The sequence below is a fragment of the Lynx rufus genome, unplaced genomic scaffold, assembly GCF_022079265.1.
Source record: "Lynx rufus isolate CCGP_SWC_20201006 ecotype Redwood Valley unplaced genomic scaffold, mLynRuf1.p SCAF_3, whole genome shotgun sequence".
Taxonomy (NCBI): domain Eukaryota; kingdom Metazoa; phylum Chordata; class Mammalia; order Carnivora; family Felidae; genus Lynx; species Lynx rufus.
Genome location: NW_025814845.1, coordinates 69,683,489 through 69,971,846, shown reverse-complemented (window position 1 = coordinate 69,971,846; position 288,358 = coordinate 69,683,489). Strand labels below are relative to the sequence as shown.

Sequence of the window (288,358 nt, the reverse complement as noted above, 5' to 3'; positions counted from 1 at the left end):
AAATCAGTCAGTTTGGAATTGAAGGCAAGGTACCTGTTATAGTACAATGTAGGTTGGGCTTGGGAGAGAAAGGCTTGCTGGGTATAAGAGTGACAGGTAACAATTACAGTTAGAGTAACAAGTGAAACTCGCCTGCCTGTGTGGAGCATCATAGAAAGAAATATTGAACAGGCCTGACTATGAAAGGAGAGAAGACAGAAGAGATGCCAGGCTGCATGGTCATCAGAGAAAAATAAGTCCATTCTCCATTAAGGTGAAGGCAAGACACCCTGTAACTTGGTTGACAAATAGTTACAATGGATAAATGGATGGTTTTCAGGGTCGTGCATTTAGGATCAGGTTGTCTGGACCACAAAGAATGAACTAAGAAGGAAATCCTTCACTCTGTATTTGAAGAGAACCCTGAATTATGGAGAAATTGTATGGGAAAATATTCATAACCCAATTAAAGGGTATATGAAGGTGTAACTGCTGTAATCCATTTAGTCACTCAATAAATATTTATTGAGCACCTACATTGTGTGAGCACTCATGATATACCAATCACAGATCAAGATGTGCTTTGTTTTGAATCTGGGTAACTTTGCTGTCTGATCCCAAGATGAATGATGTCCATGTTCACAACATGTTGGGAGGTTTATGAGGACAATGGGACAATGTGAGTAGTCTTTGTAGCTTACCCAACTGGATGAGGAACTAATGAGTTAGGATTACTAGCTGTGCCTAAGGCAGTGTGGTTCAACACATAAAGGGCTGTGGCATCAGACTACCAGGATTCAAATTCTGGTTCCACTGGCCCTATAATACTAGGTAAATTTCTTCATCTGTCTGAACCTCCATGTTCTCAACTGTAAAGTGAAGATAATAATAGCATTTACCTGAGAGGATTTTTTTTCCCTCTAATTAAGAATTACTGAAATAAAATATATGGGTGACCCTTGAACAATGCAGGGGTTAGGGGCACTTGAAAGAAGACTTCAGCTGCTCCATTTGAACTCAGACTTGCTAGTTGGGTTCTTCTTTCCAGCTTGTCTCTTGGCCCAGGCGCAAGATCCTGAGGGCAAAGCATCCCCTGATGAGAACCAAAATAACTCCCTCGAGCAATAAAAATTGCCCTGAGCCAGCAAGCCCCCACCTGTGATTGACTCCAAGACGATGATTGATTTGGTCTTCACTGACCACCTGCACAAACCCACCCACCTTTGCCCCACATTTTCCTTATATAAACCTGGAAGTATTTTCGGCACTTTGGGGACAGTCTTTGAGATGCTGGTCTGCTGTCTTCCCAGTGTTGGCCTCACTGAAGTAAATTCCTTTCTTGTTTCACCACCCAGTTCTCTCTGCCTTTGGATTTTGTCCGCAGTGAGTGGCTGAACCTGGCTTTTTGGGCCCCCCACAGCCAGGTACGCTTGCACACCTGCGCATAAACCATACACTGATGCCCGTCATAGTTGGAGATCCACGTAAAACTTTTGACTCTCCTAAAACTTAACTCCTAATAGCCAACAGTTGACTGGAAGCCTTACCGATGATGTAGTTGATTAACACGTATTTGTATGTTATATGTATTATATATTGTAGTCTTACAATAGCATAAGCTAGATAAAAGAAAATATTAAGAAAATCATAAGGAAGATACATTTATAGTACTGTACTGTATTCATATATATATATATATATATATACACATATATATAAACAACATATAAGTGGACCTGCACAGTTCAAACCTGTGATGTTCAAGGGTCAACTGTATAGGGAATACCTGGTGTGATGCCTGCAATAGCAAACAACAGCACCCAGTAGATGTGAGCTATTATTATTATTTCACCCTTGTGTAGCACTAGAAAGAAGCAAGTTAACATACACCAAACCAGAACCGGGTCTGAGAAGAAGAAAATCAAAGATGCCAGGAAACAATTCGTCTGACATGTCCTGGTTAAGAGTGAACTTTAATAGCTAAACTCTCCTGTGAAAATTCTTTAAGGGGGTGTTACTGTTTTGTACTTTTAGGCTTGGCCTCATCAAGAGGCGTGGTTTTGGAACCATATGTCTAGTAGAGAGTAGTCCTCTTAGGGATGACCTATGCATAGAGAAAGGGATAACTGTCATTGTCCTGGAGAAACTTAATAGGGAGTCCATGGTCAAGTAGAGCTTCCCCGAGAAACATCCATTCTAACTCATTGACACAAGTGCTGCTGTCTATTCGAGGGGAAAGGAAGCTGCAGACCATGTTAAAGCCCCATGGCCTTGGAGCTCTTGTCAGTGTACAATGAAATTCATTCTCGTTCATTTAACTTATGTTTATCGAATGCCTATCCAGTGTCAGGTAAGATGCTAGAGGCCTGAGGATACAGCATTAAGAGGGAAAAACCGATCCTACCTGCCCCACCCTGCCTTCATGGACTTCAGGAGAGAGAGAGGGGGAGAAGGAGGCATTAGTCATATGATCACTGAAATAAATGTAAAAATATAGTAAGTGCTATTAAGGAAAGGTATATGTTGCTGTGATACCATGTAATAGAAAGACTTATCAGGTTAATGAGATCATAAAGCTTCCTAGAGGAAATGATGCCAGGTGACAATAGGAAAGATCAGTGCTCCAAACAGTGAACACATTGTGCAAAGGTACTGTGGTAGAAGGAAGTATGACACCTTTGAGGAAAAACCATTGGTGAGATGGAAGAAGCTAAGACATGCTATTCAGAACTAACATTTGTTGAGTACCTATTAAGTTCTAAGCACTTTACACTGATTCTCACAACAATCCTAGGAGGTAGATACTATCTTTATTCCTATTTTGTACAGATGAAGAAACTGGAACACAGAGAAATTAAGTAATTATTATTCAAGGTTATTCAGTTAGTAAATGGTAGAGTGGAAATAAGATTGGTTTGGAGAAGTAGGACAGGACCAAAACATGCAGAAATTCATAAGCCATGTTAAAATTGTTGATTTTTATACTAAAGGAAAAAGGAATTCACTGAAGTGTTATTGAAGAAGGAAAGCATTGTGTGTGTGTGTGTGTGTGTGTGTGTGTGTGTGTTAACATATTTGCATTTCAAAACAGTCATTTGAGGTGTAGCATGAGAACTAGTTGAAAGGACTGGAAGAGTAGATAGACAAACCAGTTAGGAGGTGACCGCTGTTCTCTCGACAAGAGCAAGAGGTGATGGCCTCAGGACTGGGGAGTTGGCCCTGGAGAAGGACAGAGTGGATGTGTTTGAGGTGTATTTTGGAGAAAAAGTGGATGAGGAGTTAGGAGAGGACATGTCCAGGGTGAACCCCTAGGTATCTGGCTGGTGTAACTGAATGGAGGATGGTGTCGTTTTAAGATGCAGAGAGCACAGGAGGGGGAGCAAACCTGGGCATAGGAAAGAAGGTCACAAATTCCAGGTATTTTGAGATACTCCACTTGGCAAAGTCAAGAAGATAGTTGTATGTGTGGGTCTGGAGCTCAGATAGGTCTGTGCTAGAGACTGAATTAGGGACTCATCTGTGATAGTGGTAACTGCAGACACAGAATGCATGAGACCAGTAAGGGACTGAAGAATGAGAAGAGAGAGACGATTGCTCAATATGTGGTGAGGAAGCCCAAGCTTTCTTGGCCTTGGTGCAGCTCTTCATGTCTTTTTTTTTTTTTTTAACTTCCTGATCCACACCCTCTCCTCTGTAAAAGCAAAATAAGTCCAACTGAAAGTCAGAAGAAGAAGCTTATCAAGAAAATGATATAATGGCTTGAGTTAACCCTTGAGCCACCTTCGCTTATTTCCATTTATTAAGTTTGAAACATTCCTTCTACAAGGAAATAATTAACCTAACAATTCTGCCTTAATCCCTTCAGGACCTCCTTAATATTCAAAAAGCATTTTCTCTATGAAAAGTCAGACTAAACACGCCAGACAGTAACTTGCCAAATAATGCTCCCAAAGGCTTGGAAGAATTATTTCAGTTTCTACACAAGTCTGTCTTATAGATATGGAATAACGTGAGCACTCTGAGAGGTTGACTCTTTATTTTAAAAAAGTTTTAACTCCCAGAGCTCTTATTTCATCCATAGACTGCTAGGTATTGAGCATCCACCAAAGGAAAATACATATCTAGCTCTTATACTGTTTGTTCATGCTATTGTTATTTTTTAATAGAGAATTTTTTAAAAAGACTTTATTTTTAAATAATCTCTACACCCAACACGGGACTTGAACTCACAACCCCGAGATCAAGAGTTACACACTCTACCAACTGAGCCAGCCAGGCACCCCCATCCTATTATTAAAATAGCTCTGGCACAGGGCTGCCTGGGTGGTTCAGTTGGTTACTTGAGGACTTCAGCTCAGGTCATGACCTCATGGTTCGTGGCTTTGAGCCCTGTGTCAGGGTCTGTGCTGACAGCTCAGAGCCTGGAGCCTGCTTCAGATTCTGTGTCTCCCTCTCTCTCTGCCCCTCCCTGGCTCATGCTCTGTCTCTCTCTGAAAAATACATGAACATTAAAAAAAATATTTTTAATTGCTCTGGCACAGATATATCTAACATGAGAGTTTTCATGAGATAAAAATCTGAACCTTAAAAGAAAGCAGTACATAACTCCTTCAGTTCATAAGCCATTGAAGATGAACTTTATCACTGAAGTTCAATAGTGAAGTTTCTTGCTCATTCTGATGGGGATTGTGAAGTATCTGAGCAACGCAGTGTTGAATACTAGAGGCAAGCAGGGTGAGCCGTGCCAGTATTTTCTGAACCATTTAACTATCAGAATCAAGAAAGCAAGTAGTTACAACTCCAGTTTTGTGACTGTCTGGGTTGCATTTGTTGAATGTATACAGAGTGAGTCAGACATCCAGCAGGAAACAGATGGCACACTGACATTAAAATAGGCCAAGTAGGTTGATCAAATGGACCATTTTCAAAAGTGTGGGAAGAAGTGTAGAGGAAAGCAACCAGGACAGGGTAGGTTCCTGGGGCAATGATCCCTAGGCCCAAAGGGACACAGGGAAGTATTGGTCACAAAACCCAGAAAGAGTAATTCAAAAGAGTTTTGTGGAGAGGATCACTTTGAGAGGAACTGTGATCTTCCAAGGGAAAGGTGCAACCAACTTTAAGTGACCCTGCAGGGAGGCAAACAAGGGAGTAAATATTCTCCCTTACCTCTCCTTCCTCCTTGTTGGGGCCCCTCACCTAAGCACTGACTAGTCCATTCAGGTGGGCAGGCAGCAGAGTGGAGAGGGTGGGGAGGATCTGATGGGAGAAACAGAAGAGAGTGAGCACAAACAGGAAGAGTGGCAAATGAACTCAAATCAGTAGATAGAAGGTTCTAGAGTGGGGGTAGGGTGATGGCAATGGTTTCATATAAGGACGCTGGAGAGGCTGGCTCAAAAAGTTATACATAATGAGGTGTCTGGCTGGCTCAATCTGTAGAACATGTGACTCTTGATCTCCGGGTCTTGAGTTTGTTGAGGTAGTACGGGGCGGGCTGAGGATGAAGTGCAAGCTAGCGCATGCACGCACGCATGTGCGTGCATACACACACACACACACACACACACACACACACACACCAGGTACAATGTGTGTGATATTCCTCAGGCACTCCTGGATGCCTGAAGACGAAGGAAAGGAAAGAAAACAAATGGTTAACTGATACAAATCACAGTCATACAGGACATGGGTCTCCATCAGTTTACAAATATCTTCGTAAATTACAAGAAAAAGGCAATCCTATCAATAGCCTAATCTCCAGAAACCTGTAGATTCAGTTTCCTGGAGCCCCAACATCACCCCTCCATAGTGATATGGGTAACAAAGGCAAGAGGGAAATGGCAGGTAAAATGAAATTTCCTTATAACCTGCAGCCCAACTGACAAATACTTGAGTCAAATGCACAGTATAACATTTCTTTAGGAATGCTTTATGGTCATAATGTTAAATAATCCCTTACTAGAGCGAAAACAACCTTAGCTTGACAATAGCAAGGCCTCAGGAATTTTAGGAGTCCTCTTTAGCATATCAAAGTCCTTCTGGAGGCCTCCCTTTTGCCTTTACTTCCCCCAGCTCCACAGTATATAACCAGTCACTCCTCACAACCCCAGTGCTGCTCTTTCTGCCCATGGGTCCTGTCCCCATGCTTTAATAAAATCACGGTTTTGCACAAAAGACGTCTTCAAGAATTCTTTGTTGTTTATCAGCTCCGGATCCCCACCATTACCCCAAAACCTCGTCAAGTTCAAGCCCCACGTTGGTTGTGGAGCCTACTTAAAAAAAAAGTTACACATTACTTTTATGACCCTATATGAAATATGGCGATAGCAATTCTAAAACCAGTGGAAGTGATCATACTAAAGTCGAATTACTATCTTATAGAACTTTTTTGGAAATTAGGTAGAACTGAGTTACTTCCAAGGTTCCTTTCAGACTTCTGTACTATAAGCCTACATTTTGAATAATAGAAAGTCAAGTAAAGTTGGGGCGCCTGGGTGGCGCAGTCGGTTACGCGTCCGACTTCAGCCAGGTCACGATCTCGCGGTCCGGGAGTTCGAGCCCCGCGTCAGGCTCTGGGCTGATGGCTCGGAGCCTGGAGCCTGTTTCCGATTCTGTGTCTCCCTCTCTCTCTGCCCCTCCCCCGTTCATGCTCTGTCTCTCTCTGTCCCAAAAATAAATAAACATTGAAAAAAAAAATTAAAAAAAAAAAAAAAAAAGAAAGTCAAGTAAAGTTAATGTCTTGGCACAGGTACTAATAGACATGTGTTTTCTTTCTTTTTAGTAGAATGGATAATTGAAAAGCCATTAGGAAACTGAAAAACCTGTATACACAAAAATATTTATCACAGCAAAGAGCAAATGCTGGAACAAACTTTATTCCTAACAGCTGGGGGAATGGTTAAGAAAATTATAGTATGTTCAATGCAATATTATGTGGAAGCAAATAATTACAAAGAATTATGAAGCACCATGGAAAATGCATATGACATGATGTCAGGTTAAAAAAAAAGTGGGATTTGAAATTTTATATACATTCCAGTCATAATGTTTTGAAAATATGTGAAAAAAGACTTGAATCTATTAAAAAACGAAATTCCACTGAGTAAATTTGTAGATCTACCAGGTTTATTAAATAATTCATGAGTTGGGCAGCATTCCATCGGGCAAGTAGAGGAGAGCTCCGCTGAGCTAAACAAAAGAAATGTTTTTAAAGGCAGAGAGAGGGCACACACACACACACACACACACACACAGAAAGGAATTTATTAGCAAGTAACGCATTGTTTAGGCAAGGTTGCCCTCTAAGGGAAGGATAAAGGTTATATCAGCACATGTCTTAGTATTGACCAGGAAATTCTATGCTGACTGGTTAATAAAGGTTACATTCCTAGGGGGTTGAGACTGCAGTTAGGTTAGGTATTAAATCCTGGTTCACTGACTCGGGACTTTAACCTAAGGGATGCCATTTTGGGCCTCCAGTTTTCTTTTTAACAAATGAAATGATCAGAAATCAAAGTAGTTTCATTAAGGTAGTAAAACAATGGATGGTTATTTTCTTCTTTTAATTTTTCAAGTTTTTAGTAATGTATGACACATTCATTTATATATTTTAACATGTTAAATAACAAAAAATCAACCTAGTAAGTTATAAAGATCTAATGGACTTTATTAGTAGATTCATGAATCAGGTAGCATCCCATCTACCAAGTAGAAGGGAGCTATAAAGGGCTACAGAAAAAAAATCCATTGTTTTAGGCAAGGTCGCCCTCCTAAGGGGAAAGGAGTGGGGTTTGTCAGTAAATGTCCTAGTGCTGACCAGGAAATTCCCATGTTGACTGGCTGAAGGTTACATTTCTAGGGGGTTGAAACTGTAGTTAGGTTAGGTATTAAGTTTTGGTTTACTGACTTGGGACCTTAACCTAAGTCATGCCACTGGGGACTATGGTTTTCTTTTTAACACATATCAAATAGTTAAATATATTTCATTTATTTGAATTATAATTTATATATATCATTTTAAAATGCAATAAAAGTTATACTTTTTGGAGAGCTGAAACTTTTTTATATCTTGATCTGGATGGAGGTTACCTGAGTGTATATTTAATAAAAAAAATCATTGAATTGCATATTTATGATTAATGTAATATATGCTCACTTATATATGTATATATACATATATACATATGTGTGTATAACATTATACCTCAGTAAAAGAATTTTTAAAATTGTAAATCACAACACATTATCTAAAGTACACTGGAGAAATGAAGTTGAATGTAATTCTATATTTACCTCTTATATTTTATCAACACAATACAGCATGATATTCCTGATTTTTAATCCTAAAGACAGAAGGTTTTATAGCATTCCTATTTATCAAATCCTCTTTTTTTATTTTTTTTTTATTTTTTTTATTTTTTTTTTTAATTTTTTTTTTCAACGTTTATTTATTTTTGGGACAGAGAGAGACAGAGCATGAACGGGGGAGGGGCAGAGAGAGAGGGAGACACAGAATCGGAAACAGGCTCCGGGCTCCGAGCCATCAGCCCAGAGCCCGACGCGGGGCTCGAACTCCCGGACCGCGAGATCGTGACCTGGCTGAAGTCGGACGCTTAACCGACTGCGCCACCCAGGCGCCCCAAATCCTCTTTTTTTAAAAAAAATGTTTATTTATTTATTTTGAGAGACAGAGAGACAGAGGGAGAGAGAGAGAGAGAGAACCTGTGGGGGAGGGGCAGAGAGAGAGGGAGAGAGAATCCCAAGCAGGCTCCGTGTTGTCAGCATGAAGCCCAGTGCAAGACTCGATCCCAGGAACTGTGAGATCATGACCTGAGCCAAAATCAAGAGTTGGACATTTAACCAACTAAGCCATCCAGGCGCCTCAGAACATGAGAGTTTTTGAAACATAATCTTGAGATTCAGATGGATTAGCTATTCTGAGCTTCTTTAAAATGCTAGGTCTCAAGAATGTCACTGTGGTTAATAAAAGTTGTCTTTTCATTTAAAGTTCCAGAAGGCTTTTGGTGTTCATTTTAAATTTTGTATTCATTACTAGAGTGTATATCTGATGTCTCAGTTTATGGGTAGCAATCTTTTCCAAAGGCCACTTACCTGGAGATATTTCCAGGTGAATAGTTATGTCTCAAATCAAACAAAATGTAAATTTCAGGAATTGTTTTTGAGTACAGCATAACTTCTTTTCTTTTATTTTTTTTGAAAGATTTTTAAATGATTTTTAAGAAATCTCTACACCCAACATGGGGCTCAAACTCACAATCCAGAGATCAAGAGTCTCATGCTCCACTGAAGCCAGAACAAGCCAGATGCTCCTAGCATAACTTATTTTCTATGACCTGGAATAGAGCCCATTTGGAGATGCAATGTGTCTGCATAAAATGAGAAGTAATATATCTTTTCCTGGCCAATAACCTTTGGCCTGGTTTCCAGTGTAGGTATAAGACTTTTTTTTTATCATGAGCTTATAAAGCAAATCATTTACTTTCCCATACTTCTCATTCTTCATGATTATCATACAAATGTTTGAAAATATTAATTAATGTGGGGAGCCTGGGTGGCTCAGTTGGTTAAGCGTCCAACTTTGGCTCAGGTCATGATCTTGTGGACTGTGAGTTCAAGACCTGCGTAGGACTCTCTGCTGTCCTACGCAGAGCCCACTTCAGATTCTCTGTCTCCCTCTCCCTTTGCCCCTCCCCCTCCGACCCCAAGCATGTACTCTCTCTCTCAAAAATAAATAAACATTAAAAAAAGAAAATATTAATTAATAATATTATTTGAAGACTCTAAATAGATCAAGGCTGATTTTTTCCTCTGATTTTTTCCCCCAGCTTTATTGAGATATTATTGACATATAACCTATGTAAGTTTAAGGTGTACAATATGATGCTTTGATATATATATATATATATATATATATTGCAAAATAATGTCACATAATACTTCCACACCTTCACATAATTACCTTTTGTATGGTGTGTGGTCCCTGATTTCTTTTTAAACCAAAGGCATTATTTAACATGTATGGAACTGTATGATTATATAATTTTAAATATCTTTTCAACACATGAATAGTTAAAATATAATTGGGAATCTATAATTTTAATTAAAGTCATATATTTTCTGAGAATTAGCAATGAAAAAATTCAATTGACCTATTCCCTAATGGACAGTCTGTCATTTGACATTTGAGAACAGAGTAGTTTTACCCAAAAAGAGAACTTTCGTCTTCAGGAGAAAGAAGTTCCTCTCACTGTCCCGCTACCTCCTAAAGTCATGCGCCTCAAACTTCAGCATTCACAGTTAGTACCTGGGGTTGCTTGTGAAGGGTAACAATATGCCACCCCAAAATATGTCTGTAGGAATTTGGGACAGGTCACCACAAATTATGCCACTTTGGCATGTTGATTCTTTTGGGCTGTAAGCACTTGCAAACAGCAAATGCAGGGAGATGTATGGAAAGACTTTTTCTCCACTCCCCTTATCTGCCTAAAGACAGCACCTCCAAAAGGGGTTCAGTTGTTACAAATCTCCTTCCTGGAAGTTTCATCACCCAGGGAGGATTGACTCTGCTCACAGGAGAGGATAGATTAAATTTGATAGCACACCCAGACATACTTGGTCATAAAGTATCCTACTTTCCATCTTCTAAAGGCCCACTCATCTTTGCTAAAAATAATTTTCTCTCTCCTCTAAGGTCTGCATCTCCCTTTCCCTTTCCCTATTAAAATGGTATGTAAATCTAAATTCTAAAGCTACCTCTGTGAGTTATTCCTTTTTCCCTGGAATCTCCCAAGGGTATATGTGAAATATGCATGTTAACAACCTCCTGTTTGGTCTTCTCTTGTCAATCCATCCTTTGTTACAGTGATCTCAGCTAAGAACTCAGAAGGGTAGGGGGAAATTCATTTTCCTCCCCTATACTTGTTATAATGCAGATTCCTGGGCCTAACCCCCAAAGAATCTCATTTAGTAAGTCTGGGTGGAACCTAGGAATATGCATTTTTGAAACATCCTGAGAGATCCTGATGCTAGTGGTCTTTAACTACCCTTTTCCAAGCCTTTGGTTCTTACAAGAGAGCTTGCATCCTTAATTAATCAGTCACCACCTAGGATGATAAGCAAAAATTATCCAAAAACACGCACAAACATGCACACATACTTGAGCAAAGTTTACACTGATAAAGTCCTAAGATTGGGGTTGACTAGAATGCAGGACATATGTAGGATAATCCAATGCTTCTGAGCCCATTTCTAACCAAATGCAAAGCCATGCATTTGGGCTACAAAAACACTTTGTCCATCAGTGTAGCACTGGAACAGAAGGAAGATACAATTCTTCATCTGCAAATGTTTCATTATACAAGAAGCAAAGGTTTAGTGGAATTATATATACATTAAAAAAGAGTCTTAAAAGATTCCAAGATTCTTAGAGTTAATTTATTTTTTAAGTGTTTATTTATTTTGGGGAGGGAGTGCATGTATTGCAGAGGGACAGAGAGAGAGGGGGACAGAGAATCCCAAGCGACCTCTGTGCTGACAGCAGCCAGCCAGATGTGGGGCTCTAACTCACAAATCGTGAGATCATGACCTGAGCTGAATTCAGACGCTCAACTGAGTGAGCCATGCTGGTGCCCCTAATATTCTTAGAATTCTTAAAAAAGATTCTAAAACATAATGTTCTCTGGGTGGCAGGAGACCTTTGTAAAGGCAGGTATTTGAATTCCTGACACCCCCCCCCCACACACACACACACTGTCTACTGTTCTGTAGATTCTCCACCAAATGATATTTAGGCTCTACAGGATTACCCTCAGGAACGGGAAGCTCAAGGAAGTCCTGAGGCCCTGATCATTAGAATTCTTTACTGTAGAAGAACTTCATTCAGAATTTATTGGCCTGATTATTGCCCTGGTTCCCACCCACTTCAAATATTTGAAGACAGTTTTGTTTTCTACTCCAAATCTTCCTTTCCCGAGATAACTTCCAGGCCTCTTCAATTGTTCTTTATTTTCCATATTTTCAACCCTTCACACCTGGTGGCCAGCTTTTGAATAATTGATCAATGTCCTTCTCTGCATGAGTCATAGAATGGAAGATAAGGCAAAAAGATCGATAAGCAGAAGCCTTAAATGTAGTTACTGATTTGCTGCAGCTTTCTTAGTGAAAGTATGGGGAAAGGAATAAGTTTCCGCTGATTTGTGTAATTGTCATCATTCATTATTCATTCATTCATTCGATACTTGTATGTCAAGTACCTACTCTGTGCAAAAGCACTGGTCTGGGTGTTGGAGATTACAAAAAAAAAAAAAAAAAAAAGACAAGAGGAACTCCACTTGGGAAAGCAGGTAAGAAACAATTACAACAGAAAAAAGGGGGCTGGAATAAGGGTAAGCATAGAAACTAAAAGAGATCTTCTTAACCTAGAATATACGGAAGTGTGGGAGTCAGGGAAATTTTCCGGGAAAGATGACATCTAGAATATCCCCATCTAACTTGATAGAGCACTCATTTCATGCTCAGAACTATATAAAGGCTGCTCTGATGGGATTTAAATCACACCAATGCAAAAGGTGAATAAATAAATCACACCCATGCAAATGAAATACAGAAGTCTGACAGGCCTGAGCCATGTTGTGAAATTATATTTATTATATTTAGCATTGGCAGAGTGTTAGGGAGAGCCCAAGACTCAAAGTTGTTCACTCACGATGTCAAGTGGTGGAGGGCAATATAAAAGCTATGTGTCAGGACTCCTGCTGTAAGCAAGAGAAAGCCAATTCAATTTAGTTTAAATTAGAAAGAGGATTAATTGACCCAGTACCTGGAAGTTCAAGTTGTAAACTTCAGGTAAGGCTTGATCAAGGCACTCAAATGATGTCCTCAGCATACTGTCTTTCTCATCAATCTTTAGGTTCCATTTTCTTTTCTTTTTTTCTTTTCAAAAGTGTATTTATTTTGGGAGAGAGAGAGAGAGTGAGCATGAGTGGTGGAGGGGCAAAGAGAGAGGAGAGAGAGAATCCCAAGCAGGCTCCACACTGTCAGCAAGGGAGCCCCATGCAGAGCTCAATCTCACTAATTGTGAGATCATGACCTGAGTCAAAATCAAGAGAGGCTTAACCGAATGAGCCACCCAGGCATTCCTGGCTCCATTTTCTTCTTTGGTGGCTTCATTCTCAGGCAGCTAGCTCTGTGTTGACTTCAAGCTATATGATTACAGTTTAACACTCCCAGAAGAAAGAGTTTATTATAGTGCTAGGATTGACTCCCCGTCTCGGCTTCAGTTGTATTCACACCTCTAAGCAAATTATTGTGGCCAGGAGAATTCCTTATACTTTGAAGGCTGGCCTGGATAACATTCCCACTTCTGGAACTGGGGATTAGATTGAACTCTATCTAAACTACATAATGTAATGCTTGGAGGGAAGTAGTTTCTTCAGGGAAGCAAAGAAAAGGATTAAGATGCTTTTTAGCTGAAGTAGGACTAGACACTGGCCATACAAAAGCAAAGACTCAAAAAACCAGTTGTCCAAATCCATGGAGATTAAGAGAAAACACATTCACATTTCTGGTATACAGTCACTTGAGCTGTTCAATTCAAGGTTTACTGAGTATTGAGGACTAGGTGCTAAAAAAGATGCTAATAAAATAAGCCGGATATAGTCCTTACCCTTTAAGAGAAATTGCCTAGAACTTAGCTCTCAAGCTTTAGTATGCATAAGATCCCCGGGGGAACTTGTTTAAAATGCAGATTATGGGCCCTTTTCCAGACTTACTAAATGAATTTTTGGTACTGGGGTCTGAGAATCACCATTGTTTTAAAGCAGGTGATTTCTAATACAGGTGTTCCCTGTATTACGTTCTGCATAGTACTGATTCAGCTGCAGGAAAGGTATGAAGAAGGCTGGATTTGTCTTCCTATCACATCTCACACATCAGGAGGAAATTTATTTTCTCCTCTAAAGTTTCACTTTTCCTTCTCTCCAAGTTTCCTGCCTTCCAACTACCCCTATATACACACCGCTAGGCTCTCAGTGCCCACAAGTATACTCTGATTTCCTTTGACACCATAACTTGAATGTGTTCTGCATTGTTCCCTATGTGGCCAAACCAGTCTTCGAGCATCTCCTTTACATACCTACCCAAGCTTGTTCGCTTATATCAGCTTTCCCGACAACCCACCAAAGAAACTGACCTGATAAATTAATGTGAAGATGATATACACTTTTTTAAAAAGATTTTTTTTTCTTTAAGTAATCTCTATATCCAGTGGGGGGCTGGAACTCACAACCCTGAGATCAAGAGTCACACGCTCCACTGATTGAGCCAACCAGGCGCCCCAGAGGATTTGCACTTTTAATAAAGATATATGGAGGTATCTGTGGTCCAGAGTGGTAATTAAATCCCTGTTGCTGTAATTTCCATGCGAAGGTTGGTGGAGTAGGAGATATTTTTGAGAATGGAGTCATGTCTGACATCATCTCTCAAATTATGCCATGAAGATTTCCACTCATGCATGACATTTGGTACAGCTCAAATACTTCTGCCTGAAGAAGGCAGGATAACTAAGTAAAATAACATCCACCAAGAATCTCAAAACCCCAATGATTATAGCTTCATTTTGCTAAGATGATCTCAAATGTGTCAGTATGTGCTATCTCTAACCCCTTTTTCTCTTCCCACAAGCTTTCTTGGAGAGCAATGAAACAATGGGATTAAAAAGATGAAGTAATTAACTGCAGTGAGGTATCCTGAATTGGTTCCTGGAATAGAAGAAGGACATTAATGGAAAAACTAATAAAATCCAAATGGAGTCTGTAGTTAATAGTGTTGTTCCAGTGTTAATTTCTTAGCTTTGGCAAATGTACCATGGTTATAAAAGACACTAACATTAGGGAAAACTGGGTGAAGTGTATATAGGAATCATCTGTACTATCTTTGTATCTTTCTGTAGATCTAAAATTATCCCATAATAAAACATTTATTTTTCAGAAAGGTGAAGAAAGAAGAGAATCTAAGCCATAATTAGACTCTATTCAAAGAATGACTATAATCCAACAATATCCTTGGTATAAAATCTTCCTCCCACTCATTCACAGCAAGGTGAACTGACATTCCAGTGTTTTAGCAACATTTCATCATACATAATTATTTAAAACATAGCACAAAAAAGTAATCTGAAAAAAGTTAGAAAAGAAATCAATAACAACACTTTAGAGAAAATATATTTTTATTAACTTAGATTACAGATATGAGGGGAAAAATTAACCCCAAGAATTACTTTTGTAAAAGCTTGAGTATTTAATCAAAACATCATTTGAGGTACCTCCTCAGGAAATAGGTCTGGGAAAAGCCAGGGTGACTTATGTTTTTGACTTTATATACTGTTGTATCGCATGACTTCCTAAAAAGTAATGAGAATGTATTACCTTTACAATTTTTAAAGCATATCTATTTTTTATTTAATTTTTAAAAGTTTATTTATTTATTTTTAGAGAGAGAAAGAGAGCATGGGCGTGGGAAGGGAAAAGAGAGAGGGAGAGAGAGAGTATCCCAGGCAGGCTGTCAGTGCAGAGCCCAACGCAGGGGTTTGAACCCATGAACCATGAGATCATGACCTGGGCCGAAACCAAGAGTTGGACACTTAACTGACTGTGCCATCCAGGTACCCGTATATATATATTTTTAAATTATTTATTTATTTATTTATTTATGTTTATTTATTTTGAGAAAGAGAGAGCACATGCATGTGTGGGAGCAGGGGAGGGGTAAAGAGATAAAGGGGAGAAAGAGAATCCCAAGCAGGCTCCACACTATCAGCACAGAGCCCAATGCAGGTCCTCGAAACCCACATACCATGAAATCATGACCTGAACTGAAACCAAGAGTCAAACACCCAACTGAGTGAGCCACCTAGGCCCCCAAGATTTTACTTTTAAGTGATCTCTACACCCAACATGGGGCTTGAACCTACCCATCCTGACGTCAAGAGTCACATGTTCCCCTGACTGAGCCAGCCAGGTGCTCCGACAGATACATATTTTTTAAGTAGCAATTTATATACTATGAGGAAGAAATGGCTATGTTTGAAGTGGAACACCAGAAACATTGAAATTATAAAATAAAAGAAATGCAGTAATCAAAAAGAAAGAAAAAGAAGGAAGTAATATGGAAAAGAATATGCACAAATGTTCATAAAGCTATATATGACGGTATGATACATTTTTTAACTTCTGTATTCTATATTCTCTTTAGTAAACATGCGACTTTTCTTTATTGGGAACATTAAAAATAAAAAAATACAACCTTTACCTACATGTATTTATCAAATTTTTTGTACAAATATTATGACATCTGTCCCTATGTGGGTCTTTAAACTTGAGGAAATTGCAAATTTCAGAACATGTATTATAAACTATCTTTGGAAAAAATCCTATATTAAAAATAATAGACTGTTAGAACTTGGCCACTGACTCACTGGTTTAGTTTCCTTTTCGAAGTTATTTAGAAAAAATATCTAGCTGTGTACAAAGGCTGCCTTCCAAAATACTAGAGGTAATGGCCAGGGAGATGGTATTTAAAAACTCCTGTTAAGTGTCTGCAAACAAATACTTAATAAGTATTTTCAAAAGAAAAAATTCAAACCTCTGGCTTCTCTCCCTGTGGTTTCTTTTCTCATCTCTACTTGAATATCTCTGAGACACCACAAAAATAAACAAACCCGAAATCAAATCCAACATCTTAATGCCTTCAAGTTCCTAGACTTCTCCTCCTATCCACTTTCTCCAGAATTGAAAGCAGGGTTTGATTCTCTTCAGAAAAAAACACGTCAAATCTGGAGATTTCACTTAGCCTAGGAGGGTGCTTAGGCCAAGGGGAGTAGGGGGGTCACATTCTCAGAGCTAAGTGGAATATAAACAGCCAGGCAGGAAAAGGAAGAAGTTCTCAAGAAAAGCAGTGTGACAGCAATAGCCCTTAGAGCAGAGAGATTAGCAGCCAGAGTGAGTGTAAACTCTAGGAAGAGAGAAAGATATTTAAAGGGGATTTGTAAGAAAGTTTGCCCTGGCAATGGGCTGTATCCCCTAACCCCACCTCCAGTACAGCACTCCACCCCTATTCCCGAAGGCTCTAAAAATGCAGTATTAACACAGATTGCCTGGGTGTGAAACATGACTCCACTTACTGGCTGTATACCATTTGGCAACTCTCTATTCACTGAGTTCTTCATCTGTAAAATGGCATATGGTCACACCTACTTTATGGGGGTTGTGTGAAGAAATTGAATTAATTCTGAATGAATACTGTTCCATAACTGAAATAATGTTTAGATGGCTGCAATAGCTACCAATTTGTTCTAACTTTCCTTGGGATCTTCTAGCATTAATCTTCTTCAAAATGGTGCCAAAGAATCTCTACAATACAGATCTGTATGCATTAATCCCCAGTTTAAACCCCTTTGAGTATCGTCAATAATCACTCTTTGTTTCCAACTCAATTTCTTTTTTTTTTTTTGAGGTTCTAATATTTTATTCAAGTTTCACTTTCAGTTATGTTAATTATAGCATTTTAAAGGAGGATCTTATTCTACCCCAAATGGAAGACTCTAAAATCACCGGTTAAACTGCTAAAAAATAAACCGAGTGGCAAGAATATAACAGAAGTCCAATTTAGATTCTGAATGATGTCACCATGTGATTACAGTCACAGAGACTCTTCTCCGCTTGCAGCTAGAACTCTTAGAAGCTGTTTCATCTGGTGCACGGGCAAAAAAAACACAACATGAAAGGAGATAAAGTCCTGAATTACTGGCTTCATCCACCTCTATCTCAAATGGCACACACACACACACACACACTCACAAAACAAAACTCTCAGCTACCATGCATTGCAGACTATTTTTGGTGTAAAAGAGGTGATGGACTGGGGTGGAAACAGGTCACGAAAATCTGTCTAAAAAAGTCTCTTTCAGATGAGTTTGTACACACCATCAAACAACAAGCCTCTCCTTCATGGGGTAGGAAACTAAGGTTCACTTCTCAGGAAGTCACAATTTCATTCATTTACTTAATGACAGTTTGTAATTATCAACTTCCACTAGCAGCTGTTTCTAGATAAAAAAAAAACCCTGACATTTCTAGAGGCCACCAAGTTCCCCCCAAGTCCACAGCTGAAAGGATCTCGTTTGGAATTGGGTTTCTTCTGTACCTCTGAAAGAGTGACACCTTAAAGTGGAATCATTTAATATGGAAGTTCAACATGATGTTTAGCATTATTGCATTCCAGACAAACATTAAAAGGTACACTAAATTCTGAGGGTAGCTATGCTGTAAAATAGTCTAAAATGAAATGATTGTATAGCCTTTGATTATGCTTGCCTTCCAGTCATAGACCAAGCTTGTGGCCACCAGCAGTGACATTCTTGCCATCCAGCAGAGCTGACAGCATCACTCTGACACAGTCAGTCTGACAGCTAGCTTTACGGTCTGAATGTGTTCTAAACCTGTCAGGCTGGAGCTGTTCACTGTGGTGGAGAAATAGGCGTCAGGGTCCATCTGATACTTGGCTGCTATTGCGAAGTCAGTGTTACTAGCTCCTGCTGTCCAGGCCAGATTAACATTGGTCTCCAATTTCTTGTTCACCTTCTGATAAAAGGAGCCACTAGCCTCCATCCTGTCATTTACATTAGTGTAAAGCTGCAATTCATCAGTCTTGTAGCTAACCGGAGAGTTGCTCTGGGTCCCTCCAGACTTTGTGGTCTCAGAATTCATCTGGGAGCCAGCGAGCCAGTCGCTTTGATGTGGCACCTGAGCGACCTGGTCTGAAGGCCCCGCCATGTGGAAATCCACATCCAGGTTGATGCCTCCTGCTTACGCCCTGTCTTGATTTTAGCATCCTCCTCCCACCTTCCCACCCTGTGCTTGGTGAGAGGATGAATCAAAGGTCAGCTTCAGTACACATGCAAGCTGGTCTTCCACAAATATCTCCATGTCTAGAGTGTTGTCTGTGTTGTATTTCTCCAAAGACGTCAGACCGTGCTTGATGCATCTATACTGGGTTTCTAGGCTGATGCTGACTATAGTGGTTGGTCTCAGTTTTGGCTGAACCTAAGCTTGTACATTCAGTCCATTTTCAGGTTTTGTTTTCAAATCAGGTTTTATTAAGCCAAATTCCTAGCCCTTGGTGAAGACATCTCTCGCAGATTTGCCAAAATAAGCACACGTGGGAGGCACAGCCATCTCTGGTTCAGGGTCAGTGGCGTCAGGCTGGGTGGTGGCTGTCTCTGGGACTGCAGTGCCAACCCTAACTCGACTTCTGATCCTTAAGTCTTGCTCCTCACCCACCTGCACCATCATCGCCCACACACCTGGCCCTGGCATGACTCCAGGCTTCTCTTTGTGTTCTTTCCTTTCTCTGGATTGATCTCCCTATTAGTCTTTAATGAGTTGCTATTTAGCCTTTAAGACACTAATAAAAATTTCTCTCCTCTGTAAAGTCTTTCTCAACAACCCCAGACAAAAGTTAGTCACTGCTGCTTCTTTGTTTATGTTTCACTTGGTACATAGCCCTGCCTTTGTACCTAACAGGTTGTGCTGGAAGTATGTGTTTATGGGCCTTTCCCTCTCAGGAAACTGTGATTGACTCCATGACAAGGACTTCCTAATTCCTTGTTTGCTGGAAACCATGGCCACATCCCTAAATCATCAAAGATGCTTAATAACAGGGTGAAGAGTGGATGAATTAATAAATAAATGAATTAGTATAACCCCTCAGGTGACATCTGCATTAGTAAAGACAATAAAAGGGTGGCAAGTAGGATACAAGCTCAACCACTGTAGCCATGTGACTTTGGGCAAATTTCTTACTTTCTGTGCCTTGGTTTCCTCATCTATAAAATGGTGATGACAATACCTTTCTAGTTGTGTGAATTAAACAATAAACTTAAAGTTCTTAGAAGAATGCCTAGCATATAATAATCATTTTATGTGTATTAGTTATTGTTGTCATATTATTCATGGAGAATCACTGTAAACTCTGTGAGAAGTAGGGATTATGGTTTGACTTACCATTTAATTCCTAACTGCCACAATGCTTCATATAGAATAAGCACTCAATAATGATTTCTTGAATAAATATCAAAATAATAAAGAAGAGAATCAGGCTCACAGAGCCTGCTTCAGATCCTCTGTCTCCCTCTCTCTGCCCCTCCCACCCTCACAAAAATAAATAAACATTTAAAATATAATGATAAGGGCCACCTGGGTGGCTCAGTCACTTGAGCACCCAACTCCTGGTTTTGGCTCAGGTCATGATCTCACAGTGTCTTAAACATTGGGCTCCAGGCTCTGTACTGACAGTCCAGAGCCTGCTTGGGATTCTCTGTCTCTTTCTCTCTCTGCCTCTCTCCCACTGTCACTATCTCTGTCTCTCTCAGAATAAATTAATAAACTTAAAAAAATGATGATAAAAAAGAGAACAAAAGAGAAGAGAGTTAAAAAAAACCCACAAAAGGTAAATACGGGTGCATTTGGCACAAAGTACAAAGATATTGCTAAGTCACCTCAGGTCCTCACTACTGGGCTGCATGACAAAGTGCACCTGGAGTTTCTGAATCTTTCATTTCACCCTCATAAGAACTTTGACTTTGCCCACCTCAGTTACAGTGTTCTCTCTAAAGACAGTGAAGGGGGGGAAAGGGATGTCATATAAAAGGAGTGATTTAATAATACACTGAGAGCCAGGAAAGCCTGTTTTTTCTTTTGTAGCCAATGGATTCATTACCTGCTGCTGAAACCACCTTTTTTGGTCCTCTGCTTGATCTGTAAAAATCAAACCTTAAATACTTGCATGCTTACTTGCAACCAGACTAAATGATGGTGGCTTCAATAATTGTTTGCCATCTGCTTTGCAAAGACAGAGTCAAAATGAAACTTGTAAGGGGGATGTTTTAGTTCAGGCTGCTATAACAAATTACCATAGACTGGGTGATGTATCAACAATAGAGATACATTTCTCACAGTTTTGGAGGCTGGAAATACGAGATCAGGGTGCCAGCAGGTTTGGGCTCTGGTGAAGGTCCTCTTCCAGGCTGCAGATTCCTGACTTTTTGTATCCTTACGTGGTAGAAGAAGAGAGCCAGCTCTTCTGGCCTCTTCTTATGTGGGCATTAATCTTATCATGAAGGTTCCACCCTCATGACTTAATTACCTCCCAAAGGCCCCAACTCCAGATACCATCACATTATGATTAGAGTTTCAGCATATGAATTAGGGGAGTGGAGACACAAACATTATTTTTTTAATTAATTATTTATTTATTTTTGAGAGAGAGAGAGAGAGAGAGAGAGAGTATAAGCAGGGGAGAGGAGCAGAGGGAGAGAGAGAGAATTCCAAGCAGCTCCACCCTCAGTGCAGAGCTTGAGGCAGGGCTTAATCCCACGACCTTGGGATCATGACCTGAGGTGGAAAGCAAGAGTTGGATGCTCAACTGAGCCACGTAGGTGCCCTGGAATCACAAACATTCAGAAAGTGATCTGTTTCTTTATGTAGGGAGGCAAAATTTTATGTCTTCCCATCTTAGGTTTTTAGCTGGGCTTTTTACAAAAAGACAAATTAATGAGAGAAAAACAAACAATTTAATGTGTGCAGTGCACATCACACAGGAGAAACTTGAAGAGTAACTCAAAGTAGTGGCTTAGAACTCTTGCTTGTGTAGTATCTTCGACAAAGAACAGTAAATTTATAGAGAAACGACAGGACAAAGGAAAGTCATTCCAGGCTTCCAAGGTGGCAAACTGAGGGAAGGTAAATATGTGGGAGGAAGCTAATGGAGTAAGGTTTGTTTGCAGATTTCTTTTTTATTGCTCTTGAGCTGATACATCTGTTTGCAGAAAAAGGAGAATTTCCTACAGGAGAATTTCCTATAGGCAGAAAGAGGGCAAGTAGAGAGAAGAGTTTGCTGCTTCTTCATTGCCTTAAGCTTGAAACAATTTTTATGTCAAAGAGGAATATTTAAGGGTGACATATTCTAGTCTCCTCCATTTGCTATCCAAAAAAGCCTAAGGAAAGAAAAAATTGAATAGGAAGCATTATGACATGGTAGCCCACTAGTTTGAACTCTAAACGAGAGGGAAAAGAGCAAAGAGAGAAGCTATGTAACTGCATTATAAACTCCATGAAAAGATTATTGAAATATAATTTTTCAAAAAGTTAAAAAAAATGGTTGTCATACAAATATATAATGAACACATACCAAAGATTTTGTTCAACTAAGTAATTAGTAGGGACCCAGAAAATTGGTAACGTTGGCTCCAATTTAATAAAGAAATGTTAGAGTAAAATTGCTAGGTTAGATACAAAACTGGTTAATGTTCTTCAAGGCAATTAATTGTAACCTTTGTGTTTGTCTTTTATACTGGACAGAAATTATTTGCATCTTTATGGTGGGGGGGAACATGTAACTTCACTAAGACTGGGACCTTTAATCAGAACAGTGATTTGAACAAAGTATATTCCCCCTAGAATATTAAATCATCCTTGGGTGATCCTGATAAACAATGCCCTCCCATGACATTAAAAGGAACTGCCACCCTTGTTTTTGCTTTATTTACAAGTTTTAAAGAATTTTTTTTTAAGTAGGCTTCATGCCCAACATGGGGCCTGAACTTATAACCCTGAGATTGAGAATTGCATGCTTTAGTGACTGAGTCAGCCAGGCGCCACAAGAATGTTTCTTAACAGGAAGGATTTCACTTTATTTTCTTCACTGCTGCATTACTACTGGCACCTAGAACAGTACTTGCAACTAGTAGGCTCTTAAGGAATAGTTACTGAATGAATGAATGGTTATGTTTTAAGAAAGATTTTGTTAATTGGTTGTTTATAACTGGAATGCATTTCTCTTCAAAGTAATGTTAGAAATTACAGTAGGTAGTTCTTTGGTCAGACATATCTTTCCAACCTGCAGTGTAACCAAGAAAGCCTGGCAAACAAGGGCGGGAATGTTTTTTATGAGAAATGCACCCATCTATTTAAAATACAGAACCAGGGCCACATCTTCTCTCCATCTCCACACTTACATCCCTTTGATTCCATTTACTGGTCCCCACCTCAGGACTTGTTCTCTCTCAAGGTCTCTATTGCTGGGCAGTGGTATCAGGAATTCCCAGCAGCAGTACTGGGTGCTTTGAGTACAGCCTGGAGCAGGCTGTAGTTAAAGAAAAGAAGAAGCAGGGACTTGATGGTCTTAGGTTCGAGATGAGGTGCTCTGGGCTCTGAAACTCTGGTGGTATAACCCCCAGGATTGCTCTCAGTCTGAGGTTTTACCACTTTACTTTTCTTCTATAAATTCCAAAATGGACTTGCCTACTTTTCTTTTATTACCACCATCTTGTGTTCTGACTAGAGTCTCTCTCCTCTATAAGCCACTGGAGGACAGAATGAAGTCTTACAGCTTTGCCTGTCCCTGACACATACAGGACACATACAGTCCTATGGAAGACTTTTAAAAAGGTGCATGTGCAGATTGAGTGTAACCATTCTGTGGATTTGCTGCAGTGATTGGAGTAGCCAGATATTTTCTACCCAAGATGCTGAAGGACATCCTATTGATTTGCATTAAGTTCACCTGCCTGTAACAAAAAACCTGAAATGATAGTGGCTTATTCAGGAGAGAAGTTCATTTCTCTTGTGCATCAAAGAAGTCTGGAGGTAGGCAGTGCTTGTGTTGAGGCTCCACAGTCATCAGAGAGCCAGGCCCTTTCTATTTTTTCTGCCCCACCATCCCAGCACATGAATACCAACCTTAAAATCACCTAGGTGTCCAAGTCATAGAGAATACCCAATCACAGATTTTCCTGGGCTTACCCAAAGCGTGGAAGGTAGTAAGTAAACAGCAGTAGGGCTAGGGGCATCCTACTCTAGATAGGAATCTTACCTTCCTTTTTCTTTAAACCCTCTGAGACTGACTATTGAAGACCAATCTGAGCCACCAGGCAAGCGAAAGGTCAAGTGAATATTGGATGTGAGCTGGAGAAGGAAGGAGGAAGAAAGGAAGCAAAATTCTAAGAAGCAGCAGAAATAACCCCAAACATCAGAGACACTGTTTTTGGAGGCTATCTGGGTGTAAGAGCTGTACATAAATTTGCCATTTGCCTCTTTAGTACTGTATCAGTCAGAATCTCAACAGAAAACTGGGTTTCACTCAAGTTAGATCATCTGAGGAAAGAATTTTTTTTTTTTTATTTTTAATTTTTTTGCAAGTGAACTGTCCACAAAGTTGCAGGGTGTAGCATAACCACAAGACAATGACTTAACCTGGGGTCAGTAGCAGCAGGGCAGTTAACACCCCTAGGCCTGAAGGGATGAGAGGAGGGAGTGATTATTGAAAGGAATGCAAGGGCCGCCAAATGAACTCTCACATTTGGGCAAGAGACAGAGTCTGAGGAAAGGAACAAAGATAGTTAATGTTCCTGTTCTCTTCCTTCCTATGAAGCCAGAGGACCACAACCTTTGGTGTGGTTCATACAGGTGAGCCTCCTGGGACAGGGAATGGTGAAGAGTAGATTTGGAGGGACAAACAGAAGATACAAAAGCAAGAATATTGAAGTTAAACTGCAAATAGAGGAGTAGAATAAAATCCCTTTCAGTGGCCCCCTTTTTTGTTGTTGTTGTTGGCTCCACTCCGGGAGTGGAGCCCAATGCAGGGCTTGAACTCATGACCCTGAGAGCAAGACCTGAGCTGAGATCAAGAGCTGGATGTTTAACCAACTGAGCCACCAAGTCACCCCCATTGGTACTCTTTTTACATTCATTCTGTCGTTATCTGTGGTAGCCAGCCTCCAAAGTAGCCTCCAATAGTTCTTGCTATTGATAGCTCTTGATATTCCGGCTGCAGAAATGATGGAGGGTGACTTCTAAAGCTGGTTCACATCGAGGCTTCTGCCTTCTGCCTTGGATTACTTATTCTGGAGGATACTAGCTCTCAGGTCATGAGGATTCTTACACAGTACATGTGTTGTGGAGCTGAAGCCTCCTATAGCAACCACTTACCAGCCATGAGAGACAAGCTTCTCAGAAGAGGACCTCTCGCCCCAGTCAAGCCATCATATGACGGCAACTCTGGCCGACATCTTGACTGCAACCTCATGAGAGACCCCAAACAGAACTGCCCAGCAAAGCTGCTCCCAAATTCCTGACTCTCAGAATTATGTGCACCAATAAATGTTTACTGTTCTTCACAACAAAGTTTTGGAGTAATTTTCTGTGTAGCAATAGATAACTAATTGTGATTGTTAATTTAGATGTCAATTTGATTGGGCCATGGGATACTCAGATAGCTGGTGAAACATTACTTCTGGGTGTTTGTGTGAGAGTGTTTCTTGAAGAGATTAGCTTTTGAATTGGTGACTCTTGCCAGTGTGGGTGGGTATCATCCAATCTGTTGAGGCCTGAATAGAACCAAAAGGCCGAGGAAGGCTTTGCTACTTGAGCTGAGACAACAATCCTCTCCTGCCCTCAGCACTCCTGGTTCTCAGGCTCTCAGACCTGGGCTGGAATCTACACCATTGCGTCTTGCGGCTCTCAGGCCTTCGAACTATATCCCTGGCTTTCCAAAATGTCTAGCTTGAAGAAGGCAGATTTGTGGGACTTCTCAGACTCCAATTACATGAGCCAATGCCTCATAATAAATCTCTTTATACATATATAAAGGGTTTCTCTAGAGAACTCTGACCAAGACAGTAATATATCGGCACAGTTAACCCTCACTAACTTCTATGCATTATTCATTACATCTTCATTGAAATCTTACAGATAAAAGCTATTTATGTTCTGTCCCCAAATCACTAGGACATGTGCCATTATTGCAAGCTTTCCTAAAGCATATATGTACATTATACATTATCTAAAAATCTGAATATTTTCCTGACCCATTAAAGGCCTACATGAGCAATGGCTTTGGGAGCTATTTGCAACCAATTCACTAAGAGCTTCAACTGTGCATCATAAAGAGAAGATTCAGGACTGAGCAGTCACAGTACACATGAAGACCACTGAGTATACTCACACAGCAAAACAGCAAATTTTCTGTACTTATGTCCATAATTTTGTTGTATGAAATTGTTTGTTTATGGTTTTCACTCTGAACGCTATCTTTCTTTAGCAACCACTTGAGTTTTAGCTTATTAGACAGCTAAGCTCAATGTCATTTGCTAGATATCATTTACCAGAAAGTGATTGGGTGAAATGCATTTCTTCTCCTGAGCTAGAGTTACTAGTTTGCTCACCTTTCAGGATACTGTCAAAGTAGTTCTTGGCTCAGATTAAAAAAAAAACAAAAAAGTTCAATACCCAGACTGAGGTTTCCATTAGAAAGTTATATTGAATATTTTTGAAGCTACATCCTTTTCCCACTAGTTTTTATCATTTCCTTAGCATAAATTTTCTCAAAAATAAATGCTATGTTAAGATTTAACCACACCAGGGGTGTCTGGGTGGTTCAGTCGGTTAAGGGTCCGATTTCAGCTCAGGTCATGATCCTGTGGTTTGTGAGTCCAAGCCCTGCATCAGGCTCTGTTCTGTCAGCACAGATCCCCTGTTCCCCTCTCAATCAGATAAACATTTTTTAAAAAATCTTAAAAAAAGATTTAAGCACACCTTTTTTCTTTTTTCTAAACTTTTTCCTTTTGGAAAAGTTTTTTAAAACATAGAAGGAAAGAAAATAGTAAAATGAATTTCAACGTACCCGTCATCCAGCCTGAACTGTTTTCAGACATTTCTTTTTTTTAAGTAATCTCTACACCCCACATGGGGCTCAAACTTACCACCCTGAGATCCAGAGTCCTATGCTCCACAAACTGGGCCAGCCAAGCACCCCTCTCACAACACTTCTGACACCAAATGAGTGCCCTACAATTTAACTCAATTTTGACACTAACCACTTGGAGTTAGCACAGACCTCACAGTCTCACAAGGCTGCCCCATCCCCTAATGAGACTATTTTGAAGTAATCCAAGTAATCAGAAAATTTCATTCATAATATTATGATATTTATCTCTAAAAGATAAGGACCGCTTAATGTAACAATATTATTATCACAGATTTTAAAAATTCAAAATAATCAAAAAGACTTGTTCATTTTGACTGTTGCAACATATTGCTAAATTCCTCTCCTACAAGGGTGTAATAATTAACCCTCCCACCCCCAGTTTACAGTCCTGATATTATCAATCTTTTTCATCTTCACCAATTTGTGTCTCTTGTGTTTTGTTCTAATTCCCATTTCTTTGATTATTAATGAGGTTGAGCAATTCTCATTTCATACTGGCCATTTATGTTTCATCTTCTATAATTTGCCTCTTCATTCCTTTGTTGATTTTTCTATGCATCAGTCTTATTTTAATGTTGATGGGTAAGTTAAAATAGCAAGAGTTTTAACAAATATTGCATCACCTGTATGGTATACAATGGGAAAAAACTGAAAATGAACTTTATTTTCAAACAGTTGTTTAAAGTATTCATGGAAAATCCATAACATGGTACTCCATGCAGCTATGAAAAAGTATATACTTATTACTACCCAAAGAAATCTACAGATTCAGTGCAAACCTTATCAAAATACCAACATCATTTTTTATAAAACTAGAACAAAGAATACTAAAATATGCATGGAACCACAAAAGATCCAGAATGGCCAACACAATCTTGAGAAAGAAAAACAAAGCTGGAGGTATCATAATTCTAGATTGCAACATATACTACAAAGTATATACTACAAAATAAAATACAAAGTAGTAATCAAAGCAGTATCAAAGCAAATTAAACACATAGATCAATGGAACAGAATAAAGACCCCAGATATAAACCCATGCTTATATGTCAATTAATCTATGGAAAAGGAGGCAAGAATATAGAATGGGGGAGAAGATAGTCATTTCAATAAATGGTGCTGGGAAAACTGAATAGCTACATGCAGAAGAATTAAACTGGACTATTTTCTAACACCATACACAAAAATAAACTCAAAGTGGATTAAATCCTGAATGTGAGACCTGAAACCATAAAAATCCTAGAAGAGAACACAGGCAGTAATTTCTTTGACATCAGTTATAACATTTTTCTAGATGTCTCCTAAGTAAGTCAAGGGAAACAAAAGCAAAAATAAACTATTGGGATTACATCAAAATAAAAAACTTTTGCACAGCGAAGGAAACTCTCAAAAAGCAAAAAGACAACCTAGTAAATGCGAGAAGATATTTGTAAATGATATATCTGATAAGGAGTTATACCCCAAATATATAAAAAACTGCAGCAACGTGGATAGAACTAGAAGATATTATGTTAAGTGAAATAAGTCAGTCAGAGAAAAACAGATATCATATGTTTTCACTTATGTGGATCTTGAGAAATTTAACAGAAGACCAGGGGAAGGGAAGGGGGAAAAATAGTTACAAACAAAGAAGGAGGGAGGCAAACCATAAGAGACTCTTAAATACAGAGAACAAACTGGGTGGGGGACGGGTAGAAGAGAAAATGGGTGATAGGCATTGAGGAGGGCACTTATTGGGATGAGTACTGGGTGCTGTATAAGTGATGAACCATGGGAATCTACCCCAAAAACCAGTAGCACACTTTACACACTGTATGTTAGCCAATTTCACAATAAATTATATATATATATATATATATATATATATAGTTACACAACTCAACACCAAAAAACCCAAACCAGTTAAAAATGAGCAGAGGACTTGAATAGACATTTTTGTAAATGATTCAGTAATTCTACAATTCTACTACTGGGCATGTACCCAAAGAAAACAAATAGATATATGCACCCCCATGTTTATTGCAGAACTATTTACAATAGCCAAGATATGGAAACAACCAAAGTATCCATCAATAGACAAATGTGTAAGGAAGATAATGGGGTGTGTGTGTGTGTGTGTGTGTGTGTGCGTGTGTGTGTGCGTGTGTGTGTATGATGCATATATATATATATATATATATATACATATATACATATATATAATGGAATGTGACACAGCTATAAAAAAGAATGAGATTGTGTCATTTGAGACAACATGGATGAACCTAGAGGGTATTATACTATGTGAAATAAGTCAGAAAAGAAAAATACCATATGACTTCACTTGTGTGGAATTTAAAAAAAAACAAATGAATAAACAAAAACAGAAAGCAGAACCAGACCTATAAATACAGAGAAGAAGCTGATGGTTGCCAGAGGGGAGGGGGTGGGGAGATGGGCAGAATGGGTGAAGGGCAGTTGGAGGTACAGGCTTCCATTTATGGAATGAGTAAGTCATGGTAATCAAAGGCACAGCATAAGGAATATAGTCAATGATGTTGTAATAGTGCTGTGAGCATAGCATAATCTATAAACTTGAAAAGTCACTCTGTTGTATGCCTGAAATGAATGTAACATTGTGTGTCAAACATACTAAAAAAAAGAAGTATGTATTTGTATAGAGCCTGATGCGGGGCTCGAACTCACAAGCCGTGAGATGATGACCTGATCTGAAGTCAGACACTTAACTGAGTGAGCCACCCAGGCGCCCCACAAACATGCCACTTTAATGGGAGATGTTGGTAGTGGGGAAGACTCGTTCATGTGTGAGGTGTGAGGTGGGCATGATATACGCTAGAACTCTTTGTATATTACATGCAATTTTGTTGTGAACCTAAAAGTACTCTCAAAAGTAATGTCTATTTTTTTATTTTATTTTTTTTAATTTTTATTTATTTTTGAGATAGAGAAAGAGCATGAACGGGGGAGGGTCAGAGAGAGGGAGACACAGAATCTGAAACAGGCTCCAGGCTCTGAGCTGTCAGCACAGAGCCCAACGAGGGGCTCAAACTCACGGACTGTGAGATCATGACCTGAGCTGAAGTCGGATGCTTAACCGACTGAGCCACCCAGGTGCCCCTAATGTCTATTTTTTAAAGGACATACGGACATGGGTAGCTATTGTTTATTAATTTAAAATTATTTATTAGGGGCACCTGGCTAGCACAATCAGAAGAGCATGCAACTCTCGATGGCGTCATGAGTTCAAGCCCCATGTTGTGTGTGCAGATTACTAAAAAAGAATCAATAAAATAAAATGGATTTTTTAAATTATTTATTAAATGTTCATATTAAGATAATTTCTCTCACTGAATGTACTATTTAAATACGAAAACAATATGTTGGTAATACAATCTAACAGTACAATCCTAGAGTCAATAACAATGATTATATTGTGAAACTCTTTAACATGTATTTCAGAGGCACCTGGGTGACTCAGTGGATTAAGGATCTGACTTTGGCTCAGGTCATGATCTTACCTTTTGTGAGTTTGAGCCCCACATCAGGCTGTCCCTTGCAGAGTCTGCTTGGGATTCTGTCTTTCCCTCTCTCTGCCCCTTCTCCACTTGCTCTCTCTTTCTCTCTCTCAAAATCAATAAATAAACTTTAAAAAAATGTATTTTAATTCTTAAAAAACATTTTATTTATTTGAGAGAGAGAGAGAGAGAGAGAGAGAACGCATGAGTGGGGAAGGAGCAGAGAGAGGGAGAGACAGAATGTGAAGCAGGCCCCAGGCTCCAAGCTGTCAGCACAGAGCCCTATGACATGGGGCTCGAACTCACAAATTGTGGGATCATGACCTGAGCTGAAGTCAGACGCTTAACCGACTGAGCCACCCAGGTGCCCCGAAAAAAAACATGTATTTTATTCATCATATTGTTGAATCAACTTTTATTTGTTTATTTATTTATTTATTTAAAATAATCTTTTTTTAATGTTTATTTATTTTTGAGAGAGAGAGACAGCGTGAACAGGGGAGGGGCAGAGAGAGGGGAAGATACAGAATCCGAAGCAGGCTCCAGGCTCTGAGCTGTCAGCACAGAGCCCAATGTGGGGCTCAAACTCACAGACTGCGAGGTCATGACCCCAGCCGAAGTCAGCCGCTCAACCGACTGAGCCACCCAGGCGTCTCTAACTTTCATTTTTTTTAAAAGATAGATTATTTTTGGAGCAGATTTCTGTGTACCACAAAATTGAGTATGAAGTAGAGATTTCCTGCCCCCACACATGCCTGACACCTATTATTTATCTATATTGACATTGAAAGCTATGCATAATATATTTTGGGTAAAAAGAAAATTAACAGAAGAATATACATAATAACTAGGATACGATTTGAGCTGCAACATGGATGTTTGTAGTTGCATAGAAAATACTTAGAAAAGATCGCTGACTTGTTTTATTATTTCCCTAATTCATGTGGGAAAACAGCTCTGAGAAGTTAAATGACTTTGTCAAGAACAATCGGCTATAAACGATGAATAGCCAGGAGATGAAACCAAATTTGTCTGGCATGAAACCTGGCTTAGTCCACTTTAACATTAGGCAGACAAGGTCTGTGAGGGAATGCTAGGAGCCACTGGCAGAAAGATGCAAAAACTGGGGGTGTGGGGTGAGCAAGGTGAATGTTCCTTAAAACATTCGTTTTAAGGAAACTGAGCTATGGTACATTGCTGCACTTGTGGAATCGATGGTTCAACCTCAGTTCAGAGCAAAACCAAACATTTTCAATTTCAGAGAACCAAAGTATGAATCCTGTCTTGGAGAAATCTCCCCTGACTACTGATCCTTAAAATAGTAAAGGAACTAGATCATCTCAGGTTGTGGCCATAATGTTGCAACCTCTGTTATCCTATGGAAAGAGTGTTTGGGCCTATGTAGCTTTAGGTCATCTGATAAAATCTCCTATACAAGGCAGGAATCTCTCCTACAGTCTTACTCTGGATATTTTTTTTTTTTAATATATGAAATTTATTGTCAAATTGGTTTCCATACAACACCCAGTGCTCATCGCAAAGGGTGCCCTCCTCAATACCCATCACCCACCCTCCCCTCCCTCCCACCCCCCATCAACCCTCAGTTTGTTCTCAGTTTTTAACAGTCTCTTATGTTTTTGGCTCTCTCCCACTCTAACCTCTTTTTTTTTTTTTTTCCTTCCCTTCCCCCATGGGTTTCTGTTAAGTTTCTTGAAATAAGACATACAGAGAAAGACAGATACCATATGGTTTCACTCTTATGTGGATCCTAAGAAACTTAACTCTGGATATTTTTAAATCATTTCTAGCTCAATAAATTGTGACGTTTTAGAACTTCTAGGAGGAAGAGACTGCAGGCACAGAACTAATTGCTACTTTTATTTGAGTGGGCTATCTTTTTAAATGTACTATTGCAAAATATATTGTTTTCTGTGTGCACTTTTTTGTTTATTTATTTATTTTGAGAGAGAGAGAGCACGCAAGTGTGGGAGTGTGGGAGGGCAGAGAGAGAGGGTGCAAGGTGGTGGGGAGAGGGAGAGAGAGAGGGAGAGAGAGAGATGGAGGGATAGAGAGAATCCCAAGTAGGCTCTGCCCTGTCAGCACAGAGGCACAATCTCACCAACTGTGAGATCATGACCTGAGCCGAAATCAAGAGTCAGTCACTTAACTGACTGAGCCACCCAGGTGCCCCGTGTGCAAATTTTTTAATTTATGGAAACAGTATCACATCATATATCTCCTTCTGGTGTTTATATTTTTCCACTCAGCTCTGTGTATTTAAGAATTGTCAAGGAAGCTGTGCCTACATCTAACCTGATGCTACTCACAGAGGCTTTAGACTCCAGTGTGTGGATCACATTTTACCTGTCTACTCTCACAGGGATGAGCACCTGTGAGATGCACCTAAGATGTAGACTTAATTCCCTTCCATCTTTGGCTATGATAGAGGAAACAGCGTTGTCCATGATCCCATACAGACCCATGTGAAAATTTCTTTGGGATATTTACTAGGAGCAGAATTGCTATGTCACAGAATACATTTTCATTATACTAAATTATGCCAGATCACTCCCCAGAATGGCTGCACCAGGTAGATGCCCACCAACAGTGGAGAACAGTATGTTCCCTTTCCCCCACCTCTCCAACCCTTGGCAAGATCCAAATTTCTGATTTTTTGTGAGTCTGAGAGGTGTAAACTGATACCTTTGTGAATGTTTTAGCTTGCATCTCTCTGATTACTACTGATTCATGTTTATATAACTGACTAGCCCATAGTGAAATTGATATGCTGAGAAGGGTCAGGTTGACCTTGTTTCAGGTTCCTCTTGCACACCTTGTTCTGTTCCCTGGGTTAGGCCAATATCTTTTTTGTTTGTTTATTTGCTTAGAGAGAGAGAGAGAGAGAGAGAGAGAGAGAGAGAGAAATCCCATGCAGGCTCCGTGCTGTCAGCGCAGAGCCTGACTTGGGTCTCGATCCCACGACCCTGGGATTGTAACCTAAGCTGAAATCAAGAGTCAACCAACTGATCTCAACCAACTGAGCCATCCAGGCACCCCGAATATAATTTCTTAAGCAGCTTCATGGAAATATAATTTACATACCATATAATTCACCCATATAAAGTCCACAATTCAATGGTTTTTAGCATATTCACATGGTTGTACAACCATCACCACAATCAATTGTAGAACATTTTTATCACCTCAGAAAGAAACACTGCACCCACTTGCATTTATTCCCCTTTACCCCCCAAATTCCCCCACAGCCCTAGGAAACCATGAATCTACCTTCTGTCTATGAAGATTTGCCTATTCTGGATATTTTATATAAAAAGAATCACACAATATGTGGTCTTTTGAGACTGGATTCTTTACTAAGAATTGTTTTTGAGGTTCATCCATGTAGTAGCCCTTCAGTACTTCATTCCTTTTTTTTTTTTTTTTTTTTTTTTTGCTGAATAATACTTCATTGTATGGCTGTACCACATTTTCTTTGCCTATTCACCAGTTGACGGATTTGGGGTTGTTCCCACTTTTTGACTGTTATAAAGAATGCTACTATGTACATTCATGTACATGCTTTTGTATGGATCTATTTTAATTTCCCTTGGGTATATACCTAAGAACTGCTAAGGAGGGTAACTCTATGTTTAATATTTTGAGCAACTGTCAAACTGTTTTCCACAGTGGCTGCACAATTTTATATTCTTGCCAGCAATGTACTAAGGTTCCAATTTCTCCACATTCTTGTCTACACTTGTTATTGTCCATTTTGTTTGTTATAGTCATCCTCATGGGTGTGAAGTGGTATCTTACGGTGGTTTTGATTTGAGTTTTCCTCATGACTAATGCTGTTGGGCATCTTTTCATGATAGATTTTCATGGGTGGTTTGTATATTTTCTTTGGGGGAATGCCTATAATGTTTATAATGTTTCATAACAAGAATTATTTAAAAATTATTAATAATTAGTAAATAATAGTAATTTTAATAATAATTGAATTACAAGAATTCTTTATATACATTGACTACAAGTCTCTTATGAGATATGTGATTTAAGATATTTTGGGGGGGCTAATTTCCTATTAGCTTAGTCTCAATGTTACAAATGTAATAGCTGCTATCACTAGCCATACATTTCTGAGGTAATCTGTGAGTCTTTTCTCACAACACTCTGACACCAAATGTGTGGGGTTTTTTCCCCCATACCAATTAATTCTCCAACTCTCTGGACACCAAGTAGGTGTCCTACCAGTCAGTTCAATTCTGACACAAGCCACCCAGAGTTAGCACAGACCCCACAGGTTAAGGACTCAGTCCAATAAGTCTGCCCCTACTTTAGCTTGTCACCTGTACTTCTGACTAATCAGCTATAGATGGGAGGTTCCAGTGACCCGTTCCTCAAGCTCAGTTAATTTGCTAGGGCAGCTCACAGAACTCAGAGAAACATTTTACTTACTAGATCACTGGTTTATTATAATAGGATATAACTCAGGAACAGCCAGATGGAAGAGAGATCCACCGGGCAAAGTATGAAGAAAGAGCATAGGGCTTCCAATCCCTAATGGAGTATATCACTCTTCTTGAATCTCCATGTGTTCAAAACCTGGAAACTCTCCAAACTCCAACATTTTGGGTTTTTATGGAGTCTTCATTATCTAGGCATGATTGACTAGATAATTGGCTATTGGTGATTACCTCAATCCCCAGCCTCTCTCCCCCTCTTGGAGGTTGGGAGTTTCAATGAAAGTTCCAATCCTCAAATCAAGTCTTGGCCTGACGCTATCTATCTAGGGGCCCACCAAGAGTCATTTCACTAGACAAAGGAAGTGACTCTTACCACTCAGGAAGCTCCAAGGGATTTAGGAACTCTGTGTCAGGAGCTGGGGGAAAAGACCAAATATATAATTCTTATTGTATCAGACACAGATTGGATGGAAGAGGGGTGGAAGGAAGAAAACAGATTCCAGGTTGATTATCAATTCAGTTTACTTCCCACACCTGTAACTACTATCTCTGTGCAAGCTATTCTAAGTGTATAGAGAAACTTTAAGCAGCTAGAGTCACAACATAAATGAATGGAATGGAGACTGCCAAAATTGTGAAATACTAGAAGCAGAAACTATTCATTTCAGTGTCTTCAGGCTCCACTCTAGCAAGTGTCCGGCACAGGAGTTGCTCCACAAACATTTGCTCAATATAACTGAACTGAGGTAAGTTCATATCTAAAAGATACGGCAGAAGATAGAAAGTGACACAAAAGTCCAGACGTCTCCTGCTACAGCTGTCAGCATTAGTCCTTCAGTTTCTACTGGGGCAGAAGATGGAACAAGTGAAGATAAATGTGAAGGAAATGAAGGGAGTTGAGAAAAAAGGCTTTAAGAAAAGATCAAGGAGACCAGTGGTAAGATAAAGAAACCCTGGAGGGGAAAGCCTGTGGTTACCTGCCCTAGGAATTTGGAATTTTTAAAAGCATTCCCCTAGAGCTAATCAGGTTGAGCTCTTTCTGCACCAACACTTAAAAGGCTTCAGTAGATCTGAGATTTTTACATCAGCCCCACTGTTCTGTGCCACACGATGTGTGAAGTAGAGTCAAGAGAGTCAAGAATAGCGAACACGAGGGGTGTAACAGGCCAGAAGAGCTGCTGAGGAAAGCAACAGAAACCATGCGGCAAAGTGAGAACCGAAGTATTTAGGTAATTTTCACTTCTATTTTCTTTTCTGCTTCCAGAGAGGTGGACCCACATTTTCTTTTTTTTTTTTTTTATTTTTTTTATGTTTTACTTTATTTTTAAGAGGTGGGGGAGGGGCAAAGACAGAGGGAGACAGAATCTGAAGCAGGCTCCAGGCTCTGAGCTGTCAGCCCAGAGCCCGATGCAGGGCTCTAACTCACGAACACTGAGATCATGAACTGAGTCGAAGTTGGAGGCTTAATCGACTGAGCCACCCAGGCTCCCCTGGACCCACATTTTCTATTCCTAGCTTCCTTTCTGGTTTTTGTTTTGTTTTGTTTTTTGTTTTTATGCTTTCTATGATAGGTATGAGCTTTCCAATCGTGGAATTCTATGTTTGCGGTCCCCCAACATGCAGTGTTCTGAATAGATGGATGACTTGTATTTTCCAGGGAAGTCTGGTCCTCTAAATTTTGTGTCACAGATTCAGATGTCAAAAAAAAAAAAAAAAATTATCTTAGGGAAAGAGACTCAAAGATGTGCAGTAGCTACCATACAATATAGCCTGGCACTTTTCCTTGTAGGTGTATATTCAAAATAATGAAAACACGAATCCACATAAAAACTTGCACACGAACGTTCGTAGCGGCATTCTTTATAATAGCCCCAAAGTGGAAACAACCTAAATGTCCATCAACTGATGAAAGGATAAACAAAATCTTGCATCTACTATCTTAAAAAAATTGAAAATGCAGACATATGAACTCTACAAAACATATGAAAGTGATCCGTTATCTGCAAGATATACCAAAAACCTGTTTTCTGGCAGCAGAGTAGTCTCTGATTAATGTACTTCTTTACCTGATGGCAGACTTCCAAGAGGCAGGACATACAAGCTGCCAGTCTTCTAAAGGCCTGGAAATTGAGACTGTTGCCTCCCTGTATTTTATTGGTCAAAGCAGTCACAGGCCAGCCCAGATTCAAGGGTCAAGAAATAGGCTCTGCCCTTGGTAGTGCAACAGCATGTGAGTCCAGGAAGAGAAGAATTGGAGATAAGCTATCATAAAGATAGAATTGGTTGGGAACTAGGAAACTGATGTAAAATGTCAGAAGCCACCAACAACTAAAGAGCAACTTACATTTAATAGTTTAAAGTTAACCTACAGTTAAATTCAGGTAATATACACTACAGTCATGCACATACTTATGTGATGCAGAGTGTACTTATGTCTCTTGACTTTGGGCTTAGGCATATCTATTATTTATCTATTGTTGCATACCAAAGGCCTCATCTCATTTAATCACTAACTACATTTGAAAGAGCTGCTTACACCTCCCTTCTTGAAATTTTCTTTATTGCCTTTCTCTTGCTTTCTATTGGTTTCCCTCCGACTTCATTGCTACTCCTTTTTAAAAAAAATTTTTTTAAGTTTATTTATTGTTTATTTTATTTTATTTTATTTTATTTTTTGAGAGAGAGAGAGCACACATGTGCAAGTGGGAGAGGGGCAGAAAGAGAAAGAAAGAGAGAGAGAGAATCTCAAGCAGGCTCTGTACTGCCAGCGCAGAGCCCAACGTGGGTCTTGGGCTCCCAAACTGTGAGATCATGACCTCAGAAAAGATCAAGAGACCGACTCTTAATTGACTGAGCCACCCAGGTGCCTCTCATTGCTATTCCTTCTTAGTCTCCTTGCTCAATCATCTTTCTTTTTCCAACTTCTACATTCTGCAAAATCGCATGCTTTGGCCTCCAGCCTCCTCTCTTCTCCATCTTTACTTACTCCTTAGGTGATCTCATCCTGACGGCTTTCAGTTCCATGCACAGACTGATGACTCCAAAATTTGTGTCTCTCAACTCGACAGCTCCCTAGAACAACAGGTAATACATTTAAGTGCCTAAGCAAAATCTTCATTGTATGCTTACTGGGTGTCAGAAATTTAACATCCCCAAGGTGAAACTCTTGATTCTTCTTCAGCTCCACCTCAAGAATTTTCTACCTAGTTTCTTTGTTGCTACTCCTGATGCCCCTTCAGTTTATTCTCTGCACAGCAACATGAGTATCCCTTTCAATCACAACACATTCCTGACACTCCTCTGCTCTCTCTCCTTGGGTCTTCTCATTTATGAGAATAACATCCAAATTTCTTATCTTGGTGTATAATGCCTTACAGATTCCAGCCTTTCTCCAGCCTCATTCCTGCTTAATTTCATTCATTAACTATGCGCCTATCATGTTGGCTTCCCTGTCACTCTGCTGCAAGGTCTTTGTTCTTGTCCATTCCTCTACCTGGAATACTTTTTCTTCAAATACATGCAGGGTCTGTTCCCTACCTTCTATTGTGGTTTCTGCTCCCAAGTACTTCTGGCTCTAAGAGGGTTTTCCCTGGCTTTCGCACCTGAAATAGCACATTTTCCCTGCTCTATCTCATTATTCATTATTATTTTTTCTACAGACCATTCATTGTTACAGAAAGCAAAGAATATATTACTTTTATCTTCTGTTCCTTTTTCTAGAGTGTATGTTCCATGAGGACAGAAATTTTGTCTGTTTCATTCACTGCTGTATCTTTAGCTCTCCGAAGTTTCTGGTACGTAGGGGGATGTACTACGTAAGTATTATTTGAGTGAGTGAACAGCCACTTATTGAACAAATAAGGAGAGAGAGTTTTAAAGGAGAAGAGGAGGAAGAACAGAGACATTCTGTGAGCAGGGGACAATGCCAGAGACAAGCAAGCCCAGAATAAGATAAGGTGCTTTAGGCAATGGCAGGGAATAATACAAATTCCTGACATTTACTAGGTTATCTAAAGCCAAGAATGGGGATGCCTGGGTGGCTCAGTCGGTTAAGCGCCCAAATTTGGCTCAGGTTATGATCTATGGTTTATGAGTTTGAGCCCCGTGTCAGGCTCTGTTTTGACAGCTCAGAGCCTGGAGCCTGGTTCAGATTCTGTCTCCCTCTCTCTCTGCCCCTCTTGCTCATGCTCTCTCTCTCTCACTCGAAAATAAATAAGCATTAAAAAAAAATTTTAAGTCAAGAATGACTCTAGAGACTTTGCACATGTTAGTTTATTTAATTCCCCCAGAAAGAATGATTTGAGAAATACTACCATCTCCATTTACACATGAGGAAACTAAGCATAGGAAGGTTAAGAAACTAGCCTAAAGTCACAGTTCATAAATGGTAGAACCAGAATTCAAACAGGCTGGGTATCTCCAGAGTCTTACTCTCCACCACTATATTACACAGCCTCTCAGAAGAGGCAAGTATGAGGTCACTGAATTTACATTTTGCTTCCTTCACAAAATTGCCCAGAGTTAATCCTACGTATAGTCTTGGTGTCTTTCCTACAGGTATTGCAGAAGAAATACATCTAATTTTGCAAAACTCTTCTGCCGATTGGCATGTCCTTGCTAGAATCTCTGACTTTGTTGCCTGTTCATAGGAGTTGTGATTGCATATGATATGAAGAGATTCAATTAGTACTTGACAGGGATGCTGGAAATTTGGCCTATAATTACTTCCAGTCTGTAGTTATAGTAGCTCTGTGAGTTTGAGAATAGTCCTATCACCTCTCAGAGTTTGCATTTAATTCTCTGAAAAATGAAGGGGAGAGGACGAGGAGGAAATAAATTCAATGATACCTCTCAGCTCTAAAATCCTGATCACATTGACTTCCAGTCAGGCAAAAAGATTTCTGGGCCTTTTCCCTCCAAAGCTCTCCAACTGAGGTGGCTCAGTTGGTTAAGCATTCAGGTCTTGATCTCTCTCTCTCTCTTTTATTTATTTATTTGGAGATGAGAGAGAGAGAAAGAGAGACAAAGAGAGAAAACAAGCAGGGGAGGGGCAGAGAGACAGATAGAGAACCCCAAGACATGTCTCCCATACAGGGCTTGATCCCATGAACCATAAGATCATGACCTGAGCTGAAATCAAGAGTCAGATGCTTAAATAATTGAGCCACCCAGGTGCCCCCAAGTCTTGATCTCTTGAGCCCCACGATGGGCTCCATGCTGGGCATGAAGCCTACTTTATAAGGTTTTTTTAATGTTTAAGTTTAATGTTTATTTATTTTTGAGTAAGAGAGAGAGAGAGACAAAGAGACAGAGACAGAGACAGAGCATGAGCGGGGGAGGGGCAAAGAGAGAGGGAGACACAAAATCTGAAGCAGGCTCCGGGCTCCAAGCTGTCAGCACAGAGCCAGATGCAGGGCTTGAACTCAGAAACCATGAGATCATGACTTGAGCCCAAGTCGGACACTTTATGCTTGCTTTACCGACTGAGCCACCCAGGCTCCCAAGGAAGCCTACTTTAAAAAAACAAACAAATAAAAAAACACAAAGGCGAAAGGTCCTCGGTTGGCAACACCTCTCTATGATGATCCTTATCTACAGTAAACCTGCAGGTTGCTCTGCCTTCTCATGGGCCCTGTTAGGAAATCAACCTCCTTTTGGAATAGAACTTTCTACATCAGTTGCTTAAAAGCAGATGGAAAGTAAATTTACCTAATTCCAGGGAAGCAAGCCAACACTGCAAAATGGATGATTTCTGTTTTCTGTTTTCCTTCCCAGTCAAAGCCCGTGCCAGCTGGCTAGTCTTAGGTAAATTCCTCCCTCAGATTCAATTTATATTCTGCTTTAACTGCTCATTTTCTCCCACTTCGGTCCCTCAAAGTGATGTGTTCTCCCCTTGTACTTTCTCTAAACACAGAAGGCCCCCAGTGGATGATACTATATAATCTGTACCTGGTGAAACAGAAAATGCTTTTATTCCCTTTTCTTTCCATTTACTTTAGCTGTGCATGAAGTAGTCAGAAATTTATGTTCATAGGTACAGTGTATTTCACTTGTGGAGCATGTCAAAACAGAAAACTAATTTGTGTTGAGTAATCTGCAAAGCCAATTTTTGATAAAACAATTTAAAGATTTCAAAACAGAGATGAGTAGGAACATATTTAACATATCGATAAACTATAAACAGACAGTGTGGGAAGGTGATATGATTTGAAGACTGAGGGTTCAAATCCCAGCTATTCCACTCGATATTGTGTGACCTAGGGCAAGCCCCTTGCCTCTCAGTGCCTCAAATTTTACTTATCTGTAAAGTAGGGACAATATTACTTACATCAAAGGGCTGTTGTGTGGACATACCTAAGTGTCCTGGAAAAAGTTGACATCTAACAGGGGATGTTAATGGTAGAGAAACAAAGATGTCTATGGGGACAGTGGGAAGAACAGATAAGGCATCAATGAGTTCAGCTTTCACTTTCTTTTCCTTGACAGGAAAATCCCACAGTAGTTAAGAACAAGCTGTTCGGGTGCCTGGGTGGCTCAGTGGGTTAAGCGTCTGACTTTGGTTCAGGTCATGAACTCACATTTCGTGGGTTCAAGCCCCACACTGGCTCTATGCTGATCACTCAGAGCCTGGAGCCTGCTTTGGATTCTGTGTCTCCCTCTCTTTCTGTCCCTCCCCTGCTCGCACTCTGTTTCTTTCTCTCTCAAAAATAAATAAAGATTAAAAACAAACAAACAAACAAAAAAAACGAACACACTTTGGAACTATGTTGCCAGGATTCAAGTTCCAGCACTGTCCCTTATAAGCTATATGATCTCAGGCAAGTTATTTAATCTCTCTGTGCCTCATCTGTAAAATGGGGATCATAATAGTAACCCTACCTCATAGGTTGTTAAGATTAAGAGAGTTAATACATGTAAAGTATTTAAAACAGTGCCTGGACAGAATAAACATACGTATTAGTGTGATGGTTAATTTTATGTCAGTTTGACTTGGCCAGGGTACCCAGATATTTGACCAAACATCTGTCTAGATGTCTCTGCGGAGGTACTTATAGATGGGATTAACATTTAATTGGTAGACTGAGTAAAGCAGATTCTTCTCCATAAGGTGGGTGGGCCTCATCCAATCAGTTAAAGGTCTTAAGAAAAAAAGACTGACATCACCTAAGGAAGCAGGAATTCTGCCTCCAGACTGCCCTGGGACTTGTGCTACAAGATTATTTCTTCCCTGGGTCTCTGCACTCTGCTGCAGGACCTCTGTACTTGCCTTTTCTTCTGCCTTGAATACTTTTCCTTCAAATATATCCATGGTCTGCTCCCTCCCTTCAGATTTGGACTTGCCAGCCCTCATATGGTGAGCCAGTTTCTTAAATCTCAATCTCTCTCTCTCTCTCTCGCTCTCGCTCGCTCCCTCCCCACACACACCACATACACACACATACATAGCACACACATGCACCTTATTGGTTCTGTTTCTTTGGAGAGCCCTAATACAGTTAGCAATTATTATTTTTGTTTGCAGCAGGAAGTGATACTCTATACTGGTCCTTCAATAAGAGCACAGCAATCAATAATCAAATGGCAAATCTTCACTTTAATCCTCCCAGTTCTGAAGATTTAAGAAAAGTAGGAGGAGAAAAGGTTTGCCCTTTAAATATAAAAGGCAAGGAAGCAAGGAGGCAAGATTGTTCATGGCAGGTTTAGAAAATGATGTGTTTGGGTGGACTAAGGGTCCACTTAAGGAATTAGTGGGTCATGAGTTTGAGGAAGGAAAGCCTGAATACCAGCCTTAGAAGCTCAGGATTTTTCCCCCTACTGGCAATGGGGAGCTACCGAAGCTTTGTGAAAATGGCAATTAGATAAAAATACATATCAATGGTGTAGGATTAGTTAGGAGGAGGGAGCAATCAGGGAAAGAGAGAACAGGTAGAAAATATTATGTAACCTTGCATTATGCAGTTATCTACAGTTTATCACCAAAGAGCATTAAGCATCTGTTTCCTTACTGTTTTCATTGAGTCACATTTTCAGTCATATGGTAGTCCCTCATGTGAGCAGGCTGATGTCCCTCTCTTGATCCCCTTCCTTTTATTCCTGTGCTGTAACTCTGCTCTCTTCCCAGGTCCCATCTTCCTGACTGTTCCCTAGTCTATGCAAAGGTAGGGATAGGGAACCCCATTTTTGTTTTTCTTTGTGACCTGGGGAGAGCTTTCCTGGTTTCAACCTGGGAGCTGGAGTGTCAATTCCTATTTTCTTTATATTAAAGCATCTTCAAGAAAACAAATGTCTTTTGCTTTCTTTCTATAGCATAACCATTATATGCTCTTAGTTTATTTGAGTTTTAAAAACTTCTTCTGGAGGGTCTTTGTATATAAAATAGAGCACCCAAAGCCAAAGTAACTTTTTAAGTGGTAAATGCTAACCCTGGTTTTAAAGTCTATATTTAACACTGCCAGAGAAAGAAACACAGTTGGGTACTTTCCCAGGGTATGCTAATGAGCTGAAAAAAGAATACTTTCCTTTCTGCTATTGGTAGAGAAACTGACCAATAGAAGAGCAGTTCAGCACCTACACCCACTCTGTAGCAAGTAAGGAGGTGTGTTTGTTCATGCCAATAACTCATGCTTTTGGTTGCCTGACAACCAGTGACAAGTGTGCCTTTCATCATCTCTTACAATGTTACCTTGAGATTCTGAACTTTAATCTAAATGAGACTCAGAAAAGAGGAATGAGCTTAGAAAATTAGATACCATTTCTATAGGTTATAGGCATACACACTTCTGATTACAGATTTTGAAGACAATGGCAGTTTTTCTTAATACTGCGTGCATTTTTCTGTTTATCCACTTGTATAAAGCTGGTTATTTGCACATTCAGTCCATGCCACTGACAAGAAATGTATTGAATATTCTTTATGAAGATTACAAGGGGATTTTTGGCCTGTTTCAGACATATCTGAATGACAGTACATTAGCAGATGTTACTTACCAGTAAACACTGAGTTTTAGATTCTTGAAGTTATAATTTTCACTGTGTTATTCTGTACCATTTCCCACAGCTAGAAGGGTGTCATATTACTTTGTTTATATGTTGCTTAATAGGTGGACCAAGTGTTTTCATTGTTATTATTATTATTATTATTAATATTTAGCCTAGCTGTTTATAGACTCCTCCAATGCACTGTAAAATCTTCAGAGTAATAACAGTGTTTATTTTTATGGGACACTTACATTCTCTACCTAATTTAATTCTTGCAGCAATTATGTAAGTTGGCCAGGAAAGGTTATATTTAGTGCTATTTTATATCTGATTAAACAGAGGCACAGTGAAGTTAGCTACTTATCTGAGGCCACACACTAGTCAAAAGCAATGTTGGAGTCCAGGCTCCAGACCTAAGCAAGGTACATTTTCTTTGATTCCAAAGCACCTCTCAGGAGTCAGAAATTTGTTTTTTCTTTCTTATTATTTCTAGGTAGACTTGTATAACATTCAGCAACTGAATAATTCCTAACTTAAAAGAGAGACAGAGACAGAAAGGAGAATGTGAGCCACAAGAGTCCTAGGATAATATTTAGAAAACGACATACTTTCTAATTGTAGCATTCATTATACTTAGGTGCATGTGTACTGTCTACTCTCCTTCCTCCCAATTTTCATAAGAGGAGAGATCATGTTCACATTGTTCAGTCCTTGGTATAAACCTAACATACATAGTACTTGATGTACAGCAGGAATTTCACAAATAGTTATTGAAAAGCTTAACACAAAAATTGCCCAAGAAAAACAGAACCAAATGATTTTAAATCAGAGCTGCTATCTGTATCAGTTGGGATAGGCTGATACGTTCAATTAGCTCCAGATGCAGTAACAATAATATCAGTGGCTTAAAATGATGAAGGTTTGTTTCACGCTCATGCTCTTTGGCCATCATGGAGCAGAATTATGCTCTTCATAGTCACTCAGGGATCCAGCCTGAAGGAGCAGACATGATCTAGAACAGTGTTGGTGGCAAAGACAGACAGAAGTGGCCCTGGAGGGTCAAGAATATCAAATGTTCCAACTAAGAAACACCATCACCTCCACTTAAATATTCATTGACCTGGACTAGTCACAGGTACCCCAGCTTCCCATAGCATCATCTACTTAGGGGCCAGAAGCTGCCTAGGTGGTGGAGAGCAGGAAATACTTGGCAAATGGTGCTAACAACTACCAGATTTCATTTCCTTGATTCTGAGCTTTTGTGATTGAAATAATAAAGTACAATTTTGTTTATAAGCTTTCCTACATTTATAAAATATACTTTTCCTCATAACAGCCCTTTATAAGAAAGATGCATAGTGAAATTAAATACTTAAATAAGGTCAATAGAAAAGTCAGAGGTGGAAATAGAAAGATAATTCAAATCTCTATACCACTGGTACTATTTTTAATTTTAATTTTATTTTAAAATTTTTAAATGTTGATTTATTTTTGAGAGAGAGAGAAAGAGTGTGAGCAGGGAAGGGGCAGAGAGGGAGGGAGACCCAGAATCCAAAGCAGGCTCCAGGCTCTGAGCTGTTAGCACAGAGCCGGACGTGGGGCTCAAACTCACGAAACACAAGATCAGTCATGAAACACAAGATCATGACCCGAGCCAAAGTTGGACACTTAACTGACTGAGCCACCCAGGCACCCCTTGATACAACTGGTACTAGATGAAGCTTACTTATTCCATATCTGTGGAGATAAAGTACACATGGGGAAAAAAAAGCAACAGTTATATTTTATTCCAAAATAAAATCATTGCTGCAAGTTTTAATTGGGTCCAAAGACAAAACTTAAAAATTCTTTATGTCAGTGTTTTGGATATCATTCTGGTGATACAGAGAAGGGACATCTGGGCTAGCAATTCTGGATTGAACAGGCTGCACTGTGTAAAAATACATCCCAGTACTCCTGGCCCCTTTTAGGCATGAGGCCAAAAGTAGCATACAGATACTTACCTGAAAAATTGCTGATTCTGAAGTAGGAGAAGAATAGTGTTTTCCCTTTACTGTCCTAGATTCTCTGGCTGGGGACCTAAAAATTAAACTGGCAAAAGATAAATTACAAGGAAAAAAAAGTTGTTTTGTTTTGTTTTGTTTTTCTGATTGAGGTGGTTTTAATTTCTTAGCAACTCTAGCAAATCAAAACTTAAGTCCGTACTGTCTGAAGGTTAAGAAATAAAAAACTAAGGACAACCAATCACAAACAGCAAATTAAACTCCCCCAAGTAAAGTAGTTGCTTAAGCTAGAGCCAAATAATTTTCTTGCTTTGCTTTCCTCTCTTATCTATGAAATCTTGTCTCTAGCTCCTATTATTGGAGCACTCCTAACCACTTCTTGTCCGGAGCTCCCCAATTCCAATTGATTTTTGCTCAAATATGCTCTTAAAATGCTTAATATGTATCAGTTTACCTTTTAACAGTTCCACGTTGGTGGTTCATTAGCCCAAATCTCAAAAGGCTTACTCAAGACTCATCCGTCCTCACTTGATATTTTATAAGCCCCCTTGCCACCCACTTACCCAAAGCCTCATGACCCATCTTGGGTCTAATTTCCTGATAGTTGCTACTATCAACCAGTTCACTTCTTTAAATTTTTTTTTTTTAACGTTTATTTATTTTTGAGACAGAGAGAGACAGAGCATGAACAGGGGAGGGGCAGAGAGAGAGGGAGACACAGAACCGGAAGCAGGCTCCAGGCTCTGAGCCATCAGCCCAGAGCCCGATGCGGGGCTCGAACTCGCGGACCGCGAGATCGTGACCTGAGCTGAAGTCGGACGCTTAACCGACTGAGCCACCCAGGCGCCCCATCACTTCTTTAAAATATAAAGTGAAATACAAAGGAACTCAACTTGATTCTTTTGGACATTATGAAATGATCCCTCATGCCAAGTACATGTACATTTGTACTACAGTTAGCTATGCTTCGGAGATTCAAACAGCACAAGTTTATAATTCAAAGGAACTACTGGCTTTATTTGTTATCAATTGTGGTAAGATATGGAATGGTATGGTTTTCAAATGTAATTCCAAGGACTGCAATAACATCAAACATATGCATATTCTTCAGGGCAGCCTAACTGATCTTGTTTATCACATGACTGTGGATTATAGAGTATTACAGTAAAAAGGATATAGCAAAGTCATGATGTTCTCAAATGCTGGGCATGCAGTCTGCAAGAGCTTAAAAAGAAGGTCGAAAAGCCAAGCAAATTCAAAACGTGTTAGACTTCCAAACTTAAAATTTCCCAAGTCGACAGTTCTTGTTGTTGCCCAAAATGTTCACATTTGTGAGTGTGAAGTCTTTCATTATCTGGTCCAAATGTTTGAGATATTGCAATACATGATACTACATTTATTGCTGAACAGTCAAAAATAACTTCATTGTATTTAAACCTCGGCCACCCCTGGGGCACCTGGGTGGCTCAGTCAGTTTAGCGGTGGACTTCGGCTCAGGTCATGATCTCACCGTTCTTGAGTTTGAGCCTTGCATTGGCTCACTGTTTTCAGCGCAGAGTCCGCTTTGGATCCTCTGTCCCCCTCTCTCTGCCCCTCCCCTTCCTGCCTCTTGCGCATCCACGCGCACTCTCTCTCTCTCTCTCTCAAAAATAAACATTAAAAAAAATTAAACCTCAGCCACCAAAATGCTCCATCGCCATAAAAGGCCATCATCAAAAGACATGCACTAGAATGTACATAGTAGTGCTATCTGTAATAGCTCCAAACTGGAAACTACCCTAACATCTGTCAAAAGAATGAATTCATCAATTGTGGTATATTCACAGAATGGCATAAAATGAATAATCTACAACTACATGCAATAATATGGAAGAATCTCATAAATATAAAGTTTAATAAAGAAGCCAAACACAAGAGAATGCAAACTTTATGATTTTATATGTCAAGTACAAAGACAGGCAAAACTAAGTCTATGTTGTTGGCAGGATAGACAATGACTAGAAGGCAGTATGATAGGGTCCCTGCATGTTAATAATGTTCTCTTCTTTTATCTTTGTTGGATAGCATACCAAGTTGTGTTCAGATTGTGAAAATTCTTAGAATTGTATACACAGCTTGGAATGTGTGTACTTTCTGTTAAAAAGTTAACAAAAGAAAGAAAATTCCAGGAAGCCCATGAAAAGTGAATTTCGGCCCAACATAATAATCCTCAATGTCATTACTAGAATTTGTGGGCCACCAATGAATCACTCTGTAAACAGAGTATTCAATGAACTGGATTCAGAACAATTGCCCAGGAGCAGGATACCTGATATGTCAAAACAAGCTAATAGTTTACCTTTGAAATCTCCGATCTCTCTGCTTTTCTCTACCTTCAGTGATATCACCATAGTGTAAGCCAGATGAATCTCATCTGAGACAGTCTCCTAAACAGTTTCCCCAATAGCCTATTCTGCTTGTTCTCTACACATTAAGGAAAGTGATGTAAAGTCTAAACTAGATCCTTTTACTTCCTGCTTAAAAGGCCTCAATAGAATCCCAGTAAATTGAAAATGTAATGACAACTCTAAGGTGCATGGTCTGGCCTGTGGCTATATCACCCAACTCATGTCATGCTGCTCTCCCCCTCCCTCTTCCTAGAGCCACACTGGCCTTCTTTCTGTTCTTCCAAAACGTCAAAATGTAGGACCTCACATCTTTGTGCTGCTCTCTTCTCTGCCCAGAACAATCATCACTTTTCAGATTCCTTGGTTGATTGATTTCCTTCTCACCCTTCAAGTCTCTGTTTAGATGGCTTCTTATAAAGTTCTCCTATAACAACCCTATCTAATATCAACCTCGTATTTATTCTCTATATCCACACTTTGTCTATTTCCGTCCTTGACGTGATTATTGTTTTATTTGCTTGTTTACCTGTTGTTGTTGTTGTTTTTCCTTTTCCTCATTAGACTGTAAATTCTGCGAAGGCAGAAATCATGTCTATTTGTGTCAGGATTGTAGCGCCAATGCCTAGCACAGTGCTTGGCAAACAAAAGGTCCTCCATAAACATGGAAATACTTGTCAAATGAATGAATCGACATTCCCAAGGGATCACAAGACGCCTGTTCAGTCATGAAGAACATTGCTCTGTGAGTTTTCCAAAGAATAGCAGTATAACCAGATGCCTTTCAAGCCTCCTTGCCCAGAAAAACTGTTGGCATTCGTTCTCGGTTTCCAGTTGTCACAACTACCGCTGCCTTGCCACAAGAGACACGCACCCCTCCTCGACCAGCTGACGGACTTACCCCATCTCCGGATCCCACCCAACGCCCAGGCGCCCCCTCATTGGCCCGAGTGTCAAGGCCTTCGGGAGGGCGGGATGTCATTGCGAGCCCTACTGGCCCAAGTCGACGTCGCTCAACCGAGCGCTGCTAAAAGTCAGCCAAACCAAATTGTAGTTGCGGAGAGGCTCGTTCCCATAGGAATCTATGATTGGTTGAAATCAAGGGCCGTGGCCGGCGAACCGCCTCTCCGAACGCGGATTGGCCAGAGCTTGCCGTCAGTCACGAGAACAGACTTCCCCCCTCTCCATCTGGCTCCCTGCAGGAGAAAAATTCTCGAGATTTTCCAGCAGGAGGGCCAGTGGCTGTTCTAGCTGCTTGCTCCAGAAATCAGAAACATCGGGGAAGGCAATCTTATTTTCCTACCAGGAAAGCCCCTTCCCCGCCCTCCGTTAACTAATTAGAAAATTTCCAGGGACATTGCCATCGCGAGGTAAGAGCCTAGAGAGTGCACTTCATTTATTTCTAACAGTTTATGATATTATTTATGGGCAGGGTCACATCCCACCGCTCCCGGTCCGTGGAATGGAGAGTAAACGAAGGGTTCGTCAGGGAGGGGAGGGGAAATGTAGATTTAAATCCCCCAGTCTGACAAGCAGTGTCTGGGTTCTCTGTGCACCACGTTCTTCCCTTTGGAGGTCATGAGTAGCATGTCCCGGCTGGGCCCACCCGGGCTTCACGGCGGACAGCAGGCGTTTCCTGCTGAGAAACCCACGCTCGGCCTTGAACTTGACTGCAAGCTGCAGGCGCCACCCAAGCGAGTGGAGTGGGACAAGGTTGGGAGGAAGGAGAGACCATGGACTGGATGGTGGAAAGGGCGGAGGCTGCGCGTTCGCGTTTCCCTGTAGCTAAGCTCCTAGTCACCCTGCTCGAACCCCAGATTCTAGGATGCTGCAGGGGTCAGCCCCGCATCGTAGCAGCACATGCTGCCGGGGTGAGGGAGACGTGGAGACATCCAGGATCTGTGCGGGGCGAGGGTGATTGGGAGGCGGAGACCGGACGGCGGAAGGTGCTGGGGTGAGCGCAACCATCTGCAAAGCTGCGCGGGCGGGAGGGTGTGCTTCCTGAGGTGTATCACACTGGCTACTGGCGAGCCCAGGATTCTGAACTGTCCAAGGGTGAGCGTTTCAGGAGACCAGAATAGAGCAGGATGTAGACAACTGGTTGCTGTCGATCTGAGGATGTGGGTTTTGCTTTGCCAGGAGAGGCCTTGTGGCTGGTGGTGTCTTTTTTAGCAGCCGCTTTATTGTAGATTAGAGATTTCATAGGAGGCGACAAAGACCAGACTCCGGTGAAAATAGACGGGGAATTTGGAGTCTCTAAAGCTCCACCGGCTTTTCTGAGCTTCAGACTGAAAATGAGCAGCAAGGCCTCTTCAGCCCTTTGCACCCATCCTCTTCCAGTGCGGAGGAGGAATGAGATTGTCGTCGGTTTCAGAAGGAGTGACTAAAGTGACAAATTATAATGACCTTGAAAAAAGAGTAGTGGTGTCGTGGTATTAGAGAAGAACAGATGCACCACTGAGTAATAAAACAGTTATAATTTTTGAGTAGTGAGTACTAATTTTTTTTCTTGCAACCTTAGTCACTTTCTATTGACGATCAACACAGGCACCTCCCTTGACTGGAATCTTAAAGAAGAGGAAAGACGAGAGGAGAGGTGCTGTTGATGTAGTATAGAATATAAAGGAAAATTCTTAAATGAAGTGTAAAGGTACAGGTTTGGAATGTGGTCTGTGAGTTGTATCCACATTAACTAAGATGTTTTAAAAGATATATGGAATTAGAACATTGAATACTTTTCACTACTCCCACGTTCTTTCCTCTATTCACACATCCAAACATGTTCACATCAAACCTAAGGGGAATCCTTTGGGGTTTTTTGTTGTTGTTGTTTCCCTCATGTAGACTATTACAGTTTCTTTTCCTTTCCCCTACAGAGTACTGATAAAGAAGGTATTGGAGTCCACATTTCCTGAAATACTTTCTGGAAGTTTCCATACCATTTGAATGTATTGGGTTGCAGTGGTTGTCTTTAAAAAAGTAGACAAAAGAAATATTGGCTTTGAGAATGCTAAAATTACCTTGTGTTTCATTTGTGGAAGTTACTGATGTAAAGATACCTGAATGCTGCTTTATAATGGACAAATATGAATACTTTCTAAAATATTTTTGATGGAGGGATAGATCTAAACACCTTTCTGTAAACTGAACCTTAGAAGACCTGAATAATTTTGTCATGTGCTTAAAGCTACAACCATAAATTGCCCTTTTGACTTGCTTTCAGCAGTCAACAGTTTAAACTGTTTAAACTGTTTAAACTCCCAAATGCACCCTCCTGCCAGAGATAGTGAATGCCTCTCTTTTTCCAAAAATAAATTTGGACAGCTTTGAGGTGTTTAAACCATTGAGGGATAATAAAATGGCAGTGAGATGAAAATGTACAATTGGCATAGCAATTTTATAGCTGTATATGTGGCTTTTCTTCACCACCTTTTTTTTATTTTTTTTTTTAATTTTTTTTTTCTCAACGTTTTTATTTATTTTTGGGACAGAGAGAGACAGAGCATGAACGGGGGAGGGGCAGAGAGAGAGGGAGACACAGAATCGGAAACAGGCTCCAGGCTCCGAGCCATCAGCCCAGAGCCTGATGCGGGGCTCGAACTCACGGACCGCGAGATCGTGACCTGGCTGAAGTCGGACGCTTAACCGACTGCGCCACCCAGGCGCCCCTCTTCACCACCTTTTATCTTTAAATCAAGTATGTACTTCAAAAGTTTACTACAAACCAAATGCATTTTTTTTTTCCTTCCTGATGCATTTCACCTGAGATTTCCTACTTTCAGGGTGTGGGTTTTCAGCAGTGTGCTCATGCAGAATCTCTGTCTACTCTCGTGGTCTCACGGCGAATTTCCAACTTAACCCTCTTTGCTGAGAATCCCTCCTGCTAGTGAGAATTGTTAAACCAAGTGCCAACATTTTTCACTGGGCAAAGAGTTCTATGTCAAGACTTAAAAAAAAAATTTTTTTTTAATGTTTATTCAATGAGAGAGACAGAGTGTGAGCAGGGGAGGGGCAGTGAGAGAAGAAAACACAGAATCTGAAGCAGGCTCCAGGCTCTGAGCTGTCAGCACAGAGCCCAACGTGGGGTTCAAACCCATGAACTGGGAGATCATGACCTGAGTCAAAGTCGGATGCTTAACTGATTGAGCCACCCAGTCGCCCCTGTGTCAGGACTTTAAAGTATCAGATTAAGCCATTAAAGCATTAAAGAGGAAGATGGAGAAGTCTCGGTCACAAAAATCAATGTGAAAATGATGAAAACAGAAAACGTTTTTGGCATTTCTTTATTGACAATATGTAGACTATATTGGGTTTCTGTGTGTGTGCATACTCACACTCTTAAAAAAATTTATGTGATTAAAGTAAATCTGTGGGTCATGCATTTTTGCATGAAATAAAAAGGAATTATGGCAAAGTTTGGTCTAGAAGGAAGATTATCCATTTTCTTTTTCCTTTTGGTATATGACTATCAATATAGTTCAGGTTGCTGATATGTATAACCTGTTCTGTCACTAGAATTCCAATCAAGTTCTTTATTTTCTTGCTTAGCATAGTTTTTACATTTTAGTTTTGCTAGTAGAATATGATGTGTGGATAATGTGTTCTTGTGCTCTTTAACTTTTGCTCTGACATTTTTGTCTTTAGATGGCTTTCAAGCAGAATTACTTCTGCCCTTTGACTCTTTTGGATGATCTTTACTTTCAAAGCTTGAATATGAATGTTAAAATGGTTTATAAAAATATAAGCTAGTCCTGACTTCTGAGAGATTGACATAAAGGATTCCTGAATAACTTTTTTAGTTTGCAGAATGATAAATGCATGCGAATTTATAATTGCTGAGCTGACAAATAATAAAAATATCTCTTAGGTGTTTGTCAGTTCTCCATTCTTTTTGTTATGAAGAACACTGATGCCTTTTTTTTTTTTTTTGCAGACTTTGGGTTTGTTTTTTTTTTTTCCACATCATAAATTATACTCTTTTGTCTGCTAGTCAAGGTGTAGTCATTTCCATGGGCATCTGGAGAACTGGGGGCAGCTAATGGCTGATTACTTTTTGAATTTCTGGAGGAAACTTTTCCTGATGTGCTGGTTTAATTCAAAGTTGTTATTTAGCTTGGGAACACAGGTCTTCTTTGAATTGTTTCCCAAGGAATATAGAAATTAAATGATTTAGTTCTATTGCATTGGAAATATGCAATGTCACCTGCTTGCATAAGTGGTGCTGACCTAGTTTTGTAAACCAGCTATATATCTGGTTCACATGTCATCTCTGCTAATAGTATTCCTTATAAAATAAATGTTTTCTTATGACTATTCTGCTTACTTTCTGAGATGATTGTGCAAAGAATAAATGAGGAAGGAGGCCAGGTTGATGATTGACTTTAGTCCATGCAGGCTTAAAGAAACTGCCCAACTTGCATTTTACTTCACTCTTAAGTGTTTCTAGTTGATATTTGTTTCCTGCTAAAATGCAGCTCTGTTTTATTTTTTGAGTTTTGGAGGAGAGAGAGAGAGAAGAAAAACAAGAGCAACCTAGAAAAGTAAAAAAATTTATTCAGTATTTGTTTCTAAATCTAGAACTCTTGTTTAAAGTAGGTGAACAACTACAAAATAGCCCAAGGCCGAATATGGCACGCATGATTTCAGATTGAAGCCAAAAGAATAGTACTTTGCTTATACAAAATAGACTCATTATATTGTGCACCTGGAACTAATATAATGTTGTGTTGTCAGTTATACCTCAGTTTGAAAAAAGAAAAGAATAGTATTTCACTAATTTCTGGTGCACTCTTCAAATGTGAATGGTTTCTAATAAATTTTTATTAAAATTTTTATTTTAAAAGTTTATTTTTTAAAAGTTTTATTTTTTTCTATATGGTATAAAGCTGCTCTGTGACTTATCTCTATCAGTAATCAGTACTTAGTTCTCTAGCGTAGATTGTAATACAGCCTGAAATTTCTTCACAAGTCATTATCTTTATAAACACTTCTTTTTGGTAATATAATGTGTTGTTTCTCTTTGATACTTAATAACCAGAGATACTATGTCTATTCCACCCCTAATATTGTCATAAAAAAGTGACTTTTGGTCTTTTGTACTAAAAGATACTAACTAAAAGGCCAAGAAGGAATGGTATCCTAAGTCTTTCATGATACATTAATTCTTTGGGAGGCCATCTTTATTCTAAATTCTGTGGAGGCAGGGCTCATATATTGTTCACTGGGCCCTGTTATCATGGGTGCTCTTTGGAAACTCATCCTTTCCTTCTACTGTTTTATTTAATGAAAGGAGTAATGGCTGTTCTGATACAGAGCTAGACTGATTTCCAAAAATGTATTTGAAAATGATTGTTTGAAATCTCTAATGCATTTACTTATGGGTTCACTCAAATTGGGCTTTGTGTGTGTGTTTTTGTTTGTGCTTTTGCTGAGATATAGTTTTTCAAGTTCACTTTTTATTGTGAAATAATTCAAACATACAACTGAGAATAATATAATACCTGTATACCCTGCACCAGCATTATAAAATCTTTTCAAGTTGGTTTCTAATACGTAAAGGAACAGAACAAAGTACTGTGGAGTTGAATTCTTACTTAGGACCTTATTTGTATGGAAAACTGCCAGAAACACTGCCCTTCCTTCAGGAGTGTAGGAATTCCCCCTGACAACACCCAGGGGAGGCCTTTGGATTCAACTTTGGGACAGAGTCCAGAAATGGGGTGCAGAGTAATAGTTTCAAAGAAACATAGTCTAGTGTCAGGTGCTGTCTCCTGCTGCAGCAGTCGGCAGGCGGTACTTGGAAGGGCTGGGCTGCTGGGCTTGTAGAGAGGAAACCTGCAGCTGTAGTGTAAATGCATAAATCAGTTGCTTTTAAGTCACAAACGTGGTTCCCTTCAGTCCCAGCGATCACACACATCAGAAATGGCTTATCCTGGAGCCTCTGGGAGTGTTTGCATGAACCATTCTACATTAACCATAGTAATAAAGTATGTGAAATTTAGTAAGTTGACAAATCTTCAAAGAAAATGGAATTTAGATCCTAAATTGTGTCTTTGCTAAAACTTGGGCATTCTGAGTACAGAGCTGTCATAACTATTCTATTAACCAGTTACTTTTCTTATTTCTTTCCCCCTTAAGAGACTTTGTTGTTGTTAACATTTGCCCCTACCTTTTCTTCAGAGCAATGGAGTTAATGAAGGAAGACTATTCACTCACACCCATGTTCTATATTGTTGCTACTCAAAGTATGGGCCTGCTGGGTCAGCAGTTTACTGTCTTGAAATGCAGAATCTCAGGCTCCGCCCTGGACAGACTAAATCAGAATCTGCATTTTATTTACTTTTTTTTAAGTTTATATATTTGTGTGCGGCTGTGCACAAGTGGGGGAGGGGCAGAGAGAGAGGGAGAAAGAGAGAATCCCGAGCAGGCTCCATGCGGTCAGTACAGAGCCCTATGTGGGGCTCAAACACCCAAAAAGGTGAGATCACAGCCGGAGCCAAAGTCAAGAGTCGGACTGGTAACTGACTGAGCCACCCAGGCACCCCCAGAACCTGCATTTGAACAAGTTTCCCAGGTGACTGTAGGTTAAAGTTTGAGAAACAGGTTCTATATGATATATATACATTGGCACATTTTAATAGAATTTAAACACTGTGAAAGGGGTAGGCAAATCAGTTCGTTTTTGATCTGCTATTCTTAGGAGCAGGCTGTTAGGTGCCATGTTCTTTATGGCCTTACATGTTGGTAATATCCAATGATATATCAGTTATATATGAAATTACTGTTGGAGTCTGTGTCTCTCTATTGCATCTCTCTCTCTCTCTCTGTGTCCTCAGTCGCATCATTTTTCTTGAAGACATTCCATTATTGTTCTACCGACCTTTCCCTCATTCCCGAGTCCTCTGGAGTTGAGTTATGTCAACAGCTGCCTTAATTACTTTGGTCAGAAGTGGCGGGAACCACGTGAGGAGGAGAGTGCTGCTGAGCTCCCGCCTTCTGCAGGACGACCGGCGGGTGACGCCCACGTGCCACAGCTCCACTTCAGAGCCTAGGTGTTCGCGGTTTGACCCAGATGGCAGTGGGCGTCCAGCCACCTGGGACAATTTTGGGATCTGGGACAACCGCATTGATGAGCCGATTCTGCTGCCGCCCAGCATTAAGTATGGCAAGCCGATTCCCAAAATCAGCTTGGAAAATGTAGGCTGCGCCTCGCATATTGGCAGGCGGAAAGAGAACGAAGACCGGTTTGACAGCGCTCAGCTGACCGATGAGGTCCTGTACTTTGCCGTGTACGATGGACACGGAGGACCTGCCGCCGCTGATTTCTGTCACACCCACATGGAGAAATGCATCATGTACGTACAATGACTCAATTCTTCACTTTGCAGTTTGCTTTGTACTTCATGTTTAAACTTTAAGCTTTTGGCTGAAACATTCACTGTTAACCTAGTTATTTGAGTGGTTCCATTGTGTTGTTTTAAGAACAAACAGTAGCTTAAGCATGCCACTTATTACTGATGGTTGATGGCTATTACCATTTCGGCAGTGTATGTTTCTTTTTTTAAAGTTTATTTATTTTTGAGAGAGAGAGAGGCCCGAAGAGAGGGGGACAGGGGATAGGAGGCAGCCTCCACACTGACAGCAGAGAGCCCAATGGGGGGCTTGAACTCATGGACCGTGAGATCATGACCTGAGCTGAAGTCGGATGCTTAACTGACTGAGCCCCCCAGGTGCCCCTAGGCAATGTATGTTTTAACAACTCCTCTGGTGAGGCCATTGACCAGAATCAACAGCCCTTGATTTGTGATCATTTCAAGTGAGTTAGCATAAAGTACATGATCTCATGTGCCATGAGAAACACTTAACTCCTACCAGTGCATGGCATATAGTACTTCAATAAATGGTAATTATTCTTGCAAATGGTATGAATAGCTTTGAATATTTGTTAAGAATAGCTTTAAATGATTGGCATTAGTATGAGGAAAATGCATTTAACGAGGCTGTTTTGGAGGTCTTTAAATAGTTTATTTATTGCAGTTATTATTAATGTATTTTAGGGGATCACACTACTGCTTGAATTAAAAGGGGGAGAACATGTGACTATTTCTTGTCTTCCTGTGTTTAGTTATTCATGCTGCTCATCAGTTGATTTATTCATATGTTGAACTCCGTGGCTTAATTTAATATGAAAGAACTCTTGACCTCTCAGGGTTGTGGATAGAGAGGATTAGATTAATCTTTTAAGGATTAAGACTTGGACTTATATTTTACCGTTCTTAAAGGCTTATGTCTGTACTTAGTTATTTCCTAATTTGATTTGTTAATCTGTGGATTTTAAGAGTCCATCTGAAAGGTGAACCATGAAGGTCCCTTATATGGAATAATAGCTAGCCAGCTAGCTAGAGGAAGAAGAGAAACCTATTAAAAAATGATTCTTTGGGACTCTTTTTTTCTCCCCACCAAGGGATTTGCTTCCTAAGGAGAAGAACTTGGAAACTGTGTTGACCTTGGCTTTTCTAGAAATAGATAAAGCCTTTGCAAGGCATGCCCACCTGTCTGCTGATGGTAAGTAAAACAATCACATTCTGTAGGGGCCTGGGGAACGTCTAGTACAGAGGAAACAACTTAAGCCCTTTAGGGGTGGGAATTTTAATGTAAATTTATTTGTAAGGATGCTTATGTTGAACGTGATTTTATATAAGGGATAAATTTAAATGCTGTTTGGAATCCAAGGTAATGTTAGCACCTCACTTTTAAATGAAGTATATTGGAGACATTTTCAAAAATTGAAGCTCTAAAATGGTTCTGATATTGAATTTAAATTTTAAAAAGATTTAAGATTTTTAAAATTTGCTCTTTTTATGGATAAAAGGTCCATACTATGAGAGGGTTTACTGTTTTTGTTTTTTTAGATGAATCTGATGAGCAAGTACTGAAATACACTATTGGGTAGTCTTGTTTAGCCAGGTAGAAGATAAGAAAAAATTACTAACTGGTCCTAAATAAGAAAAGACAATGGCTAATATGCACTACTTTCTTTAATTAGAAGAAAGATCTGTGTTCTCCCACTTTTTTATTTTAATGCTTATTCATTTTTTGAGAGAGAGAGAGAAACAGAACATGAGCAGGGAGGGGCAGAGAGAGAGGAGACACAGAATCTGAAGCAGGCTTCAGGTTCTGAGCTGTCAGCACAAAGCTGGACACAGGGCTCGAACTCACAAACTGCAAGACTATGACCTGAGCGAAAGTCAGATGCTTAGCCAACTGAGCCACCCAGGTGCCCCTCTCCCACTTCTGAAAAAGCCTGCTCTTGCAGCTTTGTGGTAAATAGTGATATTTTTGTTTTTATCTGTTAAACACAAGGGCATGTCAGCTCAATTTAAAGTTTGTGTGCTATCCTTAAATTTGGAAAGTAAAATGTTTCTGATTTTGACTAAATTTATCAAAAGCATTCAGAAAAATGTAGCTAGAGTTTTCTAGTTAGCTGGCCCTAAAATCTTTTGCTCATAAAGATAATCTTGAAAACTTCTGCAGTGATCATGTAAATGTACACATACAGACCTCATAACTGATTTGAAAGTGAATCATGCACTATTAATCAGTGTTTGGTTCATCTTTTTATTTAAAGGAAGTCAAAGCATCATCGAAATAACATTTCACAATTTTCAGTGAGAGAGCATAGGGATGGAAATTCTCCTCAAATTGCAGATAAGGCCAGTTGCAGAGTGAGGGCTGGGATTTTCCTGGCACCCACAGTGGCCTCTCTCATGGGCATGTTTATTGATAAAGCGTACAGAAGATGACTAGGATGGCTCTATTTGCCATCTTACGAGATTTTTCCTGCCCTTTTTTGAGAACCTTACCATCATCGTACTTCTTGGAAAAGCATTAGATTCCACTCTCTTTGTTCAGAGATTTATTTTCTCATTGGTAGATTGACTTGGCCCATTTGCTCTTCTTCATGCCTTTGGACTTTTTCCCTTCCAGCTGGCTCCTTACTTTTGAAAAGAGAGGTTGAGAGAAGGTACATTTTAGGTAGAAGATTTAGCTCTTGTCCCTGACGGATAACAACGTGTGAGAGAACATTAAAACAGTTATAGTTTTATCTTTATAACTCTGAATATTGGTGTGCCTTTGTTTCATCCATTACCAGGTTGGCTGTATCTCACACCACAATGTTTGCTGGCTGTAGTGCAAGTGGGTATCCTGAATGTTCTGTAAACAGGTAGCCTGCTGGGCAAGGTTTTCAGAGGCAGACAAGTTTATCCTGGGAATGTGGCCCACAGTCAAAACATTAACCCTTTATGGGTGCAGTCAGCCCTTCTATGAAGGATCTAATTGACAAAGATGCTTAAAACTGATAGATTCGGTGCAAAAGATGAGAGGAGCCCTCTCATTTATTAAATAATAAATATAATTAAAGAGCATTTTGAACTTAGGGAAAGAATTTGTTTAACTTGCCTACCTTAAAAGAAACTTTCTAAAGGTGCCTTACTCATAAACAGTTGTGCAAAGAAATTAATCATAAAAATATAATTCTGAATAAGAAATTTAAACTGTATTTATTTAACTGAGTTCATCCATCCTATGCTTTGAGTTAATGATCTCAGACCTTTCATAAGATATTTTAAAATTTACTTTTGTTTAATGGCCATTTACTTGTTTGCAAGTATAATGGGGCACAACAGAATGATACCTAGTGTGCTGCTAAAAGAAAGGGGTCTACTGTGACATTGTTGTTCTTAAATCTCGTTTTATATGTATTCCTATAGATCACTTGGTGTGTGTGTGTGTGTGTGTTTAAATAAGTATTTTGAAAACAACTTTGAGATTTATTTGTAGTAAGTTGTCAAGGTTTCAACCTTGCTAAAAATTGCCTTTTGATATTTGGGGCCCGTTTTATCAAATATGTTAAAACCACTGAAAGACAGAACGCTGTAAGTTGTTTAACTTTTCAATTTGTGTATTAAAAGAACATACCTCGTTTCAGATTTCAAAGTTATTCTTTAACTTTAAAACACTTTAGTTTTGGTTTTTAGTAAGAACTGAAGCGGTACCAGTATTATAAGAGTGGATAATATTCCTTTTAGCAAAGTTATATTAGGACCCAGGGCTAGTTAAATAAAATGGTGAAGTAAGTGCAGTTTGCCCCCTCCAGTTGCTTTTACCTTTTCTATCAGCATCAGTCCCATTTCCTGTCCTTGAACCCTTCCAGTGAGCAGCTTAAAGGTAGGGACCATGGCTTACTCATTTTGAATCTCCAGTGCTCAACAAACACACTGTACAGAATCTGGAAGGCACTCAATGATTATTTGGACTGAACTGATCTTCATGCCTGCTTTTTCTCACCAAAGTTATGTTTTAAAGTATTTTTTAATGTTTATTCTTTTTTTTTTTTTTTTTTTTTTTGACAAAGACAGAGTGTGAGGGGAAGGGGCAGAGAGAGAGGGAGATACAGAATCACAAGCAGGCTCCAGTCTCTGACCTGTCAGCACAGAGCCCAATGCAGGTCTTGAAGTCACCAACCATGAGATCGTGACCTGAGCCCAAGTCAGATGCTTAAGCAACTGAGCCATTCAGGCACCCCACTCACCAAAGTTATTATAATTTATTCTTTGATTATCCTGGAGCCGATTTAACCAAATTATTAATATAACATATATGTTTTAATGAATTATCACTCCTGGGTGGATTTGAATTTTAAGTAGGGGGAGCCTGAAAAGAGACAGGTTAAAACCTAGGGATGAATCACTAATGGTGGAATTTGGGGGTATAAATGGGAGAAGTACCCCTCAATTGTACTATATTAGCGTTCTTGAGGGGAAGTAAAAGAAATAAAGTGAACGTAAAACATTTTCCTCTTTTCAAGACTTTGGTCCAAAGCTGTCACATCTGCATAAAGTGCTTCCAATTATCCCATTAGCATTTAAAATAGTTACTATTTCGGGGCGCCTGGGTGGCTCAGTCAGTTGGGCGGCTGACCTTGGCTCAGGTCATGATCTCGCAGTCTGTGAGTTCGAGCCCCGCATCGGGCTCTGTGCTGACAGCTCAGAACCTGGAGCCTGCTTCTGATTCTGTGTCTCCCTCTCTCTCTGCCCCTTCCCTGCTTGGTCTCTGTCTCTATCTCAAAAATAATAAACATTAAAAAAATTAAAAAAAAAGTTACTATTTCAGTTTAAAGTGGGGTGGTTTGAGGAGAATAAAATCAGAGTGCCACCTATGAAGAAACTGCAAGAATCTTGACCTTACAAAGTTGCTGGCTCTTTTTATTGATTTGTTGTTGACACATTTTGAAATCACCCTTATTTATGAAGCTAATTTCATCATCGTCTTTAAATGTTTTGTAATTCATGCCAGTTATATATATTATTACAATTAATGAAACCAGGCAGTAAATTCAAATGATATCCCATTACTCTACTGTTTATGAACAAACTATCACTTAAAACAAATGGGATGGTAGAAAACTAAGATTATATATTGTATGTCCTATAAACTCTTCCAAGGGTTTCTAGATTGCATAAGGTTTGAAAGCTGCAAAGCTCCCCAAGAGACAAATGAATCAGAAAGAGAAGTCTTGCTCTGATTTCAGAGTGTGAGATGTTGGTGATAGCATCATGAGTTCCACTGGAAACTTCCATGCTCTTCACATTATCTGATCTCTACAAAATAACCAGTGTTAGAAAGGCGGTTTTTTGACTACCCTTCTCACACTGAGGGCAGCCAAAAGGAAAAACAATAGGGACAATGTGGAAGAGATACTTACTGTGCTGTTACTGCTTCAGCTCATTACTTTGATTTTGGTGTTCGTGAGTCATACATGTCCAGAACACCCATGTTTAATAAATATTGAAAGTGTATTGGTTTATACAGATAATTGTTTACACAATAAAACAGTAATTGCCAGGGGGGTTATACTTTGAAAAGTACAGCTTTTACTCTTATGTTGCCATTCAAAATCTTGATCATTTTTCTTTTGATATGTCGACCTGCAACACCGGGGAAAAGAGAGAGCTGCAGAAATACCCATTTTATGAATTACATGAACTTATAAATATGCATTAGCACTCAAGAGCCTCACTAGCCTATATTTAAACAATGAATTTTAATTAATCATTCTATTCCAAAACAATGCATCAAGCCTCATTAACAAATATGGTACTTCTTGTATCTTGGTATAGGAGGTGCTTTGATTCCTTCCTGATACAAATTTAAATCCCAGTTAATTTGGTGGTATACTGTAGTTCACATCCTCTCTAAATTGTCAGAATCAAATTATTCACTGCTATTCCCATGAATTTTCCTGTTAGTTATTGGGACCGTTCTGATATTAGCACGAAACAAATTGACAGGTTTTTTGTTTTGTTTTGTTTTGTTTTTCAACTCAGTAAAGGTACTGATTTACTTTTCAGGACTGTTGAAGTGTGTGTGTGTGTGCGTGTGTGTGTGTGTGTGTGTGTGTGTGTGAGAGAGAGAGAGAGAGAGAGAGAGAGAATGAGTATATAGATGTGTGACTGTGTTATACAACATATGTGTTTTGCATACATGTGTTTGTATATAGTTTTTCCTGCCTTGGGGAGCTGTAAAACTGAGAAGTTTTACTCTGATGAAAAAATAGACTCAACTACAAAATACCATCAATTTAGGCAAACTGAGTCTTGGAATCGCTGATTTGGCATCTCCTGGAATATCATATAATTTGCTAGTGAAATTTCTACCAAAATAAAAACCCTTGCCCTTATTTTGCAGCTCTTTCTCTGTCCTCCCCTGTGTTGCAGGTTTGTAATGTTTGAGCACAATTCCTGGGTGAATTTCCTATTTGCCTCTGTGCGTGTTATTTGTGGCAGAGAACTGTGCCCCGTCAGCAGCTCTAGACCTGGAGCCCGTGGACACTATATGCTGGGCTTCAGTGGAAAGAGAGATCTGCTTAATTTTGTCCCAGGTGAAGGAGTCCAGCGGTTCCTAGCCTGGACTACTGGAAGGTTCCCACATCCTCTCTGTCCCATTAGTTGAGATGACTTGCAGTAGGAAATGTCCAGTGAGTGTTAAGACCTTATTGACAGATGTCTTAGTTTCATAGTTCTGTTGTTAGGGCAAAAGTGAGACTTTTTACTTCCATGTTAAATGTTAAATTAAATAAATGCTTATTTAATATTTACTTCTTAGATGCTTAGCAAGCCAGAATCAACAGTCAGTTTTGAAAACTTTCCCATAAATCTGGGATTTTGGAACTGTAAAGATGGGATGGTAAAAACTCAAGCTCTTTTATTTGTGTGTGTGTGTGAGAGAGAGAGAGAGAGAGCAGTGGAGGGACGGAAAGAGGGGGACAGAGGATCTGAAGGTGGCTCCGTGCGGACAGCAGACAGCCCAATGTAGGGCTCGAACTCACGAGTTGTGAGATCGTGACCTGAGCATGCTCAATCAACTGAGCCACCCAGGTGCCCTTAAAATCAAGCTCTTTTAAATTCCTAGGGGGCAGAGCCATGAATTACAGTAGAATCCTAAACAGCTAAACTTGGAAGTTTTTATTTATGAAATTTTAACTCTTTTGATGTAACTAATTAAAAACCACTTTTTAAAACAGCTGCTGCTGACCATTTAGACAAAGGAAAGGAATACTAAGTTCCCTGGACAGGTAGCATCTAAGTAAATGCCTGTGTTCTCTTCCTGGCTCTTCCCATCATTGGAAAAAAATCACAGTAGTGAAACTGTGAAGATTCCATCACATAATGTTTTGGGAAACTCAGAAGTTAACTTTTATAATGTAAACATCACTGATACTTATGCTAAGACATTTATGTTATACAGTGACAAATATGTAATATGTTTTAGCATTGCAGAGATATTACCTTGCACAACAGTTCCAAAATCAAAAGATAAATGGGAATACAGTGCAACTATAAATGCTATTTCTCGAGAAAGTAGATTGAGCATGGATATAAAAGATTAAGTAGGGTTTATTAATGTTTTTTCCATTTTACTTCTCTGATTAAAGCAGGCATTTTAATATACCAATTGGAATAAATATATATGTATATAAGTATATATATCCTTCCAAAATGCATTACTGATGAAATTTTTTAAATTGTCTTTTTGAAAAAAAAAATTGGTAAGATTGAGCCTTATTCAGTCAAATCAGTAGCACTTCATTTTTCCTAAACCTACTTTTGTAGAAGACATCTTTGGATGATCACCTGAGTATTTTATGTAGATGCTTTAAAGAATTAACCATGTTATTGGAGATAATACCTGCTTTAAATAAGTTGTCTTTTTCAGTTTCTTCCAGTATGCTTTACTTTTTAGCCCTTAATTTCACTTTTCCCTTATTCTCACTTTTGGCAAGGCTCAATGCACCTTCAAAATTTGTAACAAATGATAAAGAAAGTAGGGCAGACACTGTTCGAATAAATCAAAGAAAGATGCAAAAATGCAGTTTGGACTGGATGAAGGAAACAGTGACGACCTCAGGCCAAGTAACATTTAATTTTGATTTTGGTCAGGGAAAATTAAATGTGAACTCCAAGGAAGCAAATGGGAAGCTAGAATGAACTTCATTCTCCACCCTCCCATACTTTCCTAATATAATGATGGCTGTAACTTTGTTTCATGTGTGGGAAGGACAAAGATAAGTAGAAAAGAATGTGAACCTTTAACTGTTTTAGGATTTTTTGGTGAACATTTATAATATTAGAACCATTGTAAAAGGAAAGAATATAAAATACAGCACTTTAAGAGCAGATGGTATGCCCTTGGCATTCTTGCTTAGCTTATTAACCGGTAATACTTTCACAGGATAGGAGTAAGAAATGGAAGAGAAAATCTTCTGAGTGCATAGATTATAGAAAAGTCAGCTTGCCTGAATGGGCTCATACCTAAAAGTCATCCTGCTGTATTAACCAGTCTCATTAAAATACTTTTAATCCTGACAGCTGACGTAGACACAGGCTGTCATAATTATTATATGTTCAAGTCAGTTTTACTTTATATAGAGGCCATTTGGAGACAGTGATGCACTTTTTACCAAATTAGGTTAGCAACTTTTTCTGTTTGCATGGAGCCTTGTTACTGAATTAAATACTTCTTTCTCTGCATGCTCTTACTTACATAGTTCATTTGCATTTTATTTGCATACCTCTAGTTAAGTTAGAATGATACATTTCAGTGTTAGTTTAACATGCCTGTGTTTTATTTTGTAATAAAAATTCCATATCCAATCATTTGACTGTCACTGACTTACCCTCTTTTTAATACTGTTTGCAGCAACCCTTCTGACTTCTGGGACTACTGCAACGGTAGCCCTGTTGAGAGATGGTATTGAGCTGGTTGTAGCCAGTGTTGGGGACAGCAGGGCTATTTTGTGTAGAAAAGGAAAATCCATGAAGCTGACCATTGACCATACTCCAGAAAGAAAAGATGAAAAAGAAAGGTACCATCTCCACTGATCATTCTGTGAAGATCATGTTTATATAGTTAAAGATAGAAATGTAACCTTGAATTTTAAACTGATTTCATCTTAAGTTTAACCATGCCTTCGTTCCTGGGGTATCATGTCATAGCCTTTTTTTTTTCTTGGACCAGGATCAAGAAATGTGGTGGCTTTGTGGCTTGGAATAGTTTGGGACAGCCTCATGTGAATGGCAGACTTGCAATGACAAGGAGTCTTGGAGATTTGGATCTTAAAACCAGCGGTGTGATAGCAGAACCAGAAACAAAGAGGGTCAAGGTAACGAAGAACCTGCAAACATTTGATACGTATGCAAAGAATGGATGCAGGATTGTTCCCAGCTACAGGCTTTCTTAGAAAGAAAGAAAGAAAGCCATAGTCATGTGGCTGTTAATTGCAGCCACATGACTTTTTTTTTTTTTAACTTATTCATTTATTTTGAGAGAGAGAGAGAGAGCAAGTGTGTGTGGGGAGGAGGGGCAGAGAGAGAGGGAGAGAGAGAATCCCAAGCAGGCTCAGTGCTGTCAGCTCAGAACCCCAGCTAGGGCTCCATCTCACAAACCATGAGATCGTGACCTGAGCTGAAATCAAGAGTCAGACACTTAATCAACTGAGCCACCAGGTGCCCCCTGACCAACATGACTTGTTTTATTTTAATTTATTTTAATTTATTTATTTATTTTTAATTGTTTTAATGTTTATTTATTTATTTATTTATTTATTTAATTTATTTTTAACATTTATTTATTTTTGAGACAGAGAGAGAGCATGAACAGGGGAGGGTCAGAGAAAGAGGGAGACACAGAATCTGAAACAGGCTCCAGGCTCTGAGCTGTCAGCATAGAGCCCGACGCGGGGCTGGAACCCATGGACCGTGAGATCATGACCTGAACCGAAGTCGGACGTTTAACTGACTGAGCCACCCAGGCGCCCCAATGTTTATTTATTTTTGAGAGAGAGAGAGAGAGAGAGAGAGAGAGACAGAGCATGAGCAGGGGAGGGGCAGATAGACAGAGACACAGAATCTGAAGTAGGATTGTCATGCTGTCAGCACAGAACCCAATGTGGGGCCCGATCTCACGAACCGCCAGATCATGACCTGAGCCAAAGTCGGAGGCTTAACCGACTGAGCCACCAGGCACCACCCCCCCAACATGGCTTTTAAAAGGAGCAGTTTATGGAAGGATAGATGAACTTTTCAAATAAAATAAGATACTGGCCTACTGTACGATGAAGTGAGGTTTGGTTTTGCTTCACTCTGCAATGGAATTCACCTGGTAGAATGGCTCTACTGCCCTTCCTCCCCTACACGTGATCATCCAGTCACCACCACTTGGAATGTGACCCTCACTTCCCTTTTCCACCAAATGAAATAATCGCCCCACCTCTGTTTCTCTGACATCTTTTGTATGCTACTAATCAGTGCCTCCATTACACTACACTTCCCCTAACACACACCCAGTTGTGAGCTGACACTCCCCTCTCTGCATGTGCTAGTACCTAGCACAGTATAGTGTAGGCTCCCAATAATGGCAGCGAATGATTGTTAATTGAATGATTCCTTGTCTTCTAGTTAGTTCACTTGTATTCATTTTGTCAAACAGATACTTACATAGGGTTTACTCTGTGCCAGGCTCTGTTCAGGATAGCTACTACCACCCCATTTTACAGAGAAAACAACTCTAGAGCATGGGTGAATTTACCTGTGTTTGCCCGGCCAAAAAGTAGAGGCAGATTTCAAATCCAGGGAGCCTGGCTCCAGAGATAGTGCTCCAACCATTACAATGTGCTGTCTCTCATCGTTTGGCTATCTAGCTTCTTCCTTTGTGGTGATACTAAGTAAACGTTAGGTTTGTCCCTGGTGGTTGATGCTAAATGTTGCTAATTTTGTCCAAATTATAGGCCTTCCATTTTCACTGTGAAGCTTTTTTTAAAAAATGTTTATTTTTTGGACAGAGAAAGAGCGCGTGAGCAAGGGAGGGACAGAGAGAGAGGGAGACAGAGAGTCCCAAGCAGACTCTGCGCTGTTGGCGCAGAGCGTGATGCGGGGCTTGAACGGCCCCCCAGGCGTGAGATCATGACCTGCACCCAAACCAAGAGTCGGATGCTTAACCAGCTGAGCCATCCAGGCGCCCCTTCAATGTGAAGCTTTTAAACACAGATGACCACTCAGCAAACAAAAAAATTTTGTGGATTTTGAAGGTTATTCAAAGACTGAGTCTATGCATTTGGTTCTGATTGCAGCTCCATCACGCTGATGACAGCTTCCTGGTCCTCACTACAGATGGAATTAACTTCATGGTGAACAGTCAAGAGATTTGTGACTTTGTCAATCAGTGCCATGATCCCAACGAAGCAGCCCATGCAGTGATTGAACAGGTGACACAGCAAAGCTTCTGCTAGAAAGTCCCAGTTGTGGGTGGTGGGGGAGAGGAGGAAAGAACAACCCAGATGCAGGTCTTGGTGCAGCCTGGAGGGGCTGCCACAGGCTTGAGATTTCTTTGAAATTTCGTGTTTTAGCCTGAGTATTACAATGAATGTTACACTTGACTCCATAATATTTCCAATTTAAATTTTTTTTTACAATTCTCCCAAATAGTTAAGTAAAACTAGTATGCCAAGGAATGTGCTATGTTTATTTTTTGGATTTGTACACATCTGGAAAAGATAGTAATAGCAGCAGTAAATTATAATAATAGTTAATAGTAATATCAGTATGTGTCAGACACTCTTCTGTTCATACATATTTAACTCATGCAATCTTCACAGCAACCTTCTGAGGCTAGAGCTAGTATTATCCCTTATAACAGATGAGGAAAACTGAGGCACAGAAGCTGAGAAGTTAAGTAACTTATTCAAGATCACAAAACCATCAAGTTGTGGAACTGGGCTTCAAACCCACCCAGTTAAGCTTCTGAATTCAACCATTGGACCAAGCTAAACTGTTCCAAATAAATATCCAGTATAAGAACACTATAGCATAGGCAACTTCTGGTTTTTAAAAATGGGTGTGTGAAAAAAAAAAAAAAACAAATTTAAAAAGGTATATGGATAGGTTATGTGTTAGTGTGTCAGAGCTAAAACTGGGAATATCCAGTATTACCCAATGAAGAAAATGCAAAATTTCCATGTGCTGTTTAATATTCTGTTTGGATCAATAGCTCTTTTAAGTTATAGCCATTGCTTAATCATTAGAGATATGCTTTAATTTAACAGCTATTTTTTACATTTCCCAATTCTTACATTTGCAACCAGGAAGGCATATTTAGCCCAAACTTTTATGTGCTAATATTTGTAATTAAGACATGAAACATTACTTAAAAATACCTTACTTTTATTTGCATGAAAATAGACGGGTGAGCATGAATTATTCTCTTGGTTACTATGTGTGTTCATGAGATTAAAGAAATGGGCCCAATTCCATGGATGATCACTTCTCTCCTAATTTCACCTACCTGTTTTGAGATACATGTGTTCTCATTCACATAGGTAGTGATATTTTAATGACTCTGTGGTATTCCACTATATTTGTGTGCCATAATTCATTTACTAGTTCCCCTAATCAGCAAATTTAGTTTATGTTCACTTTTCCATCTTATGGGGCGGGGGGGAAGCACCGTATAAACCTTATTGTATCTCTGTGCATATCTGCTTCCTTCATGTATTATTTTCTCAGGTGAAGTTCTTAAAATCGCTAGGCAAAAAGAATACAATGTATTCTAAAGCTTTTTTTTTTTTTAAGTTTATTTATTTATTTTGAGAGGGAGAGGGGCAGAGAAAGATGGAGACGGGGAGAGAAAGAACCCCAAGCAGACTCCACAGCAGTGCAGAGCCTGACTTGGGGCTCAAACCCACAAACCGTGAGATCATGACCTGAGTGGAAATCAAGAATCGAATGCTTAACCGACCAAGCCACCCTGGCGCTCCATCTAAAACTTTTACTAAGTTTGCCAAATTGCCCTCCAGAAATGATACTCCAATTTACACTTTTCTCTATCATGTTTATAAAGTTTGTTTCTCCAAATTCTTGTCATAGTTTTTTGCCAATTTGATAGGTAAAAAAAAAAAATAAAATTTTAATGTTTTTGGTTTGCATCTTTTTTCTTTGTTAGTGAAACTAACCATTTGCACAGGTTTGTTAGCCATTGTATTTCTTGTCTGTGGATAGCTGTTTTCCATTCTTTTATAGACATGTTTGTCTTTTTCATGGTTATTCTAAAAACTTCCTATATGTTAAGTATATATATTTTTTGTCTTTCAATTTGTTTGTAAAACTTTTTTATATTTTGATGCTTTTTATATCAGATATTTTTAATCAACCCTTTCCTTCACAGTTTTGGCCTCAGGCTATGAATTCTTTTAAAATACATTTGCTGTTGAATATAATCCCAAGCACTTCTTACAATGCTGACTATGTCATTTCCTGTTTGAATTAGTCCCTAAAATTGATTTATAATTCTCCTACTGTAGGAAAATTTAGTTTATGCCACTTTTCCATTTTGTAGGGAGCATAATAAACTTTATTGTCATTATATCTTATACACATCCATTTCCTTAGGGTATTAATTTTTAAGCTAAACTCCTAGAAGCAGAATTGCCAGGTAAAAGCTAACACTGAATTCTTACCTTGTATTAGTCCCTGTGCTAAATGTTTTATATTTTTCTTCAAGAGCTGTATATCTTGTACCTTAGTCCTTTTGGTATTTCTGTTGCTAAAATTGCTACAGTGGGATATAGTTAATATGGTTGTTTGGGGCAGGATCATCTGTTATTCTATGTGCAATCTAATAAACTGTGTGGACCTTGATACATGTTGAATGAATCATAAACCATTGTGAAGTATCTGGGTTAGTAACCGCATTTTTAAAAAATTTAACAGAGAGAGAGAAACAGCAGGGGAGGGGTAGAGAGATCCGAAGCAGGCTTTGCACTGACAGCATGGAGCCTGATGCAGGGCTTGAACTCACGAACTGTGAGAGCATGACCTGAGCCAAAGTCAGATGCGTAACCAACTGAGCCACCAGGCGCCCCAGTAACTGTATTTTGAATGAGTTTATAGCCTTCTAGAGGAACAATTATTTCTCTTTGTACAGACTCTGATTTCCTGTGTTTTTCTCTTCCTTCCTGCCAAACCTTGCAGGCAATACAGTTTGGTACTGAAGATAACAGTACTGCAGTAGTAGTGCCTTTTGGTGCCTGGGGGAAATACAAGAGCTCTAAAATCAACTTCTCATTCAGCAGAAGCTTTGCCTCCAGTGGACGATGGGCGTGACTGCTTGCTGGGACTTTGAATTTCTGTGAAACAGTTTTTCACTGAGTATGTCAAGAAACTTACTAGATCAAACAAGTCAGCTGTGCCTGGATGCCTCTGTGACTCACTAGATCAGTACACAAGTCAGTGTAAACTAAGTAACCATTTACATAGTAGTTTTTCATTAATAACTCATATTTATGTTCAACTGTACATACTCAGTATAAATATATGTGTAATTCAACTGTGGTGAATCTTTAAGTTGAGTGAGCAAATGAAAAGTGGTTCTGACGCACTTGCTGAATGTTAAATTTCTAATTTTTAAAACTCTTAGGCAGCTACGAGTTTCGTCTGATCATTTCTGTTCTTTCTTCATTTGAACAGATTCTTGCCTTCAAGTTCTTCAAAACTAGTAGATATTTTGACGGCTCTGCAATGTGTTAGCTGCAAGTGTTTATTTTCAATAGTTCTACCAAGGAGTAAGTGTGAAAACAGAGTTCTGTGTGACTATATTTTGTATTCTGGACCACTTACTGGTAAATTTCACAATGCAAAAGAAATTAATTCAGATAATATGGCGCTGCTAAATTGTATGCATATTTACAACAGTGCAGTTATGAATGTCAGCTGTGTCACTTGGTCTTCCCCCTTCCCCCCCAACCCCCTTCATTGCCTCTTTTTCTGTAGCTAAGGATGTTATATAGATACATAGACTACTTCTTTATATCAAAAGAGTATGCACAGGCCGAATCTTTTGGTCAAAGCCATACAAACTTAAATACTGATGGTATCCAGTATTTTGTATGAAGTTTCCATTTGTTATCTTTAACTCTGTGTTTTGTGTTTTATATGTAGTATGTTTATATCACCTTTTGTATAGAATAAGCAAGTTGGATAATTTGTCAGTAAAAATAATACCACATTGTCTGATAATAGGAGAGAGATAGCGTGAGGTTTATGTCTCCTTTTTGCTTCTTTCTAAGATTCAAAGCAAAGAATAAATCTAAAACGTTAAAGCATTCTATATTTCAGCTTGCTAATGTAATTTAGGAATGTAAAACTCTACTTTATATCTGCATGTAAGTTTGCTGTTAAAATGTGAATCTCTACATGCGTGTTTGAAATTATATCTGCAGTTTATTTTGCAGACAATGTAAGTTTGTTATATGTGTGGGGGTATGTACATATGTAAATTTTGGAGTAATAGAGAATTAAAGGGAACAATCCTGCATAGCTCCTTCACCAGTGAGATTTAAATTATTAATATGTTTATCGCAAGGGCTCTTGACAGACGGGGGACAGCTTTATAGTGGAGAACAAATGGTTATTGGCAGGTGAAGAAATAGATTGAAAATGGCAGAGATATTTTATGGCAGGTAAATTATGCAGAAAACACAGAAGCAGACTAGCATGTTGAAGCTACATTGCTCTAGGTAATGTGCAAATAAAATAATAGGATGTGAGAAAAATGCTGAGTGTTAAGAATGGCGTGGAGTTTTGTTGTAGAAACCAACAACAAAAAAAGAAACCAAGAAGGTCAAGTTGATATAGTCTATTCCTTCCACTTTGGGTTTTCATGGTTGAGTTTTTTTTCTGTCTTTATGTTTTATTTAAAGGTTTGTTAGAAGGAAGAGGGCCAAATATAAATATTCACATCTTCTCACCTTTTTGGGAATGGAAGAAAATAAATCTTGAGTTTTCCTGCATATATTAATCAGGAATTTTCTTTTGATAAAAAGGTGACAGAAATATTTGAATTTTTTTTTTTATTTTCAAGGAAGCTTAGTGAAAAGTGAAGAACATTACAGGAAAGAAAACAGTCTTCTGTTCATTGTCTGGGAAGTGAGGAACCAAAAGTAGGCTAAGAAAGCTGGAAAACTTTCTTGTTCTTGCTGAGTTAGGTCCCGGAACCTAAATGTAGAAGCGTCATTTAGGAGTATGGAGAACTTATGAAGTAACAAGCAGACGAAAACTCTAAAGCACAAAATGACATTCTGAAAATGTAGGTTTCATTTCTGATTTGAATTCTTCACATTACTATTCCTCTCTTTTACTTTAAAAACTGAGAGTGGGAGTGATGTCGTCAAGCTCAGAAGTCACTGATTCACCAAGGTGGATTGCCAGGTTTACAAAGACAAATTTGTAGGGCTGTGTCAGCCTTGGTCTGGGGTGGGCTTTGCTCTGCTTTACCCAAAAAGCAGAAATCAGTCAACTTTTCTTAAGCATAAAAACATATTGGTGTTTGTTTTTCAAGCCACAAGGTTAAAGTATCATTTGTAGATTATTATAATCCACAAAAGATAATAAGCTTACATGTTTTCAGCTTCTAGGCCTATTACAAGGAATTATGCAAACAGTAGTGAAAAAAAAGAACTGTTCTAAATATAGTCTTCTGGTTATAACTGTGAATTTGCTATGTGGTTATTAACATGTGGGTATAGGTATAATGCAGATTATATTAATGTAATTAAATTTAAATCCATTGTAATTTATGTTTGCCTTTCATTTATGTGTAGTACATAAATCATCTTTATAAAACGTGTTGCCAAACTATTTGCCAACATTTATTTGGCAAAATATGCTTAAAATCATTGTGATTTTTCACAAGTATAAGTTCTTAAGTACCTTGTATATTCACAAGTAAATGCCGTCCTGCTCTCTATCAACTGTTCATTTGTTGCAGATTTTTGTGTTTCTGAAGTGCTTCAAAGTCTTATGCATTTTTTTCTGAAAAAAATTAGTTTTGAAGGGATCAGTTTAGAATCTCTATACTCTACGATGTGAACTTTTCTCAAGTTCCAAAATAAAAAAAAAATTACTTGCATTGAAGAATTATTAGCACATAATCTAAATAGCAATTATGTTTTCAAAGTGGAATTTGATTCTTTTTTGTCTAAGAATCCTGGCAGAGAATGATTAGGCCTATGTGAACTCCTCAATATCAGAAAGGACATTTAGTTTCCTTTCTAAGAAAGGAAAAGGATTTATTTCATGGTAATATGATAGTAAGAAAATGAGCCAAGGCAGGGTGAGGGGAAGGAATGGTTAAAGTTTAGCATCAAACAGTTAAATACAAACATGGGTTTGAATTTAGCATTTCAGTTGTTCACATACCCTTGTCTGTGGAAAGCGACATAAAATTTTGGTTGGATTACATTTTATTGTATTCATGAGATTCACTTATCTGGATGACCTCAGCAGAAATAAAATGTCATGTCTTTAGAAGCCAAATGTGATGACCTGCCTGTTGCTTTTGGCATCTGGAATGAGACTGACTGACTCTGGCAGCTCCCACTGGTTGTTAGATGGTTGAAATGGTCCAGTGATGGTCAACTGAGTGTTCCGGGCTGTGAAACCATGAAATTCTACCATGGTTCTACCACTGGATGCCAGTACAAAATTTAGCAGCTTAATGTGTTCTGAATTAATTTAATTTCTGCTGAAGTGCTCTTGTGTACATTGTTTTATAATTTAACCAAAGTGCTGCTTGGGTGTACTTTGTGCTTTTCCCAGTGAGTTGATATGATTGCTGCTTTGACCATTCTTTTAAATGTATGTATTAGAGTAATTGTGAGCAGACTTAAATCATATATCTCAGTGTTCAAAACACCATTTTAATAAAGTATATCCATTAAGCCCTTTTTAAAATCCAAGTGTGTTTATTTGGAATCCAGACGTTCCAATATTTATTATGTGCTCCTGTGACACTGATATACAAGAGTCAATGAATGGTTGGAAATTTAGTAGACAAAATGAGGATGTTTGCAAAATTAACTTGAAGAATCTTTGAAAAAAGTGTATATATACATTTATCTGTTCAAATCTTTTTTATTTGATCTGAAACAAAATATGGCTTTTTTAGTTCCTTCTTCCAAAATATTTGTTGGTACATCAGAGGAAAATGGTCATGATCATTTTTTAATATTTTGCATGTGGTATATTTCACTGTAGCATTTCTTTGTATTAAAAAAATAGAAATAGGTGTTTGGCAGTGATACTGCAGACCTCAGCATTATGCATTTAACATAAGCAATTTTCTTTTTTCTTTTTTTAATGTTTATTTATTTTAAGAGAGAGAGGAAGGGAGGTACAGAAAGAGAGGGGGACAGAAGATCTGAAGCGGGCTCTGTGCTGACAGCAGAGATCCTGATGTGGGGCTCAAACTCAGGAACTGTGAGATCATGACCTGAGCAGAAGTCAGACACTTACCCAACTGAGCCACCCAGGCACTCCGACATAGGCAATTTTCCATACCCTGTTGTTGACTGAATAGTTGCACTCCATAGGCACAAGAATTTCTTCTAGGTGGTATTCCCTGAAAGTAACTTGGTAAACTCCATGGCATTAGAGATCTATTTGTCCTGTTTTGTTCAAACTCCATACCTAGCGCTCTTTATAGGTCTTGCAATGAGGAGAAAATGTTTGTTGAATCACTGATCATTAATGTTTGTTGAATAAGTTAATGTAGTGCACTGGATTATACTTCCATTAATTTTATGTTAGTGGGGAAATAGTCATTAGATATGTTAAATATTAAGCGAAACATAGTATTTAAAAATTTTTTTTAAATATTTATTTATTTTTGAAGGAGAGAGAGACAGAGTGTGGGGGCGGGGGGGGTGGGGGCGACAGAAAGAGGGAGAATCCAAAGCAGGGTCCAGGCTCTGAGCTGTCAGCACAGAGCCCAACACAGGGCTTGAACCCACAAACCGCGACATCATGACCTGAGCCGAAGTCAGACGCTCAGCCGACTGAGCCACCCAGGCGCCCCACAAAACATAGTATTTAATGATGAAGGAATGATATCTCACCTCTTTTGGTGTGTTCTTAGGCGATAGTCAGTTATGCATTTGTATATATATGGTTCAGAGGCTTGTTCCGAACAAAAACCTAAAAGAGCAGTGCTGCATGAACGACTCTAACCTTGCTTTTTTTTTTTTTTTTTTGGAGACTGAGAGGGGAAATGAATATTAAGGGTCTCTTTCGAATATATTATGTCACTTATTCTCCACAACAATCACACAGGGAAGCCTTTCTAATTATCCTTTTTATAGATGAGGAAATGGAGCATTTGAGTAGCTAATAATGGCAAGATCTAATTCAGACCTCTTTGACTTCAAAATCTGTGTTACTTCTTTTCTACCCTAACCTCCTTTTATACATTAGCAAAAACAAAACCAATTCACTACTATCAAACATCCATTTTTGCAGAAGGCTCTCTGGTGGACATGAAAAAGAATTACAAGAAATGATCCAGAAATTCTAACTTAGTGGATGGATGAATACATTAGAGTTAGTAACTGAGCATATACCACAAAGATAAATTAGGGTAGAGAACTAGATTATGTCTAAGCCAAGTAAGTATAACTGGGGAGTAACTGTGAGTGAATGAACAGAATTTCTGCTTTAATCAGTACAGGATTTAAATGACTACTTATGGATATCTAATAAGTCAGTTGACCAATGACAAGCATTTACTGAGAACCACCTACTTCATATATCTGTATGACAGCAGGGTGGGCCTACCAGGGCTTGGGGAAGGTAGCTGCTTGCTTATCTCCCTAGAAGAACTTTGTCAGAAGGCAGAGAAGTGAGAGAAGTGAGTTATACCAGAAAGCTAGTGTTCACCTGGACAGGTAAAGCAAAGATGTTTGGAGCCAAAAGAGATCTAACCAATGAAGTCGTTAAGCCTTTGGTCACATGTCAAGGGTAGGTTCTTTCAAGGACCAGGAGACCTATGTCATGTCTTAAGAAGGCAAGTGGACAAAGGCAGAACCAGTTATATATTTTGTACAAAATGAAAATGCTAGGCCCTTATTCAAAATGTATTAAGAATTTCAAAGACAACAACACAGAACACTAACCCGAGTGTGGAGCCCTTCTAAGGTTGTGCACCATGAAGCTGGCCCTGACCTGAGTGAAAATACTCTAAGAGCAACATTTGCAAGTTAATGCAGAGCACAGAAAAGAAAGGAGCACATCAGCAAAGCAAGAAGAGTACCCTACAACACAAAAATGTATACCAGTTAGGACAGCACAAAGTCTTGATAGAAAACTTTTCATAATGAGAGCCCAAAGGACTAACTTTCAGTAAAGGTGCCCAGGAGTTGTCCAAGACACCTTTACTTACATTGTCTTATTTATTCCTTTCTAAAATACTGAAAGGTGAGACTAAGCTATGCTACAGATTGGGTTCCCTAGGAAGCAGGCTCTGAGACAGAGTTCAGATTCGGAGTTTATTAGGGAATGCTCTTGGCAACAACACATGTACCAGGGATGGGAAAGAGGCAGGGGAGAAGTTGGGCTGTGATGGGGAGACCCTTGGCCCTCCACAGGGAGCTCTGAAATTGGGATGTCCCTTTAGTGTTGCTTTGTTTTGTTTGATTTTGGCTTAACTAATGAGGCCTTTATTATTTCACAAACCAAAGCAAGGTGAGGTAGGTGACAGGTTGGTGACATCATGAGCATCATTGGAGAACAACAATGTCTATGAAAGTGACTCTCTTCTGCAAGTGGCCAGCAGAACTGAGATAAGGTCCTTTAGGACACAACTGGGTTAGGCATGTGCCCTCATTAGAGAGAAAGGTACAGGTCCCCATAAAGCATCAGGCTGCTCATTACATTCTCTAGAGAGAGCACAGATGTCTACTTCCCTAAATAGGTTGAGGGTGACCACCAAGATGTGGCAGGTAGAGCTGAGATGACTTGTGTCACAGAAACTGGCAGTGACAATTTTGGCAAGGGCCCCAGGCAAGTTAGGAAGTACAATACAACTGCTGGAAGCTTCCCACATATCTAGAACTTATAGGGAGATCTCCCCACTGTGTATATTCAGATGTATGAGTTTCAACTTCAGGAACATGTCTCCCTCATAAAGGTTCTCCTTCAGTGTCATTATATTGAACAAGGAGATAGCATGTTCCCATGTTTCCTGTATGTCTATGGCTTTGCTTCATGTGAATTTTCCTGTGCCCAGCGAGGTGAGACCTTCAGCTGAAGGCTTTCCCAAATTCACTGCACTCATAAAGCCTATCTGCTTTGTGAACTTTCTAGTGCTGGATCAGAGCAGACCATTGGCTGAAGACTTTCCTGTATTTTCCATGCACATGAGGCCTTTCTGTGTGGTGGTGAACTTTCTGGTGCCGAATGATGTTAGACCTTCAGCTGAAATCTTCCTCCATTTGTTGCACTTGTGAGGCCTTTCTCTGATGGGAATTTTTTGGTGCTTAGCAAATCTGGCTCTAAAGGATTTCCCACATTCCCTACACTCATGACGCCTCTCTGCCATGTGAAGTCTTTTGTGTTGAATGAAGTCACCATTACCGGTACAGAGTTTCCCATATACTCTGCACTCATTATGCCGTGCTCCAGTGTGAACTCTTTTGTACAATAAGGCTAGAGCTTTGGCCAAAGAGTTTCTCATATTTGCTGCACTTACAAGGCTTTGCTTCAGTGTGAATTCTCTGGTGTTAAAGGAAAATGAAGATGTGGGTGAAGAATTTTCCATACTGGTTGCATTTATAAGGCTTTTTTCTCTGGTGTGGGTTTCTGAAGCTTAAAGAGGTTCAATCTTCCAGGGAAGGCTTTCCCACATTCATTGCACTCCTAAAACCTTTTGAAACCACTAAAAAAATGTAAAAACGGATGGAAATTAAGATGCACACGCTAATGCTTTACTAAGACCTGATTTTGAACACTCTTTTCCCCCATTCCTCATTCTTGGAGCCCCCCTCTCCCCTCCACTTTGTTTTTCTGTAGATTCCTTTGTTCCAAGAACTTTGTATGAATGTTGACATCTCGCTGACCTTAATGTATACTTAGTGATGAGACTTAGACGGTCCGTGGCAGCGCTAGTCATGAGACCACCTTGAAGACGTAGGGCTGGCAGCTGGGACCAATTACTATCGAAACCGCCCAGATCCCATATTTTCCTCTAAAACCACTCAGCCTTTTACCCCGACGGGTCTGCAGCTTTGAAGGCATTAGTCTGCTGCAGCCTCCTTTGCCTGCCAAGGAAACAGAAACTATTGTTCCTTTGTACCCCAAACGCTGTCTTCGTGTTCTATTTTGTCTCCAGGGCACAGAGGTCGTTTTTCCACAACAGTTTCTGCAGCGCGGAAGATGCACGCCCTCTGGCGCCTGGCTCTGAGGGGCTGCTGAGGTGGAGCCGCCGCGAGGATTGGCGGTATCTCCCACCCCGCCGGGCGCCGGGCCGCGCAGGCCGAGCAGGACGCGGGGAGCCGCACCCGACGGCAGCCAGGGCGGCGGGCTGCGCGCTGAGACGGCTCCCTGCGCTCCCAGGGCGGGGGCACTGCGCCCCGCGGCCGCTCCCCGGCCCTGCGGCGCCCGAGCCTCATTTCCTTAATTCCCTTGGCATTTGCCGGACAGACAGTGGCTTTTCGACTCCTCTTTTCTCTTTTATTTCCTTTCCTAGTTCTTTCCTTCCTCTCTTTCTTTCCCGGGAGGCGGCTGGGACGAAACCTCCGCCTCAGACCTCTAACTGAAGTGGAGAGAACCGCCCCCGCATCCGCTCCGTAGCCCCGCTTTGGGCACCAGGCCTCTACAGCCCAGCACGGAGCGGTCAGCGGATGCAGACTGTTCGGAAAGAGGACACGACTGTCAGCTGTCGGCGGGGAGGCTGTCCTCTGCCTAGGGGGCTACTCGGAGAGGATGGCAGATGAGAGCTGTGGTCTGGCAGGGCGCCCAGCGGCTGGAGGAATAGGTTCTTCAGTCCTGGAGGTAGGTTCTGGAAGCATAAGGCAGCATCCACTAAGTGTCAGCAACACTAAGATAAGGCTGAAAAGATCGAGGGATTTGCTCAGGGTCCCACGGGGGTTTCTGACCAGCTCAAACCCTCATTCCCAGGAACTGTGCCCGATTCATAATTTGTTAAAATGTGTGGCCTGGGTGGCTATGTTTGCGCCAATGGACACTAGTTGTGGTTTGGACAACATTACGAATAGAGTCAAACCTTAGCTACTCAACAACCAATCAGATTCTGTCTTTAAAATCTGTATTAAGGGATGGGCGGGCTCTCTGACTGTATAAGGGGAGGAGCTGGGATCAAGCTGAGCAGGCTGTTTTTTTTTAGATAATGTGAGTATGCAGAGAGAAGATACTTCCCCAAAGGTGGACAGGAAAGTGGAGGGAGGAGCTGCCTCCATCCCCACAGAGCTTCCATTCCAAACCCATGGCTAATCTGAGAGAATTGCTATACAGACCAAAACTCCTGCATGACAAAATACAAAAAGTAACTACTTGAGGGTGCTGGCTGGGGATTCAAATCCAACACTATTTCATCCCAGAGTCCATTATTTTGCACTGCAGAAATAATCAGCATGTATATATTAGTAATTAGATGGGGAAAAAGAATTCATAGGGAACCTGAGAATGCCACAGCTGTTTACTGGAAGCCAGGAAGAATAGAATAATGCGAAAATGTGTCAGGGCAAGAAAGAGAGGACATAGTAAAAGCACACCAGACCAAGACAAAAGTTAACCAAACTCCTGTGCTACATGCCTGACTGTATTTGAGGCTCCTACTTCCCCATTTCTCATTTACTGCATTCTACCGTCTGACTCCACCACACCAATGAAACATTCATTTCAAAGGTCCACAATGACCTCCTTGGATAAATACACCAATTCCTTGTAGCTTTTTTTTTGTTTTTAAATTTACTTATTTTGAGAGGGAGCATGCAAGTAGGGGAGGGGCAGAGAGAGAGGGGGAGAGAGCGAGAATCCCAAGCAGGCTCCTCACTGTCAGCATGGAGCCCAATGTGGGCCTTGATCTCAACAACCACAAGATTATGACCTGTGCTGAGCTGAAACCAAGTCAGATGCTTAACCGACTAAGCCACCCAGGCGCCCCCTTGTTTTTATTTTATTTGACTTCTCTTCAGCATTCAGTGTTCCTGGCTACTCCCCTGGCATTCAGTCTCCTCTCTTAGCTTTCTTATCACCTCTTTTGTGGTTTTCCTGCAAAATGTCCTGCAGGACAAGTCTCCCCTCCTGGATAAATTAAAACTCTTCAGCATTGCATAAAAGACTGTTTCTTTGTGGTCTGTTCTCTGCTACTGCTCCAGTGTAATTTTTTCCACTTCCAATCTCCTTCCTATGTTAAGCTTTATGCAAGTGTAGGTCTATTTTTTTCTCTCTCTGTAACACATCCCCCTACTTCTTTCACAGACAAAGTTCAAAATTCAGACATCATTTCCTCTAGGATGTTTGTTTTGGGACTCTTCCCGTGTGAGTTAAGTTCGCCTTCTATTTATTGCCATGACATCCAATACTTAACTTCTATCCTAACACTTACTACCCAATATTATAATACTGTGTTTCCTTCCCTTTCTTCACCTTTAGTTTGTGGATTCTTCAAGGGCAAGGACTTGGTCTTCCTATATAGCCCTAACGGTTATCGCTGAGTGGAACATAATAGGCCTTCAAAGAAGTTTGGAATGCATGAATGACATAATTCAAATAGGGGAGAGTTATTATCTCCTTCGTGAGCCTTATTTTAAAACTTGAGAGTACCTTCCCCTTCCCAAAAGATGAATCATGGAAAGAAGCAGGATCACTGTATTACTAAGAGGAGTGAAGTCCTCAATTTCTTCAGTTACAACCCAATTGGATAGGTGGGCTGAGCACCATTGTTTTAAGATCCTGTTCAGTCGGTGTTGGCAAGTTATGCTGGCATAGCTGAGAAAGCATGACTACAGTGCTTAAAGTGAGAAACAATTATGATGTAAGAAGATCCCAATCTAAGAGTCTTCTTAGGTGCTGCGAAGAACATCTTTCCACTGTGATGTTTCTCTGATGCTAAACCTACTTTTAGAGATCAGATAAATGTGAGACACATTTCTAATGCCAAAGCTTAAAGCCCAACTCATGAGGGAATTCCTGCCCCAAAGTTCTTATTTAGAAACTGAGAGAAAATAAGAATCTATTTTCTTATAAAGTTTTTTTTTAATGTTCATTTATTTATTTTGAGAGAGAGAGAGAGAGAGAGGGAGAACATGAGCAAGGGGGGGAGGGGGCAGAGAGAGAGGAAGAGAGAGAATCCCAAGCTGGCTCCATGCTGTCAGCACACAGCCAGACATGGGGCTCAATCCCACAAACTGTGAGACCATGACCTGAGCCAAAATCAAGAGTCAGATGCTCAACTGATGAGCCACCCAGGTGCCCCAAGAATCCATTTTTGTTTTGTTTTGTTTTGTTTTGTTTTTTGTTTTTTAATCTAACCCTCTTGTTTTCAAGATTACACAGTTTGTTAGATGCCAAACCAGCAACTGGCTTCCAGGCCGTACCCCAGAGGTTGCTGTGTAGTTCTTTGGGGACAGGGGACAGGTAATTTTACTCAGGCATAGACAGACACACAGTGGGTACTCAATCTGTTGAATGAAGGAGGGAATGAATGAATGTGTTCTATCATAGTGGTGTAGATATAAGGGAAGGGCACTGTCATTTCTCCAAAGATGGGAAAATTTAGAATTTTAGGGGGACACAAATATTTATTTCAAAAGTAAACTTTATAAAAACAAAGGACGAAAAATGTTTTGGATGTCAAAAAGGTCTATGTTAAGTTGCTGAATAATTTGTCACTAATTTCAAAGGATGATGGAGGGGCGCCTCGGTGGCTCAGTCGGTTGGGTGTCCGACTTCGGCCCAGGTCATGATCTCACAGTCTGTGAGTTCAAGCCCCGCATCGGGCTCTGTGCTGACAGCTTGGAGCCTGGAGCCTGCTTCAGATTCTGTGTCTCCCTTTCTCTCTGCCCCTCCCCTGCTCATGCTCTGTCTCTCTCTCTCTCTGTCAAAAATAAGTAAACATTAAAAAAAAAATTAAAAAAAAAAAGGATGATGGAAAATCATCTTCTGAAATGTTGACATGTCTGCATAAGAAGTATAGGGGCAAAATGCTTGAGTGTGAAGTCCCAGTTGCCTGAATTCTGCCCTCTTCACCTACATAACTGAGCAGGTTATTTAACCCATGCTATGAATCAGTTTCCTCATTTGCAAAATGGGGCTAATAACAGCACATCGGGTTGTCATGAAACAGTGAAATACACACAACCTACACAGTCATATGCCCATTTTCTGCCACTAGTTCCTGTCTCTCTAGGTGTTAGTTTTGCTTTTGGTAAATGTTTTCTTTCTATGGTTTTTTCCCCTTCCCCTTGTGTGCCTTTCTTTTCCTTTCACTAACCTTCTACTTTTTCTCTCTTTTCATTTATTTCTCTCTCTGCCTGACTGAACTTCTTCTTCATATTCTTTTTTACAAAAAAATGTTTATTTATTTTAAGAGAGAGAGAGAGAGTGCAGAGGAGGGGCAGAGAGAAGGAGAGAGAGAATCCTAAGTAGTCTCTGCACTCTCAGCGTGAGGGCCATGAACCGCGAGATCATGATGTGAGCCAAAATCAAGAGTTGGACACTCAACCAACTGAGCCACCCAAGGGCCCCTATCCTTAATATTCTAATACCTCTTCCTCACTTAAAAAATGACTGATGGCTATGAACTTTAGTATATCTACAGAACAAGAAACTTAATAATAACTGTTAAAACCCTGTTTTCTTTTTTCCAAACGAATTTTTGATATCTGCCATGATCATGCATCTTTTCTTTTTTTTTTTAACATTTTAAAGTCAGTGAATACATTTACGTTATTTTAGTTCTGTTTTTCTTCACCTCACATAACTTTATATGGAAGGGGATCAGGATATGCCACTTTGACATAAGGATTATTTTGAGTTGAAGAAAACTGAAAATCAACAGATGTAGAAAGAAGCCTTCTTGGTGCCTCCTGTATCGCATTAAAAGCAGAAACTTCTTAGAAATGAGGCTGTCATAAATCCCTCTCCAGGATTGGTCTACTCCTAGAAGAGAGACCAAGAGTAATCCTGCCATAAATCAAATCCTTTGTGGCCATGAAGAAGATGGAAATGACCACTCACACATTCATAGACAAATATTATCACAAACTTTTTAATCTCCAGTTTGTTCTTCTAAAAACACATTTGTCTTTCCTAAAGAAACTTATTTTTTCTTCCCAAAGAGGTCTTTTTTCCACTCTCCTCATTCCCCTACCTAGTTCAATAGAAAAATTTCTAACTTTAACCATTTAGCTTCTAGTTACTTCCATATGAATAACCTTTTTTCTCCTGTTAATCTGTCATTTGTCAGTATAGTTTGCAGGTCCCCAGGAACTATAGCTTAGAGGGAAGCAAAAGGTTTTCTTCCCCAGACAGTTCATATGCCATGCATTAATGTAGACCATCTACTTGTTAACTTTTGTTGATTGTGATATCATATACTATAGTTTATGCTGTGTTCCCCTCTTGTGGGGCACATTGTTTCTAATTTTTTGCTGTTTCAAACTCTCCTTCCCTTATGCCACTTTCCCTTGCCTTCTCTGCCACAGCAGATCTATACAAACGCACAAATGCATGATTATATGAAATATATATGAAATGTACTATATTTCGTGTCTAGACCTTCAGCCTTGCGAAGAAAAGGAAGAACCAGGCAGTGTTGCCATCTAGAGAGTCCCTCTTCTCTAGGGAACTGATCTAGACACCAATCATAAACTTTATTGTACCTCGAATTCTCAGATTCTGAATGTTTATTAACAGCACAAATGTACCAGGCAATAAAGAGAGGTGGGGTCAGTCTGCCAAATAAAAATACTTCCTTTGATGTGAGCTTTCCTCTCTTAGAGCTTCTTGTGTCACCAGTTCAGTACATAACAAGTATGAAGAGTTAACAAGGACAATTGGTCATAGTTACTAATTTTCTAGTGTGCTGTTTGGCTTTTAAAATTTGGAAGCAGCCACCAAGGCAGATTTGGCATTTCGAGATTCTGCTACAAGTGTAATTTTATTTTTTCTAATGTTTATATATTTATTTTTGAGAGAGAGAGAGAGAGAGCGCTTGGACAAGTAGAGGAGGGACAGAGAGAGAGGGAGACACAGAATCCGAAGCAGGCTCCAGGCTCCGAGCGGTCGGCACAGAACCCGATGAGGGACTTGAACTCACCAACCGCAAGATCATGACCTGAGCTGTAGTTGGACACTTAACCGACTGAGCCACCCAGGTGCCCCAAGTATGCTTTTATTGTAGGTGATGTTTATAGGCTCAGTTTATATTGTCATTTGTTTTATAATGCTGATTATAAAGCCTTAGTTAAATAATTACTGTGTGAATAGAATCATGCTGTTAGACTACAAAAGCCCCAAATGAGGTCCTTAACTCTCAGAAGCTTATAATTGACAAAATGAGAAACCAAAGATGTAAGTTCTGAGGAACTTGTAAATAATCATTTTGAGCCTTGATAATAAAGATATGGAACATAGAATTTTTGACTCTTAATAAACAGTTGCTAAGTCTTGGTTTACTTGTAAGCCTTAAAGGAAATTTGGAGCAACTGTTCCATACCCTGGAACATAGGGATAGATTATCACAAATTTCTCTGGATTCATTCTACAGAATTCTGAAGACTCCATTACAAACCAGTAGCTAGAAAACAAAAAAGTTTGGGATACTAGAAAAGGCCCTTTCATAATTTCCAGTGGCTAAGCTAAGAAGTGGTCTCTGTTACTGCCTCTCAGACCCCTGAGAAATGATTAAAGACAAGAAAAAATAGGACTGGCAAAATATTTATCTGGGACCGCCTTCCTTACTTCCGTACCTTGGTAACTTGGAGTGGATTCCTCTCCACCACCATGCTACTGATTCTGATAAGAATCACCTGTGTATGTAAAAGACTTCTGTTCTTTGAAGCAGGGATGGTGCTGGCTGCTTTCAACCTTTCCCTCTTTCCAGTTCTAAGGACTTCGGTCAACCTGCTTAAACAAGATTGGGGATTAAATTGCACCTACATTCTTATAGATATACACTTTTTGAAAGAAATGAAGAATTAATAAACATGATTTTTGCCACAACTTGTCACCTTTGGCACAGTGTTGCCCTTATAAGAAATACTTACCCTCTGTCTCCGTAAAGAAATAGCTGGTGATTTCACAGAGGTTCTAGGAATGGTCAGTTTACTCCATGAAACAGGAAAGTATGAATACACATTAAACAACAGAGATGTATGTTGTCAACAAAGCATCCCCACCTCCTAATCCCATACTGCCCAGAGATTGCTGCCATTTTGGGTCATGATTCTCTAGAAGTTGTTTTTTTGTTTTTGTTTTTGTTTTTTTAATAAAAAACCCACATAAGCGTGCCTGGGTGGCTCAGTCAGTTAAACGCCAGACTTCGGCTCAGGTCTCACGGTTTGTGGGTTGGAACTCCACATCAGGCTCTGTGCAACAAGCTCAGAGCCTGGAGTCTGCTTCGGATTCTGTGTCTCCCTCTCTCTCTCTGCCCCTCCCTTGCTCGCACTCTGTCTCTCTCAAAAATAAACATTAAAAAAAAAAAACCCATATAAGTTTTTTTATATGGGTACCTATAAAAACATGTACTTTTGTTTTGTGAGGATGTGCATGTGTTTTAACATTTTGTATGTCCTGTGTTAATTAGCAATTTGCTTTTTACAATTAATTTATTTTGGAGGTCTTTCTTTGTCAAGACAATACATATATTTCTACCTCATTCTTTTAAACTGTTGAATACTCCATTGTATGCCTGCGCTACATTTTATTTAACCATATCCTTTCTGGTAAACAACTTGATGCTAATTTCTTTCCTTCTTTCCTTCTTTCCTCCCTCCCTTCCTCTTTTGACCTCTCTCTTCCTTGCTACCTTCCTTCCTTTTCTTTTTCTCCTTTCCTTATTGAATTACTATTGTCTTCATAGTATATTTAATAACATAAAATTACATTACATGAAACATGGGAGAAAACTTTAAAATGAAAATTTGTGTTCCCTTTTGTCAAAAAAGCAATATGAATTTCCTAAATTGGGATCACTTAGATCTGCCTCAGTGGAAAAGAAGCTTCAGTGACTTCTTAAGCAAGGATTTATCTAACGTTTATTGCTCTGTAATAAGGGGAAATCATGAGAGCTTGAGTCCAGTTACTCTGAGCCTTGCTAAGAGTTCACTGGGTCACCTTAGCCAAGTTGACCAGAGGTCTGTATCAGTGGGAAGGGAGGATCCAGGGTCCACAGTCTATGCTGGGTTGTCTCTTCTCCCCCTCAATACCACCTGAACCAATATGGAATTCAGCCAGCTTGGCTGTTACAGGTCATGTGTGTTAGTCTTTTCTACACAAACTTGATGTCAGCTCCTGGAGTACAGGGACCGTGTCTTACATTCCATTTTTTTCCCCAACAGTGCCTCGCTGATTCTTAGAATCATCATTACTTATTTTTAACATGTATTTAAATTATCCTTAAAATTGTATTTGCAGGGGCGCCTGGGTGGCGCAGTCGGTTAAGCGTCCGACTTCAGCCAGGTCACGATCTCGCGGTCCGTGAGTTCGAGCCCCGCGTCAGGCTCTGGGCTGATGGCTCAGAGCCTGGAGCCTGTTTCCGATTCTGTGTCTCCCTCTCTCTCTGCCCCTCCCCCGTTCATGCTCTGTCTCTCTCTGTCCCAAAAATAAATAAACGTTGAAAAAAAAAAATTAAAAAAAAAATTGTATTTGCAAAGTTAGCTCTATTTGGTTTAGAAAAAACCTTGCAATAAAATTTCAGCCATGTCTATGGATTTATCAGCATTTCTTTTAAACGTACCATTGATGAGGAAGTTTGTAATTTTGCACTACTTTTTACCTTTAGGCCTTGCCCATATACAATCGCATTACTAGTATAATGCACACATGCTTTGCTTAATTATATTCCAGACAAGATACCTCTGCTTTGCCATGCTTACAGCACAGCAAAATGGTCAACTGTGCAAATGTCCTATTATTTCACTTGACATCATCATGTTTTCAGAATACAAAATGCCTATCTAATATGGTCTTACCTTCCTATTCTATTTCTGGCTTAGAAAAGGAGAACATTAGCAGGCTAGCGTGTTCTAAATATAGCCTCTGTCTCCTCTTCGGATCTCTGGTGGGTCTTTGCCCTGAAACCTAACACTGTCTTTGCTTTGTTTTCTTTCACTTCCTTTCAAATCTGTTGTCTTCCTGCTTGTACTTTTTTGCCAGAAGGCAGGGCCTATGAGAGGAGACCCCCCGATTTCGTCAGAGCTGGCAAAAGACAGGAAGTTTACACAGAGTAAAACTATTTGCTAGGATTGGTTTTGACCCTTCCTCAAGTTGTTGCTTGTGTCAGAGATACTGTTGTCAGGATTCTGTCGTGCAAAGAGAAAGATAAAAATATCTTTCTGACTCGTGCATTTTCTCCCTTTCCCATCCTCTTGCCAGGAACGCTGGAAATGGATCCCAGGCTGATTGGAGGTATTGGGTCGTCAGTTTGAATCCCAGTGGTCGAGAAAGAAATGTGGGTAATAACTAGCTGATGGTGGAGAAGAAAGGAACTCAAGGAGGTATGAGAACCGTTCATTTTACCCTGGACATTTCCTCAAGGCTAGTTTTTCTGGAAAGCCTCCGTCTTCCTGGTTGTTGCAGGACCTGGCTGAGGAGCTGTTCCATTTCCTCTCTGATTCTTTCTCTTGCCTCCTGAGGACTGGCAAAGGGAAGGTCCTGGAACTTTAAAGAGCTGCAGTGTCTATGGGAGAACCTGTAAGGAGAGAAGTCTTCTCAGTATCACCACTTCCTCTCTACCAAGGCTCGGGCTGCTTTCCTTCGAGCATCACACATCAAAAGTGAAGTGAGTCATCTGTTTTTAATTTTTCAAGTGTTCAAACTAAGTAGAGAATCTTGGTTCTATTTTGGTATGGGCTTTAACAAATGCATCACATAAACCAGTACTTCTCATACTTTAACGTGAATATGAATCACCTGGACATTTAGTTAAAAAGCAGAGTTCTGTGGGTCTGGTTTGGGCCTGAGACCCTGCATTTCTGCAGGCTTGCAGGCAACCTCAGATCTGCTGGTTCATGGACCATGCCTTGAGTAACAAGGCCTTAAATCCTCTAGGCTTTTTGCTTTTCGGGGGAAAAGGATTGGGGGATGCTGGTGGAATGAAGGGACTTAACCCAGTACATGATTCATGTAGAGCACCTGAAAAGAAAATCAGTCACTTTCCCTGCCCTGGTTGTACCTGCTTTAGCAGACTATCTCTAGAATTTGGGGTTTCTGTTAAACAGGTTCTAGATGTGGGAAGCTAAGTCACCCCAAGTGAGAGAGAATGTTGGGCTGCTCCTTACACTGCATGGGTCACATTCAGCAGAGCCAGAAATCTTTAAGTGTTATTATTTTGGGGATTAAGTGTCCATGTCATGCCTCAACCAGTATAGCTACTGGTCACTTTGAACATTTCAGCTTCAATTAAAAATTATGCATGCTTGAAAAATAACTGGTGTCCCTACCACCTACCATTTCGAGGTGAAGATTGTAAGATACAGGAATCTATTACATGGTTTAAAGTTAGTTCGAGTAAGGAATATAATTAATAGGTTTTGTTTTCTTATGAGAGGCCTTTAAATTCTCCCAATAGTAGCTCCATCTTAAGTGATTCACATTTATCTGAAAGTCACTTTTCATCCAAGAGACAATCCAAAAGGAAAAAAATGAATAGATTGGAAGTGTACCTATTCTGTCCCTAGTTGAAGGGAGAAAATAGCAATGGGAGAAAAGAAGGGGGAAAGAAAAGAGAGTGGTGGCCTGGGATATCCTAGCTTTGCAAAATGAATAAAAGAAACCCACCCTAGATATCAAATTCTTACCCACACATGCATGAGAGTCCTTCCAGAATGGTAGCTTGTGTCTTCCTCAGCCAGAGAAATGTGCTAGAAACAGAATAAGTAAATATACATTTTGTTGTTTTGATGAATGAACATGCTGAAACTATTTGTCATTAAGTTGAGGATTATGCAATGGAATCAAAGTTCAGAGGAATAGACAGGCCTGGTGAAGCCCAGGATGAACCCATTAAACCATCCGGAAAGGGGAGAATTGCTTCTGTTTGAAATAAACTTCAAATAACATTTCTTTCTATTATGGAGTATAACCAGAGGTGATATTTAAAATTTTAACAACCTGAGAGGCACAAACATTGACCAATCAGAACAGAAGCTACTGTAAACAGCCCATATAATAGCAAATGCTAGGCTGTAAGAATGCACAGGACTGAATATTGGCCTAAGCTATTACAGGTTTTAATGAAATATTTATGGGAGGAGAAATTATAAAGCTACCGATGAGTTTAGAGATATATAATGGTATTCCTACCACCATCTGCCGATGCTCTGGCCCCATTTTCTCAGTGAGGACACTTCCCTCTTTTCCTGTCTTGTCAAGTCCAGAGCAACCCCTCATTCCAGCTGTGTATCTCCTACAACCTACACTAAAGAGAATTCTCTTAAGTCACTGCAAGACTCGAACTCCTATCCACTTCCTGAGTAGCAGGGAAGATGCATCTATTCTATTGTAACGAGTTGCAGCAGAAAATGAACCATGTTATCCTTCCATACAAAGCATTGTCACATACATTATCTCACTTGATTTTCACAAACATCGTGGGGTATAGGTCAAGGGGATTACTATTTTACCCTGTCAGTTAAGAAATTGAGGCTCTGGTTAAGCAATTGCTGAAAGATACACAGCAGGTTAGTAGGTGTGTGGATTTGACCTGGGCCTGATTGCTTGAAATTCAGGTTTATCATGTACTTTTATTCATCCTTTCAAGCATCCTCTCAGGACCTTTGACAACCTATATTGTTCTGTAGTGGATCGTTTTTTTATGACATAGTTTGAAAGCTTTGTAAATTAAAAAGAATTCGATTTCTACTTCTTTTGTCAAAATTATTCTCATGTTTGTCTTAAGCTTTACCTCCATTAAGGCCTTTACTGCACAGGAATAAATGTTTTAGAGCAGTGAATCTCAAACTTTGTCATGCTTAAAAATCACGTGGGGAGCCTGCTAAAACTCAGATTCCTGGGCCCTACCTCCAGAGACTCTGACTCAGTGGGTCGGGGGTCAGGCCTGAGAATTTGCACTTCTAATAAGCTTCCAGATGAACCTAATGCTGCTAGCCAGAGACCATGCTTTTAGACTATGGGCACAGCTTCAGTATTTTTTTATTTTATTTTATTTTATTTTATTTTATTTTATTTTATTTTATCTTTTAATTTTTTTTAAGATTCTGTTTTTAAGTAATCTCTACACCCATCATGGGGCTCAAACTCACAACGCCAAGATCAAGAGTTACATGCTCTACTGACTGAACCAGCCAGGCACCCCTTCAGTAGGTATTTTAATATATATTTTTTAATGTGTATTTATTTTTGAAGGAGAGAGAGACAGAGAGTGAGCAGGGGAGGAGCAGAGAGAGAGGGAGACACAGAGTCCAAGGCAGGCTCCAGGCTCTGAGCTGTCAGCACAGAGCCTGATGCGGGACTTGAGCCCACAAACCATGAGATCATGACCTGAGCCGAAGTCGGATGTTCAAAAGACTGAGCCACCCAGGTGACGCAGTCAGTATTTTAAAATAACATCTTCATGGTTTAGTGAGGGAGCTTAATGTGCTTAATAGCACAGATTATAGAGCCAGAATTCCTGAGTCTGAATATTGATGCCCTCACTTATACAAGCTGTGTAATTCTGGGGAAGTTAACCCTTCTGTGCCTCAGTTTCCTAATCTGTAAAATGGAGACAATGACACTACTACCTTACAAGAGAGTTGTGAGGATTAAATGGCTTAGCAGTGCTAGGCTCTCTCTATACAAATTTGCTCTTTTATTACTAAGTCTTGCTCAATTCATAATTATACTTTACAATGGAAACACGAGCAACAAGAATTCACACACATATCAGATGTTCTTTGATGTAGATGTTACCCATGACTTAATCATGAGCCAAACGTGCTCTTGTGTTATTTGTGTGAGTCGATGTCCCAGGCTGTCAGTTAGCACTTCCCACCAAGGGGAGAGAGAGCAGACGATGCTGAGAAGTTGGGAAGAGCTTGGTCATTCAGGGCCTTTTGGGTCATCCTCAGGATTTGGACTTAACTCTAACAGTGATGAAAGCCATCAATATAGTTTGAAGGTGGGGAGTACAATCATAATTACATTTTAGGAGTTTAATGCTGCAGTTTGGAGGGTAGTTTGGAAGACGGTGAGGCTACAGGCAGAGGCTGTTTGAATGGACTGTTTGTGATCATCCTGGAGAGAATTAATAAAGGCTTGAACCAAAGCAGTAGGGTAAACTCAGAGCAGCTCCCATGGTTCAGGTGATGGAATGGAGCATATGTCATGAATCAGAAAGGAAATTTGATCTGTACTAAAACTCCTTAGCTTACACCTCTTCCCTATATTGAAATCCCTTGAGGTTGAGGACTGAGCCTAACTCCTATGTAGTCCCAGCCTCTGGCTCCAAGTAGGCCCCTGATAGATGTTTGGTGAGTGAATGGGTGAGGGAGAACAATCAAACCCTCTTGTGGTTTATAGGTTTCTGTGATCTGGCTCTTACTTATCTCTCCAATCTCACCTTTCTCCTCTCTCACCTTTATTCTGGTCACACTTGCCTTCCTTTGGACTTTTGAAAATGGTCCAACTGTGGCCTCCAGCCCAGAGTGTCAAACTGCTGCCTTTGGGGCAAATCTGTCCTGCCACCTGTTACTATAGATAAAATTTTATTGGAACACACTTGCGACCATTTGAGTGTGTCTTGTTTATGGCTACTTTAGTGTTATAATAGCAGGGTAGAGTAATTATGACAGAGACCACATGGCCTGTGAAGCCCCAGATATTTGCTATCTGGCCCTTTACAGAAAAAGTTTGCTGATCCCTACCCTAGTTCTTTGAAATTGCTGTGACCTCTGATTTAAAACTCTAACCTCAACAAAACGACATTAATCAAAAAACTGTGGTACTGACATAAAGAAGAACATACAGACCAATGAAATAGAGTGGAGAGCCCCCCAGATAAGCTCTAATGTGTGTGCTCAAACGATTTCTGACAAGGGTGTCAAGACCGTTCAATGTGGAAAAGACAGTCTTTTGGAAAAAATGGTGCTAAGAAAATTGGACATCCACGTGCAAAAGGACTGTCAGACCCTTATCTTGCACCATAGACAAAAATTAAGTCAAAATGAACCACATGCCTAGACATGAAAGTGAAGAGTACAAAACTCTTAGATGAAAACTTAGGAGAAAAGCTTCATGATGCTGGATTTGGCAGCGATTTCTTGGAAATGATACCAAAGCACGGGCAACAAAAGAAAAACTAGATAAATTGGACTTCTTCAAAATTAAAAACTTCTGTGTATCAAAGGACATTACTAAAGTAAAAAGACAACCCACATAATGGCAGAAAATATTTGCAAATCATCTAATAAGGAGTTAATATGTAGAATATATAAAGAATTCTTACAACTTAACAACAAAAGCCAAACAACCCAATTAAAAAAGGGCGAAGGACTTGAACAGACATTTCTCCAAAGACGATATACAAATGGCCAATAAGCACATGAAAAGATGCTTAGCATTACTAATCACTAAGGAAATATAAATCAAAACCATACCATGTGGTATGAGATACCACTTCATACTCAATAGGTAGCCATAATAATAATAATATAATAAAAGGCACAAAACAAGAGCTGGTATGGATCTGAAGAAACTGCAATCTTTGTGCTTTGCTGGAAGGAATGTAAAACAGTGTTAGCCGCTAGGGAAAACAGTTTAGCAGTTCCTCAAAAAATTAAACATGCAATTACCATATGATCACTTCTGGGTATACACTAAAAGAATTAAAAGCAGGCACTCAAATAGACATTTTATACTTCTATTCATAGCAACCTTATTCACAAAAGCACAAAGATGAACACCAGAAGAATACCACAAATGTGGTATAAATTTACAATGGAATAGTCATCTTAAAAGTTCTGACACATGGATGAAACTTGGTGATATTATGCTAAGTGAAATATACTGGTCATCAAAGGACAAACACTGTATGATTATACTTATATGAGGTACCTAATAGGAGTTGAATTCACAGAAACAGAAAAGAGAATAGTGGTTGCCATTGGGGCCACTGGGGAGTGAGGAGTTATTGATTAGCATGTCCAGAATTTCAGTTTGGGGAAATGAGAGAAGTTCTGGAGATGGGTGGTGGTAATGGATGCACAACAATGTTAATGTATTTAATGTCACAAAACTCTACTCCTAAAAAATGGTAAATTTGGGGGTGCCTGGGTGGCTCAGTCAGTTAAGCGTCCGACTTCAGCTCAGGTCATGATCTCACAGTTTGTGAGGTCAAGCCCCACATCGGGCTCCTCATTGAGAGTGTGGAGCCTACTTGGGATTCTCTCCCTTTCCCTGTCTCTCTGCCCCTCCCCTACTTGTGCTCTCTGTCAAAATAAAATAAACTTTAAAAATGGTAAATTTTATGTTATAGATATTTTACCACAGTGCATGGTTGGTTCTTATTCTTCGGTTTTCAGCTTAAAAACTAGTATTTCTTCAAGGAGGACTCCCATTACTCTTTGTAACTTCCTTGTATCACGTATCACTCTCTGAAGTGACTATATATATATTTGATTATCTGTCTTCATAGAATGTAAGCTTCCTGAGGATAGGGTCTTTGTCTAAGTCAAAGCTATATCCTAACACTTAGTTCTTGGCACATCATAGATGCCCAGTAAATATTTGTGGAATAAACTACAGTATACTCTTGAACAACATGAGTTTGAACTGTGGGAGTCTACTTATACATAGATTTTTTAGATAAATATATTGGAAAATTTTTGGAGATTTGTAACAATTCGAAAAAAACTCATAGATGAACTGCATTGCCTATATATATCAAAAAATAAAGAAGTTAGATATGTCATGAAAGCATAAAATATATGTAGATACTATTTTGTCACTACCATAAAGTATACACAAATGTATTATAAAAGGTTAAAATTTATCAAAACTGATGCACACAAAGGCAGACCATACATGGTGCCGTTTACGGTCAAAAGAAATGTAACCAAATGTGAAGATGCAGGATTAAATCATAACTATGTAAAATTAACTGTAGCACATACTATACTATGCAAGAATTTTGAATCCATCTCTCCTAGCTGTGATGGTGAGCTTAAGTGTTGCCAGTATCCACTTCAAATGCTGTTCGTGATGATGGTCTTCATATGACTGGGTTTCTCTCCAGTATATTGTGAATCACAGTAAAATGTTTTCTCTCGAGGTTCTTGCATGTTTTTCACCATGCTTAGTGCCACACTATAAACCTTGAATAGTGCCATGGGACCCATGCAAAGTGCCACTAGTGATGCTCAAAGTGCTTCTAAGAAGCAGAGGAAAGTCACGACATGACAAGAAAAAGTTGAGCTGCTTGATATGTACTACATGTAGATTGAGGTCTGCAGTGTGGTTGCCTGCATTTCAAGATAAATGAATCCAGTGTAAGGAACATAGTAAAAAAAAAAAAAAAAAAAAAAAGGAAATTCATGAAGCTGTCACTGGAGCTACACCAACGGGGGTGAAAACTTTGTACTTATTGCAAAATACCTTTTTATCTCCTATTGAAATGCAGCTCTTATTTGGGTACAGGATTAGTATAAGAAAGGCATACCTATAGACTCAAATATGATTTGAGAAAAAGTGAGGTCATTATATGAAAACTTGAAGCAAAAGGAAGAAGAAAGATCTAAAGCTGGAGGATTTAATGCCAGCAAAGGATGATTTGATCATTTGAACAAGAAGTTTGGCTTGAAAAATGTCAAGAAAACAGGAGAAGCACCAACCAAGAGGCAGCCAGATGCATTCTCAGACACAGTTTAAAAAATCGCTGAGGGGGTGCCTGGGTGGCTCAGTCGGCTGAGCATCCAACTCTTGGTTTCAGCTCAGGTTGTGGTCTCACGGTTTGTGAGTTCAAGCTCCGTGCTGGGCTCTGCACTGGCAGTGTGGAGCCAGCTTAGGATTCTCTCTCTGTCTTCTACACCTCCCCCACTCACTCTGTCTCTGTCTCTCTCAAATAAATAAAATAAAACTTAAAAAAAAAAGTCACTGAGGAGAAAGGACATCTGCCTTAACAGGTTTTTAATGCAGACCAAAGTGCCCTATTCTGAAAAAAGTGTCACAAAGGACATTTATTAGTAAGGAAGAGAAGCAAGCACCAGGATTTGAGCCAGGAAGGGATAGGCTAATTCTATTTTGTGCAAATGCCGTTGAGTTTATGATCAGAACTGCCTTATCTATAAAGCTGATAATCCCCAAGCCTTGAAGGGGAAAGGTAAACACCAGCTGCTACTGTTTTGGTTGTACTACAAGAAAGCCTGGACAAGGATTGGTTCCTTTTTTTGGATTGGTTCCATCAATATTTTGTTCTTGAAGTCCGGAAGTACCTTGCCAGCAAGGGACTGCCTTTTAACATTCTTTTGATTTTGTACAATGCCCTGTCTACTCAGAACCCCATGAGATGTTGAAGCGGTCTACTTGCCCTCAAACACAATGGCTCTAATTCAACCTCTAGATCATGGAGTCATAAGGATCATTAAAGTTCATTACACACAGTACTTTAGGGAAAGGATTGTCAATACTGTGGAATAGAACTACAATAGAGAGAATATCATGAAAGTCTAGAAGGATTACATCATTGGAAATGCCATTGTTGTTACAGAAAAAGCCACGAAAGCCATCAAGCCCCAAACAATAAATTCCTGCTACAGAAACTGCCCAGATGCTGTGCCTGACTTCACAGAGTTTACAACAGAGCCAAGGAAATCATGAGAGAGATTGTAGATATGGCAAAAAAGGTGGAGGGTGGTTGTGGTGAAGGGTCTCAAGATCTGGATCTTGGGAAATTTAAGAGCTAACAGACATCACACCAGAGGAATTAACAGAAGATGACTCAATGGACATGAGTGCTTCCAAACCAGTGCCAGATGACGAGGAGGAAGATGTAAAAAAAGCAGTGCCAGAAAACAAGCTGGCATTAAACAATCGGGCAGAAAGTTCTGACTATTCAAGACTGCTTTGGAGTTCTTTTACAGCATGGAACCTCTGTGATATGGGCACTGAAACTAAAACAAATGGTGGAAGAGGACTGGTGGTATATAGAAACATTTTTAGAGAAAGGAAGAAGCATGAAAGTCGGACAGAAATTACATGTGTTTCCATAAAGTTGCACCTAGTGTGCCTGCCTCTCCTGCCTTCCCTTCCACCTCCCCCATCTGTGTCTCCCCTGACACAACAAGACCAACCGACCTCTGTTTCCTCCTCTTCAGCCTACTCAACGTGAAGATAAGGAAGACCTCTGTGATGATCCACATCCACTTAATGAATAGAAATAATCATCATGATGTACAGTTACTAAATATCTGTTGTGTATGTCTGTGCGTGTCTTTGTGTGAAAATCTAGTAACTGTATAACAAGAGCTGTATTGAGACATTTCGTGTCGTTATCATCATTGCCTGAGCGTTCATCGTTCATCATGTAGAACATTGTGTGCAAGAATCGTATGGAAGTGGTTAGCCTATCCTTACACAGGCATAACATGAGTGATATTTAACATAAAATTAATATTGTGCTGGCTTTCTTACTGTTTTACAACTTTGCCTTCAGCAAATTACATTACTGTACTGGATGCTTCTCTGTCTCTGTCTGTGTCTCTCAGTCAGAATAAGTATATATCAGCCTATCATTACAAGTAAGTGTTTTTTTAAAAAAATGTAACACTGTTTTCAATACTGTATTATGGGGGGGACACCTGCTCAGTAGGTGGAGCATGTGATTCTTGATCTTGGGGTCATGAGTTCAAGCCCCACATTGGGCCTAGAGCTTACTTTTTGAAAAGGGGACAAAAAAAATAAAAAATAAAAAAGGGGACAATACTGTATTATGAATATGACTATAATGCTATATGCCATAAAAATTTTATAGTGATTGATTCATTAGTATATTAGCTAGGCTATCACGAAGCAATCATATTGGTTACACTAGGCTACCACAGAGCAATCATACTGCTGCTTCTTCATTATCAACGCATGATTATATCGATAAATAAAAATAATTTCTTTTTCACATTATCTTTTCATTTTTGTTAATTTTTGAAATGTTCATTTATTTTTGAGAGAGAGAGAAAGACAGAGCACAGATGGGGGAGGGACAGAGAGAGAGGGAGACACAGAATCCGAAGCAGGCTCCAGGCTCTGAGCTGTCAGCACAGAGCCTGACATGGGGCTCAAACCCACAAATGGTGAGATCAAGACCTGAGTTCAAGTCAGACATTCAATGGACTGAGCCACCCAGGCGCCCCTATCTTTGCATTTTTAAAGTCTAGTTTTAGTGATATATATAACATCTGTAGTGTTTTGTATCATATAAGATAATATTGAGGTACAGCCACTCTGGAAAACAGTATGGGGGTTCCTCAAAAAGTTAAAAATAGAGCTACCCTGTGACCCACCAATTGCACTCTAGATATTTACCCAAAGGATACAAAAATACTGATTCAAAGGGATACATGCACCCTGATGTTTATAGCAGCATTATCAACAATAGCCAAATTATGGAAAGAACTCAGATGGCCATCAACAGATGAATGGATAAAGAAGATATCCATAAAATATTCCACTGTATATAAATGCAGTGGAATATTACTCAGCCATAAAAAACAATTAAATCTTGCCATTTGCCATGATGTGGATGGAGCTAGAAAGAATAATGCTAAGTCAGAGAAAGACAAATACCACATGATTTCACTCATGTGTGAAATTTAAGAAACAAAGAAATGAGCAATGGAAACAGACAGAGAGACAAACCAGGAAACAGACTGTTAACTATAGAAAACAAAATGATCACTCCAGAGGGAGGGTGTATGTGTGTGTGTGTGTGTGTGTGTGTGTGTGTGTGTGTGTGTGTGAAATAGGTGATGGGGATTAAGGAGTGCACTTGTGATGAGCACTGGGTGCTGTTGGGAAGTTTGAGTCACTGTATTGTACAACTTAAATTAATATTACACTGTATGTTAACTAACTGGAATTTAAATAAGAACTTAAGAGGCACCTGGGTGGCTCAGTTAGTTAAGGGTCCAACTCTTGATTTTGGCTCTGGTCATGATCTCATGGTTCGTGTGATCGAGCTCCATGTCAGCCTCTGTGCTGGGTGTGGAGCCTGCTTGGAATTCTCTTTCTCCTTCTGCCTTTCCCCCTGCCTCAGTAAATAAATGAATAAATAAAAACTTTTAAGAAAAGGCAATATTGATGTAGACACTGAGAGATTTTTCATCTTATAAACAACTTAGAGTATCAATAAATACAGTACAGTGTTATAAATGTATTCTCTCTTCCTTATGATTTTAATAGCATTTTCTCTAGCTCACTTTGTTGTATATAATGTATGAAATATGTGTTAATCAAATGTTTATGTTATCAGTAAGGCTTCTGGTAAACAGCAGGCTATTAGTAGTTAAGTTTTTGGGGAGTCAAAAGTGGTATTTTCATCTGCAGTGGTGGTGGGTACCCCCAACCGTCAAGATGTTCAGGGATCCATTATAATAAAAACAGCTTAATGAGAAAAAGAGAAAGGGCTCCACCTGGAGGTCGTATTAGTAAGTGGATTCTGTGGGAGTTTTAAAAGTACAATATTCAGGGGCGCCTGGGTGGCTCAGTCGGTTAAGCGACCGACTTCAGCTCAGGTCACGATCTTGCGGTCTGTGAGTTCGAGCCCTGCGTCTGGCTCTGGGCTGATGGCTCAGAGCCTGGAGCCTGCTTCTGATTCTGTGTCTCCCTCTCTCTCTGCCCCTCCCCTGTTCATGCTCTGTCTCTCTCTGTCTCAAAAATAAATAAACGTTAAAAAAAATTAAAAAAAAATAAAAGTACAATATTCAAAAATCAAAGCCAAACTGAAAATCTAACTTCAGTAGTATTAGTTGTGATGGTGGCATGAAAGGGCCTGAGAAAGAAATGAATCAAACGTATTTCTGTAAAGTATTTCCGTATGAAGTCCCTTCTTTCCATATTAACTCCCTTCTCAGTCTCCCAATTCCTAGACCTTCAGCAATTCCTCTCCTTCTTCTGCATGTATCCTCTATTCATTTACTTCCTGTCTATGGCTGCTTTCATGCTACAGTGCCAAAATGGAGTGGTTGCTACAGCAACTGCATGGCCCACAATCCTCAAGTGTTTACTCTCTGGCCTTTTACAGAAAAAGCTTGCCAACTAATCCCTAATGTAGAGAAAGATAATAGACTGGATATATTTACTTACTATTCCCCAAGAACTTTCATGATATTCATTCAAATCAATTTATAAATATTTTTTGAGTGCCTACTATGTTTCAGGCACTGTCCTAGGCACCAAGGGTAGAAGAGCGAATGAAATAGAGAGCCCTGCTCTTGTAAAGTTCACCTTCTACTGGGAGAAGACAGATAATAAACAATAATGAAATCAATAATATAGTATGTTAGAAGGTGAGAAGGGCTAGAGAGAAAAGCATTGTAAGGGAAGGGGTAATCAGGAAGACAGAGGGAGATTTTGCAATTTTAAATAGAGTGGAGGTGGGATGCCTGGGTGGCTCAGTCAGTTAAGCATCTGACTCTTGATATTGGCTCAGGTCATGATCTCTCAGTGTGTGGGATCAAGCCCTGCCTCAGGCTATGTGCTGGCAGCACAGAGCCTGCTTGGGATTCTTGCTCTCCCTCTCACTCTGCCCCTCCCCTTCTCATGCCCTCTCTCTCTCTCAAAATAAATAAACAAAACATAAAAATAAAAAATAGAGTGGAGGAAAGAATTTAGGTAGAGGAAATGGAGGCAGGAGAATGTCTAGTATGGTAGAGAAACACCTTAGGAAGTCAGTGTGGATAGAAGAACCATTCTTTTCCATGGTCCCCACACCTATGCACTCTGGCTCTGTGCAATATTGGCTGCTGGTTTATAGCATGCATCCTGTGCTGTAGGACAATATCCTAGCATTACATGGGGTACCAGCTGGCCCTACAATTGAAACTTCAACAGGCCAGATCACTGTTCTATCAAGCTTCTGCAAGATGGAGGACTTTGAAAGCATGAACCTATCTCTAAACCTGTTTTTTCATAACCTATGACCATAGTCAGAGACAGTTATATGGGATACCATGGCAATGGATTAGACATCCTGTAACTTCAGGATACTAGGGTTGGCAGAAGCTCTGTAGGCAGGGAAAGTAAATTTGTACCCAGAATATGAAGCTATCCCTGAGAACATAAATAATGGTTCCCTTTATGATGAGGAGAGTTCATCATAACCAACTGCTACTGGTTAGTCACCTGCCACCCTGGACATTGGTACTGTATCAGTACCTTAGTATTGGCTTCTGCTGTTGACAGATTGGGCACTCAGCAGTAGTTAAAGGCAAAATGATCTTGGGGAGCTAAAAACCATGTTGTTATCTCACACTTCCTTCCATGCTGCTATGGCCACTTTGTGTGTGGATGTGTTAAGCAAGCATTGAGATGCCCGGAGAAAGAGGCTTCCTTACATTCGCAAAATAGATCCTCTTGATTATCTGATTTTTGACAGCCTTTGCAATCATGGATACCCTCTGTTGGATATATACTTGACACTTAAATATTCTCACATTCCAAGAGGCCCATATGCAGTCCATCTTGTCATCTAGCTCCTAGCTGTCTGTCCAATCCAACAGCCACTGCCCATAAATAATTATAGGTCTTTGTACCTCAGGCCATACAACAATCAACCAGATGTACTCCTCAAAGTTCTGTCTGCTTGGAGGATTTCTCTCCATCATGGTTTTCTGTGGTCATGCCTAAATGGGTCATAGTACAGTGAACATTCACTTTTTGTCAGTGCAGTATCAGGTAAAGATCCATCTGAAGACTAGGCCCATGCTTCATTCCCTTCTGTGAAATGCTCACTGGGAAGTCCCCAAGAGGACTCCCACATAGGTTGAGGAAAAGGCAAGGAAGTGGTAGAAAAAGATATCTTAGTAGTTGTAGCCAAGTGGTTATGCACATTCCTTGTGCTCCTGGACCTGCTAGGACCTGGTCTCCTATATACTACTTCCATATGACAGTGGAAAAGTTGCTGTGCACATCCAGCTTTGTGGCTCATCGTGGGAAGTTCAGTGTATGCAGCCATGTGGTAGTGCGTGGTAATGTGTTCAATCTCAAAAACTTGGGCCAGTAGCAAGCCAGGAGCTCCTTTTCAAGGGGAGAGTATTTGTCATCAGAGGAGGTGTGGTCTTACTAAACACCTAGAGGTCTGTGCTGTGACAATCCCACTGGAGCCTGCCTCAAGCCATATATACAATCTTTCTCTACAACAATATACTTCTACTACCATTTGGTCTACCAAATTGTTGTCACTCCATGTCCTAGGGCTCAAGTAGCAAGACAGCTTCTTTTGAAACTTCAAGAAGTTTCTTATACCTGACTCCACTCAAAAATGGTAGCTTTACACATTATCAAATGAAATGGTTCGGAGCAACATGCTACATGTGACATGTGTTGCTTCCAAATTTGAAAGAAGCAAGTATGGTGGGTTTTTGTTTTGTTTCTACTTCATGGTGTGAAGTGCAAGGTACAGAAGCTCACGTCTCATTTTATAGAGGGCTATCCTAACGTTCCCCAAATGATGGAGCCTCTACAAATATCACTGGTGTAGTAGACCTATTAAATTTTATGGAATTTAACTCCCATCCTTTGACATATATGTAAATAAGGTATTTTTGATACTTGTTTCTTCCTGTTGGCCAGATCCAATTGGCATAATGACATTAATATACAGAATTGGCCTGATGTCCTCTGGGATATCAAGACAATCAACTAAATTATGATGGTGGGAGAGAGGCTATAGCCCTGGGAAATGAACATAAATGTATACTGTTTTTCCTGATATGGAAATAAATGCAAATTATGTTTAATTTTCCTTATTGATTAGAAAGGAAAATAAAACATTTGATAAGTCAAGAGTTGTATACCAGGTACCAGGTGCTGTGTTGATTGTCTTCACTAGAGAAAAAACATCTTGAGTGGCTGCTGAAATTGGGATTACTACCTGATTAAGACCACAATCATCTAATGTCATTCAGTATGATCCATCTGACTTTTGTACCAGCTAAACAGGTGAGTTACCTAGCAAGGGTGGAGGAATCACCACCCCAGTATCAGAAATTTTTGTTGTTGGTTTTAATCCCTGCAATTCTCTCAGGATGTGGTGTTACTTTTAGGTCCATGTCTTGGTACAGAGGAGGCAGGAGTGGGAGGGCAGCCCCAGGGGATTCTTTGATGCTTCCTGCCATAATTGTTGTCACTCCATGTGGGGTCCAAGTTTAGACTAACTTAGGCCAAGATACCATCTATCTGCTCATCTCCATAAGTTGCTACTCTGAATTTTTGAACCTGGTGGCACACTGTGTCCCTGGGAGTCAATGTCATTTAGGAAGCAATATCTAATAATTCCCAGAATCATTGGGTATTTCCTTTCCTCTAGTGTATAGTCACCCAGCAAAAATCTCTGGGGCAATACTCTATAAGGCTTCTTCCTGGACCAGCGACCATTAGCACCACTTAGAAACTCATTAAAAATGAAAATTCAGAGGCACTGCACCAGCCCCAGTAAGTCAGAATCCCTGGGAATGGGCCTTTAAGAACCAGTGTTGTAACGAGTTCCCAGCACATTTAAAGAGGCAGTGTCTTAGATGAGTAGTTCTCTACAAAATGATTTTACCCCTCAGGTAGGGTTGACAAATAACATATAGGGATCCCGATTAAATTTGAATTTCAGATAAAGAACAAGTATTTTTTTTTTTTTAGTATAGATATCTCCATGCAATAGTTTGAATCTGAAATTCAAATTTAATCTGTATTTTTATTTGCTAAATCTGGTAACCCTACTCTCCAGAGGATATTTGGTAATGTTTTGGCAAACATTTTGGTTGTCACAACTGGGGAAGAGGGTAGGTACGTGTGCTACCGGCATCTTGTGGGTAGAGACTAGATATGCTACCAAACATCCTATAATGTACAAGATAACCCCCTACAACAAAGAAATACCCAGGCCAAACTGTCAGTAGTACAGAGGTTGAGAAATGCTAGCTTGGCAGAAGATTTGTGGCATACACCTATGGCTGTGTTGCAGGATCTTTTCTCAGAAGTATACAGATTTTCCCCTTCATCGAAGCTCTTAGTCTCCAAAATGACTTAGGTCTGGATATTGGGCACAAGGCATACTTTGGCAACTTGGGTTAGGTTTCACCTAACAGACTTAGGTCTTTTTTTCCACATATGTATGTCAAGCAGCATCTTAGCATGCTGTCAGTTTATGAACTTTTGGGACTCCAAAATCAGTTAGCCATTGGCACAAAGCACAGAAGGTCAAAACACTGATTTTTTAAACTTATTTTTTTACTAAATTTTTTTTTCTTTAATTTGAGAGAGAATTTTTTAATTTGCGTGAGTCAGGGAGGGGCAGAGAGAGACAGAGATAGAGAATCACAAGCAGGCTCCACGCTGAGCCTGGAGCCCAACTTGGGGTTCGATTCTACAACCTTGGGATCTGACCTGAGCCAAAATCAAGAGTCAGACACTCAGCTGTCTGAGCCACCCAGGTGCCCCAAAATACTTATTATATGCCCCATCTGTGGCTTGTTGAAGTCATTGCCCCATATTGTTTCTAACAGTCCAGCACTCTGCCAGGCCTTTACCACACCGAATCCCTCTATCCCTATTGATATAAGGGTACATTTGCACTGCAGCCTCATCTGCCCATATCTCTGAAGTGCAGAGCTCTGCGGGGATGCTGGTGCTTGCCTCACTAATGCATTTCCTAATGTCTTGGTGTCTTTTAGACCTTCCCAGAGGGGTGTAGTCAGGGGGTGTTTGAGGAGGTTGCATATAATGGATCATTCTTATTTTCCCGTAACTTGGCATTCCTTTGCCAAGAGTATGCTAGAGAATATCTGGCATTTCAACCTCATTAACTCTGTGTTATTGTTGAATCCAGGCTTTCATTAGCCGACAGTTTCAAACAGGTAGCACTATCCCCAGTATTCCAGTCAAAATGTTATATTCCTAACCCTGGAGGAGTGCACTTACATCAATGATCTTGGCTTAACTGAATATATTTTATCCCCATTGGCTTAACACTTTTAGAATCTATATGCTCAGCTGCTCCCCAGACTTCTGCTGATAACATGTTGGCAAAATCATGTAACTCTGTTAGGGAATAGGCTGCCCCCGCCTAGGCCAGGTTCCCACTGCTCTCTTGGAGGTATCGTTCCAATTTCTTTTGCTGCATGACCAAACTCTCTAAAACCTAGAGGCCTAAACAGCAAGTTGTTGTTATGTCTCATGGTTCTGATTAAATGGATGTGAGAGAGAATGGGAGAGGGATTGATTGGAGAAGGGAATATAGAGAATTCTTCTGAAGAGTTTTGTTGTAAAAGAGAGCAGAGCAATATAGCAGTGGTCATAAGATGTGAGATGAAGAAATATGTTGTTGAAGATGAAAGAAAAAAACAGCATGGTTGTATGCTACTGGGAATGATCCAGTAGTAAGAGATAGATACATCAGTATATAGTGTATAGATATAGATAGTATATATACCTATTGGCTGTATCCATATCAATATCGGTATGCGATGATGTATAAGAGAAAGGAGATGGGATTTACTGACAAGTGGAGACATTGTCTCAGGCCTTAGACAGGAACATGGACATTCATCTAGGCCAGAGTGATAAGAGGGAAGGCAGAGTATGCTGGTCAATAGGCAGATATGGTAGAATCTAGAAGTCTCTTTTGCTTGCTTCAGTTTTCTCAGTGAAGTAGGAAATAAGGTTATCAGCTGAGCTACCTGGATAGCTCAGTTGGTTAGGCATCCAACTCTTGGTTTTGGCTCAGATCATGGTCTCACAGTTCATGAGTTCAAGCCCCACATTGGGCACCATGCTGCCAGTGCAGAACCTGCTTGGGATTCTCTCTCTCTCCCTCCTCTTCTGCCCCTCCCCTACTCACACATGTGTGCACACACTCTCTCAAAATAAATAAACTTAAAAAAATTTTAAAAAAATTAGATGAATTGTTATTCTTACGTGTTTTTCTCCCCGCACATTCGGCGGCAAGGATATAGGCGAAGAGTGGGAGAGATCTGGATTTAAGGAGAGTTTGTGGTTTGGCCACACAAGTAGCAATGCAAAAGAAGAACAAGGGAGTTTGAGGGTGTTTGCTAGGGTATTATTATAATGAATGATCATGGAATTTCATCTGGTATGGAGACTAAAGTGAACAGTGAGGGATGAGGCACAGTGAAGTATTAGCAAAATTAATGGATTGTACATTTTGTGGTGGTCAAAGGTTTGTTGGAGTGGGGTTACTAGGAGTTAGGTGGAAGTATGGGATGTGGCAGTCAGAGAGCAAGACAGATAAGATGGCACCGGTAATGACAGTGTCTATGGTGTGACTGGGAGTGTCTGACTGAAGCAAGGTGGAGAGCAAGGACGTTGGAGGAGAGGTTAAGGTAGTCAGAGGTCAGCATGGTGGGAAAATTACCTATGTGTGTATTGAATTTACCATGAAGCAAGACAGACGTAGCGTTAGAGACAGTGGGCATGTACCAGGGACTAAAGTTACTGATAAATGGGGCAGGCGAGTCCTGGAGTCTAAAGATAGCAGCAACTGTGAGAGGCAGTCAGTGATAAAGTCTGATGACATGAAATTCGAAGCTGAGATCTTTGTGTGGAAATTAGTAGTAGATGATCTACTTTGGGATGTTCACATTTTGTGGTGGTTTGTGGTGTGAACATGCGATATCAGAATGTGAAATTCCCCAATGTAACCTCAAGGAAAAGGTTTCCATAAAGCCTTTTCATGCTTTAAACACAAGAGGGCGCCAGAGTCTAGCAAGGCTAGGATTATTTTTGCCTTTCCTCCTGCCAAAGCCAGGACAACAGTTACTTTTGAGAGTGAAAGCGGACACAATTAATAATTACTTGGGGCACTACATGCAAACTGGGACTTTCCTATGCAAACTGGCACATATGCTCACACTCTGCTCTGCACTATATAAGCATGGCCAGTTTAATTATGAGCTAAGTCTACACTAAGAGCTCTAATTCCAAAAATCGCTGTAAATATTTTTGACACACAGATTAGAAAGACAAAAATTACCAGACCTACTTTTATCTTGAAGAGGAGATCAAGAAAGACTTTCTCCTCCACCCCACCTCCCTAATGATGTTTATTGCCTCTCCCACTTTTCCCCTCAGGGCATCTGAGTTTGACTTTAAAGTAAGCCAATTGCTGTAGGCCCCCAAAGAATCTCAGGCATTCGAAAGTAATCCAAAGTGTTCTTTAAATTCCTGTAGTGCTTGGGGTTCCTGGGTGGCTCCTTTGGTTAAGCATCTGACTTTGGCTCAGGTCATGATCTCACGGTTTGTGGGCTTGTGAGCTTGAGTCCTGCGTCGGGCTCTGTGCTCACTGCTCACTGCTTGGAGCCTGCTTCAGATTCTGTATCTCCCTCTCTCTCTGCCCCTCCCCTGCTCATGCTCTGTCTCTCTCTCTCAAAAATAAATAAACATTAAAAATTTAAAAAAACTAAAAAAAAATTCCTATAGTTCTTTTCTATATATCCCTTATCTTCTATATTACATAGTTTTGAAAAGAAAACCACAGGCCCAAAATGGAGTCACTTACGTTAAGAGCCCCAGGTCAGTAAACCAAGACTTAATACCCAACCTAACTGTAGTTTCAGCTCCACCAGGAATATGATCTTTAACCAGTCAACATATATTTTCCTGGTCGGTCCTAGGAAATTTACTCATAGATCCCTCTGTTCTCTTTTGGAAGAACAGTGCTTCTTTACTAATAATTTTCCCTTTCCTGCTCATTTTCTGCCTTTAAAAACCTTTCCTTTTCTGCAGCTCAGTGGGACTGTCCTCTCTGGGTGGGATGCTGCCTAGTTCATGAATCCATTAATAAAACCAATTAGAGTCTTTAAGACGTACTTGGTTGAATATTTGTTCTTTAGCAGCAGTAGTTATTTCTGTACTTGTTTATTTCTTCTTTTAAACATGATTTATAGGCTGAAAACATTAAGAAATTGATGCTAAAAATGGTTCTTCTTAAGCGCTCTGTTTATCACATTCTCTCGTTTCTTAATAAGCCAAACTGTTCTTTATTCTTAGTTCAAAAAAAAAATTAACTCTTGCGTATGTTTTTCTATCTATCTATATCTATCTATCTATCTATCTATCTATCTATCTATCTATCTATCTATCATCTCTAGCTGTCAGTAATGCAGTATTAACATTATGGAACTTATTTCTACCATTCTTTTTGTTTTGGAGATGCATCCTTCATCATCACTTAATGGGGCTTAATGTAAGCAGTAGTGATGTGGGAAACAAAGGCAGAAGGAAATGGCAGATAACGTTAAGTTTCCTTAAACCCTGTAGCCCATTGACAAATAGTTGAGACAGGTGGAGTATAACATTTCCCCAAGAACTCCTTACTGTCTTAATGCTTTGTTAGAGGGAAAAACAACCTTAGCTTGACAATATTGGAAGCATCATGGAGATAGGGGCATAAATGAGTGATATGCAAATAATCACCATTCATGTGTCCTTATTTGTACCCTAACACTGGTACTTCTTGGTGAAATTTCAAGTTATGCCAATAGCCAAGAGTACACAGTCCAAGCAACATAGCTGATAAGCTTGGCTTGTCAGAATGCTGAAGCAGTTCCTGAAGAGATAGTACATGGGTATATGGGCCACAGAAAGAATGAGGACTAGGACAAAGATTGTAAGAATCAGTCATACCAGACTAATTATACTTCTTTCCAGTATAGTGGTTTTGCCTTGTTAAATTAAAGGAGTTTAATCTGGACTATAGTTTCCATAGAATATCAAAGACACAACCCAGAAAACAGTGAATGATGTTGGAAATAAAATACAAAGTTATGGGGGCATTTTATTCTTAATATAGTTAAAATTTATATAAAATTACTGAAAAAAAAGTTGTAGTTAATCATCAGATACAATCATTCATTAGGGTTTCTTCTCTAGAGGGTACCTTCGGAAAGGCTTGACTCTGAGAATTGCTAGTAAAAAATAGATGCATTTTCATTTCATGTTGGCAAATGCTTTGGAAAATTGCACCTGTATTTTGACCAAGCCATGCGCACACTTAATAAGCTTAAATGAATATGACTCATTTACAAAATGATGACAGTTGGCATTCTTCTATAGCTTCAGGCATGACATACTACATTATTTCTGTTTCCCACCTCTACTCTTTCCTGACCAACACAGATATTTTTTTTTTCTTTTCATTCATTCCAATTAAGAGTGTATTTAAGGTTTCTTCTCTATGTAGCCCACACGTATTCACCATTTAGTACTGAAATTTTTTTATGGATGTTAAGGAAACCAGGCTGTACAAGGCAAAGCCAGTTATTTTCTTAGAAATCAGTTTGGGGTCCCTTTTAGTACACTAAAGAGGGGGGAAATATTGATCAAGTCTACCTTGTCTTACCCCTATACATTGTTTCTCCTGGGACACCTGGAAGTATTTGTTTAAATCTAGATTTCTCTGTCTGTTTTTTATTATTTATTTATTTATTTATTTATTTATATTTTGAGAGAGAGAGAGAACACACAAGAGGGGGAGGGGCAGAGAGAAGGAGAGAGAGAATCCCAAGCAGGCTCCACACCATCAGTGCAGAGCTTGATGTTGGGCTCAAACTCATGAATTGTGAGATCATGACCTGAGATGAGATCAAGAGTCAGATGCTTAACTGACTGCATCACCCAGGCACCCCATCTCTCTCTCTCTCCCTCTTTTAAAGCAGTCTGTACAACCAATGTGGAGCTCAAACTCACAACCCCAAGATCAAGAATTGCATACTCTACCAACTGAGCCAGACAGGTGCCCTGTTTAAATCTAGATTCTGACTTATTATTTACTGAATATGAATCATGTTTGGGGACGTGTGTGTTTCTTAAGAGTCTTAATTTTTTAAAAGCACCTGCAAGTGATTCTGATGTAGCCTAAGCTCAACTGTTATGGTTTTATAATTAGTTGTATCAGTTTAAGTTTAGTTAGTGTGTCAGCAGTTATATTTAAGAATCTGCCAAATGAGGGGCACCTGGGTGGCCCAGTTGGTTAAGTGGCCAACTCTTGATTTCCACTCAGGTCATGATCTCATGGTTTGTGGGTTCAAGCCCTACATCAGGCTCCATGCTGGCAGTGCAGAACTTGCTTGGGATTCTCTCTCCCTCCTTCTCTCTCTTTGCCCCTCCCCTGCTCACTTTCTCTGTCTCTCAAAATAAATAAACTTAAAAAAAAGGGGGGGGGGGCGCCTGGGTGGCTCAGTCGGTTAACTTCGGCTCAGGTCATGATCTCGCAGTCCGTGAGTCCGAGCCCCGCATCAGGCTCTGTGCTGACAGCTCAGAGCCTGGAGCCTGTTTCAGATTCTGTGTCTCCCTCTCTCTGACCCTCCCCCATTCATGCTCTGTCTCTCTCTGTCTCAAAAATAAATAAACGTTAAAAAAAAAAAAGAATATTGTAATAAAAACATCTCCTAAAAGGGGCAAAGAGCACATTCTAGGAGAATTTGACCCAGCAACTTTTTTCTTCCAAGCAGGCTGTGTTAACTGCTAGGATCATATCAGTTTTAACTTATAATTTTTTTTGTTTTAACTTATAAAATATTGCCGCTTGCTAATGAAATTATAAGCTTGAAGGAATAGCAAAGTGAATAAATAATGAATACATTGTTAATTAAAATGTCTACATATTAACTATAATTAGTCACTAAATATAGATTATCTAGTTATTAGACATAAATCAATTAATTTTTAAAGTATGCCCAAGATAACAATTTTAATTTTAGAATATTTGATATTGAGAATTCTTCTTGATAACAAGTAGATAGCAAGACTACATATTGAAACCACCCAAAACAATAAAACTTCCCTTTAGGAAAAACAAGGACCTAGTCAACAATTTGAAAAGACTATATCTGAAAGAAATTGACTCAGTAATTAATAACCTTCCATAACACAGAGTACATGGCCCAGATGGGTTTACTGGGGAATTTCACCAAACATTTAAGGGAAGGTTATACCAATGATTTACAATATCTTGTAGATAGAAGCTGAAGGAATACTTCCTAATTCAGTCTATAAGATCAGCATTATCCTAATGCCAAACCCAGACAAAGATATTGCAAGAAAAGAAAACCATAGATTAATATCTCTCATGATATAAATGCAAAAATTATCAACAAAATAATAGTAAGTTGAATCCAACAATGTGTAGAAAGAAATTACATCACTTGGGATTACACACCAAAAATTATACTCAGCTGGGATTTATCCCAGATATGCAAAGGCTAGTTTAACATTTGGAATAAATTAATGTCACCCATCACATCACAGGGCTAAAGAAGAAAAATCACATGATCATATCAATAGAGGCACAAAAAACATTTGACAAAATCCAACACTCACTCATGATCACAAACTCTCAGTATAGGAATAGAAGAGAATTTCCTTGAAGAAGACACAAAGTAATGGAAAAAGATTCCATGCTCCTGGATAGGAAGAACAAATATTGTTAAAATGTCAATACTACCCAAAGCAATCTACATATTCAACGTGATCCTTATCAAAGTAACACCAGCATTCTTCACAGAGCTAGAACAAATAATCCTAAAATTTGTATGGAACCAGAAAAGACCCTGAATAGCCAAAGTGATCTTGAAAAAGAAAACCAAAGCAGAAGGCATCACAGTCCCAGACTTCAAGCTATACTACAAAGCTATAATCATCAAGACAGTATGGTACTGGCACAAGAACAGACACTCAGATCAATGGAATAGAATAGAGAACCCAGAAATGTACCCACAAATGTATGGGCAACTAATCTTTGACAAAGCAGGAAAGAATATCCAATGGAATAAAGACAGTCTCTTCAGCAAGTGGTGCTGGGAAAACTGGACGGCAACATGCAGAAGAATGAACCTGGACCACTTTGTTACACCATACACAAAAATAAACTCAAAATGGATGAAAGACCTCAATGTAAGACAGGAAGCCATCAAAATCCTTGAGGAGAAAGCAGGCAAAAACCTCTTTGATCTTGCCTGCAGCAATTTCTTACTCAACATGTCTCTGGAGGCAAGGGAAACAAAAACAAAAATGAACTACTGGGACCTCATCAAAATAAAAAGCTTCTGCACAACAAAGGAAACAATCAGCAAAACTAAAAGGCAACCAACAGAATGGGAGAAGATATTTGAAAATGACATATCAGATAAAGGGCTAGTATCCAAAATCTACAAAGACCATATCAAACTCAACACCCAAAAAACAAATAATCTAGTGAAGAAATGGGCAAAAGACATGAATAGACATTTCTCCAAAGAAGACATCCAGATGGCCAACCAACACATGAAAAAATGCTCAACATCACTCATCACCAGGGAAATACAAATCAAAACCACAATGAGAGACCACCTTACACCTGTCACAATGGCTAACATTAACAACTCAGGCAACAACAGATGTTGGCGAGGATGCGGAGAAAGAGGATCTCTTTTGCATTGTTGGTGGGAATGCAAGCTGGTGCAGCCACTCTGGAAAACAGTATGGAGGTTTCTCAAAAAACTAAAAATAGAACTACCCTAGACCCAGCAATTGCACTACTAGGCATTTATCCATGGGATACAGGTGTGCTGTTTTGAAGGGACACATGCACCCCCATGTTTATAGCAGTGCTATCAACAATAGCCAAAGTATGGAAAGAGCCCAAATGTCCATCGGTGGATGAATGGATAAAGAAGATGTGGTATATATATACAATGGAATATTACTCGGCAATCAAAAAGAATGAAATCTTGCCATTCGCAACTATGTGGATGGAACTGGAGGGTATTATGCTAAGTGAAATTAGTCAGAGAAAAACAAAAATCATATGACTTCACTCATGAGGACTTTAAGAGACAAAACAGATGAACATAAGGGAAGGGAAACAAAAATAATATAAAAACAGGGAGGGGGACAAAACAAAAGAGACTCGTAAATATGGAGAACAAACTGAGGGTTGCTGGAGGGGTTGTAGGAGGGGGGAGGGGCTAAATGGGTAAGGGGCATTGAGGAATCTACTGAAATCATTGCTTCACTATATACTAACTAATTTGGATGTAAATCTTAAAAAATAAAAAATAGGGGCGCCTGGGTGGCGCAGTCGGTTAAGCGTCCGACTTCAGCCAGGTCACGATCTCGCGGTCCGTGAGTTCGAGTCCCGCGTCAGGCTCTGGGCTGATGGCTCGGAGCCTGGAGCCTGTTTCCGATTCTGTGTCTCCCTCTCTCTCTGCCCCTCCCCCGTTCATGCTGTGTCTCTCTCTGTCCCAAAAATAAATAAACGTTGAAAAAAAATTAAAAATAAATAAATAAATAAATAAATAAAGTTAAAAATAAATAAATAAAGAAGAAGAGAATTCCCTCAGCTTAAAAAAGAACATCTACAAAAGCCTACAGCAAACTTCATACTTAATCATGAGAAACTAGAATAAGATCCCAGTAGGATCAGGAACTAGTCAAGGATGTCCCTTCTAACCACTCCTTTACAACATTATACTGGAAGTTCTAATGATTCAATAAGACAAGAAAAAGAATAAAAGTTATGCCAATTGGGAAGGAAGAAATAAAACTGTCTTTGTTTGCATGTGATATGATTGTCTACGCAAAACATCCAAAGAATCAACAACAAAAACTCATAGGGCTAATAAGTGATATAGCAAAGTTGCAGGATACAAGGTTAATCTACAAAAATCAACCACTTTCCTACTTACCAGCAACAGCCAAGTGGAATTTGAAATTAAAAACAAAATGCAATTTACATTAGCAACCTCAAAATGAAGTCCTTAGGTATAAATCTAACAAAATATAAACAAAATCTGCATGAGGAAAACTATAGATGTCTGATGAATGAAATCTAAGAATAACTAAATAAATGGAGAAATATTCCACGTTTATGGATGGAAAGACCCAATACTATCAAGATGTCAGTTCTTCCCAACTTGAGCTATAGATTCAATACAATTGCAATCAAAATCCAAGCAAGTTATTTTATGGTTATCAACAAACTGATTCTCAAGTTTGTATAGAGACAAAAGACCCGGAATAGCTGACATAGCATTGAAGAAAAAGAACAAGTAAGAGGATTGATACTCCTGATTTCAAGATTTACTATGAAGCTACAGTAATCAGGACAGTGTGGTATTATTAGTGAATGAATAGACAAATAGATCATGGAACAGAATAGAGGGCCCAGAAAGAGAACCAAATAAATATAGTCAATTGATCTTTGACAAAAGAACAAAGGCAATACAATGGAACAAACAAAGATAGTCTTTAGTAAACAGTGTGGTGCTGGAACCAATGGACCTTCACACACACACAAAAATAATAATCTAGATAAAGTCTGTACACCGTACACAAAAATTAACAAAGTGGATCATAGATCTAAATGAAAAACAAAAAATTCCTAGAAGATAACAGAAGAAAAGGTAGGTGACCTTGGATATAGCAATAACCTTTTAGATATAACACCAAAGGCATGACTCATGAGAAAAATCATTGATAAGATGGGATTCATAAAAATTAAAAATGTCTGTCCTGCACAAGACAATATCAAATGGATGAGAAGACAGACCACAGACTGGGAGAAAATTTTTGCAGACTCTGTCTTTTCCTTATGATCTACCTAAGTGTATATCCATGCTATGTTGCTATGATTAATCTTAGCTGTGAGTAGAAATATATACTGAGTTCTGTAAATCCTTCCATGAATACAGAATCCTTCCATGAATCTCTGAATATAGGGGACCCCCCCCAAAACACTAAGGAAAGGGTATATTTTTCTTCCAAGTGCAGTTTTAAATGTTTGGAAGTATTTTAAATAACTAAGTTTATAAATTAGATCAAATATTGAAAGATCTCTTAGAAGTGAATAATAAAATGTGCTAGATTTAGAAATAGAGAAATAGTATTTGTAACCTGAATTTAAGGGCTTGAGGAAAACTAGAGTCTGAAATTTGTAACTTTAATCATCAAATACTAATTTCTAAAACCCAGGTGAACCTGAATACGCTTTACAGCTCACAAAGATGTCCCTCAGCAGGATTAAAAAAACCCTCAAATTTAATATATCTCATCAGCCTGGAGCAGATTGCTTGCCCTCCTAGTCTCAATGGCAGAAAGGCATCTGTTCAAACAGTCCATAGCTCCATATCATTAAGATTTCAGTTAAAAAGGAGCCTAGATCCAGCCCTATGTATACCATTTGATAGTATACCGTATCACATCATCTTGCAGAATCTGCTTCTGATGATGATATTGAAATGTGATTTCTAGGGACGCCTGGGTGGCTCAGTCTGTTAAGCGTCTCATTCTTGATTTCAGCTCAGGTGATGATCTCATGGTTCCTGAAATTGAGCCCCGAGTTGGTCTTCACACTGATAATGTGGAACCTGCTTGGGTTTTTCCCTCTCCCTCTCTCTCTGCCCCTCCCCCCTCAAAATAAATAAATGAACTTCAAAATAAAATAAATTAAAATAAAATGTGATCTATAAAAGCATCAAGTAGGTAGGGCGTCAAGTTGAATTCATGTAACAGCTGGTAACTCTATGGTGTTAAAGACCCAGGAAAAGCTAATAAAGACCAGTCCTTTAATATTCTTTAATACCCTTGACATATTTCTCCATTGGATGATGAAGAGTGTGGCAGGGGTCTCTAGTAGAACAGTCATGCCTGAAACCTACTTGTTATGCATTAAAAAAACAACACTATAGGGGCAACAGGGTGGCTCAGTCAATTAACCGGCTGATTCCAGCTCAGGTCATGGTCTTATGGTTCCTGGGTTTGAGCCCCATGTGAGGCTCTATGCTGACAGCTCAGAGCCTGGTGCTTCAGATTCTGTGTCTCCCTTTCTCTCTCCTCTCTCTCTCTGCCCCTCTCCGACTTGTGTGCTCGTGCTGTCTCTCTCTCTCTCTCTCAAAGGTAAATAAATAAACATAAAAAAACAACACTACAGTATAAGGAGAAAATAGAGATTTTCCCCCCATACCTAACATAGTACCTGGCATTTAGTAAACCTACTATATATTTGTTGAATGAATGGAGGTGAATGGGGAAAGGGTTAACATTAGGCAGGGATAGATAAGGCTTCAGCTGCAAGCAGAAAGCTAAAGCAGGAGTGGGGCTTGGGGAAAAGCAGAAGGATAAACGCATTCCAGACCTGCCTGGGCAAGGTGTCTTGAGTGGAGTCTCACAAACTTTCTTATAAATTCCCAGTAAAAAGTCAGAGACAACAGTCCTCAGCAGCAACCCAGTTGGGACCCCTCTCACTCTTGAGAGCTGTGTACTTTCCCTCAACAAACTCTTATCACTTTGCTCACTCTATTTGAGAGATTCAGTCTTTGACTCCACAAGACAAGGACCAGCATCTCTCCCACCCTCCTGTAACAGAGGAACTATTGATTTACTTAGGGCATTAAGATGTAAACATCTCAAAGTTAAATGATAATATGAGGCAGTGGTTCTGGAGACATAAGAAGCAGTAAGTGATAAATTGCCAAGTGAATGGAAGTGAGAAAAGTGTTAAGAACTCAAAGTAGGGGGAGACCACTGTAGGCTATACTGGTCAAATAAAGCTTCATGGAGAAGGTTAGTCTTAGAAAGTCTTGGCTTTGGGGCGCCTGGGTGGCGCAGTCGGTTAAGCGTCCGACTTCAGCCAGGTCACGATCTCGCGGTCCGTGAGTTCGAGCCCCGCGTCAGGCTCTGGGCTGATGGCTCAGAGCCTGGAGCCTGTTTCCGATTCTGTGTCTCCCTCTCTCTCTGCCCCTCCCCCGTTCATGCTCTGTCTCTCTCTGTCCCAAAAATAAATAAACGTTGAAAAAAAAATTAAAAAAAAAAAAAAAAAGAAAGTCTTGGCTCTAAAAATATTTAGAATTTGAAGATGGGTGGGGAAAGGCATGAGAAGCAAGAGTATGAGCCAAGGAAGGGAAGTCAGAAAATAAGATGCATGAGTTTGAGATCATGTTGACCCTCTAGCATGGCCACCTCACCCTCTTAAAAAAGAAGAGCAGGGAGAAGCCTCCTAACACCAGGTTGTGGTGGTCCTGCTTCTCAGGCTCAGGAGTTTGGACTTGATTCTTTTATTTTAAAAAATGTCTTTAAAATTTTTTCTTTTAAGTTTATTTATTTATTTTGAGAGAGAGAGAGAGAGAGCAAGGGAGGGTCAGAGGCAGAATCCCAAGCAGGCTCCACGCTGCCAGCACAGAGCCCAATGTGGGGCTCAAACTCATGAACTACAAGATCATGACCAGAGCCAAAATCATGAGTTGGATGCTTAATCGACTGAGCCACCCAAGGCGCCCCTGGACTTGATTCTTTTAGTAAGGAAAAGAATGAATGGTTTTTCAACAGGCAGTGTTATAAAGAAAGACTTTGGTGATTCTAGAATAAAGATTATACTGGGGACAAGGGTTAGTAGGATGGTTTAGGTTGGATTGGAGGAGTAAGTGTTGTTGGCAGAGAATAGTTAGAAAACAGATACAACATAAGAAAGGGCTAAGCCACAAGATCAGAGGTTATGGGAAGAGATTCCTTAGACATTGTAAAGGAAGAAGTCATGGGATGGTGACTACATAAGGAGGGCTAAGAGTGTCTTTATGAAAGTAAGAGAGGAGGGTCAATTTTCAGAATGAAGTATACATCTATAGGTTGTTTATATTTTTAGTTTTGTTTTGTTGTTTTTTTTTTTTTTTTTTACACCAAGTGAGCTGGAATCAGTGTCTACATCAGAAGGTAGTGTGGACAAAAGTGTACTTTTTCAAAGACAGAAAAGAATATTTGCAACTCATAATGTTTTTGGAACACGTTATTCCTGGGAGTTTAACTCTTATGTATTTTAAGATTAGAATCTTGGCTTTTCCAAATAAACCTCGTGAGAGTTAAGCAACCCATACCTAGAGGGATAATGAGTGTGCTGATGAACAGGAATGTTGCAGTCGGCTGGGGGCTTTGGAAGACGTTTCAACCATTTTGTAGAGAAGAGCTCAAGACATAAACAGATTGTCCTTCAGGACAGAGGACAGGTTGTCAAATACTCTGCCAGTGCAAGTGAAGGGAAACACAATTACAGGAATTTTTTGCATGTTTTTTAATGTGTCACTGCTGGTAAATACGCTTCAGGAAAGGATGAACAGCTCCTGGCCAAGGAGGAAGCTGCTTTAAAGAAAGCAAAGCCAGAACAAAGAATTGGCAGTACTCTTAAGAGGCTGGGTAGCTTTGTTCAGGCCAGCCTGGGCTTCCTGTTTTGTGGGCTTCTCAAACATTTTTTGATTTTAACTGGCAAATATTGTAGCAGCTTAGGGCCTGGATTTCAAGTCTATTTCCATGCAGAATCTACTCCTCTGATTCTGAAATCAAGTACTCCTGTTAGCATCCTAATCCTCACAGCCAATGCCTCTAAAACAATGCAATGAATCCCTCTGATGGAGTGAGTAATGAATCCCCTTTTACAAAAAGCAACCAAAGCCCTTTATTCCTTCAAAGCACTGTCAACTACCCCCTTTATCTGTAGGCAACAGAACACATAAAATAAAATGATGCTTTCTTGCTTAGCCAAGCGAGGCCAAATGATGCAAAACCCAAAATATACTGAATATGTACAAAACTTTTACAAACACCTGGACCCATGTGGCAACTGTGGGTGAGCAAATTTATGCCCAGGCTGTTGACTGTTGAACATCTGTAGCAAAATCACTCTCTGTGTCCAAATGCTACGCTAACCAAATAAAGTCAATTTTACATACCTGTTATTCTTGCAGCAGGGGACTGCTTTGCTTAAATTCTTTTCTAGGTGGGGGATGTGGGGTTTTTTAGAAGAAACAAAATTCTTTCTTACTTGAAGAAGAAGAAAACTAGAGAAATAGAGAAGAGGAACGAGAAGATTTGCAAAGTGATTAAAAGGAAATCATTGTATTTAGAGGGTTTGGAACCAAACCTCTTCAGGTTTGGAACTAAAACCTTTGGTCCAGCGCTATTTTAAGACTTTCTTGTGTGAAAATAGAGAATAAGTATCTCAGGGTCATCTGTAGACATGATCCTTGTGCCAATGATATCAAATTTTATTTTTTTATTTTTTTTATTTTTTTTTATATATGAAATTTATTGACAAATTGGTTTCCATACAACACCCAGTGCTCATCCCAAAAGGTGCCCTCCTCAATACCCATCACCCACCCTCCCCTCCCTCCCAACACCCATCAACCCTCAGTTTGTTCTCAGTTTTTAACAGTCTCTTATGCTTTGGCTCTCTCCCACTCTAACCTCTTTTTTTTTTTTTTTTTTTCCTTCCCCTCCCCCATGGGTTCCTGTTAAGTTTCTCAGGATCCACATAAGAGTGAAACCATATGGTATCTGTCTTTCTCTGTATGGCTTATTTCACTTAGCATTACACTCTCCAGTTCCATCCACGTTGCTACAAAAGGCCATATTTCATTTTTTCTCATTGCCACATAGTATTCCATTGTGTATATATACCACAATTTCTTTATCCATTCATCAGTTGATGGACATTTAGGCTCTTTCCATAATTTGGCTATTGTTGAGAGTGCTGCTATGAACATTGGGGTACAAGGGCCCCTATGCATCAGTACTCCTGTATCCCTTGGATAAATTCCTAGCAGTGCTATTGCTGGGTCATAGGGTAGGTCTATTTTTAATTTTCTGAGGAACCTCCACACTGCTTTCCAGAGCGGCTGCACCAATTTGCATTCCCACCAACAGTGCAAGAGGGTTCCCGTTTCTCCACATCCTCTCCAGCATCTATAGTCTCCTGATTTGTTCATTTTGGCCACTCTGACTGGCGTGAGGTGATACCTGAGTGTGGTTTTGATTTGTATTTCCCTGATCAGGAGCGACGCTGAACATCTTTTCATGTGCCTGTTGGCCATCTGGATGTCTTCTTTAGAGAAGTGTCTATTCATGTTTTCTGCCCATTTCTTCACTGGGTTATTTGTTTTTCGGGTGTGGAGTTTGGTGAGCTCTTTATAGATTTTAGATACTAGCCCTTTGTCCGATATGTCATTTGCAAATATCTTTTCCCATTCCGTTGGTTGCCTTTTAGTTTTGTTGGTTGTTTCCTTTGCTGTGCAGAAGCTTTTTATCTTCATAAGGTCCCAGTAATTCACTTTTGCTTTTAATTCCCTTGCCTTTGGGATGTGTCGAGTAAGAGATTGCTACGGCTGAGGTCAGAGAGGTCTTTTCCTGCTTTCTCCTCTAAGGTTTTGATGGTTTCCTGTCTCACATTTAGGTCCTTTATCCATTTTGAGTTTATTTTTGTAAATGGTGTGAGAAAGTGGTCTAGTTTCAACCTTCTGCATGTTGCTGTCCAGTTCTCCCAGCACCATTTGTTAAAGAGGCTGTCTTTTTTCCATTGGATGTTCTTTCCTGCTTTGTCAAAGATGAGTTGGCCATACGTTTGTGGGTCTAGTTCTGGGGTTTCTATTCTATTCCATTGGTCTGTGTGTCTGTTTTTGTGCCAATACCATGCTGTCTTGATGATGACAGCTTTGTAGTAGAGGCTAAAGTCTGGGATTGTGATGCCTCCTGCTTTGGTCTTCTTCAAAATTCCTTTGGCTATTCGGGGCCTTTTGTGGTTCCATATGAATTTTAGGATTGCTTGTTCTAATTTCGAGAAGAATGCTGGTGCAATTTTGATTGGGATTGCATTGAATGTGTAGATAGCTTTGGGTAGTATTGACATTTTGACAATATTTACTTTTCCAATCCATGAGCAGGGAATGTCTTTTCATTTCTTTAAATCTTCTTCAATTACCTTCATAAGCTTTCTATAGTTTTCAGCATACAGATCCTTTACATCTTTGGTTAGATTTATTCCTAGGTATTTTATGCTTCTTGGTGCAATTGTGAATGGGATCATTTTCTTTATTTGTCTTTCTGTTGCTTCATTGTTAGTGTATAAGAATGCAACTGATTTCTGTACATTGATTTTGTATCCTGCACCTTTGCTGAATTCATGTATCAGTTCTAGCAGACTTTTGGGGGAGTCTATCGGATTTTCCATGTATAATATCATGTCATCTGCAAAAAGCAAAAGCTTGACTTCATCTTTGCCAATTTTGATGCCTTTGATTTCCTTTTGTTGTCTGATTGCTGATGCTAGAACTTCCAGCACTATGTTAAACAACAGTGGTGAGAGTGGGCATCCCTGTCGTGTTCCTGATCTCAGGGAAAAAGCTCTCAGTTTTTCCCCGTTGAGGATGATGTTAGCTGTGGGCTTTTCATAAATGGCTTTTATGATCTTTAAGTATGTTCCTTCTATCCCGACTTTCTCAAGGGTTTTTATTAAGAAAGGGTGCTGGATTTTGTCAAAGGCCTTTTCTGCATCGATTGACAGGATCATATGGTTCTTCTCTTTTTTTTTGTTAATGTGATGTATCACGTTGATTGATTTGCGAATGTTGAACCAGCCCTGCATCCCAGGAATGAATCCCACTTGATCATGGTGAATAATTCTTTTTATATGCTGTTGAATTCGATTTGCTAGTATCTTATTGAGAATTTTTGCATCCATATTCATCAGGGATATTGGCCTGTAGTTCTCTTTTTTTACTGGGTCTCTGTCTGGTTTAGGAATCAAAGTAATACTGGCTTCATAGAATGAGTCTGGAAGTTTTCCTTCCCTTTCTATTTCTTGGAATAGCTTGAGAAGGATAGGTATTATCTCTGCTTTAAATGTCTGGTAGAACTCCCCTGGGAAGCCATCTGGTCCTGGACTCTTATTTGTTGGGAGATTTTTGATAACCGATTCAATTTCTTCGCTGGTTATGGGTCTGTTCAAGCTTTCTATTTCCTCCTGATTGAGTTTTGGAAGAGTGTGGGTGTTCAGGAATTTGTCCATTTCTTCCAGGTTGTCCAATTTGTTGGCATATAATTTTTCATAGTATTCCCCGATAATTGTTTGTATCTCTGAGGGATTGGTTGTAATAATTCCATTTTCATTCATGATTTTATCTATTTGGGTCATCTCCCTTTTCTTTTTGAGAAGCCTGGCTAGAGGTTTGTCAATTTTGTTTATTTTTTCAAAAAACCAACTCTTGGTTTCGTTGATCTGCTCTACAGTTTTTTTAGATTCTATATTGTTTATTTCTGCTCTGATCTTTATTATTTCTCTTCTTCTGCTGGGTTTAGGCTGCCTTTGCTGTTCTGCTTCTGTTTCCTTTAGGTGTGCTGTTAGATTTTGTATTTGGGATTTTTCTTGTTTCTTGAGATAGGCCTGGATTGCAATGTATTTTCCTCTCAGGACTGCCTTCGCTGCGTCCCAAAGCGTTTGGATTGTTGTATTTTCATTTTCGTTTGTTTCCATATATTTTTTGATTTCTTCTCTAGTTGCCTGGTTGACCCACTCATTCGTTAGTAGGGTGTTCTTTAACCTCCATGCTTTTGGAGGTTTTCCAGACTTTTTCCTGTGGTTGATTTCAAGCTTCATAGCATTGTGGTCTGAAAGTATGCATGGTATGATTTCAATTCTTGTAAACTTATGAAGGGCTGTTTTGTGACCCAGTATATGATCTATCTTGGAGAATGTTCCATGTGCACTCGAGAAGAAAGTATATTCTGTTGCTTTGGGATGCAGAGTTCTAAATATATCTGTCAAGTCCATCTGATCCAATGTCTCATTCAGGGCCCTTGTTTCTTTATTGACCGTATGTCTAGGTGATCTATCCATTTCTGTAAGTGGGGTGTTAAAGTCCCCTGCAATTACCACATTCTTATCTATAAGGTTGCTTCTGTTTATGAGTAATTGTTTTATATATTTGGGGGCTCCGGTATTCGGCGCATAGACATTTATAATTGTTAGCTCTTCCTGATGGATAGACCCTGTAACTATTATATAATGTCCTTCTTCATCTCTTGTTACAGCCTTTAATTTAAAGTCTAGTTTGTCTGATATAAGTATGGCTACTCCAGCTTTCTTTTGGCTTCCAGTAGCATGATAAATAGTTCTCCATCCCCTCACTGTCAATCTAAAGGTGTCCTCAGGTCTAAAATGAGTATCTTGTAGACAGCAAATAGATGGGTCTTGTTTTTTTATCCATTCTGATACCCTATGTCTTTTGGTTGGCGCATTTAATCCATTTACATTCAGTGTTATTATAGAAAGATACGGGTTTAGAGTCATTGTGATGTCTGTATGTTTTATGCTTGTAGTGATGTCTCTGGTACTTTGTCTCACAGGGTCCCCCTTAGGATCTCTTGTAGGGCTGGTTTCGTGGTGACAAATTCCTTCAGTTTTTGTTTGTTTGGGAAGACCTTTATCTCTCCTTCTATTCTAAATGACAGACTTGCTGGATAAAGGATTCTCGGATGCATATTTTTTCTGTCTAGCACACTGAAAATCTCGTGCCAATTCTTTCTGGCCTGCCAAGTTTCATAAGAGAGATCAGTCACGAGTCTTATAGGTCTCCCTTTATATGTGAGGGCACGTTTACCCCTTGCTGCTTTCAGAATTTTCTCTTTATCCTTGTATTTTGCCAGTTTCACTATGATATGTCGTGCAGAAGATCGATTCAAGTTACGTCTGAAGGGAGTTCTCTGTGCCTCTTGGATTTCAATGCCTTTTTCCTTCCCCAGTTCAGGGAAGTTCTCAGCTATTATTTCTTCAAGTACCCCTTCAGCACCTTTCCCTCTCTCTTCCTCCTCTGGCATACCAATTATGCGTATATTATTTCTTTTTAGTGTATCACTTAGTTCTCTAATTTTCCCCTCATACTCCTGGATTTTTTTATCCCTCTTTTTCTCAGCTTCCTCTTTTTCCATAACTTTATCTTCTAGTTCACCTATTCTCTCCTCTGCCTCTTCCATCCGAGCCGTGGTGGTTTGCATTTTGTTTTGCATTTCATTTAAAGCGTTTTTCAGCTCCTCGTGACTGTTCCTTAGTCCCTTGATCTCTGTAGCAAGAGATTCTCTGCTGTCCTGTATACTGTTTTCAAGCCCAGCGATTAATTTTATGACTATTATTCTAAATTCACTTTCTGTTATATTATTTAAATCCTTTTTGATCAGCTCATTAGCTGTTGTTATTTCCTGGAGATTCTTCTGAGGGGAATTCTTCCGCTTGGTCATTTTGGATAGTCCCTGGTGTGGTGAGGACCTGCAGGGCACTTCCCCTGTGCTGTGGTGTATAACTGGAGTTGGTGGGCGGGGCCGCAGTCCGACCTGATGTCTGCCCCCAGCCCACCGCTGGGGCCACAGTCAGACTGGTGTGTGCCTTCTCTTCCCCTCTCCTAGGGGCGGGATTCACTGTGGGGTGGCGTGGCCCGTCTGGGCTACTTGCACACTGCCAGGCTTGTGATGCTGGGGATCTGGCGTATTAGCTGGGGTGGGAAGGCAAGGTGCACGGCGGCAGGGGGGGCAGGCTTAGCTCGCTTCTCCTTAGGTGATCCACTTCAGGAGGGGCCCTGTGGCAGCCGGAGGGAGTCAGATCCGCTGCCGGAGGTTTGGCTCCGCAGAAGCACAGAGTTGGGTGTTTGCGGGGAGCGAGCAATTTCCCTGGCAGGAACCGGTTCCCTTTGGGATTTTGGCTGGGGGGTGAGCGGGGGAGATGGCGCTGGCGAGCGCCTTTGTTCCCCGCCAAACTGAGCTCTGTCTTCCGGGGGCTCCGCAGCTCACCCTCCCTTTGTCCTCCAGCCTTCCCGCTTTCCGAGCAGAGCTGTTAACTTATGACCTCCCAGACGCTAAGTCGCGCTTGCTGTCGGAACACAGTCCGTCAGGCCCCTCCGCTTTTGCAAGCCGGACTCGGGGGCTCTGCTTGGCTGGCGAGCCGCCCCTCCGCCCCGGCTCCCTCCCGCCAGTCCGTGGAGCGCGCACCGCCTCGCCGCCCTTCCTACCCTCTTCCGTGGGCCTCTCATCTGCACTTGGGTCCGGTGACTCCGTTCTGGTAATCCTCTGGCGGTTTTCTGGGTTATTTAGGCAGGTGTAGGTGGAATCTAAGTGATCAGCAGGACGCGCGGTGAGCCCAGCGTCCTCCTACGCCGCCATCTTGTCAAATTTTATTTTGATACCATCAATAACATTTAGTTACTCTTCTTTCTCAAATTTAAAGAAAACCTCGTTTCTTAGGTGTAGCTCTCGAGTTATTTTGGAGCTCCAGTTTTGAAATGCTCTAATGAAACCACTCTGAAGCAACAGTCCTACAGTTTGTTAACTACAGCTTTCTTTGGAAACCAGCCATGGTTATCACTTAGCTATAGCCTTGGATCATTGACTCTGGTTGCTAGAATGCAGTTGTTAACTTCACAAAACCTACAAGAACAGGAGAATGCTCTCTTTCTCTAATCTTACCCTTAGTTCGTTCTTTCTTTCTTTCTTTCTTTCTTTCTTTCTTTCTTTCTTTTTAAAAATTTTTTTTGTTGCTTATTTATTTATTTTGAGAGAGAGAGAGAAAAAGAGAGAGAGCACAAACAGGAGAGGGGCAGAGAGAGAGGGAACTGGAGACAGAATACCAAGCAGGCTCCAAGCTGTCAGCGAGGAGCCCAATGCAGGGCTCATTGCAGGTCTTGAACTCACAAACTGTGAGATCATGACCTGAGCTGAAACCAAGAATCGGTAGCTTAACCAACTGAGTCAACCAGGTGCCCCACCCCTTAGTTCTTTCACATCTTCATCTTCTCGTCAGTTCCATCCCTCCTTCTGTTCTCACCTCTCTAGTTCTTGAATAACCTGCTATACAATCTCTTAAATCAAATTTTCATTGGTTATGAATGGAATCTCACTGTATTGGTACTTGGCTGAACACCAGTTTCATGAAAGTGACATTTAAGTGGAAACTACCCTCTGAGGGTTAAGGAATTTGGGTGGTAGTGAAAGAGAAAAGGGAAAACAAGGAGATTTTTATTCCAGGAGATTCCAAAGTGCAGACAGGTTGAGAACCAGTTCTTCTCAATCCTTAATATGCATATAAATCACCTAAGGATCTTGATAAAAATGCAGATTCTAACCCTGTAGATGTAGGGTGGAGCACAAAACTCTGCAGTTCTAACCAGCTTTCCAGGTGATAACTCCTGCCACTTCTCTCTGGTCCCTGAGTAGCAAGGGAGAGGTCACAGGGTCTAGATCAAACTTGGGTCCTATCACAATCACCTGGGGAATTTGGTAAAACTACAAAGGCCTAGACCTCTTCCTGCTTCAAAGAAGCTGGGACTCTGTGATTCTTGTTAGCTTCCAGGTGATTCTGATGCAGGTCAAGATATAAGAACCCCTGGTCTATTGTGGATTCTGAGCTGTCTGACTGCCCTGCCTGTTGTAACTTTCTTGTGGCCTCTCTTGTTTCCTTTTTTGTACCTTCTGAAATTCTAGAAAAAAATACCAGAAGAAACTAAAAAATCAGAATAATGGATTTTAATGCACTCTAACATTGAGTATACAAAATGCACTACTCAATTTCAAAAAGAAAGAATGGGTCATGTGGCAGATATGTCCTGCCAAACATCCAAGTATGTTTGACATCTTATTTGCAAAAATCTCGTTTTGCCTCATGTTATGCAGTAATCTTTATCTCCCTCAATTTTCAGTCTTATATCTCCTCAACCTGAAGCTTATAGTTATATATGGTATTTCTCCATATTTTAAGGATGACTCTACTTAAAATTATAACAATATCACCAAATAGCCTTGTTTAATTAAGTATATCAAAAGAGATTATCTGGTCTATAGATCATATTTTGTCATTATATGCTATTTTCTTTTTTTAAATGTTTATTTATTTATTTATTTTGAGAGAGATACAGAGAGTAAGTGAGTGGGGGAAGGGCAGAGAGCGAGGGAGACAGAGAATCCCAAGCAGGCCTCCATGCTGTCAGCACAGAGCCTGATGCAGGGCTCAAACTCACAAGTCATGATATCATGACCTGAGCCAAAACCAAGTGTCTGACGCTTAACCAACTGAGCCACCCAGGTGCTCCTGTATGCTATTTTCAGTCATATCTTAGGGCCCATACTTGTCTTATATTGAGAAAATCTAAACATTTCCCCCCTTAGCAGACAGATACATCTCCTGGCATGATAGACTTTATAAAATATTGTGTTGATATTTTGTTCTTTTAATATTAATAATAGCTAACATTTATTGTATACTTACTAACTGCCACACACTTCGTGGTTTAACTCATTGTTTCCTCCCAGCAACTTAGGAGATAAATGTCCTTTTTTTTTGACAGATAAGGAAAGCAAGAATTTGGCCAAGGTCGCAAACCATGATGAGCAAGACGGGTAGCTAAAGCCTGGCAGTCTTGCTGCATGATTTCTGCGTCATACTCATTTTAGTGTTATTGTTTACCTGTACATGTCTCTTCATTAAATGCTTGTATGTCTTCCTTTCCCTTTGAATAGGCTCTATTTCTTTGGAGCAGTTTTAGATTCACAGCAAAATGGGATGGAGAATGCAGAGTTCCCACATAACCTCTGCCCCCACACACGCACAGCCTCCCACACTACCAATATACCGATTAAGAGTGGTACATTTCTGGGGCGCCTGGGTGGCTCAGTCAGTTAAGCATCTGACTTCAGCTCTGGTCATGATTTCGCAGTTCTTGAGTTTGAGCCCCACATCAGGCTCTGTGCTGACAGCTCAGAGCCTGGAGCCTGCTTCAGATTCTGTGTCTCCCTCTCTCTCTCTCTCTGCCCCTCCCCTGCTCACACCCTGTTCTGTCTCTCTCAAAAATAAATAAACATTAAAAAAAAAAAAGTGGTACATTTCTTACAAGTGATGAACATACCTTGGCACAGCATTATCACTTATCACCCAAAGTCCTCAGTTTATATTAGGGTTCACTCCCACTGTTGAAAGTTCTATGGATTTTGACAAGTATACAGTGATGTGTATCTACTATTATAGTATCATATAGAATAGTTTCCTTGCCCTAAAAATCCTCTGTAACTTAACTGTTTATCCTTCACTCTCTCCTACCTCCTACCTTTCCAACCACTGATCTTTTAACTGTCTGCACAGTTTTGCCTTTTGCTGAATGTCATATATTTGGAATCAGATTGGCTTCTTTTAATAGGCATTTAAGTTTCCTCCATGTCTTTTCATGGCTTGGTAGCTTGCTTTCTTTCTTTCTTTCTTTCTTTCTTTCTTTCTTTCTTTTTCTCTCTTTCTTTTAAGTGTATTTATTTTTGAGAGAGAGAGAGAGAGAATTAATGAGTGGGGGAGGGGCAAAGAGAGAGGGAGAGAGAGAGAGAATCCTAAGTAGGCTCTGCACTGTCAGCATGGAGCCTGATATGGGGCTTGAACCCACAGTGAGATCATGACCTGAGCCCGAACCAAGAGTCGAATGCTTAACCAACAGAGCTACCCAGTCACCCTTATAGCTCATTTCTTTTTAGTGCCAAATAATATGCCATTATCTGGATGTACCACAGTTTATTTATCTATTAACCTACTGAGGGACATTTTGGGGGATGCTTCTAAGTTTAGGCATTATGAATAGAGCTCCTATAAATATCCGTGTTCAGATTTTTGTGAGGACCTAAGTTTTCAACTCATTTAGGTAAATGAACACGATTACTGGATCCTGTAGCAAGAGGATATTTACTTTTCTTTTAAAAAAATTTTTTTTAACGTTTGTTCATTTTTGAGAGACAGAGACAGAGCATGAGTGGGGGAAGGGCAGAGAGAGAGGGAGACACAGAATCCAAAGCAGGCTCCAGGCTCCCAGCTGTCAGCACAGAACCCAACACAGAGCCCAACATGGGGCTTACACTCACAAACCATGAGATTATGACCTGAGCCAAAATTGGATGCTTAACCAACTGAGCCACCCAGGCACCCTAAGGATGTTTAGTTTTGTGGGAAACCACCAAACTGTCTTCCAAAGTGGCTATGTGTATTTGCATTCTCACCAGAGACAATTTGGTGTCATCTGTATTTTAAATTTTGGCCTTTCTAACAGGTGTGTGGTGGTATCTTATTATTGTTTTAATTTGCAATTCCATAATGACATATGACGTGGAGCATCTTTTCATAGGCTTATTTGCTATCTGTATATCTTTTGTGAGATGTTAGATCTGTGGCCCATTTTCTAATTAGGTTATTTTCTTATTGTTGAGTTTTAAGAGTTTTTTGTATATTCTGATGCTTTTTCAGATCTTTTGCAAATATTTTCTCCCAGTCTGTGGCCTGTCTTCTCATTCCCTTCACAGTATCTTTTGCAGAATAGACGTTTTTTAATGTTTAATAGAGTCCAACTTATCAATGATTTCTTCCATGGGTCATGTTTTTGGTGTTATGTCTAAAAAGTCATCACCATACTGATGGTCACCTACATTTTTCTCCTATGTTATCTTCCAAGAGTTTTTTAGTTTTGCCCTTTCTGTTTAGGTCTGTTATCCATTTTGAGCTGATTTTTGTGAAGAGTGTAGGTCTGTGTCTAGATTCATATTTTTGCATGTTGATGTCCATTTGTTCTTGCACCATTTGTTGAAGACTAGTTTTGCTCTATTGTACTGCTGCTGCTCTTTTGTCAAAGATAAGTTGACTGTATGGGTCTTTTTCTGGACTCTCTGTTCTGTTCCATGAACAATTTATTTGACTATTTTTTTCTCCACTACCAGTGTCCTGATTACTATAGACTTGTAGTAAGTTTTGTTTTGTTTTGTTTTTGGATCATATGTATATTACGTGATCCAAATGTGTATAATTCTTTTTATACATTGTTAGATTCAGTTAATATTTTGTTGAAGATGTTTGCCTCTATATTCATGAGACATATTGGTCTTTTTCCTTGTTTTGTATTTTCTTGTAATGTTTTATTTTCTTTTCCTGTAATATCTTTGTCTGGTTTTGGTGTTAGGGTAATGTTGGCCTCATAGACCGAGTTTGGAAGGACAGTCGACCCTTGAACAATATGCAGGCTATGGGCACCAACTCACTGCACAGTTGAAAATCTACGTATAACTTTTGACTCCTTAAAAAACTTAATTACTGGGGGCGCCTGGGTGGCTCAGTCGGTTAAGCGTCCGACTTCGGCTCAGGTCATGATCTCACGGTTTGTGGGTTCAAGCCCCACATCAGGCTCTGTGCTGACAGCTCAGGGCCTGGAGCCTGCTTCAGATTCTGTGTCTCCCTGTCTCTCTGCCCTTCTCCCGCTCATAATCTGTCTCTCAAAAATAAATAAACATTAAAAAAAATTTTTTTAATAAAAAATAAATTAAAAAAACTTACTTTTAAGGCTGTTTATAGCCTACTGTTGACTAGAAGCCTTACTGATAACATTATATATTGTATTCTTACAATAAAGTAAGCTAGAGAAGAAAATATTAAGAAAATCATAAAGAAAAGAAAATACACTTATAATACTGTATTTATTGAAAAAAAATCCATGTACAAGTGGACCCCTGCAGTTCAAACCCATGTTTGAAGGTCAAGGGTCAGTTCTATTCTCTTGGCTTCTATCTTCTGAAAGAGATTGTAGGGAATGGGTATATTTTCTCCTTAAATGTTTTGTGCAATTACCCAATGAACCCACCTGGGCCTGGGGCTTTCTGCTTTTGAAAATTATTAGTTATTGATTCGGTGTCTGTAAAGATATAGGCCTGTTGAGATTGTCTATTTCTTCTTGGGTAAGTTTTGGTAGATTGTGTCTTTTATGGAATTTGTCCATTTCATTTAGATTATCAAATTGTCGGCAGAGAGTTGTTTAAAGTATCTTTTATTATTTACATAATATCCATGGGTTCTGTAGTAATGTTCACACTTTCCTTTCTGATGTTAATGCTTTGTGTCGTTTCTGTTTATTTTTACTTCTTAGTTAGCTTATCTAAAGGATTATAAACCCTTTTGTTCTTTTAAAAGAACCAGCTTTTTTGTCCTTCATTAATTTTCTGTCAATTTCCTATTTTCAATTTCATTATTTCTGTTCTAATTGTATTATTTTTCTTTTTTGCTTACTTTGTATTTAATTTTCTCTTCTTTTTCTAATTTCTCAAGGTTGAAACAGATGATTGAATTTATATCTTTTTTCCTTTTTAATATATGCATTTAATGCTGTAAATTTTCATCTAAGCACTTTTTGCTTCATTCCATAAGTTTTGATAAGTTGTATTTTCATTTTCATTTAGCTCAAAATGTTTTTAAATTTCTCTTGAGATTTCTTCTTTGACCCACATGTAATTTAAAAGTGTTATTTAGTCTTCAAATATTTTGGGATTTTCCAGTTGTCTTTCTTTATTAATTTCTAGTTCAAATCCATTATGATCTGAGAGCATACATTGTATGATTTGTTTTTGTGGAAAAAAAAACTATTAAAAAATTTTTTTTAATGTTTATTTATTTTTGAGAGAGACAGAGACAGAGTGTGAGCAGAGGAGGAGCAGAGAGAGAGGGAGACACAGAATCTGAAGCAGGCTCCAGGCTCTGAGCTGTCAGCACAGAGCCCAAATGGGGCTTGAACTCAAGGACTGCGAGATCATGACCTGAGCTGAAGTTGGTTGCTTAACCAACTGAGCCACCTAGACACCACAAAAAAAAACCATTTTTTTAAATGTTTGTTTATTTATGTATTTTGAGAGAAAGAGAGAGAGCATGAACAGGGGAGGGGCAAAGAGAGAGGGAGAGAGGGAATCCCAAGCAGACTCCATGCTCAGTGTGGAGCCCAACACAGGGATTGATCTCAACCATGAGATCATGACCTGCGACAAAATCAAGAGTCGGATGCTCAACTGACTGAGCCACCCAGGTGCCCCTTTTCTTGAAAAATTTTAATGATGTGTTTTGTGACCCAGAATGTGGTCTATCTTGGTGGTTGTTCCCTATGAGCTTAAGAAGAATGTGTAATCTGCTGTTGTTGGAAGAAGTAGTTTGTAGATGTCAATTATACCCAGTTGATTGATGGTGCTGTTAACTACATTCTTACTTATTTTCTACCTTGTGGATATGTGCATTTCTGACAAAAGGGTATTACAGTCTCTAAGTATAATTCTGGATTCATCAATTTCTCTTTGCAGTTCTATCAGTTTTTCCTCATGTATTTTGGTGCTCTGTTGTTAGGTGTGTACACATTAAAGATTGTTATGTCTTCTTGGAGAATTGACCCCTTTATCATTATCTAATGTCCCTCTTTATCCTTGATAATTTTTCCTGCTTTGAAATCTGCTCTGTCTGAAATCAATATAAGTAATCCGACTTTCTTTTGATTAGTGCTAGCATGGTATATCTTTATTTATCCATTTATTTTTCATCTCTATGTGTCTTTATATTTCAAGTGGGGATTTTTCTTTTAGACAACATGTAGTTGGGGCTTGTTGTTTTTTTTTTTAACCACTTTGACTGTTTCAATCTTTTAATTTTTGTATTTGGACCATTGATATCTTAAAATGATTATTGCTGTATTTGGATTAGTATATATCTTATTTGTTATTGTTTTCTTTTTATTGCCCTGTTCTTTGTTCCCATTTTTGTCTTTCACTTTTTTCCCTGCCATTTATGGCATTTATGGCTTTAATTGAACATTTTATATAATTATATTTTCTCTCCTTTGTTAGTATATAAATTATGTCTTTTTAAACAACTTTTTTTAGTGGTCACCTTCAAATTTGTGATCTATATCAATTTCCTTCTCTCTAAAGAAATTCTTCTTTTTTTTAAGTAGGCTTCATGCCCAGCTTGGAGCCCAATGCAGGGCTTGAACTCACAACCCCAAGATCAAATCTGAGCTGAAATGGAGAGTCAGGTGCTTAACCAACTGAGCCACCCAGATGCCGCTCTAAAGGACTTCTTTTAACATTTTTTTTTGTAAGACAGGTAAACTGGAAACAAATTCCCTCAATGTTTGTTTGAGAAATTGTTTCTTCTTCACTTTTAAAGGATGATTTTACAGGGTACAGCATTCTAGGTTAGTGTTTTGTGTTTTTTTCTTTTTCAGTACCTCACATATTTCACCCTATGGTTTCATGGGTTTGCATGGTTTCAGAGAAGTTGTACATAATTTTTATCTTTGCTTCTCTGTAGAAAAGATGCTTTTTCCTTCTGGCTTCTCACAAGATTCTTTCTTTGCCTTTTATTTTCTGCAGCTTGAATATGATGTGCTTAGGCATATTTTATTTGGTATTTATCCTGCCTGGTGTTCTCTTCATTTCTTGTGGCTTTGTGGTGTTATAAGCTGAATGTTAGTGTTTCCCCTAGAACTCATATGTTGAAATCTTAACCCACATGTGATTACATTAAGAGGTGGGGTTTTGGGGAGGTAATTAGGTCATAGGAGTAGAGCCCTTATGAATGAGGATTAGTGCTTTTATAAAAAGGGACATGAGAGATTGCTCTTACTCTCCGCCATATGAGGATACAGTAAGAAGACAGCCATTTACACACTGGGATGCTGGCTCTCACCAGAACCAAATCTGCCAGCACCTTAATCTTGTATTTCTCTGCCTCTAGAACTTTGAGAGAGAAATTTTTGCTGTTTAAGTCACCCAGTCTATAGCAATTTGTTGTAGCAGACAGCTAAGACATATGGTTTGCTGTCTGACCTTAATTTGGGGGAAATTCTCAGTCATTATTGCTTCAAGTATTGCTTTTGTGTCATTGTCTCTTCCTTTTCCTTTTGGTATTCCCATTATGTGTATGCTATGCTTTTTATAGTTACACCACAGTTTTTGGATATTCTGTTCCTTTTTTTCTGTCTTTCTTCTCTTTGCTTTCAGTTTCTGTTGACATATCCTCAAGTTCAAGAGATTCTTTCCTCAGTTGTGGTCAGTCCACCAGTAAGCCCAGTAATGGCATTCTTCATTTCTGTTACAGTGTTTTTATTCCCTAACATTTTTTTTTAATTTCTAGAATATTCATCTCTGTTTACATTACCTACTTGTTTTTTCAGCTTTACTTTTTTCATTAGAACACTTATCATATTGATCATAGTTGATTTAAATTCATGATCTGATAATTCCAACCTCCCTAACATATCTAAGACTGGTTCTGATTCTTGCTCTGTCTCTTCGAACAGTGTTTTTTGCCTTTTTGTGTGCCTTTTAATTTTTTGTTGAAAGCCAGACATTATATACTGGGTAAAAGGAATGCTGGTAAACAGCATTGTTGGTAAGGTGTGGGACGAGGGGTAGCATCCTGTAGTCCTACGATTGTCTTTTAGTGAGCCTGTGCTCTTAGTTTGAACTTCACAAGTGCTTCTCAGTCCCTACCACCCAACCTTAGAGAAGACAAGATGGCTAGAGGGGGCTGGAGTTGGTTATTTATCTCTTCCTAGGTAATTTTAAACTTTGATAAAACCCTAATAGGTGGTTAGGGTCTGATAAAATAGTATCTCTTGAAGACAGGCTTTGTTAAGAACAGAGTGCTCTGGTTTGTTTCAAAATTGTTCCTCTTCCTACGGGAAGCTGAGGGGGATTTTTCTCTGATCTTTACTGTGAACACCTGGTAGAACTTCAGGAGCTAAAACCTACAAAAATGAGGTGATCCTCTTGGAGTTTTTAGCTCATAGACCTGTCCACCAGCAATTTATCAATTGCAATTCAGGTTTTCTTACCTTGGCACTGGTTTCCCAGAGTTTTTGTTTGTGAGTTTTTGTCCTATTAAGTTGTGATTCTCTATTCACCTGTCTGTCTCCCATTTTAGGGGAAGCAGTTTGCTCTGTGTCCTCACTTCTCTGACAGAGCTAAGAAAAGCTATTGATTTTTCAGTTTGTTCAACTTTTTATTTGGTGTTAAAGGAGTGTGGTGACTTCCAAGGTCCTTACGTGCCTGACTGGCCATTGGAAGTCTGCTTGAATGGTTTTAACTACCAAATTCTGTCCTCAACAGCCATGTTTGTTTCTATGTGTGAATTAGTTCTCAAATGATCAATTGCTGCTCAAGTGCTTATGTCTTACTGACATAACATCAACCTAGTTAAGAGGCTGGGCCTCACCTACTTGGGTCTAGAAACTGGATCTTCTCGGTGTGTTTGTGCTGATGGGCTCAAGTTGCTGATTCATAATAAGTTCACAAGAAATTGAGGTATGAATTAGAATGACAATTGATTTTATTATGGACATTCTTCTGTATGATTTAGAAACTCAAATCTCCAAGTGGGCCCTTCTAGATATCAGAGTAGAGAAAATGGGGCACATTTAAGAGCTTTGTCATCCAAGTAATGGAAAATTTTGTGTGAGCTGTCTCTACCCATAATAAAGAAAAACCTCTCTAGGGACTGGAAATTTCACACTGTTCTGATCCAATGTTATTATTAGTCTAATAATTGTGATTACTACTAATAAACACACCATTTATGGGATGATTCTTCTGTGTCAGGAACTATGCTAAACACTTAATCCTCAGAGATAAAGATGATTATACTTTGGTAGATTAGGAAGGTCACGTGATTTAATCAAGCTCACCCACCCAGTTAGTAAAACCCTGAAGCAGGATTCAAAAGCAGAGCTCTCTGAGCCCAGCATATACTATATGGACTCTCAACAATTCTTGGACTATCTGTTTTTTTAGTTTCTATAAAGAAACTTCTTCTTTTTTTTTTTTTAATTTTTTTTTTTCAACGTTTATTTATTTTTGGGACAGAGAGAGACAGAGCATGAACGGGGGACGGGCAGAGAGAGAGGGAGACACAGAATCGGAAACAGGCTCCAGGCTCTGAGCCATCAGCCCAGAGCTCGACACGGGGCTCGAACTCAGGACCGCGAGATTGTGACCTGGCTGAAGTCAGAGGCTTAACCGACTGCGCCACCCAGGCGCCCGAAACTTCTTCTATAAAGAAGAAACTCTTTGTGTTAAACACATTCTTTATTCCGATAAGTTATTGTAAATAAAGTTATATATAATACAGTTTTAGCTTTGGCCAGTTAACAAAGATGATTGTGAAAAGTTTTCTATGAAATTTTATAAACTAGAATATATTACGTATAAAAAAGAAGTGTAGAGAATATTGTAATAAATGCTTATGCACCACCATGAGGATTCTTATATGTTAGCATCATTCTCTTCTTTACAAAGAGATTCTTTTAAAATAAAAATCAATCAGGTCACTTTTCTTTTTGAAACCCTCTGATGCCTTTCCACATCTAAATACAACCTCAAAGTACCAATAAGCCACTAAGCCCTACACAATCTTTTACCATTTTCCCTCTCATTATTGACACTCTAACCTTGCTATGCCTTGAAGATGCCAAGCATTTCCTGTCTCAGAACGTTCGTGCAGACCTCCCCCTCTATCTGCAACACTCTGGTATCAGTATACTCATAGGATTAAGTTTAACTGAAAGATAATGGTATAAACAATATAGACACTTATTTATCTCTCATGTTGAAGACATCTTGAGGTAGGCATTCCAGAAATAGTATAATGTTCATGGTTTCAGGGGCACCTGGGTGGCTCAGTTGGTTAAGCATCTGACTTGAGCTCAGGTCATGGTCTCCCAGTTCGTGAGTTTGAACCCTGTGTCGGGCTCTCTACTGTCAGCTCAGAGCCTGCTTTGGATCCTCTGTCTCCCTCTCTCTCTGCCTCTCCCCTGCTCACATTCTCTCTCTCAAAAACAAACATTTAAAAAAAAAAAAGCTTAAAAAAAAAAAGTCCATGGTTTCAAAGAACCCACATTTTTTCTTTGTCATATATGGGTTCTACTCTCAAAGTCATTTCACAGTCCAAGCTAGCCACAGGGATTCCACTCATCATGTTTGAATTCTAACTAAAAGGAAAGAGGAAGACAGTAAGAATACTCTAGGTTTCTATGAAATGTTGGATCAAGGAGGAAATGGAATACCTCATTTTTTTAATTTTATTTTATTTTTATTTAAAAAAAATTTTTTTTTAACGTTTATTTATTTTTGAGACAGAGAGAGACAGAGCATGAACAGGGGAGGGGCAGAGAGAGAGGGAGACACAGAATCTGAAACAGGCTCCAGGCTCTGAGCTGTCAGCACAGAGCCTGACGCGGGGCTCGAACTCACGGACCGTGAGATCATGACCTGAGCCAAAGTCGGACGCTTAACCGACCAAGCCACCCAGGCGCCCCTATACCTTGTTTTTTTTACATGTTTTTTTGAAGTTAAACCTTTGTTGTCTAAATACGATCCCATCTACCTTCATGGCAGCCTCAGAGGACAATAATAAGGTGTCCTTTCAAACTGAACTTGTTTCTATTCACCCTTCTAGTAAAAATGTAGTTGAGCCTGATCTTTCTGTACCACCTATGGCCCAGGAGAATTCAGATTTCTTTTATTTTAACAATAGAAACCTTTTTAAAAATTAAAAATAAATGCTATAAAAAATTTTTTTTACAATCACCTGTATTAACAGGTCAAAACTAAAACTAAATAATTTATAACTGGTTTTATAATAACCTATCAGAATAAAGAATGTATTTAACACAAATGGGGTGATAAAACAGTCCAAGAATTGTTGAGAGTCCATATAGTACTTGTAAAATAAACTCCAGTATATAAAAATATATTTATTGTTATTTATATGTTAAAATTTATAGAATTTACTTATTATGGAGTCAGTGAAAACAGTATTTTTGATGAACACAAGGCTGTTGTAGAGAGAGTTTCTTATAGTTGCAGGAAGCCTCTGAAATAAACTTATTTTTGATTTTGTTTTGGTTGTACACTATTGAGAAAAATCTGATTTACAGACTAGTAGTTGGACATGGTTTCAGGTTTTTGTATTGAGTTCATCATCTTAATAATTTTATGATTTTCTTTGATTAAACAGAGATGACAAGAGAAGACTTATTCTGAAATACATATAAACATACATAAATTAGCTTGTATGCTTCCAATATGTTAAACTTACCAAAGTTTAGTATGTGAAAGATAGTATGTGAAAGGGCACTATATGTTTTTGTATAATTTCTTAAAATGTTTAAAAAAATTGTTTAATGTTTATTTATTTTTGAGAGAGGAAGAGAGACAAAGCACGAGTAGGAAGGGGCAGAGAGAGAGGGAGACACAAAATCTGAAGCAGGCTCCAGGCTCTGAGCTGACAGCACAGATCCTGATGTGGGGCTCAAACCCATGAACCATAACACAAGATCATGACCTGAGCCGAAGTCAGACAGTTAACCGACTGAGCCACCCAGGTGCCCCTTAAAATGTTTTAAATAAATAAGGAAATACTTCTCTATATATTTATATACTACATGTTGAACTGGAATGTTCCTATGGTATCAGAGGATAATTCTTCTGATGTCCAATGTTTTTAGTTTAATGATATCTTATGGATTGGCAAGTTGCAGGTGACATTCTCCATGCCTTTGACACCCACCAGAAGGGAGATTTACAATCCCAACAAAATTGAGGATGTACTTGCCAGTTATGATACTTTTTTTTTAAGTTTATTTATTTATTTTTGAGAGAGAGTACAAGTCAGAGAAGAGCAGAGAGAGAGAGAGAGAGAGAGAGAGAGACAGAGAATCCCAAGCTGGCTCCACATGATCAGCAAAGAGCCCAATGTGGGGCTTGATCCCACTAACCACGAGATCATGACTTGAGCCAAAGTCACAGGCACAACTGACTGAGCCACCCAGGCACCCCACCAGTTATGATGCTTAAACTTCTGTTAGTGGGTTCACACACAGAATCCCATATGTAGTCAAAGAATAATTGCTGTCTTTCACAAACTCTAGTAGTGTTTGTTTCTGAGAGAACACTTGTTGCTCCTATAAAACTGCTACAGAAGTCAGCCTATTTGTCTCTTGGTAAAAGAGGCAACACCGCCTAGTACTTTTTGGCAGATTAACTCCATGGGATTTAAAATTCCCTTTTCCTGGAGGTGTTAAAGTGACAATGCTCTTTCAAAAAAAAATTCAGGTGACACTTATCTGGTAGGCTGACTAAGCAAGTAGGGAACAGGCCCTAGGGAAGAGAAACAGACCTCATTCATAAAGTGTTTAGTGGCCATGGGCAGTGGGTTATATGACCTGTACCATGGCCTACTAGTATGGTAGGTTGGAGAAGTCATATAAAGGTCAAAAGCCCAGTGAGACTACAGAGGCTTCTTCCTTGACTAGCAAATGAGGGAGCCCTGCCAGTTGTCCGGGAGGGCCAGCAGTGGAGATCACAAAGTTCTCTGTGGCTGACCCCATGTTGCAAGACCATATTGCTGAAATGGGGGCCAAGAGGAAAGGCCCCCTTGCAGTGCAGTGTGGATTGATGTTCACCTAATGCGTTCAGTACCACCTCCCTACCCATACTTTTATCTTTTCAGGAACAAACAGGCCTGGATTCTAAATGTGCCCCTGCTTGGTTGCTGGTGTGGCCACAAGCTCTACTCCTCAGGTTGCACCCCAACCATCGCCCCCCCCCCCCCCCCCCCCCCCCGCCTATCTCCCACAGTGGGCCTCAGGGCAGGGGGCTGGCCTGGGCTTGGGAGCCTGAGGCTGCATGTTCAGACCCTGTCAGACCTCAGAGACTGGCAGGCTGGTGCACTCTGGCACAGCCCTGATGAGGCCAAACAGCCCTGGGGCCAATCCCTAATATCAGCTTTGCTGAGTGGGCCACAGGGCAGATCCTCCCTCCCCAGGTCTACAGGCCCCTTGAACACCATCAGGCTTCATCCCCTGCCCCACCTCCCTCTGGCCTTCTCACTAAGCACCGTTTTCCACACAGCCATTCAGACAGAGGAAGACCCAGAAACTTCAGAGCCACATGAGCCACTGCCATTGCCGTACCTGCAAGCACTGGGACTCACCAAGAGGCTGGTGTAATGCCGGTGGCATGCATCACCACCAGATCGACTGAGACAGCTACCACCCAGGTTACTTTGGGAAAGTTGATATGAGGCATCACCACTTAAAGAGGAAGCAGAGCTTCTGCCTAACTGTCAATCTTGATAAATGGTGGACATTGTTTAGTGAGCAGACACATGTAAATGCTGCCAAAAACAAGACTGGAGCTGCTGCCATCATCGAGGATGCAATCAGGCTATTCTGGGGACAGGAAAGCTCCCAAAACAGCCTGTCATCATGAAGGCCAAATTCTTCAGCAGAAGAGCTGAGGAGAAGACTAAGGGTATGTGGAGGGGAAAGTATGTGGAGGGAGGTTCTTAATGCTAACAAAATGCTTAAAAACAAAAAGAAAGAAAGAAAAGAAAAAAGAATGAACAGGCCTAGGGCAGGAGTCCAGCCCCCCTTCTCTAGCTGGAACTGAAGGATTTATGCACTGATCAAAGTGTGTTGGGAACTTGATGACAGTGGGGCACAGGTTGCCATGGTTCTTAGAGTCCCCCATTGGCACAGTCAAAATCTACTTTGGATGTGGAAACAAATCTCAAATTGGACTATGGACTGACGCAGGTTTATGGCTGGGCTCTTTTGAGCCAATATACAGAAGATGTAACTGAGAATGCCAAATTCATTATAGGAAGTATATTTAAAAAACAAAAAACAAAAAACTTCCTTGAGGTGCCTGGATGGCTCTGTTGGTTAAGTGTCCAACTCTTTTTTTTTTTTTTTCCACGTTTTTATTTATTTTTGGGACAGAGAGAGACAGAGCATGAACGGGGGAGGGGCAGAGAGAGAGGGAGACACAGAATCGGAAACAGGCTCCAGGCTCCAAGCCATCAGCCCAGGGCCTGACGCGGGGCTCGAACTCACGGACCGCGAGATCGTGACCTGGCTGAAGTCGGACGCTTAACCGACTGCGCCACCCAGGCGCCCAAGTGTCCAACTCTTGATGTCTGCTCAGGTCGTGATCTCATGGATCACACTTGTGAGATGGAGCCCCGTGTCGGGCTCTGCACTGATAACTCAGAGCCTGCTTGGGATTCTCTGTCTCTCTCTGTGTCTCTCTCTCTGCCCCTCCCCTGCTCTCTCTCTCTCTCAAAATAAGTAAATAAACTTAAAAAAAAATTCCTGAAGCTGATTTGCAGTCATTCCCCTTTTCCACCCCAAGCCCCAGAAAACTGCTGACTTACTTTCTGACTCTACAGCTTTGCCCTCTCTAGGCATTTTGCTAAATGGAATCCCATACTCTTTTTGCCCTGGCTTCTTTCACTTATCATGTTTTTGAGGTTCATCCATCTTGTAGCATGAATCATTCATTTTTATTCCTGAATAGGGTTCTATTGTATGGATACAACAAATTTTGTTCATCTTCTAGCAAGTTGATAGACATTCAGGTTGTTTCCAGTTTTGGGCTATTATGAATAATGCTACTGTAAACATTTGTTTACAGGCTTTTGTGTGAATATGTGTTATTATTTCTTTCACATAGATTCCTAGGAGTGAATTTGTTGAGTTATATGGTAAATTTATGTTTCACTTTTTAAGAAACTGCCAAATGGGGGAGCCTGGGTGGCTCAGTCAGTTAAGCGTCTGATTGCAGCTCAGGTCATGATCTCGTGGCTCATGAATTCAAGCCCCACATCGGGCTCTGGGCTGACAGCTCAGACCCTGGAGCCTGATTTGGATTCTGTGTCTCCCTCTCTCTCTGCCCCTCCCCCATCACATTCTGTGTCTATCTCTGAAAAATAAATACACATTTAAAAATTAAAAGAAAAAAAAAAAGAAACTGCCAAATTATTTTCCAAAGTAATTGCACCATTTTACATTCCTACCAGCAATGTATGAGAATTCCAGTTTTTCCACATTTTCTTGCTAACATTTGTTATTGTCTGTCTTTGGTTATAGCCATTTTAGGGTAGGAAGTGGTATCTCACTGTGACTTTAATTTGTATTTTCATAATGACTAATGATGTTGAGCATATTTTCATGCGCTTATTGGCCATTCATATATCTTTGCTGAAATTTCTACTTAAATCTTTTGCCTATTTTTAAAACTAGGTCAATTTTTTGATATTGAGTTGTGTTATAAATTCTGGATACAAGTTGTTCTATAGTACACGTGTTTTAAAAAAAGACATATGCAGTATTTACATTAAAAAAATGTTTATTTATTTATTTTGAGAGAGAGAGCAGGGAAGGGGCAAAGAGAAAGAGGGACAGAGAGAATCCCAAGTAGGCTGCGTGCTATTAGCACAGAGCCCAACAGTGGGCTGGATCTCACAAATGGTGAGTTCATGACCTGAGCCAAAAACAATGGTCAGACACTTAGGTTCCCCATTTACATTTTTAGTTTCACTACAGAATGGAACAAAAATGTATGCATGTTATTTATTTATTTATTTGGGAAGAAAAAAATCCATGCTATGGATACAAGTTATCAGAAATATGATTTGCAAATATTTTCTCTAAATGGCTAAAATATTTTAAAAACAACATTTACATAAATGGTTTGTGGAGTTCCTGAAGCCTCTCTGTGGTATCCTAGGATTGTCAGACCACAATTTGAAACCCACTGCTAGTGAGCATTTCAGTGGCATTTTAAACTCAGCAAGCTGAATAACTCATCTCCGGCAGAATCACTGACTGGTGGAGTTGAAAGGGATCTTACAATTAACCGAATGCCCTTCTAACTTTGTAAATAAACTCAATAGCTTAATTGCAATGCCTGTATGCAAGGTTTTATGGAACACTGGAGGCGGAGCTTAAATTGAAGATAAACAAAAACATCAGGAGTCATTGAGTTTAGCTAAGGCAGGAGTACAAAGAGAGAGAGTCAGTATTTCCTCTTAAGATTGGGGTTTTATTTGCTGGCTCATGATAAAGAAATTTAGACATTAAAGAGAAGTGAGGAAGAACTCTGTAGGAACCAGGCTTTAATAATAGAAGTCCACCTCATTGGCTGTTGTTTAAATAATAACAACAATAAAAAAACTCATGCTGTTAAGGAAATTGTATTGTGTTCAGTATAGAAGGGCCAACTTTGCACATTTACTTCAAGCCACCCCATGCCTCCTTTGCACATGATTTGTATATATTTCTTTTTGTACACTCCTTTAAACTTACCTCTTTTGTTCATTTAACAATGAATTTGTTGAGTATCTCTTATAAAGCTAGAAACTGGCCTTAAAATGTAGTTCACACTCTTTTAAGGCAAATATTTAACTAAGCAGTTATAAAGTCATGGACTAAGTACTAAAACAAGTTTTATAGGTATATTTATAAGTATAAAACAAACAAACCTTTAGCTAGATTGACTAAGGAAAAAGAGAGAAGACTCAAATTATTAACGTCAGTTGGGACATTGCTACTGATTTTATAGAAATAAAACATATTATAAAAGAAAACGATGAGCAATTGTCCAACAACAAATCAGATAACTTAGATAAGAGGGGCAAATTCCCAGAAACATATAATCAGCCAAACCAACTCATGAGGAAATAGAAGAGCTGAGGGGCTCCTGGCTGGCTTAGTTGGTGGAGTGTGTGACTCTTGATCTCTGGGTTGTGACTTCATGCCTCATGTTGGGTGTAGAGACTACTTAAAATCTTAAAAAAAAAAAGAGAAAAGTTGAATAGATCTACAACCAGCAAGGAGATGGAATTGGTAGTAAAAACCTCCCAACAAAGAAAAACAATGGACCAATTAGCTTACAGATAGATTCTACCAAATCTTTTCAGAACTAACACAAATCCTTTTCAAACTCTTCTAAAAAATTGAAGAGAAGGGAACACTTCCTAAGTCACTCTGTGGAGTCAGCATTCCCTGGTACCAAAGCCACACACAGACACAATAGAAAGAAAGAACTATAGACTATTATCCTTTGTGAATATAGACACAAAAATTCTTAACTTAATAATAGCACATCAAATTCAAAACTTATTAAAAGGATTATAAACCATGACAGGTGGGATTTAACCATGGAATGTGAAGATGGTTCAACACATGAAAAACAATCAATGTACTATACCACATTATTAGAACAAACAAACAAAGAACTGTGTGATCATCTCATATAGCAAACATATTTGCAGAAAAGATATTTCACAAAATTAACATGCTTTTATGATAAAAAAAATCACTCAATAAACTGGGAATAGAAGGAAACTTCCTCAACATGATAGAGGCCATATATGAAAAATTCATAGCTAACATCATAGTCAGTGGTGAAAGACTGAAGACTTTTCCCCTAAAATCAGGAACAAGACAAAGATGCCTGCTTTTCCCACATCTATTCAACATTTTAGCCAGAGCAATTAGGCAAGAAAAAGAAAAGCATCCCAATTGGAAAGGAAGTAAAATTATCTCTGTTCACAGATGGTATATGATCTTATACATAGGAAACCCAAAAGATTCCACACACACACAAAATTGTTAGAGCTGATAGGCAAATTCAGCAAAGTTGCAGGCTACAAAATCAACATGCAGAAATCACTTGCTTTCCTGTACTGCGGCAATAAGCAATCTGAAAAGAAGATTAAGAAAACAATTTCATTTACAATAGTATAAGAACAATAAAATACTTAGGAATAAAATTAACTAAGAAGGTGAAAGACTTATACACTGATAACTGCAAAAGATTGCTGAAAGAAATTGAAGAAAACATAAACAAATGGAAAGATATCCTGTGTCCATGGATTGGAATATTTAATATTGTTAAGATGACAGTGCTACCTAAAATTATTTATAGATTGAGTGTAATCATTATCAAAATCCCAATGGCATTTTTTTCAGAAGTAGAAAAAACCCATCCTGAAATGCATCTGAATCTTAAGGCACCCTGGATAGCCAAAGTAATCTTGAAAATGAAGAGCAAGTTTAGAAGTCTCACACTTTGTGATTCCAAAACACACTACAAAGCTCCTATAATCATGAGTGTAAGGACAGACATATAGACCAATGGAATAGAATAAAGAGTCCCAAAATAAACCCATGGTCAACTGATTTTCAACAGGGGTACAAAGACAATTTAATAGGAAAAGGATAATCTTTTCAAGAAATGGTGTTGGGAAAATTGAATATCTACATGCAAAAGAATGAAGTTGGATCTTTTCCTTATACCATAAACAGAAAACACTCAAAATGGATCAAAGACCTAATGTTGAGAGCTAAAAGTGTAAAACCTTAGAAGAAAACAGGTGAAAATCATTATGACATTGGATTTGGCAATGATTTCTTGTATGTGACACTGTTGCTTATTTTACAGGATGTTTTCCATCCTTGGCTTATGATCATTGTGTGACAATGGCAACTCTCAGATATCATGACCACAAAAAGACTACTGGACATTTCCAAACATACTCTGTGTGTTCGGGGTTGGGGGGCACATTATGAAAATATTTATGAAATACGTATGAAAATACTTATGAATAAAATTATTTGCTATCTGAAATTTGTTTCAAAATAATTTGTGGGAAAGGGGGAGAAAAGGAGAATATGAATGAAATGAAGATTGGCCACTAGTTGCCGATATCTACATTGAGGCTCAGCATATCTCTTTCTAACTTGTGAAATGTTGTAATTTTCCATTTTCCATGAAAAAATGAAAAAGATGATGGAGATATTTGAGGACTTGTATTTTCAGCACTACTTCAGCATTTGAGACCCTGAAACTACCCAGCTACATAATATTTGATTAAATATTTGAAATATTTAAAAATATTTGATTAAATATTAAAACCCACTTTTACATGATTAAGTGAGTTCACTAAGATCAGTAATGGAACAAAGGCCAAGCAAGTAAGCTAACTCATTGGGTATCTGAGATCTACAGTGGTCGTTTTGATCTGAGCTGCATCGCACAGAAAGGATGGGGTCAAAGCCTTGAGTTCACATAAAATGGAAATGTAACACCTAGACCCAGGAGAGGTATACCCTCAGATAGGGCAAACTAGAAAGGAAACCCACTCTGCCAACCACAAGACAACATTGCTATCTTGGCATACACTATGAGCAGATATTTTAAAAAGAAGGAAAAAAAAACCCTCCCCTGAGAATTTGTAGCCACTGGCCCAATCTTATGTAGTTTGGGACCTGAATGTACATTCTTTGCATGATCCAAAAACACAAGCCTATAATTCAAAGGCTATGAGGATGGGTAAAATCCCCAGGTGTCTGAGAGAAGGAAATTCAGACTTTTCCAGGGCTCAAAGAATTCTTTCATATAGGTTGCCCAAAAAACTTAAAAAATTACAAAACAAACATCAAGCAAGCCATGGAGAATAGAACCAGAACCATAAAGACTTAAGATATTATAATTATCAGAATTGAAATGAAAAATAATTCTTGAAGTATTTTAAAATGTAAAAAAAAAAAAAAGATACTGAAAACATGAACAAGAATAGGAGACTATGAAATAATTAGGCCAGTTTGAAGAACAACATACTACTTTTAGAAATGAAAAGTGTCCCTAATCATTGAAATTAAGAATTTGGATAGAAGATAAATACAACTGTATAGAGAATTAGACATCTGGAAGACATATCTGAAGAAATTATGCAAGATCCAACACAGAGAGATAAAGATGTGGAAAATGTGTAAGGGCTAAGAGACATGTAAGAAGGCCCATAAGAGTGTACTAGAAATGGAGCAGCCCATAGGCTACATCCCTAGCCAGAGCTTAGTAGTGCCTTTTTTTCAGGATTAACATGATTTAATTCATTATCAGTCTTATACACTGCTGAGGTTGGGAAGGCCAGGATGGTGGCTTGAGTCACTCACACTTTCATTGTGGAGGAATCTAATTTGGGAAGTCTTGTTACTGAGCAGGGAGCCGTGGAGGTGCCCGAGTTTATCCAGCAGTGTTGAAGACCTTCCCAAAGGCAGCCGGTGAGACCAGGCACTTCATAGCTAAAGGTCCACCCCAGTGGCTCTCAGTGCCCACTGCCCTCTTTACAGAGAGGAGGCACATAGACCTCTAGAGGCACTAGGGATGCAAGATGGCAGCTTGGGGAGGTTCCCCTGCAAATGTGCTGTGTCTCTGCCTCAATATCCCCATCCACACAATACAGCCACGCATCCCTAGGCAGAGTTGAACAGCATTGTCTCTCACCACCTGTACCCTTTTATAAGTGGGCAGCAGCATCCCTGCCTGAGGCTTCAAAAAGTGAGCCTGACTCCAGTCCCCTGCTTTGTGTGGTTTGAGTTCCTTTTATTTAGCCAAACTCCTTACCACCATTACCTGCTTCCAGCCCCAAGTCCCTCAACCTGTAGGCTTTAGTAAAATTCTTATCATTTGGGGTTTCTTTCATGGAGTTTCCTATCTTGGATTCACCACTGCCTAGACTTTCCTATTTTTCTTCTTTCACTTTGGTATGTGTGGAGGAGGGGGATTTTGAAGGGTGAGCAAATTCATTCTGCCTTCTTTCTCCAAAAAAAAAATTTTTTTTTTCTGAACAGTTTTTACAGGAAATAGTGGTGTTGTTGTTTCTTATATCAGCACTAAGGTAAAGAGACATAATGTGAGCATAAATTGTCTTCTAGCTGTATCACCTTGGGCAAATTCCTTACTCTCACTATGCTTCAGTTTTATCATCTACAAGATAGAGATATTAATAGAATCCACCTAAGGGCATTGTTGTAAAGATTGACAAAGTTTTTTAAAAACCTCACAAAACTTAAAGGCACTTAGAATACTGCCTGGCAAGTAGCAAGTTCTCAATAAGTATTAATCAGTAAGTTATTATTGGCATTGAGTAAACATTGAGGTTACCTTATGTTTTCCAAATGCACATTGTTTTATTTTTATTTTTATTTTTTATTAAAAAAATTTTAATGTTTACTTAGTTTTGAGAGAGAGAGAGAGAGAGACAGAGAGGGAGTGGGGGAGGGGCAGAGAGAGAGTGAGACACAGAATCCAAAGCAGGCTCCAAGCTCTGAGCTGTCAGCATAGAGCCCGACATGGGGCTTGAACCCATGAACTGTGAGATCATAACTTGAGCCAAAGTCAGACATTTAACCAACTGAGCCACCCAGTCATCCCCACATTATTTTATTTTATCTTTATTCAACCCTGTAGCATGGATATTATCACCTCTAATTTGTGGAAAGAAATTGAGGCACCCAAGTATCAAATAGCAAAAACTCCAAAGAGGAGATAAAACATGGGTACATCTAGATTGACTTATGGCTTTGTCACACATAGAATATTGAATGTACGTTTCTTGGGTCTAATATGGGTTCTGGGTGAAGTTATAAGTGTTTGGCAATAAATTGACATCATCCATTATAATATTAAACATGACAGTCAGATGTGAAAAAACTCTAACACATTGTATAATGAACCATGTGTCATTTAATGCCCATTAGACTTTAACTTCATTCGTTCCCAAGAATGAACTCTTATCTCTGCAGACAATGAAGTGTTTATAGTAGTCAGTAATGTATCATATGAAAGAGATCAGTCATTGATGAAACCCTCTTCCATTTTAACAACATGGCAAAGTCAGGTAAGGGTGGATAGGCCCCTGAATTGCATAAGATAAACCCACTTTTGTTATTCAGTCAATCAAGTTTTATCAATTATCTGTTGTGTTCAAGGCCAGAGAGAGGCAATATTTAGAACACACACTGAGGACAGATACATCACTTTCTCATCATTTCCATTAACAACACCATGAGGTTTTCAGCTTCTCAGGTGTGAGATCTTAAAGTCAGTTCCAGCTCTTTTGTCTTTTACAAACTTCAATGTTTCACCAGTTACCAGGTGCTATAAACTCCTCCTTTGCGATGTTTCTTTCACGCCCCTTTCCTCAAAAATTTTTCCACCATTGCTCTAGTTCAGTCTTTTTTTTTTTTTTTCATTTTCAGACTGATCTCTGCCTTCTCACACCCCATCATCCATTCTGTATGTGAACAGATTAATCTTTTGAAAACACTACTTTGACAATGTCATCCATCTACACTAAAATTTCATTAGTTTCTCACTCTCAAGATAAGTTTAAACTCCTTAGTTTGGCTCTCAAGGCTTCCACAATTTGGTTCCAGAAGATTCTGTCACATTTCTGTTAGTATGTTACCAAGAATACAGCCTTTGAGATGCTTCTTGGGGGATAGGTTCCATGAATAAATGCTGTTCAGTAATGATGAAGCCTACTTAATTCACTTGTTTTAACCTGGCATTTCCCCATCCTTCTTTTCCTCATAACACATATCCATAAAGTCTTTTGTTTAAACTTTTTCTTATTTAAAAATAAATACCCAACATGAGGCTTGAACTTATAACCCCGAGATCAAGAATCACACGTTCCTTGGGGCACCTGGGTGGCTCAGTCGATTGAGTGTCTGACTTTGGCTTAGGTCATGATCTCATGTTTCATGAGTTCTAGCCCCCCATCAGGCTCTGTGCTGACAACTTGGAGCCTGGAGCCTGCTTCGGATTTTGTGTCTCCCACTCTCTCTGCCCCTCCCTGCTCACACTCTCTCTCTCTCAAAAATAAATAAACATTAAGAAATATGTATATATATACATATATGTATATATATGTGTGTGTGTACATATATATATGTGTGTGTATATATATATATAATCACATGGTCCTCTGACTGAGCCAGCCAGGCACCCCCTGTTTAAGTAAACTTCTTTTTTTTTTTTTTTTTTTAATTTTTAATTTTTTATTTTTTTTCAACGTTTATTTATTTTTGGGACAGAGAGAGACAGAGCATGAACGGGGGAGGGGCAGAGAGAGAGGGAGACACAGAATCGGAAACAGGCTCCAGGCTCTGAGCCATCAGCCCAGAGCCCGACACGGGGCTCGAACTCACAGACCACGAGATCGTGACCTGGCTGAAGTCGGACGCTTAACCGACTGAGCCACCCAGGCGCCCCTAAGTAAACTTCTTAATTGACGTATAACATAGATCCAGAATAAGTACAGACCATCTAAGTAAACAGCTTAATGTATAGTTATAAAGTGAACACACTTGTATATCTGCCACCCAGATCAAACACACACACATATATATGTATATGCATTTGTTCATTATCAACACTGCCAAGTCTCCATGCTCCACCCTAGTCATTGTCCCTTCCAAAGGTAACTACTGTTTTGACTTTTATCATTATACATGAGTTTTATGTGGTTTTTGTTTGTTTCTATGGAGATATAATGGACATATAACAAACATATATTTGATCGGGGTTGCAGAAACACAGGTGTTTTCACTTTGTAAATATACATAAAGCTGTTTACTGAGATTTTCTGTACTTATTTTGGATGTATGTTATATTTCAGTTAAAAAGATTACTTAAAAGACTTTATGGATATGTGGAATTTAGTTTGTTGAACTCTCAACATTTAACCTTTTAGCCTATTTTGCAGGACAAATGTTATTATCCCACTTTCTGACTCTGGAGGCCAATTATCAGTACCTAATCATATTTTTTTTCCTTGCTGTGCTCATTTTTTAGGGCTTGGCTACCTCTGTGAACTTTATAACCAAATGAATTATTTCTTTTCTTTCTTTCTTTTTTTTTTTTTAAAGTTCATTTATTTTGAGAGAGAGGGAGAGAAAGAGAAAGCGTGTGAGAGAGAGTGGGGGTGGGGGGAGGAGAATGAGGGAGGGGCAGAGAGAGAGAGGGAAAGAAAGAATCCCAAGCAGGCTCCATGCTGTCAGCATAGAGCCTGAAGTGGGGCTTGAAACCACTAACCATGAGATCATGACCTGAGCCAAAAGCAAGAGTTGGTGGCTTAACCGACTGAGCCACCCAGGCACCCCCAAATGAATTATTTCTTACTGGGTCTCTAGTCTGCTGTATGAAACAAATTACATGAACCAAGTTAGTATGGCTCCACATCTGGGCTCTTAACACCCCCTGGCCCCCACCGCTACTCACACATAGACACACAGACACACACACACACACACACACACACACACACACACACACACACACTGTCTTTTTCTGTATTAATGCCACCTTCTGTCTTCTCTATGATTTTAAGACTTTGACCACTGGTTTTTGGCATTTCCCTTCTCTCCAAGATGGTCACTACTTTGGCAAAGTCTGTTTATTTAGATGATCAACCCACCACCCTGGCTTTTGTGCTCTTTGATCTCAACTTCCCCAAGGATAGGCACAATTTTAAAGATCCTCTTTTCCCCAAACCCCAAGATTCCAGTTCATTCACTGGTTATTTACCCAGATGTGAATCTAGGTACGGCTCTGAGGAATTTTGCAGTTATTTATTTATTTATTTATTTATTTATTTATTTATTTATTTAGAATTTTGCAGTTATAATTACAGTCCCAAATCAGTTGACCGTTAAATGGTGAGATTATCAAGATGGGCCTGATTTCATTACACCAGCCCTTTAAAAGGCAGAAGGGGAAGTCTGAGAGATTCAGGGTTTGAGAAGGACCTGCTTTGAAGATTCAGGGAATCACATAAGGAGGAATGTGGGCAGCCTGGAGGCGCTGGTTGACAGTCAGCAAGGAAACAGGGACTTCAGTCCTGCAAAGAATTGGGTTCTGCCAACAACGTGAACTTAGAAGCAGGTTATTCAGATAAGAGCCTTCCTTCAGGTAAGAGCCCAGCTGGCTGACACTTTGATTTGGCCCCATGATATACAGAGCAGAGCCGAGCCTAGCTGCCCTAGATTCCTGACCTCCAGAACTATAATAAATGAGTGTTGTTTTAAGATGTTAAACTGATAGAAAACCTCCCTTCCACCTCCATAATCCTATTGTCATGTGCAAACCATGCAACCTTGTCAAAACCTGGAATTCTAGTCTTAAATGCCAATTTCCTGTTTAGTGATCTCATCCTCCTGTTTCCACTCCTCAGCCTCCAAGTGACGCCTCCATGGGTTCCCTTTCTACCTGTCTTTTCCTGGCTTCCTCTTTCTTTCTTTTCTTTCTTTCTTTCTTTCTTTCTTTCTTTCTTTCTTTCTTTCAATTTTTTAAAATTTATTTTTGAGAGAGAGAGAGAGAGAAAGACAAACAGAGTGCCAGCAGAGAGAGACGGAGATACAGAATTCGAAGCAGGCTCCAGGCTTTGAGCTGTCAGCACAGAGCTTGACACAGGGCTCAGACTCACAGACTGCAAGATCGTGGCCTGAGCCAAATTCGGGCGCTTAACCTACTGAGCCATCCAGGCATCCCCCTGGTTTCACTTTCTTCTGATGAATCACGTCACCCACTCAACTCCTTGCTCCATTTTTCTATTGCTTTATCCACCTAGCAAAACCACATTCTAGAATTTATTCAACCTTCTAACTTCTCTATCTTTATTAATGGGAATTCATAAGCGAGAATTCTTTGTGAATGGGAAAGCCATGCCCACTTGTGGCTTTGATGCTGCTATATTTGTAGAATCCACTCTTAGGGGTCCTTACTGTTGCTGTGCAGTCTCTCTCTAGGTCCCTTATTACTACTGGGAGGACAAATGTTCCCTCTACCAATTTAGGTCCAGTGGGGTGGGGAAGGAGCTGAAAGTTAACCGACAACAGATTAAAGGAGAAAAGATAGGGTTTATGGGGTTTATATACCAACTTAATAGGGGCACGTGGTGGGGGGGGGGCAGGAGAAAGGGCTTCCATGGGAGAACAAAGGACTTTTAGGAAAGACAAATGGGTTTTTAGGGGAACAAATGAAAGTATGACCATTTGTGATAATGTTTGTTCATGCAATTTCTTATCCATGTGGGAGTGCTTGGTCCTTTTCCTGGCAGTGAAGTTCCCTTGAGAGGGGCTTTACGGCTGTTTTACTTTCTGAAGATTTTGTCTTTGGTCAGATAAGGGAAGCTGCGAGAAGGCTTCTTTCAGCATCCACTGACTGCATCTCAAATATCTTCAGTTTAAAATCATCTTTAGACCAACTCCATGGGGCTGTGTGGGTCCCTACATTAGTATCCAATTTGTTTCCTTAGGCCCTTGTGGTAGGCAGAATAGTGGCCTCCCAAAGATGTCATGTCCTAATACCCAGAATGTGGGTGTGTTAGGTTACCTGCCAAAGGAGAATTAGGGTTGCCTATGAAATTAAGGTTGCTAATCAGATGACTTTAAAATAGAAAGATTATCATGGCTTATCCCATGTGTCTAATGCAATCACAAGGGTCCTTCAAAGTGGAAGCGGGAGGCAGAAGATAAGAGAGAAAGAGATATGATAACAGAAGCAGGGGCAGAGTGATGCTCTGTTGTTGGCTTGGAAGTTACAGGAATGGGACCATAGGCCAAGGAATGCAGGTGGCCTTTGGAAGCTGGAAAAGTTCCAGAAAGGAATGCAGACCTGCTGACATCTTTGATTTTAGCCCAGTCAGGCCCATTTGGACTTCTGACCTATGGAAATGTAGGATAATAAATTTTTGTTGTCTTAAGCCATTAAGTCTGTGCTTTTTTGTTATGGCAGCCATAGGAAACGAATATAGCTCTATTCCAGGGTTTATCATTTTCTCAAATCCCTGGTCTCCTCACACTGTACCTTCAGCAGATCCTCCCGCTTAGGAGAGAAAGTACATTTCTTTCCATTTTCTTTCTTTTCCCTAATGAAAATATTTATCTGCATGAATCTGCATGACTCATCCTGACTCCCTTTCCTTCCACCACAATTAAAAAAAAAAAGTTTCCTTTTCTTTTTTTAATGTATTTTTATTTTTATTTTTTTTATTTTTTAATGAAATTTATTGTCAAATTGGTTTCCATACAACACCCAGTGCTCATCCCAAAAGGTGCCCTCCTCAATACCCATCACCCGCCCTCCCCTCCCTCCCACTCCCCATCAACCCTCACTTTGTTCTCAGTTTTTAAGAGTCTCTTATGCTTTGGCTCTCTCCCACTTTAACCTCTTTTTTCCTTTTCTTTTGTAATGTGAATTCCTCTAGATTTCATTTCCATTCCCTTCTTAAGGGACCTGATTATACCAGTTAACCACCTTTTCTTCTTTATGACTTGTCATCTTGGCATGCACACACATTCCAGCCTGTCCAATCAAATAAGAAATATTCTTTGAACCCAAGATGGCCTTAAGGGATACTCCTTTCTCTCACCTTCTTGTTATAGTGAAAACTTTGGGAGGAGTTATCTGTACTCTGTTTCCATTCCTTCACTTACTCATGGGTGTTCAAGTCATTACAGACTGACCTTCCTGTCACGGACTTCACGGGGGAGCATGGTGTACATAGCTGCTTGCACTGTTTTTTATTTGCTTTATCTTGGAAGTAGTGAAAATAAATATACCTTGGACACATTACAGATGTTATATACATAACCCAAATGCCCCATGTCCATAAAATAAGTCCTGTATGAAACCTGGACTCGATAGGGGAAAATTGACTCTGAGAAGCTCACTCCTTCGAGTGAGCATTAAGGAATATACTGAGCCCTCACTAGCTCCTTGCACTTGGTGGCCAGGCTGGCAATTAGACTGAGAGCTCAGGACAGCTGGGAAAGGCGAAGAAGGCATTAAAAATCCTGTGAGAAGGATGAGCAGAGCTTCTCATAGTAGACGTTTATATGGGAGCTTTGATAGTAGGGTGACTGATTCATGGAATTACAGGCCCAGAAAGTTTGATCCTTTAATGAGAATACTGTTGTTGATTTTGCTTTGGTTTGCCATTCTGTATAATAAGCCATACCCTTAATCAACATTAAACAGATTTATATCCTTTGCCTGTGTCTGTTGCTGACATTCCATTAAGCACTGATACCCTTGTGAAAACCATACAGGCAAGTCCCTCACTGGTGTGATTATTGAAAAGGAGTATTACCACCTGCTCGCCACAAAAAAAGAAAAACTTCCAGTTATTTTTGGAGTTTTCAAAAAGCAAGGGGCACTCAGGAGTGGGTCAGTCTATGAAGCATCTGACTTTGGCTCAGGTCATGATCTCGTGGTTTGTGAGTTTGAACCCCACATCAGGCTCCATGCTGACAGCTCAGAGCCTGGAGCCTGCTTCAGATTCTACATCTCCCTCTCTGCCTCTCCCTCGCTGACACCTCTGTCTCTGTCTCTCTCAAAAAATAAATGTTAAAAAAAAAAAAAGTGAGGCTCAAGTGATTTCATGTTTGCTCCCTTCACCTGAGGTCACCTTCCTTATCTATCTGTTCGTGTCCATGCATACTGCCTACAAAAACATAAGGTGACACCCCACCCCTGCCAGTGCCCACTTAGATCTTCAATGTGTGTTTAATGGGTGTGGACTCCAGATGGCCCCAAAGCTTTCAATTAGGATTGTAAAGAAATCTTAATTTTGATAATTCTGTGGTTTGATTATAAGGCTCATAAAATATGACAAACAGTGACTTCAACTAGCTTGGAGAGAGTTCAGGAGATCAATGTTCATCAGAGATCCAGTGTCCTTCTGTTTACTTGCTCTGCAGCCTAAGAAATCAATAGAGAGAAATGGGCAAAGGTCTTACATAGAATATTCATGAATAAACCACAAACGATCATTAAACATTAAAAAAATTTACTCTCACTAAGTCAAAGAAATGTACATTAAAACACTGACATTTGTCATGTATCAAATTTTAAAAGATTAAAATTATTATTCCATCCAGTATTTGTGAGAGCTTAGAGGAACAAACAACCTTTTAAATTTTGGGAGACTGTGAATTTGGCACAAATAATTTTGTGGGAAATCTGGCTATATACATTAGAAAAATTTTTTTGCATTAACAATTTTAAAACAAGCAATACCTTTTGCCTGAGCAAGGCAACTTCTGGAATTTATCTGGATGTGTGCGATGAAATAGCTACAAGAATGTTTTGTGACTAATAGGAAGATTAGTTAATTATGGTATATAACAAACAAATGAATACCATGCAGCTATTAATTATAAAGTTGTAGAAAGATATTGAATGACAGGGAACCATGTTTTCAGTTTACAATGTAGCAGGTTACAAAATAATAGTTACCATCTATTGAGTGCTAACCAGTAATAATAATTCTGTTCAGGGCTTTACACACATTATCTCATTTACTCTTTCTAACTACCCTAAGAGATTGTTTCCACTGATTACCAATAACCACCCGAAGATCAAGTAATTAGTACAAGCAGAAATCTCCAGGGTTTGGGTGAACCAGGATACAGATGCAGGCTATCTGACTTCTGGGATGATGACTTTCATCTCTGTACCTATTGTATGTAAGCTCATTTTGTTTTTTAAGAAAATGTGTATGCATAGAAAAAGACTAAAAGCAGATGGTATGGGCTTGCTGGGTTAAAGTAATTTTTTTTTTTTATGTTTCTTTTTGAGAGAGTGAGTGTGCCAGTGGAGAGGCAGAGAGAGGGGGACAGAAGATCTGAAGTGGGCTCTGTGCTGAGCCACCCAGGCGCCCCTCCAAGTCATTTTTTTTTCATCTTGTTTGATATTACAACAAGAGAGAAAAATAAGTTTAGTTAAATGGTAAAAAGAAAAAGTGCCAGAATGAGAATGCATTCAGTGGGAATTCCAATATCAGGCTCTCTAAATACTGGGCAGTTACTCTTCTCTGGTAATATAAAAAAGGAAGGTTACGAGGTGGAGGGCAGAGAGCAGCAGTCTTAGAAGCTGTGAGTTCCCCATTTACCCTAACTTTTGACCCTGTGCAAACTGGTCTCCTTTCCACCAGGTGACTCACCTGTAAATGAGGAAGGTCATCTTTAGGTTCCTCCCTCCCTATATTTTGTGACCTAAACTACCCAAACAGCAAAACAGAAGACAGGGCATTTGAAATGATTAGTGCAGGGGCACCTGGGTGGTTCAGTTGGTTAAGGCAATGACTCTTGGTTTTATGCTCAGGTCATGATCAGGATTCATGGGTTTGAGCTGGATTGTTCAGCCGGGTTTGAGCCCCACGTTGGGCTGTCTGCTCTCAGCACAGAGACCGCTTCAGATCCGCTGTTTCCCTCTCTTTCTATCCCTCCCCTGCTTGTGCTTGCATACACATGTGCATGTTTTCTCTCAAAAATAAATATTAAAAAAAATGACTAGCCCAAAAATAAAATGCTAACTTATAAGCTAAAATGACTCATTTCTTAACAATGCAATACATTTATTAAATGTTGGCTTTAGTCTGAATTTATCTAATTGATGGCAATGATCAGCTTTAGAGAAATCAGCAAATTGCTATGCTTCTCTCCCTCCACAATTTCCACCTAGAAAAGGAAGAGGCACAAATCACTTCTGGAGAATAGTATAGAAAAGGTAAGCTTCCTGCTCTTACTTCCTTCTGAGTGCAAAAGAGATAGCCCTTAAAGCTTGGTTTTTAGGTGGATCTTTAGAGTGTATTAGAGTGAGATTAGGAATTAATGTAACGTTAACTAGCACATACACTGACATATCAATACGAAAAAATCAAACTATTCTAAAAATTAGACTAAAAACAGGCAGAAAGTTTTAATTCTTTTAGTTTTTTTTTTTTTTTAGCTCTATTTTGGGTGAGGTTATGACTCTAAGTATTGTCATTGTCTTTATACATACGTTTTAGTGACTAAAACACTGACATTTCATTGATTTATTTTACTTTTAAACAAAATTATTTTTCCCAATATAAAGGTTGCATATCTGCATGAAACAAATATAGAAAATTACACTAAAATAGAAGGAAAAAAAGAACAGTAATGTCATAACCCAGAAAAATAACACTTTCTTGTATTGCTAGCTATTTTCTAGGTATAAGTTTTTGGTTTGTTTTCATTTTACATAATTGCAGAATGCTATATTCAACTTATTCTTTTTTTATGTGCTTTTTAAATCAGATTCATGTGTATTTTTTCCATTTTTATAATTCCCCTCTTGGAATTGCCTTCAGAGTTTGCTGGCAACTTTTAAAATCTTTACTGATACCAGTAAAGCTTTATTCTTCAGAGGGCGTTTTTAAATTTTGCAGTTATCAAGAGCCAGCTTTGAAAAATTTTACTCAGCCTTGGCTTAAAGTGACAAATATATTTGTATATGGGTCTTTAAGCATCTTTAAACGGTCTCAAAATTAATCCAAAAAAACAATTTCACCCAAACGTTTGAGCACATCATGGATATATACTTTAAAATCCTTTAAAAGTATACAGTATGGTATTTTTAATATCCTAAAAAATTATGTATAATCAATTCCTCCCTCCTTCTCTTTCTCTCTCTCTTTCCTTCTGAAAGAAAGAGAGCAAGCTGGGGAGGAGCAGCGGGAGAGGGAGAGAGAATCTTAAACAGCTCCACCCACAGAGCCGCACCACTGAGAGATCATGACCTGAACTGATATTAAGAGTCCTGGCTCCAACACTGTGTTAAACAACAGCAGTGAGAGTGGACATCCCTGTCGTGTTCCTGATCTCAGGCGGAAAGCTCTGTTTTTCCCCACTGAGGAGGATATTAGCTGTGGGCTTTTCATAAATGGCTTTTATGACATTTAAGTATGTTCCTTCTATCCCGACTTTCTTGAGGGTTTTTATTAAGAAAGGATGCTGAATTTTGTCAAATGCTTTTTCTGCATCGATTACCAGGATCATATGGTTCTTATCTTTTCTTTTATTAATGTGATGTATCACATTGATTGATTTGCGAATATTGAACCAGCCCTGCAGCCCAGGAATGAATCCCACTTGATCATGGTGAATAATTCTTTTTATGTGCTGTTGAATTCGATTTGCTAGTATCTTGTTGAGAATTTTTGCATCCATATTCATCAGGGATATTGGCCTGTAGTTCTCTTTTTGCTGGGTCTCTGTCTGGTTTGGGAATCAAAGTAATACTGGCTTCATAGAATGAGTCTGGAAGTTTTCTTTCCCTTTCTATTTTTTGGAACAGCTTGAGAATAGGTATTATCTCTGCTTTAAATGTCTGGTAGAATTCCCCAGGGAATCCATCTGGTCCTGGACTCATTTGTTGGGAGATTTTTGATAACTGATTCAATTTCTTCACTGGTTATGGGTCTGTTCAAATTTTCTATTTCTTCCTGTTTGAGTTTTGGAAGTGTGTGGGTGCTTAGGAATTCGTCCATTTCTTCCAGGTTGTCCAGAGCCTAAATGTTCATCAATTGATGAATGGATAAAGAAGTTGTGGTTTATATATACAATGGAATACTACTTGGCAATGAGAAAGAATGAAATCTGGCCATTTGTAGTAACGTGGATGGAACTGGAGAGTGTTATGCTAAGTGAAATAAGCCCTACAGAGAAAGACAGATACCATGTTTTCACTCCTATATGGATCCTGAGAAACTTAACAGAAGACCATGGGGGAGGGAAAGGGGGGGAAAAAAAGAGAGGGAGGGAGGCAAACCATAAGAGACTCTTAAAAACTGAGAATAAACAGGGTTGATGGAGGATGGGAGGGAGGGCAAAGTGGGTGATGGGCATTGAGGAGGGCACCTGTTGGGATGAGCACTAGGTGTTGTATGGAAAACAATCTGACAATAAATTTCATATTTAAAAAAAAAAAAAAAAAGAAGAGTCCTGGCTCAACTGGCTGAGCCACCCAGGCGCCCCAAATCGATTTCTTATATAGGCTTCCTGGCTAAAACTTGTCTTTTTAAAAATAGAATCCACACCCAACACAGGGCCTGAACTCACAACCTTAAGATCAAGGGTCGCACACTCCACCAACAGAGCCAGCCAGGTGCCCCATAGCTAAAGATTTCTAGCAACGGGTGAAGAATTAGCAGTAATTCCTAGTGTTGCTTTCAATAACGATTTTTGTTTGTAAATACAAACCAGAAAATAGATGAAAGTACTAATTTCCAAGGGTAGATGCAGTAGGCAAATTTTGGGATAATCTTATACACTCATAAAGCCTGATAACCAAACTTCTTCTCGAATATGCACACTTTCTGGCTTTTCCACACGAACACTGCTGCAGAGAAGTATTTATTACAGGAGTGTGAAGAATACAATTGAACTGTTCATAGTAATATTTTTTTCAAAAATCTGCTCCTCTCCCCCTTAGATTCAGTTCCTGAACTTACTGTCCTGGGGCGCAGGCACCTAATTTCTCATAAACTCTTTCAATAGCGACCTACTTGCTCTCTGGGTGAGCAACGGGTGTGAGAGAAAAAAACCACGGTGTTAGCGTCCCCTGGTGCTTAGGGGCGCGGGACAGACAGTGACCCAATCCAGAAAAGGTATTGATCAGCTTGCGTAGCGTCCTGTGATCACCAGGGCTAACTGACACTGTCCCTTTGGTACAAGCCCTGGGGAGTTTTGGGTTCAACTCTGCGCTCTCCAGGAGTGTCATCTCCGTGACCCGGCCCCGCGGGAGGGTGGCGGTCCGATCCAATGTCCGGCTCAGAGCACACGGAACCCGTTCGCGCCCTCCGCTCGGGCGCCGGGCGGTTAGGACAGCCAGGCAGGCGGTGCCACTCCTCCTGCCCGCCTGCGGGCACCTACCCCGAGGGAGCCACGGCCCAGCGCTCTCCCCGCCTGCAGCCCAAAGACAGCGAGGTAGAGCCCGCGCCCGCGCAGCCTGCGCTCGCCTCTTCGCTATCCCTCCACCTCGCCGGACCCGCTGCCAGCAGCCCCGGACCCGCATCGTGCCTCACGGCAGGCGCCTCTCCAGGCCAGCAGCGGCGCGTGTGAGTGCGCGGCCGACCGCCAGCGCGCCGACACCATAGGTGGGCTGCCTGAGGTCCGAGAGCGCGGAAAGTAGTCCCGCGGAGAGGGGGAGGGAGGGGGGAGGGGGAGGGGGAGGGGGAGGGGGGGAAGGGGGGTCTGCCGCGCGCTCCAGCTGTGTCCTGAGTCCTCCGTCGTTACACAACGAGTCGAGAGCCCGCAGGAGGGAAGTGGGAGTCCTGGACCATCCCGCAGAGTTTCGGAGTCACAGGAAGGAAGCAACCTGGAAAGGAGCCGGGGAGATTTTGGAAAAGCTCTTCAGGATTTAGAAAGCGCAGGACAGATGCTTGATGCCATTGTTAGGAGCTGCTTCCCTAGGGTGTGCAGGAGGGTCTGGCTCACTCAGCTCGGCGTTTATATAAATGACTGTTAGTGCTCCTTCTCTGAGCACACGGACCCTGAGATCGAAGCCCTCGGTTCAGCTGAACCACTATTAACCCGAGTGAGTAAATGGCGAAAGCTACTGGGGATGTTGTGTGGCTTGAGTGGTCCGTGGGTATTGCATGTATATTTGGTTGAAAATAGAAAACTGTTCAGTTGAGATGACTAGGTTTTAGTCCCTCCCACTTTCGTTTGAAAAACGAGTGTGAAATACCAATTGAGAATTCACATCGGTTTTTCAGAAATCCATGTCTTGGTGCAAACGTTTTTTGTGTCTGGTGGTGTGTGTTAAGACCCGGTGGGTGAAACTCTTGTCTTTCTCCAAATGTACGAAACAAGAGTTGATATAAGATGGATAAAAACTTATTGAACATGGAAGTTACTACAAGGTGGGAGAGAAATTTGTTGATATTAGTATTTTTAAAGGGATTAACCAATATATTTTATGTATTTTTCTTATCTTCAGGGCATAAATTTTTGTCCCTAACTTTAACTTTGGATGGCTGGCTTGTTAAAGAGCTATTGAGTTCCCTTTTGTAATTTTCTTTCTGTGGATAGTTGATTTTTAATGATTAACTTCAAAAAATTAACCAGCTTATTACAATACTTATTAGAAATAGTACTGAAGAAGTTAAAACAATACAGAAAAATTCAAGACCAAAATGTAAATATAGCAGTTAAAAACAAGAACTGTAATGTTGCCTAGTTTTATTTTCTTGCCTAATAGTAAAAATACAAAAGCTCGTTCCACTTTTAGAAAAAAATAGATTTATAGTAACAAATATGTATTGGTTATCTTTGTTCCAAACCCTGAGTATTCAGCAAGATTAGGAAACACATTCTTTTGTATTAAGATGCTATTAAAATACACTTAGAGCCAAAATCTGTCTCTGCATTTATTTTTATTAAGCTTCCATGAAGCATTTGAGGTGAGCATAAGTATTACAAGTGGAAAATAAAATACAGTCAAGAGTAAAGGGAAGCAGGTTAAAATGGACTTGGACAGATGCTATGCAAATTAAAATTGCCTCCTGGGAGCCACAATAAAAAGGGATGAATAGTCACACAATTCAATGAGGATAAAGGCGGAAACCTACCAGCTCCTTAGAAAAGCTTTATCTTGGCATTTATTTCTGAGGGAAATGTCTTGTGTTACAGAAGATGCAGAGGGGATTGAAGAACAGCAGTGGGAGAGCATCCGTGTGCCCATCCTAGTAGTCCATGCAGTAGTACATTTCCTAGCTGTAGTTGCAATTTTCCTTGCCGTAAGTGTTGTGAGAAGCCCTTGTTGGATGCTGAGACCTTATGGTCATACATGCTGCTGTTTGATGGTTTGGGGTTTATTCAGGGATGAGTCTAGACTTTTTAGAGGGATAGATGGACCTAATGTTCTTCAAGTACCCTGTATTTCTATGTCAGGAGTTTTTGATAGAAATTTGGCAGCAGATACAGGTTATATCAAGAGGGAAGGCTTATTCTGTGCTGCTTACTGGGGTTATAGGATAGGGTTGCGATTTTTTAGTGAAAATTTAAAAAAACGAATGGCTGTCATCTCTATAGGATATAGGATCTGTAGGTCTGCCTACAGAAAGCTAAAGTTTATCCTTTAAAATATCCATTCTCGGGGCGCCTGGGTGGCTCAGTCGGTTAAGCGTCCGACTTCGGCTCAGGTCATGATCTCGCGGTCCGTGAGTTCGAGCCCCGCAGGCTCTGTGCTGAGAGCTCAGAGCCTGGAGCCTGTTTCGGATTCTGTGTCTCCCTCTGTCTCTGACCCTCCCCCGTTCATGCTCTGTCTCTCTCTGTCTCAAAAATAAATAAACATTAAAACACACACACACACACGCACAATATCCATTCTCCGTTCACACTAGGTTGTGAACCAGTAATGATAAATTGTCTTGGTGGTTTGAGCCTCATTTCCCACCCCCCCCAACACAGCTTTATGAGAAATAATTCACATATCCTACACAGTTCACCTATTTAAAGTGCACAGTGTGTGGAATCATTTTCATCATCCCCTCCCCTAGAAACCCATTAGCAGTTACTCCCCCTTCTCATGATACCCCCCAGCATAGTTTGTTTTTTTTTTTTGAAGCAAGATATTCTGTTTCACTGAGTGACTGTTACAAAGTGGCTATCTATTTTTTGAGCCACACAGTTAGCTCATTTATAGAGATAAATAAAATACCCATTCAGAGAATCCTAACATTGACAGTTAGTAGCACACTGGTTGTTGAAACCCAAGGTGAGTGGATGTGAGTAAAGCAAACGAACTGATTTCAATGAAGAAGTTTTGATTTTGACAGAAGGGTACAGTCAAATCTTGGCAGTGTCTGAAACCCCATTGAACAAAGTTTCTTACACTTTTGCTGATCACTAGCCCAATCTCTTTGGGTTTGCAACTAGAAAAAAATTTTACACTTTAGACAAGAGCTGGCTGGAAATCAGTATTTAGGGCCAGGTAGCATTAGGTAGCTCTCTGTCATTTCTCTGGTATTATGTTCTTAGAGTTATCTGGAAAGGCAAAACCGGAAGCCTCTAGAAAGTAATAAACCTATGATCTCCCTCTGGGGCCATTTGAGTGGAGTGTCTTACAAGGTAAGAAGAAAAACTCTCTGACAGGTACCCAAAGTTTGGATACTTTCACACAGGAGGTCCTGCCCTATCTGCTTCCTGACCTGCACAGCCCAACCCAGGCTCCACGCTGACTGTATCCTAGGACAGGGGAGAGAAGGGATAGAAAAGTTGGCGGGACAAAAGAATACTTAGAAAGGGAGAAGAAAATACTTCATTTTGCCCCTTTTATTCAACTATCCTGTATTAATTTGGAATGCCTTAAGACAAGATCATTATCTTCTGGATAAAAGGAATTGGCCATCAATGGGTGGTTGAGTGCTTTCTCTGTGCAGGTGTTTTTATATTCGTTCTCATTTGATGCTCAGACTAAACCTTCCAGGGAGTATTTCAATCCCATATTTATAGAGGAGGAAGCTGAGAGTTCACTGGGTTACTCATAGTGGGGACAAAAAGACCATATTGAACTTTATTAAAATTAAAAAATTAATTAAAAAATTAAAAATTAAAAAACTTTTTTAAAGTTTATTTATTTTGAGAGAGAGAGGGAGAGAGAATCCCAAGCTGGCTCTGCACTGTCAGCACAGAGCCTGACACGGGGCTCAAACTCACAGCTGTGATATCATGACCTGAGCCGTAACCAAGAGCCAAACCAAGTTAAGTTTGACACTTAACCTACTGAGCCACGTAGTCACCCCAGCATAGCTTCTTCTGTAAAATGGGAATAACTGCCCAATTTGTGAGGGTCAAATATCCTTATAAAGCTTACTATTATTTGGAAACTGTTAAACACTGTCTGTATCTGTCTCTATTTCTATGTAAACAATATCTTCAAGATAGAATTTCAGTATGCAATCAATATAAACTTACTGAGATATTTTACATTCTCTTTGTCATATTAAATCTTTGAAATCTGGTGGGTATCCTACATGTACAGCACATCTCAATTCTGACTATGCACATTTCAAGTATTTAGTAGCTACATGTGGCTAGTGGCTGCCATATTGGGTAGCACAAGTCTGCAGCATTAATTAATACATTGGTAGAAGCTGGTTTGGGTGATGCCTTTCTATTCTGAAAATAATGCTTTTAGTAACTAATAACTTGTTCCTAATACCTACCTGTTACTAATAAAAACAGAAGGAATAAAACTGCAGGAAATGCAAGAATCCAGGAAATAATACTTGTCATTATGTTAGTGCATACATACTCTGTGCAAGGAAGTCTAGAGACTGGAGTCTTGGTTCTGCAAACCTACCACCTGACTTTGATTTATAACCTTTCTGATCCCTTTATCCTGTTCCATCATATGGGGATACTGTCTGTCTTCCCAGTGTACCTCATAATAGTTACCTCAAATAAAACGTGTACTTCAGAAATCATAAAGCAGTAGGCTAATTATAGTTAAAAATCTAATGATATCAATTCACTCATACCTAAATCTAATAGTACTATTGATATCATGCCAAATCACTCACCACTTCCATATCAAATCTAAGTTAGGAGTAGAATCCATTTGACACACGCAGCATTGATTTATGCGGATATTACCAGCAACCTAGGGCCAGTTGACCCACTCCAGTTGCTACAGTATAGATCTGGTCTTGCTACTTAGCTGTTCCCTGGAGCTACGGACCACTCATTGTGTTCTGACCTCAGATGTAGATACATATCTCTCCACCCCACCCCACCCCACCCCCAGGGAGATATATTCCATCTTACCTGGTAGAATGCTACCCTATCCCAGAGGCAAATTGAAGTGGTTTGAATTTTTCCACAAAAGGCAAATTGCTATGCTTCTCTCCCTCCACAATTTCCACCTAAATAAGGAAGAGGCACAAATCACTTCTGGAGAATAGTTTAGAAAAGGTAAGTTTCCTGCTCTTACTTCCCTTCTCAGTGCGATAGAGATAGCCCTTAAAGCTTGGTTTTTAGGTGGATCTCATTACTCTCATATCATGAATTTCAGCTAATCATAATTATGACAGGGTAACAAGAAAAAGATGTTATTGATGTGTTATCCTTTATAAAACAATGCTTTTGAGAATGCATTGAAAAGCTGTGATTGGGTTTGCATAGCTCTTGATGAGGTTTTCAAGAACAAAGATGGCACTTTAAGCCTGACATCATGCTTCCGTTATAAACATTGAAAAAATTGGGGGTTATTTCATTATTGATTTTAATTTGTTGTTTTGAAATAATTTTTAGGCTTACTGAAAAGTTGCAAAAAAATATGGCACAGAGAATTTCTATAACATCTAGTATAACTATAGTAAAATTGTCAAAACTGATAGATTAACATTGGGGCAATACTGTAATACTATTAACAAAACTGTAGACTTACTTGGATTTCACTGGCTTTTCATTATCCTTTTTCCATTCAGGATCCAGTTCCAGGAACTTGTGAAGAGTACTGGTCAGATATTTTATAGAATGCTCCTCAGTTAGTACTTGATGTTTTCTCATGATTAGATTGAAGTTATGCATTTTGGGGAAAAAAAATACCAGAAGGAATCTCAGTACATTTTGTCAGAGGTACATGACATCTTACGTTTGCTGACGTAAACCTTGGTTAAGGTGCTGTTCGCCAGGTCCCCAGTGGAAAGTTATTTTTCTCTTTGTAATTATTAGGTATCTTGGGAGAGAAACCTGGACTATGCGAATACCCGGTTTCTCCTTAGACTTAAATTTGGACTATGCAAATATCTTCTTTCTCTTTAAACTTTGTTCACTAATTTTAACATCCATTGGTGGAACTTGATGTACGGTGTACTATGTTGTTCTAATAGTGATTTAAAATTTTTTTCTCCTTCTAAGTTTACTAATTCTTCTTACCCATTTAGTTACTCAACTATTTGTATCAGTAAAAATTCATGGCTATTTGTTATTTTATGGGTTATAATTCAATATTGTCATTATTTAATTTGCTGCTCAACCTGTTCCAGCCTTGGCCACTAGAACTTTCTTTCAGGTTGGCCTATGTGCCCTTTTGACATACCACCATTCCCCCCTGCCTCCTTGCCCCAACTTTAAAGCTTTATCCTTACTTTTTTTTTTTTTAATGTTTATTTGTTTTTGAGAGAGAGAGAGAGAGAGGAAGAGAAGGGAAGAGAAGGGGCAGAGAGAGAGGGAGACAGAAGATCTGAAGTGGGCTCCAAACTGACAGCAGAGAGCCCAATGTGGGGCTCGAACTCACAAACCGCAAGATCATGCCCTGAACTGAAGTCAGACGCTTAACTGACTGAGTCACCCAGGCACCCCTATCCTTACTTTCTGATACTACAGGATGCTGCAGGCTCAATTTGTATTTTCCATGTCTCAACCCTGGAATCAACCATTTCTCCGAGACATGGGTTCCTTTTTTGGAGAATGTTATTAGAAACCACCATCTGGGCACTAGCTATGTTATTGGGGTTACTCTGGGCTTTTTAAGTTTAATAGATTTGTGACCTAGAAGTGCATGTTTACAAAAAGAATAATGCCTTCAATTTCAAACATTATAGAGGACCTCACTGTAGTTGCCAGTTTGGGTTTAGTCTCATGGGAAATACATACAATTTTTAGGGTTCAGAGTTTTTTAAAAGTTCCCAGTTTTTCTCAAATGATGACCTGTAAGTGCTTAGAAAACAAACACAGTGAACACATGAACTTTTATTTATTAGGCTCTGGTAAGAAAGCAGGATTTTTTTTGTTTGTTTTGTTTGTTTTGTTTTTTTAGCTCTGTAGCTTAAAGATATGCATAGGTCATATCTTTGTGATGTGCAAATGTCTTTAAAGAAATTATGAAGAGAGTAGAGGGTTAACTTTCAGTGGGATCAGAGGAGTCCTAGGGGTGTTGTCCTGTGATAAGTAGAGGCAGTGCGCCAGAAAGATAGGAGATGGATAAAAGATGAGAAAGATAGGTGGATGTGAAGACAGTGCCAGTGTTGGGAGCATGCAGGACTAAGATAGTAGGAAGGACAAGATCATTAGGGGAGAGAAGGTCAAGGGGCTAAAAATTCACTGTAGCTGCCAATATCCTAAACTTTACAATAGTGTATGACAGTGTCAATGCATAAATGCCTCTTGGAAAACAGTTTATATTTGGATGCTCAGTCAAATGTGGGTCTGTAGCGTTTTGTTAAAAAATAAAAGAATAATACATTATTGCATGATGAAGACCCCAAGACACTGGGGGTGGGGGGTTGTCATCCACAAGTCTTATTTATGGTTCTCAGGTTTTTTTTAAAGATTTTATTTTTAAATAATCTCTATACCCAATGTGGGGCTCAAACCCATAACTCCGAGATCCAGAGTCACATGCTGTACCAGCTGACCCAGCCAGCTGCTCCTGGCTCTGTTTTTAACCAAAGGTAGCTATCTCTCTCTCAGATATCTCACAGGCATCTAAAATTTAACTGCATTGGAACAGAGTCTTTGAGGTTTTTTTAAATTTTTAAAAAAATTTTTAATGTTTATTTATTTTTGAGAGAGAGAGACAGAGTGTGAGTGGCGGAGGGGCAGAGAGAGAGGGAGACACAGAATCTGAAGCAGGCTCCAGGCTGTGAGCGGCCAGCACGGAGCCTGATGTGGGGCTCACACCCACAAACCACGAGATCATGACCTGAGCCCAAGTTGGACACTTAACTGACTGAGCCACCCAGGCACCCCGAGTCTTTGAGTTTTTGATGTCCCCTCTGTCATTACCCAGCTCATCTCCTTGTCCAAGTATGTTTTACCTAGTTTCTGCACTAGCCACCTAGTGGCCCTTGCTGCTGCATTTGCCACACAGTGCTGCCAGAGTGGTCATTTAAAAACATAGTTAGATCCGTAGTCCTGCTTCTAAGGCCTCAGTGGGGTCTAATTGGTTGTACAGACCTTCCATGATGGGGTCTCTTCCTCTCTGGCTGATCTTGTCCTTCATGCCATGTTTCCCAGATCACTCTGCTGTGATGCTGTGGGGGCCTAGGGTGCCAGACTGGGATTGTTTCCTTGTCCTGAAGACTTCAGCGATCTGATTCTAACTCTCTGTTACTGAGTAGCCTTTGGACCTGAACATAGTGTCAACATTGGATGGTTCAAAGTGGATGTGTCAAATCAGATAACATTTAAATCCATTGATTGATACTTTCGAAATGCAAGGGATAATTTATGGAAGTTAAAATTCAGATTTTAAGTTCCCTTTCTAACAGTGCTCAATACTCTGCTAGCTTCTGCTTTCTGTCCATTCATAAGTTTTGTAATGGTCACCTGACAGTGACTTGAGACTCCTAACTCCTTGTCAGGATTTAATCTCTTGGCATTATAGTAAATGTTTGCAGGAGGTATGTGCTTAGATAGCATGTCCTTATGCCTATGAGGCAGAGTTGAAAACTCTCCATTTACTAGTATTATCCCTAGGAAAAAAACGTAAGAGGACGGCACTGAATTCTTGACCTGAGGCTACTCTGGCTTCTCCCAGCATGAGCAATAGTTATGACTGTGGACAGGTGTCTGGCTGAGAACTTTAGAATTAACTTGTGTGCTTTTCTTATCTATGTGCAGTTTCCATTGTGTTATGCATTCCGCTTATAGTAGACTATCAGATTATGAGTGTAGTGAAGAGTAAAATAGAGAAGAATGGTATTTTAAATGCAGGTTATCATTCTTATAATAGATATGCCAGCATCTATGGCAGGACACTGTTTAAACTTTTTAAAAAAGTAAAAATGTGGCTTCACTAGTTGGAAAACCATAAGAAGAGAGTAAAGATGACATAGGTAAACCGCCAGAAAAGGGACAGCTGAAAAGTGGAAAAGAATCTCATTAAAGCCCCTCAGTCATGTGTGAAAGAGCTTTTCCACCTGGCTAAGGGACATAATCAAGCCAGATAACAGAGTAGGCTGGGTTCAGGTGAATTTTTAAGCCATTTGGATACTTCTTTTATTTTTATTATATTGTTATACCCATTATCAACAGTGTATTTATAATTCAATTCATATTTTGTGTATCTGGTTGTAAATTTTATATCATCTAATTTCACACTTAATATAAATCCATTTGATTTGAATATGGTGATGTGTGTGTATGTGCTGTGTGCACACTTTAGTTCTATGGGCCTTGGGAAACTGACTTTACAAATATCATATATAGACATAAATGTGTAAGGCTTATTTTTTTGCACAGTAATATATACATGCCTCTTGTTTATTAAATCACTGGTTTCAATGTTACATTAAGGTATTTGCAGACGAATTTCAGAACAGAATTAAAATATTGTTAAAATTGCAGCTTAATAAATGTTTTTGCAGTGGGTCTAGGACACAGAAAGGGATAAGAACCCAATTAGGACCAGCAGATGCTCTGGAAGAAAGGAAGCAGCAGCAAGTTGGGAAGACGATTTTTGTGATAAGGAAATCTAGAGGTGATTTAGGTTGTTTTTTATATATAAAAGAAGATAAGGCTAATTCACTGGTAGCAACACATATGCTCAGAAAGCTTCTGAACATAGGGAAATATTAATGTTTACTTGGAAGCAGTTTCTTTTGGTGACCCATCTAAACTCAGTATATGATATTAACTGGAGACCCAGCACTTTGAAGTTAATATGGTACTGAGGTTGTTGTATTTTCTTTACTTTATGATCATTACTATATATTTTTTGTTTCATCTTGGAGTAATGCATTGTTCCAAATGGTGTTAGAAATAAAAAGTTTGTTGTTTTGTGTGTGTGTGTGTGTGTGTGTGTATGTGTGTGTGTGTGTGTGATGTGCTTTAGCTGGATGGTATGCCTAGGTTATACCTGTCTAATCTCTTGATTTGTGACTCAGGAGAATTTCTGAAGCCAAGCTGTCTCTCTGAGGAAGATTGTTGGAATCCTAATGAGGAACTGAGCAGCTTCTAGACAGTGTGAATCACAAACTTAATCCTATCACAATGAAGGCGCTCTGTATGCACACCCTTCTAAAATGTGATTGTATTGATAAGTTTTAACCATCTGCCTTGTATGGGCATAGATGATCTTTCTTGGGCACTTTAGTTCCAGTTGGTGCCTTTTATTAGTAGAAAAATCTCAAAAAATCTCTTACAAATTTCCATCTTGAGCCAATGTCCTATTTAGATTTGGTATGTTATTTGATTGTCTTAATGAGTCTTAGGAAAGGATTAGCGGCTTCCTCAGTGCTAAACATTAAATGAGGACGACTGTAGAAGTGATTGCTGGCATTAGAACTGGCATATTTTGGCTTCTGAAGACATGGGGAGATAGCTTAAGAAGTTTATAAAGTCAAGATGTAAAGTTTATAGATTACTTGTACCTTATACCTTTGCTTTCACTGCTTTAAGGGAATAGGATTTTGGCTAATTATTACCATTCATTGTGTTCATAGATTAAAACTAAGCTATTTACCTTTAATTTCCTGAGTGTCAGTCTTTAGGTGTTTTCCTACTTTACCAGTTACCAAAATTGAATGGAGTGTTATAAATGTGATGACAGTAGAGCAGATTCTGGGTGCAGAAACAAGTACTCAGCTATTCCTTTGTTTTTTAGCTGCTTTACTATGATATGCCCAGGTTGGTTTTCTTTTATTTATCCTGCTTTGATGTTCCTTGAGCTTCTTCAGTTTGTGGCTTGAGAACCTCATCAGTTTTAGAAAATACATGGTTAGTATTTCTTTTTTTTTTTTTAATTTTTTTTTTTCAATGTTTATTTATTTTTGGGACAGAGAGAGACAGAGCATGAATGGGGGAGGGGCAGAGAGAGAGGGAGACACAGAATCAGAAACAGGCTCCAGGCTCTGAGCCATCAGCCCAGAGCCTGACGCGGGGCTCGAACTCACGGACCGCGAGATCGTGACCTGGCTGAAGTCGGGCGCTTAACCGACTGCGCCACCCAGGCGCCCGGTTAGTATTTCTTAAAATGTTGATTCTACTACAGTTTTTCCACTTTGAGGTCTCCAGTTACATGTATGCCAGACCTTTTTCATCATATCCCATATATTTCTTAGACTCTTTTATGTAGGTTTCATCTTTTTCAGTCTGGAGGACCCCCCCACACACACCATATTGATAATTTTCATCCATGTTTCAAACTAGATGTTTGCTGCATATGAGTCTACCAATTCCACTAATTCTCTTTTCTAATCTGTGTCTAAACTGTTATTAAACTCATCTATTGATTTTTTTTGTTTTTTGATATAGATTCTGGTTCTTTGGTGATAATATCTTTTTATTCATTTTCTTAAACATATTACTCAGTTATTTTAATGTCACCATCTGATGATTCTAGTCTGCATTACCTGTGGGTCTATTTCTATTTTCTTGTTGTTAGAACATTAGGTTCTGTTTACTGGCATGTCTGGTAATTTTTTATTGAAAATTTGGATGATGATGTCTTTCAGAGCGGATTTAACTTTCTCCTTGCAGACAAATCAAGTATGAATGGATCAGGAGAAGTTGGTCTATTTCTGGGTTGCCTGTATTCCCACGGCATAGCCTTCCTGGGACCTGAAAAGCTTGGGGATTCCAGCTGATAACTTGCAACTCCAAAGTTTACCTTCTTAGCCCTGGGAGCTATTAACACAAAATGAACAAACCTTTTTAAAAATTTCAGAGAGTCTTCATTTGGCTTTGGAATCAGGGTAATGCTGGCCTCATAGAATGAGTTTGGAAGTTTTCCTCCATTTATATTTTTTGGACTAGTTTGAGAAGAATAGGTATTGATTCTTTTTTAAATGCTTGGTAGAATTCCTCTATGAAGTCATCTGACCCTGGACTTTTGTTTGTTAGAAGATTTTTGATTACTGATACAATTTCTTTGCTGGTTATCGGTCTGTTCAAATATTTCTATTTCTTCCTGTTTCAGTTTTGGTAGTTTATATGTTTCCAGGAATTTACCCATTTCTTCCAGATTGCCCAATTTGTTGGCATATAATTTTCATAATATTTTCTTATAATTGTTTGTATTTCTGTGGTATTGGTTGTGATTTCTCTCTCATTCATGATTTTATTTATTTGGGTCCTTTCTCTTCTTTTTGATATGCGTTTATCAATTTTATTAATTTTTTCAAAGAATCAGCTCCTGGTTTCATTGAACTGTTCTACTGTTTTTTGTTTGTTTTTGGTTTCTAAATATCACTTATGCTCTAATCTTTATTTTTTCCCTTATTCTGCTGGTTTTGGGCTTCATTTGTTGTTCTTTTCTAGCTTTAGATGTAAGGTCAGGTTGTTTGAGATTTTTCTTACTTTGTGAGGTAGGCTTGTATTGCTATGTACTTCCCTCTAATGACCTCCTTTGCTGCATTCCAAAAGTTTTGGACCATTGTGTTTTCATTTTCATTTGTTTCCATGCACTTTTAAAAAATTTCTTCTTTAATTTCCTGGCTAACCCATTCATTATTTAGTAGGATGTTGTTAACCTGTATATGTTTGTGGTCTTTCCAAAATTTTTCACGTGGTTGACTTCAAGTTTCATGGCGTTATGGTTAGAAAATATCTATGGTATGATCTCAATCTTTTTGTTGAGGCCTGATTTGGAAGTTAATATATGATCTATTCTGGAGAATGTCCCATGTGCTTTTGAAAAGAATGTGTATTCTGCTGCTTTAGGAGGGAATGTTCTAAATGTATCTGTTAAGTCCATCTGGTCTGGTGTATCATTCAAAGCCATTGTTTCCTTGTTGATTTTCTGCTAGATGATCCATTGCTGTAAGTCGGGTGTGAAAGTCCCCTACTATTATTGTATTATAATCAGTGAATTCCTTTATGTTTGTTATTAATTGTTTTATATATTTGGGTTCTTTCAAGATGGGGGCATAAATATTTATCATTGTTAGATCTTCTTCGATTGTCCCCTTTATTATGATATAATGCCCTTTTTCATCTCTTGTGACAGTCTTTAGTTTAAAATCTAATTTGTCCACTAAAGGAGAGAACTACAGGCCAATATCCCTGATTAACATGGATGCAAAAATTCTCAACAAAATACTAGCAAATTGAATCTGACAGTACATTAAAAGAATCATTCACTACAATCAAGTGGGATTTATTCCTGGGTTGCAAAGTGGTTCAATTTTTGCAAATAAATCAACTGGATATACCACATTAATAAAAGAAAGGATAAGAACCATATGATCCTCTCAAGTGATGCAGAAAAGGCATCTGATACAGTACAGCATCCATTCTTGATAAAAACCCTCAGCAAAGTAGGGATAGAGGGAGCATACCTCAACATCATAAAGGCCATGTACAAAAAACCCACAGCTAATATTATACTCAATGGAAAAATACTGAGAGCTTTTCCTCTAAGGTCAGGAACAAGACCGGGATGTCCACTCTCACCACTGTTATTTAGTACTGGAAGTCCTAGTCTCATCAATCAGGCAACAAAAAGATATAATAGGCATCCAGATGATAAGGAAGAAATACAACTGTCACTATTTGCAGATGGCATGACACTATATAGAAAATCCAAAACATTCTGATAAAAATTTGCCAGAACTGATACACAAATTCAATAAAGTCACAGGATACAAAATCAACATACAGAAATGGAATGGAAGCAGGCAGCAGAAACCTGATGGGTTTTTCTGCTTTATAGTTAACATGTCTCTGGTGATCCTTTTGAGTGGCCCATAGAGCAAAGGCACTAATATTGTCTATATATATATATGGCAATTTCTCTGAAGTTTATCATAAGTTGTTCAGCTTCAGTTTGCAGGACTTCAGGAAGAAGGGCAGTTTTAGTTCTTAATGATTTTAAGATAAAAGAATGGGAGAAGATAGGAAACCTTAGTTTGGAGAGATAGCTCCAAATAGCCAGATAGTCAAAGAAACCAGAATTCAGGATCCATCCCAGTTTTATAGGCAAACAGCAAACCCTCAAAGATAATTAATCAGAACTAGAATCTGACATCTATAAAGGTGTGTTTTTGATTATAACCTTTTTCTCTAAAGTCACCTTCATTCCTGTCAGAAATAGCCCAATAAAGACTAATTTGTTTGTAAAGTAAGTCCAGTTTTAACAAACTTGGCCTAATTATTTACCTAAGTATTTACATAAGTATTTATAGCAGGAATAGTAAGTGAATATATAGATTCTTTTAAACCTGTTTTGTTGGAACTTTTGTAATGAATTTCAGTTTGAACCTTTAACATTTTTTAAGGCCAAGAGCGAAACCAAATACTTGCCATAAGATTCTACTATAATACCTATAGATTTGGGTGAATTCCTGTCTTCTTGAGGTCCCCCACATTTCCTGAGGTTCCTGCTTCTGTCAGGAAGTGATATTCTTTACTCACCTGGTAAAGCTGCTGGGAACTCTGTAAGCACGGTATCAGGCCAACACCTCCTAGGGGCTTTATTAGCTCCATAAAGTCAATTTCAGTTCCTTAAAGCTGTCTGGTCATATCTGAGTCTACACATGTGTCTCTCAAATATGACATTCTAGTCAGAGCCTTGGTAATATAACCAGTGTTTCCAATGGTGTCCTGTAACAAGGAGAACAGATTCTTATTGTACCTTTGCAAATAATTATAATTGCCATGAAAGCAAGAATAATTATTGAGAATTTCTAAATTCTGGAGGGTTCAGGTAGGGAGAAAAGATAAATGTTTTTATGTGTTCACAAAGGAATATTTTATCATATTTTTGTAAATCATAGATATTTTAAGAGAATAAGTTTCCTTAAATCTGGTAGAGCAGAGAACCAGCAGTTTTAAACTAGAGTTGTAAAAACTATAATCATTTTTTCTTAATTCACTTAGTCCCATGTTATTAATTTCTGTTTTGTTTGAGTGCAGTTTTTTTGGTTAGTCCTGGAAATTCTTAGTTTAGTTTTGTGATCTTAAGGGTATCAGAAAACTATATTTGTCAAAAGTCCTTTTCGTGAATCTCCTTGAAGATGAAACAAATTTTGTAAGAGCATCAGACAATAACTATAAATGACAAAAGACTCAAAGATGGAGACGGTTAAAGATCTGATGAAAGTTCATTATAATACAGTTGACAAGGAAATCCAGTTATTTCTGTGACACATAACAGTTTAATGTTTCAATAATTGGAATTTGAAGTGATGACATTATACCAGGACATATTAAAACTTTAGGAATTTTCTATAATTTCTGGAACAGTTATATAGCATTTACCCACATAATACAATCTAAGAAGGTTTATCATTATTTGTTTGACAGTGCTTCCCATGTAACTTAACATCCAAATAAACAGGCTAAAGTTTTTGTGAAAACCTTTATTTAGAATTTAAAGTTTTGGGAAGTTTGTTAAAAATATCAAAAAGTTCGAAAGCACATGCCTAAATAGGATTACAGATCATTACAAAACTTAAGTTTTAAGTTTTAACCAAAATGGCACTAAGAGATTCTATAGAAGGTTATATAATTCTTAGCAAAACTCAGCTCCTTTAATATTGACAAGTTTTAGTTTTCTTAGGTAATTAGAGACCTGATAAAAACAAATATAGAAACCCTTGTTTTTCTAAGCAGATAAAGAAAAAAAATATAATTTCTTATCAAGAGCAGATCAATAATCTAAGTAAGTCTTATCTTTTTAACAGAGAGAAAAACCAAATTTTAATTTTATACTGGTGTACTTTTTTTCATTTTAGGTTTTTATTTCAATTCCAGTTAGCTAAGCATCTAGTATTATATTAGTTTCAAGTATACAGTGTAGTGATTCAACAATTCCATACATCACCCACTGCTCATCACAAGTGCCCATCACCTATTTAATCCATCCTCCCTAGCCTTCTCTCCTCTGGTCAATATCAGTTTGTTCTCTCTAGTGAAGAGTCTGTTTCTTGATTTGTCTCTCTCTTTTTCCCCGTTGCTCATTTGTTTGGTTTCTTAAATTCCACATATGAGTGAAAACCTATGGTATTTGTCTTTTTCAGACTTATTTTGCTTAGCATGAAACTCTCTAGTTTCATCCATGTCATTGCAAATGGTAAGATTTCATTCTTTTTATGGCTGAATAATATTCCAGTGTGCGTGTGTGTGTGTGTGTGTGTGTGTGTGTATATATATATATATATATATATATATATATATATATATATATATAAAACATCTTTATCCATTCACCAATTAATGGATACTTGTAAATAGCATTGTTTTTTTAAATTTCTCTTTCTGTTGCTTAATTATTGGTGTATAGAAATGCAACAGATTTCTGCACATTGGTTTTGTGTCCTGTGATTTTACTGAATTCATGTACTACTTCTAGCAGTTTTTTGGTAGAGTCTTTTGTTTTTCTATATACAGCATCATGTCATCTGACAATAGTAAAAGTTTAACTTCTTCTTTACAGATTTGGATGCCTTTTATTTCTTTTTGTTGTCTGCTGTTGTGGCAAGGATTTCCAGTACTATGTTGAAAAAAAAAGTGGTGAGAGTTGGACATCCTTGTCTTGTTATTGATCATAGGGGAAACGGTCTCAGTTTTTCTCCATTGAGTATGTTAGCTGTGGGTTTTTTGTATATTGCCTTTATGATGTTGAGGTATGTTCCCACTATCCCTATACTTTGTTGGGAGTTTTTCTCATGAATGGCTGTTGTACTTTGCCAAATGCTTTTTCTGTGCCTATTAAAATGATTATACGGTTCTTATCTTTTCTTTTATTGATGTGATGTATCATGTTGATTGATCTGCAAATAGTGAACCACCAGGAATAAATCCCACTTGATCGTGGGAATGATTTTTTTAATGTATTGTTGAATTTGGTTTGATAGTATTTTGTTGAATATTTTTGCATCTATGTTCATCAGGGAAATTGTCCTGTAGTTCTCTTTTTTGTGTGGTGCCTTTATCTGGTTTTGGTTTCAGGGTCATGCTGGCCTCATAGAATGAATTTGGAAGTTTTCTTTCCTTTTCTATTTTTTGGAATAGTTTGAGAAGAATAGGTATTAACTCTTCTTTGAATGTTTGGTAGTATTTGCCTGTGAAGCCTGATCTGGGACTTTTGTTTGTTGGGAGATTTTTGATTACTGATGCAGTTTCTTTGCTGGTTATCAGGTCTGTTCAAATTTTCTATTTCTTCCTGTTCCATTTGGGTAGTTTATGCATTTCTAGGAATTTATCCATTTTTTCTAGGTAGTCCAATTTGTTGGCATACAATTTTTCATAATGTTCTCTTATAATTGTATTTATGTGGTGTTGGTTGTTATTTCTCCTCTCTCATTTGTGATTTTATTTATTTGAGTCCTTTCTCTTTTTGTTGATAAGTGTGGCTAGAGGTTTACCAATTTTATTATTTTTTTTAAAGAATCAGCTCATTCTATTGTTTTTTTAGTTTCTATATCATTTCTGTCTGCTCTAATCTTTATTATGTTCTTCCTTCTGCTGTTTTTAGGTTTTGTTTGTTGTTCATTTTCTATACAAGTTTACTTTTAAACTTGTTTATTCTGATCATAGTCATTCCTGACCATGCATCAAATTCTTTTCCCCTTCACAGACCTTCTACAACTTTCCTTTTCTTTTAGACTTTGTCGTAAGCTTTCCCTCTGTAAAACAATCAGTCTTATTTTAGGACAAAATTATTTTTTTTCTCTCAACAAAAATGTATTCTCATTCCTTATATCTTTCTTGCACATCTTCTACTTTCCTACATACAGAGTTGCTTTCTTTGTCATTTCCAGCAGTCTCCATTACATTTAGCAGAATTTTCACTCTTAGAAACCTTAGTCTTCAGTGAAAACTAAGTAGTTAGGATTTTGAACTGTTACACTAGAATTCTTTACATTGGCAAATTTATGAACACATTTCATAGTTTTTGGAAACGTGTTTTTTTCATAGTATAATTTTCAATAAAGGATAAAATCATTTAGCAGCAGATCTAAGTATTTTTAGTTTCTCGGTAATAATACAAAAGCAGAAAAGCCTTGTTTAGTAATAAATGTTTCTGGATTTTATCTTATTTGGAAAATTAGATACCCAATGAATTCAACCCAATTTTTCATTTAGCCTAGCAAAAGTTTTAACTTACCAGAGATTTTGAAAGCTATAAACCTTTTTATGTATTTAACCTATTTGCTTTTAACAATTACCCATGACAACTTCATGAGACAAAATCCAATAGCATTTTATTTTTGCTGACAAATTGCAACAGATAGAACACGAATTGAATAAATTCAGGTAGAATAAAAGCTGATTATTACATTTTATATTGATAACTGCAAAAACGTGTCTATTTTAATTAAAGCAGCCACCTTGAGTTAGTTTTAATACCGAATACGTTGCACCTGTGTTCACTTAAAAGTCAATCAGTTTGTTCCTGTTCCCCACTGTCAGTTTTACCTGGGGCTCCTGTGGGGAAGTCTCAAGTGAGTGGTTTAAGTCCAAGGGAGCCCTCGGGCCTCTTCATGCTGATTGGGAGCTGCTCCAGTTTGGACCTTCATAAGGAGGGGGCCCAAGAGCTTGCGGTGCTTTGTGCTCCTCGACAGTGACGGTAGGATGAGCAGGAGTGGATAGCGCACGAGGCCGTGGTATAGGAGCCGCCTATGTGAGAGACCCGGATGGTGGTACGGTAACAGGACGGGGCGGAGGCGGCAGGAGTGCTGCTGGCAAGGTCAGACGCATAGTCAAAGTTTGGACTAACGTTACTTTATCTCCGTCTCCTGTATTTTCCTCCTGCAAAACCGGCTTTTTTTTCTCTGGTTGCTTTTCAGGCCACTGGAGGAGGTGGAGGAGCAGGCAGTGGGTTGGTTGGGCATTGGTCCTGGTGTTTGTGTTTAAGAGGTGTTTTTAGGATTTGCGGTGTCTGCCTGTCTTGCTCCCTTTTTCTTCATTTTTTTGACTATTGAGAAGTGGGTCAGGTGTCTTAAGTCTATCCTTATTTCTTTGGCCCATCACTTGGGTTCCTTGCTGTGAGGCATCTTTATTATGGAGTAATGTAAAAGACAGAGTGTAGGGAATTTTATTCCAGATCATGTGAACTTGAAAAACGTTTGAGTTATTTTTATCTTTCTGAGTTTTAGAATGCCCAGTTTCTAGAGCTCTTGCTTTTAAACTAATTAAATAGAACTCCTTTACAGATTAATTTTAGCAATACCAACTGGAGGTAGAGAAAATACCTCATCTGTAACGCGTATAGACATTTACACAAACAAGGTGCACACATAATTAGCCTCTGTTTCAGTAATATTTGTGGAGAGGACATCTAAGACCCAACTTCCAAATATCCTCCTTTTATTAAAACAAATCTGATTGCAAGACAGCAGGATAATTTCTGGATCCATTAACTAGTTATTTTCCATTTCCAGTAAGAAATGGTTTTGGTTTTGTCCAAAGATATGAAAAGCTACAGCAACGAACAAACCGAATGAAGCCCAGAGTACCTTTGTGAGCGCTGGGTCCTCCCCCAAAGCCAGAGGTTCACTGATTACACCAAATGGCTTCTTAGTTTCTAGCTGCTTAGTCTTATAGCTGGCTTTCTCTAATAGTGTACACAAGAAAACTAATCCAGACATGTCGAAGAACCCCATTTGGGATTTGAGACTCAGGCTATCCTTAAATTTCCCCATTAGTAAGCACTTGCATGTGTAGGCTCCACATGTATTGTACGTACAGCCTGCCAGAGTTTCCTGTGGGTGGTTGTTGGTTTTCAGCAGCGTTAGGCTTTTGAAGCATGGTTCCCCATTCGTTTTAGTTTCAGTTTTATTTGTAGAATAAGGCTTGACTAAGATCTAAGGATATCAAGTGTGGTGGGTTGAGAGGGTGCTGCTTGTGAGAGTTACTTCCAAGGACCGTGATACATCTTCTGATGTCTCTGGATTTCTCTCAGTGAGGTAAAAACCATCGAAGGGGCTGGGAGCACTGGATGATCTGTGTTTATGTCTGTGTCCCTGGACCATCCAATCATTAATTACCTAATTAGATGGAACATTCCTATGGGACCCCTGCAGGTCTTGAGGAATATCCTCTGACACTTCCGTTACAGGCTTTCAGTCATCTGAAAGGATCATTTGGCCAGGAGTAGCAAATGTCCCTTGCTGCTTAGAGCTGAGTGATTCAGTCTCTCATATTTCTAACCAGAAAATTTACTCAAGCCTTACACTGAAGGTATAGCAATTAGTATAATGCCAAATTAAAACATCCAGCCCATCAATTCCAACCCCTGTAGGTTATTCCCACCTAGAGATCATTCCTGTAACTCTCAACAGCTTGAATAAAAGTCAGGACCATCAACTCAGATTGAGGAGGTGCAGATATCAGGAGAACTCACCCGATATATCTATGAGGTGCTGGGGGTTCACAGGGGTACCTGTGCTCGTACCCAGCGCCTGAGTTGCTCGGAGGTCTTGCGAGAGTTTCTCTAATATCCTGTCCTTCTATGCCAAGTAACATTGATGCAAAATGAACAAATCTTTTTAAAATTTTTAAAGAGAAAAGGAAAGACGAGCCCAAGTTAGCACAATAGCCCAGGATACATAATCTTGACAAGAGAGTGCTTTGGGGAAGGAACATTTGGTGCAGTGTTATACATGTTTTTTTACATGAAGAGTTACATATCATGATGATGAAGGGCATTCCAGAAAGTTACAGACTTTGTTTTATGTTTTCAGCATGTGCAAGGCTGTATGATTTTAATCTTATGGGAACCAAGAGGTTTCTTTTGTTTTTCCCATCTGTATGTTTGATGTTCCTTTTTGGTTGTTTTTTCAATGAAGCAGACATGCAATGTGTGCTCCAGGCAGAGATAGAGCCTATACTTTGAGGTTTTGCCAAGTCATTTTGACCTTGGTGGGAAATGTAAAGTATAGCTTCCCCTGAGAGCCCAGGAGCAGGGTCCACAAATGTTAAAAGTTAAAAATTTTCTTTATCATTGGCTGCTTAAATATTTGCTCAGATTTTTAGCCTCTAGCAGTTTCTTTCTGCCTGTTTTTTTGTTTTTGTTTTTTTTTTCTGAAATTTTCCCATGTGTCTGCAATTTGCCTTGAGAGGAAAGGGCACAGAATGCTGGGTTTGCCTTTGCATTCTCTCCTTTCCAGGATTTTGGTTCTGCAAGTCCTGGCTGCTTTGGTTACTCTCATCACACAGAGCTCTTCAAATAGTTGCATGTTACATTTTATTTACTTTTACAATGTTCTCTTTGGAGGATGCTTGGTTTGGAACAGCTGCTCCATCATAGCCAGAGAGAAAGTTCTTCATGGATAACTTTCATTTTTATTTTTTTTAAATTTAATTAATTAAATTTATTTTTCTTTTAGAGAGAGAGTGCGCGTGAGCAGGGGAGAGGGGCAGGTGGGGTGGGGAGAGAGAGAGAGATTGAGAATCCTAAGCAGGCTCTATGCTCAGCATGGAGCCTGATGTGGGGCTCCATCCCACAACCCTAGAATCATAACCTGACCCGAAATCAAGAGTCAGATGCTCAAGAGACTGAGCCACCCGGGTGCCCTGATAACTTTGATTTTTAAAAATTAAAACTGGGATGTCAACTATACTCTAACAAAACAAAACAAAACAGAACACTAAGTTGATGGTCATTTGACATTTCAAACCTAGTTCACAAGCTGTTAAGTTCATCTTAACTCTTAGTCTAAATCTTTTAATTTTTTTTTTTTAACGTTTATTTATTTTTGAGACAGAGAGAGACAGAGCATGAACAGGGGAGGGGCAGAGAGAGAGGGAGACACAGAATCTGAAGCAGGTTCCAGGTTCTGAGCTGTCAGTACAGGAGCCCAATGTGAGGCTCAGACCCACAAACCACGAGATCAAGACCTGGGCCAAAGTTGGGTGCTTAGCCAACTGAGCCACATAGGCGCCCCTAAACTCCATTTATAAACTTAATACTCTGTTTTTGTTCTAAATTCTATACCTGCTTCACTATTGGTTTTATTTTATTAATAGTTTTTATACTTAATTCTAAAACTTCCTAGAATTTAAATATGTTCACCCATCATGGAAATGATTATGTCATCTCAAATGGTTTTGGAGCTTCTCTTCTTGGCTGATTGAGGGAGCATAACAGTCAGGGATATAGAGTCTGGAGCAATAAATTCAGAGAAATTTCTCTTGTCCCTGACTGCCTGGATTAACTCCCTTTTTATAATAATAACTATGTCAAGAACCCCAAAATGAAACAACAAAAACAGGTGATGGTAATCATGTGGTCTGCCCCTAATCTTGAGATGTATCGTAATATGATTTTCAAACCAGGCAAGTCTAACTCCCACTTATCTTTTTCCTGTTTTATGAGTTTTGATTAATTTTTATTGTCTGTATTTACTTATTAGATGTTTAATTAACAACTAATTGAAGTTTATGAATTTGGAGTTGTGTCTGCCCCCCTAATATAGGTCCCATGGTTGTTCTTATCACAATATAGCCTGTTCATTGGAAATGGAACTATTTATTGCATTGTAGTTTAAAATCGACTTGTTTTTAAAACATGTTTAATAGTGTATTTTATTGAACCCACCGTACCTAAAATATTTTTACTTAAGCATGTAAAAAAAGGACTAATCGGGTATTTTACATTCTTTTAAAAAATTTAGATCTCTATTTTTAATTTTTCTGAATAGAGATAAAATTGACAAATACCATTACATTAGTTTCAGGTGTACAATATAATGATTTAATATTTATTTATATTGTGAAATGATCACTGTAAGTCTAGTTAACATCTATCACAGTCACAATTTTTTTTCTTGTGATGAGAACTTTTAAGATCTGCCATGTTAACAACTTTCAAACATACAGTGCAGTGTTATCATCTGTAGACACCATTCTGTATATTACATTTCCAGGATTTATTTATTTTGTAATTGGAAATGTGTACCAAAATGACTTGTTTTAAGTGTACTATTAACTGGTATTTACAATCTGATTTATCTGGACTATCAACTTATTGTTGCTTTTCCCTCTACAGAAAGGCAGAAACTCTCCAGATGTCTTCCGGTAATGACGAAGTTTTTATCCCAATGTCACGAAGAAACACCAGTGACCTCCCCAGGACAACCTCCAATGACCTGAAGACATTTACCGAAGTAGCTGTGTTAAGTTTTCATAACATCAGCTATCGAGTAAAAGTGACGAGTGGCTTTCTTCTTGGTCGAAAAACAGTTGAGAAAGAAATATTAACAAATATCAAGTATGTTCATGAACTTGTATTAAAACAGCTTTATTGACCTACAGTGAGCTTGACAGTTTTGCTTATTGCAAATAAAGGAATTACGTTTGTGTACAACTCTATACAGACATACAGACACGTGCTTTTATTTCTTGTGGCTGAACTTGGAGTGAAGTGGTTGGATCACATATTAGGTGTGTGGTTAACTTTAAAGGAACTGCCAAATTGGGAAAGTGGTTGCTCTATGTGCATCAACTTTTGTTTGAGAAACTGAACAATTAATGTGTCGTTTAATTATTTCTGGGTACACCCTGTGGTTTACTGAATGGGAATGGCTGTATAATTTACTGGTTCTTGGTTGTGGGGATATAATTATCATCTCTGAACTTTAGTTTTCTCATCTGTGGAACAGAGAGAAGACCTGCTATTGTACCTTATGAGCCAGACACTTTTCGGTACTTATGTCCTTTATGTCCTTTATGTCCTAGATGCAAGAGCCAGGTAGTGGAAATGACAGTATATTGTAAAAGTACTTTGGTTTTCAAATACACTTGTTTTAAATGAGTGTTCCATTTATACAGTAATTTGTACCATTTACTTAATGCTTCTCCCCATTACACAGGCAGACAGAGTCTATTTAAATATAAGACAACTATGGCTTAGCTTAAGTGATGCAGTGGAATTCCAAAGTGATTAGAGAAATTAGGAACCAAATCAATACATTTAACTGTATTTTAGAATCCAAATCAGTACAAAACTATGGTTTTCATTCTCTTCATCCAGGGCGAATGCATCATGTTGTATGGAGTGGGCGGTAGAGTGGGGAGAGAAAAATGAGCATTTATGTAGAATCTAGTTGGTCCCAGATATCTCTATTCTTTCACAAATGATAGCCATCAGGGTTTTAATGTTTTTCTGATGTCTACAGAAGTGAGCTTGATTTTTTCCTGTCTGTGGAGGAGGGAGTGAGTCTAGGTATGCTCAGACAGCATAGTCTGTTTGTTTAATAGGGGCAATAACTACTCCTAGACAAAGAAAGTAACTTTTTCGGGCTCTTTTATCTGTGGGCAGGGAGACTCTGGGGATCTGAGATCGACTGGGTTACCAGGAGGCCAGGTGCTTTGTAGGATTAGATAGAACTTTGTCCATGGAGTAATACCTACTGTCAAGCTTACTTCCTTGTTGCTTTTGTGTGTTAGTTGAGAAACCCTGAGTAGGAAAATAGGAGAGGAATGGTAGATGCAAAGTTTCCTTTCTGAAAAGCTGATAATTTTTTTGTGGAACATCATAATCAAGAAAATGTTGGTCATGTGGTGCCTGGATGGCTCAGTCAGTTGAGTGTCTAACTCTTGATTTCAGCTCAGCCCACGATCTCACTGTTTGTGGGTTTGAGCCACATGACTGGCTCTGCACTGACAATGTGGAGCCTCCTTGGGATTCTCTCTCTCGCTGTCTCTGTCCCTCCCTCACTTGTGCTCTCTCTCTCTCTCAAAAATAAATAAATAAACTTAAAAGAATTAATACTCAAAAAAGAAAATGTTGGTCACTTCAGATTTTGTGCTAAGTGGAAGGTAACAAAGGACCTGAATATGTGCAAGTTGAATAGATTTAAAATGCGTGCTGTGCAAGCATATATTTATCTTGCTTATGTTTTAAAACTACTAGATTTAGTAACTTGGTACTGTAAAAGTGTCATCTGTTCAAGGCTTCATAAAGTTTTATGGTTCACTGGTATGCATTTCAGCAATGGATGAGTTCATCTTTGCGTGCAGAACTAGGTTCATAAAAACTCAGTCAAATCTTGTAATTCTTTATAATTTTATAGTTAAAAGGACAGTGGGATTGGTTTCCTTGTTTACTCACATGTCTGGTTTAGGGATCACTGAGAAAGGTCATCCCTGTTTTTGCTTCAGTGATTCTTATGTTTCCCCTATCTGTTGATTTCAACTAAGTAGAGTTTCTGGGATGGGGAAAGATTGCTTCCATAAACCTAATTTTTGATTTGTATTTGATAGCACTGCCAGCATTCACAGTAGTAACTGTATTTCAAGAAATCTGATGAGAATCTTGAGTTTTGTTTTTCCTTTGGACATTTTGTAATCTCATTTGTAGATCTAAGTAACTAGAACCTGATTTCCTCTGTCGGGGGAAGAAGACAAAACAAAATCTGACTATTAGCATTCAAAAAGGTAAGATTTTACTTCCTCATGAAAAACCTTTTTGTTACACTTAGTTTGTCCCCATACCCAGTATTTGGGCTTTCCTTCACGAAGGTTGAAGATCTATGGAAAAAATGGTCCATACCAGTAGATGTGTGGATATTTTTTAATCTCCAGGGATATTTGTTATACTGTTTCAGGATTTTTTTAATTTATAATTTATTTTGACATAATTTTAAAAAGTTTTGAGGTTTATTTTTCAGAGACAGAGAGAGACAGAGCTTGAGTGGGGGAGAGGCGGAGAGAGAGGGAAACAGAATCCAAAGCAGGTTGCAGGCTCTGAGCTGTCAACAAAGAGCCTGATGTGGGGCTTGAACTCATGAACTGTGAGATCATGACCTGAGCCAAAGTCAGATGCTTAACTGACTGAGCCACTCAGGTGACCCTATTTTGACATAATTTTAAACTTAAACCTTGCACTTTTTACTCAGATGCCCCACCTGTCAACATTTCACTGCATTTGCTCGTTACTTTTACTCTTTATATACCCATTATCATTAGTATTTTTCTAAAAGCAAGCTGTCCATATGGTGTTTTATTATCCTTAACTCCTTTGGTGTATGTTTTCCAGAAATAAGGATCCTCTTTTATATAGCGACTCAGTCATTGTTTTGGAGCAGCCCAGGGGAAGTGCAGCCTCATAGTGAATGCAGTGGTGGGTGCTAAGGGACTGTCAGTCAACCATGCCCTTAACATACTTAACTAACCACCACATCATGTCTCTTTTGTCTCATCCAACCTGGTATTTTTCTGTCTCACCCTTGAACCTTGATTACTTGGTCATGTTGGTGTCTACCAGCCTTTTCCACCGCAATGTTACCATTTCTACTTTGTAATTGATAAATACTATGAGGGGAGATACTCTGACATTATTCCAAAACTGTAGTCCTCATTAATCTTCAGCCCACCAGCTTTAGCCCCCATTGATTCCTCCTTCCCAAGTCAGCAGTAACAATCACTATGATAGTTATCAAAAGGTGATTTTTCTGTTTTCATCCAACTCTTCAGTATGGATTAGATTGTAGTCTACTAAAAGAAAAAAAAGCTCTATTCTTCCTTTCTTCGTTCATTTCTTTATATCAGTATAGACTCATGGATTTCATATTCAATACCATTCAATAGTATTGCATTATTATCATTATTCTTCTTGATAATCTTACTGTTCCTGATTGGGTCAGTGGGAGACCTTTGCTTTTTTTACCTTGTTCTTTTGATATATTTTCTCATTTGAGTATTTTCTTGGCACAGCAAGAAGTTTCAGACTCCCTGAATACTTACCCTGCTTCAGACCTGGAACTAGCTGTTGTTCCTTTTCATGGAGGATGGTATTTATAAACCAAGATCTGGGTGTTTGGAATGTTTGTTGCCATTGGGATGTCATAGCTTCTAGGCCTTCTCAGTGGGTAGACCTAGGGAATACACACACACACACACACACACACACACACACACAATGTGCTTATACATGTACCTAAAGCTTTCTTTTTTTTTTTTTTTTATTTTTTATTTATTTTTGGGACAGAGAGAGACAGAGCATGAACGGAGGAGGGGCAGAGAGAGAGAGGGAGACACAGAATCGGAAACAGGCTCCAGGCTCCGAGCCATCAGCCCAGAGCCTGACGCGGGGCTCGAACTCACGGACCGCGAGATCGTGACCTGGCTGAAGTCGGACGCTTAACCGACTGCGCCACCCAGGCGCCCCTTTGTACCTAAAGCTTTCTATATCTATTTGTGTATATAGATTAAAACTCATGACTTCTCAGTAATACCTTCAATTCTAATCTTATACCTAGGGTTCTTTCTACATTTCTATTTTTATAAAATATCTCAAAAAGTAAAAAACCTGGTTCTCATTATCCTTAATATACTTACTGATTTGCTTACTTTTCTTATTCCTTAATATAAGTAATTACCCTGCCCTCTAGCTGTCACCTCTGTTCCTTCCATCTCCCTTCACAGCATGTGTTCTGTTACAGCTATCAAGAAGTTTTTCCTACTTCTTGACATTTTTTTAAAGTTTATTTTTATTTTTGCAAGAGAAAAAAGAGAAAGAGCACATGTGTGGGGGGTGGGGGAGGGGCAAAGAGAGTGAAAGAGACAATCCCAAACTGACAATGCAGAGCCCGACATGGGGCTCAGTCTCACGAACTGTGAGATCATGACCTGAGCTGAAATCAAAAGTCAGACGCTTAACCAACTGAGCTTCCCAGGTGTCTTTTGACATTTGTTTTTATTGAAAACTTTTTTTTTTAGCTTTCCTGTAAGTAACTGTCATTTATAAAAATGTAGAGACTCATTTATTCAATAAATTTTAAGTGTCTATGAGGTGCTTGACATTGTATAAGATGTTAGTGACACAGTTATGTCCTCTGTTCCAGAAACCTTCTAGTCTAATGGTGGATTCATACAAGTAGAGGACTTTACTGTTTACAGGGACAGATAGGGGGATTAGAAGATACCATGGAAGTCCCTAATCCTAAATTGGAGGCCCGGGGGAATGAGAGAGAGAGTGAAGAGTGTGTGTGTAGAACAAGGTAGGGAGGGAAGGTAGCTCCAAGCAGTGGGAATGGCATGGACCTCTTCATAAAATGAGACCAGAGGATTAACCATTATGCACTAAAATGTGATAGATGTGACATGAATCCTTTAGCTAGGTTTCATTTGATGTATTCAATGATCTACCCATTGTACCACTGTGCTGCATGCTATGGTGGGGTGGGGGGTGACACAAGATTGCACCATCTTGTTGACAAAGTTTTACAATACATTGAGGGAGATTTTCCTGCATGTACATGCTGTAAAGCAGTAAATAAGGGTGGGAAATGAGTTTGGAGGGATGATAGTAGAGTGGAGGGCAGGGTGGGGAAACAAGGGGATTGTAGACCATAAACCAGAACAAGCGTCAACAGACTTTCTATAAAGGGCCTTATAGTAAATATTTTCATCTTTATGGGCCATACATCTGTGTTGCAACTAGTCAATTCTGTCACTGTAGTGTGAAAGTAGCCATGGACGTAAATGAATGAGTGTGGCTCTGTTTCAACGATACTTTGTTTATGAAAACAGAAAACAGGTGACCAGCTCTCTTTTGCTGGCCCTTGGACTGTAAACTCCAGGAGGCCTAGGACTTTGTTTTATTCTCTGTCCCATGTCCTAGAGGAGTGTCTTGTACATACGTAGTAGTCACTGGATAATTGTGTTGAATGAATGGAGGGAGAATTAGCCACTGCTCCCAACTGGAACTCTTTCTTGCATTTGTGGTTGTATGTTGTTGTTTTCTGTAATGCTAGGGTTTAGTGCCAAAGTAAGCCCAGCTTGGGGACCTATAAAATTGTCCTAGAGCATTCACATTCAATTTTGGGCTAATCATTTAGGATTAGTTGGTCTTTACTTGAGTAAATGTTTTAAAAACCTGGAGATTTTTTCTGATAATGAAGTCTTTGTGAATGACAAGCTTATTTCTGGTCATTTTAGAAACAGTTACTAGGTAGCTATTAATAAAGAAGATGAATCAAGAGCTACAGATAAATGCATCTTGAAAGTTCACTCAGCCAGTATGTCTTTTTACTTTCGGGGATGGGGGGAGGAGAAGAGGTCATTGAAAGAATAAGAGATTTTTCTGTTCTACAGCTTGTTCCTAGTTTACCAAACTCATTGTATTTGTGCAGTGTTTCTGTGCGAGGCACCACAGTTGAGTAACAGAGTGAAAGCTACATTTCACCCTAACATCCACCAGCCATTTTACAGTTGTGACAACTTAAGTTGTCCCCTACAGATAGTGGCATCTATCACTTCTACACTGAGGATTTCCCAGTCCAATTACCTGAAACTTTATAAGGAAGAAAATGATACATATTGAGAATATATATTTTACTATTTCTAATTTAGTAAAAAATTTGTGAGGGTTAAGAACGGGTGATGTGTTTTTTGTTTTACCTGTGAGGTGCTTTATTCTAGCCATTGACTTTCTACTTCAGATATATTGTTTTTTAGTCTGAGTAGATTTAAGCAGTGAGAACACTCTTACTGGGGATTCTAGAAGTCCATTGACTCGTTAATTGTGTAGAACTTGACTAAGTAGCAAATGAGGTGACTTGAAGATAATTGATGTCACTGAACATTAGTTAAGACTGAAGCTCTTTACACTGTGTTTGGGGGGATAAATGTTAACAGAGATGTTTCACTAGACTCTGCTACTTTGAGGAAACTTGAACTTCCTTGTGTCCTTTTTCAAAAAATATAAATGATTTAGAGAAGAAGTGAAAGGAATTTAGAGGGACCCAAGCCATTTTTCTTAGATGTCTTGAGTATTGATTAACATCGTTTGTATGTGGGACTTATGTTAATTGACAGTTCAGTGTCTTTTTCTTTTAAGAGTTGGTTTGTGCTTGTTTTTTGTTAATCACTTTCATTGAGTGTATTAAATGCAGACCCTAAATTAATAGAACCAGTTTTGAAACAAGCCATTAAATTGGTATGTCTCTGTGTTTACAGTGGCATCATGAGACCTGGCCTCAATGCCATTCTGGGACCCACAGGTGGAGGCAAATCTTCGTGAGTATAATAATATAAGTCAGCTTTTTCTTTTCAGCTTAAATGTGCTTTTCAAGATTTTTTTTACGTGAGCATGTATTTGTTGAGCATTTGCAGCCTACCTAGTCTGGTTCTAGGCTCTGTGGGTAACGTGCAATAGTGCTAGCTTGTGGTTGTCTCAAGGACCGGGAAATCTTATTTGGTCAGCTTACTAACAGGACATGATAACAGGACATGATTGGCATACAGCTATTGGCTATGATTTGAGCTATGGGGAGAGAAAGGAGGGAGAAAATAGAAAGTGGGGAGATGGAGCCAAAGGCATAAGTTAAGGCCTGTGTCTTAGACAAAGGAGCACATTGCTTGCCTTGAGACCCCCCAAGGTCACAGCCTGGAAGGTTCTTTCGGAAGTCTGTGCTGGATCAGCCAACAGTGCCTCGGTTTCATGTCTTTGGGCTTTATTGTAGCATATACTAAAAAAGGGAAGGTAAGAATTTAAAAATATAATTTTAGGTAATCTATAGAATTTCTTGATCAGTTAATTTTCTAACTTGAGCAGAATTTGGATTCAGTGGAGCCGAGAGATATAGCCTGAGTTGGAGAAAAATCACAACGTATATGTCCTCTCATAGGTTGTTAGATGTCTTAGCTGCAAGGAAAGATCCACATGGATTATCTGGGGATGTTTTGATAAATGGAGCACCTCGACCTGCCAATTTCAAATGTAATTCAGGTTATGTGGTACAAGTAAGTATTTATGCATTTTTTTGTAGCTTGCTTCTGTTTCTATGTGGGCAAGTACCTTGGCTGATAGTTTAGTGTACTTCCAACTGACTATATGACATACTCATAGAACCAGTTTTCTTTCCACCAGCTTTTCATAATCCCCCGTAAGATTCAGAGTAGTGTGAAATGAAAAGGCAGGGAGAATCTGGAATATAACCATGGTAAGGGCAATGGTATCCATTCTAGTTATCATTTCCATAAGACACTACTGAATTCCCTTTTGGCCCTACCTTCACCCCTGTCCTTCTTCGAGCTTAGAAAGATGTTCTGGTAAATCCTGTATAAAGCAGTCTGACGTGTCTACTGGTAATAATCATAATGACCTGTGTCTCTTTGGGTGTACTGATACAGAATGAAAATTATGCCATCAGGCTTTTTCAGCTGTCTATATGTGAAGTTGTTGTCATTTGTATGATTGCAAATACATCATTAGCTAGGACTTTAAATTGAGTGTGTTATTCTTGTGGATTACATTACATGTACTTAAGGGTGATGGTATTAGAAAAGACCTAATACGTGTTATTCAAATGCCATTTTGCTTTAAGGATGATGTCGTGATGGGCACTCTGACGGTGAGAGAAAATTTACAGTTCTCAGCAGCTCTACGGCTTCCAACAACTATGACAACTAATGAAAAAAATATGCGGATTAACAGGGTCATTCAGGAGTTAGGTCTGGATAAAGTGGCGGATTCCAAGGTAATGTGGAAAAAACAGACAGGATCATAGCTGGCAAATAGGATCTTACCTGTGTGGATAGTGTAACTCTTATTCAGAAGTTTTCTATAATATGTGTGGTCAAAAGTGACTGCTTTGTGTAAAGATGAGAAAAACATAATATGGAGATGGAAATTAGCCAGAAAAAAACTAAAAGTGTTTGAACCCTGCAAATGAAGTGTGGCAGTGTGCTCTAGTATATAGAAGTGTCTTTGCAAAGAGCACGAGGCCCTTTCCATGTGATGATAGCTCTTGACGCTTTCCCACACCGTTTGTCATGGGTCATCCACTGTCTTTACATTAACTTCTTCCTGTTTTCTTTCCCCTTTTAGCTCTTCTTCCTCTTCCTCCAGGAGACTTTGTTCCATTGCTTTTGAGGTATATTTCTGGAATTCTTAAATGGCAAAAATCCAAGGGTTCTGGCTCTACGTTTCACTTTGCTATAATTTGGCTTTCAAAATTATAGTCAAAGTAGAGTTTTATTCCTGTTTTTTTAAGCTTATTTATTTTGAGAGAGAGTGTGTGCATGGGAGGGGCAGAGAGAGAGGGAGAAAGAGAATCCCAAGCAGGCTCCACACTGTCAGTGCAAGGAGCCCAATGTGAGGCTCAAACTCACGAATCTGTGAGATCATGACCTGAGCTGAAATCAAGAGCCAGATGCTTAACTAATTGAGCCATCCAAGCACCCCTAACTTAGGGTTTATTTCTAATTTGTGTAGCATCCCAGTCGTTTTTCTATAGCCTTTCTTTTGGTACTTTTGTCTCTTATTCCCCTCTCCTCTTCATATCTTCCTTTCTTCTGCCAATATTTACTTACATATTGTCTGTTATGTGCTGGGTTCTTAGGTTTTAGAGATAACAGTTTGGGGCCAGAGAGACAAAAATAACTCCTTTTGTGGTTGTGCAGAGTCAGGAGGAAGAAATGAAATGAATGAGAGAACTTTACAGTTGATGACTAGGGATGAAAGATTTGCTGGGAAGACATTTGAAGCTTTGGGTGAAGATGAGCTTTTTAGATTGTGGTGGCTGTAGTTTAGCATTCTTTATTATTTTAAAGATTTTATTTTTAAGTAATCTCTACACCCAATTTTGGGCTCGAACTTACAATCCTGGGATCAAGAATTGTACCCTCTACTAACTGAGCCTGTGGTGGCAATAGTTTAATCCCCCTGTGAAATCTATCCTCGACTTAGAGATAATGAAGAAAGGGGGCATTCTGCTGGCTGCTGCTTCATGTGATACTGACATTTTAAAAAAAAGGTTAAGTGTATTTTGCTATATTTTGCTTGGAAGCAGCACTCCGGGATGCCACCATTTACTACTTTTGGGTAGTTTATGGGTTTGGGTTTCCTTTGCTTTGGCTCTGTTTTTCATTTTGTCTTTTTAGTAAGGTGCTTTCCAATCTTTATTTTTAGGTAAAACTTCTTTACAAATAGACAGCCATTGCCCTAACTTATTTGCATAGAATTCCTGGGAAATGAGCTGAAGGTAGTTGTTCACTTCTTAGAATTTATTTATCTAATTGATTGAAAATACTTTCAACATTTTTTTTACTTTTAGGAAATTTTAAACATAGAATAGTCTGATTACTATCCTGATTGTATGATTATAGTATAATTAATATAATGGTATGATACTAATAACATTCACCTAGCTCTCCCAGTTGTTGACATCTTTTTTTTTTTTTAATTTTGTTTTTCCTTTTTTCAACGTTTTTATTTATTTTTGGGACAGAGAGAGACAGAGCATGAACGGGGGAGGGGCAGAGAGATGGGAGACACAGAATCGGAAACAGGCTCCAGGCTCCGAGCCATCAGCCCAGAGCCTGACGCGGGGCCGCGAGATCGTGACCTGGCTGAAGTCGGACGCTTAACCGACTGCGCCACCCAGGCGCCCCTCAGTTGTTGACATCTTATCCCATATGTGCTTCAGCTTTTTTTCTGAAGTGTTTTTTTGAAGTATTTTAGAGAAAGTTATAAATATCATATTTCACTCCTGAAAACTGATTATGCATCTTAAAAAAAAGACATTTGCCTACATTACCACAATACCATTATTAACTAACAAAATTAACAGTGTCTTTTTTTTTTTTTTTCTTCAACGTTTATTTATTTTTGGGACAGAGAGAGACAGAGCATGAACAGGGGAGGGGCAGAGAGAGAGGGAGACACAGAATCGGAAACAGGCTCCAGGCTCCGAGCCATCAGCCCAGAGCCTGACGCGGGGCTCGAACTCACGGACTGCGAGATCGTGACCTGGCTGAAGTCGGACGCTTAACCGACTGCGCCACCCAGGCGCCCCAATTAACAGTGTCTTAATATCAGTTATGTTAAGCCCCTATTCATTCACATTTTCCCAATTGTCTCCAAAATGTCTGTTATGGCTCAATTGTTACAAGATCCAGCCAAGGGCATCAGTAGCACTTGATTATCTCTTTGAAGACTCTTAATGTAGGAATTGCTTCCTACCTCCCCCCAAACCTTCTTGTCCCCTCCATCCCCACTACATACAATGACACCGACTAGTTGAAAAGACTGAGCCAAAAGAAAAGACTACAGTTGCCCTGTAGAATGTTCTGTCTTCTGGATTTGTCTGAAAGAACGAGTGAGGAATTCTGCAGTGAGTTGGGATATATGCAGGGTCAATTTGGGAAGCCTTATGGTGATTTAAGAGGTGCTAATGTGGTATAATAGAAAGTGAACTTTCTGTTTCCCAAACCACACTGAGGACTTTTGGAGGGGTGAGGAGGGAGAGTGTAAGAAAATTAATAAATTATAGATGCTTTCCCCTTCTCCTCTCCTACCTTTATCTCCCTTTTGGTTTGTGATTTCAGTATGCCAGGGCCAAATCTTTTACTATTCTAATTTGACTTGGTAAGGAATATATAGTACTGTTAAGCATGGCTTTCACATCAGGCTTAGCCACTTAGCTGATTTGAGCCTCAGTTTACTCATTTTATTAAAGAGAAACCTACCTCTTTTCCCATATTTTTATTTACTTGCTATTTTGAATAAGCAAGGGATGAGATATTGCCTCTTACAGGGTCGGCTCATTGTAGGACCTCCACAAACAATAGTGGCTGTGGTTGTAATTGTTAATAATGATATTTGTGTTTTAGGTTGGAACTCAGTTTATCCGTGGTGTGTCTGGAGGAGAAAGAAAAAGGACTAGTATAGGAATGGAGCTTATTACTGATCCAGCCATCCTGTTCCTAGATGAGCCCACAACTGGCTTAGACTCAAGCACAGCAAATGCTGTCCTTTTGCTCCTGAAGAGGTAAATGCTATAGGAACATTATTCTCTCATCCATGCTGAGAGAATATCTGATCACCTGCTGTATATCAGGTGTTCTTCTTGGTATAGGGAATTCAGCAGTGAGCGCAATTTCTTCTGTCTTTGTTCAAGGGAAACAGTTGATCGACAAATATAAGCGTTTCAAGAAAAATGAAGCACGGTAAGAGCGTAGCAAAAGATGGCTGTAGTGGGGGTGGGGGTGCTATATTAAACAGCAGGATGGTCAGAGAAGACCTCAATGATGTGATATGTGAGCTGCGAGCAAGTAAGCAGGACCTGGATGTCTGAGAGAAGAGAGTCCTCCTTGGAGGGAAGAGCCAGTGGGTCCTGAGGCAGAGTGTGCCTGATGTGTTTAGAATGTCAAGGAGGCCAGAGGGACTGGATGCTGGTGAACTAGGTAGAATGGGGATTGCTTATCGATTAGTTTGCTAGGGCTGCCATAATGTGGTATCAATGGACTGGGTGACTTAAACAACAGAAGTTTAGTTTTTCATATTCTTGGGAATCTAAAAGCCCAAGATAAGAGGGTCAGTAGAGTTGTTTTTTCTGAGGCCTTTCTCCCTGGCTTGGCTTGTCCGTAGTCATCTTCAATCTGCGTCCTTAGATTAAGGCCCACATATGACCTTATTTAACCATAAGTCCCTCTGTAAAGACCCTGTCTGCAAATACAGGTATATTCTGAGGTCATAGGGGTTAGAACTTCAACATGAATTTTGGGTGGGGGACATAATTCAGTCCATAACAGAATAGGACATGAGATGGAATTGAGTGGGTGGCAGATTACAAAGGCTTTGTAGGCCACTGTAAGAACTGTGGCTTTTATTGTCTCTAGGTTACATGGGAAACTTTTAGAGAGTTCTAGAACAGAAGAGTGGCAGCTGTGTAGAGAAAAGACTGTAGTGCAAGGTGAGTATAAGGAAAGCAGTCAGGAGGCTGTATTAGCTCAGTGGAGATATGATGCTGGTTTTGACTAGGATGGTAGTGGTGAGTTGGTGAGAAGTCATGGATTCTGGATCAATTTTAAAGATAGAACCAACAGAATTAGTTCATGAATTGGACATGGGAAGTGATTATTGAAAGAATGAGTTTCTAAAATTTGGGACCTGAAAAATGGAAGAATGGAGAAAAGAATTGCATTTATATTTATTCCTCCAGTGGGAAGAATATGTTTGTAGGAGAAATTTCAAAAGTAAGTTTTGGACATTTAAAAAAATTAAAAATAAATTTTAACCTAACAGAAAAGTTACGAGAGTAGTACAAAGAAATCTCATGTCCTCTTACCTAGATTCCCCAACTATTACCATTTATGTGCATTTGCTCTCCCTCTGTCCCTCCACCCCACATAGTCTTTTTCTGACATCATGTACCATCACCCCTAGATACTCTGGAGTATATCTCTAAGAAACAAGGACACTCCTCCTACAATTCCATCTTACACACCTCCCATCCAAGGAGTCCACATTGCTGCCAGCACCACCATCCAACCCATGAACTCCAGCTGGACTTCACCAGTTGTCCCAAAAGTGTCTCTTTCTCCTTTCTGGCTTAGAATTTTCTCCAGGAATGATTTTTAAAATATTTTCTAATTCTGAACAGTTCTTTCGTCTTTTATGGCTCTCATGTCCTTATCGGTCTTCAAGAGTACATTTCGTAGAGTGGCCCTCAACCTGGATGCATCCAGTGTTTCTCTATGACTAGACTCAGGCCATGAATTCTTGGTAGGGATACCACAGAAATGATGTTGTATTCTTGTGCAAAAATCAGGGGCTGTGTGATTTATTTTATTTTATTTTATTTTATTTTATTTTATTTTATTATTTATTTTATTGTATATTTATTGTCAAATTGGTTTCCACACAACACCCAGTGCTCATCCCAACAAGTGCCCTCCTTAGTGCCCATCACCCATTTTCCCCTCTCCCCCACCCCCCATCAACCCTCAGTTTGTTCTCAGTATCCAAGAGTCTCTTATGATTTGCCTCCCTTCCTCTCTATAGCTTTTTCTCCCCCTTCCACTCCCCCATGGTCTTCTGTTAAGTTTCTCAAGATCTACCTATGGGTGAAAATATAAGGTATCTGTCTTTCTCTGACTCATTTCACTTAGCATAATACCCTCCAGGTCCATCCACGTTGCTGCAAATGGCCAGATTTCATTCCTTCTCATTGCTAAGTAGTAGTCCATTGTATCTATAAACCACATCTTCCTTATCCATTCATCAGTTGTTGGACATTTAGGCTCTTTCCATAATTTGGTATTGTTGAAAGCACTGCTATAAACATTGTGGTACATGTGCCCCTATACATTAGCACTCCTGTATCCCTTGGGTAAATTCCTAGTAGTGCTATTGCTAGGTCATAGGGTAGTTCTATTTTTAATTTTTTTGAGGAACCTCCACACTGTGTTCCAGAGTGGATGCATCAGTTTGCATTCCCACCAACAGGGCAAAAGGGTTCCCATTTCTCCACATCCTCACCAGCATCTGTAGTCTCCTGATTTGTTCATTTTAGCCACTCTGACCAGTGTGGGGTGGTATCTCAGTGTGGTTTTGATTTGTATTTCCCTAACGAGGAGAGGGGCTGCATGGTTTTGACTTTTCCATGGGTGATGTTCACGACCATCAGCTGGTCATGTTGGTGTCTGCTGGGTGTACCTGCTGTGAAGTAATTATTTTTCCCTTTGTAATTGATTAATATTTTGTCAGGGGAGATAACTGGTTATTATGTCCATATCCTGTTTCTCATCAAATCTCTACCCACCAGTTTTAGCATGTACTCACAACTTCTACCTCGATCAATTATTGGTGTGATGGTTGCCAAGTGATTTTCTATTTACATCATTCTTTCTACATATATTAGTTGGCATTCTACTACCAAGAACTTTTCCTCCTTCTCTATTCATTTTACTCATATTATTTTAGTCAATAGATTATAATCTGCTATTACTTATTTTCTATGATTCAATTAGCCCTGATTTGGCCATTGGAAGCCCCTTCAGTCTGGCTTTGTGTCCTTTTGACATGCTCCCTAATCATTCTTCAAGCATTTCTCTACTTCCTGGTCAACAAGATGATCCAGGCTTGTCTTGTCCGTTTCCTGTGTCAGATGTTTCTCTAAGGAGCCCCGGTACCTTCTGGTGTAGTCAGAATTTAGAAACCAAGATCTGCTTACTTAGTGTAGTGTGCTTGCTGCTACTACACTGGAAGTTTCATTGCTTCCAGACCCACTTAGCAGACATACCTAGGAAATATTTGTGTACATGTGCGTTATGTATGTGTATCTATATAACACAGAAATATATTTTTATATTGTTTTTATCAAAGATTTTATTTTTAAGTAATCTCTACACTCATCATGGCACTCAAACTCATAACCCTGAGATCCAGAGTTATATGCTCCACTGACTGAGCCAGCCAGGCACCTATTTCTATTTGGAAAATATATGGAATATTAATTACATATGTGTATACATATATATATTTTGAATAGAATGATAGATACAAACATACATCTGTAACTATTGCTCTGTTAGTATGTGTGTATTAAAAAACTCAAGAATGTGTAAAATTTCCAATCTCGTCTAACATGAGTCCTCTTTTTAGTCTTTTCCCTTTTCATGTTTGTTTGTTTTTTAAAATGTTAATTTATTTTGAGATAGAAAGCGAGAGTGAGCACATGAGTGGGGAAGGGGCAGAGAGAGCAGGAGAGAGAGAATCCCAAGCAGGCTTCGTGCTGTCAGCGCAGAACCTGGTGTAGCACTTGAACTCACGAACTGTGAGATCATGACTGAGCTGAGATCAAGAGTCAGACACTTAACTGACTGAACCACCCAGGTGCCCCACCCTTTCCATGTTTGTAAATGATTTTTTAGACAGACAAAGTCTTAGCTGTCATTATCTCAATATATTTACTTACTTGGTCAGCCAAGTAACTTAACTGTTAAATATTACTAATCTCTTAGTCACTCTGGCCATTTCCTCTGCCCACTACCTCTGGGACTGCTCCCTAACCCCCACTTTTTTAAAAGCTACCAAACACATCACCTTTAATGACATCCCCTCCTTGTCATTACCTTGCTTCCTCTGATGCCCATGCCCTCATAAGCAAGTCTCTATGCTAGGATAAGAAGCAACAGGAAGATTTTAGATATCTTAAGTTTGAGATGTCAGTTGCACATATAAGTGAAGATGCCAACTAATGGGTCTGGGGTTCGGGTTCAGTTAGAGAATGCATGATATTTTTGTCATCTGTAAGTATGTTAACAGCATTCATTAGAGAATGGTGAATTGATGTGGCATACTTGACTGTGTTATGTTTTTATCATGTTTTGTTCTAGTTAGCACACAAGCATCGTTCCCCCCTGTTGGAGTGCTCTAACCTGGTCCTTTTCACACTCCACTGTGCACACTAATCACTAGGGTCGTGTTAAAATCAGATTCTGTTTCTACAGCATAGAGTCCAAGAGTGTACATGTCTAATAGGAGATACTGATATTGATGTCATTGGGCCTCAGACCACAAGGCTTTCACACCAATCCACTTTCCTGCTTCCAGTGCTTCACCAGCCCTTTCTTACCGTCTGACTAAAGCTGCAGCTTCTGAGTGAAGGGATTCATCATGGTCTTATTTTTTGATGCAGTCTCTCTTACTAACTTTTTCCCCTCCCCCAGTCCCAACTCCTGCACATACCTCTGGGCTCTGCAATGGCATTGAACTACTTGTAGTTTCCTTAGTAGACCTTGTTATTGCATACTTTTTTTGTCATGTTCCTTCCACCTGACTACACTTTCTCTTCTTGGCTTACTCCGGTTGGCCCCTTTGATACACTACTTATATTATCTTCAGACTGGGTTATAGTCTTCTATTTTGCTTATAAGAAACCCTCAGCTTCTTTTATTCCACACTGCATTGAAATGATTGATCTACTGGCCCGTTCCTATTTGGGGCGGAAGGAACTTATAGACACTGCTAGCATATAGTAAGTAGGTACTTAGAAAATGCCTACATTGACATGATACCTCTCATAAAATATTTCCAATAATAACAGATTTTTAACAGTGATTTGGCCTTTGTTTTTTTTTTTTTTTTTCTACCCGTAAGTAGTAACTCCCGTGTAAAGGTAGTTTAACAATGTTTTGGCCATGGAATTAGATCAATTCCCAACCCCACCCCTTAAGTAACTGTGACACTTAGGGCCAGTTGCTCAGCTCTCTTAAGTCTTATCTGTAAATAAAGGTAATGGTAATATTGGTACTGCCTTGTAACAATATTGTGAAAATTTAGATAAGGCTATCTATAAAGTATGTAGTAGCAAAGACATAGTAAGTACTCAGTAATGTTAATTGTATCATTAAGGGAAAAGAATGAAAACCAATTCCTAAAGAGCCAAGAGATTTAAATGATCAGTGAGAATGGGGCATGCAATCGTTGTTTTAATATTTAGTCTATAATATGTTTTCAAACTTGAGTGTACTTACAGGACTACCTGGGTGCTTGTTAGATGTATGGATTCACTAGGCCCAATAGGTCTGAGAGTGTTCAGGAATCTGCATTTTTAAATGGTTCTTTATTTTTGAGAGAGAGAGAGAGAGAGAAAGAGAGAGTGTGCATGCACTAGTTGGGGAGGGGCAGAAAGAGGGGGACAGAGGATCTCAAGCGGGCTCTGTCCTAACAGCAGAGAGCCCAATGCGGGGCATGAACTCATGAGCCATGAGATCATGACCTGAGCTGAAGTAGGTCGCTTAACTGACTGAGCCTCCCAGGTGACCCTGGAAATTTGCATTTTTAATTACTCTTCTGGTTGATGTAGACTGCCCATGGAACACACTTTAGAAACCCTAGTGCTTCATAGAAGCACCAAATTGAGGTCTCCTAACTATCAGATAGATAATATGAAATGAGAAGTTAGTAAGAGAAAATCAAGTCGAACTAAGAATAGATAACCTAGAGGCAGGAATAAAGTTGCCACGATGTTCACATTTCACATGTTTAATGACTCAGACATTTAATGACTTTTATTTTTTTCACTTTTAATTTAGGATGTCTGAACAGGGACGAACAATCATTTTCTCCATTCATCAGCCTCGTTACTCTATCTTCAAGTTGTTTGATAGCCTCACCTTGTTGGCCTCAGGAAGACTAATGTTCCATGGGCCTGCCCAGGAGGCCTTGGGTTACTTTGCATTAATGGGTATGCTTGACTTTTTCACGTAGTAAGATCCTTTATTAAGAGAATCCTAAAGAGAGTAAAAGGGGTCTATAGGAATGCTGTTGATTTTTGAGTAGACATACCATGGCTTCCCCCATTCCAACACAACTTTGGTAGTTTGGTGCTAGAATTTTTCTTCACTTTGCAGCACTAGCTTGTTCTTTGGGTCTTTTTCCTGACCTGGTTGAGTATGCCTGCATGTGTGTGCAGGAGTATTTCTACTGGACCTTACCTGATCTGCTTCCCACTTCAGTTCAGGATGTATGTTGGCTTCATAGCCAGTTATGTCTGTTGAACATTTTGGGAAAGGCCTAATAGTATCCTCCAATTATCTTCTTGACTGTATTATGGATCAGGCTTTATCACTGTATTCCCTCGTAGAAGATGTTAGTCTCCTTTGGTGGAGGTTCATAAGATGCTACTTAAAATTTTCTAGTAATGTTAGATTGCAGATTTAGGCCTTGAGGGGGTGTGAGTGACTTGCCAGTTAATAGAATGACTAGTTGTCTTTGAGGGATCGACATTTCTGACAGTTTTGGACTGCTTGGTTCTATTTAGAATGGAAGTATGTAATTGTTTTTTTACGACTCATGTTGTCTGCTTTATTTTATTAAAAATTTTTAAATGTTTATTTTTTAGAGAGAGAGTGCACGTATGAGCCAGGGAGGGGCAGAGAGAGAGGGAGACAGAGAATCTGAAGCAGGCTCCATGCTATCTGCACAAAGCCTGACATGTGGCTCGAACTCACAAACCGTGAGATTAGGACCTGAGCCGAAGTCGTACACTCAACCAACCGAGCCACCCAGGCACCGCTGCTTCATTTTAGAGATATTTGGATACGATTATAGATGATGCTCCATGACTCCAAATATAGTTTTAAATATTCACTAGCCAGTTTTAAAAATTTCGATTTAACGTCCATCATTTAAAGTTAATAAGCACACATAGGTCTAGGGAGTTTAGGGGAGATGAACCTAGAGTCAAACTGGAGGCCAAGTTGAGTCCAGAGGATTGTGCCACAGAAGCTGAGATAAGCATTCAGCTGTGTTGTGCCAGTCACATTCTCTTGGGAGTGCTGCTCTGGTGATTTGTTCTCCCTATTGGAATTATGACAGCGCAATGAATGCATATTTGGCCATCCCCAGGTGAACTTGGAGAGCAGAACACACCCCTGGCCTCTCCCAAGGACAGTCCTGCTGTGCTGTAGCATTCTTTGCTTGTGGCCTTGCTTTGAAGAGCATTAGTTCCAGCTACAGCTTTTTTTTTTTTAACTTATTTTTATTTGCACCTATATTTCTATTTTTGAAGAAGTTCTGATAAGCCTCAGAGCATACTGAGGATAGCTGTTTCGGGTCTCATGAACTAAGATGGGTAAGGACCTAGTATGAACTTTCTGAGAGTCCTAGGTTGGTTTTAAGTGTGTATTTTTCTGGGAGACAGAGCATTGCTGAAATGTTGTGTGATTGAATGTATAAAAAGAAAAGGTAAATTAGTGAAGGGAGAAGAGAAAAAAAAAAGTGAAGGAGAAGTTATCAGATTCTCTCCCTCTCCCTCACCTCTCTCACCCCTGTGAGTTTCTGTTTTCCAAGACCATCAAGTTTGTGTACTTGAGTTGCCTTCTTTTGTAGGTTACCAGTGTGAGCCCTATAATAACCCTGCAGACTTCTTCCTGGATGTCATTAATGGAGACTCCTCTGTTGTGGTATTAAACAGACAGGACCAGGAGGGTGAAGGTATGAAAATCTGTTGAGAGTCACAGGTTATTGCTTCACTGCATTAGCTGAAGTTTAGCAATGTGGCAACTCATTAAATCATGGCTTTGTGAATTTATATTAATACTGTCCTCTGATAACCGTTGTCTTAGTCCACTTGGGCTACCGTGACAAAAATACCATAGACAGGTGGCTTAAACAATAAACATTTATTTTTCACAGTTCTGGAGTGGGAAGTCCAAGATGAAGGTATCTGCAGATTCATTGTCTGTTGAGGACCTGCTTCCTGGTTCAGAGATGGGTCACCATCTTCTCATTGCCTCCTCACATGGTGGAAGTAGGGAGGAAGCTCTCTGAGGCCTCTTTTATAAGTTTACCAATCCCATTAATGAGGACAACACCCTCATGACTTAATAACCCCTCAGAGGTCCCGCCTTCAAATATCATCACATTGGGGATTGAGTTTTAGCATATGAATCTTGACGGATCACAAACATTCACTCTATGGCATTGGTCAACACAGATTTTGTTTTCCTTGACTGTTGAGAATATTTTTGATTTAATTTATAAATAACCATTTATATGATAGTATCAGTTCTAAGGGGAATTTTTATTTTAAAAATGCCCATGGATTTTATAGTGTTTTGAAATAAGAAACTTGGCAATTTATGTATTTGCATATAGAAGAAAACAAAGGCAAGATTTTTCTATTAGGAATTATAACTTGCTATGATAAGATGTCTATTTTAAAAGAATTAGGGTTCAAATATTATAGTTAGGAAAAGGTCAGTAGGTTTGCTGTATTCATAAGTTTATGAGAGTAGTCAGTCAATTAACTGTATTTTTCTTTTTTTTTTTTATTTTTTTTTGAATGTTTATTTTTGAGAGAGAGAGAGAGAGAGACAGAGCATGAGCGGGGGAGGGACAGAGAGAAAGGGAGACACAGAATCTGAAGCAGGCTTTGGGCTCCGAGCTGTCAGCACAGAGCCCGATGCCCGATGTGGGGCTCTAACTCATGAGCCATGAGATCATGACCTGAGCCGAAGTCAGACGCTCAACTGACTGAGCCACCCAGGCACCCCAATTAACTGTATTTTTCTAATGTTGTAAAGCAATGACAGATCTAATAATTTTTTATACTCAAGCATTAGAATTAAGGTATTAGGGAAGAATCTAAGAAAAGGGTTGCCAAAAAATGGGCTAAATCAGTTGTTACTCTACTAATAAAGTTTCCCTTCTTTATCCGCTTTTATTCCAAAGCCAAGGAGACTGAAGAACTTTCCAAGAGAGATATTCCACTCATTGAAAAAATAGCTGAGTTTTATGCCAACTCTGCCTTCTCCAGAAAAACAAAAGATGAGTTAAATCAACTCTCAGAGGGTCAGAAAAAGAAGAGCTCAGCCTTTGGGGAGATCACCTATGCCACCTCCTTCTGTCATCAACTCAGATGGATTTCCAAGCGTTCATTCAAAAACTTACTGGGTAACCCTCAGGCCTCTATAGCTCAGGTAACCTGACAGATTCTTCTGATTATGCTCAGACATATCATGTGGGAATATTAGGTTGTAATATAATCTATTTTGGGATTATGCTTATCTTCTACTCAACATTCTATTTATTTATCCCCACTCCATTTGGGATATAGAAGCAGCCAACAGAACAAGTAAAACACAATGAAATTTTTACTTAAGGAAAATATTTTCTTTTTTTATGGGCTTTTTTTTTTTTTTACTACCTAACTCAGAATTTTTGTTGATTTAGACAAGCTGTAATGGATAATCTTTGTAGAAATTTGTTTTCTTCAAAATTGTGAAGTAAAGGAGATGTTCAGCCACATCTATAGTTTTCTGATAGCTTCATGCATTCATTTCCTGATCCACTCAACAAAAGTTCTTACTGATCACATATGGCATTTTGGGAGCTTATATACAGCAGTGAACAAAATGGGCAAAAATAAAACCTCTGTTCTCATGGAACCTATTTTCCAATGAGGAAAACAGATGACAAATTCATACAGAAATTAACTATATAGCAAGTCAGGTGGTAAAAGGGTCTGTGGAGAACTTTTAAGCAGAAAAGCAGAGAAAGGAAGAGAAAAAGATAGAAGGAACAGGGAGGGGGAAAGAGGGAGAGAGTGGAAAGGAGTTGATTGCATTTGAAATCGGTTGGCCGGGGAAGCCTGGATCTGGAAGTCACTGAATGCCTTAGAAGGTCATGGGGGCCAGCTGCTTTCTGAGGGAAGAGCCTGTGTACAAATGTTGTTCCTTATAATTGACCTTCTTCATTTTGGGATTCGAATCTTAGGAGAGCACTAAGATACCTACAACAGTTTGTAGTTACCACAGTGTAGTAAGCAGACTTTAATTCTGTTAAACAAGGGTATTCACTGTCAGATTGACTTTCTTTTAATAATGATGAAATCCTGTTCTTTTTCTATTTTGGCTGGCTCTGTTCAGAGTTGTTGATTATTACTCTTTTATTTTTCTGTAATTCTCAGGTGCTCTGTCATATAAAACTCTAGTATTCCCAGTTCATTGGACCATTCTTTTCAAGGAAGTCAGTTTAGCTAGTTATTTTGGGGGTTATTGATTTTACTGTCAATCGTTGAATTTCTGTCAAGTACTAAAAGATGATGTGCTGTTGGCACTAATAAGATATTACTGACTTCTTACCACGTACACCATAATTTTCATACTTCAGTACAATTGCTTTGTAAGTATTAATACCAAGAATCTGTATCCCTTTTTGAGATACCCTGCCAGTTGCTCCAAACATTTTTGCTACTTGTTATTTGACATTTCTGTCAGAATATGCACACTTCTGTGTACTAGCAATCAAGGTTAAATTTTTATTCTTTTATAGTATATTTGATGTCTTTTGAGTACAAGTCTGGTAAACAAAGTCAACCTGGTTACCCATTGTTCCAACATCACTATTGGAATGTGATGGAGTTGGTTCTTTAGTGTGATTTATAGATTTTTTTTTTACTTGGAAAATAACTTAAATTTCTCTTGCGTCTGAAAGTGATTTACAAGTGTCTTGTCCAAGTCACAATATGGTAGTCTGAGAAGAGTATGATTAGAATGTGGAGGTATTTCTTTTTTTATTTTTTTAAAAGTTTTTATTTAAATTCCAATCAGTTAACATTTAGTGTAATATTAGTTTCAGGTGTACAATTTAGTGATTCAACACTTCCATACAACACCTGGTGCTCATCACCACAACTGCACTCCTTAATCCCCCTCACCTATTTAACCCAACCCCTCGCCCCCCACCTCTGCTCTGGTAACCATCAGTTTGTTCTCTATAGTTAAAAGTCTGTTTCTTGACTTGCCTCTCTCTCTCTTTTTTTTCTCCTCTTCTTGTTTGTTTTGTTTCTTAAATTCCACATATGAGTGAAATCATATGTCTTTCTCTCCCTCACTTATTTTGCATAGCACAATACTCTAGCTCCATCCACGTTATTGCAAATGGAAAGATTTCATTCTTTTTTTTGGTTGAGTAATATCCAATTACGTGTATATATACCACATCTTCTTTATCCCTTCATCAGTCAGCGGACATTTGGGAATCTTTCCATAATTTAGCTATGGTAGGCAATGCTGCTGTAAACATAGGGGTGCATGTGTCCCTTTGAATTCGTGTTTTTGTATTCTTTGGGTGAATACCTGGTCTGCAATTGCTGGATCATAGGGTAGTTCTATTTTTAACTTTTTGAGGAATCTCCATACTGTTTTGCAGTGTGGCTGCACCAGTTTGTATTCCCATCAAAAGTGTAAGAGGGTTCCCTTTTCTAAAATGTGGAACTATTTCTAATACACCATGACTCTGCATCTTTTGTTGCTAGGCTTACTTCAGATGTAGACCCAGGCCTAGTGCCTCCAGGTTGCATATTCAGCCTACTTGCTTCTTCAATGAACTCAGTTCCACTAAAGGAGTCCCAACAGTGTTCAGAGTAGTGGCAGTCTCCTAGAACAAAGATAGAACATTGCACCTCTCTGAGTATCTGCTGTTCAGATTTGTAGATACTGGAATGTTTGCTTAAGAACAGGAGCAGGCAAACCTTTTTTGTAAGGGGCTAGGTAGTAAATACTTTGGGCTTTGTGGGCCATGTGGTCTTTGTCTCTAGCCTTTCCCATTTTAGCTTGAAAGGAGCCATAGATAATATATAAACAAATGAACATAGTTGTGTTCCAATAAAACTTTATTGATGGATACTGAAACTTGAATTTCATTTAAATTTCATGTGGCAAGAAATATTCTTCTCTCACTTTTCTTTTCTACCAACCATTAAAAAAGTGGTAAAAACTGTTCTTAGCTAGAGGGCTGAACAGAAATAGGTGACAGGCCATGTTTGACCTGTAGACCCTAGCTTGCTGACCTTCGGTGTAGTGGTTTTAAACTCATGTATGTTGTTTACTTTTTAAAGTATTTGAACATGAAGCTGTTAAACTGTTTTATGGCTTCCCGCTGATAAATCCTGTATCAGTTGTATTACAGCCATACCTAGATTTCAACTAGTCACTTCCATGATTCAGACTTTGCTTCTAATAATGCCCTTTAACCAAAGGTTGTATTTGAATGATCTGGGAGTGAATGGATCATCTGTATAGAAGGATTTAATGTTCATTTAATGTGCCATGGGTTTTTCTGATCAAATCAATTTGGAAAACACTATCGTATCTCTTAAAGATTCATTTTTTCTACTGGCACATTTTACATTTGACTAGGGATGTTTTTTGAGTAATGGCCATAATTATCCCTCAGAACTCACCTTGAGATATATTGCTAAACACAGTTGAATAAGACAGAATAACATATTTAGGGAATTTCTTTTTTTTTTTTTTCCTTCTGTTCAGAACAGAGCCCAGGTGCACAAGACTTACAGTATCTCCTCTTTGTGTGCTCTGTTGAGCAATGCTTAGTTTGGCTATTTTTTTTCTCTTTTCTGTAATCCAAGAAAGAATAACGTGGATTCACCTTGTAAAAAGCATGACAAAATTATGAGATTGATCATAGCGAACATCCTTTGGTAATACTGACTATCGAACCTTTAGCGAACGTCCTAATGGTAATATTGACAGTATCTTTTATATGCAAAAGAAACAAGCATGTAGAGTGTCCAGATTAAAAAGTCCAGACATTCTTAAAGCTATACTGGGTGAACATAGAGACTTGTATATATACACATGCACACATGGTAGTGGAGCCATCATCATTTATTTTGGAAGCTTATCTGTTGGCATGAAGTACAGTATATTCTGAGGGTAATGAAAATATACCAGGGTAATAGATTTTTTTCTCCAAATTTCTGACTGTCTTATTAGCAAGGGAATTTTAAAGACATCTCAGATCATACTTTTTCCAGACTGTGGTTTTCACAAACTAGCCTCCACAGATCATGATCCTGTTTACCCGTTTGGTTTGCTTCATGCCAAAATATGCTTTAAAAAATTCCTTTAAGTCTTGATACCATTGTACTGTAGTAGTACTGAGATTTTTTATTTTATTTTTTAACTTTGAAGGTTCCAAGATACATGGTGGGATATTTTGTTTTCTTCAGATTACCATTTCTTACATTTTTTAAATTTAATACAACATAAAAGTACAATACGTAGAACTTTCCTAAATAAATTGTGTCATAGTATAACCCTTAATCCTTTGCTTATAGAAGTGTCCTTAAGAGATATTTTGTCAATCTTAAAAACAAAAGTGATATTTATTCAGTCTACTTGAGTCCTCAAACAGACCGAGTAAGTGAAGGTAGGTAAGAGTGGCAAAAAACTGGCAGCTTAGTTCTACTCGTTTGGCTGCAGGCCCTTGGGCTGAGGTTGCTGGAGAAGCAGTGACAAGAGAATGGGTAGTGAAAGTACTTGGGTACCCTCAGAGAGAGCTGCTTGAATGCTTTGGTGGCAGTGACAGTGCACTTTTCCAGTACAGGCATAGACTGTCCCCTGGGTCAGATAGGCGGGCCCCAGCTTAACGCTGCTTCCTTATCACATGAAATAACATTGTTAGAATTGTTTTATATGTGCTTGAAACATTTTATTTATTTTTAATGTTAAAAGTAAAAATATCCTGGGGTGCCTGCGTGGCTGTCGGATAAGTGTTCAACTCTTGATTTTGGCTCGGGTCCTTGATCTCACAGTTGTGAGACTGAACCCCGTGTCGGGCTCTGTGCTGAGTGTGGAGTCTGCTTGGGATTCTCTCTCTCTCTGTCTCTCTTTCTCTCTCTCTCCCTCTGCCCCTCTACCCTGCTCTCGCTCTCTCTCTCTCTCTCTCTCTCTCTCACACACACACACACACACACGCACATATTCTCTCTCAAAATAAATAAACATATTTTTTAAAAAGTCATTTTAAAAAAAGAGTAAAGATATCCCGTTTTTACTTGAGCCTCTTCAAATATAAAACTGCATGTTCACTAGCACAAAGGTTGAAAGTTCAGGTCAGAACTCTTGAGCCACTTGGACTTTATTTTATTTCTCAAATGACTTAGCCATGCACTTGCATTGCTTCCCTACTCTATATGGCCTTCCCAGGCCTGGTAGTTTGAACTAGACCTTGAACCGGCCTGGTGAATCAGTGGGGGGATCCTTAGAGTTCTAGGAGTTTACTGTGTTCTACTGTCAGCCTCCCCAACACACAGATAAATTATTTTTTAATTTAGAAAGCGGTCTAATAACATACACTGTTCCATATTCTCCCAAGGGCTTTGGCTGAACGATTTGAAGTATCTATCTCAATGGAGAAATTTGGTTATGTAGCCATATAATAATCATAAATGGCGTGTTGTTTTTGCCTTTAATTAAGACTTTTCTTCTTTTTCTTTTTGAAAAGATAATTGTAACAATCATCCTGGGATTGGTTATAGGTGCCATTTTCTATGATTTAAAAAATGATTCTACAGGAATCCAGAATAGGTAAGTAAATTTGGATCTTGATTTTGAGAAAGTGTTGTTACTTCTTTCAAGCTTATGAAAATCCATTAAGAATTTAAATTTGAGGGGTGCCTGGGTGGCTCAGTCGGTTAAACGTCTGATTCTTGATTTCGGCAGGTCATGATCTCACAGTTCATGAGATTGAGCCCCATGTTGGGCTCTCAGTGTTGACAGTGCAGGCCTGCTTGGGATTCTCTCTTTCCATGGCTCTCTGCCCCTCCCTGTTTGTGCTTGCTTGTGGGCACACACACACACTCTCTCTCAAAATAAATAAAATAAAAAAAAAAAAAGAATTTAAATTTGAGACAAGGTAAACTGAAGAGTAGAGTAAGTCAGTGAATTGAAAGCTGGAGGGATGTGTGTGTGTGTGTGTGTGTGTGTGTGTGCATGCATATGTATACATATAGTGGTAATTATATATATATGTGTATGTGTGTATATGTATACATATATAGTGGTAATTTACATAGTACATAAAATTTACCTTCTTAAACAGTTTTAAGTATACAGTTCAGTGGCATTAATTATTTTCCATTATTGCATATTTCCATTATTCCATATAATCCACATTTATACTTTCTGTCTCCCAATTTGATTACTGTAGGTACTGATATAAGTGGAATCCTACAGTATTTGTCCTTTGGTAACTCACTTATTTCCTTTACATAGTATCTTCAAGGTTCATCCATGTTGTGGCACATGTCAGAATTTCTTTCCTTTTAAAGACTGAGTAATATTCCAATGTATGGATATATCATATTTTGTTTATGCATTTATCTGTCTTGGACACTTGGATTATTTCTACCTTTTGGCTGTTGTGAATTTTGGGGAGGAAGAATACTCTGCTCTTCAGAGTTCCTCTAGTAGGACTAAGAATCACGTTGACATAAGACAGATTAACAGGAGAAAATCAAATTCAGTAGCATGTGAACAGGGAATCCACACAGACATGAAATTCCAAAAACAGGCAACATGATGCCTATGTGAGCTAAGGAGAGGGGTGGGTAAGGTCTGAGGATACACTGGGAGAAAGATCTTAGGAAGTTGAGAGATGATATTTGGGAAACTAAAGTTGCCTCTTATGCAAATAAGTTTCTTAGGTAAAGACAGTCTTTCTTAGTAACTTGCTTCCTGGTATAGGCTCTCCTTTCCAATGTAAATTTAGGCAGTTGAGGGAGCGGTACAAAGCTTTTCCAGAATCTGCAGGTAATTGATTGCTTTTGGCTCAAAATAGTCTTCATGTCAAAGTAACCCAAGTTGGAGTGACCCGCCTTTTGCCCCTCATTGAGTAATGCTGCTGTGAGTGAGGATTTACAAGTAAATATCTGTTTAAGTCTCTGCTTTAAATTCTTTTGGGTTTATACTCAGAAGTAGAATTACTGGATCGTTTGGTAATTCTATCAAGTATCCTGTCTTCCACAGCAGCTGTATTATTTTGCATTCCTACCAGCAGTGCCCAAGGGTTTCAATTCCTCTGCAACCTCACCAAACTTGTTATTTTCTGTTTTTTTCTTTTTCTTTTTTATAATAATAATAACCATCCTGATTGGTGTCGAGTGATATCTCATGCGGTTTTGATTAGCGTTCTCCTAATGATTAGTGATGTTAAGCATTTTTAATATGCTTATTGCCATGTGTATCTTCTTTGGAGAAATGGCTATTCAAATCCTTTGCCCATTTTTTTATTTGGATTCTTTTTATTGTTGAATTGTAAGTGTTCTTTTTATATTTTGGGTATTAACCCCTTATCGTGTATAAATTTGCAAATATCTTCTGATATTCTGTGGGTTGTCTTCACTATTGAGTGTGTCCTTTGATGCACATGAGTTTTAAATTTTGATGTAGTCCAGTTTGTCTGGGTTTTTTTTTTTTGTCTTTTTTTAAATTTTTATTTATTTATTTTGAGAGAGGGGAGAGATGTGTATGTGTGCAAGCGGGGGAGAGGCAGAGAGACTGGGAGAGAGAATCTCAAGCAGCCTCTGCACTGTCAGTGCAGAGCTCAATGCACGGCTCTATCTCATAACCCTGAGATCCTGACCTGAGCTGAAGTCAAGAGTCTGACACTCAACTGACTGAGCCACCCAGATACCCCATCTGTTTTTTTCTTTTGTTGCTTGTGAGTAATTTTTTTCTCTATTTTTTGATTTGTTTGCCATGAGGAGGTGGATGAGACTCAGGTTTTTCTGTTATATGGTTAGCACTTATATTAGTCTACCTTAGCGAGTTTTAGTCATTATGTGCCCTTAAAAATAGTTTTTCATAATGAGACTTTGTAATGAGGTCTAGCATGCTCCAAATGTAGATGCTCAGTGATGTCCAGGACTGTAGAGTTCTCTTTATACTTCATGTGTAAAACTGTTCTGTGCCAGGCATTGTGCTCTACGCTTTAAATCACAGACTCTGGTTACCCTTCTGCCCAGAGGGATGGGTGATATTATCCCCATTTTACCATAAGGATATGAAGAAGGTGCAGTAGCTTAAGTTGAATCTGTTTTGATGTCTGGAGAAAGCTGATTGTTTATGAAAGAAAGAATAAGCATAAAAGTCAATTCTTCATTCAAGTAAAATAAATGATCTCCAAAATAAATGGAATTAAGTAGTGTTACTCTACGTTGAGATTATTATGGCAGCTCATTTACAGAGTTATGTCATTGTTTTTCTCTTTACCTCTTCCCTGAAGACAGTGTTCTCTCACTTCCAAGCTTGCTAGTAATTGATGATTTGTACCTTTTGTAAATGCCATATTTTTACCAAGCACAGAGTATAGGTCACAAGATCTACAGAACCTGTGGACCTTTTGTGTTGTGCAGTTGGAAGCTTTTGGAATAAATATTGGAAAACCTGTCCTTAACTGGCATTTTAAAGGGAAACTGGAAATCTAACCATTAAAATTCTTGATAGAAGAATCCAGAGAAATAAAGAAGAGCTTTAGCAGTTTCTTCAAATTTATTCTGGAGAAATAGGGCATTGGATTTATTTTAATTTGTGTGGTATTTTAAAAATATTTTATTTATTTTTGATAAAGACAGAGTATGAGTAGTGGAGGGGAAAAGAGAGAGGGAGACACAGAATCCAAAGCAGGCTCCAGACTCTGAGCTGTCAAGCCTGACATGGGGCTTGAACTCATGAACCACAAGATCACAATCTGAGCTGAAGTCAGATGCTCAACTGACTGAGCCACCCAGGCTCCCCTTAATTTGTGTTTTTTGACTTAAACTTGCTGCCACTTTTTCATCATTTGAAATTGCTCAGGAGGCTGGGGGTTTGGTTCTCTTCTTTGGGAATGAATTATCCCAGAGAGGCGCTCTCTGCTCTTTCTCTAACCTGTGTAACTGACAAGCTGGGTTTTATTAGTATATAGAGTTTAAGCTTTTTTTTTTTTTAATGTTTATTTATTTTGTGAGAAATAGAGCACATAAACGGGGGAGGGGCAGAGAGAGAATCCCAAGCAGGCTCTGCACTGCCAGCACTCTGTACAGCCCGATGCAGGGCTCAAACCCATGAACCATGAGATCATGACCTGAGCTGAAGGTAAGAGCCAGATGCTTAACTTAGTGAGCCACCTAGGCTCCCTGAGTATGAGCTTCTTTGACCTAATAGTTACCTTACAGGGTTGTGGTGATAGCTAAACAAATTAATGCATATTAAGAAAAAAGATAGTTTTAAAAATATTTGGATAATAAGGAGATATTACAGACATGGATTACCCACTTGAAAAGTATTAGAATACCTTAAATTCTTTAGTAATAAAAGCTGTATTTACTATTAAATAAATCATCTTATGATTTAGAAGTAATGTCCTATCTACTAGTTCAGAATCCTGATGAACAAACAGTATTATTAGATATAAGATCTGACAAATTGAGCTGAATTGTTGCATGTCCCATATTTCTGAAATTAGCTTTTATTCTGATAGTAGGCTTATTTGTGTGGAGAAGGTTGCATAGCTGCCTTTGTACTAGGTCTGGCTATTTCCTATTTATTAATTATAGGTTAAATATTTACTTTTAAAACAGTCTGTTTTCTGTCTTCTGTTTTATTTATTTTTGGCATTGAAAACAATTACTGAGTATCTGGACTTCTTTCTTTCTTTCTTTCTTTCTTTCTTTCTTTCTTCCTTTCTTCTTTTTTTGAGAGGCTGTACACTTGAGTTTCTATTTGTTCTCTCTTATTTTTGCATCATTTAAATGATGGGTCACTTCAGCTCTTTCAGTTTCAGCTCACATCCTCATGTCAATTAAATGGTTTGGTTATGAAGGGCAGCCCAACACTGTCTGAGGGATGTTAGCATGCTTTTGTAAGATGCATATGTCTATCCAAGTGTCTTTCCTTTTTGAGCCTTCGTTATTTTACTGAGAAACAAGCATTAGTAGTCTTCCTTTTCTTACAGATGCAAAAATAAGTTTTTCCTTTATAAGCATCATTTTGTTTTCTGAGCACGTTTGAAGCCATTTTGGTGATGGCCTACCAAGGATAATATCAAGGCTGTACTGACAATTGTGTGGTGGAGGTCTATAATAAGGTGTCGACTGAGGTTTTCCTCCCCCGTCATTTTGCCTCTTCATATCCTAGTTTCTTCTGTACTTTAAAAATGTGGCTAGGGGCGCCTGGGTGGCGCAGTCGGTTAAGCGTCCGACTTCAGCCAGGTCACGATCTCGCGGTCCGTGAGTTCGAGGCCCGCGTCAGGCTCTGGGCTGATGGCGCAGAGCCTGGAGCCTGTTTCGGAGTCTGTGTCTCCCTCTCTCTCTGCCCCTCCCCCGTTCATGCTCTGTCTCTCTCTGTCCCAAAAATAAATTAAAAAAAAAAAAAAAAACGTTGAAAAAAAAATGTGGCTAATGGAGGCTTTTTTTTTTAAGCTCTACAGACTTTATTTGGTTCAGTATTTCTTTGTTCATACATTAGGAATGATACTTGTTGTTTTTGTTAGGTAAAATTCAAAATAATATTTTTATGACCTGTGTATTCATCAGCACAGGCTGCCATCAGAAAGAACCATAATCTGGTGGCTTCAACAACAGTTTAAACAACAACTTCTTACAGTTGAGGAGATCAGCGTGCTTCCGTTGTCAGGTTCTGATGAGAGCTCTCTTCCTGGCTAACAGATGGCCACCTTTTTGCTGTGTCCTCACATGGCAGAGAGAGAGAGCACACTCTGGTGTCTCTCCCTTTCTTTTAAGGACACTAATCCTGTCATGGGGACTCTACCCTCATGGTCTCATCTAAATCTCATTACCTCCCAAAGACAGAATTGTCTCTAAATATCATCTCATTGAAGGTTTAGCCTTCAACATAGGAATTTGGGGAGGACACAATTCAATCCATAGCAATCCAGGACTGTGACTTCCAAATTGTGCTCTGTGGAGTCCCAGGGGTACCACTGTGTGTACAGAGAGATGGTAGGGAGAGAGCTGATGGAGCTCATAGTTCCCTCTGTTTAAACCAGAACAGTGTTCTATTTAATGTTATAAGGTATCATTTGAGGAGAGAGTTTCATGGGTAGAAAATTGATCTAAGAATGTTTAATCGATTGCAGTGCTTTTTTTTTTCCCTTTCTCTCATTGCAGATCAGGGGTGCTCTTCTTCCTCACGACCAACCAGTGTTTCAGCAGTATCTCAGCTGTGGAGCTTTTTGTGGTTGAGAAGAAGCTCTTTATGTGAGTAGGTCTCTGTTCCAGGAAGGGGGCTGTCTGGTATCAGGGGGTGTTGGTCAAACTGGTCATATCCTGTATTGGGCTGCAGGGTGGTTCCTAGGGATTGCCAATGTTGAGAAAAAGCATCCAGAGACTGAAAAGGCAGTCATGAACCTGTGGGACCTGATACCAAGAAAAAGGAGTTCAAGATTAGGGCAGAGCCAGCAAATCCAAATGCTGCAGATAAAGCCAGCAATAAAGGGGCTGAAAAGGAGCTTTTGTTTTTAGCAAATGATAAGTCTTAATGGCCTTTCACAAGAAAAGTTAGAGGGGCTTGGTAGAGAGAAAGTAGTGGATTGAGCCAGTAAATATAAGGTAAGGAGGTAAAGTTGACAAAGAATGTGAACCCAGCTTAGCCCTCAATGGGAGGGGGACTAGAAGAAGGCAAAGGGCAGCCTTAAAAGAAGGTATGGGCTGTTTTGTTTCTTGTGTTTTTTAAACTTGGAAGAAATTTGCCCATATCTACATGCTGAGGAAAGGAATCCTTCCAGAGGGAAAGAATAAAGGTGTTGGTGGAGGAGTTTAGAATTATAGGAGGAAGATGTCAGGAAGAGGAAGGGATCTAGAAGTAGAGAGGAAAGAAAACAGGATTTCATAACTGACAGGGATGTGTGGTTGGAGGATATGATCATTGAAGGAAGAAGTGCCATTTACTTTTTTATCATGAGGTTGGAAGAAGTGATCCAAGACTGCATTAGGAAGTTCGGAGGATAGCAGTGTCACCTTCTTCATAATCAAAAGTGGGGAGAAAGTAAAGCTGATACCCAGCTGAGCTCCAGTGCTGGGAGAGAGGGAAGAGACAGATCTGCTCACTGGGAGCAGGTGCTCAGGGAGCAGAATGGGCGGCACTCGGAGGGAGTTCTATAATGAGAAGAAGGGTGTTGCACCGACCCGCATGGAGGTGACATCCCAGGAGAGGCCCCCACCTACGATGGTGCCTGATGCTGACAAGGATGGAGGCCGGGTGTTCACCTCCAGGATGTGAGAAGCTGTAGTTGTTAGACCCCTGGTGGCAGCAGAAGTCTGTAGAGTGAGCAATCTAATCTGTTCTCTGCCTTCCTAAACTAATGTAGGATGAGTTTTTCTTTTCCAGACATGAATATATCAGTGGATACTACAGAGTGTCATCTTATTTCTTTGGAAAACTGATGTCTGATTTACTACCCATGAGGTTATTACCAAGTGTTATATTTACTTGTATAATATACTTCTTGTTAGGTAAGCAACATGACAAAAGGTATGTGTGTCTTTAGTCTTGGATATGAGGGTAGGCCAATTTGTTTATACCAGCATGTTTTTGGTTCTCAAACTCTAAACCACGCCAGTGAGATAAGGAGACATCTATCCATTGTGCACACTCTCAATAACTTCTCTGAGGACATTTTTTCAAGACTTGTCCCAAACTAACTTTTAAAACTTTTTATAAAACTGTATTTTACTGTGAGATGCTATGTATCATTTACAAACATGGAAAGAAGTCACAAGATTGTTTGACACTATGCTGGAGGAGCTGGAATATTTAGTACCATTTATATTTTTGTGTGTATGCATGTGTTTGTGTGTGAAGATAGTGAAAGATGTGACTTTTGGGGCTTCTTAGTTTAATACAAATACTTGTTTGATAGGTGTGGTTATTAGATTCATTTGTGCATTGTGTTTAGGCTTTACCCCAGGCTCACTGCATCAGAATTTCCATGTATTTTACTGATACACATAAACACATACACATCAGAAATATATATTTTAATTAAAATATATATATATATAACTAAAGCACTAAGAAGATTCACTGATTGAATTAAACTTCCATTTTACAAATAAGAGGTGTGTCAAGTATTTAGGCATAGAACCTAGATCCTCAGGCTCCTTCCAAAATCTTCAGATTATATGACCTATAATATTAGTCCATTATGATTTGTAAAGTAGTCTTATGAAATTTATTTAGCCCCACCCTCAATCCCAGAGTTATATGGTGATTTGTCTTGGGAGACTTGGCTTTTGGAGACACTACCCCAGATAGTGAAACCACTGGAAGGTCACATAATCTTCATCTTCCCAGTTTCTTCACACAACGCAGTTATAGCCAGTAGTCATGTGGTGATGTCTGGGTAGAACGAATGTGCTCTTGACAAGTTTCCTTCTTAGAAGAAATGGCTGTAGAATTGTGACCACTTGTGTTGCCTACAGCTGTCCATCTCAGGCGCTCAGAAATTGTTAATAATTACACATAAAGGAGCATAGATGTTACATAGAAATGTACTTATACAGTAAGTATAAAAAGAAAGTGTATGATAACTTTATACAGTAGGATGGGGTGGTCGGATAGAGGATGAATTTTCTTCATTCTGATACTTGTTTCTCAAAATATTATAGTGCCATTTGCACAGAGCAATCTCAAATACACTGTTACCTAGGTGGTTGGATTCAACCCCCTCTTTTCTTCCCAACCAAGGATTGAAACCAGTTGTGGAGGCTTTCTTCATCATGATGTTTACCCTTATGATGGTGGCTTATTCAGCCAGTTCTATGGCACTGGCCATAGCAGCAGGCCAGAGTGTGGTATCCATAGCAACACTTCTCATGACCATCTCCTTTGTGTTTATGATGGTGAGTAGAAACTGTGCTTCGCTAAGAATAAATTATTTCCCCTTATTCTTTCCTGCAAATTTACCTGTTACCTGAAACCAGCTTGGAGGATTCTGTAAATTAGATTCTCTGCTTTAAGGAGGCCATGTATTGAAGGATAGCTTATATTAGAGAATGTACAGCTTTTTCTTGACATTCCCTAGCCTTTTTGGCTACTGTTCTAATATTATTGCTATAAATTTAGTTAGCATTTTGTTGCAAATGAGTTTTTAAAAGATTCTTCTTGGTGACGTATAGTGAAACCTTGATAAACTGGAACTTCAAAAACCAAACTAGACTTTAAACGAAAGACTAAGATGCAGAAGGGCACTATATCATAATAAAGGGGACAATCCAACAAGAAGATCTAACAATTGTAGATATTTATGCCCCCAACATGAAAGTACCCAAAAATATGTAACTATTAATGAGACATAAAGGAACCCATTGATAATAATACAATAATAGTAGGGGACTTTAACACCTCACTTACAGCAATGGACAGATCCTCCAAGCAGAAAATCAACAAGGAAGCAATGGCTTTGAATGACACACTGGACCAGATAGACTTAACAGATATATTCAGAACATTCCATCTTAGAGCAGCAGAATGCACTTTCTTTTCAAGTGCCCATGGGCCATTCTCCAGAATAGATCACAAATGGGTCAACAAATAAAAAGATTGAGATCATACCATGGATATTTTCATATCACAACCCTATGAAACTTGAAAGTCAGCTACAAGAAAAAATTTGGAAAGACCACAAATACATGGAAGTTAAATAACATGCTACTAAACAATGAATGGGTCAACCAATAAACCAAAGAACAAGTTAAAAAAAAATACATGGAAACAAATGAAAATGAAAACACAATGGTCCAAAACCTTTGGGATGAAGCAAAAGTAATTCTAAGAGGAAAGTATATTACCTCAAGAAGCAAGAAAAATCTCAAATAAACTACCTAACTTTATACTAAAGGAACTAGAAGAACAACAAATGAAGCCTAAAGCCAGCAGAAGGAGAGAAATAATAAAGATTAGAGCAGAAATAAATGATACAGAAGCTAAAAAGAAAGAAGAAAGAAAGAAAGAAAGAAAGAAAGAAAGAACCATACAGCAGATAAATGAAACCAGGGGCTGAATCTTTCAAAGAATAAAATTGATAAACATCTAGCCAGACTTATCAAAAAGAAAAGAGAAAGGGCCCAAATAAATAAAATTAAAAAAGAGTGGAGAGGTCACAACCAACAGCACAGAAATAACAATTATAAGAGAACATTATGAAAAACTATATACTAACAAATTGGACAACCTGGAAGAAATGGATAAATTTCTAGAAACATATACACTACCAAAACTTAAAAAGGAAGAAATAGAAGACTTGAACAGATCAATAACCAGCAAAGAAATTAAATCAGTTATAAAAAGTCTCCCAACAAACAAAAGTCCAGGGCCAGATAGTTTCCTAGGAGAAATCTACCAAACACTTAAAGAAGAGTTAATATCTATTCTTATTAAACTATTCTAAAAAATAGAAAAGGAAAGAAAACTTCTAAGAGTCTCATTCCAAGAGACTAGCATTATCCTGATTCCAAAACCAAAGACTCCACTAAAAAAGACAACTATAGGCCAATATCCCTGATGAACATGGATGCAAAAATTCTCAATAAAATACTAGCAAACTGAATCCAACAGTGCATTAAAAGAATCATTCACCACAATCAAGTGGGATTTATTCCTAGGTTGCAAGGGTGGTTCAGTATTTGCAAATCAATCAACATGATGCACCACATTAATAAAAGAATGGATAAGAACCATATCCTTTCAATTGATGCAGAAAAAGCATTTGACAAAGTTTTACATCCATTCATGATAAAAATTCTCAACAAAGTAGGGTTGGAGAGAATATACTAAAGGCCACATAATAAAGGCCACATAAACCCCACATCCTCAATGGGGGAAACAGAGGTTTTCCTCTAAGGTCAGAAATTAGACAGGGATGTCCACTCTCACCACTTTTTTTTCAACATAGTACTGGAAGTCCCAGCCACAGCAATCAGACAACAAAAAGAAATAAAAGTCATCCAAATTGATAAGGAAGAAGTAAAAGTGTCACTATTTGCAGATGACATGATACTCTATATAGGAAGTTTGAAAGACTCCAAAAAATTTTACTAGAACTGATACATGAATTCAGTAAAGTCACAGGATACAAAATCATCATACAGAAATCTGTTGCATTTCTATACACCAATAATGAAGCAGCAGAAAGAGAAATCAAGCAACCAATCCCATTTAAAATTGCACCAGGGGCGCCTGGGTGGCGCAGTCGGTTAAGCGTCCGACTTCAGCCAGGTCACGATCTCGCGGTCCGTGAGTTCGAGCCCCGCATCGGGCTCTGGGCTGATGGCTCAGAGCCTGGAGCCTGTTTCCGATTCTGTGTCTCCCTCTCTCTCTGCCCCTCCCCCGTTCATGCTCTGTCTCTCTCTGTCCCAAAAATGAATAAACGTTGAAAAAAAAAATTTAAAATTGCACCAAAAACCATGAGATATGTAGGAATAAACTTAACCAAAAAGGTAAAAACATCTGTACTCTGAAAACTATAGGACGCTGATGAAAGAAATTGAAGAGGACACAAAGAAATGGAAAAACATCCCATGCTCATCAATTTGAAGAACACATATTGTTAAACTGTCTATACTACCCAAAGCAATCTACACATTTAATGCAATCCCCATCAAAATGCCACCAACATTTTTCACAGAGCTAAAACTAACAATCTTAAAATTTGTGTGGGACCACAAAAGACCCCGAATAGCCAAAGCAATCTTGAAAAAGCAAAGCAAAGCTGGAGGCATCACAATTCTGGACTTCAAGTTATAATACAAAACGGTAGTGATCAAGACAGCATAGTACTGGCACAAAAACAGACACAAAGGTCAATGGAACAGAATAGAAAATCCAGAAATGAACCCACAAGTATATGGCCAATTAATCTTTGGCAAAGCAGGAAAGAATATCCAATGGAAAAAAGACCGTCTCTTCAACAAATGGTGCTGGGAAAACTGGACAGCTGCATGCAAAAGAATGAAACTGGACCATTTTCGTACACCATACACAAAAACAAATTCAAAATGAATTTTCCTTTTCATCTTGTGAAGAATGTCTAAATGGCTGTCAGAATGGCTAAAATTAACAACGAAAGAAACAACAGTTATTGTGGTAGGGATGTGGAGAAAGGGGACCCCTCTTAGATTGTTGGTGGGAATGCAAACTGGTGCAGCCACTTGGAAAACAGTATGGAGGTTCTCAGAAAGTTAAGAATGGAACTACTCTATGATCCAATAATTGTACTCCTAGGTATTTACCCAAAGGATATAAAAATACAGATTTGAAGGGATACATGCACCTCTGTGTTTATAGCCACATTATCAACAATAGCCAAATTATGGAAAGATCCCAAATGTCTATCAACTGATGAATGGATAAAGAGGAGGTGGTATATATACACAATGGAATATTACTCAGTCGTAAAAAAGAATAAAATCTTGCCATTTTTAATGACATGGATGGAGCTAGAGAGCGTTAAGTGAAAGAAGTTAGAGAAAGACAAATTCCATATGATTTCACTTATATGTGGAATTTAAGAAACAGAATGAACAAGGAAAGGGAAACGAAAGAGAGAGAGGCAATCTGAGAAACAGACTCTTAACCATAGAAAATGTGATGGTTACCAGAGGGGAGGTGGGTGGGCAGATGGGTTAAATAGGTGATGGCAATTACGGAGTGTACTTGTGATGAGGACCAGGTATATGCAAGTGTTGCATCACTAAATTGCATACCTGAAACTAATATTACAGTGTATGTTAGTTAATTAGTTAGAACTTAAATATAAACTTAAAAAACAAACAGAAAAATTTTGATTTTAAGATTCCCTATATAAACAGCAGTCAATTGCCCAACTTCTATGCTAGTGTTAGAGAACTGCTGACTGGTTTAAGCAATAACTTAATGGTTTGGATGTATCTACTCCTTTCCGAGGGAATAGCTAAGTTCCATGAGAAACAAAATGGTCTGCAGTGTGGGTAGTCTGTCTTGGGTCCCTCCTGTATTTTGAAAAGGAGTGTCTAAAAATACTGAAACATTCCAGAGCCCACACAGTACTGTGTCTCTGCCTTTCTGGGTTCCTGACATTCCCTTATATGAATATATTTCTACTTACCTTTTTTTTTTTTTAAGTAGTTACTGAATCCTAATCTTACATGTCCCTTAATTTTACATGCACATAGATGAATCAATACATGAATCAACTAGTTACCACATTGCCCCCCACGACATGAAGTAAACAGGAATGCTTAGTCTATTAATATACATGTTCTTTCTGCTAGAATAGGAATAGATGTCTTTAAAAGGAAAATAATCAGCACAAACTTTGGCAAACTTTGTGAGTTTGAAATCTAAACATTATTGAGAAATTGATAAACCTTGCATGTATTTTCTATATTATCCAATAAATAACATGTCATCAATATATAAAAGTGTCTTGTGTTTTATATTAGATGCTTCGTCTTATTATTTAAATGTTTGTATATAGAACTTTTAAAACCAGTCATAAAACCATGTTACTTAGAGACGCAGTGTGTGGTATATTAAGCACCTGGTTAGGTGGAGTTCAAAAATACGTAGTCCCTCAGTGACATCAGGTTAATGTCTATCCCACCATTCCTAGGGCCAGTTAGAAATTTTATATGAACCTCTTCTCATGTAGCCATCTGTTGCTGGAGTAATCCTTCCTGGGATCTTCATTGTCATACTGTTTTATGGTAGCTTTAAATTTTTTTTTTTAATGTTTATTTATTTTTTTTTATTTTTATTTTTTTTTTTAATTTTTTTTAACGTTTATTTATTTTTGAGACAGAGAGAGACAGAGCATGAACGGGGGAGGGGCAGAGAGAGAGGGAGACACAGAATCTGAAACAGGCTCCAGGCTCCGAGCCATCAGCACAGAGCCCGATGCGGGGCTCGAACTCACGGACCGCGAGATCGTGACCTGAGCCGAAGTCGGCCACTTAACCGACTGAGCCACCCAGGCGCCCCTAATGTTTATTTTTGAGAGAGAGAGACAGAGCAGGGGTGGGGCAGAGAGGGAGGGAGACACAGAATCTAGAGCAGGCTGTCAGCATAGAGCCCAATGCAGGGCTTGAACTCATGAACCATGAGATCATGAGCTGAGCTGAAATTGGATGCTTAACTGAGCCACCCCGTCACCTGGTTTTTGGTAGCTTTAAATGAAGGTATTCACCATATTTTATGCTTCACTTCACCACATTGTGCTATATACCAGTTCCAGGCTGTAGGTTAAGTATGCATCCTGACCCCCAAACTATCTATAGTCATGCAGAGATAGAATGCAAACGTTTTTAAATAACAAATCATACTGTGTTTTGGAAATAGAGGAATGAGATGTTCAGGATATGATCTGGTGTATGTATCTGTGGGAACATATAGTGTCTGTATCATGAGAACAGTCAGTACTTCTTGACCTTTCATTGTGTGCAGTTACAGAAAGTAAAAGCCTTGAAATTTAAGGGTCTTCCAATTAAATGGCACATATATTATATATTGTCATTCCCCGAGAACCATAAACAGCCTCAGTGATAGAGAGGCATACTCATGCAAAGAGGAATGGAAGGAATGTCCAGAGTTGGTCTTAACAGAAATGTTTATAAAGGTTGTAGGGGACCTAAAGGAGGTATTCTCTGTAATTCTTCATGAAATCCCCTCACCAGGTCTGATTCTTGGTACTTTTTTTTTGTAGATATTTTCAGGGCTGTTGGTAAATCTCACAACCATCCAGCCTTGGCTATCATGGCTTCAGTACTTCAGCATTCCTCGATATGGCTTTGCGGTGAGTTTTCCTCATCTGTCTCTGTGATCCTAGCACAGGATTAATTCTAGGATTAGAATTCCCAAGCTAGGGACAACCAGAATAAAGCCTAACAACCTTGTCTCCCGCTGTGAACTGTGAAGGTCTCCAGGGGTTTCTTTTTTAGGAGCAATGAAGGAGAGTTTTCTATTAAGCCTTAGATCACCTTGATAATCACCTGAGGTTTCCCCAGTTACCCAGTTGTCTGAAGGAGGTGAAGGGTGGGGAGATAACTCCTCATGAGGGAGAAAGATTGACTAATTGATATAAAGAAATATAGTTGTGTTTCAGTTTACTATGAAAATAGAGGATGGAGGGCCTAGAATATGTATTTTATATTGAATTCAGAAAAAAACAAACAAACAAAAACCCCAAAAACAAAGAGCATATAATACAGCCACTATCTTGGTTTTAGAAAGCTAATCAACTCCAAAGAAAACTGTCTTAATATAGTATAATTGGGTTTCTAACTCCCAAGAATTAGCACTGGTTTTGATGAAAATAAACAAGAATAATACAAAAGATTCTCACCATAAATGAACGATAGTCACTGAGTACTGCTGTATGATTTTGAGTACACTGTGGGATTATAAAATTGGGGAGAGAAGAAGGAAGGAGCCAGAGGTCTCCCCTCTTTGCCAACTACTTTACTTCCCTTTGTTTTGGAAGCTAAAATCTCAACCTTAGACTACTCAGTTGCCAAGGAAAAGAATTTTAGTTGCTCTGGTGTGGCAGAGACTGTGAACGTGAAGCTTGGTTTGTTTGTAGAAATAGCAATAAAGATTAAACTAGGAGGACATGATAATTCTTTGAAGTTTTTTGAAATTTAAAACTGTTTACCTTGCCCCATCCCCCTTGTGTTATAGGCTTTGCAGCATAATGAATTTTTGGGACAAAACTTCTGCCCAGGACTCAACATAACAACAAATAATACCTGTAGTTATGCGACGTAAGTTCATATTCAGTGTCGTAGTGGATTTGTTTACTATTGTGGTGTATGTAGAAAGCCCACTGGGCCACTTGGCTGGTGTAAGTCCTTTCACTGACTTCTCTGGGTTGTACACCAGTGCCCATCTCCTTGGCATTTGCTTCAGTGAAAATTGTACTTCAGATGGAGAAATGTTTCTGATACGTTCATTGGGGGCCTTTAAAAAAGATTCATTGGCTGTTTTGATTGTGAGTTTTAGTTTTGACTTTCTGAACACTTGAGTTTGAAATGAGCTGCTTTGATATTTTACCAAAGCCTTGGAATATTGGAATTGTATGGAGTGTGTGAAGTGTACGGATCCATAAACTTATGGCTTCCTGTAAGCCCAACCCAAGGCCAGGAGCAAGAGCTAAAAGGGCAGCAGAGGGGAGGATCATTGTCCTGCTGCACTGTTGGCACTTGCCTCTTCCTCCTGCATTTACTAGGAGACATTATGAAATCGAGGTCTACATGAATATCTTTTTTTCTTTTAAACTGACCCAGAACATCCTTTTTGAGGGATGTATCCTCCAAAGGAGGAAACACCTTTCAGTAAGCTGAGAAAGAAGTCCCATTTTTTTGCATAATGTCAAACAGAAATGCAGATTTTGATAAAATCAGAGGATGTTGTTTTAAAAATTGAATAACCCTTTTCTTGTCGATGATTGTTGTTAGTGGTTTGATTTTGCTACATCGATCAATGAAAGAAAAGAGAATGCTGGTATCCAGAATCTCATGAACTATTCTCAAGTAGAATAGAAATAATTCTTAGTAATAGGGCAAATTGTTATTTTGAAGTATTTCTGAAAAACCTGTATGAAGAGAAGTTTTCTGCCCACTCTCTTTTGTCTGGGTATAACATTTTTGGAGGAGCTGCACACACACGGCGTACCAGGTAGTCAGTATGGCTGCACCAGGTAGTTTTAGGACCAGGCGCTTTTCTAAACTGTGGCAGGGCCGCTCCATCCTGCTCTAGCTCAGCCCCCACCGAGGCTTACACCTGATTAGGTGGGCCTGCTGGTGATGTCCTGCTGCTGAGTATCTGCAGTGCTCATTCCAGCCCTGCTGCGAGAGCAGCGGGGGCAGGAAGCCCTCGCTCACCTCTTTTCCTAGCTTTAGAATTCTTAGCGTGTGTTTCTTTGTACATCTGGCTGGTGGGTAGTGAGCTCCGTAAAGAGCTTTGATCAACTTGGTAGGGGCCTTAGATGTCATCTGTTAAAACTGAGGTTTTCCCTGTCAGGAGTGAGAGCAGCTTCAGAGATCTGAAAACAAATGAATTTGGAGAGATTAGCGACTGGGTTCAAAGTGTGAATCGGTGGACTTGGCCAAGTTCCTTAAACCTTAGTCTCTTCATCTTTTTAAATGGGTATAATATTTATTTCACTGGGTTGTTTCAGGGATTAACTAAACTGTTACATATGGACTGCTTAGCATAGTATCCAGCAGAATTGTAAGCCCTCATTGTTACCCATTATATATAAAGGCATAGTTCTTCAAGACTTGGAACCTATGGGAACTGTGAATACATTGAGAGTAAAATTTGACAGATAACTAAGGATAAAGTTATATTCTTTTTCTGTTGAATTTCAGATGTACTGGCGAAGAATTTTTGGTAAACCAGGGCATCGATATCTCCCCTTGGGGCCTGTGGAAGAATCACGTAGCCTTGGCATGCATGATTGTTATCTTCCTTATAATTGCCTACCTAAAATTGTTATTTCTTAAAAAATTTTCTTAAATTCTTCTTGAATTTACATGATTTATGTGCACATTAAATAGGGAGTGTCTTGATTTATTTTAAGCATTCAATGAAGTGTTTTTGTCGTCTCTTCATTTGGCATCATACCGTTCAGCAAGAATTATTTTTCCAGAAACCGCAGCAAACTGATTTATACATGAAAGAACTCAAGTCATAAACTAGTGATATTATGGACTGTGTATTAGTTCATCTGGTCATACAGTAACCATGGGGAAGACATCTAGTTTATCAACCTAAAACAGAATTGAATACTGGGAACTTGTGACAAGTTATTAATATTTCTGGTATTAGTTTCCTCATCTTTAAAATGAATAGAGGGTTCATTGCCCTCCAGCTCCAGTATTAGATGAATCTGTGATTTGCCATTATTTAATAAATCATAATAACAAATGTACAGATGCAGTGGTGGAAGTACGAAATCTAATCTATGTTGGAAAAACCCAGTGTTATTTACAGGGCAAAAAAAACCCCACTGTGATAGAAAAAGCTTTAATGAGCCTTTTAAGATTATTAGAACATACTGAGATTTCTCTAGTGGAATCAGAGCACCTCAGGGGTCTCTGCTGGCCTTTGTAGGTGTGGCGGACTGGGAGTTGTGACCCTTGCTGGGGCAGTTCAGTGGCCTGTGATCAGGGCAAGGATCAGAGCCTCCTGGGGCACTTTGCTCAAATACAGATGGCCAGGCCCTGTGAGCCCCGCTGCATCAGCATCTCCAGGGTTACTCCAGAAAGCCCCGCCCATGCCAGGACCTGGTCATTTCCAAGATCCTCTCTGCCTCTGAAAACTTAGTTATGATACACTCCCTGTCATAACTGCCCCCGTATAGACTTTTTCATTCCTACATATACATCTCTTATTCATGGATCTTCTCTTTGTTCTAACCCTTATCAGTAATAGGGAACTATTTCTTAACTTCTTTTTTTTATATATAATTTTTTTTAATGTTTATTTATTTTTGAGACAGACAGAGCACGGGAGCAGGAGAGGGGCAGAGAGAGAGGGAGACACAGAATTTGAAGCAGGCTTCAGGCTCTGAGCTGTCAGCACAGAGTACGACATGGGGCTCAAACTCATGAGCTGTGAGATCATGACTTGAGCTGAAGTCGGACGCTTAACCTAGTGAGCCACCCAGGCGCCCCTTAACTTCTTTTTTATTGAAGGGTCATGTGGGGAAAAGTATAGTCCAGTGAAGTATCAAAAAAGGAACATGCTGATGGAACTACCAATCTAGGCAAAGAAACAGGATGTTAGCAGCGCATGGATGCCCCCTGCGTGCCCCCTCCTGATCACTACTTCCTTCTCTCTGTGCTATTTCTGAAATGATGCTTGTATACTCCTCTTTGTTGCTGTTCTCATGTTTTGTGTTCCTGTGTGCATAGGTCCAGCCTTACTTAAGTCCTTTCCTCCCCCTTTTAATGAAGTATTAATTTTGGAATAATTTTAGATTTAACAGAAGAGTTGCAAAGATAGTATGGAAAAATTCCCAGATACACTTTACCCAACTTTCCTTACTAACATTTTATATATCATGGTACATGTCAGAAGAAGTTAACATTGGTACATTATTATTACTTAAACTACACACTTTATTCAGATTACACTAACATGCTTAGTCATTCCAGGATCCACTTCACGGGATCAGATTGCAATGAAGCCTCCTTTTTATGAAAGTAAACATTTTTCAGAATTAAGTGAGGTTGAGGATCACCAGTGTGGACCCTTTGCAACTGGTCATCTTGGAGTATCACTTAGTGTCATTGGGTGCCCTGCCATATTGTCACAATATCAGTCCAGGGAGGGACATAACATTATATATATATATATATATACATATATATATATATATTTCATAACATTGTATTTTTCAGAAACTTTTTTTAATGATGTTTCATTAATGCACTGTCTTGCAACATGTTGTCACACACTCTTTTTACCCTATTATGTGACCATTAGGGTTAATCAGTTTTTCCTGTTCTTGGTGTATAACTCTGGCTTCCTCATAGTTCTCTGTATACACTCTTCTCCCATTATACAGAGAGTAATATCTGTGCTTCACACACAAAATACACTTAACAGAAGAAACAAAACAGCCCAATATATTAACACTCACTTTTAAAATAAGAAAGAGGGTCATGGTTCAGTGTCTGACATCAGCTCAGGTCATGATCTTGTGGTTATTGAGTTCGAGCCCCACATCCAGCTTGCTGCTGTCAGCCTGTCAGAGCAGAGCCCACATTGGATCTTCTGTCCCCCTCTGTCTGCCCCTCCCCCACTGGTACTCTGTCAAAAATAAACAAACATTTAAAAAATGAAATAAAAAAGAATTTAAATGTATCCTCTTATACCTATCATCCTTTTATAGTGCAATTTCCTTATATCCTTTTTATATAATTCTGTTTTTAATTATTATGGTAAACCTATAACATAAAATTTGCCATCTTAACGGTTTTTAAATTAAGGACCATTTTTAAAAGTAACATAAAAGCGTATATCCTATAAAGTATAAAAGAACATACTAATTTATAGAAATTTAGAAATCAGACTATGTCTATATCCTTTAGAATTTTGTTTTTATTTTCTTGGATGTCAGAAGAACTAATCTGTAATGGGAGAAGATATATTAATTTGGTTTAAAATAAAAGAAACCTGGGGCACCTGGGTAGCTCCGTTGATGGGGCATCGGACTTTGTCTCAGGTCATGATCTCGTGGTTCTTGGGTTCAAGCCCAAAGTTGGGCTCTGTGCTGACAGCTTGGAGCCTGGATCCTGCTTCAGATTCTGTGTCTCTTCTCTCTCTTCCCCTCCCCTGCTCACAGTCTGTCTCTCTCTCTCAAAAAATAAAATGTTAAAAATTTTAAAAAGAAAGGAAAAGAAATCTCAGGAATAAATGAAAAGTGTTAGCTACTGTTTATACTCTTTCCATTGCTGTCGTGGGGCTTTTACAAAAGAGTGCAGGAAGACTCATTGTGGAAGGCTCCATGGTGTGTTAGGTGAGGCAAGAAAGGAAAGGAAAATGGGTGGCTTGAAGAGAGTTGTTGAAGGGGCAGTGAACATACTCCTCTGTTTCTTCGTCTTGGAAGCCATTCTTCATGGTCTTTAGATTTGAATTATATTAACCTCAATACCTCAATGTTTACATATATTTGAAAAGCAGCATTACTCGTATTTATATGAAATCTTTAGGCCTCCCCAGTGCCTGCTCAGTGTGCCCCAGATCAGACTAGCAGAGCTGGGACAGATGCCATTCTTGGGTTCAAAAGCTTGGGCTCTCACCAATGCTGATGTCCTGATGGCCACTCCTGATGCCTCAGCTGTTAAAATGTTGATGAACCAGATTTCTAAGAAATTTGCTGGTAATTTTACTAAGATACTTTTCAAGATATTCTATCGAAACCCTGTTTCTGTATTACAGAACAAATATGTTGCCTCCTAATAATTTACTCTTCCATAAGAGATTTGGCTACCAGTTGAGATGAGGGAGGCCTCACTGGGTTTGTGTGAGAGTCTGTTTTGCATGTTTAGGAATTGGGACTTTATTTTTTTCAGTGTATGCAAGGGGCATTATGCTCTGAGGAATTAATTCACATGAGCCACCCTCAGAAGGGGATTGGTAAACCAGAGCACCAGTTTACTAATTTAAACAGTAAAATGTTACATAGCCATTTACCTGTGACATTCTTCTCTCAGGTGTGAAACTGAAATCAGAGGATTCTTTGGGCTTAGGATTTAAGGCTAATTTAGACAATGTCCACTACATCCATAGGAATTTGTCAAGCAAACCTGAATCGTTGCAAGAGCTCATCCTCACCAAGTCCATGCAGGAGGTAATCCGTAACTGCCTCACCGTCCCAGGTTTGTGCTTATTCTCAGTGGAATAAAGATCCCAAAGAAAACCTGGAACCCCACCAAACATAGCTACTGTCTTGCTGTACCTGCTGGTCTTCTGTCTCTTGTTATACACATTAAAAAAAATGGTTGACTCACATGTTGCAGCCTACTTTCTGTCCCCATTGAACAATATAAGATACCTCTATTCTAAATTGGAGTAACTCTGTGACTGTGAGATTCCACATTTCTTTGCGGTTACCCAGGGTTTCCCAAGCTTGCCTGGTAAGAATCAATGATCATCTGGATGCTTATGGAAGGAAGGAAGGAAAGAAAAAGCTATTTTTTCCCCATCTGTTGAGAAATCTCTGAGGAGTGAGCATAGGCATTCCAGGTGATTCTCTGGGATTATACTGATTTAGGATTGTAATAACCAGTTAAGGTCATTTAACCCTACATTCATTATAATTTGATCTTGATCTAATCGGTGTGGCAATTGCCTTTAAAGGCATATATTTTGTATCCACCTAAATACTGGACTCACATCTAGAACTAAGTGAGCTCATTAACATCACCTGATCTTCAAACTTTTTTTAAGCTGAGGAATCATTCTTGCACCTGGTAAATCCCCCAAGAACAGCACCTATGGGACTCTCATAAGTGACAGCTGGTGATGATTTGGCCGCCTCTCTACAGTTACTCATGTGTCACCCAGGTTTGTGACCTTGATGGACTTATTTAGTTTAATGTGTATCTCTTTTTATTTTTTTTTAATGTTTTCATTTTTGAGAGACAGAGTGTGAGCAGGAGAGGGACAGACACATACACACATACACACACACACACACACACACACAGAATCTGAAGCAGGCTGTAGCCTCTGGGCTCTGAGCTGTCAGCATGGAGCCTGACGTGGAGCTTGAACCCACAAACTGTGAGATCATGACCTGAGCTGAAGTCGGTGCTAAACCGACTGAGCCACCCAGGTGCCCCAGTCTGTATCTTTCCTATCCATAAAATAGGGATTCTAATAGTTTCTATCTCTCTAGAGGTGTGAAGATCAAATAAGGTAATGCATGTAAAGTGCCTAGAAGTACTTGGCTCATAGGATGTCCTCAATACATTTTCGCTATTACTGCTACATCCCATAGGACATCACACTGGTTATTAGCGTCATGCTAGAGCCAGTTCGTGGATGACACCCTGTGCAGGGACAAGAGCACCATTCTCCAGGACATGTTCTATGCACTAGACCAGGAGTTGGCAAACTATGGCCTGCAAGCCAAATCCCGCCCACTGCCTGTTTTTGTAAATAAAACTTCATTGAAACACAGTCACGCTCATTCGTATTAGTATTGTCCATGGCTGCTTTTGCACTATGATGGCACAGGAGTTATGACAGAGACTATTGTGGCCCATAATGCCTAAAATATTTACTATCTGGCTCTTTATGGAAAGTTTGCTGGTCCCTGTATTAGACCAAGAGTTCCTGTTCCCAGCATTTATAGTATAGTCACACTATACAGGTCTACATACTAGTGATATTGGCCTCTCTCAGTATCATTTCCTTCAGCCCATTTGCAGGATTTGTGCTTCCCTGTCTGCAGCTGGAGGCTCTGCTCTTTTGGAGCTCCTAAATCCTCATGAAGCGAGCACACTTTTACCTGGGAATACAGTGAGGGTTCCACTGGACCTCAAACTGTCTGCCACTTAGACACTTTGAGATTTGCACACTGGTGATCAGTTGGCAAAGAAAGCAGGTATCACATTGGTCAACTCTGTTAGGAGAAGCTAGACTTTACTGCTGTATAATGGGGCAGAGAATTCACAGAGGTAACCTGGTATGCTAAACAGGCAATCACAGCCTGGTAAAGGACAAGGACTTTGAGTCCTCAGCAATGAGGGTGTGGATCACCACACCAAACAAGCAATGCTGTAGAGCTGAAGTATTGGCCAAGAATGAGGAACTCTGGGAAGGGTGGTAGAGGAGATAAGGAGTAACTATGGCCTTGTGAGCAGCAGCAGCAATGGGGACGAGTCAGTTCCACTAACCCTCCTGTAGTATGTTTTCTAGAGATCATAGCTGGGCTCCCTCAAAAAGTCCAGAGTGGACTTTACGTGGACACAAGTGGATCTGAGTGGTGCAAGGGGTGGATGAAGGAGATGTTTTTGGTGCTCTGTGGCATACCTCCTTGGCACCTCTGATTTCAGCTGCAGCTGTAGTGGATAGCTCAAGTGAGCTCAGATCACGTCGATAGTATCCCACCTCAAACCTGCACCACAAATCTCTTCACTTTCCTGCTGTGAGGCCTCCAAAGCTGAAAGAAACTCTTCAGCCCCAGTGCAAGTGTAGCCTGAAAGTGTGGGGTGTTCACCCCTCCACCAGTAGGGATCAGGACAAAGCCCCAGCCCAGTGTTCTTCAGACCGGGAATTATGAGAGGCATTCTGTAGGGTTCCCAGAGGCGGAACTGAGCTTCTGTTGCCTACAGAGACAACCTCATTAACACAGCAGTACGCTTGTATCTCCTCCTTTCCTGGCTCACTCTGTTTCCTGCTCCTGTTTCCTAGTATCACCTCCCAAATAAACTACGTGGACTCAAGTCCTTGTCTTGACTTTTATTTTAGGACACTAAAACACATTCCCATTAATACCAGAAACAAAACAAGCATGTGTAGTCTTACTGCTATTCTCCAACAACATAATACTGTCCTTACAAATAAGCTAGCCTTACCCCCAGAAAACCCAAAGAATCAATACAGAATCTATTAGAACTAGTGAAGGAGTTCAACACATGTGCTACATGTAAGATTAATTTATAGAACATTAGTAATTTCCCTTTATATCAGCAGTAACCAACTAGAAAATAGAAGATTCTGTTCACAGTACCAATAAAACCATATTATAAATACATAGGATCATTAAGAAATTTTAAGAAACAAAGGACATTAAAGAAGTTCTGAATAAGTGAAGAATTGTTTCTGATAGTGTTAAGATGTCAGTTGTCCCCAAACTAAACAATAAATTCAATGCAATTCGAATTAAATTCCAGTGGGAACTTTTTCTCTGTCCGCCCTCTAATAGGAGCCCACCAAACTTGTTCGAACACTTGCATGGAAAAATAAAGTTTCACAAAAGTAGCTCAGTCAATTTCATAATAAAAAAAAGACCTTACCAAAAAAAAAATTGTTGTGCAAGAATATCCATAGATCAGTTTGCAAAAGGCTAAAGAGTTTATACATGACTCTGAAATGATATCATGAGCCAGTAAGGTAAAGTGACTTATTTAATAAAAAACTGGCTCATTATTTGGAGAAAAATACCTGTGGGCCTTATACAAATTTACTCTTGGGATGTATTAAATGTGAAAGATAAAACTAAGTTTAATAAATAAAAGTTTTTGATCTTACAAAGGTCTCTTTAAAACCCCAAACACAATAAAGCAAAAAAAAAATTGATTTTACTATATAAAAATTAAGGAAATATTGACAAAGTTGTCAGTTGAGAGACATTAACAAGCAAATATTAACAAGAGTCCAATACTGATAAGGTATTAATATTTAAACCGCACAAGGAACTTCTGCAAATCAACAAAAAAAGACCATGACCCAGTAGAAAAATAAGCAATGAACAAAAACATACTTGTTTCCCATCAGATCAAAGTGTAAGAGTTTCAAGGTTTGAATTGGCAGCTTAGCAAAAGGGAAATCCAAATGTTGAACATTTATATGAGGGGATGTTCAACTTTAGGAATTAGGAATCAGAGAAATGCAAAATAAAATGAGACCTCACTTTAAAACCATGCCATTAACAAAAAGCAGGAAGCTGGATGGGACTGATGCTGGTGAGGGGATGTATAAAACTGGTAATCTCATGCATGTAGTGGAATCACGGACGGATGCAGTCATTCCAGAGGACAACCTGAGAGTTCCGAATAAAATTAAATATTTATAGGCCTGGCACTCAGCAGTCTGACTCCTGTTATATACCCATGGGGGAACTCATGAAAAGTCAACGAGGGAATTAACATTGATGTTCAAAGATTTTGAAATAACAGAAATATTAAAACCAACTATTCACTATAGAAATGCATAAGTAAAATGTGGTTGCACATTAGGGAATACTATACGGTCATCAGAATAACTTAATGAAGGTACATACTGCTGAAGAAGTAATGTGTCAATCATATTTTTTGGACATAAAAGAGAAGATGCCTGTTTCAAAGTCTAAACCTTTAGTAATTAGTCTCATGATACAAGGCAAATTACCCAGCTGCTTCTACTTAGGAAACAGACAACTATTACATCTGTTATTATACCAAGTCTTTATTAAGAAGTAAAGTGCTCGATATTACACATTAATGAAATTCTCAATTGTCGAGAGACTTGCATATGTAACATCTTCTTAAAATCACAGATATAGAGGGGAAGATGATAGGAAAGGGAAAAGGAGGGAATTCTCCATGACTAAAGAGAAAAAAAGTATGTAACTTATGGGTAAAAAGAAAGAATTTTGTAAAATCGTACAGGTGAAATGAGAAACAAGATGATAATAAGTACATAAAAAGATTTTCTAGTGACCATAATTAATATATGGCACGTGGTCAATACACATGGATACCACATAATGGCTGCACTTCAAATTGAAGTTTGTTTACATGTAACAACATGGTACACACACATAAATACGTACACTCAATATCCCTGGAATGCAAACTTCAGTACCTAGTAATAAAGAACTTCATGTAGCATATTCAAAAGAAAGTAAAGATGGAAATAAAGCATGAGAAATAACTATTAAAGAAACCCAATGTGTATCACTTCTATAGAAGCCAGCTTAGGCAGGTTTGTTTGCTCAGGTTTTCACTGAAGATTTGACTGACCTATCAATCACGTAAACGACTTAAAGCCAGGCATTCAAACACAGGCCTCCCTTCTGTTGTTCTCCAAGTCAGAGTTAATTCACCAGCAACGCATTCTCTCTTGCTTGTCCCATTAGCTCTCTCAAAAGGTCACCTCATTCAACACTTTTGAAAAATAAGATTTTTTTATTTTTTATTGAGAAATAATCTCTTCTCTATAAATTTCGTGGGACCCTCTCCTAATGAAAACACAAACAAACAAACCAAAAACTGCTGCAAACTCAAACTGTGGCTGATACGTTCTGATCATGAATGAAGTTTCAATACCAGAAATTCCTTCTCATTAAAATTGAGCTCCATTTAGATTATACATTCTAGTTTTGAACTGCTGAATCAGACTATTTGAGTTCCATATTCTTAAAACAGCATAAAACTCAAACTTCAGTTTTATAATGTTTGCATATGAATTTCAAAACTCTTGTAAATTTTTGTTTCAAACGAACATATCTGCTGAGTTAAAACCCTCAGTACATAATGAAAACATTTAGGAAGTCGGCTTTCCCAGATTAGTTACAACGTTCCTTTCAGTTGCAAGTAAGTTGAGCCACGCGGGAAGAGAATATATGGACGAATCTTTATACTAAACTAATTATAAGAAAAAGTCAAACTGATGGGGCACCTGGGTGGCTCAGTCAGTTAAGCGTCTGACTTCGGCTCAGGTCATGATCTCAGGGTTTGTGGGTTCAAGACCCATGTCAGGCTCTGTGCTAACAACAGCTCAGAGCCTGGAACTTGCTCCTGTGCTAATAGCTCGGAGCCTAGAACTTGCTTCAGATTCTGTGTCTCTCTCTCTCTCTGCCCCTCCCCCGTTCATTGTCTGTCTCTCTCTCAAAAATAAACATAAGAAAGAAAGAAAGAAAGAAAGAAAGAAAGAAAGAAAGAAAGAAAGAAAAAGTCAAACTGAGTGACAGGGCTCCTTCTAATTTTCCTATGTCATGGCTAGAGATGACATTTTAACCTACAATCAATCTGGTGGTTTCACACAGCTCATTTTAAATGAGAGTGAAAACAGTATGAATAAATGAAACAGTTATTCCCACGGACATGAACTATATAATACAATGATAAAAAAGCACAGTATTCAACATGTATCTTCACCATTCATACACATTCTAGCATAATGACTACATACCCATTCCATGGTTCATAGTTCTTTTCCAGCTCATCTTTTGGAAATGTTTGCCCCAGGAAGGTAGTTGAAACAAAGGGTTCCTTTCTTTAAAGCAAGCTATGTTTTATGTCCATAAACCAAGCCCGAGTGGGAAAGAATGCCCCTACTTTCCTTTCACGCACTGGGCAAAAGTGACAATACTGATTTTTGTGACTGGAAATAAAACTCAGAAGGCTTTTGACAATTCTCTCCTAGCTTTAAAGGCTACATTGTTGTCCACTGAGAAGACTCATCCATGGTAGCAAGTGGCCAGACCACTCCATGTACTTTACAAAGATTTTTTTTTTCTGTACTCAATATTTACACCTAGGTTTCTTATATGAGAAAAAAAAATCTTCTTTGATCCATGGGCAAAGTTTATCTAAAATAAATTAAAGTGCAGAAGAATTAACATTTGGTCACAAAGACCAGCATCATATGGTGGTCAGGGCATATAAATAGTGTACTTGCTCTGGCCATTCAGGACAGCCCTTTCTCCCCTATTAGGAACACACACTAACACACATCTTAGACTTGGATATTGGAACTCCCATTTGCACCTGCGCCTTCTATTCCGTCTGCAGACTGGGAGGAAGAAGGGCGGGAGCTTCTGGGGCGCGGCTGACCATTCAGTCCCACCGGCGTGCCTAAACCATGACTTATCTGGGAAGCTGCATCGTCAGACTCCCAGCGTTCCAACTCTTCCCGCACTAGTCGTTCCATCTGCTCCCTGTGGATTTCACTGTCACGACCCAGTCTTTCATCCTAACAAAGGAAAAAGAGATCAGGATGTTGGGGGTTGGGGATGCACACTTTTGTACTTAGAAATTGCCTTAGGAAATCAGGGGGCCAAATAATCTGTCAACATTAAATAACATTAAATAACACTGGCAATTTATAGCATATATAGCAATTCTCTGAGCTACTGGAGTGACTTTTTGACTTAATTCTACCATTCAGTGAAGGCAGAACCATCAGAACAGTATTAAGAAAGTAACACCTCCAGACTATCATCTGATCTGCACTGATCTGCAGTTATAGACATCTCAGAAAACCTCTCAGATGAAACACTACAAAATATGACTACCCTGATATTTTCTAGAATCAGTGTTTCTGTGTCAGATGACCACTTACCTCTGCCACCCCATCCAGAAGCCTTCCCAGAACCTCCCTTCTCTTCAGTTTGGCCCGCTCCATGATCTCCAGCTTCACGATCACAGCATCAATCTTGGACACGATGCTGCCGATGGAATGCTCCATTCGGTCCACTCGTCTCACCAGGCTGCAGGAAACCACAGGTGAGAGGGGGAAAGCCACCTCATGTGGTGGGCTGCCTTTTCAGCCCAGCTGGCTTTTCATTTAAAAAAAATTTTTTTTAAACAATTTTTTTTACATTTATTTATTTTTGAGAGACACAGTGAGACAGTGCATGAGTGGGGGAGGGGCAGAGAGAGGAGACACAGAATCTGAAGCAGAGTCCAGGCTCTGAGCCGCCAGCACAGAGTCCAATACGGGGCTCAAACCCACAAACCGTGAGATCGTGACCTGAGCTGAGTTGGACACTTAACCAACTGAGCCACCCAGGTGCTCCCCAGCTGGCTTTTCAAATGGAAGTGCTAAGATCTTTTTCTTAAACAAGATGATAATCAGCAGTCTCAAACTTTAGCTATAAACTCATATATTGCTGATGGGAATGCTAACTGGCACAACTTCTCTGCAAGTCAACATTGTATTAGAAGTCTTATAAATGTATGTTTAGCTTTTATTCAGGTATTCCATTTCTGGAAAATTTTCCGAAGGAAGTAAGTATATGTGTGATTTTTTGGGCTACCAGCATATTCATTAGAGTTCTGCTTATTAATAGTGGTTCACTGAAAAATGGTTACATTAAATAATTAATAGAAAAATTTTCAAATATGTTATTTTCATCTATACAATGGAATTCTATGGAGATACCAGAAATTGTATGGTGATAGAATATTTAACGGAATAGTGGTATTCACAATATATTAAGTAAATAAAGCAGTTAGAAAACACTGTTCACTAGTGATTCCATTATTTTGAATAAAAAAAATTTATGTAAATGCTTTAAAAACATAGAAATAGGAGACAACTTCTGGAATGGTGACAGGAGGGCTTTGTAAGCCCCCTCCCAGTGAAACAACTGCAACTGTTTAAAATTATCAAAAAAACTTTTTTTCAAAACTCTGGACATTTTCTTAAGGGTACACAACAAATGAAGAAGCATTTATTTAAGAAAATCCACTGAATTTCAGAGAGTCTGCTCCCTCTCTTTCTCCCCCAGTTCAGTGTGACAGAAGTGCCACTCCAGTTGGGTTAGGCAATGAACACAGGGCTCCCACTCCCTTCTACTCCTAGTGGGGGGCTCTGGTATCTCACAGGAAGGGGTGGGCTGCGCAGTTCTCATCCCTGTGCCTCCACCCCCGAATCCATATTGCAGAGGATCTAATCCAGACAAGAGTGGCAGCGAGCTATGAGGCTCTCTTCCTCCACTCATCTGCCAACTATAGGGTGGAGTTTCTACGCCCGGAGAGGCAAGCTGAGAAGACCGAAGGCTGCCAACCCAGCCCAGTGCTTGATTCATGAAACAGGGGTATCACTCTGGGAAGTAGACCACTGTTCCTGATCCTCTCTCTGAAGCAGTAGCACAGGGGTTTTGCCCAGGGGATAGTCAGGCCACAGAACAGAGAGCTCCAAAGCTTCCCCCCAAGAGAACTGGCTTTATTTGGAACAAAGTGCTAAGCCTAAGAGTGCTTTTGAAAACAATGGAGATTATGGTGATAAACAGTTAAGATGAGGCTGCTCTGCTCTGGAAAATATCAACAAAGAGATACAGATTATTTTAAGGAACCAAATATAAATTCTGGAGTTGAAAAGTACAATAAATGAGATGAAAAAGTCACTTAAGGGTCTCCACAGCAGATCTGAGCTGGCAGTAGAAAGAATCAGCACACTTGAAGATAGATGGATAGAAACTATGTAATCTGAAGGGCCGAAGAGGCAAAAAGTGAAGAAAAATGTAAGCACCCCAACAAACACAGGGTAGGAATCCCAGAAGGAAAGGAGAGAAAACAGCAAAAAACTATTTTAAGACATAATGGTTGAAAACTTCCTAAATGTGATGAAAATATTACACATTGTAGCAGCTTAATGAACTCCAAATAGGATAACTGCAAAGAGATCCACACTCAGATCAGTCAAAATACTGAAAGACAAAGACAAAGAAAAAATCTTGAAAGTATCAGAGAAAAGTGACTCATTATGTATAACACTGAGGTAAGATTGCTAAGGTTAGATTGCTGAGGTTAAGACTGCTAAGATCTTACTGCTAATCTTAGCAGTAAGATTAACAGCTATCTTCTCATCAGAAACAATGGAGACCAGAAAAAAATGAAGGGGAAATAAAAATATTCCCAGATAAAAAAAAAAAAAAAACTGAGGGAATTCATGCTAGCAGGCCTGCTTTAGAATAGATACTAAAGTTCTTTAGGCTGACATTAAGTGATCCAGATAGTAATCAGAAGCCACATGAAAAAACGAAGAGCACTGGGTACAGGTAATTATGTAACTATAAAAGGCAGTACAAATTCATATTTCTTTTCCTTTTTTTCCTCTTAACTGATTTAAAAAGCAATTGTGTAAGACAATATGTACACAATTGTATTGTTGGGCCCATTACATACAGAAATATAATAATATATTTGACAGTAGCAGGACAAAAGGGGGGTAAGAGCAAAGTTGTACTGGAATATGGAAATAACACCAGATGGTAACTTGAACCCACAGGAACGAATGAAGGGAACCAGAAATGGTAAGTAGGAAAAAGAATATAACAAACTCTATAAATATATACTTTCTCTTCTTTCTTGTCTCCTTTAAGAGACATAAAATTATATGAAGTGATCATTATGACAATGTTGTATTGGATTTGTAACATAGATTAATATGTATAATATGGCACAAAACAGGGGAGGAGTTATATAGGAATGATATTTCTATATCGCCTTGGATTAAGTTAATATAAATCTGAAGTAGATACTGATAAATCAATTTGTATATATTACGTCCTAGAGAAACTACTAAAAAAATAACTAAAAAATGTAGTGAAAAAAATTATTAAAGGAATTAAACTGTTGCTCTAGAAAATATTACTTTATGTAAAAGAAAGCAACAAAGGAGAAAAAGAGGGACAAAAAACGATATGACACCTACAGAAAATGAAAAATAAGGGACCCCTGAGTGGGCTCAGTCAGTTGGGCATCCAACTCTGGCTCAGGTCATGATCTCACAGTTCATGGGTTCAAGCCCTGCATCCAGCTGTCTGCTGTAAGCACAGAGCCCACTTTGGATCCTTGGTTCCCCTCTCTCTCTAACCCTCCTCTGCTCACGTGTGTGTACACATCCTGTCTCTCAAAAATAAACATTTAAAAAACAAGAAGAAGAAAAATGGTAGTTGTAAGTCCAACTATATTAATGATAACATTAAATGTAAAATGAAGTAAATATTCTAATCAAAAGGCAAAGATTACCAGACTGGATGAAAAGACCAGGTCCAACTATATGCTGTCTACAGGTGACACACCTAAGATTCAAAGATACAAACAGACTAGAAATGAGAACAGAAAAAGGTGTATCATGCAAAAAGCGATGATAAGAAAATTGGAGTTGCTATAGTAATATCAGACAAAAAAGACTTTAAAACAAAAAAAATTACTAGAGATAAAGTAGGACATTTTTTAATGAAAACAGGGTCAATCTATTAGAAAGATATACCAGTTATAAACATTTATACACCTAACAACAGAGTTCCAAAATACACAAAGCAAAACCTTACAGAAATGAAGGAACAATTTAATAATAATAGTTGGAGACTTTAATACCCCACTTTCAAAAAGTAGATGAAACTAGGCAGAACAACAGGAAATAGGAGATTTAAGTAACACTACAAACCAACTAGACCTAAAAAACGCCTATAGAACACTCCACTTAACAACAGTAGTACATACATTCTTCTCAGGTGCTCATGGAATATTCTTTGGGATATACCTTGTGCTACGCCATAAAAACAAAAAACACATGAAAAACAAAAAACATGTAAATGGAGATACAAACACTTTATACTTACACTTGAAACTCTTCATAAGAAACCCCACTGGAGATGCTTCCCCTCCTTCTGGAACTATGCCCACTGTCTTCATCATCATCCTCCTCAGAGTCATCCAGGCTTCTTGGGAAACTTCGGCTGCTCATGGGACGTGGTAAAGAGCTGTGATCCAGATCCAGATCCTCCTGAAGAACATTGGATCACTGGGTGAGGAGCGAGAACACCCAGTCCCCACAGAGCTTCACTGAGGGCTTGGGCAAATGGCAAATGGATATGTACCAATTACCTAGGATTTCTTTGTGGCTAACACCAGACTGTGATTCCCACACTTGTAAATTTCATGGATTGGCAAATTTTCAAAACAGGTCTTAATGACCAGCAAGGGACTGCTAACTTGTTTGGACAAGAAAGAACATTAAAAATAGAACAAAGCAGAGAAAAAAAGGTAGAGGAAGAAATATATTATCACCTTTTCATAAAAGATAACACATTTAATAGCTACAAAGTTGGAAGGATATAATCTTACAGCAAAAATTTTGACTAAATGCAGCCTTGTGAAAGGTGATTTCACTATGTCTGGGGAAGTTTTTCACTTGCTGGCACCATTCGGTGGGGCAGAGTTTAGAAACTACTCCTCATAGAGAAGGAACTTTGGTATATAGTATTCACCTGCATTCTCTGTACCTCAATTACAATGGATATTTTTTGGTTCATTTAACCATTTATTTTTAATGTTAATGTTAAAGCTTTTAGTTATCCTTTCTGATTATAAAAGACCATGGGAATTTACTTCTAACAGTTTCATAAGAAGTATTCAAATGGAAGGCAGTAGTTATTTTTGTTTCATTATAAATGTTAAAGAACAATTAGCTTTACATCTCCTGAGGAATCTTTTTTCCTCCACTCTCATGGACACAGTGAGGTGTGTGACTATTCAGGTTTCCCTTTTGAAGCTGATGGCCAGAAAACTTAGGGCCAGATTTATAGCCCAATCTTTAATCAACATACATGTATTTTTTTTTCTTTTTTTTTTTTTCAACATTTATTTATTTTTGGGACAGAGAGAGACAGAGCATGAACGGGGGAGGGGCAGAGAGAGAGGGAGACACAGAATCGGAAACAGGCTCCAGGCTCCGAGCCATCACCCCAGAGCCCGACGCGGGGCTCGAACTCACGGACCGCGAGATCGTGACCTGGCTGAAGTCGGACACTTAACCGACTGTGCCACCCAGGCGCCCCAACATACATGTATTTTTATGAAAGCATTTTTAGCTTCCTAGTCTAGTTTTATATTTCACTTTTGTTTTGCTTCATTTTTTCATTTTGATTGTTTTACACTGATGCCAACTTATTGCATTTTTACATATTATTATGTTATATATCCTTTTTGGAACAAGCTGGGTATTACAACATAAATTGAGACAGAGAGAGGAGAAAGACAGACTCTCAGTAATCCATGACTTAGCATGGTGTATGAAACACTGTGGGTACTGAATCAAATCATGTTCTCCTAAATGAGACCCACCCTCTCTTTTTCCAAGTCGTCTCTCATCTGTTGATGTTCATGTTCGGTCAGTTCTTGATCTCCATCTTGGTCATATTTTGTGAATATTGCCTCAATCTCTGCATCAGTATGGCCCTTCCTGAAATTATTGAGAGGTTACAGATGAAATCACTTGTGTACATAGTACAGTGAAAACAAAGGGACACCAAAATGCAGGAATAAAGGAGAAATTGCTGAATCAGGGCCAGCCCTTCTCTTATTAATATGTGCCAGAAAGACACCTACTCTGAAAAAAGAGCATCTCTATGAGTAAGTGGTTGGGCCAAAAATATCCTTATCACCAAGAACTTATCTTTCCATTAAGAATTTCCCTGGGCCTCAGAAAGAGTGATTCTTACCCTTTGAGATCTTGTCGAAGTTCATCAAAGTTTAACTTGCCTCCGCCTTGCCTCAGACTCTCAGAAATGTCATCCACGGTATTTTTTTTCAGTTTTAGTTTGACCAAGGCTTTATGGTAGCCCTGTTGAAAAGATCTGGTTTAGTTTATTCTCTTTTTACATGTGCTTTACCATCCATTTACAGTAGTAACTAACTACCTGTGCAGACCTTGCTTTGCATGGTAGTCGTAGGATTATAAAAATGACCATGCAAGCCTGAACTATGTGAAGTGATGTTAATAATCAACAGGAAAAATTATGATTGCTCTGTGACCTTTAAAACCTTTTATGAGGGGCACCTTGCTGTCTCAGTCAGAAGAGCTTGCAACTTTTGATTGTGGGGTCATGTGTTTAAGCCCTGTGTTGGGTGTGGGGATTAATTAAACAAACAAACTTAAAAAAACAACTTTTTATCAAAGCATTAAAATTTTCTTGGTGTTGGTTATAAACTTATTAGGAAAAATTTAAAAACAGTAAGGTGAATATTTATTTGGTACACTGAAATTTAAAACCTCAGAAACACTGAAAATTAAAATGTTTTATTTCTTTGTAAAAAATTTATCCAGAGTAGTCTGAACAGCGCTTGCTTTCTTCCTGTGTAACGTAGGATATGGAGTAAGCATCTTTTCTATGTCTTGGGGAGCTTTCATAATCTTTTCTTAATATGGGTCAGCTCCCAACATTTTATCCTTTGCATTTTCCATGTCATAACATATCTCCAAGAATTCCTTTAATGTGAAGTTGTTTGTCAGTGTCACTTCCTTGAAGACATTGTCAGCCTTTTCCTCATAACCACTGCCCTCATTCATGTTGATAAATGTGCTTCACTAAGCTCTTTGACTGTATATCTGTCTATCCATTGATATTCAAGACCTTGAAGGGTAGTAATGTCAACATTTCCACGCCCAGCTACAGCTAAGTAGCCTAGAAATCTGTTACACTGGTTTTGAATTTCACTTTCAGTGTTGTCATTCTTTGTTTCTTTGCTATGCTTTCATCTTTGCTGGCCCATTCTCCTTTTCCATCACGCATTCTTGCAAAATGTCACATGGGTTTTTCACAGGGAGATACAGAAGCAACACAACTACAATGTTCTGTGCCTGAACTGAACAGCAGATGCTCAGGGACCAATCCTAGACTTTGTAAGAAGTGATGTTATGCTCACCGGTTATGATACACATCTGTTACTTATGTAATGATTTGTAGACTGAAGAGCCAGCAGTGAAGTTTATAGTCATGCTACTACAGTTAATATACTGTGATAACTAAGATATTCTGTGAGAATTGCAAGTTTGTACTTCTATACTATTATTCACAGTCAATATACTGTGATAACTGATATATGAACTGCGTTGAGAGGCTGGTGTTATTTAACTGAACTAATTGAAATCTGTGCATACCAGAACCAGAGCGCAAAGGACGGACTGCTTGTATATACGTTGGAGATTTGCTAACGTGTAATAAGCTGTCGTTGCAAAATTCAGGATAACACACATCTTAGGTCCCATGGAAGGGACTTTGTTTTAAGAACTGGAAGTTCTCTGTTCAAACAGGACAGACAACATAGTCCTATGACTTGAACCAACAGAAAAAGATCAATCAAAGAGCCACTGGTATCTTAGCAAAATGATGTTAGGGAACAATCTGTGTACTTCAGATGTAGTTATTTGTTGTTGCTTAAGTTTTATACTTTAGACCAAATAAAGAAGTCACATTGAAAAGAACAAAGTTACCCAGCTTTCCTGTCCTGCCCTTCCATTTAACAATTAACTTCCTGAGAGGGTGCGTGCTTAAGTGAAAGTCCTCAGACCCTTAGGCTGTGGCCTGATGCCATGGACAGTTTTCCTTTGACTATTTAAAAACTTCTCTGGAAGATCAAGGGTAAAGGGTGGACTACAAAATATTTGTTTCTAAACTTTTTTTTCCTCCTTTTAAATTGCATTTGAGATAGAAAAAAGCAGAGATGTCTTTATATTTTTCTCTTCCAATTTATTCTGAATTCTGGAACTGCAAGTGAGAGCCACCTGGAGGTGTTGTCAAAATAAGTGAAGGTGATGAAGCCAGCAGCTCAGCTCTCAAGAGTCGAAAGAGATTGTTGAGAATTTAATTCTAGGGCGTTTACGGGTTCCCAGAATTTAAGTCCAAGTTAACAGCATACCCATCTCTAGCTCTGAGACAGAGAACTTTTAAATCATTCCTGAAATGTAGCAATCTACTCTTTATTTTAACAATGACAACGGATCAGTGTTGCTGTGGAAATCTGGCTGAAACAATGCTCATTATATGTAGAGGATGAAAACAATTCTGAGAATTAGGGCTTGTCATACCTTTCTGATAAGATCTGAGAGTTCCATTTCAGCTTTCTGCTGGGCCAAATCAGATTTAACTTCGGAGTAAGTATCATTGATGATGGCCAAAAACATATTCTGTTTGTAAATCAAAGGAAAGTTGAGATTAAAGAAGAAACCTAAATATACTTTCTAAACATCAATCCAAAATTTGACATATGTATTTTTGTTCAGTGTTTTTTTAAGTAATCTGATGTCTTAAGAAGTCATAAATTAATAGTTTTGCTGTTATATTCTTTGGGAAAATTATTTTTTCCATTAAGTCATGCCAGAGGAAAATACAATATATTTTCTTACTTACAAACCATATATTGTGATACATTTTGCAAAAAAAGATAAGAATGAAATACAACAAAATATTGATGTATTTACTTATGGATAGTGGTATTACTCTATTTTATTATTTTTGCTTGTCTATGTTCTCTACATTTTTTTCATTTGACATAAATTATTAGAAATTTAGAACTCTACATAGTTCTTCAAATTACAACAATCAATACAGACAAGTGGAATCCTATGCTTATTCCAAATGTTGTTATATATTACTTGAGATTTACAGACCATGTTTTGAAGAGTTAAAAAAAGATCTCTCCAAATAGAAATACAGTAGGCTTCACAGAAGAGAGTCAAGAAAAGCTTAGTGAAAAAGACAAAGACTTTGGAGTCAAGCACATTAGGGTTTCAGTCTTAGTACTGCCAAGACTATATTGTTCAAATTTTCTAATCTTTAGGGGTGCCTGGGTGGCTCAGTCAGTTAAGTGTCCAACTTCAGCTCAGGTCACGATCTCATGGTTTGTGAGTTTGAGCCCTGCCTCGGGCTCTGTGCTGACAGCTCCGAGCCTGGAGCCTGCTTCTGATTCTGTGACTCCCTCTTTGTCTGCCCCTCCCCTGTCTCTCTCTGTCTCTCAAAAATGAATAAAAACACTAAATTTTTTTTTCTAATCTTTATTTTAAAATTTATTTGTTTTTGCATTAATAAAGTGGAAGAAATAATAGTACAGATTTTTACAAGAATTAATGAGATAATTATGTAAAAGTACTTAGGACAGGACCTAATGCATGGTAAGTACTACATATTTATAGCTATTATTATTCAGTGACGGTTAGTTCATTTTCCTAACTTTTCCTCTCTCCTGGATAATGGTTTGTATTTCCAACAGGTTTTTCTTGAAGCACCACACCCAACTGATCCAGTCCTTCTTTAACACGCTCTTCCTTCACTTTTCCGTTTTGACACATAACTATGGTTTGAACTCAGAGTTGTGTATTTGATTATGTCTGTTTTCCCCACAAATCTGTGGAATTTTCATGAGGGCAGAGCTGGTCTCTTATTTTCCTTACCACTGTACCCCCAGTACATAGCAGCTTGCCTGGAAATAGTGGCTCAGCAAATATTTATTGAATAATGAATGAATGAACAAATGGGAGCTCTATTATTTTAATGGGCTACTAAATCATTGCAAGTTAAGGAGGAACACTACTTAAGATTCTGTAGCAGAAATGAGAATAAAATATAAAATGTATGTAAGTTCGTGGCTTAATGTTTAATTCCGAGTACAGACCGTTGCAGTTGGAGCAACATTCCCACCTTCTCCCTCCCAACCCAGGCAACTAATGTTCTCTTTTTAAAAGTTTCCAAATGGCTGTTAGCTAATGCCTGCAAATATCTTAGGTGTAGGGTTAAAGGGTGGGTCCTCTGAAGAGATTTTTAAAAAACTGAAAGTGGCTGAGAAAGACTACTGAAAGTGTGGGAGAGGAAGCCCCCCTCCTCTCCACCCTGTCTCAGAAGGTTTGCTTAATTGTGCAATCAGAGGTCTTTTCCTGGTGATGACAGGATTTTGCTTCCTGGCTCATTTGGGCCACCTCTCACCACGGTAGCTTCTTTTACAGCCAGGGCAATAAATTAACACCCGGCAGTCATCACAGAAAAATGGCCAACCCTGCACTCGGCTTGTCATTTCTTTAAAGAAAAATCTGTATTGACTGTAACTACCCACCTCTCTCTGGGGGAGTGAGGGGTAGAGGAGTGGAGTTCAGGGAGAGCAATTCCTTCTTGTGTAACAGCACAAAAAATTACTTTAGTATAAAGACAGAAGCTAAACGCTTCTTTTCATGTTCTAGTGACTGATTTGACGAAATGACTGAACAATTGCAGGGCACCGCCTACCAGAAGACAACATTCAAACAAGTCCACATTTGACCATTTCAAATTGCCACAGGTATGTTCCTCATTTGGCAGAAGGACACACAAAGAAAACTTAGGTGGCCAGCAGTTAACTAAAGGGTCCACTGCAGAGCTCTCAATTCCTGGTTTTTGTTTTCCTAGTAGAGATTCGGGGATTCAGATGCTCCAGAATCCAAAGTACTACCAATATTAGAGATGAAAAAGGCTTACTGTTCCATTTTTTTTCTTTAACATATGATAGAAAAAAGAAACTAGAGAGGCTTAACTTTAAAACTAATAACACATTTGTGCAAGATACAAATGGACTTGCGTGATATTGCTGACTCTTTCAATCCTACCAAGGTAGATCTAATACTCAATCTGTAAATAACCACTAAATGCTTGGACAAACTTTGGGAATATTACGCTGAATTACTGAACTTTACACAAAGGATCTTATAAAATTTATTGAAAACGGAGACAATTTTGTTGTTTTCTTATGATGATGATTAATGTAAGGAAAGACTTAAATATTAGTGTTTGGATAAAGAACACCCACCGCTGGGGTGCCTGGATGGCTCAGTCGGTTAAGCACCATACTCTTGATCTCAGCTCAGGTCATGATCTCATGGTTACTGAGTTCAAAGCCCTGTGTTAGGCTCTGTGCTGATAGCCTGGAGCCTGTTTTGAATTCTGTCTCTCCCTCTCTCTGCCCCTCCCCCCTTTTCTCTCTGTCTCTCAAAATAAATAAATAAACTTAAAAAAAATTTTTTTTTTCAATGGTTATTTATTTTTGAGAGAAAGATGAGTGCAAGCAGGGGAGGTGCAGAGAGAGAGGGAGGCACAGAATCCGAAGCAGGCTTCAGGTTCTGTGCTGTCAGCACAGAGCCTGATGAAGGACTCGAACTCATGGATGGCGAGATCATGACCTGAGCCAAAGTCGGATGCTCAACCGACTGAGCCACCCAGGCGCCCCAAATAAATAAACTTAAAAAAAAACACCCACTGCCTAGGTTAAGCTAACTTAAATGAATAATTACTCAGTAAAATGTGTAAATGTTAAGATGAAGAACAAAATGCCTTTTAAAAAATATTAATTGGGGCGCCTGGGTGGCGCAGTCGGTTAAGCGTCCGACTTCAGCCAGGTCACGATCTTGCAGTCCGTGAGTTTGAGCCCCGCGTCGGGCTCTGGGCTGATGGCTCAGAGCCTGGAGCCTGTTTCTGATTCTGTGTCTCCCTCTCTCTCTGCCCCTCCCCCATTCATGCTCTGTCTCTCCCTGTCCCAAAAAATAAATAAACGTTGAAAAAAAAATATTAATTAACTTAGGGTCAAAATGTTAAAAATGTTCATTTGTACCAAATCAAGAGAATGAAAAGTTATTTTTGAAAGTAACTTTTAAAGCAATTTCCATCCATTGTTAGATCTAGTTTTAATTTTAAAATTTGAATACTCTTTGTGGGCAGTCTCTAGATGTGTTAAATATAAGTAATTCAAGACAAAGTATCTTAAGCTTGACAAGCAATAATTAACTCATATATTACTCTTGACATCCTGGATCTAGCTTGCTTTGTCAGTTCCTATTTCTTTTTTTTTAAAGAAAAGAGGAAAAAGAGGAATGAAAAGTCATGCTAGCAAGTGATCACGAAAGTGCTGACATCTGTGTTAAAAAAGGCTGTAAATATGTAAGTAGTCTACTTTTTAGGCAAAGCATTATTTTAGGTGACTTTATCAATTTGCATGTGACCTAATTTTTTTTTTACATTGAATAGACATATATGGATAAATGAAAGACAATGCAAAAGATTATTTGGTGACGACTTAAAACTGAATCAATGAGAAGTAAAATAAAATATGTATTCTCATTTACAGTTTTTCCTGAGTCTTTTAAAAAATAAGGACTCTAGAGCATGAGAGAAAAAGGAAGATGGTGATTTATGAAGTTTAAATCACCTCACTGTAAACAAAAGTGTACATACCAAAAGAATGAAGAACATAAAGAACACAAATGTAGTGAAATAAATTGGTCCCAAAACTCGATTAGCTTCCTCAATCTCTGCGAAGTTGATATCACCCAAAATGATACGGAATTGAGTGAAGCTATAAAAACAAAACAAAACAAAACACTACAATACAAAAACAAAGACTGTTCAGCATTGATGTAACATTTCCTAAAGATGATTTCACACTTTTGGACCTCTTTATCAGTGTGCACAGCTGCCAGATAATAGAAAATTGTCAGTCTCCTTGGAAAACTCTTGCTAATGCTAACTATTCGAGCAATTGAAGCTTTCTGGAATAAAAATCATATACTTTTGTGCTAAATACATTATTTCCATTTGGTTAAAAAGAAAATACAATAATTATTAGATGACTCATAAAGCAACCAGTTACAAGAATTTAATCCATAATCTGGCTAAAACATGGATGGTTAACTCTAAACTTCACCATGGTCACCCTGGGTCTGAATTTAAAACCTCTTTAAAAAAAGACTTTGAAAGATAGCCAAAATTGTATGCATTCAAAGATCCAATATCCTCATACGCTCTCAAAGTGGTGTTGAGTGGCCGTGTGTTGCCAATGCTGGGGTCTTAATCAGTAAAATCATTTCCCTTTCCGGCTTCCATCGAACAGCAACATTAATTTGGTATCCCCCAGCACAAAAAGCCCTTTTAACTTCTATTATCATAATCCTCTTCTCCTTTCCTGACTGACTTCTTTCCAAATGGCGTGGAAATGTAATATTGGTTATTTTTTTTTTAGTCTTAATATCATATATGAGAACTTTGGAAAAGGACAGAAAATTCCTACATCGGTTTGAGTTTCTCGTAGAATATTAGAAATACTATTTTTTTTCTAGAAAATAACCTGAAGTTTAAAATACATGGCAACAATATTGAATAAGAATGAAAATCTAGGCAAATGGTCTCTTAAAAGCTACTATCGGCATTTGGTGCTAAGAAGACCTCTGTCTTTGTAATCATATTGGTTTACTGTAGCTGTTCTACTATCTCTTAATGACTTTAGAGTTGTTACCTTAAGTTTATCAGTATTATACATTGTCATCTTTACATTGGTGGGTAATTGCTTCTGGGAAAGATAATTAATTCTTATTTTTAAATAACTATTTAAAACTAGTTGGTGGTTAAATAGCAACAATAAAGATTTCTTTATCCTTGAGGAGGCAAGGATAGCTCTGATTAAATTTTTCTTTTATAATTTCATATATACTTACATACACTCTTGGAAGGTACTGAAGTCATCAACCTGAGTGCCAAAGACAAGGTAGGCCAACTGAGCATATGCTAAGAAGATGATGAAGAACATAATTGCAAAGCCAAAGAGGTCTTTGGCACATCGAGACATGGTTGTGGAGAGCTGACTCATGGTCCTGTTAAAGTTGATGAATTTGAAGAGCTGTAAGAGAGGGAAGATATCAACAGATGAATGGGTAAACAAATATAGTATATACACATAATGGAATATTACCCAGCCTTACAAAGGGATAGAGTTTTGATCCATGCCACAACATGGATGAACCTTGAAAACATTATGCTAAAGTGAAATAAGCCAGACATAAAAAGACAAATATTGTATGACCCCAGTAACATGGGGTAGCTAGAATATGAAAATTCATAGAGACAGAAAGTAGAATAGAGGTTACCAGGGGCTGGGGTGAGGCGGGAATTGGGAGTTAGTTTTTACTAGATACAGTTTCAGCTGGAATGCTGAAAAAGTTCTGGAAATACATATGATGGTTGCACAACATTGTGAATGTAACTAATGCCACTGAATTGTACACTGAAAAATGGTTAAAGTGATAAATTTTATGTTAATATGTATTTTACAACATTTTTTTAAAAAGTTCATTATTTATTTTGAGAAAGAGAGAACGAGCATGAGTGGGGGGATGGGCAGAGAGAGAGGAAGAGAAAATCCCAAGCTTCCCAACATTTTTTTAAGAGAGAGAATAATGACTTGCTTTTGTCCCCAAACCCAGCAACTTCTATTTTCTCATTCAAAAAGTACTTGTTGAATGCCTACCATGTGCCGGGCACTATTCTTGGAGTTGCAAACAGCAGTGCACAGAACAAAGCTCCTCCCCTGATGTTGCTTACATTTTACATGGTTACAATACAGTAAAAATAGGTTTAAATCATAATTAAGATGATTAGTGATATTTTTACCCCAAGAAAGATTGAAATAAAAGAGGAATGGGGAGGGGCACCTGGATGGCTCAGTCAGTTGAGCATCTGACTCTTGATTTCAGCTCAGATCATGATCTCAAGGTTCATGTGATTGAGCCCCACATTGGGCTCTGTGCTGACAGCACACAGCCTACTTGGGCTTCTCTCTCTTTCCCTCTCTCTCTGCCCCTCCCCTCCTTGCTGTCTCTAAATAAATAAATAAATATTTTTAAGAAAATAAATTAAAAGAGGGAAAAAACCCCACAAGTGAAAACTAGTTAAAAAAAATCCCTCCAGGAAATATTCATCGCATGTTATTAACTGTCATTTATTGTTTAGCAATGATGTGCCAAGTACGGTGGAAAGAGCAATGTACACTGCCTCAGGTCTTTGCCATGATTTAAATACTGGTATTCTACCCCCAGGTGTCAGCCAGGGCTCAGAGCCAGCCATCTAGCCCAGCGCTATCTGACTGCCAAATCATATTGAGCATTTCTGTAAACGAGACACTAAGGATGGCTGTTCAGGATGTTCCTCACAGCCCAGGGGCATGACAACCTGTGGCATAAGTCTTGGGGGAAGAACGCTGGGAGGACACATCAGAAGTCAAGTTGCAATCCCTGCCTTAAAGAACTTAATGGTTCTTAAAGTTTTGGGAGAATGTTTACAAGCAAAACACTAAATAAAATGTTCAACCTGAGGGACACATTGAAAGGGAATCTCTAGAATTTTACTTAAAGAACTCTTACAAATTGTTTCTGGCCACAATAAAATTTCTTTGAGGGTTGTGGTAATCACATTTCTTTATGTAATTCCTATTAGATTTGGATTATTATTACTATTTTATGATAAAGGTTTGGTGTATTAGTGGTGGTTTTTCTGGAACAAGCATGTAACTAAATAAATAGGAAGAGAGGATGAGATCTATATCCTCTGATAAATCTCAGGCCTTTCAGGTGTGAATACCAATTCAGGAAAATAAATAACTGCTGGTGACTACCTTTTAGAACAGTGCTGTTCAATCAAACTTTCTGACATGATGGAAATGTTCTTTATTTCCATTGCCCTATATAGTAGCCATCAGCTATATACAGACATTGAGATCTTAAAATGTGGCCAGAGTGACTGATGAACTGAATGTTTAACTGTATGTAATTTTAATTAATTAAAATTAAAATTTCAATAGCCACTTGTGGCTAGTAGCTACTGTCTTGATAGCAGAACATAGAATTTGACAAGTGACAGCTGGGGAGCTACCCCCATTATTACTAAAATTTTCTGCATCTCCAGAATTGAGGCTCATTTGTGTATGAAATGCCCTAACTTTTCACACACATGGAAATGCACACTGTTTTGGAAAAGGAGATGAGTCATAAAGGTACTACTCAGAAGTGTATGTATTTGTCCCAACCTCAATTCTAGGTAAAGCCATATGGCCATATGGCCTCCACCTGGGAAAGAGACAATCCTTCCACAGATCATTTCCAGTGCATCTCTCTGTCCCTCCCCATTCTCCCCAACTTGTTCTTAGTTCCCTTTCCTTCACCTGGTCACCCGATATCAGGTAAAACTCAACCTGTCCCTGTGTTAGTGTAGCTGAGGGCCACAGACCCAAAGGACACCGAGAAGGTGTCTTATTGCATTTGTGAAACAAATCTGCAGGGACTGGTTTTGCAAAACTGCAGGTAGTAGGAAGCATCATACACAGATGAAAGATCACATGAATCCTGCTAGCTTACTTGTAAAATATGAAGCAGCTTTGGCTGGCATTTGAATTTAACCACAAAAGCACACTCAAGTCCTCCAACATTTTGTGTGACTCATGTTAATAAAAAGAAGGGAAAGGGGCGCCTGGATGGCTCAGTCGGTTAAACGTCCGACTTTGGCTCAGGTCATGAGCTCACAGATCATGAGTTCGAGTCCCGTGTGGGGCTTTGTGCTGATTGCTCGGAGCCTGGAGCCTGCTTCAGATTCTGTATCTCCCATTCTCTCTGCCTCACCCCCACCCCCACTCTCCCTCCCCCTCTCACTCAAAAATAAATAAACATTAAAATTTATTTTAAATAAAAAAAGAAAGGGAAAAATATTATTGAAAATCCAGAACATGAACTTTGCAAATTACCTTAATCCAGACAAAAAATACTATGACAGCAGCTATATTGTTGAACTGTATTTGCCAGTATGCCAGATGTTCAAAGTTGGGAAAAGTATTTTGATCTTCTAGAAACTGTAGTAGCACCTCCACATTTGATGTTCTATATATGTTAATTCCTATAGCTACCACTGACAGCTGGAAAACAAAAGATTTATATATTATTACAGTGTTTTAGAAATATGCAACTTACCTTAAAATGACTATTTTTTCTTACCCATGTATTACTCCTAGGGCTCAGCAATCTACTTATCCAAATCACTCATACAAATGTTAAATGCTGAGCACAGCCATAATACAAGTAAAACAATAAGCTGTTTGCATTCCCTTTGCTAGGAACAGAAATCCAATAAATGCACGTGTCCATGTGCACAAACACACGAGAGATGTTGCTGTATTACAAAATCAAATTCAAATAGGATGCCTTGTTTTTTCTGCCACTCTCATTTAAATCACTTTCCACTCTTCTGCTTTCTCAGCCCCATCTTGCTTTTTTTTTTTTTTCCAGTTGCCAGCCATCCATTCCTTCTACTATTTCACAAATACGTAGTGGACATCTATGTATACAGCACTGTACCAGGCGCTAAGAGGAACAAACAGAAGTAAAATGCACAAACTCTGTTCTTAAGAAACTTACACTCTGGTTCAAGACCAGGTACACACACAAAAATAAGCAACCCAAAAGCCTACTAAGGAGTTGGCATTGTACAACATAAGGTGAAGGGTGAAACAAGACATTCTAAAAGGGGTGGTCGAAGGAAAAAGAATATGCTTGGTCTTAAAGGGTGGTGGGAATGATGGTCAGAGAGGGCTCCAGAAGGCTTGCAGTGGGAATATGTGTGAGCCAAGGGTTTCCCTCTTATTTCTGTTCCTTACCCCACGACCATGCAACTTTCCACATTTGCTTCAGTTCCGGACCGACAACATTGGTCCCTACGTGCATCCATCATCACTGGATTAAGGTATATGTATGGAAAGTGCTAGGGGTTAACCATCACAACCTGGGCTTCCTAATGGGATCTGAATCCACAACAGGTGTGCTGTCCTAGGTGCTGAGACCTTTGCTGTCCATTCCTTCTCTCTTCTCATGAATGATGGTCAAAGACCACTTCATTAGCCCTTCTTGAAATGGCTTCTTGATCATGACTCCAGGTGATTATCATAGCAGAAACCTGCCTGGATGCCAATCTTTACCATCTTTTGTTTTCTGTGAAGAACTTCCAGAGCAAATCTTGTATTTTTGTGCTGGTGGTAGGATTATTTTCTTTGAGCTCTCTGAATACACTGAAAATGTTTCTCTATGTTGACTTAGTTGAGAGGGAAGGGTTGACTGACTGAATAACAATAACCCTTTACCCAGCTCTCACTAGGTATAGTTGCTTTGGTCATTTATACAATATCAATATCATATCAATATACTAAATTTCCTTGAGATGTTTTCTTCAAAATAGAGAATGAGAGGAAAGATGAGAAAAGAGATTTTGTAAGCATTTGAGTTATGTCCTGGGTTTTCTTTGGGATTGTCATCCTTATCTACGAAAGAACTTTCCTTCCTTAACATAAACTTCATAAGGGCAGGAGTTTGGGCTGTTTGGTTCTTTCCTATATCCCCAATGCCTAGACCAATGCCAGACACATAGCAGGTGCTCAGAAAATCCTTGTTGAATAAATTAATAATTATCACCCTTGAAACCTACCAATCAACAAAATTATTTGAATTTAGACTTTTTAACAGTCTTCTTTTTTCAGTAATTCCACTAGTTTTGAAAGATCATTGTTTAGGTCAAACGGTTGACTAAATTAAGTCTACAGATTTCGAAGTCTTTGTTGGAAGAAACAAAAGGAAAATACAAAAAATGATTTCAGAGTGGTTCCAAGATGTTGTAATTATATTTAACACATAATTACTTTTCAAGTTTCGGGTGTGCTTTAGCATATTTGGGCCAGATAAAATAAAAACACCTTTGTTTTTTTCATGGGGTTGAAGGTCCAGTGGAGCACAGGACTTGTTTTGGGGATGAGCAGAAAGCATGCCCTTATTTCTGCAAGGTCAGAGAAGGTTTCAAAGGAGAAGTAGGATTCCAGTAGCCCTTCCTTGTTCTTTACAAAAGCACACTGTCTGAATTGTTGTCTTGGCAGTACTAAGAGTTAAAAAAAAAAAAAAAAAAAGAACAATAGCACAGTGAAGCAAGTTTTCAAAGAAATACTTGCAAAATCTTGTGGCTGCTGAGCCAAAGAAACTATCCTTAATTTCCATGACATCATCAGTTATTTTCTCCAAAGCAGGTACAAGGCGATTCACTGAGGTGTGGGAATAAAATATTAAAACTTCTATCCAAGTGAAAAGAAAGTGCTAGAATTCTATTTGTATTTATTTTTAACCAAATCTTTCAAATTTTATGTTGTGTATGTTTGTACAAGTGTATACATACACACACACGCTACAAATATATGGAATACATTAGGGTGTGTTGTCAAAATTCTCACGTATAGGTGTACATAATCAAAAAGGTTCATTGCCACTGACTAGTCTTTTGTTGATATTAAAGGTATTTGGTTAAAACCCAAACAAACCTGCCACTAACTAGCATACTATCACACTTTTACCATTATTCTCAATGACCTAAACTATAAATATACCCATATAAACTAAAACAGCAGGGTTTGCAACCTTGGAGTCCCAAACAATAATTGTTTTCTAGAATAGTTTTCAATGTAGATGGACTGCACTCTTCCATCATGTAGTACAGAAATATTTTGAAAAATTCTTCCAGTCTCATGGCCTTTCCTCCCTCCTTAAATAGCGAAATGTCTTTGTTACTCTGTTATTATTAATGTATTGAGAATCTGGGGAGCAAGAGCTTACCTACAGGAATTGTGTGATGTGACACAAGCCATTGTGCATCAAGGTTGAATGGCTTCCACACAGTATTCTGGAGAAATTCTTATTTTAAGTAAAAACTCTTTATGAAGAGCACATGCATGTAGCTTGAGAGGCAATAGAAGAGTGGCTAAGAGGGTTATTGTGAGGATTAAACATACTTCTGTATATGAAAAGCACCGGGAACTGTGTCTGACACACATAACTTCTAAAGTGTTAGTGATGATGATTATTATTATTGCTCGTGTTAATATTTGTGCAGTATATATCTATATAGTTCTTTTCAATGTCTTAAGCATTCTTTTATTCAAACATGAGGATTTTTTTCTATGTTTAAAACATATTAATAACATATTTCAGAAAATATTTTTCCCTATTTTGCCAACTAATTCTAGTGATGATCTGATAATGACTTGATGTAAATGCTTCACAAAGCCCAAATGAATTTTTGGTTGCTGGGGGCTGGGGGAGAATAGTGGCCAAGAAGTAGGGTAACAGAAAAGGGCACCCTGATAGGATAATGCATCACTTAACTGAGATTTCAGAGGGGCATCTCTATCATCAGACGGAGGATGATGGTGGAAAGGATGGACTTTTAGGCATGTAACAATTAAACATGTCTTTATATGCTTCAATGTGTAACAGGACTCAGCAAAAGATTACGTGTTCTCATTGATGGGAGAAAAGTTTGCAAAAATGCATTTCTCTACGGAAGCCCCTGGAAGGAAGTGATTAAGCTGATGTGGAAGGGAAACCATATTGAACAAGTGTAAGAAGTTATAATAGAGTCAAAGGCACGCAGGGGATCTACAAGGTGCCATAGTCTCGACTCTATCCTAGCTGCCTTCTGGTTTCTTGCACCGGATACAGAAAACGTTGATGGTCCCTCACCTGTATTTTGTACACTGTGGACTATTTTCAGGAAATTTTAAACTACAAGGAAATTTTCTCTACCACACCAAATATTTTCAAGATGCTTCTTCTTGCTCTAACTTTACATATGTGCAGAAAAATACAAATTAATTTTTGTTAGCAGTGAAGAAAAATATAATTAACAAAAAACAGAATAGACAAAACATTGTTTTCTGTGTCCCATCTCATATGGCATGCCAAAGCCAAATGTGAATTACTAAGTTATTCTTTTTTTATGTCTTGGAACTTGTGTGTATCAGCACATAGCGATCACTTTAATTTTTTTTCAAGTTTATTTATTTATTTAAAGTCATCTCTTAAAGTGGGGCTCGAACTCACAACCCTGAGATGAAGAGTCGCATGCTCTTCCAAATGAGCCAGCCACATTATTCTGGTTATTTGTGTGGCTAATTGATAGCTTATTATAAATACCTCTCCACTTCTATATTCAGAAGGGTTACTCATACAAAATGAGAAAATAATTGGTAACACTGAAGTTGATATATAGGAAAGAGAACTTTTAGATTCTCCTTCAGGAATATCAGGATCCACAATACAGAGGAGATAGATCAAGGACTCTAATTAACATGTTTTTATAACAGAGTACGGAATTTTCTATTGTTCTCAAACCTACCACAACAATCACAACATCCAGACAATTCCAGAAACTTCTGAAATAGTGTAGCTTGTGAATGCGAATTTCCAGTATCTCTTCCACCACATAGTAAAAGATAAAAAAACAAAAGATAATCTCACAGGCTGCCAGGAAGAAATCAAAAGTCGTGACATAGCGGATCAGCTTTACAGGCTGAAATTGCCAAGATGGAATCACACCGCCTGTTGCTGGAAATTCAACCAATAACCTGCATTACAATAAGAACAGTTAAAACAGTAACAACAACAACAACAACAACAACAACAACAACACATGGATGCAGCCAGGAAAGGACATCCATCTACTCTGTCCCTGTACTAACAGGTCCTAAAATTGTAACCACAAGTCACCTCAAACTAGTGGCAGAATATTTTTGATCACAGCTAATAGCTGTGTTCTTGTACAATTCTGTGCCCCCAAAGGAACAAGGCTCCCCAAGTCCTCCTAAAGAGATTATTCCTCCTCAGTTTCCCCTTTACTTTTCTGTTACTTATACTGCTCAAAATGCTCTATAGTTCTTTTTTTTTAATGTGGAAGTTAATCAACAAAGAAGCCTTTCTAGGACTCCTATTAAATACAAGTAATCCTAGTAGGCATGAAGAACATAAGAAATATAACTCATGCATTCAAACATGTATGGCCTGTTGAGAAATAGGATGTGTGTGTATGTGTGTGTATACACACATACACACACACACACACACACACATATATATATATATATATATATATATATATATATATATATACATACACAGACTGAGCTTCTCATTCATTCACTTGGTAACACCTAACTGGCATTGAGTAAGTTGTTCTGGGGACTATTCTTGCTTCCCTTCCCAGAGCCTTATAGTTAATAGGTGCTCAGTAATGTCTGATAGTCTAAAACAGTAACACGGATTTTTTTTTACATTCATACTGATGGCACCGAATCTTAGTGCTTTAGCATATTTGAAGTGAGGATGTTTCTTGCCAACTTCCCATTTTATAGGTGTCACACTGAGAGAGTTAAATGATTCACTTAATGGTGCAGTTCCCCTATCAAAGTAGAAATAGAATATCTACCTCCTTAATGTTAAGATTCTGAAAAGACCTTTAGTTAACTACCAGGTGTAACCTTGTCTTCCGTTACAGGATGGGTAGCCACACCCAGAGCCTGAGTATCTAAGACTCAAGCATGAGCAATAACCAGGTCCAGGCAGAGACAATGGTAAATTAGAACTGGTCAAAGAAGTATGAAAATTTTTCCTTCCTCTTCACTGTCAATCACTGTTTTTTGTTTTTTTTCTCATTTGATGTGTTGGAGACCAGGGCAATAAACAAAAACCTGGGAGAGCAATACAGAAACAGCGAGCCTCGTGATAGCCTCAGTGTAAATGTGGAAGGCAGAAAGTAGCTTGTGTGTGTGAAGTAATCTCTTTTTGTCCTGTTCTGGCCCTGCATCTGTTAACTTCTCCAGAAACGTAGGCAGCAACATACAGAAAAGAAGTAATTGCCTTGACAATATTCACTTTTAAAGTATGGGAAGGAAGTGAAAGACATACTCAAGACCTTCTATAAATAGATATTTCCTTAAATGTCAATCAGAGTTGACTGCCTGAGTTGACTGTTTTTATCCTCTTTCTATTTGCCCTGAAATCATTAGGAAAAGTTCAATAATAATTGCAATCATTATTCAATCATTTCTAGTAATAGCTGTTATTTGACTTAATGTGACATCATTTCCTGTGAAAGTTGTTAAATTAGTAGTCTGGGAAAATCCAACTGGCCTTGTAAAGCAGATTTGAGTTTAGCCTCAAAAATGATCACAAAATAAGGATGAGAATTTATGCTTCTTATTTGGTAGGTAGATATATGTGAAAGTAAGTCATGTCAGTGATGTCTGGGTGTTGCTGACACATTCACCAGGAGGATTAAAGTGGGTGAACTCTGACTCTCCCTTGCCTTGTTCTGCCTTTTTCTTTTTTATAGCACATATTACCTTCTAACCTACTATTTGTTTCTTTTGTTTCTTGTTTCTTGTCTATTATCTATCTCCTCCTGGTTTAACACAAGCTCTGCTAGAGCAGCTATCTTTATTTTGTTCACTGATGTGGCCCAAGTGCTGAGAACAGTACCTGACACATATTAAGTGTCCAATAAATGTTTGCTGAATAAGTGGATGAATGAACAATAGGCCCCAGACAAGCCAGTAGGTCTTTGTTAGTTTCCTCACTGCTAACCAATGTGATCGTGATGGCAATGTCACAGGATCTGTAGAAGGAATTTTATGTGCCTTTGGTGAATCTCAGTGTTAGCAGGTACCTGGGTATCCTACCGAACCTAGGCATACCCTCTGACTACTGTGCTTGTGTTCTGATAGCATGGGCATCATTTGAGAGTGGGAAGCTCAGGGAAACAAGTCACTGTTTGATGGCCAGAGGCCATGGTAACAGAGCATATAGCATTGATCATCATTATAATGAGTAAAAAGAGATGTTAGCAAAACATAGTGCTTTTTTTCTGAGAAGGTTCCAGCTTTGGGATAAACCTGGACCAGTCTTAAGGTTCTTTCCAACTCATAATATTCTAGGATTCTAGTTCCCTTTCCCCAAATATATTTATCCCACTGAGCCTTTGGTTTTCACCCTTCCCTTGCTGTCAGCTCTGATCTTTGGCAGTCCTTTAGCCAGCTGCAGGCAATGATCTCCTGGTCTATCTCAAGACTAGGATGTACATACAAAGACACTGAGGTGGGAGGGACCAGCGCCCTTGGTACACACCTGATCACACAGAACAGGTTAATGTTGGCGTTGTATACTGAAAAGTCAATAAAAGTTGCCCTGGTTCCTCGGTCCAGCCAGACATTGTTCTTGAGGCTAGCGACCTGAGCAGCTGTCTCCTCTCTTGTTCTTGACAAATCCAGGTAATAGCCAGCTCCACTATAGGTTGCAATCATTCCCCAGTGGCTACTCCCATTCAAGTCTTCTTCACTTGTATATATCCAACTAATTAAAACATGAAATGAAAACAAAACAAACAGATAAAATCAGTGGAACACTGTGGCATTTATAAAGATAGTTGGTTCCTGGTGAGATAGAGTATGTAATAAATAACTGTAAATCTTATCAAGCTGGGTAATGTGCTTGGAGTAGTGCTTCATAAATGTCTGTCTTTCTTTCTTTCTTTCTTTCTTTCTTTCTTTCTTTCTTTCTTTCTCTTTTTTAGAGAGAGCACAAGCAGGGGAGGAGCAGAGAGATAGAGAGAAGAGAGACACAGAGAGAGAGGATCCCAAGCAGGCTCTTCACTGTCAGTACAGAGCCCAATGTGAGGCTTGAACTCACAAACCAAGAGATCATGACTTTGAGCCGAAACCAAGAGTTGGACACTTAACTGACTGAGCCACCCAGATGCCCCTAATTTTCTTTTTAAGTTTATTTATTTATTTTGAGAGAGAGATAGTATGTGAGCAGGGGAGGGAGAGAGAGAGAATTCCAAGTAGGCCCTACACTGACAGCACAGAGCCAGATGTAGGGCTTGAGCTCACGAACTATGAGATCATGACCTGATGATCCAATCCCTTTACACTAAATCTAGCCAAAACCTAGAACCAGAGGCCTAACCAACTTAGCCACCCAGGCACCCCCTTATTTAATTCTTATACACTTATTATCCCCCTTTTAGGTATGAGGGTCCTGAAGCTTAGTGAGGTCAATTCAATCTCGATGCTTTTGAAGGTATTGTCAGGAGCCTACACCAGGACTGTCTCTAGAACCTGTGCTATTCGCCCTTAGTTTATGTAGCTGCCTTCCCTGGGTAACTATACTCAGGGGCTAGATGACTCTAGGCTCCCAGAGAAAACTGCAGCCAAGAGGTACAAGTTCATCAAGTACCACTGTTGGCAACTGAACTAAACAAGACTCCACAGGGCATTTGGGTGTTTAATCCACAAGTATTGAGAGAGGCTCTCTTAGGAACCAGAGGCTTCTTTCGCATTAACAGGGATATAAAGATGGACCAAGTTCCTTTCCCTCTCACATTTATAGTAAGTAGGAAGATAAAAGTTGTAATTAAACAATTAAAATACAAGGTAGATGGATGATAAATCCAACAGAGAAGTATAGAGAAATTGCTCTGGCAGATCCTTGTCTGGGGTCCGGTGACAGCAAAGGTGCATAGAGAAAGCTTTGGGAAGAAGCTGCAGCAGACCTGGGCTGTGAAAGATAAGTAGGATTCAGGCAGGCTTAAGTGGATGAGAAGGGCATTTTCTTTTTTTTTTTTTTTTTCTTTTTTTCAACGTTTATTTATTTTTGGGACAGAGAGAGACAGAGCATGAACGGGGGAGGGGCAGAGAGAGAGGGAGACACAGAATCGGAAACAGGCTCCAGGCTCTGAGCCAACAGCCCAGAGCCTGACGGGGGGCTCGAACTCACGGACCGCGAGATCGTGACCTGGCTGAAGTCGGACGCTTAACCGACTGCGCCACCCAGGCGCCCCAGAAGGGCATTTTCAAGCCTGAGCTAGGTGAGGCCGGAGAAGTACAAGGCAACCAGCTGGTAGTTGAGTTCAGCTCCCATATGATGAAGAAAGAAACGTTGAAAGGTAGACTGTGATCAGATTGTGAAGAGCAAGCACAAAAGAGTCACTGAGGGAAGATTTCTGAGAGGCACTGAACGGAGTTCCTCTGGTGGCTGCAGGAAAGACTGGAGTGGTGAGGAATAGACAGCTCATGTGCAGAAAAGTTGCCATAGCAGGTCTGAGATGGCCCTTTATTAGGAAGGCCTGCTTGCAAGGTTGGGCCTTGGCTGTTCTGAACCTTGACTAATAAACAGCTCCCTATATTGACATAAAACTTTGATACATAAGAGTGGCTAACTGTGCCTAGCCTGTCTGTACAAACACAGTGGCTTATGCTTAACACCTTCTTTTCTCCTAGGAGTCTGGGATTTGGGTACATGCCAGACAATGGCTGCCTATGTGACCAGGAGCCAATAAATACCTCAGGCAGTGAGTCTCTAATGAACCTCTCTGACAGATATTGTTAGGACTCGTTACCGGAGGAATTCGGCATGTCCTATGTGACTCCACCAGGAGAGGACTTTTGGAAGCTTGCACTTTGTTTCCTCCAGACTTTGCCCCACATGCCTGTACCTTCTTCTGCTTTTGCTTTTATCCTTTCACTGCATTAAACCTTAGCCACAAACATGACTAGATGATAAATCCTGTGAATCCTCCCAAAAAATCCCTAAACCAGGGTGTGGGCCTGGGGGACCTAACACAGCTCAGTTAGCAGTCCCTGCAATAGGCCAGACATGATGAGGCCTGAGCCAGATCAGTGATAGGAAGATAGGAAGACAGACAGGAAGGACAGAGATAGGTCACTGCAGTGACCGTCAGAAGAACTTGGCCTCTGATTTGGAAGTTGGGGCAAGGGAGAAGTGACATCTGAAAAATGATTGGAGACTCTTTGAATAATGCAAAGGAGAACAGACCCGATAAGAAAGTGAGGAATTCAGTTTGGTCAGACTGAATTATAGGAGCTGGTGGGACATTGGTGGGATATAGTGTTATTTTTTGTTTTCTGTCACTAGAACACAAGCTCTGTGAAGACAGGGGATTTGTTTCTGTTTTGTTTCTTGCTGTTTTGTTGCCCTAGCCAGCACCAAGGGCGTTTCTAGAAAAAAGAGACCTCACTGGGAAAATGCCTGGCACAAGTAAACGCTCGGTACATTTGATGAAGAAATGATAAATTATCAAATAGGGATGAGAGAGGAAGTCAACTGAGTGTCAAGGGAAAAAATGTACAGAAAGAAAAGATCTGAATATAGAATGAACGTAGGAATAAGACAGAAGTGGGAGGGGTTAAGAGGAGGATTACAGAATGAAGGGAACTCAAGCATCACTCTCAGAAGTCACAAGAACGAGCAATCAACACCGCCAAGTTCTGCAGAGATGCCAAATGGGATGTACATCAAGAATGGGTCAGTGGGTTGGCAAACTCAATAAATCCACTGGTGGCTTCCAAGAGAGATGTCCAAAGCACAGGTTTAAGCTTTAAGGGGTGAATCAATGGTAAGGAAATGGACGTGGCGAGTGAAGGCTATTCTTGCCGGAAGTTTGGAGTTCAAGGGAAGGAGGAATGGGAGTAATTTGAGAATAGGGCAGAATCAAGGGGTGGTTTAGACACATGGCAGTCCATCCATGGTGGATGGACATCACCCACTCACCCATGCCTCCAACAGACATTTACTGAGTAGCTTGAGACAGCAGGCAGTGCTCAGGGCTTTGAGAATACAGCAGTGAACAAAATACAGTCCCCACCCTCAAGAAGCAGGAGTGCTGATAAGGAGCTGATGGTGGCAAGGAGCCACCCTAACAGTGTAATTAATAGAGAAGAAGCAATGTGGTTTAGTAGAAGAAACATGGGTTTTGGAGTCAAGCTGGTTTAAGTGCTGTGACACTTTGGGTAAGTGAGCTTCAGTTTTTTCATCTACAGAACGGAGATGACACCTATTTTCAGAGTTGTTTTGTGAAAAGCAGATGAGATAATGCATGAAATCCCTTCTTAAGTAGCGTCTGGTAGTGGCTGTATCCATTTCTCTCACTAATGATATGAAATTGAGTAAAATATTAGACAAGGTACCATAGTTTAAGGGCAGGAACTAGAAAAAGGAGCAGTAGACAAAATCATTACCAAACCTGGAAGAAATGTCTTTGGGATGATTCAATCCCTTTATGCTAAATCTTCTGACGTTTACCTAGTTTGTTCCTTACGGACCCTGGGACGAAATAAAATATGCATCGGATGATAAACAAAGAATCTGATCATTGGAGAGCTGTTTGCCCCCACTGTATAATTGACAAATCTGGAGTGTGGGTGTCTCAGTTCCCAAGAAAGGGATCTAGAGGAACTGACAGAATTAGGTTAGAAAAGTTTAGAAGACACTTCTAACCATAATGACTCACTCAGGGGCAGTGACCCTAAGAGGGCCACCTTGGGACCGCTTGAGAGCTCTTCTTAAATCTTTATAGTAACTACCGTAATTCTAAAAGTAATGACTATCCTCCCTTAATACACAAGATATTTTAAGTATGGTTACAAAAGAATACCAAAAATCCCTGCAAATACCCACAATGACAATACATACTCAACATCATAAACACATCTTTGAGAGGACAGGCTTTAAACCAGACAAAAAACTGCCTCCCAAGCTTATTAGACACTTTAAATAACTGTACTATGAACAAAGATATATTTGTAAATTCTAGTAAGATGAGAATTTCTGTACCAGAATAATTTCCAGTAATAACCTAGTGAATTATATCAATGGATCTAGAAAAATAGGAACGAGGCATCTTAAAAGAAACCACCAAAGGCCCAGATAGCCTCTTTCTTGTGGGCCATGTGTCAACAATTTAGCCTGTTGAAAAATGTGTGTGCAGAAATTGAAGGGGGTAAAAAGTAGAGAAAACCTGAGAAACCAAAAGTCAATTTGGCCATTGCCTCAACTGTAAGCACTGAAGGCTCACTTAAAGCATCTTCTCCTTGGTTGGGGTTAGAGAATAAATGATGAATGAATGAATGAATGAATGAATGAATGTCAGTGAGAGGCAAGGATGCATGGCGACAGGGCACAGACACTTACGCCGTTCCATTTCTTGGACCGAATGGAGCCCTGTCTTCACTACTGACAGAGTAGACATCATAGCACTCTTTAATCTCATCTCTCAAGTCCTGAGGGATAGAACAGGACCCGTTCCTGACTTTGAGCTGCCGTATACGTGGTACGCCTAATAGGAGGTTTTCGTAGTAGATGAAGCTTCGGTTGTCGGCGTCAGTATTGTTGCTGGGTTGTGTCTTCCAGTAAAGCCCATCCAATAAGGCACCTTCTGTGAACTGAAAGTGAAGGAAACATTAAAAAAAATTTTTTTTAACGTTTATTTATTTTTGAGAGAGAGAGGGACAGAGACAGAGAATGTGGTGGTGGGGGGTGGTGGCGCAGAGAGAGAGGGAGACACAGAATCCAAAGGAGGCTCCAGGCTCTGAGCTGTCAGCACAGAGCCCAGTGAGGAGCTTGAACTCACGGACCATGAGATCATGACCTGAGCCAAAGTTGGACGCTCAACGGACTGAGCCACCCAGGTGGCTTCACCCCGTGAAGGAAACATTTTTGAAAAGTTTTTTGAAAAGCTCCAAGCTTAGCGGCTTGCTTTGCACTTTCCTGGAATGTTTGCATGACCAACAGTTTGGCAACTCTGTGAACATGGTAGCATGACAAGAGTGGGTCTCTCTGTCAGAAAGATTAGGGTTGGATCTTGCTCCCCTGCTTACTAGCTGTGAGGCCTTGAGCAGGATCCAACTTCGAGCCAAGGTTCCTGCATCTATAATACTCATTAAAAATATATATATCCATTTTTTTATACGGTTGCTACCCTTGGTGCCTAGGACTAAAGGTGGGAGGTGTGGTTTACATGAATCCACAACTGTGATCATTTTACTTTTCCCTTATTAAAATAACACCCCACATAACCATGGTTCCAAACTTGCTTGGAGAGGAAAAGACTACAGTTTTGATTACCAGTCTGCCATCTGGTGGATCTTTTAAGTGTCTGGACTATTTTGTCACATTGTGAACTCTAACTGCCCCTGCCCCTGCTTTACCATGGAATTGTGTATATGTGAGAAGTCTCTCATTAGTGTGCCTGTAGGGAAGAAGAAGCTGTTTCTCAGTGTCTTACCCTTATCAGACAATCAACAGAGATGGATTGCTTTGCTCTGTTGAGGTGGGGAGAGATTCATATTATACAAGAGTGGTTTTGGATGCCAAGTATTTGGATGCCAAGATGTGTAATACACTCTAATTCCTGATGCCTAATTAGGCATCAATATTAATGGGTCCACATGGTCCAGTTTCCTCTATCTTTACAACCACCAGCTCTGACCCCAGCATTTAATAAAAATTTTAGAAAGCATCTCTGCAGGAAGAAACAATTGTTTCCTTTCTAATTTCCCTTCCAATTTTTCTAGGTTCTGAGCACCATACCTCCCAGATCAGCTTAACATTTTTCCTATGGTATCACTCATAGCTTATCCTCTGCTACTATGTTGGATCTTGTGCAATTTGGGAAGGCTGGATTGAGTTTCACATTAGAGATCTCTGAAAGAAAGTGCCTGCCTTATATCAGGTGCTGTTCTAGAGTATATGCCATCATAAACAAGGAGACAAAAGACAAAACAAAAACAAACAAAAAAGCAAGACTAAATAACCAAATTTTGCCCTTATTAGGCTGTATATCTAGGAGATACTCAACAGATATTTATTGAATCAAGAATGGATGAATGAATTATAGACTAGGGTGAAGAAGTTCCTGTCAGGCTAGAAAAAAAGCCCATTTTTCATACTCCCTAGCCATGTGTAAGCATGCTGAGTCTTAGTCTCCTCATCTACCACCCGGGGCACAACATTAGCACTTACCTTGTGTGGTTACTATGGCACTAAAGAAGGTAAAGTATGAAACACTCAACATGCTGCAAGAAACATACAAGATTCTCAACTGGACCATAACTTCCAACAACTCACCATAACCTACATCTCACTTGGTGTTAGGCACACAGTGGGTCCTATATATACTGGTGAATTAATTTATGAAGCCAAATGAATAATTTTCAGTGATAAAGAGGTACTTTGAAAGTCATTTACAAAAACAAAACAAAACAAAACAAAAATAGAAAAGTCATTTGTAAATACCTTCCAGAAGTCTTCCATTGAAGAAAGAGTTTTAAAGTTTGTTTTCTCTGTTTTGGACACTGGGGTGTCCAAGAAGAGTTGTGACATTATCCGGGTGTAGTAGTACACACTGGAACTCATCATCCCATAGGTCACTGGAACACAGAAAAAGCCACATAAACCCTGTGAGGGAACCCACACACTTACCAGTACACTCCCACTGAATGGGTAGGTATCCACAAACAGTCTGGTCTGTCCCTTGCCTTCCTTCCCTTCACCATTCTTCTAGGATCTCTCCCTAGCTCTCAAGCCTATAAAAGAAATAAATTAACATTGGCTTATGTGAAACAAAACTGGCTTACTAAAGAGCATTAAGTTAAGATCAAGTGCCTTTACTTGACATCTGGGACATGGCTATTCAACTTCATCTCCCCCTCCCCACCTAGATCAGCCCCTCAACACAGGGAGGCTGATCTGCATGGGTTCCTACTGAAGCCATGCTAAGTGTCTCGTCCTGAGGCTGTGCATATGCTGTTATTCTCTCTACAATAAAACGGGCAGGCGATTCTCTGTTCTACATCAATTCTCCACCCTTCTCTGCTCTGCATACTGTGGCTGACCTCTACAGATGGTACCACATAGGCTCCCTTGACCTTTGACATCCCATGCATTTGGCCCATAGGGGGCGGAACAGGAAATGGGGGGGGCTGAGGAAAAAGAGATTGGGTTTGTTTCCTCCACCCCTCCTCCATTCCCTCACCACCTGGATGCACTTTGGCAGAGGACCCTCTAACCTTGGCCATAGTTGCTGGGGGAATCTCTCCTCCCACAGCCATACTGGGTTCATGCCATGCCACTCCCTCCCCTTGTCCCTTCAGGCCTGGAGGTGGTAACTGTTCTGAGGGCCTCACTCCCCTTGTTGGTTCCCATAACCCTGCTCCACCTTTGGACATAGGGCCTTCATTAAACGTTCTTTAATTACCACTTTGAGTTTTCCATCCCTTTCCTGGCAGGATGCTAGCACAGACACATCTTCCTCCCATCTACCTATCAAATCTTGTATGGAACCCTCTAAACTCAAGCTATACTCCTTCCATAAAGATTTTCTGATTATATCAGCTCATTCTGAATGGTCCTAGAGGGAGGTAGGAAGATAACTTACAGGTTATCCCTCTAATCCCTTCACTAAAAGGGGGATTAAGTGCTATTTAATAAAATCTCTTCCTCATATAGTTCGCTTCTCCACCTGAGCAGCATAGATAATTAAGATTATTTAAAAAGAGGAGCAGATAATAGTGATTCAAACATAAGTGTGTTTTAGAGTCCACCTCGAGCAGTCAGTGGATCAGTAAATACATACAATCATGCGGCGTATCTATTTTATCTGGAGGGAAAGGAATGTTTTCCAGTCCCCTTAGTTTTAGGCTCCCTCACCTGTCCTCCTGCAACCCACAAATTAGGGTAAGAACATTCCTCTTCAAGTGCTCTATGACTTGCCACCTCTCAAAACTGTACTGGGCCACAGTTAAGGGTTTAGACTTTTAATCCATTCATATTTATGGGACAGAGTGCTTATGAAGATAAGCAAGGTGTGATCTCTGTCCTCAAGAAGAGAAGCTAATAAGTATCCCTGGGAAGAGCATTGTCCAGCCAGCTCCCATAGAGGGATGGACAGGGTATAATAAACTCTACAGAAGCTTTCTGTGGATCCAGAGACAGCTGAGGGAACAAAGCTGATATGATGCTAAAGAAAAGAAGTGAAGGATCCCCGAAGCTGAATAAAAAATTATTAAGTTGATTTTTTCAGTTAACTTGAAATTTGAATTTGCTTTGGATTGACTGATTAATATAGATCATTCTCAAATTTTTTACCTGTGGGTTTTATTGTTTAAAAAGATTTATGACAGATGATTTAAATATTTTGATGTATAAATATGCAATAGTTCTCTATGTATATAAATGTGAGTATTTTAGCCACTAATTAAACATTGTAGCTCTCTTACTTTCCTATATTTTTAATATCGATTGCTTTTGAAATTCTCAGGACCTGTATGAAATTTCACGCTTCACTAAAAGGGAAGTGATGCGTCCCCTTGACTATTTAGCACCATCTGTCAGACATCTAGAGAAACAATGCCATCTAGCTTTGAAGGGATGATTATTCTAACACATTGAATCAGCGGATATTAACTCAGTTCCTCCCTTGTACCAGGCCCTGGGATAAGCCATGGGATATCTTTTTTATTTTTTAATTTTTTTTTTTTTGAGAGAGAGAGAGAGAGAGAGAGAGAGAAAAGACAGAGACAGAGAGCACCTACAAGTGTGTGCCCACAAGTGGGAGTGGGGCCAGAGGGAGATGGAGAGAAACTCAAGCAGGCTCCACCCTCAACACAGAGCCCAATGCGGGGCTCCGTCTTACAACCCTGAGATCATGACCAGAGCTGAAATCAAGAGTCAGATGCTTAACCAACTGAGCCACCCAGGCACCCTTTCCATGGGATATCTCTGAGAGACAGCTTCATACACTCCAGGAGTCAGCTGTACCATGAGTCCATATTAGGAAAAGTTCTGTGTTAGGGAGCAAGAAGTACTAGCAAACAAGACAGAGAGTGAAAATGCACAAAGCTGTCAACATTTTGTAAGAGCACCTATGTGGCATCTCTGAGATGTGCCTAAGAGCATCCCTTTCGCCCTCTCTGTGCTGAGGGAGACAGGTGCATAAACCAGTCTGGCAATCCAAGGTGAGGATTGCAGTGAAAGAGGTGGGCCTGGACTTCAGCACAGCTCAGGGAGGTGGGATAGTTGATAAAGGCTTCTCACTGGATCTGCCTCTTGAGCTGATCTTGAGGGATGAGGAAGAACTGAACAGACCAAGAAGGTGACAGCCTAGGTCAAGGCCTTTCTGAGACTCACAGTGGTGTGGTGTGGTTGAAGTAACAGAAGTCATAGGGAGTGGCAGGTCCGAAGAAGGTAAGCAAAGACTGTATAATGTCTTTATTATGTAAAGATTTTAAACTTTATCTTGAAACTGAGGGATTATAGCATGTTAAATGGAAGAGTGACCTGGGTTAATCTGGTTTCAGAGACCGTAATCTGGAGCAGTGCCTGGGAGTCCTAAAAGTCCAGATATTAGATACTAAACAATGTTGTCTAAGGTCACTGAGTCATCTTAAAACTTAAATAAATCTTGTCACTTCTCTACTTAAAAAACCCAGCTTTCTACTATAAACTCCTTACAAAGCCTACCAGACCTATAGGGTCTGGCCCCCTGACTACCTTTCCATCCTTATCTGATAGTACTCTCTTTAGTAACTGTCTTCAGTTTCTGGAATGTTCTGAGCTTTTTCCTGCCTCAGAACCTTCACTCATAAAGTTCTCTCTGCATCTGACTGGCTCCCACTCTTAATTTAGATCCCAGAGAGGCCTTGTCTGTAGGGGAATCCTCCTCCCTGATTGTCTTGTTTCATATTACTTCTGCATTTAAGGGCAGGGCCTAAATCTGTTTTTAATTAAATTGCTGAACAGTTGACTGAATGAATAAATGAATAATCCAGGACAGAGATGATAAAGGTTAAAATAGGAACAACAGTGATGTATGAAGGAAGGCAGATTCGAGAGGCACTAAAGAGGAAAAATGAGAAAAGTGAGGGAAAGCATCTAGAATGACGTGTAGCTTTGGGGAGAGGCATCATGTGGGTAATGTTCACATTAACTAAGAGAGAACATGAGTGAAACAAGTTTGGATGAGGAGGATGACGGGTTCAGGGTTAGGAATGTTAAGGATGAGATTGCTAGGAGATACACAAGTGGAGATGCCTGATAGAAGTTGGCACAACGTTTGTAGTTCATGAGCAAGGTCTAGGGGGGACCTGGAGTCACCAGCATCAAGTACCAGTTGAGAATGTGGAAAAGATCCCTGAAGAGAAAGCCAAAGATCCAGTTGCAGAGAATACACTGGCTAAACACATTTCATAAGGAAAAAAACTAAAAGTGAATAGAGCAAGGAGAAACACAGAAAGAGAGGGAGTCCTAGAAGCCAAAGAGAAGCTTCTAGAAAGCCAAATGCCATGCGACCAAATGCCAGAAAAACCTGAAAAGAGCTCTAAAATTTGGCAATTAAGAGGTCCCTAAGTGGGGTGCCTAGGTGGCTCAGTCAGTTGAGTGTTTGACTCTTAATTTCAGCTCAGGTCATGATCTCATGGTTTGTGAGTTTGAGCCCCATGTTGGGCTTTGCGCTGACAGTGCGGAGCCTGCTTGGGATTCTTTTCCCCCCTTCCTCCCCCCACCTCCCCCCCCCACCTCTGCTCCTCCCTTGCTTGTGCTTTCTCTCAAAATAAATAAACTAAAAAAAAAAAAAAAAGGTCCCTAAGTGACTTTGGTGAGGCCTTTCAAGAAGTATAAGTGAGACCACAGAATAAACAAGAGAGGTGAAAAAACGTTACTAAAACCTCCAAATATTTTAATCCAGTTTCGGTTAAAATTTGAAGGAAATAGTAGTAACACACTGAGATGGAAATCTTTGAGGGATAAAGGCTGACACAGGTGCTTTTGCGAATGACTATACTGAGCTCGTATTACTTCTTTTGAAACAAAAGAGAAAGATATGTAGTATTAATAAATGTTATCACAAAGACATAAAGAAGAGAAAGCTATGCACATGGAGTACAGACTATGTATAAATTATATTTATAGAAGAATAAATACACATTTCTTGTCATGTGGTTTTTGTTCAGTTTACTGAAAAGGACAGAGAGCTTTGTGGGCATAGGCAGTCTTTAACAGTTACTTTCCATGGACTACAGCCTGTGATCTTAGGACTGAATATGTTTGCTGTGAGAAGCTGTTGGAATGTTTGTCACCGGAAATTGAACTAGCTTCCCACCAATGTGATGATTAACCCATGGCCTTTGATTTCCCTGACCTAGTTATCAACAGTGAGTCTCCATGGATTCTCTTGCAACGAGGAAAACTATCTTGATTAGACAACCATCCTTGCAAGATTTTTACAAGTAAAATAAAATATTCATTTCCTTTTTATTGAGATATAATTGACATATAATATAGTATAAATTTAAGGTGTACAATGTGTTGATTTGATACTATTCATTTAATTTCTTAAGAATTTTTTAATTTTAGGGGCGCCTGGGTGGCTCAGTTGGTTAAGTGTCCGACTTCGGCTCAGGTCATGATCTCACTGTTCATGAGTTTGAGCCCTGTGTCAGGCTCTGTGCTGACAGCTCAGAGCCTGGAGTTTGCTTTGGATTCTGTGTCTCCCTCTCTCTCTGCCCCTCCCCTGCTCATGCTCTGTCTCTTTCTGTCTCTCAAAAATAAATAAATATTGAAAAAAAAATTTTTTAATAAAAAAATTTAAAGAAGCATTTTTTAATTTTAATTTTTTAGAATACTAACATTTTTTTAGAATACTAGAATATCTTCTTCCAGAGAAAAAGAAATGGAGACACACAGATTACTTCTTAGAAGGGCTCTTCCTGTCCTAGGATACATCATGCTATTTTAGGACAATGTTGTTCATTTCTCCAATTTCATTACTTCTTTGGACACTAGTGAGTTTAAAGTTAAAGACTTTCTCACAATAACTGATTACATTTTCTACTCTATGAAATATGTTCTATTTTCTATTCTGTAAAATATTTACTGAGGCCTTGGTGTTTTTCTCAGTGACTTGTGGGTTACAAATGTGGTAAGGTATTAACCCTTTGTAATATTTCTTGTAAATATTCTTTACAATTGTTTTCTGCCTTTTAATCTTATCTATTTCTGTGACATGTACAAATACTACATTTCTATGATGCTAACTCAACTAACTTTTCTTTATGATTTCCATTATAATGTCTAAACATAGGAAATTTGAGAAACTTTAAAGACTGGAGGGAGCAGAAAAAAAGAAGAGGCAAAGGTATTTTTATCACAGATTCACCAAAGACTTTTTTTTGCCGTTTCCAAACATCTTTAATAATATTTATTCCTTTCCTTAACTTTAGCATCTAAGTCACACAAAGAAATACTCTTACTATTTATAACAGTAACCCATATAAAAATAAGTATTTTGATGGTAGATTCATAGCAACCTTAGGTTTCAAGTAAGAATAAATTCTAAATTACAGAGAAAATAGGATTACCTAGTCCCCATGTTATTTCTCTCCTCTGGGTTTATGCAGACTGATTTTAAAGATACAAGGGCTTAGAACTAACACTGATAAAATGGAAGATAAGCTTTGAGGGACACTTAGGCTCAAATGCTCAAACAATTAATTAGAACCTATACTTCTTAGAACCTACTGATGAAAGAGTTCGGCCGCGGTCAACGATCTCTGGGAAGAATTTTGCTTTTACTATTCTCACATGACAGTACCTAGGATCTTTTGGTGTATTATTCCCAACCTGCACAAAATCTTTCAAAATAAGTATTTCACAGATACAGGAAGGTTAAATAACTTAGTTCAAACTTACCTAGTATATAAGTAGTGGAGCTGGAATTTGAACTCAGACCTCTGTTGATGCAAAAAAAAATCTATACTTTTCCTACTGTGTCAAACTGCCTTCCAGATCCCTATCTATTTCATATCAAGAGCTTCCCATGTGCAAGGCATAGGGCTAAGTACATTCTCTCATATACCCACAAAGTAATGAGTTTGATATTATTGGCCATCTGATATTGATACTGTTGGCAAGATTTTAAAACTAGTAATTAAAGATATGGTTTCTGAGCAATGGGGAAAGGGTTCAATCACTAGGAGCCAGTAAGGCATTGCTAGGAATAAATCATGTCTGCTTATCTCATTTCCTTTTTGATTCGGCCAACAGCTGATAGCAGAAGAATTATGGAGTTATTCAGACAGGCATTAATAAGAAAAAGTCTTTCTTATTAACCTATTTCTTGAACATTCTGACCTAGATGATAATATAATTCAGTGAACTCCACTCAAAGAGCTTTCACTAATGGATGATGCTCTTAGACCAAACTTTTTTTGATTTATTATTAATTAATCAGGATAAGAACATGGATGATATCAACTCTATTGATCCAGTGAAGCCAAGAGGAACAGCTGATACTGACATGAATGACTCCAGATCCAAGATAATTTCAACAGATTGGAATGATAAGCAGGTGCTAATAAGATGGAATTTAACAGAGCTGAAAGGGAAGTCCTTTCAGGACTATGTTCCAGGAAGAAGTGTTCAAATACTAGCTGGTGGACACAGTGATTTATAGTTTGGGGGGAAGAGACTGAGGAATCATTTACGTGAAGGGTCAGGTGATGGGAGGGCGCAGGAGCCACAGCTTTGTATCTGAATAAGGACACTCATAGTCCCACTTTTTCCATTCTTTCATCATGAAGTTCCTACTATACTTTCTTTCTTTTAAAGTTTATTTATTTGAGAGAGACAGAGACAGTGCAAGTGGGGAAGGGGCAGAGAGAGAAGGAGAGAGAATCCCAAGCAGGTTTGGAGCTGTGCAGAGCCTGACACGGGGCTAGAACTCACAAAACTGTGAGATCATGACCTGAGCTGAATTGGATGCTTAATGGACTGAGCCACCCAGGCAGGAGCTACTGTACTTTCAAAGGGACCTGATAAACAGAACATGTGCAGGGGGAATTTCTATCGTGTGGGTACTCAAAGGCATATCGCCAATGACATGATTAACAGTTAAAGGAACTGAAAAGGTTTAACCTAGAGGCGACTTAAGGGAGACTTGAATGGCTGTCTCCAAACTTCTGATAGGCTAAATTGGAGAACTTGGTAAAGGTACTTGGTAAAGGTGGGCCTGGAGGGGGCACTAAGAGAGGAAGTTAGACAGGAGTAGACTTGGCTTCATATAAGGAAGAACATTCTAACATAGCCATAGAAAAATGAAATGAATTATTTAAAAGAAGTAAGTCCCTTAACTTGAAACTGTTACTCAATCAGACATAGGATGCCTGACCACTTGAGAGGAACGCTGGAGTGCAATTTTAGCATTCAGTGGAGGTTTGATCATATGGTTGCTAAGATCCCTTCTTAACCAGAGATTCTACAATATTCTGAAAATAAAACTTTGCCTATGTAAAATATGTAGCTACTGGTATAAGAAAAAAATGTGATTAGTGTGAAAAAGAACAAAAAAGCTTTAAAAATTCTAAAATAAACAAGAGAACCCTAATTATATGCCTTAAGGCATGTTTCCTAAAACTCTAGCTATTTGGTTTATTTATCTGGCCTAGATCCCAAACTTGTCAGTGCATCTGAAAACTCACTTCTCTGGGACACATCTAGAAGGCTCTGATTTAGCAGATCTGGGCAAACGGCAATTTAAAAAAAAATTCTCTTGGTGATTCTGATGCTCAAGCAGTTGGTATGGGGGCGGGGGGTGGGCATAGAAAACCTAGACTTACTTATAGGGATACTTACATTTTGCATAAGACATATATGTATGTATGTGTCTATGTCATGCTTAAAAAAACTTAACAATGATCCCAATCAACCTGTTAATATTTAAGGCCACTGTAGCTTAATATTTAAGCTCCTATGCAGGGAGCAAAATCTCCTTCAATATTCTAAGCTCTAACAGCTTAGAACATAAAAGTTAAAGATACCACATCTCTGCCTTTACGACTTTTATTGTAATGAATAGATCTTTTCAGGCTTTTCAGCATTTCTATCGTAGATAGAATGTTTTAAAAAGTAATGACAGGGGTGCCTGAGTGTCTCAGTCAGTTAAGTGTCCAACTCTTGATTTCAGTTCAGGTTATGATCTCGCTGTTTTTGAGTTCAAGCCCCGAGTCGGGCTCTGGCACTGGCAGCATGGAGCCTGCTTGGGATTCTCGCCCTCTGCCCCTCCCCCACTCGTGTTTTCTCGCTCTCCTCTCTCTCTCTCTCCCTCTCTCTCAAAATAAATAAACTTAAAAAATAAAAATAAAAAATAATTAATGACATTTCCTTTCTAAACAAGTAACAGAAAAAAACCAAGAAGATGGATGTTGTTGACACATACAAACTTTGTAGCTTAAATAACTTCTTTTTTGCTTAAGTTCCCACTTGGAAATGCAAAGTCTCAGAAAATATAAAAAGAAGTCATTCCCTGTTAAAGCTCGTCAAGAGCTGACTAGCATTAATAAAAACTGTGTGTGGGAATAGTAAATAAATCAGTATTCAATTTCTTTTTTTTTTAATTTTTTTAATGTTCATTCATTTTCTGAGACACAGAGAGAGACAGAGCATGAGTGGGAAAGGGGCAGAGAGAGGGAGACACAGAATCCAAAGCAGACTCCAGGCTCTGAGCTGTCAGCACAGAGCCCGATGTGGGGCTCAAACTCATGAACTGCGAGATCATGACCTGAGCCGAAGTCGGACGCTCAACCGACTGAGCCACTCAGACGCCCCAATCAGTATTCAATTTCTTAAAATTACAACTGAAACTTAAATGTTTCCTCAATCCTTTATGTTCAACTTAGAAACCTTTTTTATTCTTTTTATAAATCTGATAAATTCAAAAAGCTTTTTGCACTTAGTCAACTGAATTCAAGGTGGTCAATTTTAATGTACTAGGAATGGCATTATCAAACTGTTGATTAAATTTTGATTTTTTCCATATACAAAGAAGGGGAGTCCTTTCAAGATTGGCGTTAATTTTTCAGCATTTCTAAGTGTGCACGGTAAGAATGAACTCCTTTCCCAGGAGTATGGTAAGAGGTCCTGGTTGCCATAAATCTGCTTCCTTGTCTGTTCTCATAAAAGGCTTTCGAGAGAACAGGACAGGACTCCCATCATTCAGTGCTCTTTGATTGAGAAGATAAAACCCATTGTCTATGACCTTCTGGACTCTGAAGCAAATGGTTTCTAAGACTTGTTTCTGGCTAAGTCTGGACTCCCCTCCTTTCCCCAAGGACGCATGGACATATGAAAGAAGAGAAGAAGAAAGAGGTGAGTCTGCAGTAAGTTTCCTTAGAGTACAGGTCCAGTGCTCATTGAAGATTTGGAAGATATTAAGAACTAAATGAAGGAACCCACACAACAAACACATCAAAATCCAAAAGACTGGGACTTTTAAATATGTATATGTGTATCCATAAAAGCAATATTAGGTGACATTATTTGTATTTCCTGAAAGTTACACTTGGAAAGCCGTTTTGCTAAAAATAATTCTTATGTAGACTTTACATTAATTGATGTAAAAATAGTGACTGTGTATTTACCAGGAAATCTAATGCAAAAATCCTTTTACTTGGTTTCTTGGTGTCTGGCAGTTTGCGAGATGCGTGTCATAGTGAAAATGGTCACAACTGGCAATGAACTGGCCAGATAATGCTGAATTTTAATTAATGTTCACCAGAGGAGAGAGGAGGGCTTTACTAAATTCTAAATTGAAATTGAAAACAGAGAACTTCTGAATTAACCCCTCTGATGCATATACAATTCCCTTCAATTATAGTTTTGACAGGTCAAATATTTTCAAAACTTTTCTTTTAGTAGGAGGAAATGTTCTACTTACAAATGCATAAGACTATGAGAAAAAGGAGGTATGTGGCCAGTTCCCGTAAAACACTTTTAAGATACTTCTCACGGTTAGTGTTGCTTTCTTCCATGAGTCTTGTTCCCCAGAGACCTTTAAAATAATGAAAAATATGACATTTTATTTTTCAAATAACGAATGGCAGAGAAAACATATAAAATAAATAGCATAACCTTTAAGAGAGATTCTCCTGCACTTTTTTTGGCATGCTCTGAATGTAACTGGGAAATTGTTTAGCAGGAGTGCCTTTTACTTTAGAATATATCAACCTCTACTGTCCCCCCAAATATGCAAATCACAAGGCGACAATCTGATCATTGTCTAAACTCCCAATCCTATTGGAAAATGGCTTAATAAAAATTTAGGAAGAGAACAGGAAATGAGGGCAGCCTAGAAGAGCAGATTAAATACTTGTGCAAACACATCACCTCTTCCTGTGTGGGGGGAGGACGCAACCTGGCAATTATCCTATTACTGAACTGTTAGTACATGATGTAACTACATGGCACATGATACCTTTCAGGTCACCCTGATGAAAAGAAGGGCTGGTTGGACCATCATTTCACTAGGGGAATATCCATTAAACTTCTAGCACGCTGGCATAAAATCTCTCTACTCTGTACCCATCTTTGTCCTTTAAGAAACTCAATGCTGACTGACTACACTAAACATGCTAAGCTTAACAGATTTTTAGAATGCTAATTAACATATCATCTTTAAATTAAAAGCAACAATCATCCAACTTTTCTCTCTCTCTCTTTGGAGAAAGAGTAAAATCAGCAACCATGTTCCACATTTTAGCAGATGGAAAAAGTGTTCGGCTGGCTAAGTGGGATGACATAACCCTCCATGAGCTTGCTGGAGGCAGTTACCACAGTTTTGGACTCAGCCAGCAGACAGACATGGTGGCCATCCAAAACCCCCATTAATGAACAGTGCGGTAAAGTCACATTTCTGGTTACTTGGAAGAGACTTAGTATTTTCCAAAAAAGACAAACTTCTCAATCCTCTCAGTTAGATTAGGTCGGCTATGAATGGCAGCCAACCTGGCCCCTGCATTCTGCCTCACACTCCTTTTCCACAGAGTTGAACCCCTTCAGTCACTGAAACTCACACAGCCACTGGAGCCACCATGACACCACACAGAGAACAGGGAGAAACGGTATCCAGGCTTTTACTTCATAAAAATGACTTCATCACTAGTGTTTATGTATTTTTTAAGTCTTAGAATAATACATTAATTTTACTCCTAAATTTGGATATTTCATTTCCTTTTCTTTTTTCTCTCAAATTTCCTTTAGGAAAATCAACATCGGAATTCAAAGACACTGTGTTACGCATCACAGGTTTCAACACACGGAAAGTGGAGCATGACTTATGACCAGGTTTGCTTCTGCCAAGATCTGGTAGTTGTCAGGGAATTACTCACTCAGAAGAAATGCAGCAAGCAGAATGTTTGTTCGCTCAAACTCTATCATATTTAAAAATTATTACAAATTTAGATGACATGGAAAATTACAACTCAGAATAACACAGAGGCAGCCAAATATTAGTCTCAGTAGCCCTGGATGCAATCACACTCTTTCTTTGGTTATATTTCTTTTGGAGGCCAGACCTAAAGTATACACATAAGTAGGGATTACTAGTCTCTTTATCATCAGGAAAGATTGTTGTCTTGCCTCACTTGGTCAGTGATTTCACTCTTTCCCATGGTTTATAAACAATTATGCACTAAGGAATAGTCACAGTTCTTAATATTTACAAATGGTAATGCGAACTATAAATAGAAAAACCAAACTCCCATCAAATTTTATTCAAGCTAAACTTGCAAGGGCCTATCGCAATTTAATTCTAGCCCTCAAATGAAATATTTCAAATAAAAAGAAACAAAGTCCCCTTATTTATATTTTAATATACTTTATGCATTTCATTGACTTTTTCTAAGTTAGTCTACTTCCTCAAATGCTTATTGCTTTAAAAATTTCATCCAATTCCCCCACTGGGTGTGTATATAGGGTCTGTCTGAGGACACAGGGACCTGTTTATATTCTGATGGGTGAGAAATGGCTACATCCACAAATAGAAAATAATTGCTGTCTTGTAACCAACTACTTCCATGTTTAGCACAGCTGATAAAATAAGAATAAAGACAGAGCTCATGTCCCAAATGGCAGCATTCTTCAGAATCAGCTGTTGTCTTTTCCCACAATTGGCCCAGCTACAGAGGGAGTACCTGCCTGGCATTTTAGGTACTCACGCTCAGTACATAAAGTGTCTCCAGCTGTCAGGGAGAACATGCTGTGAGGGGGACAATCAGACAATATCCAACTTCTCTCATGTTTAAGAAGGCATTTATTCAATTTCAGAGCCCAAAATTGGAGCACTTTATCTAAACAGTGTATATTCCCCTGGGCAGTGGCACTGATATGAATATAGGGGAACTCTGAGATGGAGAATCCAAAACACCAAAGGTGTCTCAAACATAAATGTGAAAAAAATGTCATTGTTGCAACTGTCTTATTCACATACTTCCAAAACCTTTTTATTTTGCAATATATAAAAAAAAAAATCACAAAGAGAGAATGACATAATGAACTCCTCATATTCTTATGTATCTGACTCAGCTTCAACAATTATCAACTCAATGCCAACTTTGATTCATCTAAACCCTCACCCATTCCTCTGAATTTTGAAACTAATTCCAGCTATCATATCATTTCATCCTGAATATTTCAGTTCTATAGTTATAGGACTCAGTGTGGATCATTTGCCTTACACTAACCCCATCCCATCTGAAATACACTGAATGCTCATGACTCATTGATCATGACAATGAGGAATAATGAGGAATAATGTGGAATTTTGGAGTCGGCTGTGTTCAAATGAGGGCTCAGAACTGTGAGATCTTATCTAACATCATGAGGCTCCATTTCCTCATCTGAAAATGGGGTAAGACTACCTCTTTGTGGGGTTGCTCTGGGAATTACAATATTATGTGTAAAGCACATAAGGTGCTTGAAAGAGGCCTGTCTACAGCTCCAGAAACAGGTACAAATCTGAAAAAATGTCCTACTTCTGACATCTAGTTGGTCTAAATTTCAGAACAGTGTAAATGCCCAAATCCATATGAATTTGGATTTCACTGTGAATAGCCTGACCAAATTCTCACTGCATTTATATCATAAAAGAATCCTGTTCTTTTGTGCTTAGATACATGTGGGCTTTGTTTAGGAAGACAAACACAATCCTTCCTAATTGTTACTTGAATTTCGTGGCCACCTTTAAAATGGGAAGTGATGGGTGCCTAAGTGGCTCAGTCAGTTAAGCATCTGACTCTTGATTTTGGCTTAGGTCATGATCTCATGTTTGGTGAGTTCGAGCTCCATGTCGTATTCTATGTTGACAGCGTGGAGCCTACTTAGGATTCTCTCTCTCTCCCTCTCTCTCTCTCTCTCTCTCTCTGCCCCTCCCCCACTTGTGTTCACCCTCTCCCTCTCCCTCAATAAATAAATAAACATTAAAAAAAAGAATAAAATATTTTTTAAAAAAGGAAGAGACTTTTTACTACTATTGGGCCATTTAATATAGAAGATTCAGTTGCTACCTTATATGATACTGACTCCTGAATCTTGAATTCTTAGCCTTCTCCTGAGGTCCAGACAAGCAGATACCACAGATAACAGCCAGCTCCACCGTATATCCCACAGGTAGTTCATACTCATATGCCCCATGCACTGAGATTTTTCTTTGTCTAGAAACCTACTTGCCCTGTTTGAGTTAATGGTATCAAGCCAGAAACATAGGTTCATCCTAAAGCAGGCCCTTTTCTTAACCCTCATATGGAATTGGTCCACAATTCTGATGGCTTCTGTCTGTCTCCAGGCGAGCTTCCCTCTATCCCAGTTCACATGCCTTGGATGCAGCCTTTCACCCCTCTGTCTCTTGCTTAAGCCTCTCCTGACCTATTCTCCCACCAACCAGTACTATGCGCCTCACCCCATTCTCTACATTCTTGCTAGAATCATCTTCAGATTAACATGTAAAGCCCTCAAGAGCTCTAACTTTTTAGAGGGAAAAATACCAAGAAGCTACAGGCTTGCTTGGTCTTACTTCTGCTATTTTTTCCCTCCTTAAATTCTCCCCTCATCCTTCAAAATGTTAACTCAAGTTTCACTTCCTCTGACCTCTCCAGGTAAAGCTGGCCCTCTCTTTATTGGGTCCCTTCCAAACCTGACACCTGGCATTGCAATTATTTACTTACATCTGTTTCTCCTACTAAACTGAGCTCTTTGAGAGTTGGGTGAATGATAATTCACCTTTGTATTCCTAGTACCCACTACAAAGGAGACTCTCATCAAATGTTTGTTGATTGCCCAAATTCCGTTACTAGCATAACCTTTCCACAAACCCCACAGTAGCAACCCTCCCTCAAAAAATTCTCCACAGCTATGGAAATACAAAATCTCATTTGTTCAAAATTATAGTGCAAATAATAAAAGGAAGAAGTGATAGAGTGAGGTTTAGATTAAAAACAAAGGGAAAGTCACAATAGCCGAAAGGTGGAAACAACCCATGTGTTCATCAACTAACGAATGGATAAACAAATGTGTTGTATACATACAATGGAATATTATTCATTTATCAAAGGGAATGAAATGTGGATACATGCTACAATATGGATAAATCCTGAAAACATTACGCTAAGTGAAATAAGTCAGGCACTAAAGGACAAATATTATATGATTCCACTAATATGATGTACCTACATTAGAAAAATTCAGAGACAGAAAGTAGAATAGAGGTCACCAGGAGCAGGGGAATGTGGTAATTGGTAGAGTTTCTGTTTGAAATGATGAAAAAGTTCTGGAAATGGACAGTGATCATACAACATAGTGAATGGGAGAGGAGGTATCTATTTCTTATAGTAGCTTAGCCTACCCTGACCAATACAATCAGTACTTTAGGATTTCTCTAGGAAAACAAAAACCCCAAACCCCAAGCATAGGTGTTTAAAATAACAAACAGGAAATGACTTTACCAGGTTGATACATCCATAGAACACATTCAACTCTGGAAATTCAGAAAATTTGATAACTCATGTAGAGTATCAGATTTTATTTTTGCTCTAAAGATTTTGAAGAAGAAAAAAAAAAAAAAAGTAAGCAAGACCAGTGAGGATGTCTTTAAGTTTGGGGGCAGTCTTTAAATCTTTCAGCCATCTTTCACTGCCTTTGGTCCAGATCTTTACCACTTCTTCACTGGCTGCCTCCTACATGGCCCTCCTGTCTCTCTGTCTCCCTGTGCAAGATCTCCTGCACAGCACACCCCCTGATATTCCCTTTCTGCATGTTCTGGTCCTGTTAAAAACTTGCAACCACTTCCTAATATTTAGGAATAAATTCTCAATTCCTTGGCTGGACACAAGGTGTCCCACAACCAGGCCTCAAACATTTCTTTTTACTATCCTACTTCTGCTAAGTAGATCTATCTACTGTACAAAGAGCAAAAATGACCATTTGTTGTCCATATTGGATTCATGTCATTAAAGAACAACACAGAGTATGTTGAAGCTGGAAAAGACTTTGGAGATTAAGTTCAACTCTTCCATTTTATAAATCAGAACTGAGGCCCAGAAAATCTGAGTGAGTGTATAAAACCACGAAGGCAGGAGACCCCCAGGGAAACTCTAGACCACTCCAAGCTTGAGTAATCTCTCCTACCTTTATAAATTGCAAGTTACTTTCTGCCTTTGATCCTAGGGTACTACTTACATATTGCATGTGAGGTTTTTGTCATTGGTATCCATGAGGGGAAAAAAAAAATCACAACTCATTCATGGTATTTAGTGTACTTTTCTTGGTTTCTGTCCATAAGAAAATGGTGCTGATGCTGGTTTAGTTCTTTTGTGTGTGTGAGGGGAGGGGGGAGGGGGAAGGGAGGCACCTAATGCAGCGGTAATTATTCAACAAATGTCACTTATTTAATAAGTGACAAGTATATGTTTAATTTTTAATATATTTAACATTTAAGAAAATAAAATTTATTCTAAAATTTTCTAAAATTAACATTTTCCTGAGTCTCTTCCCCTACTAATTAGACCATTGACCAGAAGTTCACTATGAGCTTATACATTGTCAATTTTCTTTTTAATTTCTTTAAATTTAAAAAATTTAAAAATTTTTGAAGAAATAAACTTGTATATAAACTCAAAGATACATATTTCACTTCATTATATTCTTTTATCTAGTTTATTCAAAGAAGGTTAAATGTGTTATCAGATGCTTAACCTTAGTTAAACGGATCATGACTTATTCATTAGCTTATAAAAAACTTCTCTCACATCAGTGAATATGCACATTTAAAATAAGGTAAAGTAATATATAATTTGTTTGGATACAGTTTTGAACCTTAAAAAGTGTTAGGGCTTTTTCCTAACTCACATAGGTTGTTCAAAAAGGATCTTTTGTTCCCTGTCACACCATGAGTCAGATTACCTAGCATAAGCACCTACATGAAAGTACCCAAGTGTACACAATTAAAAATTTATGATTTAACTTATATTTATGAAGCACTCACAACATGACAGAGACATGCTATGCATTTTACAAGTTTCATCTCATTTAATTCTCCCCACTCAAGAACTAAGTATTATAATGATCTCTTAAGAAAAACAAAAATTGGGGATCAGAGAGGATAAGCAGTTTGCTCAAGGTCACAGGGTCAATGTGTGGTGGAACTAGGATGTGGGTGAAGGACTGACTTGGTCTCAATCACATTGCTGTAAAAACACCTGGGTTATTTTGTGCAAGATTTTCAAAACTGACAGGGAAGAGAGGGGAAGGGAAACTTTCAAAAGAACTGAGCATGGAAACTCTTAAAAGTGGAGATTAAAATAATTTGAACGGTGAGAGCAAATGCAACTCTTTTCCAAGGATGCCTCTGACAAAACTTTGCAAAAACAGGATCCTATCTGCTTCTGGAAAATCTGTGTCCTCTAAATAGACACTGGCAAATCTGAAAATTCCTTTCCTGCCTTTTGGAAAGTTGGGCGCACCGAACTCTGACACATTTACACGCTGCTGGTATCTGGTGACTCCACTGATTTGTTGGAATTTCAAAGAACATTGATTTAATTATTTAGAAACATACTACCAAGTTTTAGACAATGTAACTTGTTCTTTGCAACTATTTCAGAAAAATGCCTAGATTAGAAGTGGCTGCACAACTGTTTTTCTCAGACATTATTTTATTCTGTTTGTGGTGATCTCAACAGCTCGCTTTCCCCAAAACAACCACACACATCACCAAAACATCAGTGACAACTCAGTGACACTCCTCCCATAACTTGGATAACACTACTGTTAACCCTTTCCAGAATGGAATGAGGGGCAATAGGGCATCCAGACCAGTGGAAGCCCCAGATATGCAGTTGCAACCACAGTCAGTTGTATTAGAATGTTTTTTCATTCTCTACAAGAAGAAAAATCTCCAGAGGTACCCTTTCATTCTATTACGGCTTTCACGTAGATCCAGCGGTAAAAATGTGCTGACACACCTTCTTCTTTTAGAAGAAGGAGGTATCCCATAAATTTGCACCTACAAGGGCGCAGTGGCGGTCCGCCATGGGTACCGGAAATAGGGCACAAGTAGCAGAGGTGGGGTACGCGCCTGCAAGGGAGGCGGGGACACAGGAGGGATGCGAGGTGGAGCCCCGGAAAGCCGCCCGCAGCTGGTTTGTGCATCAGCCGCTGCAGGTCGCGCTCTTACCTCGCAGCCCGCGAACCAGCCTCTCGGCCCAGGCCACTCGCGGCGGCTGCCCGTCCAGGGGGAGGTGGCGATGAAGCGGGTCCCCGCCGCCGGCCGGGCTGGGGCTCGGCGGGCCCTGGTCCTCTCTCCGGCGCCGCCTCCCGCTTGGGTGGCCGGTGCCGTGGTAGCCCCCCAGCCCCCGGCCCCGGGCGCCCACGGAGCTCACGGACGAGGAGGCGGCGGACCTCCGGCTGCCCGGGCGCCACTCCACGTCCATCTCCACCACCATTCCTCCTTCCTCGCCTTCCACCTCCTCTTCCTCCTCCTCCTCCTCGGCCTCGAAGCCCGGGTTGTCACGGCTCCATGCCTGCCGCGAGCACGACGAGAGCGGCGGGGAGGGAGAGGCCGAGGCTCCGGCCGGGGGGTCCCGCGCGGCCGCCTGCCGGATACGCTCCATCTCGATCTCCAGGCCCCTCTGCTCGCGGAGGCCGCCCGGAGCGGCGAGGCCGGCGCCCACGGCCGCGCCGCCCGTCATCAGCCGGCCGGGGCCGGCCGCTCGGGCTGCGGGCGGCCGCTTCGGGTCCCCGGGCTGCTGCGGCTGCACGCGGCTGGAGTTCACCATCGCGGTCACTGGCGCCCGGCGCGCCTTCGCCCCGGGCCGCGCTCGGCGCAGCCCGCCGCAGGAGCCATGTTCCTTTCTTCCCGGGGCCCGCCGCCTCCTGCTCCCCGCCCCCGACCTCCCCGCAGTCCCGCGTCCCTCGCCCGCCCCCTCGGCCCGCCTTCCCCTCGCCTCGCCTGGCCCAGCGGCCGCGGCGCGCGGCAGGGGGAGGTGCGAGGAAGCCGCCCCCGCGAACGGCGCGGTTGGCGAGCTGCGCCAGGGCCCACGTTCCAAGTGGAGCCGGCGCCCAGGGCGGGCGCCCACATTCCGTGCGGGTGGAGGGGCTTGGGCAGGGAGGGGGGCCTGCGGAGGCGGGGCGGGGAGGGGGGCAGGGCTTCTGGAGCTGTCGCTGCGTGCGTGACCCTGACATAATGCTTGGGTCCCTCTTAACCGCCAGCCCCTTCTGCCTCGATTTACCACATTGGAGACAGAGAGAGAGAGAAGAGAGAAAACCATTTTGTGAGATGGTGTGGACTAGCGATATCCAGTCTGCGCTGGTCTGCAGTAGGGGCAAAGAAATCCTCAGTTCATTTGAAAACTACCAACAAACTACTAACGCTGACTTCCTTGCCCTTTGGCGGCCGCCTGTCCCTGATTTTGGCGGCCGCCTGTCCCTTGCCCCGGCGGCTGCCTTTTGGATGGTTTCTTCAAGCTTTGGTCGGCTCCTCCCTCCACACATTGTGGAGACCCCAAGGATTCTGTCCAGGAACTCTCTGATCCCTGGGGCTCCCAGCATGAGCTCATCCATCCCCTCGCCTCGCTGTTGCCCTGAGCCAGTTCTGGCCTCGAGGTCGCAATCTCACGTTAGGCCCCCGGGGCCAGAACTTTGTTCCTACTCTACAGAGCACAGCCAACTGGATGTTCTGCAATGGTCTCAGACTTAACCTGTCTCAAATTAAATG

The 288,358-nt window shown here is 39.3% G+C and overlaps 4 protein-coding genes across 11 annotated transcripts; 2 read left to right on the top strand and 2 right to left on the bottom strand.

Moving 5' to 3' along the window:
- Window positions 1-18,434: 18,434 nt before the first annotated feature.
- On the bottom strand, window positions 18,435-18,824 carry LOC124521289 (voltage-dependent anion-selective channel protein 1-like). The gene has a single exon (XM_047092383.1). The coding sequence runs from the start codon at window positions 18,822-18,824 to the stop codon at window positions 18,435-18,437; it is 390 nt and encodes a 129-aa protein (XP_046948339.1).
- A 30,537-nt stretch (window positions 18,825-49,361) lies between these two features.
- PPM1K (protein phosphatase, Mg2+/Mn2+ dependent 1K) lies at window positions 49,362-74,503 on the top strand. 2 transcript variants are annotated; one of them, XM_047091753.1, is made up of 7 exons: window positions 49,362-49,531; window positions 55,997-56,515; window positions 57,625-57,725; window positions 65,421-65,586; window positions 65,739-65,883; window positions 67,849-67,983; window positions 70,745-74,503. In XM_047091753.1, exons 2-7 carry the CDS (start codon window positions 56,076-56,078, stop codon window positions 70,874-70,876), a joined length of 1,119 nt encoding a protein of 372 aa, XP_046947709.1. In that variant the 5' UTR covers window positions 49,362-49,531; window positions 55,997-56,075; the 3' UTR covers window positions 70,877-74,503. The 2 variants fall into 2 exon arrangements, with proteins under 2 accessions (XP_046947709.1, XP_046947710.1); XM_047091754.1 differs by lacking the exon at window positions 49,362-49,531 and adding an exon at window positions 51,767-51,858.
- A 4,659-nt stretch (window positions 74,504-79,162) lies between these two features.
- ABCG2 (ATP binding cassette subfamily G member 2 (Junior blood group)) lies at window positions 79,163-226,625 on the top strand. 7 transcript variants are annotated; one of them, XM_047091035.1, is made up of 19 exons: window positions 79,163-79,594; window positions 88,163-88,284; window positions 88,423-88,568; window positions 139,520-139,921; window positions 183,002-183,223; window positions 189,916-189,975; window positions 190,587-190,701; window positions 191,286-191,438; window positions 194,575-194,732; window positions 200,785-200,936; window positions 202,583-202,687; window positions 203,927-204,174; window positions 209,507-209,589; window positions 215,172-215,261; window positions 216,391-216,515; window positions 217,750-217,904; window positions 223,742-223,831; window positions 224,716-224,798; window positions 226,407-226,625. In XM_047091035.1, exons 5-19 carry the CDS (start codon window positions 183,021-183,023, stop codon window positions 226,552-226,554), a joined length of 1,968 nt encoding a protein of 655 aa, XP_046946991.1. In that variant the 5' UTR covers window positions 79,163-79,594; window positions 88,163-88,284; window positions 88,423-88,568; window positions 139,520-139,921; window positions 183,002-183,020; the 3' UTR covers window positions 226,555-226,625. The 7 variants fall into 7 exon arrangements, with proteins under 7 accessions (XP_046946991.1, XP_046946990.1, XP_046946988.1 ...); XM_047091034.1 differs by having other exon boundaries at window positions 88,367-88,568; XM_047091032.1 differs by having other exon boundaries at window positions 88,163-88,568.
- Window positions 226,626-236,236: 9,611 nt separating this feature from the next.
- PKD2 (polycystin 2, transient receptor potential cation channel) lies at window positions 236,237-287,420 on the bottom strand. The gene is made up of 15 exons (XM_047092378.1): window positions 286,820-287,420; window positions 279,032-279,145; window positions 268,561-268,694; window positions 266,458-266,708; window positions 261,595-261,819; window positions 258,812-259,040; window positions 254,355-254,522; window positions 251,281-251,462; window positions 250,025-250,145; window positions 245,863-245,961; window positions 243,497-243,618; window positions 243,120-243,237; window positions 241,616-241,779; window positions 237,604-237,751; window positions 236,237-237,234 (listed from the first exon to the last, which is right to left on the bottom strand). Exons 1-15 carry the CDS (start codon window positions 287,418-287,420, stop codon window positions 236,998-237,000), a joined length of 2,913 nt encoding a protein of 970 aa, XP_046948334.1. The 3' UTR covers window positions 236,237-236,997.
- Window positions 287,421-288,358: the final 938 nt, after the last annotated feature.

Coding starts and splice junctions, on each gene's coding strand:
- LOC124521289 (XM_047092383.1), bottom strand. CDS start 18,824: ATGGCGGGGCCTTCAGACCAGGTCGCTCAGGTGCCACATCAAAGCGAC.
- PPM1K (XM_047091753.1), top strand. CDS start 56,076: ATGTCAACAGCTGCCTTAATTACTTTGGTCAGAAGTGGCGGGAACCAC. Junction 56,516..57,624: donor CACATGGAGAAATGCATCAT/GTACGTACAATG, acceptor CTCCCCACCAAG/GGATTTGCTTCCTAAGGAGA. Junction 65,587..65,738: donor AGAAAAGATGAAAAAGAAAG/GTACCATCTCCA, acceptor TTCTTGGACCAG/GATCAAGAAATGTGGTGGCT.
- ABCG2 (XM_047091035.1), top strand. CDS start 183,021: ATGTCTTCCGGTAATGACGAAGTTTTTATCCCAATGTCACGAAGAAAC. Junction 204,175..209,506: donor CTCAGGCCTCTATAGCTCAG/GTAACCTGACAG, acceptor CTTTTTGAAAAG/ATAATTGTAACAATCATCCT. Junction 223,832..224,715: donor TTCCTCGATATGGCTTTGCG/GTGAGTTTTCCT, acceptor CTTGTGTTATAG/GCTTTGCAGCATAATGAATT.
- PKD2 (XM_047092378.1), bottom strand. CDS start 287,420: ATGGTGAACTCCAGCCGCGTGCAGCCGCAGCAGCCCGGGGACCCGAAG. Junction 261,820..266,457: donor GGTCCAAGAAATGGAACGGC/GTAAGTGTCTGT, acceptor TGTTTTAATTAG/TTGGATATATACAAGTGAAG. Junction 243,619..245,862: donor TCTCAGATCTTATCAGAAAG/GTATGACAAGCC, acceptor TCTTTTCAACAG/GGCTACCATAAAGCCTTGGT.